General features: G+C 39.8%; 20 protein-coding genes across 68 annotated transcripts in view; 13 read left to right on the top strand and 7 right to left on the bottom strand.

The window, feature by feature from the left end:
* Window positions 1-8694: 8694 nt before the first annotated feature.
* jak2b (Janus kinase 2b) lies at window positions 8695-33848 on the top strand. Of its 2 annotated transcripts, none has more exons than XM_082554393.1 (24): window positions 8695-8765; window positions 12323-12559; window positions 13058-13181; window positions 13289-13406; window positions 16030-16175; window positions 17260-17551; window positions 17816-17935; window positions 18098-18255; window positions 21156-21267; window positions 21623-21809; window positions 23864-23988; window positions 24198-24329; window positions 25078-25165; window positions 26119-26246; window positions 26466-26604; window positions 26802-26953; window positions 27095-27245; window positions 27704-27840; window positions 27965-28154; window positions 28405-28529; window positions 28632-28804; window positions 28922-29039; window positions 31281-31394; window positions 33038-33848. In XM_082554393.1, the coding sequence occupies exons 1-24, from the start codon at window positions 8759-8761 to the stop codon at window positions 33143-33145; spliced, it is 3381 nt and encodes a 1126-aa protein (XP_082410519.1). In that variant the 5' UTR covers window positions 8695-8758; the 3' UTR covers window positions 33146-33848. The 2 variants fall into 2 exon arrangements, with proteins under 2 accessions (XP_082410519.1, XP_082410518.1); XM_082554392.1 differs by lacking the exon at window positions 8695-8765 and adding an exon at window positions 8939-9465.
* An 815-nt stretch (window positions 33849-34663) lies between these two features.
* Window positions 34664-41240, top strand: LOC309718316 (monocarboxylate transporter 13). 2 transcript variants are annotated; one of them, XM_082553419.1, is made up of 5 exons: window positions 34664-34895; window positions 36182-36412; window positions 36488-36631; window positions 37061-37843; window positions 39114-41240. In XM_082553419.1, the coding sequence occupies exons 2-5, from the start codon at window positions 36211-36213 to the stop codon at window positions 39314-39316; spliced, it is 1332 nt and encodes a 443-aa protein (XP_082409545.1). In that variant the 5' UTR covers window positions 34664-34895; window positions 36182-36210; the 3' UTR covers window positions 39317-41240. The 2 variants fall into 2 exon arrangements, with proteins under 2 accessions (XP_082409545.1, XP_082409544.1); XM_082553418.1 differs by having other exon boundaries at window positions 34664-34950.
* Window positions 41241-44519: 3279 nt separating this feature from the next.
* gldc (glycine dehydrogenase (decarboxylating)) lies at window positions 44520-63048 on the bottom strand. Its single transcript, XM_082556106.1, has 26 exons — window positions 62747-63048; window positions 61714-62013; window positions 61460-61538; window positions 58377-58512; window positions 57399-57563; window positions 57087-57164; window positions 56119-56266; window positions 55768-55964; window positions 55574-55670; window positions 55385-55490; window positions 54992-55131; window positions 54113-54193; window positions 53867-53964; window positions 53102-53186; window positions 52945-52986; window positions 52708-52850; window positions 51993-52068; window positions 50174-50299; window positions 49671-49820; window positions 47770-47882; window positions 47475-47616; window positions 46857-46968; window positions 46653-46748; window positions 46289-46461; window positions 46114-46194; window positions 44520-45627 (listed from the first exon to the last, which is right to left on the bottom strand). The coding sequence occupies exons 2-26, from the start codon at window positions 61999-62001 to the stop codon at window positions 45487-45489; spliced, it is 3093 nt and encodes a 1030-aa protein (XP_082412232.1). The 5' UTR covers window positions 62002-62013; window positions 62747-63048; the 3' UTR covers window positions 44520-45486.
* Window positions 63049-67089: 4041 nt separating this feature from the next.
* mboat4 (membrane bound O-acyltransferase domain containing 4) lies at window positions 67090-75194 on the top strand. Of its 3 annotated transcripts, none has more exons than XM_082554743.1 (3): window positions 67090-67295; window positions 71367-71591; window positions 72837-75194. In XM_082554743.1, exons 1-3 carry the CDS (start codon window positions 67174-67176, stop codon window positions 73783-73785), a joined length of 1296 nt encoding a protein of 431 aa, XP_082410869.1. In that variant the 5' UTR covers window positions 67090-67173; the 3' UTR covers window positions 73786-75194. The 3 variants fall into 3 exon arrangements, 1 of the variants encoding a protein (XP_082410869.1); XR_014280127.1 differs by lacking the exons at window positions 71367-71591; window positions 72837-75194 and adding exons at window positions 67736-67865; window positions 68656-70133 and having other exon boundaries at window positions 67207-67295; XR_014280128.1 differs by lacking the exons at window positions 67090-67295; window positions 71367-71591; window positions 72837-75194 and adding exons at window positions 67308-67865; window positions 68617-70133.
* Window positions 75195-75518: 324 nt separating this feature from the next.
* LOC309719017 (4-hydroxybenzoate polyprenyltransferase, mitochondrial-like) lies at window positions 75519-79689 on the bottom strand. Of its 7 annotated transcripts, none has more exons than XM_082554771.1 (7): window positions 79602-79689; window positions 79456-79520; window positions 78841-78974; window positions 77250-77581; window positions 76322-76488; window positions 76018-76139; window positions 75519-75645 (listed from the first exon to the last, which is right to left on the bottom strand). In XM_082554771.1, exons 4-7 carry the CDS (start codon window positions 77551-77553, stop codon window positions 75621-75623), a joined length of 618 nt encoding a protein of 205 aa, XP_082410897.1. In that variant the 5' UTR covers window positions 77554-77581; window positions 78841-78974; window positions 79456-79520; window positions 79602-79689; the 3' UTR covers window positions 75519-75620. The 7 variants fall into 7 exon arrangements, with proteins under 7 accessions (XP_082410897.1, XP_082410899.1, XP_082410896.1 ...); XM_082554773.1 differs by having other exon boundaries at window positions 79624-79687; XM_082554770.1 differs by having other exon boundaries at window positions 79456-79689.
* A 320-nt stretch (window positions 79690-80009) lies between these two features.
* LOC309719009 (uncharacterized protein) lies at window positions 80010-98276 on the top strand. Of its 4 annotated transcripts, none has more exons than XM_082554732.1 (8): window positions 80010-80161; window positions 80525-80589; window positions 80675-84174; window positions 84278-84534; window positions 85893-86035; window positions 86139-86218; window positions 91697-95420; window positions 98164-98276. In XM_082554732.1, exons 2-8 carry the CDS (start codon window positions 80580-80582, stop codon window positions 98187-98189), a joined length of 7740 nt encoding a protein of 2579 aa, XP_082410858.1. In that variant the 5' UTR covers window positions 80010-80161; window positions 80525-80579; the 3' UTR covers window positions 98190-98276. The 4 variants fall into 4 exon arrangements, with proteins under 4 accessions (XP_082410858.1, XP_082410857.1, XP_082410860.1 ...); XM_082554731.1 differs by having other exon boundaries at window positions 80010-80198; XM_082554734.1 differs by lacking the exon at window positions 98164-98276 and adding an exon at window positions 97166-98156 and having other exon boundaries at window positions 80010-80198.
* Window positions 98277-100870: 2594 nt separating this feature from the next.
* Window positions 100871-115745, bottom strand: LOC309719015 (4-hydroxybenzoate polyprenyltransferase, mitochondrial-like). Of its 8 annotated transcripts, none has more exons than XM_082554759.1 (10): window positions 114610-114722; window positions 114464-114528; window positions 111760-113983; window positions 110966-111205; window positions 110048-110214; window positions 109747-109868; window positions 109414-109499; window positions 109176-109309; window positions 101643-101831; window positions 100871-101531 (listed from the first exon to the last, which is right to left on the bottom strand). In XM_082554759.1, exons 3-10 carry the CDS (start codon window positions 111821-111823, stop codon window positions 101415-101417), a joined length of 1119 nt encoding a protein of 372 aa, XP_082410885.1. In that variant the 5' UTR covers window positions 111824-113983; window positions 114464-114528; window positions 114610-114722; the 3' UTR covers window positions 100871-101414. The 8 variants fall into 8 exon arrangements, with proteins under 8 accessions (XP_082410885.1, XP_082410879.1, XP_082410878.1 ...); XM_082554753.1 differs by lacking the exons at window positions 100871-101531; window positions 101643-101831 and adding exons at window positions 103407-103582; window positions 103694-103882 and having other exon boundaries at window positions 110966-111182; window positions 112880-113983; window positions 114452-114528; XM_082554752.1 differs by lacking the exons at window positions 100871-101531; window positions 101643-101831 and adding exons at window positions 103407-103582; window positions 103694-103882 and having other exon boundaries at window positions 110966-111182; window positions 112880-113983.
* Window positions 115078-130512, top strand: LOC309719012 (uncharacterized protein). Of its 3 annotated transcripts, none has more exons than XM_082554741.1 (8): window positions 115078-115168; window positions 115529-115593; window positions 115679-119616; window positions 119711-119976; window positions 121347-121489; window positions 121592-121671; window positions 123958-126793; window positions 129541-130512. In XM_082554741.1, the coding sequence occupies exons 2-8, from the start codon at window positions 115584-115586 to the stop codon at window positions 129564-129566; spliced, it is 7299 nt and encodes a 2432-aa protein (XP_082410867.1). In that variant the 5' UTR covers window positions 115078-115168; window positions 115529-115583; the 3' UTR covers window positions 129567-130512. The 3 variants fall into 3 exon arrangements, with proteins under 3 accessions (XP_082410867.1, XP_082410866.1, XP_082410868.1); XM_082554740.1 differs by having other exon boundaries at window positions 115117-115205; XM_082554742.1 differs by lacking the exon at window positions 115078-115168 and adding an exon at window positions 115190-115273.
* A 3808-nt stretch (window positions 130513-134320) lies between these two features.
* Window positions 134321-153315, bottom strand: LOC309719016 (4-hydroxybenzoate polyprenyltransferase, mitochondrial-like). Of its 9 annotated transcripts, none has more exons than XM_082554761.1 (10): window positions 152180-152295; window positions 152022-152098; window positions 150440-151554; window positions 148526-148742; window positions 147608-147774; window positions 147302-147423; window positions 146969-147054; window positions 146731-146864; window positions 135306-135494; window positions 134321-135194 (listed from the first exon to the last, which is right to left on the bottom strand). In XM_082554761.1, exons 3-10 carry the CDS (start codon window positions 150479-150481, stop codon window positions 135078-135080), a joined length of 1074 nt encoding a protein of 357 aa, XP_082410887.1. In that variant the 5' UTR covers window positions 150482-151554; window positions 152022-152098; window positions 152180-152295; the 3' UTR covers window positions 134321-135077. The 9 variants fall into 9 exon arrangements, with proteins under 9 accessions (XP_082410887.1, XP_082410894.1, XP_082410886.1 ...); XM_082554768.1 differs by having other exon boundaries at window positions 148526-148765; window positions 149320-151554; window positions 152034-152098; XM_082554760.1 differs by having other exon boundaries at window positions 152034-152098.
* Window positions 152640-172703, top strand: LOC309719010 (uncharacterized protein). Of its 3 annotated transcripts, none has more exons than XM_082554736.1 (11): window positions 152640-152738; window positions 153099-153163; window positions 153249-157204; window positions 157296-157561; window positions 158180-158298; window positions 158656-158784; window positions 158925-159168; window positions 160433-160575; window positions 160678-160757; window positions 164635-167329; window positions 170076-172703. In XM_082554736.1, the coding sequence occupies exons 2-11, from the start codon at window positions 153154-153156 to the stop codon at window positions 170099-170101; spliced, it is 7668 nt and encodes a 2555-aa protein (XP_082410862.1). In that variant the 5' UTR covers window positions 152640-152738; window positions 153099-153153; the 3' UTR covers window positions 170102-172703. The 3 variants fall into 3 exon arrangements, with proteins under 3 accessions (XP_082410862.1, XP_082410861.1, XP_082410863.1); XM_082554735.1 differs by having other exon boundaries at window positions 152690-152775; XM_082554737.1 differs by lacking the exon at window positions 152640-152738 and adding an exon at window positions 152760-152843.
* A 360-nt stretch (window positions 172704-173063) lies between these two features.
* Window positions 173064-180036, bottom strand: LOC309719014 (4-hydroxybenzoate polyprenyltransferase, mitochondrial-like). 8 transcript variants are annotated; one of them, XM_082554745.1, is made up of 10 exons: window positions 178954-179049; window positions 178808-178872; window positions 178192-178325; window positions 176601-176932; window positions 175674-175840; window positions 175368-175489; window positions 175035-175120; window positions 174797-174930; window positions 173875-174063; window positions 173064-173763 (listed from the first exon to the last, which is right to left on the bottom strand). In XM_082554745.1, exons 4-10 carry the CDS (start codon window positions 176902-176904, stop codon window positions 173647-173649), a joined length of 1119 nt encoding a protein of 372 aa, XP_082410871.1. In that variant the 5' UTR covers window positions 176905-176932; window positions 178192-178325; window positions 178808-178872; window positions 178954-179049; the 3' UTR covers window positions 173064-173646. The 8 variants fall into 8 exon arrangements, with proteins under 8 accessions (XP_082410871.1, XP_082410875.1, XP_082410872.1 ...); XM_082554749.1 differs by lacking the exons at window positions 178808-178872; window positions 178954-179049 and adding an exon at window positions 179989-180036; XM_082554746.1 differs by having other exon boundaries at window positions 178192-178872.
* LOC309719011 (zinc finger protein 462-like) lies at window positions 179403-194731 on the top strand. 2 transcript variants are annotated; one of them, XM_082554738.1, is made up of 11 exons: window positions 179403-179552; window positions 179878-179942; window positions 180028-184961; window positions 185064-185329; window positions 185908-186026; window positions 186384-186512; window positions 186653-186896; window positions 187398-187540; window positions 187643-187866; window positions 190270-191497; window positions 193473-194731. In XM_082554738.1, the coding sequence occupies exons 2-11, from the start codon at window positions 179933-179935 to the stop codon at window positions 193613-193615; spliced, it is 7440 nt and encodes a 2479-aa protein (XP_082410864.1). In that variant the 5' UTR covers window positions 179403-179552; window positions 179878-179932; the 3' UTR covers window positions 193616-194731. The 2 variants fall into 2 exon arrangements, with proteins under 2 accessions (XP_082410864.1, XP_082410865.1); XM_082554739.1 differs by having other exon boundaries at window positions 179405-179515.
* Window positions 194732-195819: 1088 nt separating this feature from the next.
* On the top strand, window positions 195820-203421 carry LOC309718744 (major facilitator superfamily domain-containing protein 10-like). 2 transcript variants are annotated; one of them, XM_082554269.1, is made up of 13 exons: window positions 195820-195973; window positions 197119-197297; window positions 197833-197929; window positions 198045-198148; window positions 198277-198435; window positions 198619-198810; window positions 200813-200915; window positions 201014-201125; window positions 201211-201319; window positions 201439-201529; window positions 202445-202492; window positions 202588-202677; window positions 202794-203421. In XM_082554269.1, exons 2-13 carry the CDS (start codon window positions 197145-197147, stop codon window positions 202895-202897), a joined length of 1362 nt encoding a protein of 453 aa, XP_082410395.1. In that variant the 5' UTR covers window positions 195820-195973; window positions 197119-197144; the 3' UTR covers window positions 202898-203421. The 2 variants fall into 2 exon arrangements, with proteins under 2 accessions (XP_082410395.1, XP_082410394.1); XM_082554268.1 differs by having other exon boundaries at window positions 195822-195973; window positions 197116-197297.
* A 2288-nt stretch (window positions 203422-205709) lies between these two features.
* Window positions 205710-215592, top strand: LOC309718214 (selenocysteine insertion sequence-binding protein 2-like). Of its 3 annotated transcripts, none has more exons than XM_082553237.1 (18): window positions 205710-205938; window positions 206387-206505; window positions 206586-206727; window positions 206811-206880; window positions 207721-207926; window positions 208031-208115; window positions 208214-208308; window positions 211892-212035; window positions 212123-212209; window positions 212305-212406; window positions 212500-212632; window positions 212762-212928; window positions 213042-213171; window positions 213278-213437; window positions 213543-213763; window positions 214248-214402; window positions 214499-214664; window positions 214782-215592. In XM_082553237.1, exons 1-18 carry the CDS (start codon window positions 205930-205932, stop codon window positions 214904-214906), a joined length of 2316 nt encoding a protein of 771 aa, XP_082409363.1. In that variant the 5' UTR covers window positions 205710-205929; the 3' UTR covers window positions 214907-215592. The 3 variants fall into 3 exon arrangements, with proteins under 3 accessions (XP_082409363.1, XP_082409362.1, XP_082409364.1); XM_082553236.1 differs by having other exon boundaries at window positions 206583-206727; XM_082553238.1 differs by lacking the exon at window positions 214782-215592 and having other exon boundaries at window positions 205712-205938; window positions 206583-206727; window positions 214327-214402; window positions 214499-214630.
* A 1927-nt stretch (window positions 215593-217519) lies between these two features.
* Window positions 217520-231154, bottom strand: prlrb (prolactin receptor b). Of its 2 annotated transcripts, none has more exons than XM_082555790.1 (9): window positions 231050-231154; window positions 227840-228000; window positions 225542-225674; window positions 224523-224686; window positions 221809-221972; window positions 219975-220113; window positions 219768-219864; window positions 219611-219680; window positions 217520-219514 (listed from the first exon to the last, which is right to left on the bottom strand). In XM_082555790.1, exons 2-9 carry the CDS (start codon window positions 227916-227918, stop codon window positions 218774-218776), a joined length of 1587 nt encoding a protein of 528 aa, XP_082411916.1. In that variant the 5' UTR covers window positions 227919-228000; window positions 231050-231154; the 3' UTR covers window positions 217520-218773. The 2 variants fall into 2 exon arrangements, with proteins under 2 accessions (XP_082411916.1, XP_082411915.1); XM_082555789.1 differs by lacking the exon at window positions 231050-231154 and adding an exon at window positions 229595-229772.
* A 5808-nt stretch (window positions 231155-236962) lies between these two features.
* On the top strand, window positions 236963-251403 carry malt1 (MALT paracaspase 1). Of its 2 annotated transcripts, XM_082553233.1 has the most exons (17): window positions 236963-237892; window positions 238929-239095; window positions 239296-239417; window positions 240969-241116; window positions 243041-243219; window positions 243352-243448; window positions 243548-243595; window positions 244708-244731; window positions 244836-244880; window positions 245812-246015; window positions 246331-246508; window positions 247466-247537; window positions 247616-247743; window positions 248162-248311; window positions 249035-249192; window positions 249320-249445; window positions 250592-251403. In XM_082553233.1, the coding sequence occupies exons 1-17, from the start codon at window positions 237744-237746 to the stop codon at window positions 251081-251083; spliced, it is 2487 nt and encodes an 828-aa protein (XP_082409359.1). In that variant the 5' UTR covers window positions 236963-237743; the 3' UTR covers window positions 251084-251403. The 2 variants fall into 2 exon arrangements, with proteins under 2 accessions (XP_082409359.1, XP_082409360.1); XM_082553234.1 differs by lacking the exon at window positions 243548-243595 and having other exon boundaries at window positions 236964-237892.
* A 4179-nt stretch (window positions 251404-255582) lies between these two features.
* On the top strand, window positions 255583-260115 carry emb (embigin). Its single transcript, XM_082553200.1, has 9 exons — window positions 255583-255717; window positions 256446-256523; window positions 256781-256964; window positions 257252-257334; window positions 257514-257650; window positions 258571-258726; window positions 259145-259265; window positions 259372-259405; window positions 259488-260115. The coding sequence occupies exons 1-9, from the start codon at window positions 255645-255647 to the stop codon at window positions 259546-259548; spliced, it is 927 nt and encodes a 308-aa protein (XP_082409326.1). The 5' UTR covers window positions 255583-255644; the 3' UTR covers window positions 259549-260115.
* A 134-nt stretch (window positions 260116-260249) lies between these two features.
* On the bottom strand, window positions 260250-265623 carry mrps30 (mitochondrial ribosomal protein S30). Its single transcript, XM_082554264.1, has 5 exons — window positions 264955-265623; window positions 264440-264585; window positions 263901-264006; window positions 262860-263036; window positions 260250-261212 (listed from the first exon to the last, which is right to left on the bottom strand). The coding sequence occupies exons 1-5, from the start codon at window positions 265526-265528 to the stop codon at window positions 260953-260955; spliced, it is 1263 nt and encodes a 420-aa protein (XP_082410390.1). The 5' UTR covers window positions 265529-265623; the 3' UTR covers window positions 260250-260952.
* Window positions 265624-265884: 261 nt separating this feature from the next.
* Window positions 265885-268455, top strand: hint2 (histidine triad nucleotide binding protein 2). 3 transcript variants are annotated; one of them, XM_082554267.1, is made up of 5 exons: window positions 265885-266104; window positions 266502-266639; window positions 266731-266835; window positions 268026-268098; window positions 268186-268455. In XM_082554267.1, exons 1-5 carry the CDS (start codon window positions 266024-266026, stop codon window positions 268275-268277), a joined length of 489 nt encoding a protein of 162 aa, XP_082410393.1. In that variant the 5' UTR covers window positions 265885-266023; the 3' UTR covers window positions 268278-268455. The 3 variants fall into 3 exon arrangements, with proteins under 3 accessions (XP_082410393.1, XP_082410391.1, XP_082410392.1); XM_082554265.1 differs by having other exon boundaries at window positions 266040-266421; XM_082554266.1 differs by having other exon boundaries at window positions 266043-266280.
* Window positions 268456-270882: 2427 nt separating this feature from the next.
* LOC309718657 (long-chain-fatty-acid--CoA ligase ACSBG2-like) overlaps window positions 270883-281117 on the top strand; it is a 12955-nt gene continuing 2720 nt past the window's right edge. The window contains exons 1-11 of one of the 2 annotated variants that reach the window (XM_082554118.1): window positions 270883-271551; window positions 271684-271877; window positions 272723-273006; window positions 273891-273979; window positions 274567-274687; window positions 274794-274874; window positions 274949-275098; window positions 277414-277581; window positions 277660-277841; window positions 278540-278770; window positions 280118-280335. In XM_082554118.1, the coding sequence (XP_082410244.1) occupies window positions 271508-271551; window positions 271684-271877; window positions 272723-273006; window positions 273891-273979; window positions 274567-274687; window positions 274794-274874; window positions 274949-275098; window positions 277414-277581; window positions 277660-277841; window positions 278540-278770; window positions 280118-280335 (1762 nt within the window). In that variant the 5' untranslated portion in view covers window positions 270883-271507. Of the gene's footprint in view, window positions 271552-271683; window positions 271878-272722; window positions 273007-273762; window positions 273816-273890; window positions 273980-274566; window positions 274688-274793; window positions 274875-274948; window positions 275099-277413; window positions 277582-277659; window positions 277842-278539; window positions 278771-280117; window positions 280336-281117 lie in introns of those variants that run through there. The other variant, XM_082554119.1, reaches the window with a different exon arrangement.

The raw sequence follows: 281117 nt of genomic DNA, 5'->3' as shown, positions 1-281117 counted from the left end.
CTGGGGCCATGGTTCTCAGCCGGAAAAGGGTGTCTCGGGGTCTTGTTCGCGAGTGATGGGAGAAGGGATCAGGAGATCGACAGACGGATTGGTGCGGCGGCTGCAGTGATGCAGACGCTGCACCGATGTGGATGCTGCACCGGACCGTTGTGGTGAAGAGGGAGCTGAGAGTAAAAGCGAAGCTCTCAATTTACCGGTCGATCTACGTCCCTACCCTCACCTATGGCCACGAGCTGTGGGTAGTGACCGAAAGAACGAGATCGCGGATACAAGCGGCGGAAATGAGCTTCCTCCAAAGGGTGGCTGGCCTCTCCCTTAGAGATAGGGTGAGAAGTTCAGCCATCCGGGAGGGACTCAGAGTACGGGTATAGGGAAGCGCTGTATAAGGTTCCCGTTATTGATGTTTGGGTGGTTGACCGGGACGGATTTTCTCCTGTCACTTTCTCGTTATCCCTGACGTGCTCTCCGTTGTTTTTTCCCTGCTAATTTTAGCATCACACGGCACAGCTTCTGTATCACGTGGTATAAGGCCCCGCCCTTGTCATTTGTTGAGCAGGAAGAGTGAGCGCTTGTTTTCATGCAGATTACGTCCCGGATCAAAATGCGGTACAATCGTCGTCGTTGTCTTTTTTTTTTTCTTTTTTTTTTAAATCGTTGTCATTTGGAAATGAGATGCACATAAGTATGAATCGAGATCGCGATTTTCTAACGATTAATCGTGCAGCCCTAATCTGTACTGAATTTTGTCCTTCTGTGGGTCAGTTTCCTGAATAAGATGTCTGTTTTTTCATTCTTTAAAGGTCAAATTAGTATGCAGAGAAAAGGTACCATGTGTTACTGAGAACATTAAGGTCAGTTTCTCCAACTTTTTGTCATCTGTGAAGTCCAACTCCCTTTCTATTACAGTGATTTCTAATTTGTCTCAAAAAAGCTGAAAAGATATTAGTTGGTACTGAAGGAACATGTAGTTCCCTTACCTTATTTGCTAAATTGAGTGATGAATTGCAGTTAATAAGCTTTCCAATTGTAGCTGTGACTGTATGACAGGACAGATTTCTAGCAAAAACAACTGTTGCTTATCTCTTGGCAGAATTAGACTTCTCGAAGTGTCAGTTTTCATCTTTAGTTTACCAGATGTTTGGGGGGAGCTTTTGCTCACTAGAGCTGAAAATGCTTGAAACTGCAAAGTTCAATCTGTTCAATAAAGCATCAACGTTAGTAAAAATAAATAAATAAACAACAGACAAAATGGAAATGTAAGTACTACTTTGAGTAATTAGAAACTAAGAAGCTAACAGAATGTAGGAACAGGACCAGTTTATTTTTATGTGGGAAAGCGTCTGACTGTCTGGCTTGATGCTGTTCTCAAGTCTCCAACAACTCAATTTATTTTAGAGAGGACTTGGAAAAGAAAATGGCACTGTGTGTGTGTGTGTGTGTGTGTGTGTGTGTGTGTGTGTGTGTGTGTGTGTGTTTGGCTGAGGGAAAAGGAGACGCAGGTGGTGGGTTACAGGCATGGGAGGCCTTTGGAGGCTCTGTGAAAACCACCGGGGACTGAGAGAAGAACATTTTTACCTCTGTTCTTTCAATTTTTCTATCTTGTCATTGGGCTTCTCTGCTTTTTTTTTCAGTTTCATATTCACTCTTTTGTATGTGCGTGTGTGTGTGTGTGTGTGTGTGTGTGTGTAGGTGTGTGCATTCCTCAGTCTCCCACTCCATACAAGTTGTGTGTATTTATCCCCATCTAGTGGTAAGGCCTATGAAAAGCACCTTTCAATCATCTTGATGTCTGCAAAACAAATGTTCTAAAATTATTTAATTAATGTGACACATAGTCAGTTTTGACCTTATGTGAAAAAAAACTGCAAGATTTTTTTTTAAACTGAAACAATCAAGAAGTACACATCTAAGCTACTTGATACACCATCCAATAACACAGGGGTGTCCAACTCCAGTCCTCTAGAGCAGCGGTCTCCAACCTTTTTTGCGCCACGGACCGGTTTATGCCCGACAATATTTTCACGGACTGGCCTTGTCGCGGATAAATACAACAAAATAAAACTAGTACCGGTACCGAAAAAAAAGAAGATTTATTCATAACACACGTGAAAAGACCAAGGAAAACCGAGTTAACAATAAAAATGATAACATAATAACGCTGAAAACCGATAAAAACCCTGAAAACCATACATTTCACACCTGAGCCTCAACTCTCGCGGCCCGGTACCAAACGACTCACGGACCGGTACCGGTCCGAGGCCCGGGGCTTGGGGACCACTGCTCTAGAGCTACTGTCCTGCAGCTTTTAGATGCATCCCTACTCCAACACAGCTGAATTGAATGATTAAATTACCTCTTCAGCATGCCATCAAGTTTGGCAAAGGCCTGGTAACAAGCCATTCATTTAATTAAGGTGTGTCTGAACAAGGGTGCATCTAAATGCTGTAGGACAGTAGCGCTCGAGGGCTGGAGTTGAACACCCCTGCATTAACAGATGTTGAGCAACCTGACAGTGAAGAAATGCTATTGTATCATGGCTCTGCTGTCATTGCAGACTGGCACACTACTGACATGTCAGAGAAATGCGTCAACACATACCACACCCTGTCAGAAAACATTGGGTAATGTCTTTGACGTTAAGAAAGCTGTAAATCTGATGATTCAGATCTCTGGCTTGAATGAAATGAAAAGGTCAGAGATCCACTTCCAGCAAATTGCTAGTGAAACACGAAGGAAACTGTGCAAAAGTTGTCCTGTAGGTATATTTAGTACCTGAAGCTAACTTCGCATGTGATAATCATTACAATAACATTACAATGTGTGTTTTTACACTTAACACATAGTATAATAATATAGTGCTTATGTTATTAGGATGATAGGACATAACTGTGTCTTTAAACAACTTTATTCCACGTGTTTATTTCAGAGGAACACCAAAATTATGATATTTCCAACATGGTCAAGTAGTTATCTTTGGATCATGATTGCCCATTCATCATTCAACACAGCTACTGTGTTATATATTATGTTTTTAAGCAGAAATTGTGTTATAATCTATTGTAAGAACTAAAAATGTATGATTGAGAATAAATATCAGAATTTCTATGAAGAAATGTTATTATTGGAGTGTAAATTAAATTGGAAGTATTTTTTTTAAACTTGGCTGAGAATAGTGACTCTATAGTGTATTGGTTTACACAAGCAAAAAAATCACTGGCTTATTTCTGGGAGGAGACACACTTCCCTCAGGTGTTGTGTCAGGAGTGGCATTTGGTGTAAAACCTGCCAAACATGAGGAGCTACCAACATTGTGTAGATGTATCTATCAGGTGTGCTGTGCTGTTGTCCTGTATCATTTTACCTTTTATATCCCAACTCTTTTTCTGTGCATTAAGTTTTAACTAAAAACCAGGACTACAAAGCTGAAAGAGTAAAACTACAATGGGTAAAACTGTTTAGTATTTTGACCCCGCTTTCAGTATCTATTTCACTATTGCTTGCATGGTCACCTTCCCCCTTTCTCACTGTCTCCCATTCACACATATGTATTCTGTCGTCCTTCTATTAACTTTAATTCCTCTTCTCTCCAGAGTATATCTCCACCTCTCCAGGCTCTCTTCCACCTGCTCCCCAATCTCACTACACATGACAATATAGTTACGATCGATCGGCTTTGGATGGCTGACCTCAGTATTGATGGCATAAGCAGGGCTGTTTAGTGACAGTAAGCTGATGATTTATCAGTCTTGTTATTGGAAAAATAATTTAATAGGTTATCTGGATATAATATAGACAGCTAATTTAAAAAAAAAAGATCCAATGCACTGCAAAAAAAAAAGAACAATGATACTGAAGGCTTTGCTGCTTTCATTAAATCTTCCTCCCTTTCCTCTCTTCCAAACTTCCCTTTCTTCCACTACCTCACCCTTGTTTTCTCTTGTCTTTCTCTCAGTTCCTCCACTTTGTCCTCCTTCCTCTTTATGCCTCTGGTGTTCTCATTTCCCCATGTCTCCTGCTCTCCCATTCTCTCATTTGTTTCCTCCCTCCACCTCGTCTCTCTCTGCCGAGGGCAAACCGGCTGGGATGCTGTTTTAGATCCACTGGTGTGTTGGAGCAAAACACACTCCTTTGTTCCGTGTGTGTGTGTGTGTGTGTGTGTGTGTGTGTGTGTGTGTGTGTGTGTGTGTACGTGCGTGAATATGTGTTTACTCAAACACCTGATATTTTTTCTGTGTGTGTATGTGTGTCAACTGATTGCCCCGGGACTGTCTTAATGCTTTCAATTCATTCAAGTGTGTATGGGAGTGTGTGTCAGGTGCAAGCCTATGGGTTTTTATTAAGGGACATAAATGTCTGCCTCCCATAGATGTACGTATGTATATATGTCTGTCTGTCTGTCTCTCTGTCCTTATTTTAACTGTAAAACTACAAACCTCTTTCCGTACCTCTTTATCTATCTGTCCCATAGAATCACACAATAGGCCTATCCACTTTTTTACAAGCCTTCTCAACTCCATTAGTTTCACCATTCCAGCTGCATGGACACCAATGCTGTTTGTCAGGAAGTCCAGACTGAAATATCTGCTTGCCCGTAATTTTGTGCAGACCTTTGTGGTGCCCAGAGGACAAAGGTTAGTGCCATGACTTGATAAAGTGAGAGGTTATTTTTGTACAGACATTTTGCAGATGGTATGTTCTAATAAAGTTTATGATTCACTGGCATGTCTTCCATAAAAAATCTTAAATAGAATGTTGTCATGCCATTTTAAGATTAAGATTTGTCACTGTAGAAAGACACAACGAACTTTTGTGTGGTGACTCAAGCAAACATCAGTCAACTGCAAGGGATACAAGCAGCTTTTTAAAAGAAGACACAACAATAGTAATCATTTATATATAATATGTCTCCTTTGAGCCTGACAGAGTAAGTTTCGAACAAGAAAATCAATGATAATGATTTCTGTAAACCTTTAGACCTTTAGTTTACAGTGAAATAGTTTGAAAGTTAATTACATTTTTCAGCCTCACTGATACTATGCTTGGTTCTCATTAGCACATGTTTGCACATTAATTATTACAGCATAGTAAATTTGTCAACAATTCTTAAGAAAAAAGCCTTTCTGCAGATTGCTTCTGCAACCCCCTTTTATGGTCTTGAACAGTAGATCGTTAACCACACTTTTAGACAATGGTCTATTTACAACTTTGTGCCAGCAGTTTTTGGGAAGGGCCATTTTCCTGTCCCAGCAAAACAATGCACTTGTGCTGTAAATACGTAGTTTCCCTGCTGGGTGTGGATAATGTGGCTGGCTTGCAAGGAGCTCTGAGTTTAACTCCCTGCAACACCTTTGAGATCCAGTGAACTCACCAACCTTGCTAAAGTGACTGAACTACCAAGTGATTACAGGTCCCATTTACATGTGGAACGTATCTTTTATGATTCTGCTTTTTCACTACACAGTAATAGCACTACTGCTATCATCATTATTATTAGTAGTAGTAGTATCTTAACTAAGTTACAAAGTGTTTGACAGAAAGAAATGTATAATAAGGCTTAATTACAGGTTAGTCTGCTTCATTGTTGTTAATCACACATGTGTACATGGAACGGCACATCCTATAGGTAGCCTAGATATGCTTATGTCAGTTAATTGGCATTTAATAATAATAATGGATTGGATTTATATAGCGCTTTTCAAGGCACCCAAAGCGCTTTACAATGCCACTATTCATTCACACACTGGTGGAAGCAAGCTACGGTTGTAGCCACAGCTGCCCTGGGGCAGACTGATAGAAGCGAGGCTGCCATATCGCGTCATCGGCCCCTCTGGCCAACACCAGTAGGCGGTAGGGTAAAGTGTCTTGCCCAAGGACACAACGACCAGGACAGAGAGCCCGGGGATCGAACCGGCGACCTTCCGGTACAGATACGCTTCCCAACCCCCTGAGCCACGGTCGCCCCATTTGTTCAAAAACTATTGACTCATACATTTTATATAATTTAATCAGTGCAGCTACAGGTCCATTCTACTTTTGGTGCGTGGGTTATGTAGTTTTTCACCATGAGGGCTCATTCAGTTTGAAGATGCTGCCTTTCTGGGCTTCTGGAAATCTTGATGTTCACATTTCATCTAATAGAAACTGTCGAAACTGTGTGATACCAATTAAATCAATCATAGATGTATATAAATACCTTTAGAACATCAACAATTAGGGCTTCATTTTGCTTTAAAAACTAATTTCACTGATATTCACTTCATGAAAAATTTTAAGCCCTATTTTTCTTACTGGTCTCAACTAAACAATATTACATGTGCATGAAATCTTTTTTTCTTATTCCAATGAGTATTACAACCTGAAAAACAATAGTACATTCGTAATAACATTCAATAAAACAATGGTATTAATGATTGTATCAACATTCAGCATTTCAGAATAAACATAGTCAGTTAGCAATATGATTACTGGATTAACTCCAGCACTCCCAGATCAGTATACTGGACAATTAGCAAAAGCGGATTTGGTTTTGTGGTTTATATTCAGCCTTAAATGGCACCAGCAATTTGTATGACACTCATGTGAGCAGCTTCTTCCGCAGATAGAAAGAACTAGGTCTAGATGGCTCTTATCTTCACTTAGATCTTCAATACATCCCTCGAGCTGTGCCAGCTACCATCCTGCTTTAAATATTTCACCATCATTCCAGTCCCCATCACAGGACTGAATGGCTACAGGCGTGTTGCTCTAATGTATGTGGTCATGAAGACCTTTGAACATCTGATGTTGAGATTATTGAAGACCATTACAGGATAACTGCTGGTTACCCTGTTATTTACTTACTGGGCAAATAGGTCTGTGTTGGTGTGATGATGCAATCATTATGGGAAGATAATACATCCTAGAACAGCGGTCTCCAACCTTTTTTGCGCCACGGACCGGTTTATGCCCGACAATATTTTCATGGACCGGCCTTTAAGGTGTCGCGGATAAATACAACAAAATAAAACTAGTACCTGTACCGAAAAAAAGAAAATTTATTCATAACACACGTGAAAAGACCAAGGAAAACCGAGTAAACGATAAAAACAATAACAAAATAACGCTGAAAACCGATAAAAACCTTGAAAACTATACAGTTTTCTGAGCCTCAACTCTCGCGGCCTGGTACCAAACGACTCACGGACCGGTACCGGTCCGAGGCCCGGGGGTTGGGGACCGCTGTCCTAGAACACCTTAAAGGACTTGTGCAAGGATCCTGTTTATAGATTTCAGCTTGGCATTCAAAATGATGATGAAAATCATCCACCAAATGATCCAAACTCTCCCAGTTTAGTGCATCCCCTCTGATCTGCCAGTGAGGCAACATCTTCCTGTCCAACAGGAAAGAGCAGGTGAAGATGAAGAAAGTCACCTTTGCAGTTTGGACAGTTAGAGCACATGCTCTTTTTCCTCACACTAATGACTGCCCTTTCAAGAACCAGCCACTAAGGTCCCAAATTCCAGTCACTGAACTCATCAAAGATGTTGACTAGTCTACCCCATCTACTTCGTCTGTGTCTCACTGTTCTCAGGACATCGAGAATGTTCTTCACCACCCTAACATACTTTTCTGGAACTCCTGACTTTCTCGTGCAGTACCACAATTCTTCTCTTGACACTCTATTATTTAGAGATATCTAAATCTACAAAGACAAAGTCAAACTCTTTCTGATCTTTTCTATATTACTCCAGCATCAACACTTCCTAGCAGAGATTGCATCTGTAGTGCTCTTACTCAGAATAATCCTGCTGCTTGCTGATTGTCATCTGTCTTCTCAGTCTACCTTCAAATACTCTGTCCTATAGTTTCATAGTGTGGCTCATCAAATTCATTCCTTTGTAGTCACTGCAGTGCTGGAGATCACCCTTGTTCTTGAAAATCAATACCATACTCAGAATTCCTCTCACTCTTCAAGATTCTGTTATACAATATGGTTAAAAAGTCTGCTGCCCTCTCATAGAGGTCTGGATACTTCCACAGGTATGTCATCATCAGCATCAGCTGTCTTTCTACTCTTTTCTACTGAATTGTCGACCGCCCGTCCTGTTCATAGATGCCGTTACTTTCTCATTCCTAATCCTCTGCATTCCCGGATTAACAATCATTTCTCCATTCATCCTCCTCTCTTTTACATTTTCTTTATTCATTAGCTCCTCTAATTACTCCTTCCATCTTCCCAGCACACTCTCATCACTTGTGAGTATATTTCCATCTCTTTCCTTCAATCATCTTGAACTACTGAAAATCCTTTCCAGCTTGATCTTGATACAAGTCATTGTCTCATTCCTTAGTCTCCAGCCTCATATACAATTTACTACCAGCCTTTTCTTTGGCCACCTCTCTCTTTGCTGTACACCAATCCTCCCATTACTCCTGTCTACATTCCTCATCTTCTCCTTTCCTGTTGTGCACATTTGGGTGAGTGTTGAATATGCCACACTAGTAGCGTTCAGAAATTGCTGCAGTATTATGTAATACTTATGAAAATCTGGGGAATTTGGGAGTCTCGAGGAAACAATTACCCCAGAGCTGCACATCCTTTCCAACTCTATCTTTACCTAACATATAAATACAAGTCCTTTTCTACTTCCTTAAGTATCCAGCCTCAGTTACAACTGACAACAAGCCTTTTCCATTGCCACCTCTCTCTCTTTGCTGTACACCAATCTTCACAGTACTCCTGTTACATTACTCATCTCCTGCTTTCTTGTCGTGCAGATGTTTAGTAAGTATGGTAAATAAGTTAATGTTAAGCATAGTTGTACGTTTTAATTTTCAAGCCACTGCTTAATGAGTTTCGAATGTTACGCTGATGGTTCTCGTGTATGTTGTTACGTGTGACATTTTGAATTATGAATAACCACATACAAGTGGTAATTCGTTTCCGACAGTCCCTAAATGCAGCATTGGTATGATGGAAAAGGCTGGCTTGTTGACTCGCCTGAGCTTTGGTTTCGCTGTAGCTACGGCTGGGAAAGTAGCTAGTCGTTCACTAGTTAATGTCAATAATGTAGCCCTCGTCAAATGTTCTCGTACAAAGAGATGACGGTCTTTAAATGAATTTCGTGCTGTCGGGCAAGTCGTACGCACGCGCGACGTTGTTTGAGTTAACACTGGCTGAAGTTAGAAGATTGTGAAGATAACAACTGAAGTTCCTCCGGAGTGATATGAGTAGCGCTGGGCTGACCAGAGGTAGCCTAGCTTGTGTGGCGAGTTAGCCAGCCGAGTGCGACATGGAAAAAACAATATTTCCAAGTGGCTTTAGGCCATAAATGAATTATTATTTATTCGGACAGCTATCAAGAACCGGTCTTACAAAAACCGAAGCAGAAGTGTCTGGCAGTAGCTTTCCCATCCTGGCTGCACTGCTGGCCTAGGTAACTAGGAGAAAGCTACCTAGCTGCACGTCTGGCCCCTCAACCAAAGTAAGTGTTTACACTCGTAAATTGTTCATTGACATGGTTGTACGGTTCACTTTTAAATACTGGAGTTGCTAAATGCATTTATATACTTTATTTGCATGATATCTAAGCTAATATGGGTGCGTGTCTTGGCTGTTAGCGCCAGCTTAATTAAACTAATGAAGCTATAGCTAACGGTAGCACGCAAGATCATGGCCTTGGTGACTTTGTTCTGAAGCCAAGTTTATAAAATATCACTGGATATGCCCAGTCGCACTATCGATTTGTGACTTTGCTACCTGTCACATTTGGGTTAATGTACTACGCGTCCAGAAATTCTGTAGTATCATGTAATCCTAATAAAAGTTAGAGAAATTTAGGAGTCTTGAGGAAACAATTATTGCAGAACCTTGTCTTAAATTATAGGAGATGGTATATGTAGCCAAACCCCCTTTTGCTCAGTGTATTTGCACGTCAGAATTTATTAAAGCTAATGTCATGGGTTTCCTCTTTCTCTCTGGGAAGTATCAAACTGCATTCAAAGTATTTTTCTTTTGCTTACAAACCAGTGTAATTTTAAATTAATCATGTAAGTGGGGAAAAAAATAATTTATCTAGAAAAATGCTGTGCTTTCACTTTTTCTAGTTCCTTTTAATTTGAGCTTTTGTTTTCGGTTAGCTGTTGCAGTTTCTGTAAATGAAACTTTAACAAGCATGTATTGCTTTTTTTTTTCTTTCTTGATGTTTTCTGAAATAAATCGTTAGTAGGTAGGTCTAACTGTAGTCAGCCTTGTTTTCCAGTTGCTCTTAAGCAAATTTTTTTTAGTGTCAACAATAATGAAAATTACAGAATCAATGTCAAAACAAATAAGAATCTATAAATTCTTCCACAAGAAAAAGTTAAACAGAATTTGTGTATAAGGTAGTGTCCACAATTTAAGCAATATGAACCTGAACTTAAAAGTTACTCCTGCTGTTTTTTTTCCCTGTTGTTCAGTTTAATTGCATCCGCTTTGATTCAGTGATGTCAAAAAGTGACGACAAAGGAAAGGGAGTTATTTATACTCCAGCATAGTTCCACTTATTTTGTTATAGCACTAGTCACTTGAGCAGAGCTAATTTCTGTCATTTCTTTGCTGTTAGAAGTTTATTAACAAATTTTATTTTAAATTGAAGATGTTTAGTGTTTTCGTTGTCCAATAAAATAAGCACAGGACTGTGATAATGGCCTATTTATACATCCTATTTAACCCACAATCATAAGCTATTTATAGTAGGTTTTAATTTTGTAAGAAGTACCATAACACTCATAATTCAGCTCTCAATTTGATTAGGGCAAGAGCAGTAGGGGTTTGCGGATTAGCAGCTGTTTGAAAGACGATTTCCTTATGCTGCTTTGTTGTGGCAAAGTGCAAATTGTACTCATTTTAGAGCTTTAATATCTACAGTCTTTACTATTTAAGTGTAAGTAATTGACAAAAAAATGACTTCTACGTGTAAAGGCAGCCATTGGTTGAATTAGATATACAGCTTTTATAATCTTTCTGCCCTGACAATGGTTCCCCTGTACTTCAGCTTTATGCAACACGTTTGATAACAGTTTATGTAAAAGTTCATTCCATGTACCATAATCAGAATATTGAATTTATCACAGAGTGCTTTAAAAAAAGGAGACGAAAAAGAAGAACTCTGTATCATTCTGTATGCTGACATGTCACATTAAACTGATTCTGATTCTGTCTGATATCTTTTTTCCAAGCGAAGAGCCAAAAGAGGTCGTGTCAGTATGCTTATGCTCGTTTAATGAGAAAACAGGACAAAAATTTTCATCAGTGCTTCCAGCCACCATTGGTATTCCTCCCGATTCCTGACTTTGACCTCCTTTGTGTGACTGTCTTTTTAAGCCAAGTTTTAGTAAGATTACCATGTTTAGTGAAAAACGTTGTTTAGTGATAAAATTAATGACGTAAAATCCAAAAATAGTATCTCCTGATTCTTTTAATGATGTCCCCTACATCAGCCATAACATTTTATCATAGTTTATGCCAGTCACTGTGAAACATTATTTCAGAATATCTTTGAAAATTTTCAGGTTTTAGTCAGCGTCACAGATGTCGAATTACTGTCTTTATTAGATTATCAAGTAATATTTTAAAAACTGCTGATTCTGGTCAGTGTTCTCCTTTTGTGCTACTTGTGTGCATCATTTGTTACAGTAGACTATAAAATTTTCCTGTGCCACTGGGTTGGTATGTCTGGGAAAGCTCAGTTGTTGGTTTACGTCATATCTGACCAATTTAAAAACAACAACATTGGTTTCACTGGTAGTTCTCCTTTCTTAAATATGAAGTCCCTCAGAGGTCTGTACTGGGTTTGTTTTTTTGTTGTGCTACCTGTAGGTCACATTAGTCAAATAGCATTTAGTTTTGCTACCATGCTGATGACAGACAGCTCTTTCTCCCAGTAAAATCCACTGATCCAACTATCCTCAATAACCTTATTTTCTGTCAAATGTTAACAGACATTTTTTTTTTCATTTTATTCTTTTAATGTTTAGATTTTTATGTCAATTTTAAGTTATTTATTACAATGGAATCACACTATCCTAGTCATTCTTTTACGTACACTTTTGTTTGCTTTGTCAGTTTTAATTTATGGTTAAATGGTTTTTATATGCATCTTTTATATATATATATATATATATATATATATATATATATATATATATATATATATATATATATATATATATATATATATATATATATATATATTTTTTTTTTTTTTTTTTTTTTTTTTTATGTTTCTGGGAAACATTTTGTAATGCTGGTTTTGATGGGTTCTATACTAATTAACTTTACTACTATTATTATTACTGAAGGTTGTATGCTGTTGATGGCCTCCCTGCCAGCCATGGACACTGTGACAGACACATGTCCAGTGGCGCACCAAAATGGGACTGCCCATCGGGAATCTGCAGACACAAGACCAGCTGCTGTTGTTCTAAGGCTTCATTTATATCACACCAACCAGGGAGTGGCCGACGGCAGCTTTCTAAGCTACCCACCTGGGGACTATGTAGCTGAAGAGCTGTGCATAGATGCGGCAAAGGCATGCAGTGAGTACTCACGCTGTGCAAGTCTCCATAAAGAACTCCCATTCATGTTTTTTTTTTCTGTAACTTGGAGCATAGATCCCAAGATAAGGTTATCAAGAGGCCACAGTAAAACCTAATAACAGAAAAATTGGTAGTTTGTTCGCTCATCTCCATGCTGTGTTTAAACTTTGCCTTTATTGTCTTTAATGATAAGAAAAAATAAAGTTGCTTAGCTTTGTACTGTGTTCTTTTTCTTTTTAAGAGGTAAAATTCATCAACAGTATGGCTTTGCAGAGTGGGACTACACTCACCTGTGCATTGTGCATCTGATGATAAAACAAACACAAATGACATTTTAGACAATCTTATTGACCTTTTTCACTTTTTACTCTATGTATCCTGAGGCATAGTCCTCAGAGCTCCCTCTAAATAAAGCATTCATTTGTTGTTAGTTACCTAATTGAATATAATCCAAGTTTACAGAACATAATGTGCCCTCTCATTCTTTCGTCACTGTAGGTATATCACCACTTTATTGCAGCCTTTTTGGTCTTTTCCGAGAGCAGGATCACTTGTGGTTTTCACCCAACCACATCTTCCAGCTTGATGAGACTGCATCTGAAGATGTGTTTTTCAGAATACGGTAGCATATCTTATTTTGCCTCTGCAATTTCTCTTGTGTCTTTTTGAGATTTAAAATGAAAACGTCTTAATGACTCTCTGCATTTTCTTTCTAACCTGTTTTCACAGGTACTACTTCCCTGGTTGGTATAGTGGTGGGGCATCCAGGGCTTATCGATATGGAGTCACAAAAGGTTCAGAAAGCCCCGTCATTGATGACTTTGTAATGTCGTACCTCTTCTTTCAGGTAAATGCTCTCACCTAAACCCCAAATAGGTTAGAAGTTGATTGTTTATATGTAGGTTAATTTAACAAAAATATTCAAGAGCAGCATTTATTACCAGTAATGTAGACAACGTGTTAAAAAATAGCAGCTTTTATCCTTGAAGTGCAGAGCTATGACTTTGGTAGATTATGAGTTAGGTCACATGTTTAAATGATTTTTTTTTCCTCATTACTCAGGGATACATATAAAGATATGAATAAGAAACTAAGATACTGGTGTATTTTATTCTATTCTCTCTGATCTGGCAACTTCAGTGTATCTCATTATCTCCCTCACACAAAAGAGAGAGATGTGACTGTAGTGTTAGCATTTGTATACAGCAATTTACCCCTCTGCATCTATGAAACCTAACGTGAAAGCAAGTTCCTTACTTGCATTTCACAGATATTTCTCTTCTGTCACTGTCCAGAAATGTAACTGGCATTTAAGGCCTATTAATTAAGTCAGTAATACAAAGAAAAATCCTGTTATTGAAAGGTACAGTTAGGGTACCAGTAAGGATCAATAACAAAACCAGTACCTGCTATTGTATGTTTTTGCTGGAAATTCACAGGTTTATTTAAATATTACTCTGCATTGGGTACTTGCATTTGTTTTGCTTTGTTTAGAATGAAATTGTGTTATATACAGTTCATTTTTTTTAACATTAAACAAATGAAAAATATCTATTTAAGAAAGAAAGTGACAAGTGCAGTAAACTTTATCAGAAGAGTCCTCGAAACTGTACAGCCAGTTAAAACAATTAAAAAAAATGTAATGTATAGTGACCACAATGTAATAGAAATATTTCCAGGGTAGGTGAATGGTTATAGTTTAAGCCTACAATGTGGCTGAAGTTGAACTCTGCATGAATTTAGGATTATGTGGAATTATGGCGATGGAAGTCTGTCGTGGTGGCCCGGCAAAACCCTAAGAGGGAGAGATGAAGTACCACCCAAGAGGTCATTTAAATATGTTAGTGTGTTTGCAGCCGTTAAAGCTATTCTGTATGCTTGCGTTCATTTATAGGATATGTTAAACTCTTTGTGGTCTAGTCAGCTTACAGTCTGTGCTTCTGACAAGAAAGTTGATAATTTGTAAAAGGGCAAGACCAAAATGAGGGGGCATTGTTGAATTTGCTGTCATTTTAATAAACCCTTTTTTCAGTGTTGGGTGTAATAACAAAAAACTGTTTTATTGAAGACACAATAACAATAGCTTGTAATTGGTGCCCAATGCCATATGTTAAAAAAAAGGGTTGAACGTTATCTTGTAGTTTTGCTCTTGTTTAGTGTTCACACTGGCTTCTTATTACAGTCAAAACAAGAGCTGCAAATATGACGCCAGAGGGCCTCACGGGAAGCTCATTCATTGGTCAGTTGTGGTAAAGAGCCACCCTGCATAATCAGTGTTTGATCCAGTCACTGCAAGCAACCTATGTTGTACCTAACTTTTCTCTAAACTGTTAGGGTCAGAAGGTGACAGAGAAATATTTGTACATAGGGAAAAAAAAAAAAAAACAAGGCAAAGAGAATGGGAGGAAGAACCTTGACATGAGGCTGTGATCAATAAAAATATAAATTTGAATTAATTTTAAATTTATTGTTGCACATTACTGAACACGGATAGCATTGCCTGCTTTGGATTAACACCATAACTGAGCTTACAAAAAATGAGGCAATTGTTTGTAAGCCTGGTAGTGATTGTATGGTCCATACCCATTTTAAATATCAGTCTTTTGTGTGCTTTAATAGGAGCATATCCTGAGATTGTTGGTTTAATTAAAAACTGTCACACTTGCTTAGAGCTGTGCGATATGACCAAAATCTCATATCCCGATATAAGACATCTAGCGTCCGATAACGATATAAATCACAAAAATGTAACATTTTCTGTAAATTCTGTGAATCTCGGGCAGCTCGACTTGCATGAATTGTTTCCAGCTGGGCGTCGTGTACCTGGAGTCGAGTGTTTTTAACATGCATGAAACGATACATTTTTAGACATAAGTTGTAACGGCCGCCGTTTTCTTTGTGAGTATTTATTACACGTGTGCTGCGGGGAAAAGCCTGTTCTAACGATTGAGGCTAAGCTTTATTTTTTTTAGCACCTGACGGCTCTTTTTTGCTTTTCATCTGTAAATAATCTGCATACTCTTTCACGTGATTCAGTTTATTTTGAAAAGTCTCAACAGGATCTTGAGCTTTATTGTGAAAGGTTTATGTAGAAAATAAACAAGCAGACACGCGATGGTTTTACCGTCGTTAAAACAGGCGCTTGTCTGTCCATAGTGTGGTTATATTAAATATAAGAGAGAGAGAGAACTTTAAGAAATTAATATAGCCACTACAGTGACCAAGTGCCAAAACGATGAAACAAATATTGCCGTAAGCAGTTTATTTTGCGACACCACGAAACAAACGATAGCGTAAAATGAAACGATAGACTGTTTTTATATTGTTCTATCGAACAGCCCTACACTTGGTATACAGAAATTACTTAAGTTGAGTTACGGTAGACTTGAAAATATGGACAGACAGCAGTACACTCACCTGAACGTTAGCAGATACAACTAACAATGATTGGTATTTTTCTCTCATCGCAGTGGAGGAATGACTATCTGAATGGCTTAGTGAAGTTTTCCAACTCCCATGAGACACAAGAAGAGTGCCTTGGTTTGGCTGTACTTGACATGACAAGATCAGCCAAAGAAAAGCAGCTGTCGCCTCTTGATATATATCACTCTATAAGGTACTTAGAGTTGCTTTTATGGGTTTTATCTGTTTCACTGCTACTAATTGATTTCACTCGTGTTGTGCATCAATAATGCTGACTTGCCTTAACAAAAACAGCTGTGAAAGGAATTTGGCAAATTTGCACCAGGTGAACATAATTACTGAGGCACCTATAGACTTAACCTCCTAGGACCTGGTGTTCACATATGTGGACCACACATTTTGGGTTATTTAGACCAAAATACTCAATTTTGCTCTACAGGGGCCTGATATCCACTTACGAGGAAATTATACTGCTACTGTTCTATCGAAATTTTAAACGAATATCCTCATATGTGGCTCTTATTTTTCTTAAAAACAAAAATAAGGTAAAAAAAAAAAAACCAACAACTGGTAATTCTTTGTTTTTACATTCATCGGGCCCCAATATGCCCAAATATCAAACAGAAATTAAAAATGCATGTCATGGAAGACTTCGGGTCTTAGGAGGTTAAACATACAGGAGCTACTCAGCTATGAAAGTCCATACCATGAAGCTCCTGGCGCAGAGTTTTTGCTGAGGTTTGGAGCTCTGCATTTATGGAGTCAGCAGAGAATCTGTGACTTTTACAGCACCTCAACACTCACTGACCTCACTCTATAGCTTTATGCTGTCTGCCACATTGTGACTGAGTTGTCATGATTTCTGAATGCTTCCACTTTGCAATAATTTTACATAAGGTTGATTATGGAATGTTTAAGAACAAACTTATTGCGATGGTGACATCCTAGTAAAGTACCAAATGGGAAATCAGCGAACTCTTTAGAACCATCTATTTGATTACAAATGTTTGTAAAGGCAGACTGAATGGCTAGATGCTTGATCAAGTGAACATTTTGTGGTCATAATATTATGTGGTGTTGGCCAAAACCTTTGTCCATTTAGTGTATTTGAACTTGAAACATCAAAGAACAACTCTTTAAATTTGTGTTGCTATCTTTTATTTTATAATTTTGTACAAAATATGTGGAAGTGCAGAGCTTTTTTTTGTGAGACATTTAAAGGATTCATGATACTTGGCATATCACGCTGACATGAGAATTTACTGAATCTCTTTTAGCTACAAGTCCTTCTTGCCAAAGGACATGCGAGCTCAGATCCAGGACTGCAACTTCTTGACACGTAAACGCATCCGCTTCCGCTTCAAGCGCTTTATCCAGCAGTTTAGCCAGTGTCGGACTACAGTTCGTGACCTTAAGCTTAAGTACCTCATCAGCATGGAGTCTCTGGAGAAGTCCTTCTATACAGAGACCTTCCAGGTCAAGGAGCCAGCAGGCGTCCAGCGCATCATCCTGGTGGCAGCAGATACTGGCATACAGTGGTGTCGGGAGTTGAGTAAGGACTCGGAACAGGTTGGTACAATGAGTACTACTGTGTTAGTGTATATTTTGGAAGATAAAGAAACTGACGTTTCACTGGAACATCTTTTTTGATAGTCCTTGAGGTAACAAACAAGTGTTTAGATTCTGAGAAAACAGATTTAAACTATCAACTCCACCTAGGTATCAGTCAGTGCAGCACATGCTGCTTTCTTTGTAAAAGGGCCTTAATGCAGCATTGAATTGTTATTGTAGTAATTGTTTCTTTTAAGTTCCTATGTTACACTGTTTTGCCAGGAACTACAGACCTTGTGTGATTTCCCTGATGTCACCAACATCAGCATCAAACAGGCCAACAAAGACGGCACTGCAGAGAGTCGGGTGGTTACCATTAACAAGCAAGATGGCAAGAATCTGGTAATTTCATCTTATAAATCTATTTCTTTGTAGACTCTCACCACAGCCATCACCTAAGTGTCTACTCATGCCTTTTAATATACCGATAAATTCACATTTCTTTGTTGGTTTGTGTGACACAAATCAACGATGTGGTCTGTTACATTTTTCTTGATATTTTAGGAACTGGAATTCCCCAGCCTGCTTGAAGCCCTCTCTTTTGTGTCCCTCGTTGATGGCTACTATCGACTGACCACAGATGCACATCATTACCTTTGTAAAGAAGTGGCTCCCCCTAGGCTGGTTGAGGCCATATCTTCTCATTGCCACGGTCCAATCACGTATGTAAAATATTATATTGTAACATCGACATGTGTAAGAACTTCCCCCTTAAAAAAATCCAGCTTGAATGATGTAAAACACGATGTATTTGATGTTTTATTCATTTATATAGGTGAATAAAATTTCCCACTTGCCTTGTGGGCAGTCTTTATCCTTCAAGCTTGGGTCCTCTACTAGAGGCTTTGGAGCTCTAGTAGAGCTGGACGGCGTCAACGTGTTAGCGAGCTAACCACGCTAACGAGCTAACCGCGCTAACGACATGCAGCCCGGAGGGGCTGCACGGCCTAAAATCCTTTCATTTTCTCAAAACTCGACAGTGCGCCTTATGTATGAATTCTGGTTGTGCTTACTGACCGCGAACCGATTTTATGTGGTACACAGCGCTCAGCAATCTGTCAAAAAATGTTTTAATATGACTTTGCTAAGCTACGGAGCTGCACGGCTTGATGTCGGAGGATTACGGCTACCGGGGAGGAGCCTCGCGGAGTGTTACGTACTGTGTGTGTATAAGGACCACAAATGGCACCTGTTCAGAGACGTGGTGCAGCTGTGAAATCTGTCTCTTTGTTATTATGCTCAGCGTCTATTAGTTTACATTTTGACTGCACAATTGTGAGCTTTTTGTTATGCACAAAAACAACATTTTCTTTTTATTTATGGACCATGATTATTTAATAAATGCTGATAATTTATTTTTGAGTAATTTCTTCATGTACATCTACGCTGTATGTAAATAAAAGTGCCCGTGTGACATCTGGGACACAGTGTGACTAAGAACTCTCTTTTTGTTCTTAACTTATGGCTTTAAAAAAAAAATCGAGATATATATCTTATATCGCCATCCAGCTAAAAAATATCGAGATATGAATTTTGGGTCATATCGCCCAGCCCTAATGGCCTTGTTCCTCTGCTTGTCCAGTTGGTTAGTCATCACCAGTTTGTCTGTCTCTATCTGGAATTCCCACAGGATCTTAGTTCGGTTATTCTCAACCACCCTATTTTGACGTTGGGACTTCCAGGCCATACTCTGATTTTCCTGTATACTATGCCAGCCACTTGGTTATGGCGTTCCGTATATGCCCTGCCTGCTAGCATCTTGCAACTTGGTGCAGCAGACTATGGATCTTGTGATCAGGTCTAATTGCTGTGCTGCCACGATTAGTGCCTTTATGTAGTCTTTCAGTCAGCTTTGTCCATCCATTAGTAGATATCAGCTTCCACTTCCATCTGGCGGTGATACATGCTGTGTAGGGTTCTCTCCTTCCATGATGTTTTCTGTTCTTGCTTGGGTTTCTGCTGCCTGAGGTATTCACTAAGCATGTGAGTAGTTGTAGCCATCTTCCAGATGAACTCATGGATGTTTGCTATTTCATGCTTGATCGTGGTTCTGACACTCACTGTTCCTCGCCCACCTTCCCTCCATGCAGGAAACCTTCATGAATAGTAACAAGCTTTCTTGTCTTGATGTCAGTGGCTTCCATCTTCTACTTTGCCCAGCTTATTATCCAAGCAGGGTATCTGATCACCAGCTGGGCGTAGGTATTGATTGCCTAGATCTTGTTCTTCCCGTTCATCCTCAAGACTTGCTTTAAACCTTTGCACATATTTGGCGATTGATGCGACTACACTTCTTCAGCCTGAATGGCATTCAAATGTTGCTGTAGATCCTAGTGGTGTTGATCAATGAATTGATGTCTTGTTTGCTCTTGACATACAGAATAGTGGTTTACCCCTTGTGTTACTGGCCTTTATGTTTGAGTGATTCATTGGTCAGTGTTAAGTGGCCTAACAAACAAAAAAAACATTCCTCTGAAATTGTTAGATACAAAGACAACACTGTCAATGAGTGAAAAAGCAGCCAATGTTCAAAGAAATCTTTGAAACACTTTCAGAATCTTGGAGACCATTTTCAAAATCTACAAGAAAGTCTGGCTCCTTAGAAACACAATATTCAGAAATAAGGGGTGGCTGCAAGATTTTTGCACAGTACTGTATGTTGTAGATATGGGTGATCAAAGAAGTAAAACCACTTAATATCATCTTATGGGGAACTGTCCTTGTCAGTTTACTTTTTAAATCAGACTGACAGAACAGCCAGTCTCTAAAACAAAAAGGCAAACCTATATATTATTCTTTGTTTCTACAAAAACCGCTCCTCTCCTTTCAGCTCAACAAGTGTTTTCTCAGTTAATTCTTTACATGTATAATCTTTAAACATTACCACTTTCACCAGTCTACAATGTTTCAGAGTCGGTCATTAAACTCAGAGCATATGCAACACTGAGCATGTGTAAGTTTAACACTTGCACATTAGCAAAGCTGTTTCCCAGTCTAGATTTACATTATGCTGTTAATGAGAAAGACAGAGACAAGTGTGTGTGTGTGTGTGTGTGTGTGTGTGTGAGAGACTATAACAGATGGATGGATAATTTCATGAATATTGATATTTTTGTCATCTTTTTTTTTTTTTTAATTTTCTGTCATCGCAGGTTTTTGGCTGATGCTAAATTGTCAGTTTAACAGCAAATGGTAATAATATATTTGCGTGTGTGTGAAAGAGAGTGTGAGATAATTCCTAGATGTTTAAATATGATTATTTCTGCAATTTGAGCCTGCATTATGCTTTTATTGGAAGTGTGTTTGTTTTATGTTAGACTAAACTAAAACAAACACTTAGGTGTTTTACACTCATAAATAAATATGGGTATTTAAAATGTTTATACTATTGTGTTCCTATTTAATCTTTAGTAATGTGGCCAAAATGTAGACAGATTCCTTTGGCAGTTGGAGTTTATATATCCCACTTGTATTGAATCCCAAATATGATGTCAATAAAGGCTTTCTAACTGGTAATACTGCATTTTCCTCCATCAATTTTATTTTGTTGTTTTTCTTGTAGAATGGAGTTTGCAGTTAATTGGCTTCAGAAGTCTGGAAACAAACGGGGACTGTACATTTTGAGATGTAGCCCGAAAGATTTCAACAAATACTTTTTGACTTTCCCCGTTGAGGTAGGTGACACTCAGTTGTGGTCTTTCATTTCATTTTTTTGTTTGTTTGTTTGTGTGTATTGCCCAAATGTGACATAAGAGTCCATGAGTGGGTTTGGTCTGGCAAATTGGCTGGCTAGATTTTTAGTTTCTAGATAAGTAACTTTCATACATTCTATATTTATCTTTTAGATTAACTTTTGTCATGTTATCACATTTGTTGTTGAAATGCACCAGTATGTGTTTATTAATACCTACTAATTCTTTCTGGTATTGTATTGTATTATTGTGATGTCTTTCATGATTAAAGGATTCTAGGTTTACATTAAATTCATCATTGAAATGGTTAATTTGGTGTCCTCTTTGCGTTTGCCAGGTGTATGATGCTATAGAACACAAGCACTGCCAGATCACCAGGTCTGCAAGTGGAGAGTTCAACCTCAGTGGAACCAAAAGAAACTTCAGCAGTCTGCAAGAACTGCTCAGCTGCTACCAGAAGGAAACAGTGCGCTCAGACAGCATCATTTTCCAATTCAGCAAGTGCTGCCCTCCTAAATCCAAAGGTAAAACTAACAGAATCTGGATTTGTCCAATTTAGGTGCATGTTAGCAGAGCACAGATGGTAGATATTGCATCAGAAGGATTTTGTGGAGTCTGTAAACTCCACAAATTGTGATGAATGGAAAATGTACTGTATCCTGAAAGGATAATGACTCTATCTCTTCGCATTCGTTTATAAGTTAACACATTAGTTCTTTCTAACCAATGGAAATTTAAATAAATTTAACAAATGTATTGGGCAGGGATGGTCAGGCTGGTGCCTGTGATCATTGATGACATTTGTTTTGTTTTGTTTTTTCAATTCAGTACACAACTAGCCTTGGTAGTGTGTGTGAAACTGTATAGTTTGTGATTAGTAGATTCTATTTTGTGACTTGGTGGAGTGTTTCTCCCACTTAAAATGCAACTTTCAGATGAACAGAATCAACGTTCTGGGATTTATTTAGCTGGCCGGTTGAGCATGAATCAAGACATTATATTGGCTTGTTACAAGTTAAGACAAAGGATTCAAAAGAAACATTCAAGTGTTATACTCATTTTAAGTATGTATACTTAAAATGTATACATAAAAAAAAAAAAAAAAAAAGTATGTAAAGAAAACAATCTTTGGCTCGTCTGTGTTACACGTCAGTAGCGTACACTATATTGTGTATTCGGTAAAAAGTAAAAGTTGCACTGTTTGAGGTGTGCTCGTTGCAGCACAGGTACAACATTAACTATCAAAGGTGACTGTTTTTCATTTCCAGTTTATGTTGCACTGCTTGTGTTTTTAGTACTGTTCGGAGTTTAAATGGCAAGTGTTTGCAGAGATATCACAGTCCACACAAACTAGAGGTGATCATGGGAATCTGCTGGCACCAAAGCAAGCACAATGAGGTTTTTGATGCAGCACCCACTTTCTGACTGACTTCACCGCTTGTAAACTGGTTGGGGAGGACACTTTTTTTTTTCCCTAGTGACTACAAGTTTCCACGAGGTTGCTGGTGTCTAGGCTGTAAATCTTGATTTCATAGTCTTAGCTTTTGCTTCTGTATTTGTCATTAGTTGTGTGCAAAAACCCTAAACTTTATATTTAATGTAGAACAGTTGAAAACAACTTCCCCATGTAAACTATTCTGTTGTATGTTTTTGTGGAGTACCAAATGAAATGTCCATGTCACATTTGCCATGCATTTTGAAAAGCTGTAAATGAGGTTTTGTGTGTTCTTTATTCTGTAAAGGTCACAAAAGTACTAAATTTGATTTTCTAGCAATCTTATACTACAGAAGAAAAATGCACGAAACACAAACTACCAGGCAGGATGACTCAAAGGTGCCTCGGTCTTTGTCTGCTTTCATAATTCTACCACAAGTCTTTTTCCCAGAAACTGATGAAGAAACACAGCATGGAACTTCTCGAGTCTTTGTCATCAGTTCCCGTGCTTCTCTCTCAGTTGGATTGTTACATTTTATTGCAGGATACTTAGTAAATAGTTTCTTAATAATAATACATTTTATTTGAGGGTGCCTTTCTAAAACCCAAGGTCACCTTACAAAGAGAAAAAGACGTCAATAAAACAGTAGATTAAAATAGATTCTAATGAATTAAAATACAAAAAAAAAGCAAAATACAACCACAAACAAAATTAAAAAAAAACAACAACAAAAAAACCAAACACGATTTGACAGCAAGTAAAATCTGTATTAAAGCGAGTAAACCAGTTTAAACAAGTAGGTTTTGAGTTGTGACTTGAATAAGGGAAGGGAATCTATATTTCTTAAGGCTGAAGGAGGTGAGTTCCACAGCCGAGGAGCAGAGCGACTGAAAGCTCTGTGCCCCATAGTGATAAGCCGAGCAGAAGGAACAACAAATTGAGTGGCAGATGAAGATCTGAGAGAGCGGGAAACTGTGGTAATATGAAGCAGATCATAGAGATAAGGAGGGGCAAGGTTATGAATACACCTAAAACGTAAGTGAAAGTATGCAGACCGGGTTATGTAATTAATGTGAGACTGAAATGAGAGAGTACTGTCAAGTAAAACTTGAAAGTATGTTTTCTTTTCTTTCCAATAACAGAAAAGTCGTGCCTCCTCGTGTGCAGGAGCAACAAAGGTTCAGAAGTGCCACTGTCCCCATCACTACATCGACACAACATCAGTCAAATGGTGTTTCACAAGATCAGGAAAGAAGATCTGGAATTTGTAAGCTTAGTTTACATGTTCAGAGCATTTAATATGTCTGTATGCCCTCATTTATCCAGTCATTCTTTACATGAATGTTTCTAATGTTCAGCATTATTATGTTATAGTATTGAATTGCTATACCTTTATAGGATACCCTCCATATTTTCACCAATAAGTTAAATGTGCTGGTGTTATGAGTTTTTATACAATGATGATCTTTCTCTTAGATGGAGAGTCTCGGTCAAGGGACTTTTACGAAGATCTTTAAAGGGGTTCGAAAGGAGCTGAGAGACTATGGAGAGCACCAAACGGAAGTAGTCATGAAAGTGCTGGACCAGGCCCACAGGAACTTCTCTGAGGTCTGTGGCTTTTGTGCATGTTTTGCTTACAGAGGCGTTGATTTTTGTAAATTTGTGTGATTGCCCAGATTTTCTATTATATTTACGTCGGGGGGCATAACAAAGGCTTTGACTAGTACTGGTAGTTAGTTGAATTCATTTTGTGGTGTGCTTTAGATCATCAGCCTAAACACTGGAACTTTACACCACCGCTCTTGAGTCCCTTTACTGGCATATTTTAAGGAACTCTTTAATGGTGGAAATTTCAAGCAGGAGCCATGTGACTTCTTTTCATAAGCTTTTCCTGCTTTATAAAAGCATCATTTGGCTCTATTTTTGTGACTGTTTGCTGGAGAGGGTATCTATTTTTAATTTTTTAATTTTGTTGCCTTGAGTCACTTTTTTTTTTTTTTTTTTTTCTGGTTTTGGGGTTGGTTTTTTTTTTTTTAGAAAGGGGCAGAAGTGCATCATTGTAAAGGAAAGACAAAAAAACAAGATAAAACAAGATCACCATTGCATAACAGGATCCGCAAAAATGAATTTTATCTCAATCATCCTGGTTTCATAATCATTGGAAGCCCTAAATTTAATTTGATTATTCATTGCACAGCCTTAGAGTAGGAGGTATTCTTCGAGTAATATTGGAGCTTATCTTAGGTTTTGTTAGACAAATATAGCTAAAACACTGACGTAATATAGTTTTGTTTGGGGGTATTTTTTCCATCAGCAAACAAATATATATTTTCTTTTTTTTTTTCTTGTCCTGCAGTCGTTCTTTGAAGCCGCCAGCATGATGAGCCAGTTGTCTCACGTACACCTTATTCTAAACTACGGCGTTTGTGTCTGTGGAGAAGAGAGTAAGTTGTCTCAGTACCTATTTATTTGGCAAACAATTTGAGCCATGTCATTAAGCCTAATGTGCCAACTATGCACCATGCTTTACCACAATCTTGACCGGCTGAACTTGGCTGTTCATACATCCTTGAGAAAGGTAGTCCCAGAAATCCATATGCAACGGGGTCAGTCGCCAAAATTCCCACATCTTACACATGATCTTGTCGTTCGACTTTAACGTTAATACTAATTAGTACTTACAACCAAGTACTGATTAGTAGTACTAGTAATACTAATACAGAACTTTTTAATGCCAAAACCCGTTTTTGCTGAGCTAAGAAATCAGTAAATATTTCAATGTAAACTAAGGTTTTGTTGGTTGTGTAAATCTTCAAGAGTCAACATGTTTATTTAACAGCCAGAAGTCCACTGTGAAGGTTTTAAGTGAAAGTGTTTGTGGGGAGTACATTTGGACCTGGTTGGACTTTGGGCTAAAGGAAAGCTACCCTCATAGCTTTCATAAGCTATGACATCATTAAACACTTGACCAGTGGCTTTATGGTGTCAATCGCCAGCTGTTTCTGAGTACAGCATGATGGTCATTTTCTAAATGATGGTCGTTTAGAAAATGTTAACAAGCCGCTGCCGTATGACTGCAATGTCGCTGAGTTTTTAAACCAGATCTGTTTACTTGTTATGTTAAGATGACGACTGGAAAAAAGATTGAGGCTTTAAGACGAGGACACACTGACTGATAAGTGACAGCCACTCTTTATTCAGTGGGTATATATTAAAAACATGTATCTAAACTGATTGTAATGTAAAACCGAGCTGTAGCCCATCTGAGATTCTGTTAGAAACATTCAGTTCCTGAATTTGGTTTTTGTAATAAATCTATAAATCGCTGTACTGTACAAACCATAATTCCCACATCTTTAAGTCATTGTATTTATTTTTTTTAAAAACTTCTTTCCAGACATCATGGTTCAGGAGTATGTGAAATTCGGCTCACTGGACACCTACTTGAAGAAAAACAAGAACTCTATTAACCTTCTGTGGAAGCTTGAAGTGGCGAAGCAGCTGGCCTGGGCCATGAACTTCCTGGTATGAAAATATGTGCCGCTTCATTTTAGGTCATGTCATTGCTAAAATATTGATAAATATAGATTTCTTTGTTGCTTACAGCTGTTTAGTACTGAAAACATTTTTTTTAAAAAGAAGTGAAACTTTAAAACTAAAGTACATTATAAAAATAAATGTAAGAACATAGGAAGTGTTTTGTTAATAAGAAAGTGTGATAGCTTCTCTTTTCTGTTCCTGTAGGAAGAAAAACATCTTGTTCATGGGAATGTGTGTGCAAAAAATGTTCTCCTGATCAGAGAAGAGGATCGGAGGGCTGGGAACCCACCTTTCATCAAACTAAGTGATCCTGGTATCAGCATCACTGTCCTGCCCAAAGAAAGTGAGTTTGTCCGTTGTGTCGAAGATCAGCAGGGGGCAGTAGATAGCTAGTTAATATATTAATGTAACTGCAGTGAGCTTTATTACTTTTTTGTTACAAAAACAGAGCTAAAATGAGTTATTTGCTGTCTTGTTCTGCAAGCATTTGGTAAGTGAAGAGCTAAAAGTGGAAGGTCAAATGTTTTTGTCTGTAATCAGTTCTCATTGAGAGGATCCCTTGGGTGCCCCCTGAATGTATTGAGGACCCTGCCAAACTGAGTCTGGCTGCTGACAAGTGGAGTTTTGGCACTACACTGTGGGAAATCTGCAGTGGTGGTGATAAACCTTTAGCAACACTAGACAACTCCAAGGTAAAGCTGAGTGGCAACATGTAAAACATATATTCATATATATATATTGTTTCCATATAAATGCATGCTAATTGAAGAGTTGCTTTAAGTCACTCCATCTGCATCTGCACACCGGCATTAATCCCCAATTTTCTGTCCTAGAAAACCCTGTTTTACATGGATCACCACCAGCTTCCTGCACCAAAGTGGACTGAACTGGCTAATCTGATTTCTAGCTGCATGGACTATGAGCCCACATTCAGGCCTACGTTTCGTGCCGTTATCCGTGACCTCCACAGCCTCTTCACACCAGGTTGGTAGACGCCTCAAAAACTAAACTGAAGTTGTAAAAACATAACCAGAAACATGAATGTAGTATCTTCTGGGTCACAACATTAAAAAAAAATAATGTGGAAGTGCCTTAAATCTGGATTCTAGCTGAAGGCCACCAGATGGATATAGCTGTGGATGCAAAAAATAAAACAAACTTCCGGTTTCATAGAAGTGGGTCATATTGAATGCAAAATTAAGTCTCTTTTTAAATCTTGGTCATCCGTAGTATTTACCCTGGGGTCGGTCTGCCTGCAGTTTCACTGTCAGACTCACCCCTCCACTTCACAGCTGGTTTTTACATGATCCTGATGACAAAAAAAGAGATTTCACAAGTGTCCATTATCCCTCAACTATGATTCATGCCTGGGGAGGCCAGACAAGTCCAATGTCTTTTCCATCCAGACACAAGAGTTTTCTCCTTTCTTTCTTTCTTCCCAGACTATGAGTTGATCGTGGACAGTGACATCCTGCCAAATAGGACAGTGGGCTCTGCGTGGGCATCTGGTGGGTTTGACAATCAGGATCCAGCTCAGTTTGAAGAGAGACACCTCATATTCTTACAGCAGCTGGGCAAGGTATGATAAATGTGGAGGTTGAGGTATTTTTGAACAAAATGTGCATTCAAAAAGGATACAGTACAATTAAAAATCAAACTATGAATAAACAACGACGGCTCAATTATTTGTTCTTCTGTTCAAGGGAAACTTTGGCAGTGTGGAGATGTGTCGATATGACCCACTGCAGGACAACACCGGAGAGGTCGTGGCCGTGAAGAAACTTCAGCACAGCACCGCAGAGCACATGCGAGACTTCGAGCGGGAGATCGAGATCCTAAAATCTCTTCAGCATGAGAACATCGTCAAGTACAAGGGTGTTTGCTACAGTGCAGGTACTTTTGATCAACGTCTCTGTAGCTTGGTTTTTCTCTTACAGAAACAAAGTAAGCAGGCTGTTTTACATTTTCATTAACTAAATGCATGGTACAAACATTTTCTACTTTTTTATCTTATGTGGGAATGGAAAAAATAATTCTACATACATATTTCTTAGTATCCTCCCCCCAGTGTGGCTTCATTATGTCCTCCTACAATTCGGTTACAGATGAGCATTTTGTATTTTGGAAATTTTCCTTCCTTCAGGTCGACGAAACCTCCGTCTCATCATGGAATATCTTCCCTTTGGAAGTCTGCGAGATTACCTCATAAAAAACCGAGAGCGAATCGAGCATCAGAAGCTTGTCCATTACACTTCTCAGATCTGCAAGGTACTGCAGACATGGCCAGTTTGTCCCTTGTTTGTTTGTTTTTCTGACCAGTTAAACTAGTGATAAAATATAATTGTTTGTTTTTGTTACATCTTTACATAGGGTATGGAGTACCTATCAAGTAAGCGGTATATCCATAGAGACTTGGCAACACGAAATATCCTAGTGGAGAGCGAACTCAGAGTAAAAATCGGGGATTTCGGCCTCACCAAAGTCCTGCCTCAGGACAAAGACTACTACATGGTGAAGGATCCTGGAGAGAGCCCCATATTCTGGTCAGAATATGTTTGTTTTTTAGAATTTAACTGTGATCCTCTTCTCTATTTTTAGTTTAGTATAGCCTTATAAATTAACTTCAGAGAAATCGGGTGACCTGGTGTGCTGCTTCACAGGTATGCCCCCGAGTCTTTGACTGAAAGCAAGTTCTCTGTGGCGTCGGATGTCTGGAGCTTTGGAGTTGTACTTTATGAGCTCTTCACCCACAGTGACAAGAACTGCAGTCCTCCTGCAGTAAGTAATACATCATACATACAGTGCATTTCAAGTTTTTATGTGTGTATAGAAAGAAAAAAGAAAGTAACTTTAGAGTTTTAAGAGCACATCTCTGTGTGCATTACCAAAATCCACTCATTGCACCCTGACATCTAACAAACAGATCAACATTCCATTTTTAGCAGGCAGTATTGCCTTTTGTCTTTTGGGCATTGCACCATAGTGGTTTTTTTATTCTAGTTAATAGTGGAGTAGTGTTGTGACCTGACTCACACCTGGACAATCCTTGAGTCACACCCTTCAGGTTAACTTCATAGCTTGTAGGAACATCGGTTAAAAAAGGTTCTCATGTTGAAAAAGGAGTGTGTGGAAATCGCCTCAAAATCTTTGTGAATTCAGATTTTCTTTCAGACCTAACAGAAATGAGCTAGTCTGCTGTTTTGAAGTAACAGGTACAACACAATACATAAGATGGTGTTCAGAACGCACACATATCAGATATGTATTTTGTTTTTTTAATTTTACACCTGACCAAACTAAACATTAGTTTTCAAGGAGTTTTCATATGCCTGGAAAAATGGAGCAATCATATTTAATCCCCTTCATAAATGCATAGGGCAGAGTTTCAGGTTTATATCTGTGTTTAAATAAAGTTTTCGTTTAAAAGTAATTTATAATCATTCATGGAGGTTTGTTTTCTTTTATGCCAATATATATTCCAAGTGAAGCCCTAGTAAGCTATATAAGAGTTACTACTAGTAGGTGTCCAAGGGGGAAAGAGTATGCTGATAGTGGCCCCGTCAACAATCTGAAACAGATTGGAAGACATTTTGTTTAAAAAATGCAAAAATTAACCCCATCAAGAGGTCTTTTTCTCTCCACCTATACAGCAAAAAAACCCCAAACAAAATAAAACAAACTGGAACACATGCTGTTAGTTTTAATCCATCAGTTATTGAGTTAACTAGTTAGCTTGTTTATGATAGTGAGTAGTGAGTGAGTATATTACTGTCTAAACTTGGTTATTTTGATATCCAGCTTGAGTGAAATAAAATGAACTCAGTTAATTCCTTTAATCTATTAAGACAGAGCATTTTTACAATAGCATTTAGTCATCGCCAAAGGCTCATTGTGAGCCAGGAAATCCCTTCAAACACAAAAATGCTAAATAAATTTGAAGGAACCCCCTCCAACTGAACAACTGAACAAATACGTCTTCACAGACCTGTCAACATGTGTCTTTTGGAGAATGCATGCCTTTAACATCATGCAGTGATTCATACTCTGTAAAAAAAACAAAAAATCATAACATTTGAACCCTGACAACAACTGAAAGGTTATCTGACTGCTCCAGGAAAAAAAGAGGCTCTTTTTCAAATCAAATCAATTTATTTATATAGCACCTTTCACAGGATAAAAACCACAAAGTGCTTCACAGTAATATAAAAACAGAAATACATAAAATACATCAATAATCAAACATACAGCACAAATCTAATTAAAAGCCAATCTAAATAAATGAGTCTTAAGCTGCTTTTTAAAAGAATAAATGCAATCAAGGCAACGTAATAATGGAGGGAGAGCATTCCACAACCTGGAGGCCACTGCTCTAAAAGATCTATCACCTCTGGTCTTAAAACGAGTTCGTGGGACTACCAACAGCCTTTGATTAGATGATCTCAGGCTGCGAGAGGGAGCGTGGGGTTCTAAAAGATCAGAAATGTAGGCAGGGGCATCACAATTCAAAGCTTTAAAAGTCAGCACCAAGATTTTAAAATGAATTCTAAAATGTACTGGGAGCCAGTGTAATGAACTGGCTCCCAGTTTTTCGTGTCTTAGTTAAAAGCTTTGCAGCAGCATTCTTTTTGTTTCTCCCTCCCTCACCTGAAGCATCGCTGAGTCGAGGTGTGCACATAAATGCACTTTCCAGGTAGAGCGTCTGTTTCCAGAGAGCCCGAGATAGGATTCTTTTTTTCTTGGGGGGGGGGGGACATTATTTTATTAAAATTAATCATTAAAATTATTAGACGTTTAAGTGTATTTTTTATATTTTAGTTATACTTTGTTGATTCACTAAGTGACTTTATATTTTGTAAAGGAGAGGCTGGTTCCAGTCATGCCTAGTCTTAGATTAGATTTCAGTTTGCTTTATCTGTAAGGATATTCTTGCGCTTTCTCAAGAGCTTAAGTTTTATTTAGCTTAAGTCATATGGTGAAAGCCAAGCTATTTGAAACATTTTTTCCTCTCCTCCTGCTCAGGTTTTCATGGCCATGATGGGGAATGACAAGCAAGGACAGCTGATTGTCTATCACCTCATTGAGCTCCTCAAATCAGGCAGCAGGCTGCCTCAACCCCTGGGATGTCCTACAGAGGTATCATCGTGCTCTGCTGTTTGTTCTTTTGTTTTGGGGTTGTTTGTTTTTCTTGTCAAGTTATCAGCCCTAACAAATTTCGACCAGAACATAGACAAACTGATTGGACGGCTTTATTCCCAAGTAGTTGCTTAGTTACACATCAAGCAATTGTATCTTTAAATTGAAGTCATGCTTTTCTCTGCCACTCTATTAGGTACTCCCTGCCTAGTACTGGGTTGTATGCCCTTTTGCCTTCGTGGTTGGCCTAATTCTTACAGTAAACTCACAGTCATGTTAGGGGAATGAGTTTGACATCATTAGAACTCTGTAACGTGGTCTTATCATGCTCTGAGCTACTATTACAAAATGGGTACTAGAGCAGGGCGATATGACCAAAAATATTTATCACGATATACATTTGAAAATTTGTGATAAGGATATAACTGACGATATAATTGACACTAGACAAAATACTTTACAACTCCACAACTTTATTAGTGCAAAAAACCCCATCAATGTATTTTCACTTAAACAAGCAGCTGTTTTTTATGTGCATTAAAGTTATATAAAAATGTAACAGTGCAAATTCCTTGCTGACAATCTAACCAAAAGGCATTTCCAGTGGAAACTGGCCGGCATATCCTCAGCATAACCATGTATAATATCCACAAAACTTAAAAAGAGGTTATACACACACACAATACGGTAATATTATGTTGAAGCACAGTACGTATCACTCCCCGAGGCTCCTGCCGTAATGCTCCGACAATCCATCAAGCGGTGCGGCTTCGTAGCTTAGCAAAGTCGTACTAAAACATTTGACATATTTTCGAGCGCCGTCTAACACATAAAATCGTTTCGAGGTCAGTAAACACAACCAGAATTCATACATAAGGCACACAGGATTATAAGGGGCACTGTCGTATTTTCCAAACAACACGGTAATAACGACGACCGGCTAGCATGCGCTACCAAAAATAGTGCTTTGTTGTGTATCTGACGGACGAAAGCTAAACCAGTTCCACACCACTGAAGTTGCAGCACTTTTACAAACCACTTCTGGTTCATCCGTTTCATTCAACAATCCACTTTCGCTCTTCTCATTCTGCGTCACCGCCATGTGCGTATGTAAACATAGGCACTGCGCATGCGCGTTTTACCCATATTCTATCACGATATTTCATTTTCCTATCGTTGCCCAAAATTACACCGGTATTACCGTGAACGGTATGATATAGCCCAGCCCTAATGGGTACACTGTGGTTGTGGCTGTGAATGTTATAACTTGAGTACAAAGCAGCATAGGAGTTTGAAATTGATCCCATAGATGTGCCTACTAGGAGGCTGAGGGAAGCACTGATGACTACCAGTGGTTTCTGCAGGTGTGTGACAATCCCAGCCTGTCTGGCATCAACAGCTGTGCCACATTCACAGTCACTTAAATCATCTTTTTCCCCATTCTAAGTTCAGTTTGAGCTTCAACAAGTTGCCCATTGAGAATAGTTTAGACATTCAAGAGTTTTGTTGTTAGTCATCAGGAAAATCAACAGAAATCCTTCTGAGGATTGTTATGACTCCGTTTCCATATCAGGAATCAAATCACTACCAGTAGTTTTTTGTTTGTTTGTTTGTTTATTTGTTCGTGTCCTACTCTTTTTCAGATACATGAAATCATGGAGGAGTGCTGGGACAAAGACCCTGGTTTGCGCCCTTCTTTCAAGGAGCTGGCCCTGCGCATTGACCTGTTCAGGGACAGTAAAGCGTTTTAAATTCACCCAAAGTGCCCTGCTCCTCTTCACCCGAGATGCTCTTAATGTTATTGCCCTACTTGTGGCAAAGGGACAAAGCCCAAAGTGAGGTCCTTCTCCTGATGGATCCCAGCATGTGGCAGAGCAGCTTGCAAATGGAAAAGTTGAGGTTTGGAACGAGAGCCTGCTTATAAACTAGTGCCTTTTAAGCAAGGTGCCCCATGTTGGCCCACAGCACAGTGGAAATGGAGGAGGAGCTTGGACGGTTTGAAAGTGGAAGGTGATGTTCCTGAATTCTGAATCTGTTTGGTCAAATTTGTAACAGAAAAGTTTTGAGGTGTTAGACTGTGAGTAGACTGTTGCCAGGCCTAAAGCTACAGATGCTTGTGGCGAACAAGTTTTGTGTGCAAGCGTCTGTTTGTGTGAGAGTGAGTGCCTGTTGTGTCTATACAAACAGCTAGCAGGGCTAGCTCTTGCCATTTCTTGTCCTTGTCCAACCAGAGAAATAGACAAAAGCTGTTTTTCTATCTATGTTTGTATATACCTACAGTATATTTGTGTATATATGTCCAGTAAAATTTTATAATTTTGTAAAATTAAACTAAATATTATATTTGAACTGCCATGTTATTGTAAATGAAGTATGTGCAAAAATTACTTTAAGAATTGTTTTGTTTGCAATGTAAGAGGTTGTGTGAAAATTAAACGGTATAATTCAACTGTGTATATGTTACGCAGATTTTTTTTTGTGTTCAGTTCCTTTTAACGCCATTTTTCAGCATAAAGTATCGTGCTGTTAATAGGGCCAGTTATTGGATAGTGACAAATGAGAACCTTCCAAGCAACAGCAAAAAATAAATGACTGAAGATTCACAAACATTTACACCAGTGTCTTTGTCAATAACCCAGGTAAGAAAGTCACATAAAGCTGATTCTGGAAAGAAGTCGCTTGGAAATGTTGCTCTCACTGAAAATGCTCCCTTGAGATGAAGGGATCATCTGAGATTGGTGTCAAGGTGATTAGTGGATGTGTTCCCCAAAGTCTTTGATTCCCTGTGTGCTGTTACAGATTTTTCTCTTAAGATGTGCTTCACATGGCTCTCTAGATTAGACTCTGCTGCTACTCATACAGTACTTTGTTCTGATTTTGTGACACCAGCAAAAAGAGAGAATAGGTCAAAAATCCAGAAATAACTTCTTTGGAGTCAAATAGTGATTGTTTTTGTTTTGTTTTTTTAATAAAAAGATCACATTCTTTATTTTACTGCTGTTTTCGTTTTTTCCTCCTGGTGTAAGTTGACGTCCATTGGCTGCTGATTCAAACTGCTAAAAGCTATAAATAGACTTTGCGGAAAAGGTCACACCGATCTCTTTACAAAGGAACCTTGCATGTAGCTTTCCACGGTAAATATGAATCGCTCTTTACATGTCTAATTGCTTTTTACTTGCTAATTCAAAAGCAACAGATAATACAACATATATGGAAATTGATATTTTATTTTGAAATCCGGATGACGACGTTTGAGCTGTGACTTCGTACTCGCTAATGATGGTAGGCGGACTTGCGTGTTTAAAGCGGACGTTAAAGGTTGTGAGCTGTCGTGGTTTTGATAACTGCGAAGAAATCTTTAAAGTTGAATGGCACACATCCCAACTGTAACCTCTTTCTGTCCTCTCAGTCACCACAAACGTCCAAATGAGAGTGCACTTTAATTCCGAGGAGAGCTGGATTTCACAGCGCAGATGCGACTTCACCACACTACATAAGCCGGTATGTTAGCAGCAGATATTCCGAGAAGACCCGGGGAAGGACGTTAGCTTGGCAGGTGATTTTCCACTTTTTTCTGTTTATGTCAATACCTTTAACGTAAAGGAGACGCAGTGAGTGTACCAGCCTTGTAGACAATAAGACAAATGATGCTGATCGAACATTATTTTAAATGTTTAGTCCGCTCATTGGGAGCTAAGCTTGTGAAACCCGGCTGCAAATGTTAGAAATGTTAATGTTAGAAATAAATATTTTTTAAAAACAACAACAACAACAATAGGGATGATACAATTTTAACATTTAAATACCTCTAAAAAGACTCTTTAACAAGCGTGAGGCATATAAACTTATAATAATTTGAAATGTAAGATAAGCATATTCGCAAAACAAAAACATGAGCATGTTCCTGTCTGTGTACGTTTTATAGAATAATTATTAGCAGTTATTGCAGTTATTATAGCCACAGCTTTTACAAGAACACTAATGTATATTTAATAAAATTAATATGAACAATATTCTCACTCTCGGATTTTCCTCCTCAGATAAAGATGATGCAATTAAATGTAACAAAAGTTTTAATACGCAAGACTTAAATACCCTCCTGCACATACCATTAATATTTAATATAAAATGAGCTCAAATTTCAACAGCACAAAGTGCTATCAGTTTGAAAAATATCAGTTTAAATAAATATCATATCAAACTCAGAAAAACCTCTGCTTTGAAGATGGACTTTTTTTGTTTTCTGTGAAGCATAATCGGCATCGAGTCACCCTTTTTTACCCACATCTCCGCATCAGCATACAGGGAAGGAGGTTCATTTATGTCAGCAACAGACTCTCCAGTTTGAAGGTTGTCCTGTTTGTTTGCTTTAACAAGCAGATTCCTCATCTGAATACGCCACTGTGCCAAAAACATTTGATTTGCCAATATTATCTTGATAAACTGGCAAAATCACAAGTGAAGCGCACAACAGGTCACCAACTGCTGTTTCTCTAACAAAATACATTAGAAAAACAAGCAGAAAAGTCCTTCACAGCAACAGTTTCTGCATGATACCTGCTTTTTAGCTTAAAATGTAGGAATTCTTTTTCTTAAGTAAAAGTCATAATCCAACTTAATACATAGTAGCCTACAGCGAGAAGAGACAAGAGCTTTCAGAGGGGGTTGTGCCACCCCATACACTCCCTTTAGACACGCCCCTGTGTAGTCACTCATACAGTTGTATAGTTTTTCACTTCTGAGAAGTTTCTGATCGCCGCCGTAACTGGAGATTTTTTCATCCGCAGGAAAAAAGCCTGCAGATAATTTTTAAAAGATGAAGTCCAGAAAAGTTGAACCCCCCGACGGTGGGTATGGCTGGGTGGTGGTCATGTCAGCCTTCTTCACCATGGGCCTTACTGCTGCTGTTCTCAAAAACTTTGGACACTTCTTCATTGAAATCCAGAATCACTTCGGAGTACAGGCCAGCACCACCTCTTGGGTGACCTCCACAACAATTGCTATGCTTCATCTAGGAGGTAGATAAGTGGTTTTCAATCTGTTGTTTTTAAACCAAAGGCGTTTTCGTAGAGCCATTGTTATTCTCTCTGCAGCTCCAGCAGCCAGTGCGATGACCTTACAGTTTTCTCAGAGAGTAGTCATCATGCTTGGAGGCTTGCTGGCTACCTTAGGAATGGTGCTGGCTTCACTGGACCTCAGTTTGCCCTGGCTCTACCTCACCATGGGCATCCTGCAAGGTAGCACACCCGGGACATACTCTAAATCCTACAAAGCAAATTGAACCATTTTGAGGGTTTGAATGAAAAAATTAACCTTGTAAACTGATTTTTAGGGCAGAAAAGAAAAGTATCACTGCTACTAAAAGTTCAATATTTTGTGATTTTTGAGGATAATCGTCACGTTCCATTTCATGTTAAGAAACATGTTTTTCCACCAGCAGCACTACTACTACAATTGCAATGGACTCTTTTAATGTTTGCATTTTGAAACAGACAAAACAGCATGAAATGGTATGCAAAGACTTACAGTGACACACACATGTCCTTAGAAGTGACGCGTACAATTAAAACGAATCTGGGACATGTAAGTAATGCTAATACTGGCAGACCTGAGTCTTGTAAAAAAAATAGTGGGTGGTTAATAATTTTCATCATCTCTATTTCCAGGAACAGGTCTTTCCTTCTCCTGGATCTCTGCCAACAGCATGGTGAGCCACTACTTTGTACGATGGCGTCCCATTGCCTTTGCCATCGCCAGTTCAGGTGAATGCGTCTTTGCTGTTATGTTCAGTCCGTTCTTCAAGTGGCTCATTGACACCTACAGCTGGCGGGGTGCTTTGCTCATCATTGGAGGCCTTCAGCTGAACCTGTGTGTGTGTGGTGCACTCATGAGACCCCTGAAGAAGACCACGAGACCTGCACAGGACACCAAAGACAGTCTAGAGGGAGATGCAACCACACTCCTAGCCAAGAGAAGGACCTTCTTCCAGTGCTTCCTCATGAGAAAACCTGAATTTTTTCTGTACATCCTGTTTGCAATATTTTCAGCTGCAGGGTTTTTCATCCCACCTCTTTTTCTGGTCCCCTTTGCTAGCAGCCTGGGTATGGATAAGTACTGGCCTGCTATGATTCTTTCTGTTCTGGCTTCAGCTGACCTGGCAGGGAGGCTGATTTGTGGGTGGATCGCCAACATGAGGCTGGTAAGAAACCTGCAACTGCTCACCATGGTGGCCACTCTCCTTGGCGTGGTGCTCCTGCTGCTGCCCATCAGCCAAAACTACTGGGCCATTCTGGTGTTCGCCTCACTCTACGGCTTCCTGTTTGGCTGTGTGGTGGCCATTCACGTCACAGCTATTGTGGACATTGTAACCCTGGAGTGTTTCGACAGTGGACTCGGGCTCTTTATGCTTTTAAGGAGCATTGGAGGTTTCACTGGTCCACCTGCTGCAGGTAATGCGGATTATCAATTATGTTTTTTGTTATTTGTTATGGAACTACAAATGTCGCAAAACAATTTTCTGAATGAGGATCATTTAGTGCTTTTTTATTTCACGTTTTGACTTTGATGAATTTTACTGCAGTTTATTAAAACCATCTTTGAGATCATGTGCACCAGGCCAGTGAAACTGCCCTTTCCATCAGGGTACAGACATTTAACTCATTTAATCCCTGAGATAGCTTAATATAACAAAAAAAATGCAATCTCAACAGTATCTCTTAGTTTCTCTTATCAATAAAGACATGCTGCTGTGGTAAATAAATGAAAACATGGCTCTTTGGGCTTAAATTCTGAGACGTATATGTGTAAATAAAAAACTTAGTTACTTTGGTCAAGTATAACTGGCCATAAAGGGGAGGTCTTTATCTATTGGAAATATGTAAACTGAATGAAAATAGAGTTAAAAGTCCAAAATTGATGTCTTAATTCTCATTTTACAAAGCCATCCAGTGGATCAGATTGGAGTCTTCACCAGTCTGATTCAGATTCTGGAAAAGACTGACTTTAATATGAAATGTTGATACTTTTTGCTAAAGATAGAAATGCACTCAAGTTTAAATATAGTAGAAAAGTGCTATATAAGAACTAGTTCATATGAAGATAAAGCCTGACACACACAATTTTATTTCAGCTTAGTTCAATGAAATTAAATTTTATTTGTATAGTTATTAAGATAAGATAAGATAAGATAAGATAAGATAAGATAAGATAAGATGACCTTTATTAGTCCCACAGGTGGGAAATTTGTTTCGTTACAGCAAAAGTCCAAAGTTATGTAGCAGAAATGATATAAATTCAGGGTGCAGGTTTTGCTGACATAAAAGCGGCACTAGCTCCTTTACCTTTGAAGTAAACCTAAACATTTTGACAATTATGTGTGTCGGAGCTGCTGCTGTGCATAGCTGTGATCTCATGGCTCCAGGTGCACTCAGCAGTTTGTTAGCCACATCTAGCAGATGTGAACTGTTCAGTTAAACATTACAGAGCAGATACAAAAAAATTTAAATTTTTTATGGTCATTAAATATTTAAATCTGACGTGACATGATCTTGTTGGCTTTTATGTCAAATAATAAGACTGCTTGTTAGAAGTCATCAAAGAACAAAACCTCTTTTACAGTAAATGTCTCAAACATTTCTCTGCATGAACGCATACCCGTGTTCATTTATTCATCAGCACTGGTGGTGTGATGTTTCTTCTTGTCCTGGATTACTTGTGCAGGCTGGCTGGTGGATTACACAAACAACTACAGCGTCGCCTTCTACCTCTCGGGCGTCTGCCTGATTGTGTCCACAGCGTTTGTCGTCCTGGTCGACCGCCTGGTTCATAAGAGGAGAGAAGCAGCAGAGCCTCAAGTTTATTGTGCCATCGACCAGCAGGAGGATTGGGAAACGGCAAAAGCCGAGTCAGACACTGTTACATAAAGGGAGAACCCAGCAGAGTTGTGGGGTGCATACTGTTTTTTAGGGGCACATACTGATATCAGCGGATATTTTTTCATGTATTTTTATAAATAATCTATATTCACAGATAGTGATGTAGGAAGGTAACTGCATCACCTGGAAATTTCATTTCACTAGAATAACCAAGCATGGAATCCTCTATTATAGGATCCTAACAGATAAGTGTGGCATACTTGAACACAAACACAAAGAAACTTAGCTTTTTTTAATTATTTATTCAAAATAGAAAATTAGTACTTATGTGTAGAGAAAGCACCATCAGAAGCAGCACTCTTCTTCTTCCCGTCTGTTGTATCAGCTTTTCTTCTGTGCAGAATAGTTTCAGTTTCAGGATGTTTTAGTGTTGGGGTTTTTGTGTGTTCTGCCTGTTTTGAGATATTCGTTGGTGTTCCTGTTCAGAAATCTGCTTGCAGTTAAACTGATGGCCTTGCATCAGACTACTTGATATGATGGGGTTTTCAGCTCAGTCAGCAGAGTCAGTGTGACAACAAAGGATCCGCCAAAAACAACACTTTCACTTAATTTTCACTTGTTTGCTTCTCAGTGAGTATGTGTCGAAGCTCGTTTCCACCACTGACATAAAGCATTTATTGACAGGTAGATTTCACGGTAGATATCGCAAAATTCTGACAGACTGACTCAAACTTCTGTGTAAGGCAAACTTTTGAGATAATAATCCCAAACTTTGGGGTGATTTTTCAGTGTTGCTTCTCCTGTGAAGCAGTCTTACAATCCTGCTGTTCACAGCTAAACACGTGTTGCACGTTCACTGGCAGACTAGTTTAACTCTATTTTACTAACACACCTTTTTTGCAGTCTAACAGTTGAAAGAGTTAACTGCAGATACTGTGATCGATTGGCTTACTGGTTGTGCCACAATTTTCTCCAGCTAAACAAAAACAAAACTGAGGTAATAGTCTTTGGCGCCAAAGAAAAACGATTACAGGTCACCAGAGAACTTCAATCTATACATCTAAAAACCACAAACCAGGCGAGAAATTTGGGTGTAGTGATGGATGCAGACCTAAACTTAGAAAAACACATTAAGACAATAACAAAGTCAGCTTACTATCACCTCAAGAATATATCAAGGATAAAAGATCTGATGTCTCAACAGGACCTGGAAAAACTAGTCCATGCATTCATCTTTAGTAGGCTTGATTACTGTAACAGCATCTTTACAGGTCTACCTAAAAAATCAGTCAGACAACTACAGCTCATTCAGAACTCTGCTGCTCGAGTCCTCACTAAGACCAAAAAAGTGGACCACATCAGTCCAGCTCTGAGGTCTTTATACTGGCTGCCTGTCCGTCAGAGGATAGACTTTAAAGTTCTGATGCTGGCCTATAAAGCTCTGAATGGTTTAGGACCAAAATACATCAATGACCTCCTGACCCAGTATGAACCATCCAGATCCCTCAGGTCATCTGGATCCGGTCTTTTATCAGTTCCCAGAGTCAGAACCAGACACGGAGAAGCTGCATTCAGCTTTTATGCTCCTTATATCTGGAACAAACTCCCAGAAAGCCTCAGATCAGCTGAAACACTCAGTTTATTTAAATCCAGGTTGAAGACTCACCTGTTCTCAGCTGCATTTGAATAAAGCACCAAATCCACACTTTAAGCTTAAATTTCAAAACTTACATTTAACTACTGATTTTATCTACTGTTCTGATTTTATCTGTTTTGATTTTATATACTGTTGTTTGTTTGTTTGTTTGTTTGTTTGTTAATTAGTTAGTTAGTTTATTTGCTTGTTTTAATCAATTTTAAATCATGCTTTTTATTTGTTCTTGTTTCTAATGTCTCTGTAAAGCACTTTGAATCACCTTGTTGTTGAATTGTGCTATAAATAAACTTGCCTTGCCTTGCCTTGCCTTGCCTTGCCTTACAGTGGAATGACTTCTTAATGTACTTCATTCTTTGACCTGAAAGCCTTTGTCAGTTATTTAGATGTCACACCCCAAACAGCTTCTGGTTGTTGGCACCTCATCTGAAGCTGCTTATTTAAATTTTATGCACTTGAAGAAGTGAGATAAATGTAGAGAAGTCTCTGCATTTTCCATATGATTGATCTGCTATTATAAAAATGAGTACAAAATAACTGCTTTGCCATTTGTAGAGCAAATGAGTGGTTACTCTACAGACAAAAAAATCCAGCTATTTCCAGGGTAAAGTGCCTATGTCTGAACACTTCATGCAGGGTAGTCTTTGTGGGCTTGAATGCCAGGAAAGCAGTTTGATTTGTGAAATGTTTAGTTTTCTGCCAGCAGATAGGTGATTTGACCTAGTTAAACAGGTTTTGTATGCCCTGTGTGAGATGACCTGGTGAATTTATTCCCGTGCTTTTCAGGTCTCATTAGGCTTTATTCTTCTGTGTTCAATCAGAGAAATGAACCAGCTTATTACTCGAATCCCTTAACAGATTTTAAGACACACCAGGGAACAGATATCACAAAAAGGAGCTGTATTGTTTCAGCTTGAACTTTTGTGCAGTCACACATTTTGTAATCAGAATTGTATAACCCATCGTTAATGGGCTGCAAACTTGTGACACTATAATTATCCAAAGTTAGCCCGGAGGACCACGTCATCTGAGTAAAAATAAATACTTTGGTCTTTAAAAATAAAACAAGCGGAATTACCAAACTGAAACACTGCAGCTGTACGTCTGTAGCAGATGTGAGGCAGGTCTTCATCTGCAGAAGTGACTGAAAGTAGTTCCAGCAGAGTTTAAATAACAAGGCTGATGATGTCCTGAGGAACTCATTCCCAAAATTCATCTGTTTCTTGGAGGGGGGGTGGCTGCTGAAGCAAATCTCATATGGTACCAAATTAGCCTTTATAATTCCAATAACTACCTCAAGCAGTATATTATTTAGTTAACATTACACAAGCAGGAGTAAACTGTATATATGCTGGATGGGTTAATACCGTAGACTTTAGATTCTTCCTTTTAGCAATAAGAATGAATAGTTTTTATGGGGGGAGTGCTACACTAGAGTCCCCATCTTTATCAGGTGACCCAGGAAAGCGGTGTGGCTCAGTGAAATGCTTTTAAGAGGAAGAATCTATTTTAAGAGGAAAAATAATTACATCAGAGTCATAATTGTTGGTTTTTGGACCTTTAATGCAGTTGAAAATGTTATAATCGTGGCGATCATGGCTCAAGAGTTGGGAGTTCGCCTTGTAATCGGAAGGTTGCCGATTCGAGCCCCGGCTTGGACAGTCTCGGTCGTTGTGTCCTTGGGCAAGACACTTCACCCGTTGCCTACTGGTGGTGGTCAGAGGACCGGTGGCGCCAGTGTCCGGCAGCCTCGCCTCTGTCAGTGTAAACATGCATTCTGGTTTAAAATCAGCAAGCCTCATTTCTGTCAAATCAGAAACATATTTTATGGTGCAGTTTTTATGGTATATGTAGTGAACTGTAAATGTTCAGACTTGAAAAGATGACACACAGCTACTGCAGCTAATTAGCCGTCACAGTTCAGGTTACTTTTTTTTAAGCACACACTTTTATATATCTCGTGGGTACTTCTGCCTGCTCTTCTATTTTCCCAGAGGATTTGCCAAAGTAGATGATCCACGTGTTTGATTTGGCACCGACTTTTACATCTGATTCCCTTTCCGACACAAGTTTGTGACACCCTGAGGCCGAGTTTGTTTCCTCTTGGTCTTAAACTGTTTATCTAATATGTGTGAGGTAAATGGGGCATTTATGGGACATTTTAAATTGCTACGGGAACTGTTAAGAAATAAATCTGTGTCCTCTTTTGTTATCTAGAGTCTTGGTCAGGCCGGCCTTTCTAAAGCTAAAGACTTATCATGGAGAACCACTGAAACACTCAGGGGGACATTTGCAGTGTGTGTGCAGGAATCTGTGGTATGTGCTGTGCGAATTACTCACATTATGTTATGTAATTAGCTTCTCAAACCAGTTTCAGCTGGTTTCATATGACAAAACATGTTTTGTTGAAACAGTCACTTCATAAAAGAAAATAAGTTTGAGGTTAGGCAGTTTAAACGTGTTTAAACGTGTCAGTATTTGCTAAGAAACTGATTTTTATCATTTCAAGGACGATTAAAAAAAAAAAACATGTTACAGTCCAGTTTGGGGTCATTCATCTGTTTGATGGAGATTTTGTCATAATTGATATACTAAATAATTTACCGATGATCAAACTGGGGTTTTTTTTGTTTATATAATGTAAATGGTAAATAAGTCAAGGTTAAGAATGTTTGTTTACCTGGTTATCATAAAAGCAAATGGAAAGTTGTAAAAGGAGATTAACAGTGACCGAGCGCAGAAATACTCCTGAAAGCCCTTTCATGAAGATGGCGGGGAGGGTGTGGATCGAGGAAGTACAGCACAGTAGAGCACTTAAGGGTTCCACAGTGTGATGGATTTTGCCATAATGTGGGGAAGACAACAGGTGTTTATTATATTTACCTACTGGTCTGCACAAAGCCCCGGCTTGAATCCCTTTGAAAATCTGGGAAATTAAGTGAAATCTGGAGAGAGATTTGCCAGAGAAGGAACAGCTGGGATTGCTCAGAAGACGTGTGTGAAATTGCGACCGTGGTAGTTTTTGTGAAATTCTTTTGTGTGTGGAAAGTAAAATAGAAACTAAGACTTTGATGTTTGGAAAAGCTCTAAAAATTCATCTGTTTGACAGCACTTGTGAAATAGTTTAAAACAATAAGTCTTTACACTTTCGTCATGAATTGAATTTTAAAGGCGAGATTTTCCTCAAAAAATAAATAAATTTAGACTATTAATAAGACCGTGTGCCCTTTCTGAAGATTTTTGGTGGTCCGGGCTGATGGGTGGGTTAACGATGGGAAATATCAGCTTCTTTCGTTCGTGGAAACTAACATGTTGAGATTAAGTACACAAAAATCAATTATATGCATAGTTTTTTGGCAAAATGCCTTATTGAGTAGTTTACTAAGCGTATCTTGTTAATCTTCATACAAAACATGTACACACTTTGGAGAGAATGCTTTTAATACATTCATTTTTCCTACAGACAAATACTTTAGATTAGAAAAACTGATTTTAAATGAGGACTACCTACTTTGTTACTACATTAAAAAACATTTTCAAATAAAAGAGATATATTCACAAAAAAGTAACACCTTAAAATAACCATCACTTGTGACCTGATATTGTGTAATGTTTAATTAACTTACCATCAAACAATGTAATGGCTGTTATTTACAAGATTCTTTTATTTATCACACAAATTAATCATAAAATACTGCCGTTTAATCAAACCCGCTGGTGCGCGTTTGGTGCTTAAACTGAACCAAACTGCCAGCAAAGCAAAAACCGGGATGTTGGAGATGCTGAAAACAAAACCAAATTGCCAGTGAAGCAGGAAAATGTACGACCTCCATATTTACAGTCTACAGCGTTTACTCCATCGACATCTCACTTGCCTACTTACTCTGTAAAACAACTAGTATAAACATTTCAGACTTTACAATTGCCATCCAGATGACTGTTTACATACATGTTAAGTTCACAGCTTAACAGAATCAAATAAAGTTTAATTATCAATTACTCATTCAATTGATGGTTATTATAAAGTGTTACAAAAAAGGCTTAATTACTCCTATACTGACAGTTTAAAAAAAAAAAAAAAAAAAAAGTTGAAATGAAAGCAGCTATTTTACACAGAACAGAGGCACCAAGAGCAATTACAGATGTCACATTATCTGCACTTGGCTTAAAGTACAGCATTTCAGAGGTGGGCTATGGAGCGGCCTCTGTGTTGAATGGTGCGCTTATTTTCGCAAGCTTGGAATAGCAATAAGTCACACCTTTGGTCAATTTGAGTAGTTCAAGTCAGGGCAAAAGCCTACAACCCCACAAAAAGGGTGCAGTCAGAGAGAGGCCAGTCCCATCATCCACCTCGCACGCTTTTCCACCCGTTACATCAGCGGCAGCTCAGATCTGCTTCACTGTGAAAATTAAGAAACTCGAGGGTCTCCCTGGAGATTTCAGAGCCCTAGTGCAGGTTTTGAGGAAATTTACCACTATATAGAACTTCTATAAAAATCACAGATGTTTAAAATTGGAGGTTTTGTGCGCTGGCTGGACAATGGGACTGAGCCACAGAGAGTATCTAGGAGGAGGCTCTCTTCTCCTCATATGGAGACTCATACACCTCCATGGGTGGGCAGGTGCACATGAGGTTCTGGTCGCCATAGATGTCATCGATCCTGGAGATGCTAGGCCAGAATTTGGTCTCAGGTTTTATGAAGGGCTGTGAAGAAGGGAGAAAAGAGGGGTCAAAAAATTCAAACAATACATTTATACAAAGCTCATTTCAAGTAGCCGGCTTTGCATTAAATGTAAAATGTGAACAGTCAACAAACCCCATTACCAATGTTGACTAAATCAGGGCATCTATAACTTAATTAAAACCAAAACTCTATTGCTAAGTAATCTGAAAAAGTTGTTGGCTACAGGACATGAGACAAATTACACTTCTTATTTTTCACCACTAGAGGGCGATAAATACAAGTTCTTTAAACAGTACAGCTGCTTTCACAGAGTTTGACTTTCCCAAAAGTAACAGGGATTTCATATTATGCATTTTTTCCTGCAACAAAGGAAACATAATTGAAGTTGTTTTGTTTTTCAATTTAATAAAGGAGAAAAATTTACAATATGCATTGCATATTAAGTCAGTTGTAGTCGTTTTGGAGTGTGGGGCATTGAATAAGTCTAATGGGATAAAGGTACTCACCAAGGGGAAGGCAGCACACTCCCTGGAGTAGGGTCTGTCCCAGCTGGATGTTGAGATGCACGCCAAAGAGTGAGGGGCCATCTGCACGCAGGCACAAAGACATACACTTGCATGACGACTTCAGATATCACAGCTTTATATTAACCACTGTATGGTATGTTTTCAGCACAGAAACCTTAAGTGGGTTGATGCGCGAGTCCATCCTTCCCTCCTCGATTTCTGCGATCTCCTGTCTGATGGCTAGCAGGGCGTCGCAGAAACGGTCCATCTCAGCCTTGTCTTCCGATTCTGTAGGCTCAATCATAAGAGTACCTGCCACTGGCCAAGACATAGTGGGTGCATGGAAACCTAGACACAAATAGTAGAGAAGAAAATATATAATACTACTACAATAATAAACAATAGGTATCAATATGCATCTGATAAAAATTATGAAAGGGACATACATACATACATACATACATATTCTACAAATACTCAAATCAAAGGTATTTTTTGGCCACCAATGAAACACTGTGGCCGACAGAGTGATGTGGTACCATAATCCTGCAGCCTCTTGGCCACGTCAACAGCCTCAATATTAGCCGTCTTCTTGAATGGCCTCACGTCCAGAATGAACTCATGGGCTACAAAACCTGTGCACAAAAAGAAGGAGGGGTAAAAAAAGATAAAGTTAGTTATGCGGTTTTATTTATTTTAAAATGAGAGTACATCACTACACGTCCACAGAGACGGCACCATACCTTTCCTGCCTCTGTAAAGGATTTTATAGTGACCTTCCAGCCTCTTGGCCATGTAGTTGGCATTAAGGATGGCCACTTCTGTAGCGTGCCGCAGTCCCCTGGATCCCATCATCTAAACACCAAAACAGAATTAAAGCATCTGGGCTTCAAAAAGCCCAATGTTCAAAAGAACATTTTAATACAGCTTTAATATAACATTTTTCTTTATTAGCAGTATTAGCACTCTGTCCAACAACTGCCCCTCTTTTTGCTTTTCTTTTTATATAATGTGCATATTTCCTCCACCTGCTGGTAAACAGGGTGGAGTTTGGGTGGCGGGCTGCTGCCTCAAAATGTATCAGCTATGTAGAGTAGCTGTTAAAGTTAATGACTTCTTTCCCTGGATGTTTATCACAAATTAACACTTTTGTTCATGTTGTCTTAAGTTGAAGTGAGAGCCAGGTGACCAACTACTCATGTGACAAAAACAGAGCCCAGGAAGTTTTCAGTGACTTGTGACTGTAGACTTTTAAAAATCACACACGGTTAAGTAACAGTTTCAAACATGCTAACAGATTAGTGGAAACGAGTTTACCAATGTGTTTCAATGTGGTCTCAACTCAGTTTATCTGTGCTGACCTTAATGTAAGCCCAGGAGATTGGCAGGATGGCACTGGAGCCCCAGGGAGCTGCGCTGATGGTGCCCAGTGAGCTGCTGATGTTCACTGACTGCATGGAAACCACCGGGTGGCTCGGTAAGAAGGGGGCAAGGTGCGCCTTCCTGATAAGAAATAGATGAATATACTGTCGGGTCAGAGAATCATCACAAAATAAGAACCAAAAAAAAAAAAAAAAGAAAAAAAAAATTTCTCTTTTTATAAACAAATTCACATCAAACTAGTCACCATTTCTCCCTTTATATCCACTGACTTACACTCCAATTGGCCCCATGCCGGGCCCTCCTCCACCGTGAGGGATGCAGAAGGTTTTGTGCAGGTTTAGGTGAGAAACATCCGACCCGTAATCTCCAGGACGACACAAGCCCACCTTCAAGGCAGAGCAAGAACAAATTTTTTTTTATTTAAATTAAATATTCTACAGAAAAACTTGCAAAAACAAGAAAAAAAAAAAAAAAAAAAAAAACTGATATAAGCTCAGTCTTTACCCTTTTACAAAAAACAGATACAGTGGGATGCTAAAGTTTGGGCAACCTTGTTAATAGTCATCATTTTCCCGTTGTTACAATAAAAAATAAAAAAAATGTCAGTTAAATATATCATACAGGAGACACACACAGTGATATTTCAGAAGTGAAATGAAGTTTATTGGATTTACAGAAAGTGTGCAATAATTGTTTAAACAAAATCAGGCAGGTGCATAAATTTGGGCACTGTTGTCATTTTATTGATTCCAAAACCTTTAGAACTAATTACTGGAACTCAAATTGGCTTGGTAAACTCAGTGACCCCTGACCTACATACACAGGTGAATCCAATAATGAGAAAGAGTATTTAAGGGGGTCAATTGTAAGTTTTCCTCCTCTTTTAATTTTCTCTGAAGAGTAGCAACATGGGGGTCTCAAAAACAACTCTCAAATGACCTGGAGACAAAGATTGTTCACCATCATGGTTCAGGGGAAGGATACAGAAAGCTGTCTCAGAGATTTAAGCTGTCTGTTTCCATAGTTAGGAACATATTGAGAAAATGGAAGACCACAGGCTCAGTTCAAGTTAAGGCTCGAAGTGGCAGACCAAGAAAAATCTCGGATACACAGAAGCGACGAATGGTGAGAACAGTTAGAGTCAACCCACAGACCAGCACCAAAGACCTACAACATCATCTTGCAGCCGATGGAGTCACTGTGCATCGTTCAACCATTCAGCACACTTTACACAAGGAGATGCTGTATGCGAGAGTGATTCAGAGGAAGCCTTTTCTCCCCCCACAGCACAAACAGAGCCGCTTGAGGTTTGCTAAAGCACATTTGGACAAGCCAGCTTCATTGCGGAATAAGGTGCTGTGGACTGATGAAACTAAAATTGAGTTATTTGGGCATAACAAGGGGCGTTATGCATGGAGGAAAAAGAACACAGCATTCCAAGAAAAACACCTGCTACCTACAGTAAAATATGGTGGTGGTTCCATCATGCTGTGGGGCTGTGTGGCCAGTGCAGGGACTGGGAATCTTGTCAAAGTTGAGGGACACATGGATTCCACTCAGTATCAGCAGATTCTGGAGACCAAAGTCCAAGAATCAGTGACAAAGCTGAAGCTGCGCCGGGGCTGGATCTTTCAACAAGACGACGACCAGAAACACTGCTCAAAATCCCCCAAGGCATTCATGCAGAGGAACAAGTACAGCGTTCTGGAACGTTCATCTCAGTCCCCAGACCTGAATATTATTGAAAATCTGTGGTGTGAGTTAAAGACAGCTGTCCATGCTCTGAAGCCATCAAACCTGAATGAACTAGAGATGTTTTGTAAAGAGGAATGGTCCAAAATACCGTCAACCACAATCCAGACTCTCATTGGAACCTACAGGAAGCGTTTAGAGGCTGTAATTTCTGCAAAAGGCGGATCTGCTAAATATTTATTTCATTTCTTTTTTTATGGTGCCCAAATTTATGCACCTGCCTGATTTTGTTTAAACAATTATTGCACACTTTCTGTAAATCCAATAAACTTCATTTCACTTCTCAAATATCACTGTGTTTCTCCTATATGATATATCTAACTAACATTTTTTATCGTAACAACCAACGATTTATACAGGATAATAAGGACTATTAACAAGGTTGCCCAAACTTTTGCATCCCACTGTACTTATTGCATTACCTGGGCATTCATGTTGGCGCCATCCAGGTACACTTGGCCACCGTTTTTGTGAATAAGGTCACAAACGTCTCCGACATGCTCTTCAAACACACCAAAGGTGGAGGGGTAGGTGATCATCATGGCTGCCAGGTTTGCCTTGTGTTTGTCCACCTGGAAAGATAAACATGTAAAAAAAATAATAATAAAGCTGTGTCACATCATTTACATGAAGTCAAAGTTCCAGTCCTTCATGAACACACTTGGATTAATGAACACATTTGGATTAGAGTGAGGATCAACTTAAGACCAGAGGCATCAAAAGAGCTTGTTTCACAGCGTGAAGGATTGCATGAGTTTACAATAAATGAGGATTATTTTGAGCTGTGAGTCATGCAGAGCAAAAATACTCCAAAAAAATAGATTCCCTTCAAATCCACCTATGAAACTGGACATGTCTGTCTTGGATAAACCTGTTAATATTTGCAGACAACACAAATCTTGTACAACAGCATCCGTTTTCTCACCAGGGCCTTCAGGTGAGACAGATCGATGTTGCCATCCTTATCCACCTCCACCACTTGAACCTTCATTCCTGCCATCTGAGCGCTTGCTGGGTTGGTCCCGTGTGCAGACTTGGGGATTAGACAAACCTGAGGCAATGGGAAAAATAGTCAGCAAAGCAGAACAAGCAAAATGCAGCTCGAGTCATTGTCCTAACCATAATCCAAAGTCACGCCAAAACTGCTGTGACTGCAGGTTATGCAACAAGAGAAACAGAGCCAATTAAAGCCATAGATATTTCAGATCCAAAGTGAAGCTCAATTAAATAAAAACAAAAATAGATATAATTAAATTAGTGAGACTGGTGGCTTAAGCTACTTTTACAATTTCATTTATACAAAAACTTAACTTTTAAGGTCTCAGTGGGAGGAAACTGCAGCTCTCTTTGATCTCTGCTACTAATGAGTAACCTGCCTGCAGGTCATTAACTGATTTTTATCCCTTATTAGGGTGACACGTCTGGCATTTTGCAACCCAGTTTCACAGGCAAACCAGGGCACATGGATCCGGTGTTAGCCAAAAAAGACATGACTGACCTGAAAAACAGTGCTTTGCTGTCACTCCAGGAACTCTCACTTGACAAAGTCTTAAAACCTCCAAATATGGAGTCTTAAAAAAAACAGCTAGCCTATGGGATCACAGCATTTTCAGCTCCTTGTTTGCACAAACAGATGCCAGTTTGGACCTTGACTAGTTCCAGGAATCAGGCTACTAAGATTTACTTATTAGGAAGCAATAAAAATAATAAAATGACAGAAGAGAAAATACTTCAGTACGCTAGTCTTTAATTTTGGGTAGCATCTCATCATCCTTCAACAATCAATAAGAATGTCAGGATACTTTAGGAGCTACTGTTGAGAATGCTTTAACATCACAGATGTTTCAATTTACAACAATAACCCTGTCACTGATGGGGGGGGGGGGGGGGGTTACCCTGTAGGGCATATGTGCTAATACTCTGTTAGCCTGTCAGTATCAGGAAGGATAATACTGATAGTAAATAGTCTTTACAAGTCAGCAAAGTCTTCTCAATGTCACCTGATTAGATACACCAACAGCTAAACATTGATAACTTAGTTGCCATATGAAGTTCTGCTCAGAAACCTTTGGCACTCATGTGAATGTTGCTTTGATGCATACCATCTGCTTATATATTGTTGCAGACCAAGCGCACCTCAAACAGCAATAGCTCTCCCAATGACAGGAGCATAGTTACTAGGACACTGCAAAAACTGCTCAGGAAAAAGGAAAACGTCAGAAGCAGCTGCTCTCAAAAATTCAAGCTCTGCATGCACAGACCAAGCCTGATCCATGGACATGTCACCCTGGACCCCACAGGACCCAAAGAATCTGCCATCCTAGTGCCAGTTGCAAAAGGATTCCTCTGAACTGATAGAAAAACACTTGCCAAGCATTGTGCACTCCGCCCGCCTTTACGTCACCCAAAAAAAGAAGAACTGCACAATGCCAGGGCAGCAACTTTAATGTTGTGGCTAAACAGTGTATATTTGTAAGCACTTTAATTGAAAATGAAACTTAGAAACTCAAAGTTTCTATACCTCCAGGTATTATTTTTTTTTAAAGTTCAGTGGATCATCATTTTAACTCTAGAGTTTTCAGAAGATGAGGCTCTTCCTCAGAGTCAAGTTTAAATTAAAAAAGGATTCCATTTTCTTGCAGAGACTAGAGACTCTAGCTTAAAATAATTTTGGGTTGGATAAAATAACATAATTAACCATGACTGCAATCCTGTTAGACTTTTGCTCTTTCCAGGACACTTACACTTCTTGAACTCTCCCCCTTTGAGTTCAGGTAGGCTTTTATGGCAGCCAGGCCTGCATATTCTCCCTGAGCACCACTGAAAAATAAGGCAGACACCATAGTCATGCATAGAACACACACAGCCTCAAAGTCCAAAGACCAGTCTGCAGACATTACCAAAAGAGGAGGGAAAGATGGGATGAAGCTAGGTGCATTCTTGGCCAATGTAGCATGCGCCACCATGAACACACTGATAAGCAGTGACAGAGAGCAGAGGTGGGTGTGTCGCTTATCAGCTGTAATATCCTGCAAGTTAATCCTGCAAGTGTGAAACCAGCTATGCACCGCTTTAATAATGTTGCTGAGATTCCCCTTTAAAAGTCGATTGTGAAATTTCTTCCCTTTTAGATTTTCCACAAACTTTTGTGTTGCAAAGGCACCATCCCCATCCTACGTTCAGCACCACTCTCCAATTCAGTGAGCTCTCTGAAATAACGGTTCTTTCACAAATGTTTGTAAAGGAAAACTGTATTACTAAGTGCTTGCTTTGAGCATTTCCTTCCTTCTGCAGAGGTTCTATGATCCAGAAGGAGGGTTCGGGATAATTTGATTGCACTGCACGGAACCATCAAAGTAATCATCTTAAAGAGGAACATGCTCCCGTCTTTACCAAATATCATGCCCACCCAACTGATACGGTCTGTGCACCAACAAGTACATAATTTTGTGCCCTCACCTGTTTGGCTGGAACGAGATCTTGTCATAGCCTGTCACCTCACAGAGGTCTTTCTCCAGCTGTCTGAAGAGTTTCTGGTAGCCCTCTGCCTGATCCAGGGGCACGAAAGGATGGATGTTGGCAAACTCCCTCCATGTGATGGGCTGTCAGAGGATACAGCAGTGAGACATAATTACTCAAAAGCATTTCATGTTACACCTGAAGAAAACTGAAAAACTAGTTCCTGTTTTTACTCACCATGAGCTCTGATGAGCTGTTTAGCTTCATGGTACAGGAGCCCTGAAAATAAAAACTTTTTTTTTTCCCCACTACTTTATCACACTAGTATAAAGCATGCTATAAATTTCAACTATCTGTGAACCTGAACCTCTGCCTTGACTTATGGTAGCCTCACCAGGGGTATCATGCTGTGGACTAAGGAGAGGTCCTTATTCTCCAGACGCTTCATATATCTCACAATGTTGGTCTCAGAATGGTAACTGAAGGAAAAAACAAGAAGCAGAGACACGAACACTTAGAGGGCTCGCATGGCAATAATGCTATGTTTTGGATCTTGGACATGCAGCAGCCAACCAAGACTGCTCCAGAAACACCGCAAATACCCTAAAGCACCGACTCTCCAAATTTCCACATCCCAAACACATCAATCATACGAGCGACACGTTCATACCACAACCTCTTTAAAAAGGGATAAATTACAAAAGTAAGGTTAAAAATTCTCATGCATTACAGCTTTCATTGATGAGGCAGTAACAGTTCAACATGGGTATCGTCTTTGGAGTTGTTACACCCTTAGAATATGGTCAATCCAAAGTGGCCCCACCCCACTGCTAACAATACTCTAGCTCAATATTGGGGAGATGGTCCAAATGTTGTGGCTGATCTGTGCACACACTACCTAAGGTTAACTAAAAGTTTTACCCTCTTTATGTCAAGGATCATGTCAAAGAATAAATGTAGGGCTCAGACACAGGAAGCCTGGATACAAGACTGCATTTATGGAACTACTGGTGTTGTAAGATATGACTGCAACACCATTAAAGTTCTTATTGTGCAGTTAATCAAAGGTTATTACAGCTAAAATGCCACACACACACACACACACACACACACACCTACACCTCTTGGGAACAGTACAGTCCTTAAACTGGGAACAGACCTGTTGAAGACCTGGTGTGTAAGGTATTTGCTTGTCCTCTTGAAAGGACTTCCCATGATCCCCTTCACCCGCTCGCCCATCTTTTCAGCTATCAGCTCCTGAAAGGTTCAAATTAAAGCCAAGTCATTCTCTCACCAATCTCCATAACCATAAAACAATAACTGCTCAAATTAAAAACCAATAACATATTAAGTAATGAATAACTTAGACAGCACAAACAAACAATGGAAGTAACCATCAACATACAGCAGAAGATTCACAGCCAAAGACCCAGAGCAAGTCATCCAAATCCCTCTCAGTCACCGTTTCATCGAGAGAGACGCCCAACTGTTCAAAGAGAAGACGAAAAGAGGATTTTTTTTTTTTTTTTTTTTTTTTAAAGTGTTCCAGCGACTTGAGACTAGCACTTGTTCTGACAGCTTATCTATAACAAACAGTGGGTTTGTTTGCAATCCCAGCTCAGTGAAATTGAAAATTTGTACTGCAGAAAAGTTAATTAGGGAACATTGACACTGATCTCAGGAATGCCAAGTGATTTATGTATCAATCCATTCATTATACATTACATGCATCATTTGTAGATTTGTCAATATGTTTAAACCAATGAACCTGCTGTTATGCACTCCTATATTTTGGCTCTTCCTGTATGAGTGAGGAAGTGTGTTAGACTAGCTAAAAAGTCACATCCACTCTTACAAAGTTTAAATTGGATTCACTGGTTCTTGATCCTCTCAAGAATTCTCTTTTGCACCCAACATTTTTCCCCACATGTCCAATTACAGGATTTTTCATCTTATCCAGTTTTAGATCTAATTAATGTGCTAAACTTCCCTTCATCCCTATAAGCCATATTCAGAGTTTTCTAGGAGCTACAACACTCAGTTGCTTCTGGGCAAAGATCCCCTATCCCCTCCCATTTCAGCCTGAAAACTACTGCAGGAAGAAAAAAAAAAAAAAAAAAAAAAGTTTCTGCATATACATGAGGCAGCATTAATTTCCACTCCTTTTTTTGCAGTGCACCAATTACAAAGCATTATCCAAAAACTGCAAGTCGCTGCACTTCTGCAGGCTTAGACCACCTTAATCAGTCCAGCGCTTTCCCCAAAACATTTTTTTGATCCTCACCACTCCATCGGCGTAGACTCGCAGGTTTATCTTCCTCTGCTCAGCTCTCTCCAGGATATCTTTGGCAGCCACGCTACAGCTGATCTTTAGTGTGTCAAAGAACATTTCGCTCTGCAGCCGGTGTCCTGCTCTCTTCAGACCTGAAAGAAAATGTACGAATTAACTGTGCACGGCATGTTTACGGGGAGAAGTTTGGATAAAGACAAAGAACAGAAATTTGGTGACATATTTGTCTCTATCCAGTCTTTAATCACTCATTACTGAGAACGTGCACAAAGTAAAATGAGAAATTCGCAGTTCACAAGGAGGAAAGCATTTTTTTTTTAAATAACAATTTCTCAATTTGAGTGAGGACTGAAGTTTTACTGCAATGTTGCATATATATTTATATACCTTCTGCAAGGATCAAAGCAGCACCATGTGTCCTCTTCGCAATGTGTTTTAGTCCCTGGGGGCCATGATACAGTGCATACATAGCAGCCATATTGGCCAGCAGAGCCTAGGAAAACAGTAATTTTTTGTAATTAATTTAGAGTAATGCATTTCACCAAAATGAAGGACGCATATAAACCTGGATCGTACCTGCGCAGTGCAAATGTTGCTGGTTGCCTTATCTCTGCGGATGTGCTGCTCTCTGGTCTGCAGTGCAAGACGATACACTTCTTTACCAGCTGCATCTCTGCAACAACAGCATAGCATTCAACCATCTTACTACTGTCATCAGTTTACTCAGAAAAGAAGATTAGCAATCTTGAACCCTGAAGGTCGCTTCTCACTTGGTGACTCCAACCATTCTGCCAGGCATCATCCGGACCAGGTTTTCTCTAACCGCAAAAAAGGCAGCATGTGGACCGCCGTAGCAAAGAGGAACCCCAAACCGCTGGGAACTGCCCAGTGCGATATCAACACCAAATTCTCCAGGGGGACGTAGCACACACAGTGCCAATAGGTCTGTGGCACAGCAAGCCAGGGCCTGGACAGGAGATAAAAACCAATCTCAGCAGTGGAAATGAACAAAGATGTTCCCATTTGTTATTAAGATCATTCTTAAGCCTAATTACATCCCCTGCTCCCACAGTTCTTTTGGGGAGCTTTTACATTTCTTTTTGTGGTTAAAGCTTTCTTACCCCGCCCTTGTGTGCTTGATCTACAAGCGCAGTGAAGTCTTCCACTCTGCCATCAGTGTCTGGATATTGAAACAGCACACCGCTCACATCTTGTCCACTGAAGTCCATCTCATGAGGCAGCTTTAGAACAGTTTTTACCCCAATATAGCTGCAACACAGCAGTCAAAACTTGAATGATCAAAATACAGACATAGGATGCAATCAAACTTGTGCCCAAATTAAAAAAAATAAATAAAAATATCAATACCCCCAATTTAAATTCCCCTTCAAGGTAGTATTTTTGTGCAGTTCTGGACCACTTCAAGTACCCCTGCAGCTACATTTCAATCTCCCCGTTCAGGTCTGAACACTTGGATGAGCAAACTTTGTCTTGTGTGTAAAAGTCACACAACATTGACGTAGACGATCATCGTTAGCAATGGACGCAAGGCTCCATCAATTCAAAAACGGAACAGTGAAACAGCCAGTGTCTAAGACTAAATGCAATGCATCAGGTCAGGAAACACCACCAAGGCCACATCCTGACCTCAACTGGGATGTGTTCCAGGGTGCAACCGCTCACCGGCAGCATGAAATACCAGTGTTGCACATCACCAAGCCTTCTTGCCAGGTTTGGCACCCTGCCACTTTGTCCTCTTCCCCAAAATAAAACTTAACGGGCTGTCATTTTGTCACCATGAAGACGATCCAGGACACACTGCAAAGGCAAGTAAATGTAGCAGGAGAGCTGACGTGGTCCAGGGTGCACAAAGACAGAACCCCGAGGAGGACATATGATGGCACAACAGAGAATACACCTCAGGGAATTTAAAAAAAAATAAAATAAAATAAAATAAAGTTGCCTAGGACAACACCTTTGCAATATTTTTTACTTCAATCTTGTAATTTTAATATTAAAGATATTTAGATTCTTTTTTATGATTTACTGTTACTGGAGACCTCATACATTGACTGTCTATGATGCATACTTAGCTCTGGTCTGCACTACAGCAATAGTCTGGGGATGGCAGCGTGGGTCAACGTAGAAGGTTCTTCTTTTGTTTTGTCTGTGAGAAGCAAAAATCAATAACAGACCACTGTAAGGCAGGTTTAATACACACACACTACATCTTGAATCTACAACAGGTGGCACAGACTACGATCCATTCTAGTGGCCAAAATATAATTTCACAAGACTATATTCAAGATTCTTCATTTCGTTGTTCTCGTGACAATGACAATAAAGTTTCTGATTCTGATCAACTGAGCACTTTTGTCTAAACAGGTCAGCATGTAAATACCTGTGACAGAGCTGCATGGCCTCAGCAGCAGCAGTTCCCTCATCAAGCAGAGAGGCGTTAGCCACAGGCATGCCTGTGATGTCACAGATCATGGTCTGGTAGTTGAGAAGAGACTCCAGGCGACCCTGAGCGACCTCAGGCTGGTAAGGGGTGTACTGAGTGACCCTGTGAACAAAACCCAAAACAATGATTCAACAGAGCGAGACTGGACAGAAGAACAATAGCACAAAGTCGATGGCATTTATGGACCCAAGACTGGTCAGGGGAGGCCATTGTATGTCTTCTCTGACCCTAAGAGTTTAGAGAAAATGTGGGTCGGAATAGCTGACTTGGAACTGTGTGAAAGAAAATTTTGTTCAGCAAAACATTGGAGCAATGCAGTTCTCACAAGACCAAGTGAAATCAAATCACAAGACTTCTTATTGAGGGCACGTTACTCTGCACCATGACAGTTAAGCTTCAAATTAGTATCCCAAATTTAGGAATAAATATCATTAATTGTCCACAGAAGAAACCAGCTGTTACAGGAAAAATGATTCTATGTTTCTGTACCTTCTTTTAAATGTGCAAGCATGCCCTTTTGTCTATGGTTAGATTAGTTTAGAATTATCTTTTTAGACTTTCTCAGCAAAGACATACTGTTTTGGGACATATTGTTTTAGATTGTTTTATCTCTCACAGCTTTCTCCCAGCTCTCTGCTGACGAGACTAGCGCCACATATGGAGTTGTTTATTTTATCTGTTTTGTATTTTTCTTATCCTGTTCTCACTGTCTTTCCTATAAAAAGTGCCCAGCCTCTGTACACGTTGTGAGTTGTTCTTAGCAGCTCACCCGTGTACACGTTTGATAAAGAAAGTAACTTTGTCTCATTGTGTCTTTATTTCTCCTGGGTTTTTTTTACAGAGTTTTCCCCCAACACCAGCTCACACCACTTTTGTCACATTTCTTCCGATCCAAGGTAGCCTGACGGCACTCACCAGCCTGCATTCTCCAGGAGGTTGCGCTGGATGGGCGGCGGTACGGAGCAGTTGTAGTAACCCATGCCGATGTAGGACCTCCATACTTTGTTTTTTGATGCAATCTTTTGAAGGGACTCCAGAACTTCATTCTCACCTGCAAAATATTTAAAAGGAAGCTGTTTAAACTTATTCCAAACAACAGTCACTGAGTCATAAGTGAGAAATACAGGATGTTGGTAAGTGTTAAAACAGTTCTACTTAAATTACATCATGTGATACATCTGTCATGTCTGCTGCTAAACAACAACAACACCTGTCTGAAGGTCTGATGAACAACACTGCAACCCTCACGTGAGCCACTGATTGTGTAACAAGATGAAGAAAATCATTATAGTGAGCAGTCAGGTGGTCTAAATAGTTTTTTTTTTTTAAAAGTCAGTGAAATCCAATGCTAATCTGTTTTCTACTGAGAGCCTCAACCATCTTTTTCATATCACTAATAACATAAAATTTTAATACTGAGAGAAATACATCTTATGTTCCCTAAAAACTGGCCCCAAAATCTAGTACATATTGTTACTTCCTCAATTTCATTAAGCTTCATTTCCCAGTCCTGTAAGGGAGCTCTGCCAGGACACAACCAGCCTCTGAGATTCCTCTGGCCTTTCTGGCTGCCTAGCAACTCCAAGGAATGGACAATACCACCCGTTTGAACCAAGAGTCCTGGCTACTCCCGTTTTGGTGAAAGGAGGACACCTCTAGTCGTGGTGGCGTGAGGGACCACAGCCAGTATACAAGTGAATATTTACAGCTTCTTTAAAAGATGGGGGGGAAAGGCAGAAGTATTCGGAAATTCAGGACAAACTATAAATAAAAGTACATTTGGAGATGACGCTCAGGGTGAGTTGATGAGACGTGCGAACCGGAGTTCGTTTCAGTTGGACTGCTTTCCCATGGTCCCAGAGTTCTACAGGGCAGCAAAAAAAGCTGATTCACAACCATCCAGGAGGTCTATTGTTGAAGAGAGAATCCTTTGCTGGCTTTGCAAACTGAAGCCCTTCAAAGCTGAACAAGCAGAAAACCAGCACGGCCTCCAGTTTGTTCCTTCAGCATGGCTTGTTGCATTATGAAAACTGACAGTGTCAGGAGGGGCTGACATACAGGCAGGTCAGCGTCACTCTGGCTAATAGACACGTTAGAGTACCTGAGCATTAGAAACCTCTTATAAAGATCCTTTTATTACTATAAATGTTAAATTTAGAAAAACTGTCATGACTTAGCTCTTTCGACTGTGCATAAAGAGCTCAGTCATCATTCATTGCAAGTGTAAAGGTTTTAGACATGCCTCAAATCAATAGCCTGGCATTAAGTTGGGTGCAATTCAATTTCACCATTTATTGACCCCAATTAAGACTTTGAGCTAATACACATTGGTCTGTTTTGATTGCATGCCCCCCCCCCCCCTTTTTTTTTCCCCCTCATAATTGATTGAGCATCAATTATTTTTTTGCTTATCCAAGTTCATAAGCATACAGTCATGGTAAAAGCAAAGTACTCTCTCTTTCGGTTTTACATATCAGGACATTACAATGTCTTAAATTAGGACATGTTTTTGCAGCCACATGACCCGGGCACCTTGCAGTCAGATTCGACCTTCAACTCCTCTGTATACCCAAGTATTCTGGAGTCAAATGTGAGGCCATCTGTCCAACAGCTAAAGCTTGACTGAAACTGGGTCATACAACAGGACAATGATCCCAAGCACAGCAGAAAATCTACAACAGAATCTCTAAAGGAAAAAAGAAAGGGGTAGGGGGGAATCAAGGTGTTGCAATGGCCTAGTCAAAGTCCAGACCTCAACCTGATTGATATGCTGAATGGAAGTACCTTCAGAGAGCTGTGCATAAATGAAACCTCAACAACCTGAAGCAATGCCGTAAAGAAGAGTGGGCCCAAATTCCTCCACAATGAGGCGAGAGATTGAAACGATTACTAAAAAGTTATCGCTGCTAAAGGTAGTTAAATTACACTTTGTTTCTCACTAACTGCTTCTGCATTTTAGTTTTTGCTAAATATCTAAAGACATTGTGTGATATGTCATGTTCATCAGGGGTTGTATCTGTCTAATTTGATGACCTGAGGTCTGTACTGTGAAGCAGGATTTCATGTCATCCAGGTAACTTCAGCATTGAATCTGGATTTTCTGTATTAAGAAGGTCATTCTTAGCAGGGTGAGCCATATCTGTGAAACCATGGTAACTTATGCTGCTTTTTTATTTATATATGTAATGTTTTTAATCTCCTGTCTCTCCAGCCCTATTTTTGCACATTTGATAGGGACAGGCCTACTTCACAAAACAAACTGAGCAAAAATACAGCTCCACATGAAAATACACGTTAATTCACACAGAAAGCCATCAGCTTAGAGCTGAAAAAGCCGCAGCTTAAAAAGCGTTAAAAAGATTGACTGCTGTATAGGATTAAACACAGCAGTCTGCGTCTGCTGCTGAAATGTAGGCTATCCGTGTTGTATAGGAGCAAGAAAAAAACCCATCCATGCATCATCATGAAACCACCTTATTAGGATCCCCGGCTGTGATGTAACGTAACGTGAACGCTGTAACCAGATTGAACTGGACTTGGGACCGGAGCTCAAGGCTAAACTTTACACTCCAGTTGCCATCCTATGAGCATCGGCTTCCCAACAGGAGATTGGTGCCGCTCGCCGAGTTTCGCAAAAACAACTCCAAATATGTTCAAAGGAAGACTTAACAGGGGAGAGCGCTCCGCGCCACACAATAGAAGGGCAACCTACATTTCAGCCTCTCACTTGGCTTCATTCAGCGCCCGTTGGGTGTGGGAAAAGCTCGACATGTTTTTAAAAAAAATAAATTAAAATTTGAAATAAAGCGGCACAATATGAGGTTAACACTCATTCCCGCTCCACACACACACACTTATTTGAATTACATTTACAATTTGAAATTGAGATTGGTGGCGCATCGAGGGAGATTTAGGCAGCAGCTTGCAGCGCTATAATAACAGGAAGAGATTCAGCTACTGTTTCACTAACACATACGTGCACATCAGGCCAAACTTACAGACTGGATCATCCATCTTCAAGCTCCTCTGCAGACGGATAGAAGATGGTACTGTGTTTTCAATCAACTGGTCGACTGACTGTAGGAAAAAGGGGAAGTTTAATGAACAAAGGCGCGTAAACCGCTACCCAGTGACATAAACACGCCACTCAGTGCAGGTGTTTTTGTGCTGAAACTTGTCTTAATGAAAATGAAAGGAGTGGGTTTTTTGCGCCCATTTCATAGAGGGAGGGAAACAGCGACGTAAATCTTACCTCGAGTCCCAGAACATCCAACATGTCTCTCTTCTCCTTCTCACCTGGACCGATGTGGCGCTCAGCAAAATCATCATGTCTGGGTAAAATCCTTTCTATCTGCCTGGAGGAGACGGTTGCAGAGGTCCTCAGAGCCCGGGCTGATGTTGTTAGGGATGCGCAGCTGTTTCGGATCTTGCACTGAAGTTTCCAAACCACGCGGCTCTTATCGCTCAAATGCCTGCGCGGTGCGCCGGGATTCACCGACTTGGCCAAAAAGACCCCCCAGGACTTGGCGCAGCTCTGCATCTCTAAATCACACTGCGAGACAAGCGTGCAGAAACTGGTGAAGCCTTTCCCTCCCTTAACTCAGTAGACTTTCTACCCACTGAGACCGGCGCAGGAGATACAGCCAACTCCTTCAAACTGCTGAGTTTATACGGCTGCACAGTTGCACAAGAGCGGACCAATCAGAGCGGAGACGCTGCGTGACGCGGTGACGAGCCCCGGCTAACCAGCTGCTCAACTTTTCACGTGCCCATAATCTTCAATTTAGCAAGAATAATAAGGTTGGGTATGGATCCAGAATTATTTCATCAGTCGACCCGCCAAGAATACAGACAAACTAGGAACAGGACGTGCTGTGAGTGCAAGTGGTTACACCTGAACTTTAAACACACGTTATTTGTGTTTTCCAGTTTCACAAACAAAGCCACAACCTGTGAGATGAAAACATGCCAATAAATCGTTGTTTAAAGAAAGATAAAAATAATCTGTAATAAAACAACTTAATCCACAACAGCTCAATAAATAGAATAAACACACAAGTAACTAAAAGAAATTACACAGAATAAAGATATTTCAGGTAAAGAAACACTAAAGGAGCTCAATAAGCTAATTGAGTGAAAAATCTTTATAAAAGGAAATGAAAAGCTATGGGAAAAGTGAATACACTGTAATAAAGTGGGTCTATAAGATAGACAGTTTAAAAAATCAGTAAAGTCAAATAAAATGATTAGAAACTGGCTTATTAAATTAGTTAAAACACACTCACAGCAAATGTCAGATGATATTAAAGTGTCTCCGCAGCTGTTTCAGATCTTGAACGTAAGTTTCCAAACCACACAGGTCTTATCTCAGTGGTGAACGCTGTCGCTCTATTCTGTGTAGATGACTCTGGGAAATATAATCTGTACACCCTTTGGTGACTGTGCAGGGATGAAATAAACTACATAAGAGAGCAGATTATTCTCTGCTGTGCTGTAAAGAGTTCTTGCATGTGGTTATTATAGATTGCTGCCTGTCCAGTCAGTGATGCAGAGAGTCGATAGCTGTTCTTCTAACCACAGCTTCAGTTGAGCTCTGATCGGTTTACTTATTTCTCTCACACACACTACTTCCTGGTGAGTCATTCAGACTTGTTTTACCTGTTACTGCCATCTCTGATTTGCAAATTTCATATTTTAAAATAGGGGTGGAAAATATGTTAATCGTTCAAAAATATAATTCACAAGTCAAAAGCATTGTGGTGCCTCACAGCAAGAAGGCAGGGTTCAAGTCCACTGGCCTTCTGGGGCCCTTCTTGCACACTTGGGCATGTTTTCAACTGGTATTAGGGCTTCTTCCCACAGTCCAAACACATGCAATGGTGGACACCCCAGCAAATTAACCCCAACATCAGTCTATGCAGTGCTTTCTCAAGAGCTACATTTCAGACTCTATAGGCCTCAGTTAGCATGTTTAATGTTAATGGAAGAATGTCTGTTGGACACACAAGACCCAAAGTGCAGAGCATGCAAAGAAGAAAAGATAAACTTTAAGTTATTGTTGTCAACTGTGGTTCTACAAGCTACTGAATCATGGAGTTTACTTTCTCACAAAACTACATAGAGTTTGGGGAAAAGTTTATCACATGACTGTGTGTGATTTAACTTGTACAATACTGCCTGCACTAAAACAAAGGTGTCATTGAAATGTGTTTTTCTAATAACAGGTTAAGGACAAATAAGGAGACCTTTGGTTTAATTCTGTTTGCATGTTACAGTTTTACAGCACAAGGAAATGGGTGTTGGAAAGAAGAAAACAAAAGTTAATAGTTAAGACACACTTGGCAAGCATCATGGTGATGTAGAAGGTAGATGTGGATGAAAGCATCTGAGAAAAACTAGCTTTCCAGGGTAAACTTTCCAGGTAAAATCCCCCCCTCCCCCCTTCATTTTCCTTAATCTAAATAATATATAAATATAAGGTGAAACAATGCCTTCAAGGTTTCTAGTGTTATGCTAATGTGCTGCTAAGCTCCCACTGAATTGAGTTTCACTACAAGGCTCAGTGAAGATCTAGTGAAAAAACATTTGGCAGAAACTCAGATTTACAAACATCTGATTAAAAATTGATCGAATAATCTTAAAACGATAACAACAGTTATCAGTTGTGCATTTTTGCTAAATAACTTTCTAGACCTCTAAAATTTCAAAAGAATTAAACACCACTGTTTCATAGTCACAGGATGTATTAGCTTTCATCAAGTAGCAACTTGATGGTGAATCATAGTTTATTAATGCTGAGCAGTTTATATGTGAGCTTGTGCCAGCCCTTTCTAAGAAAGATGCAGGTTCAGTCTACGCAGGTTGGCAGGATATCACAGGGATATCACACGCCATAAAAACTCCCACCAAATACCAGACAGGCACAAAGTCTCACACCCACAACTACAGCCAATTCTGAAAGGGAACTTGTTAAATTCAGTTTCAAGCCTTCTTGCCTCGAGGCAACAGTCCTGACAGCTGCACTGCTAAACTCCCCAACCCTAACCCTGAACTCTAAATTACTGTTTCTTTTTTGTACCTTAACTAGTAGTATGAATATCATCCCAGCTTAATATGAGTCACTGAATAAAAGCACCAACTCACAACAGCAGTTACTACCAAACACCAGAAATCTATTTTTATTTTATTTTTTTTTTTTTTTGCCTGTCCCGTTTGGTTCTTTTAGAATTATTGTCTAAAGGCGAAGAAAGATGCCCAACGGATTTACTTTACCAAATGGACCATCCCAGCCTTGCCGTAATGATCTATTTGATTCATCTTTTATTGTTTATTTTATTTTTTATTTTCACTTGTTAGATACAGGACCGACTTGACTGAGGAAAAGAAAGGGGAGGATGTCTGCCAGGACAAGTAGCAGTTTAATTAAAAAATTTCTAGATGTCTAAAGGTCACCTCACCTTGAACATTTGAGACATTTGTACCATATGAAATACCACTACAGAGCCAATGATTCAAAAAAAAACACCAATAGTAACAAACCAATGCTATATTTATTATATCTAAGTCATTGTGATCCACATGACCTGTGTTGTGTAATAGTGAGCCTCATAATCATTGAAATGCTTACTGCGGGAGCTCTTTAATGATGCATCATCCTGTTAATAATGCAACCCCTTAGAAACCAAACACCAAACCTCACGAGTGAAAATGCTTTCTGGTCTCCTCTCTCTGATGCTTGTGAGGACAAACACTCAACAATAGTGTCACTGAAGCAATATTTGCATAGTGTGGGTCTTACTCATGGGACTAATTGTTTTTTTGTTTGTTTTGTCTTTATCATCAGATAGACTCACTGAGATGACATTACAGGTCACAGATCTGTCTCTCTGATACCTGAAGCAAAAAGGAATCTGTTCATATACTTAAAATGATGCTCACAGGAGAAGGATGTGCTCTTTGGTGTAACATTACAATTCATGGCATAATTTTCTACTCTTTTCTTTTCCTGACTGGTCTTTGTAATTTTTTCTCTCTCTCTCTCTCTGTTGCAAAAACAATCAACAGTAAAGTTAAATGATATTAAATGGAACTGCTAATATACTATGGAAGTTATGATAGTTAAGGGAATCCCAGATTAGTTTTGACCCCACTTACACAATGTACATTCCCAAATTTTGAACAGATTGTTTTATTTTATTTAATGTACTTAATGTATATAATTCACTCACTTACTGCACACAATGGCCTCTTTGTATATATTTACTTACTTACTGTATATAATGTTTTTTCTCTCTATTTTTGCACAGTCGAGGAGCGTATCAGGACACATTTCACTGAGTGTTATACTTGTGTACTAGTATGCACGTGACAAATACAAGATCTTGAATGATGCAGATTCCGACTGTTGAATTAGGAGCGAGTTCTTCAAGAGGATCAGTTGGTAGGAAAAATGTGTTCAGTCACCAATGTCAAACTTTAATACGAATTCTCATTGAGCTCATCTCAGATGTTGATCCTTTGGGCTGAAATTGCCAATTTGGCAACACGGTGGGGAGGCAACAGCCTGGATGCTGCTGTCAAAACAGTGGAGATGATTTTGGACTTCAGGAGGAACCCTGCCCCATCATCCTGCCTGCCCAGTGGACATTGACGAGTCTTTCTCCCACGACTTAAAGTGGAAGCTAAATGTCTGTCCAAAAAAAAAAGGCAACAAAAAAAACCCCACACATCGGAGGATCCATGTCCTGTAGCTACTGGAGAAATTCAACCTGCATACGTCAGAAGTGGTGTACTTTTACTCCTCTATGACTGAATCCATTCTCACTCATTTACCCCATAGAAATTTCCACATCTCTACAGCACTCCATATATGTTTTATATTTTATATAATATATTCTTATTTTTCTGAAACAAACTGGTTCTGACTGTAACAACAATAACCCTGAAGCCACAGAAACATTAAAAAAGTATTAAAAGTCACATTTTCTTTGGTTACAACCGAAGCTCAGCTTAGAAATGATTAGAAACTAATAAAAAAATAATATTGTCAATCTATTGTCAATTGAGGAAATCTCATAATGACAAATCTCTTGACCTTCAGAGTTTCTTCTTCGCTGGATGTTTATTTTAGAGTAAATTCCAAAAGTTTGCTGTTGACTGCTGGGGTACAAATGTCACACGCCCACGTGACTGTGTTTGACCCCTCATTTTATCTTTAACCTTTTAGCCTCCTGCTTTGTTTAAACTCATTCGTGTTTTCTACACCGTCACACAAATACACCACCACACCTCATTTTTATCTTTCATATACAGGAGTATATGAGTTTATATAAAAAGTATATTTGATTCAAGCCTATAGAAACTGCTGAAGGTCAAGGTAGAGTAGAAACCTTATCCAAACAAAGTAAGGATGAACAGTCAGTGTTTAATTTGCAAAATAAAAAGACATTTCTTTTTTCTTTTGGTTGCTACAGTTGCAGAAATATGTAAGGACAAGCTTTCTCAGACAAACAGTTACAAAACCATACAAATGTCAGTACTGTTTGTACAGACAATCAGCACTGATAAGGCCAGACAAAAGAAATGACCACTATAAAACTGCAATAGGAACCACAGATAAAACAAATATTTTACCTACGTTTGATAGCAGCAGCATCAAATCTCTACTGTGCTTGCCTGAGTTCAACTGTGGTATTCAGCCTGAAATGCAGACATGGGCTCGATCGGCTGGTCGTGGGAGCAACATCGTTTTTTAATGTATCAATGTCTTTCACTTCCATTTGCTTTCTTATTTTATTTTCTTGCAAAACGGGGGCATCTATCCTTGACATACAGGTATGTACAGTATAATTATGGCCTATGAGTCCACTGATTGATTGCATCATACAATGATCTGTACTACACTGTAATCCCAAAAGTTATTTGCATTCAAATGGTTTAGCTATAATCACTGATGGTAATTAATTTTCTTTGTAAAACTAAAATCATATAACTGTGTCAGACAGAACTCATTGGTGGAAGCTTTTTGCACTTAACCTATATTGTTTTGCATGTGATGCACTAAAATGAATACATTTAACATGGTGCTTTCTATTTTAAGTTTATTCTAATAAATAGTTTAAGTTCAATTTTTTATAAGAGAATAAGTTTTAAACTCAACACTCAAATAATAAAAGTAAATTTGATGTTTACTGATCATGTTTAGTTGAAAGCACTTTCACTATTTTTAAGTTTTTGTTGCCCCTCCCATATTTTTCCCGGCACTGGAACCGAAGAGACGTCTGGACTTGTTTGTCAGGAAAAATTAAGACAAGTCGTTTTTGGTGGTTTTGCCTGGGATTGGACATGTTTGTTTCAGTCTACAGTCGATAGGGAGTACTTTTCCTCAAACCTCCACGCACACTGGTGAGTTAAATCTTTTTATTTCAACTTTAAGCAAAAATAGTTGCATGTTACATTACGCAAATGTGCACGCTAATTCAATCTACAGTGAACCCTCGTTTACCGCGGGGGTTACGTCCCAAAAACAACCCGCAATAAGTGAAATCCGCAAAGTAGTGAAAAGTATTTATTATAAATGTTTTAAGGCTGTAACCCTCACAGCCTTAACCCCTGCTCATGCGTAATGGTTCTAGCATCTTCCTCGTCCATCCAAACCGCGCGGTTCCATTGTGTGATGTGAGCACATCCAAACCGTGTTCAGGGTTAGCCCGGGTCCGGACTCCGGCCCCGGTCAGAGGAGGAGGACCAGAGCACGGCCGGGCACCTCCAGCCGTTCACACGGACAAATAAACCTGTCATTATTCTCTGCACAGCCGAGCTCTGACACTCAGCCCCTCGCTGAGGCTCGAGGGGCTGAACACCGCTCCTCTGCACCTGTACGGCCTCTCGTAAAGTTTACTTTATTAACATGTGCGCCGCTGCAGCGCCATTCTCTTTACGGGTTGCTGCCTTATCAACATTGAAGAATGGGTCAAATGCAGAGGACAAACTTCATTATACAGTTGTATGATGACAATAAGCCTTACAGATTCCCCACATTTTCCTGTTTTTATTTTATTTTATTTGAACAATTAACTTGTACTTAAATAATAAACAACATTTATAGAAATACAATACTTTGACCTTTTATACTTGTGTTACTCTCCACCAACAGGTTAACTCACAGTTCCCCCCCCCCCTCCCCCCTCTGTAGAATGCTGCTGATGGTGACCTTGAAATCCCAATAGGAATCATCTTCAATGGTGAAAACGGAAGTCCAGAGCAAGAACTGAACCCCTGCCAGCTGGGGATCCTTCTAGAGGGCAATGTGGTAATGGATTCCATCTGCAGTCTTCCTTTGGCAATGTGTCTCCTGTTTGGACTGACTTATGCACTCCACTTGGAGTACCCAAAGTGCATGAAGAATACATTCCTGTTTATCCAGCAGATTATGCTGAATCTGGGACGAAACGATCCTCCTCCAAAACTCCAAAGGCTAAAAAATGAGCTTTCAATGTGTGCATAGATACACTGAATGTTCACTCTTCATTGAGCAGCTTTTTCTCAAGTTCAGGAAGTCATTATTGTGTTTGTAATTGTCTTTTTTTGTTTTTAGTGGATGGCAAAACCAGGGCTTAAAGGAGTAGTTCACTGATTTTACATACTGAGATATGTTCTTACCTTAGCTTTGAAGAGTTGATGCATACCTGTCTTGTCTTTGTGCGAGAGAAAGGCTCTCCCATATATTCCAACTACCTCCACTTTTTGCTCCTTTTAGAAGCTACCGAGCTCCTCCACGTTTTCCCTATTTATGTAAAATTACATGAAAGGTTACACTATCTAAGTTTAGATTCACTAAATTTAATGTATAGATTTTTTAAGCCGATAAAAAGGGGCACTATATTACAAGCGCGCAGTAACCCTAGTGCACTCTGGAGCATAGACTGAGTTACTGGGGGGATGAAGAAGTGCTCCTACAGTGTTATTACACCTTGTAATATAGTACCCCTTCTTATCGGCTTAGAAAATCCACACGTTAAATTTAGTTAAACTAAACTTGGAGAGTGTCACTTTTCATGTAATTTTACATAAATAGGGAAAACATGGGGGAGCTCGGTAGCTTCGAAAAGGAGCAAAAAGTGGAGGTATTTGGAATATATGGGAGAGGCTTTGCTCCATTTGCATGACTGAGGGCACGCACAAAGACAAGACTGGTACACATCAACTCGTCAAAGCTAAGGTAAGAACATATCTTATTATGTAAAATCAGTGAACTATTCCTTTAATTTCATTGTCTCGCTGGGGCCATTCCTTATTCCATAGTTTTTATTTTTCCAAGTTAAAATATTTGTGAAAACAAGTTTTACTGTTACAACTTGTTACCCAGAGTGTCGCACCAAAGTTCTTTACTTGTGATACACAGTTTTATCCGTTTAAAAGGATTGTTTTAAAGAAAATGTTTTATTGGAAGTCCAATTGTGCAAACAAAAAACTTACTGTTCAAAAAAAACTACCTCAGAGACCACAAATAAATTCTTGTCAAAAAGTGGCTAGGAACAACTGAAATATTGTGTTTGTTTCTGAAAGAAATGTCTTCTAAGAAGCGCCATGTGTAAAAATTGGAATACTGTTCAAAGGAAAACAAAAGTCTTGTTTTGTTATAAATAAAGTAGAAAACAAAAACAAAAAACACTTTAGTGGTCTTTGGTTTTGAGTGTGTTTGCCTTGACATATTAAGTTTTAGTAATAATAATACATTTAATTAAAAGACGCTTTTAATTAAACACTACGCAAAAAAGTGAGTTTTGTAATATTAGCACCACTTAAACAATTTAGTTTTTTCTATTAATATTAAGTTAACTGTACTTAAACAAATTATTTTTGAAATATTGAATACTTAAACACTTTAGGTAGCGATGACTCAATATAGTAAATTGTGACAATTTTACTTTTAAGTTTACTTGACTAAATCAGTTAATTTTTTGTTTTGGGTTGATTACTCAAATCATTTGAAGGGAATCGGTTTCCTCAAACGATTTAAGTGTATTGAACTTATCCGGGTTTACATATACAAACACTGTAACATCTGGATTGTAAATACTATCAAATGGATCACATATTTGAGTAAACATATCATTTGGTGTTTTTTTTTAACTATATGAATCAGTGTGTGTGTGTGTGTGTGTCTATCTATATATATAGATATATAGATATATACACTCATACACACAAATCTTACTCTTTAGCCATTTTATTTGTTATGTTTTTGGTTTAAGGTGAGAAAATGTTACAAAAGGACATTAAATTTTTGACATCATCAGCTGAAAGAAATTTAGCTTATAGTGATACATTGCATGTCAAAAGAAAAACTGTATCATCAAACTAGAGAAGCTGCCACCTGAAATAAATTATTTGGTATTTACTAAACAAAAAAAACACTGATTAACTGGCCAATCATTGTAGTTTTAGTATTCAGGATGGTCTAAGGAACTTGTAAAGAAAAGTGTCTGAACTTCTTTAAGTTGCTTGAGGATGTTTCATCCGAGAAGCTTCTTCAGTTCTCGGTTCAAATGGTGGAGTACCATATTTAAGCCCTGTGGGAGTGTCCCCCCCCAAGAGGGACAATGGACCCCTTATGATCCTTTGCACAATCAGCCAAAGTTTCAGGTGAGCTCATTGTAAAATGTAGCCCCACCCTTTCCTGAGGTCAAAAACTTTGGCTGATTGTGACCCACACCCGTTTTCACATCTTGGCTTCATGTGATTAGGAAGATTAGGGTTTAAATCTGGGAAGCTCCACCATTTGACTCTAAAAATGAATAAGTTTCTCAGATGAGAGGTGAAACGTATTCAAACAACTTAAAGCTCCTTAGACTACAATGACCTGGATGACTGAGAACCTTCAGCATGATTTCCCCTCTATAGGTACCTGTTTGTTTCTGCTGGAGGTAGTGTCCTGGCAGTCTTCACGATGGGCATCTACAGCACCCTCCTGTTCACCTCCACACTTGCCTTTGTTCTACTCGTGTGCTGTGTGGATCACAGCTGTATCCACACCTGGGCATTTGTTATGCAGATGTTGTGGCAAACCTTCTGGCACCTACTTATACAGTACAGGGAATACTACCTGCACGAACGAGTCAGCATCAGGTATTAACTTGATTTCACTCTGCCATTACAAATTACATAAACATATGGGACAGTTTTCATGCTATATCCTCCTAACCTTTCGTAAGTGAATATTCTCTAGGGTGTACAGATGTATGAATCAAGCCTGTTCAGAGTTAGGATGTTGTATAAAATATAAATAATGCAGCATGCAGTGATTTGTATGGTATCTCTATGGTATTTATTTTAAAAAAATATTTAAAACCCCTCTCTCTTCTATAACAAGTTACAGAAAGTTGGCACCTTTAAAAAGAATGAGGACCTGTGACCAGAGCAGTACATTTTTGGATACTTTAAGAAGGTGCAGTTCATGCTTAGCACATATTTCAAAATCAAGTATCCGTGATGGTATCCAGGCATCGATTACCTTCAAAGGTATCACTAATGCTTAATAGTATCTACTAGGTTTAGAACAACAGAGACAACGGCTTTTTTAAGAAAGATCATATTTACATAAGAAAGAACACATTTGCATCATGAAATTAGAAATATAACAATGTAGAACATAAAATCGTCATTTGAATTTAGTACCAAATCACAAAAGTGAGGTCTTTAAGTTGTAAGGCAATGACCCTACAGTATTAGAGAGAAAACCACAACAATCAGATGATACCCTATGGGCAAAGCACTTGGTGATGGTGGGAAGGTAACCCTCCCTTTTAACAGGAAGAAGCCTCCAGGGAGGGACAGATGTCTGCCACAACGGTTGGGAGATGAGGTGAAACTCCTGAGCAATTTATCTTGCTCTTTCAATTATATAAGCTATGTTCTGATCTTTGATAGGATTAGAACACAGCACAGTCCCTTCAGTTTTCAAACGCGTACAGGGTTGTAAACACAGTGGCAAAAATGTTCCTAATCACACTTTTGTGAAATATGTCAAACTCAAAACGACCATGTGTTTTTCAATAAAACAATCTGTTGCTTGAAGCATTCAACCACATCACGTGGTTTTAGCAGCCTGTTGACTTTGTTTCGTTTCCAAGAATTGTTATGTTGTTGCCTAACCTTTCAGATGCCGTTTCCAAGAATCAACTTTGTGTGATCACAGCTCTAGAACAGCTAATGTACTAAAAAGACTCTGATATGAATGTCAGAGGCCATTTCTTCACCATTATAGATGAACTCTTAGCCTAAGTTAGACATAATGTTTTTACATCTAAAGTAAAAACATTATATGTATACAGATATCCTATTTAATCACAGCAATATCTCTTTCACTTTCAGACTGTTCTTGGCAGTGTCCACTTTGATGCTGCTCACCCAGAGAATCACCTCTGTGTCTTTGGACCTTCAGGAGAAACGAGTCGTACTGACACCATCCAAAAGGCAGACTTGTGTCACGCTTCTCCCTCTTATCAGCTACATCCTCAATTTTACCACACTGCTTGGTGGTCCTTTGGGTTCCTATGGACAATTCATTACTCTAATGGAGGGGATCAACCTCACCTCGCCACCCAGTCCTCCTGGTGTAGTTTTCCTAAAGCTGATGCAAGTGTTAATGCTAGAGTGGGTTAGATTTTATCTTGTCTTTTTTCTGAAACATCTTATCCATGATTTCAACCCTGGCATCCTCTATGGCATCCTGTCGACCTGGTGTCTTGGACTGGTTTTAAGAATACAGTATTACTCTCACTGGAAGATCAGCGAATGCCTCAATAACGCAGCAGGGTTTGGCTTTTGGGAAGATTCATCTGGGGACTATTTCTCCAAATGGAGCGGACTATCCGATGGGGACTTCTGGACCACTGAGGCATCGATATGCATGTCACAGTTTGCTCGTCGCTGGAACGCCACAACAGCTTCATGGCTGCGTAGACTAGTTTATGCAAGGCACAAACACTTCCCACTGCTCATGTGCTTTGGTTTTTCACTGTGGTGGCACGGTTTACATTTAGGACACTTTGTGGGGTTTTTCACCTGGGCAGCAACAGTGAAAGCAGACCATCATATTCACAGGAACCTTCTCCCAAATATTACACCGACACAGAGAAAAATCTACACTTTTGTAAACTGGATAAACACTCAAATGATTGTTACCTGCATTGTTATAGCGGTAGAATTTAGAAATTCGTCTGGTTTGAGACTTTTATCCAAAACATACATAGGTCTTTTTCCACTTGTTAATATAATCCTGCACTTTATCGTTTTAAACCTCAATTCACTAGAACAGTAGTCAAACAAAGATATATTATTAAAGCAAAAAGAACGTTGACTTTGGCTTCAGGAACATAACATATAACTGGGCTTAGATTATAACACTTTCTACGTTTCAGATGCAATTATAAAACTCTAATTACACCCCTACCTCTTCTATATGAATTAAGAGGGTAAGTAGCAGCCACATGCTGTTAATCAAAAAACAAAAGCAAAAGCAAATGTGATCACCTCTATGAAAGCGGTTGTTTCAGCGGTTTCTGGGTCGGAGCATTCAGATGTAATATGGGCTACATCTCAGACTCTCATGGCAGTACAATTTTGACTGAACAGTTGTGGCTTGTTTGCCAGAAGAAAAATCTCTTTCTAAAAAGAAAGCAGCAGTTTAGGTTTGCCAAGTTTCAACTGAATGACACACAAGAAAAAAAACAAAAAAAAACAAACCCAACATGGCCATAATGCACAGAACTACGTTTGGCAAAAACCAAAACACAGGATGCCGAGGACCTGGACACCTTATATTCACTGAGTCGACCTTCAACTCTTCTGTATACTGAAGTACTTTAGAGTCAAATGTGAGGCCATCTGTGTGACAGCTAAAGTTTTGCCAAAAGTGGGTTGTACAACAGGACAATGATCCCAAGCACACCTGCAAATCTACAACAGAATGGCTAAAAAAAGAAACACATCAAAGTGTTGCAATTGACTGGTTAAAGTCCAGTCCTCAACCTGATTGAATTGCTGTGGTGGGACCTTAAGAAACTTTTGCATAAACAAATGCCTGCAAATATCGAGCTGAAGCAACACTGTAAAGAAGAGTGGGCCGAAATTCCTCTACAACAATGTAAGGAACTGATAAACTCATAGAGAAAATGATTAAGTTATTGCAACTAAACATACCTTCTATATTGGAAGATGTACTTAGTTTTTCACTGGACGTAAATGAATTCTCTTTCAAATTTGTTTAAAAGTTTTAGAGTACTGAAACATCATGGGTGAGAGCAGTCTCATGTTGCAAAAGCACTAAAAAGAACCAGTAAAGTCTGCAGATCTACATGCCGACTCTCACCAAAGTCCTATAATTAATAACTGGAAGTGGTTTCTGACACATAAGCACAGGTAAAGTGGGTAAATGCTGCCTGGCCAGAATAAAAACAAAGAGCACCAATGTCAACCAGTGACTTATGAAGGATGTCGCGCAAAGACCCAGATATTTATGTGTTTTATGGACCAAAACAAAGTAATGAGGCCACTGGCGTACAGTACATTCATCAGGTAGGAGGAATCATACTGCTCCCTGGTGGTCAAAGTTATTGCAGCAATTTCAATTTAGATTTGCTGGCATTTTTGAAAATACATAAGTTGTTAAAAGAGTGCTTCTCATAAAAAACAAAACACACAAATGTAATAAAACATCGTCTCTAATTATATGAAGGCTTGTTCATTTCTTCAGAGTCTGTCTTTATTCTTTCCACAAATTCCCGACAACAATACCTAAAAACAACAAGAGTCCAAGGTTTCTGTTTGAAACAAACTTTTTCCAGCAGTCTTCTGGTTTGTTGATGTCTAATGTGTAAATCTACAAGAGAAGAAAATAAATATACTTCAATGGAAAACCTAATCTTAAAACACATGAATCTGTGCATGTTTCTCATTTAAATGTTGTATTAAAGTTGACCATGATCCTCACCTGGTTTGTCAGGTGCATTGCTATACCGGTGAGTACAGCATAGTAAGGGAGAGTCTGTTCAGCATTGACCCCAGCTAATACCAGTCCAGACATCATGGCCACAACGAAGCCACTCAGCCAGGGTTTGGTTTACTCCTGGAACCTCAGTGCAGTAGATTTGACTCCTACTTTGATGTCATCCTCCTTATCCTATTTATGAAAGACAAAACAACACGAGGTCATAGTCAATCAAGGTCCCTACTGTAACATAGGACACATTAATCTCATGTTCACCTCAAAGAAAAACATCAGTAAACTGCAATCCTTAAACTGCATTTCTTAAATATAAAGGAACAGCTACCATGTACTCACAGTTTAAACTGGATAAATAATCACTTTTAGTTACACTATGAAAATTAACACACTGTAGTAATATTGTGATCCAGTTCAACTGTTGCACTGATTTTTTTTTCTCATGACTCGGAGGATTTAATCTAACCTATATACCTGTTCCTATTCTTCTATTTATATTTTCCTAATAAAATGTCATTAATGTTCATACATAAAATTGATTCTGAGTACCTGTAATAGTTGAGACACAAAAGAACCCCAAGTGCAAGCGAGAGCTGCCCTCCCAGGAAGACCAGCGCCTGCATTCGAGAAATCTCTCCTGATGCGATTGGTCGAGAGGCTGTGTGGGACACCTGCGCAAAAACACGAACACTTTCAATTTATCAGAGCTGAAAAATAAAGAAACACTTTGAGCAGGGGAGTGACAGTGACACAGGTAAGTCTAACGTCTGCTTAGAAATGGAGGTTTTATTTACTTTATTGCAAAAACGTCCTGTTCTTTGTTTGGAGTCAGCTGTAAGAAAATCTCATTTACTTTTTTGTCGAAGTCTTTGTCCCACATGTCATTGATGGTGCAGCCGGCCCCTCTCATGAGAAGAGCACCTGTACCAAACAGTGTGAGCATGCCCAGATCTGGGAAGCATCCAGGGTTAGCAGCCAGAGCAATGCTCCATGTACAGGGGAGGTACAGCAGCCATGTCCCTATGATTAAAAGGCAATGAATTTCAAGGGAATTAAACAAGGAAGTAAGATAAGAACAGAAACAAAGCCCACAAAGAGATGAATGTGCAGCCAATAGCTACATTAATCTGGTGGCATTTTAAATGTGGTTTGGTTTTAGATGCATCTGTGCAGTGACACTGAAAAAATGCAGGGGCAAGATATTTTAGACTCATTGTCTTACACAGTAATTACATAAGAGTTTTACAGTTTGGTAGGATTCTTTCAAAGAACAATTTTAACAATTATTATCTACATCATGAGTTAGGGCTACATGCTTACAAAGATGCTTCCCTGTTAGTGCCAGTTAATAGCTCTACAAGGTCAAAGATGACGTGCTTATTTTAGCCATTTGTTTTCTGAAGACTGTATTAATGTTATATAGCTTCTTGTTTTGTTCTGTTTTGTTAACATGGTGAAAATGCTGCTAAAAATCGTTCTGGGCTTAAAGAGTGCATGTTTGGAATAAAGTCAAAATTCTGCAATATTCTAGATATCAATATTTTTCTTTTAAACTGACACAGATAAAAGTCATTGCATAGCAGAAAATGAATGTGTTTAAGCATGTAGACATGGTCATAATGACCTGCTGAAGTTAAACCTGAGTACATGAGCTTGCTTTGTCACAGTAGGAAGGAAAAACTCCCTTTTAACAGGGAGGGACGGCTATCTGTCGCGACTGGTTGGGGTGAGCGAATGAAGACACGACAACCCAACAATGTGATGTTCATATAAGTACAAACCTATAGGTTTGTCCAGCCTCATCAGCCGGAGGTATGGTTGGACGTGTACTGGTGCTGAATTTACTATAGTAGCAGCTGATAAACTGAACCGTCTTCTCCCGTTTTGCTGTGTTTCAAGAAGTCTTATTGATGACCAGACTGCAGATTGGTTCTTAGGCTTTCTCTTCCACACACGGGAGTCTGAGGGGGGCCCATCTCCAGCCTGTATCCCTTCCTTCTGGATGAAGCAGGTAGAAAGACATCGATAACAAGCTCCATGGTGGATCCTTTTCAGAGTGCTCAAAGCTAGCTTGGCTGTGAACATGGTGTCTCTGCACTCATAAAGATCACCCCTGCACACACAGAAGCAGAAAGACACATGCAAACGAAGGTTAAACAAATACATTTGGTACAACAGAAACAGAGATGTGTGAAACTTTTGGCTGAAACAACCTGACTGTTTTAGCTGTTTAGGTAAGACACTGCACACACCTACATGAGACAAGCTGGTGTTACAGTAACAAGGCTAAGCTATCACTGAAAATATAATGAATGCTACCAACACACTTGCTAACTCTAGTGTGATATAACGCCAAAGCAAGCTTACAATGAAGGTTACAATAGAGAATATACCGATTTTAAAAAGACCAAACACTGGACAGATGACAACCACATCAATACTTCCCTGCTGGGTCGTCATTGGTCGTCTCTTCTTTGAGACTGACAGACAAGTTGGAGGACCAGCGCCTCCAACTGGTGTGGAGTGTGCATCACAATTTCCTTACTGGTTAAATAAAAACCAGGTCTCACACTAACTAGTTTTTATTTTTTATTATGGCAGCTCCATATTCAGCATTCTTTATCCAGTATATCCACTTTGCCTCCTCTGCACATGTACAAACAATCAGTAAGTTGGTTTTATTCGTTTTTGTGGTTTCTTTTGCAATCCTCAATGGGAAATAGCTACAGAGGTCACTTTCTGTCAACCATATGTATGCAATAATATAAATAATATTCAGCTTAATGGAAGCTTTTATATGCCAATAGTTTTTTTAATAGCAGTGTTTTGTTAGTTTATCTAACACTGCTTCACCTAAGGCGTTCTTAACAATTGCCTGTTTCTTTCTTTTTTTGCACTTATTAAGGAAAAAGCACCCATGCTTTTTTGGTTAAAACCATATGTTGGAAAACCTCTTTGAACAAGCCCTCTAAGTCTACTTCACTTATTTTGTTCTTGTTAACATACAAAACAACCATGGAGTAGTAGTCAGTGTAAACTGATCGGATCCTAGAAATTTATTTCTGTTCATCTGGACCCAGCGTTTAGTAGAAACATTTTATCACTTATCTATGTGACTTCTTCAGTTTCAGCCGACTGCAGGCTTCACCAACTTTACAAACAATACGGCTGCATAATGACTAAAATAACACCAATCAGCCAGAAGCTTAGTTTCAATAAAAAAAAATTCAAAGTGAGAAATAAAATAAATAAGTTCTAAACAGATTCTTAAATTTACTTGTCAAGACAGGGTAGGGCTGTGGAATATGCAACATTATTGCATATGCAAAAAACATGTGACAAATGTAAGCAGCATTACAACTGAAACCTCACTGCTCTTGCTGAACAGTGCTGCACAGGGCCCTGTTCCAAAGGGCTTCGGAGTTGACGTAAAGCGGCGATGTATGTCGGCAACCTTCCGATTACAAGGCGAACTTCCAACTCTTGAGCCACGATCGCCCCAAAGACTACAATGAGAATAGAAACAGAGCAGTGTGGCTGGTTAAGTGGTGCAGTTGATAATGAAAAACATGCTTTCATTTTGTACTTTTTTAGTATGAGTACTATTCATTGTGAGATGAGGAATGGCTGCATTCACTGCATTATAAGATCGTGAAAGATAAACTCTTAAGCCCCTTCTCGTTTGAGAGATGGTCGTTCCTTTTTTACACAAACGGCCTCCTGCTTAAAGCAGGATATCTGCCTCGAAAGGATTTGCGCATCATGAACATATAAAGAGTGAATTTGAAACATATTGAGCAAAAACTGCTGTGAAGATGTGATATATGACACAAATCTAGATCCTTTAATTTTCCCCTAGAATGTTTTAGCTTTCATCTTGTTGTAAAAGCCAGACCCTCTGCAAAAGTCTGCAACATCAGTATAAAATTTCTCTGGGATACCAAGGTGATATTGGTAAAACAAAGCTTTTCTTGCTATCTTTGTGACCTGTGCAGCTCAGCAAGCATCGTCACTGCAAGCACGTGGCCAACTGCCTGCGATAGAAACCGAGCCTGAAAAAAGGATTTCTGTTATAAGTTTTTAATAACAATAGCGCCCATTTATTTAAATATGCGGTGCTATATAACACTTACAGTATGGAGGATTTGTTAATACCTTTCATTGGACATTATAATACCTATATCGCCGGCCATAGAAACAGAAAACAACACCATCACAAAAACAGAAAAGACTTTTAAAAGGGGGGCTTGGCGTTAAGGTATGAAATCTACGTACTTCCGGTTACTGTTTCCCCAGATTTCACAATGAACTAAGCGTGGAAGTAAAAAAAACAACAACAAAAAACTCCATACGTTTTCGTGAATATTAACAAACACATATTTTTTTTTTATCAAATTGATAAAATTTAAAAAAATACAATCAAGAAATCCTAGTTCGTATTAAACCAAAATATCCTGTCGTTATATCGAATCTCGTGTAACTGCTGGTAAATAACATTATAATTGATATTTTAATTACTTACACAGCGGAGGTAGTTTTCAGGTAGTTTTATTTTGAAGGGTTGGTGAATTCTACGGAAGTGAAGATGTTTTGTTGCGGTGGGGGAAGCACAGGCCAGGGAGAGTCACACACGCTTGAAAAATGGCGGAAACGTGCTCCGTGTTCACGCGACTTCCAGCAGCGGTTCAAAACGGTGCCTCCTAAGCCTTGTCCTGTTTTTGTGTGCATGCGTGAGTAAAAACCTTGCGTGCATCGCGCACTTTAGCGAGTTGCACATTTCGGCATTTTGTTAAAATAGGTAGGATCTGTTTATTCGGTTGACTCGTTTTACGTCTCCTTCCTGTTGAATATGCTACACTGAAAGTTAAATAGAGGTGTTGAGTTCTTTGTGCTGCCATATTTAAAGATAATATTAGCAAAGCGTACAATCTCGCTCTCTCGCTCTCTTTTTTAAGTATTCACTTGTGCGTTTAACTTAATAACGGGTAACGAAGTAGCGTCGGATTATGTTGTGCTGCTTCTGTGCCTTGAGAAAAATAATAATCTGTTTTTTCAGTTGTCTAGGTGTGTCACTTAATGTGTAAGGCTGTGGGTTAAAAGAGGCATGCAAGATGGAAAACGGTATGTATCACAGAGGTATGCAACGTCTTTGTGAATAGATACTGACCTATGCTGATCTATACTGGTCTGTTGCCTGCCCCCTCAGATACAGTGGAGTGCTCCACCTCTGGCCACATCAAGCAAGTCATCAGCCAAGCAGTCACTGAAGAATCCCAAGTCGAGGCTTTCCATTGTAGTCACTGTGTGCTGATCTTCGAATCCAAGGTGTACCTTTTTGAACACCTTTACAAGGTGCATGGCCTCAATACAGAAATTTCTCTCAGAGAGGCTGGTTTATCCCCTGGGACTGACAAAGCCAACACAGAGAGCAGCAGTTCAGGAGATAATTTTAAATGCCAGAGGTGTGATTTTAAAGCTTGTAGTTGGGATGGTTTAAGTGAACACGAGGAACTGTGTCACAAAACTTCAGAAAATCCTAACGTGTCAGGAGGTGTCATCATTTCAGAAAACCTCGACAGCACTTTAAGTGTCATTTCAGCAAACCAGAACAATGAAGCTGCAGGAACATCGGAAGATCCATCAGTTCTTTCAGATATTTCTACCTCAGAAGCAAACTGCACATTAAAGGACCTGAAAATTTTGCAGGAATCTCCTTCAAGCTCCTGTCCAAACAGTAGTGGTGTGTTTAAAGTCACAGCAAAGTCTGTGATAGATATCACCGGAAGTAAGTCGTACCCTTTTTTGCACACTGACTTGACTACTGATTTGACTAAAACTCCGGAACAATTCAGAAAGGAAACTGTTCCTGACAGTGCTGTGAAGAGATCCAGTGGTAAAAGTTTAAAAGGTCATCCTGTCAAAAAAGCCAAGTTGGATAACGAAGAGATGCTCACGGAAAATGAAAATAGACAACAGTCATCCAGCAGCGAAGTCAGCGAAGATGAAGACGAGGCAGACGCGGCAAAAGTGTATTCTTGTAAACATTGTGACTACAGTGACGTGGGCATCAGGCGAATTTCTGCCCATTATCAAAGTGACCACCCTTATATCAGATACAATTCTGTCTACATTCAGGACGCAAGTGATCACAGTGCCACCTTTCGTTGCTTGGAGTGTCCAGTTGAGTTTTTAAGCACAGCTGACCTCAAGAGGCACTACTTGGAAAATCATCCAGATGCCCCAGATGTATTTGCCATGAAATCATGTGGCCTCAGTTTGGTTTTCAAATGCTTTCTTTGTAAATTTACTATCAATCTATTGAAGTCTTTGAAAGAACATTACAAGGCAAAGCATGCAACATATGAAGTGGAGAATTCCTTATTGTTCTGCAGATATTCAATGTCTGAATGCCAAGAGGAATCGTCTCAGCTGAGTCTAGATGTTCACTACCAAAAAAGCCACCCAGATGAAGTAATCACATTAGATAAAATCAAACAGTCCGCTTGTCCCACATCACATGCAGCATCAGAGATGACATCTGAGAAGTGTTCAGATTCTGTGATTGTAGTAGATCATTCAGAGACCACACCAGAAGCCTGTAAGAATCGTTCAGAATCTTCCCAAACCACGAAAGGGGAATCTTCGAAGTTTCCAACAAAATCCAGTAATGAAATTACTACTGGACTGGACATTTCCTCATCCAGTTTACCAAATGAAACATTTTACTGCCAGTTCTGCAGTTACACAAGTACCAAGGTTAAGAGTATCCTTGGTCATCACTATGCAAAACATTCTATGGATGCACCAATAGGTACTGATGATGTCCTAGGGTACAGTGCTGAGATGCAGAAACGTCAGAGTGAATCTAAGATGTCAAAAAGTCCTTCATCTTCCCAATTTAATACTAGTAAACAAGTGAAGATGTGTAGGGAAAAAGAAGATCTGTATAAGGAGGATTACACAGCAGATGCCTCAGAAACAGGAGAGAGACAGAACAAGTCCTACGCATGTCCAGAAAACTTGTTTTACTGCCACAAATGCAACTTTGGAAATCCATCTGTAAAAGGAGTAATTAACCATCAGGCTAAGGTTCATCGAAAGTGTAATTCCAGCACTAAGTGTGTTCTTGAATATACAGCTTTAATCCATGATGAAATCAGGAAAGCAAATGCAAAGGATTCCTCTTCTTCCCGTCTACCTCCTCCTATAATAAATGAAGGTGAAGAAAAAGCATTTTTTTGCCACTTTTGTAACTACAGGCATAGTACTTTGGATCACGTAATGCACCATTACAGCAGAATACATCATGGATTTAAGGCGAAGACTTCAGAAGTCCTTCTGCATACATCTAAGATCCACAATCAGGCACAGAAATCTCTTCTAACATCCACTCAAAATGAAGAAGCTGCTCAGGAAATCCTCAAGCTGAAAATGAAAAAGAAAAAAACAAGGAAGCATTCAAAGTCTTTGGTCATTTCAGCAACACCCTCAGTGACAACCCCACACAGAAAGAGGTCCCTGAACTGTTACGCATGCGCATACAAAACTGACGTGATATATGCTCTGAAGACGCATTTAAGGAAAATTCACAAAGTAAAGCGTACAGTCACAGATATTTTAAGATATTATTTTAGACAAGGATTATTAGAGCCCGGCTATTATTGTGAATTCTGTGTTTTCAGACATGAAAAAGCTGCAGCAGTTTATGAGCACTACGAGGAACGCCACCTAGGACGTGTCCCCTGCGTTGAGTATGTAAGTTTTCAGTTATATGTCGGTCCTGGAATGGTCCATTGTAAAAAGAAGAAGCCTGATCTAGAGCAGAGTGGAGGCAATGGCACTGAAAACAGATTGCTATCCCAAAGATACGGACAAAATAGAGCTGGTTTGTCTTGCAAAAGATGCTCTTTTAAATCTAAATCTTTGTCAGATCTGGCACACCATTACCGAATGGTTCATCCTTTGAGTGCAAAACTTTCCAAGAAAACAAGCGCAAGCTGGCGGGTGGAAGACCAAAGTGACAGACCCGGCTCATTGTCCTCCAAAGTGTTCAAGTGCCTTTACTGCTCTGCAAATTTTAATAGCAAAAAGGGTCTCCACACTCACTGTGGATTGAAACACCCGGAAGCTGTAATTGAAAGATATGAACAAGAACAAAAACCAGAACAGCAGCTCCAAAAATGTCTGCATAAGACATTGAAGTCTAGCATAACAGCAGAAAAAAGCAGCAACAAACAGTTGTACAAGTGCCAGATGTGCACCTATAAAGGACGATATCAATACCTCCAGCGCCACTACAAAAATACTCACAAATTGGATGCAGTCAGTATTTACAAACTTCTTGAGAAATATAATAAGCGTAAATGGAACTCTCCCAGCAACGTACTTAAATCAGGCAACAGCACAAAGGTTAAATGTTTGAAATGTCCAGAATTAACATTCAAGTCGTCGCAGCTGCTCATTGACCACTATAGTACTTTTCACCGCTCAGAGTGGAAATTGGACTTTACTGTGTTGTCACTAGGATCGAAGACAATGAAAACCACAGGGGTTTACAAATGTGACCACTGCAACACACAATTAAATGGGATTAGAAAGTTGTGTTATCACATGGATCGCCACAGAGCAAGGATGCTAAAGAAGGCCAAGGCTGCGCAGAGAAAGGAGTCGCTTATTAGCACAACACTAGAGCAAGAATCCAGCGAGGTAAGTTGACGCTGTAATTCCTGTCTATGCTCTTTGTCTTCTGATCTACTCGTGTTATTTGACCATTACTGTGATTTTTTTTTTTTTTTTTTTTTTTTCCCAGCCCTGCAGGCAAGATGAAATGACCACATTGGAAACTGTGAACGAGGTTAATCGTTGGAACGGGACACGAGTACAGAGCGCCGCTACATCAGAACTCTCTGATGTACAGCAGCCAGAACTAGAATCGAATGGAGACAAACACACGTGTAAACAGTGCGGCCGGATGTTTATGTCATTGAAAGGCTTGCATTCCCATGAGCACAGCCACGCAGCCATCAAGAAACTGGACAATAGCTCCACATCTGGATTAAAACACAAGTAAGAACTTTGGGCTTTTTTTATTGTTAAAAACTAAACTAAAAAAAAGTATTGATAATAGACAAATTTAAGCTCATATATTAAAGCAGTCACACCATTTTGCCACGCTTTTTTCTTCTTCTTCTTCTTGTGGGCTCACTTAAAAAGTAACATAGCCAAATGGAAATTTTAACAGTTGGTCTTGTTTAGTCTGAAAAAGTACAGTGCCTATCTGGGTATTGGAAAACCTTTGCAGAAAAGCTTCTTTATCTCAAGATTTAAAAAAAAAATATATATATATATTTTTTTTATGTAAATATTAGGGCTGCTCAATTAATCGAATTTTAATCACGATTACGATCTGGGCTTTAAACAATCATTAAAAATGACTGAGCCGATTATTAGCCCCTCCCTCGTGCTTTACTCTCGCGCTGCTCCGTGTGGCAAATCGAGCGCACCTCTCTGCATTTCGAACACGTGTCACATCAATTAAGAGGACCCGAGGGAAGCTCCGAAAGCTAAGCAGAAGTTATTTGGAGAGGAGAGTGACTGCTGTTGGTTGAAAAGAGAGGTAAAAAAAAACTTCAGTGGTGTGGAAACATGGGTTGGCGGAGTCAGACGTGGATCAAGTAGACATAGTGTGTAAACTTTGCTACAGTGTCGTAGCTGCACCACAGAGCAACACTGCAAAGTTCACTAAACATAGATGTTTACATTTTTCATTTATTTTTTATATTGCAAACATTTGCACTGTTATCAGTATTTGCACACTATTTTATATTATTTTTTGACAATCTTTAAAGTCATTATTCAATACATTGTTATTGTTAAATAAATATCGTCAAATAATCGAGATCTCAATTTCAGTGAAAATAATTGTGATTATAATTTTTGCCATAATCGAGCAGCCCTAGTAAATATTCGTTTTCACATTTGTTTTAAATGTTGCATTTATTCTCGCATTTGCATTCAGGATGAGTAATAATTGATACTTTTAATTCTGCATCATCACACATGCGCAGGATCTGACTAGTTTCTATAGTCAGGTGACATAATGCATTCCTGGTTTGCCTCAAGGAGGAGACACAAATCCCTTTGGGGTGGCATCGGGAAGAGAACCTGGCATAAAAGTGTGCTAAATCAAACATGCCGCGCTATCTGCTGTTTGGACCCTTTTTGAAGAAGAAGCTTCTTTTATTCAAATTTAGACATTGTTGTCAATTATTTTAAATGTATGGGAATAACTTGGATGAGTTTTATGAGGTATTTGACTTGACAGACATCTTGAATTTGTCATTTCTACTCATTACTCAACACGAGTTGTCACCAAACACCGACAGATTTGCAATGTTATCACTGATTTCTCCTGTTGTCATTAGGAAAACTCTGGAAATGCACATGGAGACGGGTCACTCTACCTGCCAGTCAAAGCCTACTCATCAGAAGGACCTCTGCTGCCCTTTCTGTCTGTACCAAACTAAGAACAAGAACAACATGATTGATCACATTGTCTTGCATCGTGGTATGTTGGAGCATTTGCAGGATTTGTAGGAACGTGTTCTGCTTTCCGATACCTGACGCTGTCACATAAGCATTCCCTTTTTTCCTTTTTTTTTTCTTTACAGGGGAACGTGTAGTGCCAATAGAGGTTCGTCGCCCCAAGCTGTCACGTTGCCATCAAGGCATCATCTTTGGGTCAAAAAAGGTATTCTCTTTAACTGATGGGCGGACGGTGCTTTTGTTCTACACACTGCTGTCATAACCATGAAGATCTAGAAAATCAAGAGAAAATGAAGTTGAATGAAGAATTAAGTTATTTAAGCCTATAAAAAATGTAAACAGCAATTAGATGTCAGATGTCAACATGTCTGGTATTTGAAGGGAGTAGCCAACGAAAGAGAGTGGGAGCATACATCCTAAAAATATGAATAGATATATAAATTAACATAAAGAATTCATCAGAATGACATTTTTAAATGTCAACCATGCATCTTGCTTAGTAGCACTGCATCACTTTCACAAGCTACATATAGACAGTGGACTTACTTTTGCAAAAGAATGGTTTTATTCACATATCACATTGGCTACAGAGACATTGGCACTGGGCCATTTGATTCCTTTAGTCTGAATGTTTTTGTAGTCCAAAAACTTTGCCACAAATCGGTTTAATATTGATTAAGGTTGCACCTAATGGAGTGATGCAGTGCATATCCTACCCCAATTCCTTGGCTATTAAAAAGTGCTACATTTACAGGGATTAAACCATAAGTAATGTCAAAGATGGACATGGACAACTACTGTGACACGATCCGTTGGTTTCTGAAATTGTGTTTTGATGCCCCAAGATTAGCATTTTCACCACAACCATCTTAGTTTCAAAGTAGGGCTGGGCGATATGGCCTAAAATCCATATCACGGTATAATTTGAAGCATGTGCGGTAACGATATATATCAGGATATATTCTTTTCTTCTGTATAACGTATTTTACACACTATAAGGCACACTTAAAATCCTTTAATTTTCTCAAAAATCGACAGTGTGCCTTATGTATGAATTCTGGTTGTGCTTACTGACCTCAAACCGATTTTGTGTTACACGGTGCGTAGAAATCAAAAAATGTTTTAGTACGACTTTGGAGAGCTATGAAAGCGCACCGCTTGATGGATTGCCGGAGCATTACGGCTGCCGTAGTCAGGAGCCTTGCGGAGTAATCCAAAACTCCGTCCACTTCAGGTCCCAAAGTCAAACACTGCAGCGTCACTGAGAGTTACAAACTATCGCAATTCTTTCATCTTTAATAAAATGATCAGCGTTTCTGCTCTACCAGGTGTAACAATTAAGTTTAACATCCAGGCATCCATGAAAACAGAATCTATTAAATTGAATGGAGTTAGAAGTTAGCAGGAAATTTGCTCGCTAGCTTCCACCTAAACATCATATAGCATGTTCTGACTGAGAGATTTCTGAAAAAATTAAAATGTACAGCTCTGCTATCACTTCCAACATAAATGAAGACAGAAAACTAAACAGCAGTGACATTTGTAAGGTTACTGAAGTTGGGCTAGCTGGTATATAATGATGTCCTACGTGATTGCTAGCGACACAGCTACGTTAGCATAACATTAGCACAGTGAAGCTGAAGGATGAATGCCAACTTTTTAACGTGAGGGTTTCTAGTGGTTAGGGACAAATGCAATTGCATGGCAGGATGCTGTAAACGGACCAAACTTCAGTCAGGAGAACAACTGAGATAATCCATCCACAATACGAGGTTAGTCATTAATATACTGCAACAACATGGGAATATAGCAGCTGCGAGAGAATTCAGCATTAACAGTGGGGCAAAAAAGTATTTAGTCAGCCACCGATTGTGCAAGTTCCCCCACCTAAAATGATGACAGAGGTCAGTAATTTGCACCAGAGGTACACTTCAACTGTGAGAGACAGAATGTGAAAAAAAATCCATGAATCCACATGGTAGGATTTGTAAAGAATTTATTCGTAAATCAGGGTGGAAAATAAGTATTTGGTCACTAACAAAAATACAACTCAATACTTTGTAACATAACCTTTGTTGGCAATAACAGAGGTCAAACGTTTACTATAGGTCTTTACCAGGTTTGCACACACAGTAGCTGGTATTTTGGCCCATTCCTCCATGTAGATCTTCTCGAGAGCAGTGATGTCTTGGGGCTGTCGCCGAGCAACACGGACTTTCAACTCCCGCCACAGATTTTCTATGGGGTTGAGGTCTGGAGACTGGCTAGGCCACTCCAGGACTTTCAAATGCTTCTTACGGAGCCACTCCTTTGTTGCCCGGGCGGTGTGTTTTGGATCATTGTCATGTTGGAAGACCCAGCCTCGTTTCATCTTCAAAGTTCTCACTGATGGAAGGAGGTTTTGGCTCAAAATCTCACGATACATGGCCCCATTCATTCTGTCCTTAACACGGATCAGTCGTCCTGTCCCCTTGGCAGAAAAACAGCCCCATAGCATGATGTTTCCACCCCCATGCTTCACAGTAGGTATGGTGTTCTTGGGATGCAACTCAATATTCTTCTTCCCCCAAACACGACAAGTTGAGTTTATACCAAAAAGTTCTACTTTGGTTTCATCTGACCACATGACATTCTCCCAATCCTCTGCTGTATCATCCATGTGCTCTCTGGCAAACTTCAGACGGGCCTGGACATGCACTGGCTTCAGCAGCGGAACACGTCTGGCACTGCGGGATTTGATTCCCTGCCGTTGTAGTGTGTTACTGATGGTGACCTTTGTTACTTTGGTCCCAGCTCTCTGCAGGTCATTCACCAGGTCCCCCTGTGTGGTTCTGGGATCTTTGCTCACCGTTCTCATGATCATTTTGACCCCACGGGATGAGATCTTGCGTGGAGCCCTAGATCGAGGGAGATTATCAGTGGTCTTGTATGTCTTCCATTTTCTGATGATTGCTCCCACAGTTGATTTTTTTCACACTAAGCTGCTTGCCTATTGTAGATTCACTCTTCCCAGTCTGGTGCAGGTCTACAATACTTTTCCTGGTGTCCTTCAAAAGCTCTTTGGTCTTGGCCATGGCGGAGTTTGGAGTCTGACTGTTTGAGGCTGTGGACAGGTGTCTTTTATACAGATGATGAGTTCAAACAGGTGCCATTCATGCAGGTAACGAGTGGGGGACTGTTACGTCCCTCTGCAGCTTTTAATCGTCTCAGTGTTTTCAGCTGGTGCTAATTGGCCACACCTAGTCAGGTGTGGATAAAAGCATACCTGAGGCAAGCTTTCCGGCAGTGCACTAGTCTTTGCCTTGGTGGCACCAGCCATTTTAGCCAACCTGGTTTTCCATTTTAGGATGAAACCTCTTCTCACCCACACTCTGTTATTCATCTCCTTTTTTTTATGTTGCGGCTTTTGAGCCGGGTCGTAACATAAGTGGTGGCACGTCCGGGATATTTGGACATTTTAGTGGAGACTGAATGTCAGTTTGTTTTGCTTTTAAGTGGGTGAGTGATGGTGGTCACTGTAATTGTGCAAACTCACTTTAGTAAGTGTGTTTCAGCTGGGTGGCTGTGCTGCCCTTCCATCGAAGCACTTGTTTGTTGTTTTGCTTTATTGTTTTAGTTTATTGTGTTTGGTGGCTATCCTGGGTGGGGGTACGCTTCAGAGTTTGGTAGGAGACTATATCTCTGGTCTGCTGCCTGCTCTCGAGTTCGCGTTTAAAGTTGCCTCGAGCCTGGTACACCACTGAAGACTAGGGTAGGTAAAGTTAGGGTTTTGTTGTTTTTAGTGTTTTAGGCTGGGAGTTGCACATAGTAAATCAGTGGCACCAAACTTGGTAGGAGGTTTGAGACCATTCTTGATTATGGTCTGTAGCTGAGGCAGGTAGGCTGTTTTTAAGTTGGCATTGTGTGCACACCCTGTGTGTGCATATGTCAGTGTGGATGGATGCTAATGAGATCCTTGTGAGGTGAGTGTTTTGTGCTGTGACCTTTAGTGTTGTGGGGAATATGGCTATTTTGTTGGATCACTTGTGAGTGTTGTTGGCCAGGTGATGGCAATAACACTGTGGGGTGCTGAGCCACCCTTGATGTGATCATTGTGTGGCCATAGCTCTCCATTTTGTGGTTGGTCACTAGTGTGCTTGATTTACTGAACTTCTTGGATTAAAGTAACTTGTTGTGGTATAGGGCCACTTGTATGTGACTGTTTGTGTGGTGGAGACAACAGATCACTTAGTTGTGATTATTTGTTGCTACTTTTGGTTTTGTGTTGTAGCAGATCAGGTAATAATTTTGGGTTTGACTGTTGTGCTCCTTTGTGTTGGTCACATGTTACTTTTTGTCTGTTCAGTGTGGCAACTTCAAATCCTCATGCCCATCCATGCTTAGAGATGCCAACTATAACGTGAACACTGTGCTTCTGTTAGCTTTAACTTTTATTCCAGGTTTGTGGGTCAAGGAACTGAAGGCTTCAGAGGGGCTTTTAATAAATTTAAGGGTCCTAGAGGAACCCTTTTAAGGGAGGAGGTGTTACGTCCCTCTGCAGCTTTTAATCGTCTCAGTGTTTTCAGCTGGTGCTAATTGGCCACACCTAGTCAGGTGTGGATAAAAGCATACCTGAGGCAAGCTTTCCGGCAGTGCACTAGTCTTTGCCTTGGTGGCACCAGCCATTTTAGCCAACCTGGTTTTCCATTTTAGGATGAAACCTCTTCTCACCCACACTCTGTTATTCATCTCCTTTTTTTTATGTTGCGGCTTTTGAGCCGGGTCGTAACAGGGACAAAAAAGCTTCTTACAGAAGACGTTACAGGTCTGTGAGAGCCAGAGATTTTCCTTGTTTGAGGTGACCAAATACTTATTTTCCACCCTAATTTACGAATAAATTCTTTACACATCCTACCATGTGAATTCATGGATTTTTTTTTTTCACATTCTGTCTCTCACAGTTGAAGTGTACCTCTGGTGCAAATTACTGACCTCTGTCATCATTTTAAGTGGGGGAACTTGCACAATCGGTGGCTGACTAAATACTTTTTTGCCCCACTGAATGAATCAATGGGACGGAAGTGGAGGAGTGGAGTTTTTGGCTATCCCCATATTCCAAAAGTGCTTTGTCTCTTTGCTATTACTGTCGCTCAGTAAAAATTGCAGATGATGTTGTTTTTAGTCGCTGCAATGCTTTCAACCAAAACAGGCGCAGCTTGATGACACCATCAACATACGCTATCGCGGTAGAGCGGTATAGTCAAAATCTCTACCGTTGGCCAAATTTATATAGTTTCTACCGTATACCGTTTATACCGCCCACTTCTATTTCAAAGAATAAGATGTGGTGAGAAGGAGAGGGGCTGACAGTGAAACTGCTATCTCTATGCAGTAAGCAGACAAAAGATAATCCAACATTTTTAAGCAATTTAAACATGATTTGCAAAATAGTTGTAGTAATGTTTTATTCAGTATGCTTCCAAAATCAGTGACTAAGCCCATAAACTCACAAGGAAAGTGTTTACTATGTCATGTCTGTCTTCCCATAAACTATAGGACTGGGAGTCTTATCTCAACCCCATAACTCCAAGTGTATTATATTGGATAAATGAGTTTTTGAGGCTTCTACATCATCAGTGCCCCACCCCAATATAATGTGATGGAAAAGTGTATCATAATTTGGACCTTGATTCTGTCTATGCAGGTCATGAAGAATCATGAACTCGTAGGTCAGGGGAGCCTTGATCAGCTGGAGGCAAGCGTTGATAATGTGCCAGTAACAGAAGAAGAAGAGGAACATTTGTCTAACATGGACCAGCTAGATAAAGACAGAGGAGAAGTAGAAATGGAGGACCTTTTTGCAGACTGTGATGAGGTTCCACAAGCTGAGAACCTGGAAGAAAACTATACCACAGAGAAAAGTGCACTCCAGATCAGGGAATGCCAGGAAACCAACGGAGAAAGTCCTGGCGAGACTTCCGAATCAGACATTCAACATGAAAATGCCAAACCAAACTCTACTGTCCAACAAGAGCTGCAAAAACAAGCGGAGCTTGTGCTGCTAGAGACTGCAAGAGAACAGGAGACAGGAAATTTGGAACAAAGTGTAACAGAAGTGAAAATTACAGATATCCCATGTGAGGATTACGGCAATCCAGAGGAAGAGAGACAGACATATGAAAACCAAGCCCAACCTGAATTCACAGAATCTGGAGACAAACAACAAATGGAGACAGGAAATGTGGAACAAAGTGTAACAGAAGTGAAAATTACAGATATCCCATGTGAGGATTACGGCAATCCAGAGGAAGAGAGACAGACATATGAAAACCAAGCCCAACCTGAATTCACAGAATCTGGAGACAAACAACAAATGGAGACAGGAAATGTGGAACAAAGTGTAACAGAAGTGAAAATTACAGATACCCCATGTGAGGATTACGGCGATCCAGAGGAAGAGAGGCAGACAAATGAAAACCAAGCCCAACCTGAATTCACAGAATCTGGAGACAAACAACAAATGGAGACAGGAAATGTGGAACAAAGTGTAACAGAAGTGAAAATTACAGATATCCCATGTGAGGATTACGGCAATCCAGAGGAAGAGAGACAGACATATGAAAACCAAGCCCAACCTGAATTCACAGAATCTGGAGACAAACAACAAATGGAGACAGGAAATGTGGAACAAAGTGTAACAGAAGTGAAAATTACAGATACCCCATGTGAGGATTACGGCGATCCAGAGGAAGAGAGGCAGACAAATGAAAACCAAGCCCAACCTGAATTCACAGAATCTGGAGACAAACAACAAATGGAGACAGGAAATGTGGAACAAAGTGTAACAGAAGTGAAAATTACAGATATCCCATGTGAGGATTACGGCAATCCAGAGGAAGAGAGACAGACATATGAAAACCAAGCCCAACCTGAATTCACAGAATCTGGAGACAAACAACAAATGGAGACAGGAAATGTGGAACAAAGTGTAACAGAAGTGAAAATTACAGATACCCCATGTGAGGATTACGGCGATCCAGAGGAAGAGAGGCAGACAAATGAAAACCAAGCCCAACCTGAATTCACAGAATCTGGAGACAAACAACAAATGGAGACAGGAAATGTGGAACAAAGTGTAACAGAAGTGAAATCTACAGATACCCCATGTGAGGATTACGGCGATCCAGAGGAAGAGAGGCAGACAAATGAAAACCAAGCCCAACCTGAATTCACAGAATCTGGAGACAAACAACAAATGGAGACAGGAAATGTGGAACAAAGTGTAACAGAAGTGAAAATTACAGATATCCCATGTGAGGATTACGGCAATCCAGAGGAAGAGAGACAGACATATGAAAACCAAGCCCAACCTGAATTCACAGAATCTGGAGACAAACAACAAATGGAGACAGGAAATGTGGAACAAAGTGTAACAGAAGTGAAAATTACAGATACCCCATGTGAGGATTACGGCGATCCAGAGGAAGAGAGACAGACATATGAAAACCAAGCCCAACCTGAATTCACAGAATCTGGAGACAAACAACAAATGGAGACAGGAAATGTGGAACAAAGTGTAACAGAAGTGAAAATTACAGATACCCCATGTGAGGATTACGGCGATCCAGAGGAAGAGAGGCAGACAAATGAAAACCAAGCCCAACCTGAATTCACAGAATCTGGAGACGAACAACAAATGGAGACAGGAAATGTGGAACAAAGTGTAACAGAAGTGAAAATTACAGATACCCCATGTGAGGATTACGGCGATCCAGAGGAAGAGAGGCAGACAAATGAAAACCAAGCCCAACCTGAATTCACAGAATCTGGAGACAAACAACAAATGGAGACAGGAAATGTGGAACAAAGTGTAACAGAAGTGAAAATTACAGATACCCCATGTGAGGATTACGGCGATCCAGAGGAAGAGAGGCAGACAAATGAAAACCAAGCCCAACCTGAATTCACAGAATCTGGAGACAAACAACAAATGGAGACAGGAAATGTGGAACAAAGTGTAACAGAAGTGAAAATTACAGATACCCCATGTGAGGATTACGGCGATCCAGAGGAAGAGAGGCAGACAAATGAAAACCAAGCCCAACCTGAATTCACAGAATCTGGAGACAAACAACAAATGGAGACAGGAAATGTGGAACAAAGTGTAACAGAAGTGAAAATTACAGATACCCCATGTGAGGATTACGGCGATCCAGAGGAAGAGAGGCAGACAAATGAAAACCAAGCCCAACCTGAATTCACAGAATCTGGAGACAAACAACAAATGGAGACAGGAAATGTGGAACAAAGTGTAACAGAAGTGAAAATTACAGATACCCCATGTGAGGATTACGGCGATCCAGAGGAAGAGAGACAGACAAATGAAAACCAAGCCCAACCTGAATTCACAGAATCTGGAGACAAACAACAAATGGAGACAGGAAATGTGGAACAAAGTGTAACAGAAGTGAAAATTACAGATACCCCATGTGAGGATTACGGCAATCCAGAGGAAGAGAGGCAGACAAATGAAAACCAAGCCCAACCTGAATTCACAGAATCTGGAGACAAACAACAAATGGAGACAGGAAATGTGGAACAAAGTGTAACAGAAGTGAAAATTACAGATACCCCATGTGAGGATTACGGCGATCCAGAGGAAGAGAGGCAGACAAATGAAAACCAAGCCCAACCTGAATTCACAGAATCTGGAGACAAACAACAAATGGAGACAGGAAATGATTTCAAAGTGGATGAAGAAACACCAGCTCAAAAGCAAGACGTTAAAGCACTTGAGCATAAAACACTGAACATTGAGGCAAAGGTAGAAGATGACATACTGCGTCATATCTTACAGTTGGCCAATGATGACAGCAAGATGCATAACAAGGCAGATGAGGGTAAAACGGTCAAGATGGAGAAGGGCACTGAGGCAAGTGATATCCCATTAGCTGAAGAGAGCAACTTCCCTTTGTTCCAGAATCCAAAGAATCAAGTTGGTATAGAGGCAAATTCAGCCTTAACAAAGCTAAATATTGCACATGTAAATAACACGAGGACAGAGGAGAGTTTAAAAATTGAAAGACATATGTTAACCCTCCCGCCCACTTGTGCACAACTTAAGATGATCACCGGCGATATTTTAGGTGTCTCGTTTACAAAATTAAAGCAGGAAGAAGTGCACACTCAGCAAATCAGTGAACAGGAACCTAAACCTTGCACAGAAATACCAGTACTTGAGGAAGAATGTCTGAAGAAGGAAGTGCACTCTCCTGAATGCTTCAAGGAGGAAGAAGAGAACGGTCCTTTCGAGCAGAAGCAAAACCAAGAATCTGAGATGCTCACAGAAGATGAGGAACGACACCAAGATCAGGCGCCTGGTGACCATGACGGGATGAAGGATGATGATTGTCTGCAAGAGCCTGAAGGTAAAAAGAAATTATGAGTGAATTGAAATATTAGTTTTTGTGCATTTTTGTAAGCAAAATGCAGAAGCGGTGTGGAAAAACTAAATCTTTGCGTCTATAGGATGTAAGAAGGTAAGTAACAGCCAGATGCTACAATCATCAGCAAGTATGGTGACCTCTGTAAAAACAAATTGTCTGGCAGTTCATTGATCTGATTCACATGTGTGATAAAACAATGCACAAGGTGAAGATGCTCAGACAAACCAAAGACATATATGTAGAAGAGCTACATCTGAGACTCTAAAGGCTTCAATAGCGATGTCTAGCGATACTGCAAAGCATCACGTTTGGAGAAAACCAAACAGGATAACAGCACAAGCTGTTCACCTCCACACTTGCCTTTGTTCTACTCGTGTGCTGTGTAGATCACAGCTGTATCCACACCTGGGCATTTGTTATGCAGATGTTGTGGCAAACCTTCTGGCACCTACTTATACAGTACAGGGAATAGGGCTGCCACGATTAGTCGACTAGCCACGATTACGTCGACTATCAAAATCATCGACGACTGATTTAATAGTCGACGCGTCGTTTGAAGCTTTGTAAGATCACAAAAGACGCAGGAATAAGTAGTAGGATTTAAGAGTGTAATAACGGACTGATACAGAAGGTGGCAGCACTGCATGTACAAGGATGCCAGCTGCCGTTAAACCCCGAAGAAGAAGAAGAAGCAGTGTCCCAGAATTCATAGCGCAGCCCAGCTCAAACGGCGGCAGCTAGTTAGTTTTAATATTACTCTTATTATTCTTTCTGGGTCACAAAATAAAGGTTTAACATATGTTCAGGCGAGAATGTAGCTGTGTAAACCTCAAATATCTGCTCAGTTTATCAAGACACCACATATTTTCAAAAGCGCTCCGACGTTTTCGGAGACGTCTGTTACCCACTAGCTCGATAGCGAGCCGGGGGCTAGGCTCACTAGTGCCCTGAGACCCACCGCTGTCTTTCGCTACTCAGGTTAAACATATATAAGTCACTTAGATAACTTAACAATGTTATTGTTTAGCTTTTTTTAGTATTTTATTTGTTCCTGAGTAAATCAGTTTGGGTGAGATTAAAGTTATAGTTTTTACATAGCTGAATAAACGTCAAGCAGACAGCTGATTATCAGAAGTGTGAGATTCTCGAGAATATACTCCAGTGTCCTGTTATATTTTAGATAGCAAGGAGTTTATTAAACTTCACCGAAACAATCTGCAAATTTCATTAAAATTTAATAAACTACCATCTTGTCTTTATTTTTAGTTGGCACAGACCTTAAACACTTAAAGCTGTAAGCTAATGGTAGTTATATAAGAGCAGATGCTGCTGGTGCAATAAGATGTACTTTTACGTCCAGTGGACGCATGATCTGATTAGTCGACTAATTGCAAAAATAATCTTTGACTAGTCGACTATCAAAATAATCGTTTGTGGCAGCCCTAACAGGGAATACTACCTGCACGAACCAGTCATCATCAGGTATTAATCTTGATTTCACTCTGCCATTACAAATTACATAAACATATGGGACAGTTTTCATGCTATATCCTCCGAACCTTTCGTAAGTGAATATTCTCTAGGGTGTACAGATGTATGAATCAAGCCTGTTCAGAGTTAGGATGTTGTATAAAATATAAATAATGCAGCATGCAGTGATTTGTATGGTATCTCTATGGTATTTATTTTAAAAAAATATTTAAAACCCCTCTCTCTTCTATAACAAGTTACAGAAAGTTGGCACCTTTAAAAAGAATGAGGACCTGTGACCAGAGCAGTACATTTTTGGATACTTTAAGAAGGTGCAGTTCATGCTTAGCACATATTTCAAAATCAAGTATCCGTGATGGTATCCAGGCATCGATTACCTTCAAAGGTATCACTAATGCTTAATAGTATCTACTAGGTTTAGAACAACAGAGACAACGGCTTTTTTAAGAAAGATCATATTTACATAAGAAATTTGCATTTGCATCATGAAATTAGAAATATAACAATGTAGAACATAAAATCGTCATTTGAATTTAGTACCAAATCACAAAAGTGAGGTCTTTAAGTTGTAAGGCAATGACCCTACAGTATTAGAGAGAAAACCACAACAATCAGATGATACCCTATGGGCAAAGCACTTGGTGATGGTGGGAAGGTAACCCTCCCTTTTAACAGGAAGAAGCCTCCAGGGAGGGACAGATGTCTGCCACAACGGTTGGGAGATGAGGTGAAACTCCTGAGCAATTTATCTTGCTCAGTTATATAAGCTATGTTCTGATCTTTGATAGGATTAGAACACAGCACAGTCCCTTCAGTTTTCAAACGCGTACAGGGTTGTAAACACAGTGGCAAAAATGTTCCTAATCACACTTTTGTGAAATATGTCAAACTCAAAACGACCATGTGTTTTTCAATAAAACAATCTCTGTTGCTTGAAGCATTCAACCACATCACGTGGTTTTAGCAGCCTGTTGACTTTGTTTCGTTTCCAAGAATTGTTATGTTGTTGCCTAACCTTTCAGATGCCGTTTCCAAGAATCAACTTTGTGTGATCACAGCTCTAGAACAGCTAATGTACTAAAAAGACTCTGATATGAATGTCAGAGGCCATTTCTTCACCATTATAGATGAACTCTTAGCCTAAGTTAGACATAATGTTTTTACATCTAAAGTAAAAACATTATATGTATACAGATATCCTATTTAATCACAGCAATATCTCTTTCACTTTCAGACTGTTCTTGGCAGTGTCCACTTTGATGCTGCTCACCCAGAGAATCACCTCTGTGTCTTTGGACCTTCAGGAGAAACGAGTCGTACTGACACCATCCAAAAGGCAGACTTGTGTCACGCTTCTCCCTCTAATCAACTACATCCTCAATTTTACCACACTGCTTGGTGGTCCTTTGGATTCCTATGGACAATTCATTACTCTAATGGAGGGGATCAACCTCACCTCGCCACCCAGTCCTCTAGGTGTAGTTTTCCTAAAGCTGATGCAAGTATTAATGCTAGAGTGGGTTAGATTTTATCTTGTCTTTTTTCTGAAACATCTTATCCATGATTTCAACCCTGGCATCCTCTATGGCAGTGGTTCCCAAACTTTTTTTGCTGGGCCCCCCCTTTGTTTTACAGAAAAGTGTTCTTCGCCCCCTCCCCCTTGCTCGCGCACGCACGCACGCACTAACACATCCTCCAACCACACACACCCACACCCACGCACGCACGCACTAACACATCCTCCAACCACACACACCCATATTTTGCTCAATTGCGGTTTATTTCACACCTCAAACATTTAGTAAACAATTGAGCAAATACAAGTAATCTGCAGGTAGTAAGCAGGGTTTTAATAGTTTTGCAATTTTCAGTAGTTTTTATTTTATATTTAGTTTTGACTTCAGATTTTCAATTTTATATCAGTTTTAATTAGTTTTTACCAATTTTCTTGCTAGTTTAGTTTTTATTTTTTCTGAAAATCCTTATTTTCAGTTTAGTTTTGATTAGTTTCAGTTATAGTTTTAGTTGTGTTTGCAATAATTAAGTGTAACAAAATCCCAGTTTCATCATATCAGTCATTCTCTTCTGCTTATCCTTGAGTATGTTGCGATTCCAGCTACCATCGGGATGCATCACGCTGCCTTGCCTGGGGTTAGCTTCTGTTTTCTGGGGATGAGGGTTGAGTGTGCTCCCTTACATTCTCATGGTAAGCTAGGTTAGCCTTCTTGTGTGAGCTTTTCAAGTGCACTTTAAGGTTTGTGGGAATTTTTTTCCCTTTAGAAATGTCCCTCATAATTTGTCTCTTTCCACTACAAGACACTTGCTTTATCCAAAACAGTCATATTCAAAGTAATCCCAAATTGGAATCTGGCGCTTTCTCCTGACATGATTCTGCGCGTGGACGGAGCAGCAACACAGACGACTCGACTAACGTACTGCCACCTGCTGGCATAATTAGACAGCAAAAAAAATCTGGAAACTAAACTTCATTTTCACCCTTGACTATTGTATGACATGCACACATCAATGAAAACTAAACACAGTTTTGCTATAAATGCAGTTAATTTTTTATTAGTTTTGTGAACACTCATTACAGTTTTAGTTAGTTTTCCTTTTTTTGTTTTTATTTTTATTTCCATTAACGAAAATGTTTTTTCACTTCTAGTTTTCATTATTTCGTTAGTTTTCGTTAGCAATAATAACCTTGGTAGTAAGAAAATAAACTACTAACTCTTTTACACTACGTCCACGCCTACACTGGTATTTTTGAAAACGCAGCTGTTTCGTCCACACGTAAATGGTGTTTCAAATCACCGAAAACTGAGATTTTTTTTTTTTTAAACTCATTTTTTGTGTTTATGTGTGGACGAGGAATACAGAGTTCGTCATGCAACATTAAAGGCATGTGCCTTTATTCATGTCAGGCGGTGGGCAATGTTATTGTTTACATGAGAGGAATTGCAGAATGGCAGCTATTCAGATTAACAGTATTTTGTCTCTATCTTCAGGTTTTACATGCTTACATATAACACGCAGTTACTGTCCCTCCATTTAGAAAGGCAGAGGCGTCACGGTGTAATTATTTTACATGTAGTTGTTTTTTTCCTGTGTAATATTCAACATTGCTATCAATAAATTTTTCCAAAAAAAATGCCTCTGTGCAAAATGGGTTTAAAAACATAAACAACTGTGGGATGCTGTTTGTCCGTGATTTAGATGGGGGGGACAAATCGTGGCAGTATCAGCCTGGTGTTATTTGTATCCCGCTGTAACTTTGCTGTATAAAGAGCTAACATCTCCAAAATGTCAGGAGTAGTTAGTCATTACAACAAGTGCTTGTGAACTAAAAATCAAGAATGTGGGATACTGTTTGTCCGTGATTTGGAGAGCCCAGCGCTGCTCCTGACGAAGGGAAAACCAATTCTGCAGGGGAGACCTACCTTGGACTTGTGCAGGTGAAACCAAAGGGAAGTTATGCTTCACTGTATTTTCTAGTCTTTGGCTTAGAATGAAGTTGGTTTGGAAACATATTCAGCTATGCTTCAGCCCCTGCTTTGCGTTTGTGTGGGCGCCGTGCTAGCAGTGTCCAAGCTTTGTTTTTTCCCCTTTTCATGCTCAACCTGATTCAATTGCTGTGGTGGGATCTTAAGAAACTTTTGCATAAACAAATGCCTGCAAATATCAAGCTGAAGCAACACTGTAAAGAAGAGTGGGCCGAAATTCCTCTACAACAATGTAAGGAACTGATAAACTCATAGAGAAAATGATTAAGTTATTGCAACTAAACATACCTTCTATATTGGAAGATGTACTTAGATGTACTTAGTTTTTTTCACTGGACATTCATTTACATCCAGTCCAGTGAAAAACTAAGTTCAAGGTTCTTTATTATTTGTAACTATGCATGTGACAAATAATAAAGAACCTTGAACCTTGAACTTAGTTTTTCACTGGACTGGATGTAAATGAATTCTTTTTAAAATTTGTTTAAAAGTTTTAGAGTACTGAAACATCATGGGTGAGAGCAGTCTCATGTTGCAAAAGCACTAAAAAGAACCAGTAAAGTCTGCAGATCTACATGCCGACTCTCACCAAAGTCCTATAATTAATAACTGGAAGTGGTTTCTGACACATAAGCACAGGTAAAGTGGGTAAATGCTGCCTGGCCAGAATAAAAACAAAGAGCACCAATGTCAACCAGTGACTTATGAAGGATGTCGCGCAAAGACCCAGATATTTATGTGTTTTATGGACCAAAACAAAGTAATGAGGCCACTGGCGTACAGTACATTCATCAGGTAGGAGGAATCATACTGCTCCCTGGTGGTCAAAGTTATTGCAGCAATTTCAATTTAGATTTGCTGGCATTTTTGAAAATACATAAGTTGTTAAAAGAGTGCTTCTCATAAAAAACAAAACACACAAATGTAATAAAACATCGTCTCTAATTATATGAAGGCTTGTTCATTTCTTCAGAGTCTGTCTTTATTCTTTCCACAAATTCCCAACAACAATACCTAAAAACAACAACAGTCCAAGGTTTCTGTTTGAAACAAACTTTTTCCAGCAGTCTTCTGGTTTGTTGATGTCTAATGTGTAAATCTACGAGAGAAGAAAATAAATATACTTCAATGGAAAACCTAATCTTAAAACACATGAATCTGTGCATGTTTCTCATTTAAATGTTGTATTAAAGTTGACCATGATCCTCACCTGGTTTGTCAGGTGCATTGCTACACCGGTGAGTACAGCATAGTAAGGGAGAGTCTGTTCAGCATTGACCCCAGCTAATACCAGTCCAGACATCATGGCCACAACGAAGCCACTCAGCCAGGGTTTGGTTTGCTCCTGGAACCTCAGTGCAGTAGATTTGACTCCTACTTTGATGTCATCCTCCTTATCCTATTTATGAAAGACAAAACAACACGAGGTCACAGTCAATCAAGGTCCCTACTGTAACATAGGACACATTAATCTCATGTTCACCTCAAAGAAAAACATCAGTAAAGATTAGTCAGTTAGATAGTCAGCTGGGAAACTTTGTGTTAACTCATGGAGCTGAGGATATCGTGGATATGCTGACCTCGCTGCGTGGTGTACAGAGCGAGGTCAGCATGATTAATATTCACAATAAAAATATTAGCCGAACATCATGAAGTCTGTATGTGTTTCATAGTGTCGAACAACCTTTGTACAGTTAAAGCCAGCAGTTACTACATGACGGAAACACCAACGTTATCTCTTTTATGTGTTTATACACAGGTCACGCTGATTACTGAACAAAAACCCAAAGATCAGATGTTAAACAGATTTATTTGCTCTCTCTCCTCCTTAAACATGTTTTTAATGTTAGTTATAATTCAGAATTGGCGACTGAAACACGTAGGACACATAAGAACATCAGGAAATAAAACACCGATAAATATAACCTCAGTAAAAGAAGTCAGCGGGGGTTACTACAGCTGTGTACCGGGGCCTGCGCTTTGTCGGTGGGATTGCTTGCGAGGCGAGCGGGTCTATCCCACGCTTTGCCGTGAGACTGGGCAGACATCTCCGAAATCATCGAAACACTTTTGCAAAGAGGCTGTATCTTGACAAACCGACCAGACACATGAAGATTAAACCACTACATTCTTGGCTAAAAAAATATTAAAACGGTATTTGGTGACACACAAACAGGGTTTTTCAAAGCTCAGTTCTGTTAGCTTCCACATGCCGGTTGTTGTGTGCTAGAAACAATGGCCACCAGGCCAAAGCAATGGTTTTGACTCGATCAGCGTTAACCCCGCCCCCTGAGTTTGATGGGTGAGGCTGACAGATAAAATTATTTCATGATGAGAGCCAGGCGCCAAGACTGCCAAAATGAAATAAATAAATATATCATTAAATAATTAATTAAATGTGTCAATAATTAATGAAATGTGTCAATAATTAATTAAAATGTGAAATACATAAATAATTAATTAAATATGTCAATAATTAATTAATTAAATGTGTCAATAATTAATTAAAACGTGAAATACATAAATAATTAATTAAATGTGTCAATAATTAATTAATTACATATATCATAACTATTTATTTAATTAATTAATTCCAATTTTAATTAATTATTGCCACATTTAATTAATTATTTAATGGTGTATTTAATTAATTCATTATGGCAGTCCTGGCGTTCCATATCTGACACATAAGCACAGGTAAAGTGGGTAAATGCTGCCTGGCCAGAATAAAAACAAAGAGCACCAATGTCAACCAGTGACTTATGAAGGATGTCGCGCAAAGACCCAGATATTTATGTGTTTTATGGACCAAAACAAAGTAATGAGGCCACTGGCGTACAGTACATTCATCAGGTAGGAGGAATCATACTGCTCCCTGGTGGTCAAAGTTATTGCAGCAATTTCAATTTAGATTTGCTGGCATTTTTGAAAATACATAAGTTGTTAAAAGAGTGCTTCTCATAAAAAACACAAATGTAATAAAACATCGTCTCTAATTATATGAAGGCTTGTTCATTTCTTCAGAGTCTGTCTTTATTCTTTCCACAAATTCCCGACAACAATACCTAAAAACAACAACAGTCCAAGGTCTCTGTTTGAAACAAACTTTTTCCAGCAGTCTTCTGGTTTGTTGATGTCTAATGTGTAAATCTACGAGAGAAGAAAATAAATATACTTCAATGGAAAACCTAATCTTAAAACACATGAATCTGTGCATGTTTCTCATTTAAATGTTGTATTAAAGTTGACCATGATCCTCACCTGGTTTGTCAGGTGCATTGCTACACCGGTGAGTACAGCATAGTAAGGGAGAGTCTGTTCAGCATTGACCCCAGCTAATACCAGTCCAGACATCATGGCCACAACGAAGCCACTCAGCCAGGGTTTGGTTTGCTCCTGGAACCTCAGTGCAGTAGATTTGACTCCTACTTTGATGTCATCCTCCTTATCCTATTTATGAAAGACAAAACAACACGAGGTCATAGTCAATCAAGGTCCCTACTTTAACATCCTGGATCCTGTGGACTTTCCTCCTCTGACCGCTAGCCCTCGCCATCCCGCTGTGTCGCTGAGGTCTGCGCCATCTCCACCACTACGCCCCCGGAGCCGCGGTGGGCAACCCGACGCTGTGGTGCAAACTCACCGCGGAGAGCTGTGCTTTACCCCGGCTCCTCGGAGAAGAGGACCCACGGCGCGGCTACCTGGGAGTCACTCACGCAGTCCGGCTGGCGCATCTCCATCTGAACACCCCCGGTGCCGCGGCGCGGGCGTCTCAGATGGCCAGCAGCCCCCGGTAGCACCTCCTCTCTCCACGCTGGTCCTCGGGGATTCCATCGTCAGGAACGTGCGGATGAGGGGGGCGCTCACGCTGTCGTTCCCGGGAGCCACTGTTGTTGACATAGTGGACAGAATTCCCAACATTCTGGCATCCCACCCACAGGTTAACCGGCTCATCATCCACATCGGCACCAATGACATCCCCAAACAGCAATCTGAGCTGCTGAAGTTGGACTTCCTCCAACTCTTCAGCCTCCTTGGTCAGTTGCAGGTGAGTGCTTTTATCTCTGGGCCCACCCCCACCTGTGGCAGAGGGATAGGCCGTTTCAGCCGGCTGCTCAGCCTTAACACCTGGCTTTCCTCCGCCTGTGTCTCCCACGGCGTGGGTTTTATTAACAATTTTGATGCCTTCTGGGAGAGGAGGCATCTTTTTGGGGCAGACGGGCTCCACCTCAACGCCTGGGGACGCCGTTTGCTGTCCGCCAATTTGGCATTTGGCGTACAGCACTCCCGCACATCGCCCTGTCACTACCCCAAATTGACATTACCTGCAGATCTGTCTGCCACTGACTGATGTTCTCCTGGTCCCAGCTCCTATATTTGTTCCACTTTTAACAGTAATACACAAAACTCTGGACTCGGACCTCTCTCTCCCACAGTCAACACAATACCCGTCATAATCACAAACAGAGAGCAACAGAATTATCATAAATCTAGTAACTCCAAAAACATTAATAACCTCCGGCCTCTTCAAAAATATCAACATCCATTCAACTCTATTGTCAAAAATCCACCAGTCTCAATCAGTATGGCACTTTTAAATGTCCGCTCTCTGTTGAACAAGTCTTTTATTATTAATGATTTAATTTTAGATAATAAACTTGACTGTTTATTTTTAACTGAAACATGGCTGGGTTCGGATGCACCAGTTTGTTCTCACTGAGGCCTCCCCACCAAATTTTAATTTCTCTTTTTCTGTTAGAAGTGGTAAGAGAGGTGGTGGGACTGCATCTTTAGCCAACAACACACTCACCTCCAAACAAATTTTACTTGATCATTTTACCACTTTTGAATTCCACGCTATTGTTTTCAGCAGCCCTCCAGTTTTATCTGTCACAATTTATAGACCACCTAAAGACAGTGCTGCTTTTATCAAGGAATTCTCAGAATTTTTAACAAACATACATTCAAAATATAATATGATAATTTTAACCGGTGATTTTAACCTGCACATAGATCATCCTTCTGACCCTGCATCAAAAGAATTCTTAAACATTCTTCACTGTTTGGATTTTACCCAGCACGTCACACAGCCGACTCACAACAGAGGACACACTCTGGACCTGGTCATCACCCATGGGCTGTCCACCAGCGTGTCCTCTGTTGTTGACTTGGCTGTCTCTGACCACTACTGTGTGTTTTTTAACATCACCGGTTTTATTCAGCGGGAGACCTCGGTGCGAACTGTGAGGAGGCGCTATCTAACCTCTGAAGTGGCTGCAAATTTTACCAGGGTTTTAGACGAATGCCCCCCTGCGATTTTACCTGCACCCTGCGATTTGATTTTTAATCATTTCAACAGCAAACTGAAAAAAAGCCTTGACTCCGTTGCTCCACTCACCACCAAAAACATTAACGTAAAACACGTATCACCCTGGAGAAACGAAGAAGTCAAAAAACTCAAAAGAAATTGCAGGGCAGCAGAAAGGAGGTGGAGGAAAAATAAAAATACTATCAACCATCAAATATTTTGCGAGCAACTTAAAGTGTACAATAATACATTAAGGAATTCAAGAAATTCATACTTCGCCAAAATAATCAGTAATAACAAAAATAATCCCAAGGTCCTCTTTTCCACCATAGATCATTTATTTAACCCTGATTTTAACAGCTCCCAAAGAACCCCCACAGACTCACTCTGTGAGCAGTTTGCAGACCACTTCAGGGGAAAAGTCAGCGCCATCAGATCTGATATTTTATCTAATCGCGATATGTTTGTAAACACATCTGCGGGCTCGATTGTACCTGAGGAGACACTGGACAGCTTTGTCCTGGTTAATGCTGAGAACCTTAAGAAAGTTTTCTCCACAGTGAGACCCACCACATGTCTTGTAGATCCAATCCCTTCTTCACTCTTTAAAACACTTTATGGATTTTTTGAGGCTGAGCTTTTATACATGATGAATTGCTCTCTTCAGTTGGGTGTCTTCCCTGCTGCCTTTAAAACGGCGGTGGTGAGGCCCCTTCTGAAGAAGAGCAATTTGGATTGTAATGATTTTAATAACTACAGACCTGTATCCAACTTACCATTTTTAAGTAAAATCTTAGAAAAACTTGTTTTTACTCAGATTAATGATTTTCTAAATGATAGAAAGATCCTGGAGATATTCCAGTCTGGATTTAGGGTGAACCACAGCACAGAGACGGCTCTCCTAAAGGTTTTAAATGATCTTAGATGTAACTGGGACGCCCAAAAGCTCTCAGTCCTGGTGCTACTGGATCTAAGCGCAGCCTTTGATACAGTAGACCACGCTATTCTTTTAAACAGACTGAAACACATGGTAGGCCTCTCTGGTGCTGTACACAACTGGTTCACTTCCTATCTCTCTGACAGAACTTTTATGGTGAGTATGGATACATGCTCCTCTAAGATCCATAAAATGACATGTGGTGTGCCTCAAGGGTCGGTTTTAGGCCCTGTACTTTTTAATTTGTATATGCTCCCTCTCGGCAGTGTCATCAGGAGGCATGGAGTGAACTTTCACAGTTACGCTGATGACACGCAGCTGTACATCTCCGTGTCTCCTGATGACACCAGACCAATGGATGCCCTTTTTAACTGTATTTTAGATATAAGATCTTGGATGGCAGAAAACTTTTTACAGCTTAACCAGGACAAGACTGAAGTTTTAATTGTCGGTCCTGAGGCTCAGAGAGAGAAACTCTTGTCTAAATTAGAGGCATTTTCACTATGTCCTTCGCTACAAGTGAAAAACCTGGGTGTTATTTTTGACTCTGAGCTTGGTTTTATCCCACATATTAAACATGTAACCAAAATTGGATTTTATCATCTAAAAAATATAGCCAGAGTCCGCCCAATTCTCTCTCGGGCCAACACGGAGATGCTGATGCATGCTTTTATTACCAGTCGCATTGATTACTGTAATGCCCTGCTCTCTGGTCTTCCTAAGAAGAATATTTCAACTTTACAACTTTTGCAAAACTCGGCAGCTCGTGTGCTGACGAAGACCAGAGGGCGGGCCCACATTACACCGGTTTTAGAATCGCTGCATTGGCTCCCCGTGTGTTTCAGGATCGATTTTAAAGTTCTTTTATTGGTTTTTAAATGTCTTAATGGTCTTGGGCCTTCTTATCTCTCAGATCTGCTTTTACCATATGAACCCTCGCGGACCCTGAGGTCCTCTGGTACTGGCCTTTTGATTGTCCCTAAAGTCAGGACACATACTCACGGAGAGGCAGCTTTTCAGTGGTATGGTCCTCGTCTGTGGAACAGCCTGCCGGAGGAGCTCAGGGCCGCAGAGAACGTACATGTTTTTAAGAACAGGCTCAAGACCCACCTTTTTAATTTAGCTTTTACTTAGCGTTTATTTATTTTATGCTTATTTATTCTATCCTGCTATTTTATTATTAATTTAGGCTTTACCTAATATTTATTGATTTTATTCTTATCCATTTTTTAATCTTCTTACTCTATTTATATTTATATTGTATCCCCTTCTTATTTATTTTATCATTTTACCCTGTATATAGCCTATTGTGGCATATCTCCAGTGTTTCCTCGGAGGGGGCTCTCTGCACCGGGGCTGTGATCGACAGTGGCTGCTGGGTCGCTGGGGGTCCTCTCAGCCTGGCTGGGGGGCTCCTTTGCCTCCCTCCTGCTGTGTGCCCAGCCTGGAGGCTGCGGTCTGTGACCGGCTCTCGGTGCAGACGGCTCCCTGTTATAGTGTTTCCTCACTTGGCTCATGTGAACCCAGCCCAATTTTTACTCTTTAAGTGTACGCGTGTGTGTGTGTGTGTGTTTGTGGGGGGGGGGGGGGGGGGGGATATGTGTGTATTCACATCATTTATGTTAATGAGAGTGTGGGGAGTGAGTTGGAGGGTGGGGTGGGCTGCTTTTAACTATGTAAAGCACTTTGTGCTACATTTTTTGTATGAAAAGTGCTTTATAAATAATGATTGATTGATTGATTGATTGATTGATTGATTGATTGATTGATTGATTGATTGATTGATTGATTGATTGATTGATTGATTGATTGATCGAACGAACATAGGACACATTAATCTCATGTTCACCTCAAAGAAAAACATCAGTAAACACAGTAAACTGCAATCCCTTAAACTGCATTTCTTAAATATAAAGGAACAGCTACCATGTACTCACAGTTTAAACTGTTTTTAAATTAGTTCCAGTTTCTCGGTTCCTTTCTTCTTAAATTTACAGGTTCTCAACAGTCACTTTATTATGTATACCAGTTCACCTGGGCAAAAATCCCTTATTGATGTCTGAGGTTAGAGGAGAATGGACAGAAAGGAAGCTGATAGGAAGGCAAGGTTAACTCAAATAACCACTCAGAAGAACATCTGCTAAAAAGCATCTCTCAACGCACAACACGATGGGCTACAGCAGCAGAAAAGCACATTGGGGGCTCCTGTCAGGAAATTGAAGCTATCATTTGCAAGCTAAATTGGACAACAGGTGACTGGAAAAACTGCTTTCCTGGTCTGGTGCTGATGACCTTGGTCATGATTTCTGCTGCAACACTTAAATGGCAGTGTCAGAATTTGGCATTAAAAAAAGCATGTTGCCAGGTATCATTGGTTCAGGGTAGTGTTGGTGTATGAGAGCGTTCTTTTACATTTACTGCACTCAGCCTTTGGTTTAAGGAAAGAATTGTGTTTAATAGGAACGAAGTGGTGCGATCTCTCAGGCCCACTACTTTACCTGATGTGCGTATATTGTGTCATATACCAGCGTCCACATCACTCCTGAGAAGTATAGCGGGAGACACACGGACCAATCACAAGAGCCTTTAATAGCGGACCAGCCGAGCAGAGCGCCCCAGTTGAAAGTGAGTCCTAAAGTGAGAGAAGAGAACAAGAGAACAGCTATAGTTCTGGTAATCTGTAAAATATTAACTCTAGACAAAGAACACTACAAGATAACTTTACACAGCACATACCCAACACAAACTGTGGCCAGTAAGTGAACCTCTTCATCAGTGGGTAGGTGATAACAAGAGATAAAGAAGCAGCACCCAGAGCTATACTGTGAGAGCATTTTGAACAATGTGAGGGAAAGACTGCAAAATAACTGGATAAATAATCACTTTTAGTTACACTATGAAAATTAACACACTGTAGTAATATTGTGATCCAGTTCAACTGTTGCACTGATTTTTTTTTCTCATGACTCGGAGGATTTAATCTAACCTATATACCTGTTCCTATTCTTCTATTTATATTTTCTTAATAAAATGTCATTAACGTTCATACATAAAATTGATTCTGAGTACCTGTAATAGTTGAGACACAAAAGAACCCCAAGTGCAAGCGAGAGCTGCCCTCCCAGGAAGACCAGCGCCTGCATTCGAGAAATCTCTCCTGATGCGATTGGTCGAGAGGCTGTGCGGGACACCTGCGCAAAAACACAAACACTTTCAATTTATCAGAGCTGAAAAATAAACACTTTGAGCAGGGGAGTGACATGACACAGGTAAGTCTAACGTCTGCTTAGAAATGGAAGTTTAATTTACTTTATTGCAAAAACATGTCCTGTTCTTTGTTTGGAGTCAGCTGTAAGAAAATCTCATTTACTTTTTTGTCGAAGTCTTTGTCCCACATGTCATTGATGGTGCAGCCGGCCCCTCTCATGAGAAGAGCACCTGTACCAAACAGTGTGAGCATGCCCAGATCTGGGAAGCATCCAGGGTTAGCAGCCAGAGCAATGCTCCATGTACAGGGGAGGTACAGCAGCCATGTCCCTATGATTAAAAGGCAATGAATTTCAAGGGAATTAAACAAGGAAGTAAGATAAGAACAGAAACAAAGCCCACAAAGAGATGAATGCGCAGCCAATAGCTACATTAATCTGGTGGCATTTTAAATGTGGTTTGGTTTTAGATGCATCTGTGCAGTGACACTGAAAAAATGCAGGGGCAAGATATTTTAGACTCATTGTCTTACACAGTAATTACATAAGAGTTTTACAGTTTGGTAGGATTCTTTCAAAGAACAATTTTAACAATTATTATCTACATCATGAGTTAGGGCTACATGCTTACAAAGATGCTTCCCTGTTAGTGCCAGTTAATAGCTCTACAAGGTCAAAGATGATGTGCTTATTTTAGCCATTTGTTTTCTGAAGACTGTATTAATGTTATATAGCTTCTTGTTTTGTTCTGTTTTGTTAACATGGTGAAAATGCTGCTAAAAATCGTTCTGGGCTTAAAGAGTGCATGTTTGGAATAAAGTCAAAATTCTGCAATATTCTAGATATCAATATTTTTCTTTTAAACTGACACAGATAAAAATCATTGCATAGCAGAAAATGAATGTGTAGACATGGTCATAATGACCTGCTGAAGTTAAACCTGAGTACATGAGCTTGCTTTGTCACAGTAGGAAGGAAAAACTCCCTTTTAACAGGGAGGGACGGCTATCTGTCGCGACTGGTTGGGGTGAGCGAATGAAGACACGACAACCCAACAATGTGATGTTCATATAAGTACAAACCTATAGGTTTGTCCAGCCTCATCAGCCGGAGGTACGGTTGGACGTGTACTGGTGCTGAATTTACTATAGTAGCAGCTGATAAACTGAACCGTCTTCTCCCGTTTTGCTGTGTTTCAAGAAGTCTTATTGATGACCAGATTGCAGATTGGTTCTTAGGCTTTCTCTTCCACACACGGGAGTCTGAGGGGGGCCCATCTCCAGCCTGTATCCCTTCCTTCTGGATGAAGCAGGTAGAAAGTGTTATGGTTCAAAATATTGGGGATGGAGACAAGAGAAAAACCACAATAACAACACTGGTCCGGCCGGGTCAAGTCAAACGATGATTTTAATGATCACACACGTGGGAGATGGACACTGATGCAGACAGCCTCAGATCTCAAAATGGTGGAGCATTGCTCAAACTCTTATAGCCTCTGGTTCTCCCACCTTATCATAAAAGCCTAAACATTCACATGCTTTTCTCTCACACGGCGCCTAAGCTACGACCTTGGCTCCCCGTTTATCTGCTCCTGCTGAGTTGGGGCAGAAAACTCCAGTATATTCTGTTCTCTTCTAATCAGACAAATAAGGCGATGACTTTCTGCAAACAGTATTTCTTATAACATCATAAAACAATATCATTCATCCACAATAAATCAGCAGTCTAATGTAATGCAAATCAGTTTAACGAATGCAATAGTTATCAGCTTCTTCTAATTCAGGAGAATAATGAAAACTAAAACTACATAATAATTCACAATCTTTAGTTAGGGGTATAACATGGCATAAAATAATATTATAATCTAACAATTGACATCGATAACAAGCTCCATGGTGGATCCTTTTCAGAGTGCTCAAAGCTAGCTTGGCTGGGAACATGGTGTCTCTCTGCACACACAGAAGCAGAAAGACACATGCAAACGAAGGTTAAACAAATACATTTGGTACAACAGAAACAGAGATGTGTGAAACTTTTGGCTGAAACAACCTGACTGTTTTAGCTGTTTAGGTAAGACACTGTACACACCTACATGAGACAAGCTGGTGTTACAGTAACAAGGCTAAGCTATCACTGAAAATATAATTCAATTCAATTCAATTTTATTTATATAGCGCCAAATCACAACATAAGTCGCCTCAAGGCGCTTCATAGATACAGAGAAAAACCCAACAATCATATGACCCCCTATGAGCAAGCACTTTGGCAACAGTGGGAAGGAAAAACTCCCTTTTAACAGGAAGAAACCTCCGGCAGAACCAGGCTCAGGGAGGGGCGGCCATCTGCTGCGACCGGTTGGGGTGAGAGAAGGAAGACAGGATAAAAGACATGCTGTGGAAGAGAGACAGAGGTTAATAACAGATATGATTCAATGCAGAGAGGTCTGTTAATACATAGTGAGTGAGAAAGGTGACTGGAAAGGAAAAACTCAATGCATCGTGGGAATCCCCCGGCAGCCTATGTCTATTGCAGCATAACTAAGGGAGGATTCAGGGTCACCTGATCCAGCCCTAACTATATGCTTTAGCAAAAAGGAAAGTTTTAAGCCTAATCTTAAAAGTAGAGATAGTGTCTGTCTCCTGAATCCAAACTGGAAGCTGGTTCCACAGAAGAGGGGCCTGAAAACTGAAGGCTCTCCCTCCCATTCTACTTTTAAATACTCTAGGAACAACAAGTAGGCCTGCAGAGCGAGAGCGAAGTGCTCTAATAGGGTGATATGGTACTACAAGGTCATTAAGATAAGATGGGGCCTGATTATTTAAGACCTTGTATGTGAGGAGCAGGATTTTGAATTCAATTCTGGACTTAACAGGAAGCCAATGAAGGGAAGCCAAAACAGGAGAAATATGCTCTGAATGCTACCAACACACTTGCTAACTCTAGTGTGATATAACGCCAAAGCAAGCTTACAATGAAGGTTACAATAGAGAATATACCGATTTTAAAAAGACCAAACACTGGACAGATGACAACCACATCAATACTTCCCTGCTGGGTCGTCATTGGTCGTCTCTTCTTTGAGGCTGACAGACAAGTTGGAGGACCAGCGCCTCCAACTGGTGTGGAGTGTGCATCACAATTTCCTTACTGGTTAAATAAAAACCAGGTCTCACACTAACTAGTTTTTATTTTTTATTATGGCAGCTCCATATTCAGCATTCTTTATCCAGTATATCCACTTTGCCTCCTCTGCACATGTACAAACAATCAGTAAGTTGGTTTTATTCGTTTTTGTGGTTTCTTTTGCAATCCTCAATGGGAAATAGCTACAGAGGTCACTTTCTGTCAACCATATGTATGCAATAATATAAATAATATTCAGCTTAATGGAAGCTTTTATATGCCAATAGTTTTTTTAATAGCAGTGTTTTGTTAGTTTATCTAACACTGCTTCACCTAAGGCGTTCTTAACAATTGCCTGTTTCTTTCTTTTTTTGCACTTTTTAAGGAAAAGCACCCATGCTTTTTTGGTTAAAACCATATGTTGGAAAACCTCTTTGAACAAGCCCTGTAAGTCTACTTCACTTATTTTGTTCTTGTTAACATACAAAACAACCATGGAGTAGTAACTGATCGGATCCTAGAAATTTATTTCTGTTCATCTGGACCCAGCGTTTAGTAGAAACATTTTATCACTTATCTATGTGACTTCTTCAGTTTCAGCCGACTGCAGGCTTCACCAACTTTACAAACAATACGGCTGCATAATGACTAAAATAACACCAATAAGCCAGAAGCTTAGTTTCAATAAAAAAAAAAATTCAAAGTGAGTAATAAGCTAAATAAGTCCTAAACAGATTCTTAAATTTACTTGTCAAGACAGGGTAGGGCTGTGGAATATGCAACATTATTGCATATGCAAAAAACATGTGACAAATGTAAGCAGCATTACAACTGAAACCTCACTGCTCTTGCTGAACAGTGCTGCACAGGGCCCTGTTCCAAAGGGCTTCGGAGTTGACGTAAAGCGGCGATGTATGTCGGCAACCTTCCGATTACAAGGCGAACTCCCAACTCTTGAGCCACGATCGCCCCAAAGACTACAATGAGAATAGAAACAGAGCAGTGTGGCTGGTTAAGTGGTGCAGTTGATAATGAAAAACATGCTTTCATTTTGTACTTTTTTAGTATGAGTACTATTCATTGTGAGATGAGGAATGGCTGCATTCACTGCATTATAAGATCGTGAAAGATAAACTCTTAAGCCCCTTCTCGTTTGAGAGATGGTCGTTCCTTTTTTACACAAACGGCCTCCTACTTAAAGCAGGATATCTGCCTCGAAAGGATTTGCGCATCATGAACATATAAAGAGTGAATTTGAAACATATTGAGCAAAAACTGCTGTGAAGATGTGATATGTGACACAAATCTAGATCCTTTAATTTTCCCTAGAATGTTTTAGCTTTCATCTTGTTGTAAAAGCCAGACCCTCTGCAAAAGTCTGCAACATCAGTATAAAATTTCTCTGGGATACCAAGGTGATATTGGTAAAACAAAGCTTTTCTTGCTTTCTTTGTGACCTGTGCAGCTCAGCAAGCATCGTCACTGCAAGCACGTGGCCAACTGCCTGCGATAGAAACCGAGCCTGAAAAAAGGATTTCTGTTATAAGTTTTTAATAACAATAGCGCCCATTTATTTAAATATGCGGTGCTATATAACACTTACAGTATGGAGGATTTGTTAATACCTTTCATTGGACATTATAATACCTATATCGCCGGCCATAAAAACAGAAAACAACACCATCACAAAAACAGAAAAGACTTTTAAAAGGGGGGCTTGGCGTTAAGGTATGAAATCTACGTACTTCCGGTTACTGTTTCCCCAGATTTCACAATGAACTAAGCGTGGAAGTAAAAAAAACAACAACAAAAAACTCCATACGTTTTCGTGAATATTAACAAACACATATTTTTTTTTATCAAATTGATAAAATTTAAAAAAATACAATTAAGAAATCCTAGTTCGTATTAAACCAAAATATCCTGTCGTTATATCGAATCTCGTGTAACTGCTGGTAAATAACATTATAACTGATATTTTAATTACTTACACAGCGGAGGTAGTTTTCAGGTAGTTTTATTTTGAAGGGTTGGTGAATTCTACGGAAGTGAAGATGTTTTGTTGCGGTGGGGGAAGCACAGGCCAGGGAGAGTCACACACGCTTGAAAAATGGCGGAAACGTGCTCCGTGTTCATGCGACCTCCAGCAGCGGTTCAAAACGGTGCCTCCTAAGCCTTGTCCTGTTTTTGTGTGCATGCGTGAGTAAAAACCTTGCGTGCATCGCGCACTTTAGCGAGTTGCACATCTCGGCATTTTGTTAAAATAGGTAGGATCTGTTTATTCGGTTGACTCGTTTTACGTCTCCTTCCTGTTGAATATGCTACACTGAAAGTTAAATAGAGGTGTTGAGTTCTTTGTGCTGCCATATTTAAAGATAATATTAGCAAAGCGTACAATCTCGCTCTCTCGCTCTCTTTAAGTATTCACTTGTGTGTATAACTTAATAACGGATAACGAAGTAGCGTCGGATTATGTTGTGCTGCTTCTGTGCCTTGAGAAAAATAATAATCTGTTTTTTCAGTTGTCTAGGTGTGTCACTTAATGTGTAAGGCTGTGGGTTAAAAGAGGCATGCAAGATGGAAAACGGTATGTATCACAGAGGTATGCAACGTCTTTGTGAATAGATACTGACCTATGCTGATCTATACTGGTCTGTTGCCTGCCCCCTCAGATACAGTGGAGTGCTCCACCTCTGGCCACATCAAGCAAGTCATCAGCCAAGCAGTCACTGAAGAATCCCAAGTCGAGGCTTTCCATTGTAGTCACTGTGTGCTGATCTTCGAATCCAAGGTGTACCTTTTTGAACACCTTAACAAGGTGCATGGCCTCAATACAGAAATTTCTCTCAGAGAGGCTGGTTTATCCCCTGGGACTGACAAAGCCAACACAGAGAGCAGCAGTTCAGGAGATAATTTTAAATGCCAGAGGTGTGATTTTAAAGCTTGTAGTTGGGATGGTTTAAGTGAACACGAGGAACTGTGTCACAAAACTTCAGAAAATCCTAACGTGTCAGGAGGTGTCATCATTTCAGAAAACCTCGACAGCACTTTAAGTGTCATTTCAGCAAACCAGAACAATGAAGCTGCAGGAACATCGGAAGATCCATCAGTTCTTTCAGATATTTCTACCTCAGAAGCAAACTGCACATTAAAGGACCTGAAAATTTTGCAGGAATCTCCTTCAAGCTCCTGTCCAAACAGTAGTGGTGTGTTTAAAGTCACAGCAAAGTCTGTGATAGATATCACCGGAAGTAAGTCGTACCCTTTTTTGCACACTGACTTGACTACTGATTTGACTAAAACTCCGGAACAATTCAGAAAGGAAACTGTTCCTGACAGTGCTGTGAAGAGATCCAGTGGTAAAAGTTTAAAAGGTCATCCTGTCAAAAAAGCCAAGTTGGATAACGAAGAGATGCTCACGGAAAAAGAAAATAGACAACAGTCATCCAGCAGCGAAGTCAGCGAAGATGAAGACGAGGCAGACGCGGCAAAAGTGTATTCTTGTAAACATTGTGACTACAGTGACGTAGGCATCAGGCGAATTTCTGCCCATTATCAAAGTGACCACCCTTATATCAGATACAATTCTGTCTACATTCAGGACGCAAGTGATCACAGTGCCACCTTTCGTTGCTTGGAGTGTCCAGTTGAGTTTTTAAGCACAGCTGACCTCAAGAGGCACTACTTGGAAAATCATCCAGATGCCCCAGATGTATTTGCCATGAAATCATGTGGCCTCAGTTTGGTTTTCAAATGCTTTCTTTGTAAATTTACTATCAATCTATTGAAGTCTTTGAAAGAACATTACAAGGCAAAGCATGCAACATATGAAGTGGAGAATTCCTTATTGTTCTGCAGATATTCAATGTCTGAATGCCAAGAGGAATTGTCTCAGCTGAGTCTAGATGTTCACTACCAAAAAAGCCACCCAGATGAAGTAATCACATTAGATAAAATCAAACAGTCCGCTTGTCCCACATCACATGCAGCATCAGAGATGACATCTGAGAAGTGTTCAGATTCTGTGATTGTAGTAGATCATTCAGAGACCACACCAGAAGCCTGTAAGAATCGTTCAGAATCTTCCCAAACCACGAAAGGGGAATCTTCGAAGTTTCCAACAAAATCCAGTAATGAAATTACTACTGGACTGGACATTTCCTCATCCAGTTTACCAAATGAAACATTTTACTGCCAGTTCTGCAGTTACACAAGTACCGAGGTTAAGAGTATCCTTGGTCATCACAATGCAAAACATTCTATGGATGCACCAATAGGTACTGATGATGTCCTAGGGTACAGTGCTGAGATGCAGAAACGTCAGAGTGAATCTAAGATGTCAAAAAGTCCTTCATCTTCCCAATTTAATACTAGTAAACAAGTGAAGATGTGTAGGGAAAAAGAAGATCTGTATAAGGAGGATTACACAGCAGATGCCTCAGAAACAGGAGAGAGACAGAACAAGTCCTACGCATGTCCAGAAAACTTGTTTTACTGCCACAAATGCAACTTTGGAAATCCGTCTGTAAAAGGAGTAATTATCCATCAGGCTAAGGTTCATCGAAAGTGTAATTCCAGCACTAAGTGTGTTCTTGAATATACAGCTTTAATCCATGATGAAATCAGGAAAGCAAATGCAAAGGATTCCTCTTCTTCCCATCTACCTCCTCCTATAATAAATGAAGGCGAAGAAAAAGCATTTTTTTGCCACTTTTGTAACTACAGGCATATTACTTTGGATCGGGTAATGCACCATTACAGCAGAATACATCATGGATTTAAGGCGAAGACTTCAGAAGTCCTTCTGCATACATCTAAGATCCACGATCAGGCACAGAAATCTCCTCTAACATCCACTCAAAATGAAGAAGCTGCTCAGGAAATCCTCAAGCTGAAAATGAAAAAGAAAAAAACAAGGAAGCATTCAAAGTCTTTGGTCATTTCAGCAACACCCTCAGTGACAACCCCACACAGAAAGAGGTCCCTGAACTGTTACGCATGCGCATACAAAACTGACGTGATATATGCTCTGAAGACGCATTTAAGGAAAATTCACAAAGTAAAGCGTACAGTCACAGATATTTTAAGATATTATTTTAGACAAGGATTATTAGAGCCCGGCTATTATTGTGAATTCTGTGTTTTCAGACATGAAAAAGCTGCAGCAGTTTATGAGCACTACGAGGAACGCCACCTAGGACGTGTCCCCTGCGTTGAGTATGTAAATTTTCAGTTATATGCCGGTCCTGGAATGGTCCATTGTAAAAAGAAGAAGCCTGATCTAGAGCAGAGTGGAGGCAATGGCACTGAAAACAGATTGCTATCCCAAAGATCCGGACAAAATAAAGCTGGTTTGTCTTGCAAAAGATGCTCTTTTAAATCTAACTCTTTGTCAGATCTGGCACACCATTACCGAATGGTTCATCCTTTGAGTGCAGAACTTTCCAAGAAAACAAGCGCAAGCTGGCGGGTGGAAGACCAAAGTGACAGACCTGGCTCATTGTCCTCCAAAGTGTTCAAGTGCCTTTACTGCTCTGCAAATTTTAATAGCAAACAGGGTCTCCACATTCACTGTGGATTGAAACACCCGGAAGCTGTAATTGAAAGATATGAACAAGAACAAAAACCAGAACAGCAGCTCCAAAAACGTCTGCATAAGACATTGAAGTCTAGCATAACAGCAGAAAAAAGCCTCTTGATCTACAAGTGTCCAAAGTGTCCATATGTGAATGTTAGCTCCCAAGGGACCCTCACTCACTGTCAAATGAAGCATCCAGCAATTGTAGTCTGGGCAGATGAACTTGAGACAGGTGAAGTCTTTGCATCAAACATGGTCAATTGTACTTTAGGAAGACGTTCTAATGAAAGAGGGTACTTGTGTAAAAAATGTTCACAAATCCATGGATCACTGACAAAACTCAATGCTCACTGTAAGATGGTTCATCATGACAGAAAAGTGTATGAGCACACTGACACTGAAAGCCAGCCGGTTCACACATCTCAGGGCTCAGCACGGAAGGATGCCTCTGTGAAAAACAAAACTTCGAGAGAAGTAAAAATTGCGAAAAGTAGACAGGCTCCACAAACGGAAACTCCTGAGGCATCCCCATCAACTTTGCTGTCCGGCCTCTGCAGCAACAAACAGTTGTACAAGTGCCAGATGTGCACCTATAAAGGACGATATCAATACCTCCAGCGCCACTACAAAAATTATCACAAATTGGATGCAGTCAGTATTTACAAACTTCTTGAGAAATATAAGCGTAAATGGAACTCTCCCAGCAAAATACTTAAATCAGGCAACAGCACAAAGGTTAAATGTTTGAAATGTCCAGAATTAACATTCAAGTCGTCGCAGCTGCTCATTGACCACTATAGTACTTTTCACCGCTCAGAGTGGAAATTGGACTTTACTGTGTTGTCACTAGGATTGAGGAAAAAGAAAAACACTGGGGTTTACAAATGTGACCACTGCAACACACAATTAAATGGGATTCGAATGGTGTGTTATCACATGGATCGCCACAGAGCAAGGATGCTAGAGAAGGCCAAGGCTGCGCAGAGAAAGGAGTCGCTTATTAGCACAACACTAGAGCAAGAATCCAGCGAGGTAAGTTGACGCTGTAATTCCTGTCTACGCTCTTTGTCTTCTGATCTACTCGTGTTATTTGACCATTACTGTGATTTATTTTTTTTTTTTCCAGCCCTGCAGGCAAGATGAAATGACCACATTGGAAACTGTGAACGAGGTTAATCGTTGGAACGGGACACCAGTACAGAGCGCCGCTACATCAGAACTCTCTGATGTACAGCAGCCAGAACTAGAATCGAATAGAGACAAACACACGTGTAAACAGTGCGGCCGGATGTTTATGTCATTGAAAGGCTTGCATTCCCATGAGCACAGCCACGCAGCCCTGGCAGCCATCAAGAAACTGGACAATAGCTCCACATCTGGATTAAAACACAAGTAAGAACTTTGGGCTTTTTTTATTGTTAAAAACTAAACTAAAAAAAAGTATTGATAATAGACAAATTTAAGCTCATATATTAAAGCAGTCACACCATTTTGCCACGCTTTTTTCTTCTTCTTCTTCTTCTTCTTCTTGTGGGCTCACTTAAAAAGTAACATAGCCAAATGGAAATTTTAACAGTTGGTCTTGTTTAGTCTGAAAAAGTACAGTGCCTATCTGGGTATTGGAAAACCTTTGCAGAAAAGCTTCTTTATCTCAAGATTTAAAAAAAAAAAAAAAAAAAAAAATTTTTATGTAAATATTAGGGCTGCTCAATTAATCGAATTTTAATCACGATTACGATCTGGGCTTTAAACGATCATTAAAAATGACTGAGCCGATTATTAGCCCCTCCCTCGTGCTTTACTCTCGCGCTGCTCCGTGTGGCAAATCGAGCGCACCTCTCTGCATTTCGAACACGTGTCACAACAATTAAGAGGACCCGAGGGAAGCTCCGAAAGCTAAGCAGAAGTTATTTGGAGAGGAGAGTGACTGCTGTTGGTTGAAAAGAGAGGTAAAAAAAAAAACTTCAGTGGTGTGGAAACATTATGGGTTGGCGGAGTCAGACGTGGATCAAGTAGACATAGTGTGTAAACTTTGCTACAGTGTCGTAGCTGCACCACAGAGCAACACTGCAAAGTTCACTAAACATAGATGTTTACATTTTTCATTTATTTTTTATATTGCAAACATTTGCACTGTTATCAGTATTTGCACACTATTTTATATTATTTTTTGACAATCTTTAAAGTCATTATTCAATACATTGTTATTGTTAAATAAATATCGTCAAATAATCGAGATCTCAATTTCAGTGAAAATAATCGTGATTATAATTTTTGCCATAATTGAGCAGCCCTAGTAAATATTCGTTTTCACATTTGTTTTAAATGTTGCATTTATTCTCGCATTTACATTCAGGATGAGTAATAATTGATACTTTTAATTCTGCATCATCACAGATGCGCAGGATCTGACTAGTTTCTATAGTCAGGTGACATAATGCATTCCTGGTTTGCCTCAAGGAGGAGACACAAATCCCTTTGGGGTGGCATCGGGAAGAGAACCTGGCATAAAAGTGTGCTAAATCAAACATGCCGCGCTATCTGCTGTTTGAACCCTTTTTGAAGAAGAAGCTTCTTTTATTCAAATTTAGACATTGTTGTCAATTATTTTAGATGTATGGAAATAACTTGGATGAGTTTTATGAGGTATTTGACTTGACAGACATCTTGAATTTGTCATTTCTACTCATTACTCAACACGAGTTGTCACCAAACACCGACAGATTTGCAATGTTATCACTGATTTCTCCTGTTGTCATTAGGAAAACTCTGGTAATGCACATGGAGACGGGTCACTCTACCTGCCAGTCAAAGCCTACTCATCAGAAGGACCTCTGCTGCCCTTTCTGTCTGTACCAAACTAAGAACAAGAACAACATGATTGATCACATTGTCTTGCATCGTGGTATGTTGGAGCATTTGCAGGATTTGTAGGAACGTGTTCTGCTTTCCGATACCTGACGCTGTCACATAAGCATTCCCTTTTTTCCTTTTTTTTTCTTTACAGAGGAACGTGTAGTGCCAATAGAGGTTCGTCGCCCCAAACTGTCACGTTGCCATCAAGGCATCATCTTTGGGTCAAAAAAGGTATTCTCTTTAACTGATGGGCGGACGGTGCTTTTGTTCTACACACTGCTGTCATAACCATGAAGATCTAGAAAATCAAGAGAAAATGAAGTTGAATGAAGAATTAAGTTATTTAAGCCTATAAAAAATGTAAACAGCAATTAGATGTCAGATGTCAACATGTCTGGTATTTGAAGGGAGTAGCCAACGAAAGAGTGGGAGCATACATCCTAAAAATATGAATAGATATATAAATTAACATAAAGAATTCATCAGAATGACATTTTTAAATGTCAACCATGTATCTTGTTTAATAGCACTGCATCACTTTCACAAGCTACATATAGACAGTGGACTTACTTTTGCAAAAGAATGGTTTTATTCACATATCACATTGGCTACAGAGACATTGGCACTGGGCCATTTGATTCCTTTAGTCTGAATGTTTTTGTAGTCCAAAAACTTTGCCACAAATCGGTTTAATATTGATTAAGGTTGCACCTAATGGAGTGATGCAGTGCATATCCTACCCCAATTCCTTGGCTATTAAAAAGTGCTACATTTACAGGGATTAAACCATAAGTAATGTCAAAGATGGACATGGACAACTACTGTGACACGATCCGTTGGTTTCTGAAATTGTGTTTTGATGCCCCAAGATTAGCATTTTCACCACAACCATCTTAGTTTCAAAGTAGGGCTGGGCGATATGGCCTAAAATCCATATCACGGTATAATTTGAAGCATGTGCGGTAACGATATATATCAGGATATATTCTTTTCTTCTGTATAACGTATTTTACACACTATAAGGCACACTTAAAATCCTTTAATTTTCTCAAAAATCGACAGTGTGCCTTATGTATGAATTCTGGTTGTGCTTACTGACCTCAAACCGATTTTGTGTTACACGGTGCGTAGAAATCAAAAAATGTTTTAGTACGACTTTGGAGAGCTATGAAAGCGCACCGCTTGATGGATTGCCGGAGCATTACGGCTGCCGTAGTCAGGAGCCTTGCGGAGTAATCCAAAACTCCGTCCACTTCAGGTCCCAAAGTCAAACACTGCAGCGTCACTGAGAGTTACAAACTATCGCAATTCTTTCATCTTTAATAAAATGATCAGCGTTTCTGCTCTACCAGGTGTAACAATTAAGTTTAACATCCAGGCATCCATGAAAACAGAATCTATTAAATTGAATGGAGTTAGAAGTTAGCAGGAAATTTGCTCGCTAGCTTCCACCTAAACATCATATAGCATGTTCTGACTGAGAGATTTCTGAAAAAATTTAAATGTACAGCTCTGCTATCACTTCCAACATAAATGAAGACAGAAAACTAAACAGCAATGACATTTGTAAGGTTACTGAAGTTGGGCTAGCTGGTATATAATGATGTCCTACGTGATTGCTAGCGACACAGCTACGTTAGCATAACATTAGCACAGTGAAGCAGAAGGATGAATGCCAACTTTTTCCCACTCGATAAAAGTTAACGTGAGGGTTTCTAGTGGTTAGGGACAAATGCAATTGCATGGCAGGATGCTGTAAACGGACCAAACTTCAGTCAGGAGAACAACTGAGATAATCCATCCACAATACGAGGTTAGTCATTAATATACTGCAACAACATGGGAATATAGCAGCTGCGAGAGAATTCAGCATTAATGAATCAATGGGACGGAAGTGGAGGAGTGGAGTTTTTGGCTATCCCCATATTCCAAAAGTGCTTTGTCTCTTTGCTATTACTGTCGCTCAGTAAAAATTGCAGATGATGTTGTTTTTAGTCGCTGCAATGCTTTCAACCAAAACAGGCGCAGCTTGATGACACCATCAACATACGCTATCGCGGTAGAGCGGTATAGTCAAAATCTCTACCGTTGGCCAAATTTATATAGTTTCTACCGTATACCGTTTATACCGCCCACTTCTATTTCAAAGAATAAGATGTGGTGAGAAGGAGAGGGGCTGACAGTGAAACTGCTATCTCTATGCAGTAAGCAGACAAAAGATAATCCAACATTTTTAAGCAATTTAAACATGATTTGCAAAATAGTTGTAGTAATGTTTTATTCAGTATGCTTCCAAAATCAGTGACTAAGCCCATAAACTCACAAGGAAAGTGTTTACTATGTCATGTCTGTCTTCCCATAAACTATAGGACTGGGAGTCTTATCTCAACCCCATAACTCCAAGTGTATTATATTGGATAAATAAGTTTTTGAGGCTTCCACATCATCAGTGCCCCACCCCAATATAATGTGATGGAAAAGTGTATCATAATTTGGACCTTGATTCTGTCTATGCAGGTCATGAAGAATCATGAACTCGTGGGTCAGGGGAGCCTTGATCAGCTGGAGGCAAGCATTGATAATGTGCCAGTAACAGAAGAAGAAGAGGAACATTTGTCTAACATGGACCAGCTAGATAAGGAGAGAGAAGATGTAGAAATGGAGGACCTTTTTGCAGACTGTGATGAGGTTCCGCAAGCTGAGAACCTGGAAGAAAACTATACCACAGAGAAAAGTGCACTCCAGATCAGGGAATGCCAGGAAACCAACGGAGAAAGTCCTGGCCAGACTTCCGAATCAGACATTCAACATGAAAATGCCAAACCAAACTCTACTGTCCAAAAAGAGCTGCAAAAACAAGCGGAGCTTGTGCTGCTAGAGACTGCAAGAGAACAGGAGACAGGAAATGTGGAACAAAGTGTAACAGAAGTGAAAATTACAGATACCCCATGTGAGGATTACGGCGATCCAGAGGAAGAGAGGCAGACAAATGAAAACCAAGCCCAACCTGAATTCACAGAATCTGGAGACAAACAACAAATGGAGACAGGAAATGTGGAACAAAGTGTAACAGAAGTGAAAATTACAGATACCCCATGTGAGGATTACGGCGATCCAGAGGAAGAGAGGCAGACAAATGAAAACCACGTCCAACCTGAATTCACAGAATCTGGAGACAAACAACAAATGGAGACAGGAAATGTGGAACAAAGTGTAACAGAAGTGAAAATTACAGATACCCCATGTGAGGATTACGGCGATCCAGAGGAAGAGAGACAGACAAATGAAAACCAAGCCCAACCTGAATTCACAGAATCTGGAGACAAACAACAAATGGAGACAGGAAATGTGGAACAAAGTGTAACAGAAGTGAAAATTACAGATACCCCATGTGAGGATTACGGCGATCCAGAGGAAGAGAGGCAGACAAATGAAAACCAAGTCCAACCTGAATTCACAGAATCTGGAGACAAACAAAAAATGGAGACAGGAAATGTGGAACAAAGTGTAACAGAAGTGAAAATTACAGATACCCCATGTGAGGATTACGGCGATCCAGAGGAAGAGAGGCAGACAAATGAAAACCAAGCCCAACCTGAATTCACAGAATCTGGAGACAAACAACAAATGGAGACAGGAAATGTGGAACAAAGTGTAACAGAAGTGAAAATTACAGATACCCCATGTGAGGATTACGGCGATCCAGAGGAAGAGAGGCAGACAAATGAAAACCAAGCCCAACCTGAATTCACAGAATCTGGAGACAAACAACAAATGGAGACAGGAAATGTGGAACAAAGTGTAACAGAAGTGAAAATTACAGATACCCCATGTGAGGATTACGGCGATCCAGAGGAAGAGAGGCAGACAAATGAAAACCAAGCCCAACCTGAATTCACAGAATCTGGAGACAAACAACAAATGGAGACAGGAAATGTGGAACAAAGTGTAACAGAAGTGAAAATTACAGATACCCCATGTGAGGATTACGGCGATCCAGAGGAAGAGAGGCAGACAAATGAAAACCAAGCCCAACCTGAATTCACAGAATCTGGAGACAAACAACAAATGGAGACAGGAAATGTGGAACAAAGTGTAACAGAAGTGAAAATTACAGATACCCCATGTGAGGATTACGGCGATCCAGAGGAAGAGAGGCAGACAAATGAAAACCACGTCCAACCTGAATTCACAGAATCTGGAGACAAACAACAAATGGAGACAGGAAATGTGGAACAAAGTGTAACAGAAGTGAAAATTACAGATACCCCATGTGAGGATTACGGCGATCCAGAGGAAGAGAGACAGACAAATGAAAACCAAGCCCAACCTGAATTCACAGAATCTGGAGACAAACAACAAATGGAGACAGGAAATGTGGAACAAAGTGTAACAGAAGTGAAAATTACAGATACCCCATGTGAGGATTACGGCGATCCAGAGGAAGAGAGGCAGACAAATGAAAACCAAGCCCAACCTGAATTCACAGAATCTGGAGACAAACAACAAATGGAGACAGGAAATGTGGAACAAAGTGTAACAGAAGTGAAAATTACAGATACCCCATGTGAGGATTACGGCGATCCAGAGGAAGAGAGGCAGACAAATGAAAACCAAGCCCAACCTGAATTCACAGAATCTGGAGACAAACAACAAATGGAGACAGAAAATGATTTCAAAGTGGATGAAGAAACACCAGCTCAAAAGCAAGACGTTAAAGCACTTGAGCATAAAACACTGAACATTGAGGCAAAGGTAGAAGATGACATACTGCGTCATATCTTACAGTTGGCCAATGATGACAGCAAGATGCATAACAAGGCAGATGAGGGTAAAACGGTCAAGATGGAGAAGGGCACTGAGGCAAGTGATATCCCATTAGCTGAAGAGAGCAACTTCCCTTTGTTCCAGAATCCAAAGAATCAAGTTGGTATAGAGGCAAATTCAGCCTTAACAAAGCTAAATGTTGCACATGTAAATAACACGAGGACAGAGGAGAGTTTAAAAATTGAAAGACATATGTTAACCCTCCCGCCCACTTGTGCACAACTTAAGATGATCACCGGCGATATTTTAGGTGTCTCGTTTACAAAATTAAAGCAGGAAGAAGTGCACACTCAGCAAATCAGTGAACAGGAACCTAAACCTTGCACAGAAATACCAGTACTTGAGGAAGAATGTCTGAAGAAGGAAGTGCACTCTCCTGAATGCTTCAAGGAGGAAGAAGAGAACGGTCCTTTCGAGCAGAACCAAGAATCTGAGATGCTCACAGAAGACGAGGAACGACACCAAGATCAGGCGCCTGGTGACCACGACGGGATGAAGGATGATGATTGTCTGCAAGAGCCTGAAGGTAAAAAGAAATTATGAGTGAATTGAAATATTAGTTTTTGTGCATTTTTGTAAGCAAAATGCAGAAGCGGTGTGGAAAAACTAAATCTTTGCGTCTATAGGATGTAAGAAGGTAAGTAACAGCCAGATGCTACAATCATCAGCAAGTATGGTGACCTCTGTAAAAACAAATTGTCTGGCAGTTCATTGATCTGATTCACATGTGTGATAAAACAATGCACAAGGTGAAGATGCTCAGACAAACCAAAGACATATATGTAGAAGAGCTACATCTGAGACTCTAAAGGCTTCAATAGCGATGTCTAGCGATACTGCAAAGCATCACGTTTGGAGAAAACCAAACAGGATAACAGCACAAGCTGTTCACCTCCACACTTGCCTTTGTTCTACTCGTGTGCTGTGTAGATCACAGCTGTATCCACACCTGGGCATTTGTTATGCAGATGTTGTGGCAAACCTTCTGGCACCTACTTATACAGTACAGGGAATAGGGCTGCCACGATTAGTCGACTAGTCACGATTACGTCGACTATCAAAATCATCGACGACTGATTTAATAGTCGACGCGTCGTTTGAAGCTTTGTAAGATCACAAAAGACGCAGGAATAAGTAGTAGGATTTAAGAGTGTAATAACGGACTGATACAGAAGATGGCAGCACTGCATGTACAAGGATGCCAGCTGCCGTTAAACCCCGAAGAAGAAGAAGAAGCAGTGTCCCAGAATTCATAGCGCAGCCCAGCTCAAACGGCGGCAGCTAGTTAGTTTTAATATTACTCTTATTATTCTTTCTGGGTCACAAAATAAAGGTTTAACATATGTTCAGGCGAGAATGTAGCTGTGTAAACCTCAAATATCTGCTCAGTTTATCAAGACAACCACATATTTTCAAAAGCGCTCCGACGTTTTCGGAGACGTCTGTTACCCACTAGCTCGATAGCGAGCCGGGGGCTAGGCTCACTAGTGCCCTGAGACCCACCGCTGTCTTTCGCTACTCAGGTTAAACATATATAAGTCACTTAGATAACTTAACAATGTTATTGTTTAGCTTTTTTTAGTATTTTATTTGTTCCTGAGTAAATCAGTTTGGGTGAGATTAAAGTTATAGTTTTTACATAGCTGAATAAACGTCAAGCAGACAGCTGATTATCAGAAGTGTGAGATTCTCGAGAATATACTCCAGTGTCCTGTTATATTTTAGATAGCAAGGAGTTTATTAAACTTCACCGAAACAATCTGCAAATTTCATTAAAATTTAATAAACTACCATCTTGTCTTTATTTTTAGTTGGCACAGACCTTAAACACTTAAAGCTGTAAGCTAATGATAGTTATATAAGAGCAGATGCTGCTGGTGCAATAAGATGTACTTTTACGTCCAGTGGACGCATGATCTGATTAGTCGACTAATTGCAAAAATAATCTTTGACTAGTCGACTATCAAAATAATCGTTTGTGGCAGCCCTAACAGGGAATACTACCTGCACGAACCAGTCATCATCAGGTATTAATCTTGATTTCACTCTGCCATTACAAATTACATAAACATATGGGACAGTTTTCATGCTATATCCTCCGAACCTTTCGTAAGTGAATATTCTCTAGGGTGTACAGATGTATGAATCAAGCCTGTTCAGAGTTAGGATGTTGTATAAAATATAAATAATGCAGCATGCAGTGATTTGTATGGTATCTCTATGGTATTTATTTTAAAAAAATATTTAAAACCCCTCTCTCTTCTATAACAAGTTACAGAAAGTTGGCACCTTTAAAAAGAATGAGGACCTGTGACCAGAGCAGTACATTTTTGGATACTTTAAGAAGGTGCAGTTCATGCTTGGCACATATTTCAAAATCAAGTATCCGTGATGGTATCCAGGCATCGATTACCTTCAAAGGTATCACTAATGCTTAATAGTATCTACTAGGTTTAGAACAACAGAGACAACGGCTTTTTTAAGAAAGATCATATTTACATAAGAAAGAACACATTTGCATCATGAAATTAGAAACATAACAATGTAGAACATAAAATCGTCATTTGAATTTAGTACCAAATCACAAAAGTGAGGTCTTTAAGTTGTAAGGCAATGACCCTACAGTATTAGAGAGAAAACCACAACAATCAGATGATACCCTATGGGCAAAGCACTTGGTGATGGTGGGAAGGTAACCCTCCCTTTTAACAGGAAGAAGCCTCCAGGGAGGGACAGATGTCTGCCACAACGGTTGGGAGATGAGGTGAAACTCCTGAGCAATTTATCTTGCTCTTTCAATTATATAAGCTATGTTCTGATCTTTGATAGGATTAGAACACAGCACAGTCCCTTCAGTTTTCAAACGCGTACAGGGTTGTAAACACAGTGGCAAAAATGTTCCTAATCACACTTTTGTGAAATATGTCAAACTCAAAACGACCATGTGTTTTTCAATAAAACAATCTGTTGCTTGAAGCATTCAACCACATCACGTGGTTTTAGCAGCCTGTTGACTTTGTTTCGTTTCCAAGAATTGTTATGTTGTTGCCTAACCTTTCAGATGCCGTTTCCAAGAATCAACTTTGTGTGATCACAGCTCTAGAACAGCTAATGTACTAAAAAGACTCTGATATGAATGTCAGAGGCCATTTCTTCACCATTATAGATGAACTCTTAGCCTAAGTTAGACATAATGTTTTTACATCTAAAGTAAAAACATTATATGTATACAGATATCCTATTTAATCACAGCAATATCTCTTTCACTTTCAGACTGTTCTTGGCAGTGTCCACTTTGATGCTGCTCACCCAGAGAATCACCTCTGTGTCTTTGGACCTTCAGGAGAAACGAGTCGTACTGACACCATCCAAAAGGCAGACTTGTGTCACGCTTCTCCCTCTAATCAACTACATCCTCAATTTTACCACACTGCTTGGTGGTCCTTTGGATTCCTATGGACAATTCATTACTCTAATGGAGGGGATCAACCTCACCTCGCCACCCAGTCCTCTAGGTGTAGTTTTCCTAAAGCTGATGCAAGTATTAATGCTAGAGTGGGTTAGATTTTATCTTGTCTTTTTTCTGAAACATCTTATCCATGATTTCAACCCTGGCATCCTCTATGGCAATGGTTCCCAAACTTTTTTTGCTGGGCCCCCCTTTGTTTTACAGAAAAGTGTTCTTCGCCCCCTCCCCCTTGCTCGCGCATGCACGCACGCACGCACGCACTAACACATCCTCCAACCACACATACCCGCACGCACGCACGCACGCACTAACACATCCTCCAACCACACACACCCACGCACGCACGCACGCACTAACACATCCTCCAACCACACACACCCACACCCACGCACGCACGCACTAACACATCCTCCAACCACACACACCCACGCACGCACGCACTAACACATCCTCCAACCACACACACCCATATTTTGCTCAATTGCGGTTTATTTCACACCTCAAACATTTAGTAAACAATTGAGCAAATACAAGTAATCTGCAGGTAGTAAGCAGGGTTTTAATAGTTTTGCAATTTTCATTAGTTTTTATTTTATATTTAGTTTTGACTTCAGATTTTCAATTTTATATCAGTTTTAATTAGTTTTTACCAATTGTTTGCTAGTTTAGTTTTTATTTTTTCTGAAAATCCTTAGTTTCAGTTTAGTTTTGATTAGTTTCAGTTATAGTTTTAGTTGTGTTTGCAATAATTAAGTGTAACAAAATCCCAGTTTCATCATATCCAGTGTTGGGACTAACGCGTTATTAAGTAACGCGTTACAGTAACTACGTTATTATTGTGGTAACGAGCACGGTAACTAGTTATTATGCCAAAATCAGGAACGCGTTACTCGTTACTGGGATTTAGATAGGGTCGTTACTCGTTACTTCGTGTGGTGGCATCGCGGAGTTTCCACAGATTCAGTAACATTAGCAAGTGGTGGAGGCCAGCAGGTGGATGAAGGAAAAGGGACGCAGAAGGAAAAGAGACCCGAGGCTGCCGCCGGTCCAAGTGTGAACTGAACTTCAGGTAAGAAGTTATGACCTGCAGTCTCTCTGGGTCAGATATGAACCAAGTTTAGGTGGAGTTTATTTTCGTTATTCTGACTTTTTCCGTACTGCGTGCTAGCTAGCATGACGGAGTTTCTATACAGCTGGGTGGGTGCTATGAAGTTACTGATGTTGAACTTTATTTTGTTCATAAGTTATTAGAGTTGCCAACCGTCCCGTCTGGTATTCAGAGAAAATATTACGCGTTTCTTATTGAGGTGAAAAGGAACAGTTTGTCCCGTAATTCAGCTACAATGAAAAAGGCACAAAGCTGGAGTTACTCTGTGTCTTTACTGCACAGCTGCCTCTTCTTCTCTCATTCTCCCCCTCCCTCTCCAGTTTCTACTTCAATCATGAAACTGATCAATGATCAGCTGATCGGCTCTCTTGTTTGTTTATCGCCCACTTTGCGCCGAAAGAGGAAACCAGCGGATGTCGCGCTAAACAACAGCAGCACGTTTAAGCTTGATCAGCTGTTGTTAGAATTTATTTAATATTAATTTCTAGTATCAGCTGATGTTTGCTGGAGCCACAGCTGTAAAAAAAAGCTGCTGGTCATGATATGGTTTGGTTATCTGGTGAGAGGGAAACATGAAGATGAAACCAGGAGATGTCCTTACTGGATCATCAGAGCTGAGCAGGTGATGGAGAAACAGGTTTACCTTTTAGGTGACATGAATGAGTTGAAGGGAAGTTATGAACTGTTTCTGAGAGACAAATAACACCAGGATCCTTTTTTAGGTAGCTGACAGCTGGTAACTGTGCAGGTGCGGATCTAGCAAAGTGTGGCCAAGGGGGCATGTAGGGCATTAACAGGGAGAGGGGGGCACAAAGAAATACTTTTCTTTCTTATTCTCATTTAAAATGTCTAGCTTTTAAAAAATAATTATCTGAATCTTACAACAAACGATTGATAGATTGATGCATATATACCATCAAAACAGTGTACATCACTGTCACAACAGTGTTTGTTTTCATTCAAAGGCTTTATGATTTTTCCTATAATGGTGGGCCAGTTTCTAGTCAAAATGCCCGGGCCAATTTTCTTTCCCAGTCCAGCTCTGTATGCAGCTCATCTGCAGTCTGGTGTTACCTACATCTTCCTATTCAGAAGGCAGAATTTCTGAGTACAATCGAAAGCACCACGACTGCAGTTTTTGTGTTGGATGTAAAAGGCGCAGATGACTCTGTGACGTAGGCTAGAATCATGGCAGCAGTCAATGACGGTCCAGGCGTGGGATTTCTCTCGTGGAAATATGCACGTTATCATATCCTTTCTATTGGTAGGTGGCACAGTGCACTTGTGGCAAGTAAGCAAGCTAGAAGACTGGCAAAGTTATGGAAGAAACACATTAACAAGAGAATTCTGAGTAAAACCAAAGTTACTTTCCCTAGTAACTAGTTACTTTGAAAGTAACGAGTAACTTGAAGTAACTGAGTTACTTTTGAGAGAAGTAACTAGTAATGTAACTAAGTTACTATTTTAAAGTAACTTACCCAACACTGATCATATCAGTCATTCTCTTCTGCTTATCCTTGAGTATGTTGCGATTCCAGCTACCATCGGGATGCATCACGCTGCCTTGCCTGGGGTTAGCTTCTGTTTTCTGGGGATGAGGGTTGAGTGTGCTCCCTTACATTCTCAAGGTAAGCTAGGTTAGCCTTCTTGTGTGAGCTTTTCAAGTGCACTTTAAGGTTTGTGGGAATTTTTTTCCCTTTAGAAATGTCCCTCATAATTTGTCTCTTTCCACTACAAGACACTTGCTTTATCCAAAACAGTCATATTCAAAGTAATCCCAAATTGGAATCTGGCGCTTTCTCCTGACATGATTCTGCGCGTGGACGGAGCAGCAACACAGACGACTCGACTAACGTACTGCCACCTGCTGGCATAATTAGACAGCAAAAAAAATCTGGAAACTAAACTTCATTTTCACCCTTGACTATTGTATGACATGCACACATCAATGAAAACTAAACACAGTTTTGCTATAAATGCAGTTAATTTTTTATTAGTTTTGTGAACACTCATTACAGTTTTAGTTAGTTTTCCTTTTTTTGTTTTTATTTTTATTTCCATTAACGAAAATGTTTTTTCACTTCTAGTTTTCATTATTTCGTTAGTTTTCGTTAGCAATAATAACCTTGGTAGTAAGAAAATAAACTACTAACTCTTTTACACTACGTCCACGCCTACACTGGTATTTTTGAAAACGCAGCTGTTTCGTCCACACGTAAATGGTGTTTCAAATCACCGAAAACTGAGATTTTTTTTTTTTTAAAACTCATCTTTTGTGTTTATGTGTGGACGAGGAATACAGAGTTCGTCATGCAACATTAAAGGCATGTGCCTTTATTCATGTCAGGCTGTGGGCAATGTTATTGTTTACATGAGAGGAATTGCAGAATGGCAGCTATTCAGATTAACAGTATTTTGTCTCTATCTTCAGGTTTTACATGCTTACATATAAACACGCAGTTACTGTCCCTCCATTTAGAAAGGCAGAGGCGTCACGGTGTAATTATTTTACATGTAGTTGTTTTTTTCCTATGTAATATTCAACATTGCTATCAATAAATTTTTCAAAAAAAAAATGCCTCTGTGCAAAATGGGTTTAAAAACATAAACAACTGTGGGATGCTGTTTGTCCGTGATTTAGATGGGGGGGAACAAATCGTGGCAGTATCAGCCTGGTGTTATTTGTATCCCGCTGTAACTTTGCTGTATAAAGAGCTAACATCTCCAAAATGTCAGGAGTAGTTAGTCATTACAACAAGTGCTTGTGAACTAAAAATCAAGAATGTGGGATACTGTTTGTCCGTGATTTGGAGAGCCCAGCGCTGCTCCTGACGAAGGGAAAACCAATTCTGCAGGGGAGACCTACCTTGGACTTGTGCAGGTGAAACCAAAGGGAAGTTATGCTTCACTGTATTTTCTAGTCTTTGGCTTAGAATGAAGTTGGTTTGGAAACATATTCAGCTATGCTTCAGCCCCTGCTTTGCGTTTGTGTGGGCGCCGTGCTAGCAGTGTCCAAGCTTTGTTTTTTCCCCTTTTCATGCTCAACCTGATTCAATTGCTGTGGTGGGATCTTAAGAAACTTTTGCATAAACAAATGCCTGCAAATATCAAGCTGAAGCAACACTGTAAAGAAGAGTGGGCCGAAATTCCTCTACAACAATGTAAGGAACTGATAAACTCATAGAGAAAATGATTAAGTTATTGCAACTAAACATACCTTCTATATTGGAAGATGTACTTAGATGTACTTAGTTTTTTTCACTGGACATTCATTTACATCCAGTCCAGTGAAAAACTAAGTTCAAGGTTCTTTATTATTTGTAACTATGCATGTGACAAATAATAAAGAACCTTGAACCTTGAACTTAGTTTTTCACTGGACTGGATGTAAATGAATTCTCTTTAAAATTTGTTTAAAAGTTTTAGAGTACTGAAACATCATGGGTGAGAGCAGTCTCATGTTGCAAAAGCACTAAAAAGAACCAGTAAAGTCTGCAGATCTACATGCCGACTCTCACCAAAGTCCTATAATTAATAACTGGAAGTGGTTTCTGACACATAAATGGTAAATGGCCTGTATTTATATAGCGCTTTACTAGTCCCTAAGGACCCCAAAGCGCTTTACATATCCAGTCATCCACCCATTCACACACACATTGGTGATGGCAAGCTACATTGTAGCCACAGCCACCCTGGGGCGCACTGACAGAGGCGAGGCTGCCGGACACTGGCGCCACCGGGCCCTCTGACCACCACCAGTAGGCAACGGGTGAAGTGTCTTGCCCAAGGACACAACGACCGAGACTGTCCAAGCCGGGGCTCGAACCGGCAACCTTCCGATTACAAGGCGAACGCCCAACTCTTGAGCCACGATCGCCCCATAAGCACAGGTAAAGTGGGTAAATGCTGCCTGGCCAGAATAAAAACAAAGAGCACCAATGTCAACCAGTGACTTATGAAGGATGTCGCACAAAGACCCAGATATTTATGTGTTTTATGGACCAAAACAAAGTAATGAGGCCACTGGCGTACAGTACATTCATCAGGTAGGAGGAATCATACTGCTCCCTGGTGGTCAAAGTTATTGCAGCAATTTCAATTTAGATTTGCTGGAATTTTTGAAAATACATAAGTTGTTAAAAGAGTGCTTCTCATAAAAAACAAAACACACAAATGTAATAAAACATCGTCTCTAATTATATGAAGGCTTGTTCATTTCTTCAGAGTCTGTCTTTATTCTTTCCACAAATTCCCGACAACAATACCTAAAAACAACAACAGTCCAAGGTTTCTGTTTGAAACAAACTTTTTCCAGCAGTCTTCTGGTTTGTTGATGTCTAATGTGTAAATCTACAAGAGAAGAAAATAAATATACTTCAATGGAAAACCTAATCTTAAAACACATGAATCTGTGCATGTTTCTCATTTAAATGTTGTATTAAAGTTGACCATGATCCTCACCTGGTTTGTCAGGTGCATTGCTATACCGGTGAGTACAGCATAGTAAGGGAGAGTCTGTTCAGCATTGACCCCAGCTAATACCAGTCCAGACATCATGGCCACAACGAAGCCACTCAGCCAGGGTTTGGTTTGCTCCTGGAACCTCAGTGCAGTAGATTTGACTCCTACTTTGATGTCATCCTCCTTATCCTATTTATGAAAGACAAAACAACACGAGGTCATAGTCAATCAAGGTCCCTACTTTAACATCCTGGATCCTGTGGACTTTCCTCCTCTGACCGCTAGCCCTCGCCATCCCGCTGTGTCGCTGAGGTCTGCGCCATCTCCACCACTACGCCCCCGGAGCCGCGGTGGGCAACCCGACGCTGTGGTGCAAACTCACCGCGGAGAGCTGTGCTTTACCCCGGCTCCTCGGAGAAGAGGACCCACGGCGCGGCTACCTGGGAGTCACTCACGCAGTCCGGCTGGCGCATCTCCATCTGAACACCCCCGGTGCCGGGCGCGGGCGTCTCAGATGGCCAGCAGCCCCCGGTAGCACCTCCTCTCTCCACGCTGGTCCTCGGGGATTCCATCGTCAGGAACGTGCGGATGAGGGGGGCGCTCACGCTGTCGTTCCCGGGAGCCACTGTTGTTGACATAGTGGACAGAATTCCCAACATTCTGGCATCCCACCCACAGGTTAACCGGCTCATCATCCACATCGGCACCAATGACATCCCCAAACAGCAATCTGAGCTGCTGAAGTTGGACTTCCTCCAACTCTTCAGCCTCCTTGGTCAGTTGCAGGTGAGTGCTTTTATCTCCAGGCCCACCCCCACCTGTGGCAGAGGGATAGGCCGTTTCAGCCGGCTGCTCAGCCTTAACACCTGGCTTTCCTCCGCCTGTGTCTCCCACGGCGTGGGTTTTATTAACAATTTTGATGCCTTCTGGGAGAGGAGGCATCTTTTTGGGGCAGACGGGCTCCACCTCAACGCCTGGGGACGCCGTTTGCTGTCCGCCAATTTGGCATTTGGCGTACAGCACTCCCGCACATCGCCCTGTCACTACCCCAAATTGACATTACCTGCAGATCTGTCTGCCACTGACTGATGTTCCCCTGGTCCCAGCTCCTATATTTGTTCCACTTTTAACAGTAATACACAAAACTCTGGACTCGGACCTCTCTCTCCCACAGTCAACACAATACCCGTCATAATCACAAACAGAGAGCAACAGAATTATCATAAATCTAGTAACTCCAAAAACATTAATAACCTCCGGCCTCTTCAAAAATATCAACATCCATTCAACTCTATTGTCAAAAATCCACCAGTCTCAATCAGTATGGCACTTTTAAATGTCCGCTCTCTGTTGAACAAGTCTTTTATTATTAATGATTTAATTTTAGATAATAAACTTGACTGTTTATTTTTAACTGAAACATGGCTGGGTTCGGATGCACCAGTTTGTTCTCACTGAGGCCTCCCCACCAAATTTTAATTTCTCTTTTTCTGTTAGAAGTGGTAAGAGAGGTGGTGGGACTGCATCTTTAGCCAACAACACACTCACCTCCAAACAAATTTTACTTGATCATTTTACCACTTTTGAATTCCACGCTATTGTTTTCAGCAGCCCTCCAGTTTCATCTGTCACAATTTATAGACCACCTAAAGACAGTGCTGCTTTTATCAAGGAATTCTCAGAATTTTTAACAAACATACATTCAAAATATAATATGATAATTTTAACCGGTGATTTTAACCTGCACATAGATCATCCTTCTGACCCTGCATCAAAAGAATTCTTAAACATTCTTCACTGTTTGGATTTTACCCAGCACGTCACACAGCCAACTCACAACAGAGGACACACTCTGGACCTGGTCATCACCCATGGGCTGTCCACCAGCGTGTCCTCTGTTGTTGACTTGGCTGTCTCTGACCACTACTGAAGGAAACGGTTTCCAGGGCCTAATCCGTGGATCGACTTCCTTCGAGGCGTGGACGTCTATCAGCAGAGAATGTACCTTCACCTATCAGCAGAGAATGTCCCTTAGTCTGTAACACAGTCAAATATATTCTCAAGTAATATTCAAGCATGCCATTCAGCGTGTTAGTACGAGCTCGGGAGCAGCTTGGGAGAACAAGAAAACAGAGACTGCTTTAGATTGTCTTCCCAAAGTGACTCAACTTTATTCACAAGTACAACAGTTTATATAGAGGGTAAAATTCATGAGACAGCAGATTATCAGTTTAAACCAGTACAGACCAAGATAAGGCAGTGTCTTCCTGCCCATGGGTGAAGAAGCATCCTTTGTGTAGTGTATCAGTTCAGCTACAATTGTGATTATCTCAGCGACATATTTTCAAGGCACAAAACAAAGAGTTCTTACATTAGTGAAATCTGAAACAAACCATTTGGCCTTCAACAGGCGTCTAAAAGATTAAGAAACTAATGTAGCTGAGGGAGTGATCTCTGTGGTATTTCAACCTTGTACCAGCCTGTGATTCTCACACATCAATTCTTGGGTCAAAGAGAAAAATAACTAAAACAAAGGGGCCTTATTGAATGACAGAGTTTTCCTGTATAATGTCACTATAAAACAATATCCAGTAAATGCTACCATGGTACTAAAATACCTAACAGTTCCCCTCTTTTATTATTTTTAAAAATAATAACTCAAATAGAAAGGAAAAATCACAAATGTAATAACATAATATAAAAAGCAAATCATAAAATGTAATAGTTCACAACCTAATGTTCAATATACACATCAGGAACATCATTGGTAACATCTGGCACATCCTCAGGATCAATTTGTGCTAATTGCAAATACATTGAAGTAGCTGTACTAGTAGCTATATGGGTTATCATTGAAAATGTGGCTTGCAGAAATGTGAACAGGGTTGCACTTTACAATACGAAATAGTAAATAAAAATCCTAAGGTTAATGCAGTAGATATGATTAATAACCTAAATATATAAAAAAGACAGTTCTTTAGTCGTCTCCTGGCCTGGTCCCAGGTTCGTGTGATGACAATGGGCATTTCATTTTCTCCATTATCAGGATGAAACGAGTCTATCTTTATCAGGTTAGACATTGTGTGGTACTCTAGGCTTTCTGTTCCTGCTGGATGTTCGAGTACCTTGTTGTTGTTCAGGCGGGGGATCAAAAGGCTTTCTGAGTCTTGGCTCTTTCCGGCGTTGTGTGTTAATCAGTGATTGTGTGTGTGTAGGTGTATTGGATCCGGGCGCTGGCTCGCCGGAGACGTCATCTACTTGATCCGACGCCTTAGGTGGTTTGGTGGGACTGGTCTTAACCCTGCTGGCATGAATCCACTGAGGTTGTCCGTCTGTTAGGATGCTGGTTCTTCGTCACTGCCAGTACAGTCTGGGGCTGGAACACGCGCGGCCTCCCAGAGTGTCCTTGGTTTTAGTGACTTCTCCAACACGCATCTCCTTGTCTCCACTTGTGGAACCGTGGAGGGGAAAGGCTGAGAGAGACAAACTTTCTGATAGTTATTATTCAGTTTTTCTACCAGGTTGTGAACATCAGTGGACAATGCAATATACATCACCTTCTACTAGCGGTGCCCCTCTGGAAGCTGACCATGGTGTTGGAAATAGTCTTATTTCAAATGGAAATAATTTGGTTACTGCAGATGGAGTCATAATGTATGAAGTGGAAAATCTGGTTGTGGTAAATGCTGATGTTTTGCTTTTGATTTTCCTACATTAGTTCGTGCACATGTTAGACAGGTTGCTAATATGCTTTTACTGCATGTGATGTTTTCTCAATTACAAATCTTGATTTTATTGCCCCTATTACCCCTCTTTGTCCGACATGACTCACACAGTGAAAATGTCGGGCAAGGACTGGCATCAGGGAATATGGGAGGGCAATCAAACCCTTAAGATTTTGTATAAGCCATCTCTGTCATCTAAGGTACAGTCATTATTCTCCCAACAGGTGTAATCACATGCAGAGGCTTGCTCTTGTATAAATTTTAAATCAACATTTGTTTCTAAATAGTCTGGGAGTGTAACAAGTGGCAGCTGTAGGGGCACAGATAATACTTCCTGCGGAGGTGGGAGCTGCAGCCTTGGCTGTCACGTCTGCTAAGGCATTACCTGTTGCTTCGTCTGTGTCAGCTGTACTGTGTCCTTTCGTTTTTACAACTGCAACGGCCGATGGCAGCTGTATAGCCTGAAAAAGTCTTTGCACAAGATCAGAATTAGCAATTTATTTTCCATCAGCAGATCTAAATCCTCTCTGTCTCCACAATGTGCCAAAGTCATGCACAACGCCAAATGCATAGCGGCTGTCTGCGTAAATTGTCACATGCTTATCCAAATGTAGCTCACAGGCGCGTATTAAAGCCATGAGCTCTGCTTTTTGTGCTGAGTGAAATGGTAATGAGTGAGCCTCTAGTATGATGTCAGGCACTGTTACCACTGAATAGCCACAAAGAAATGAGTTGTCACTCGGCCTTGAACAGGACCCGTCCACATAAACCGTGGCTGAGTCTGGGATAGGTGTTTGCTCTAAATCTGGACATGGTGCTGTGGATTCCTGTATACGTGTCATGCAGTCATGATCGTCAGGGTCGTCTGAACCATCCTGTCGGTCAGAGGAACACAGCATACGAATAAGTAAGTGTGCTGGCGAATTGGGTGTGCTGCTTGCTTTTATAGTGAGATTTGCTGTTGAAGTCAGTGTAGCTTCATAACCTGAGCGACGTTGTGCGGTCATGTGTTGTGTAGTTATGTTTGCTAGAATGGTCGTGACCTGGTGATTGGTGTGTAGAATAGTGTCATGTGAGAGTGTGAGCTTCTCGCAGTCCCTTATCATGATAGAGCAAGCTGCTACTGCTCTCAGGCAGGCCGGCATTCCCTGAACAATTCAGGCAGCACCTTTGAGTGGCGGAGGTCAGCACTCCCTTTAATGCATTGAAAGAGGCAGTCATTTCTGTGGACCACAGTATTCGAGGAGGCTTGTCTTTTTTACAACAGTCACGCAGAATGTGGTCATGAAAAGAACAGTCTGGTATCCACTGTCTGCAATAGTTCACCATGCCCAGGAAGGACAACATTTCCTTCTGTGTAGTGGGCCGAGGGACGGAGGTCACAGCTTTGACCCTGTCTGCAGTCATGGAACGTTTTCCGTGAGACAGTGTGAATCCCAAATATTGAACAGAAGTCTGACAGTACTGCATTTTCTTTGCTGATGCTTTGTGGTCAGTCTTTTGGAGGTGCTGGAGAAGCATGTGTGTAGCAGTTTGACATAGTTTTTCACTCGGAGCACAGAGGAGGAGGTCATCCACGTGTGGATCAGGGTGCAGCCCTGGAGGAGTAAAGCTGTCCAGGGTAGCACAGATCACCATTGAGAAAGCAGCAGGGCCGTCTATCATGCCTTGAGGCAGACGAGTCCAAGTGTACTGCTTATTTCTATGTGTGAATGCAAATAACGGCTGTGTGTCTTCATGCACAGGTACTGAGAAAAAGGAGCGGAGCATAAATCCACCACGGTAAAATGTGTATGCAATGCATGTCAATATGCTGTGAACATCTGAAACGAGAGGTGGCAGAGGAATGTTGACTGCATTAATTTGCCTTAAGTCTTGTATGAAACGCCATACGCCAGGTTTGTTAGGCTTTGGCACAGGATTGACAGGAGTGTGGGCTTTATTACTCCTGTAGTCAATAAATCTCCTATCATGACATCTAGGGCTGAGGCTTTTTCGGCAGAAATGGGATGTTGCTTGACATATACTGGCTTGTTGTGTTTTAATAGGTGTACGTGATAAAGTGTACAGTCAATAAATCCTATATCATTCTCACTTTTAGACCACAATGTCATATTCTGGTATTCAGCTGGCAATGTAACTGCAGAAATAGTACAGTGGATAGGGTAGGTTAGATCTATGTGTCGACATATTTCGTAACCTATGTCTGAGTTATGTAACAAAATCACTGTTTGACCTTAGAGAAACAAAAGTGTGGCTCCCAGTCATGGGATTACCTGGTAGTGGCGTCTGTACACGTTTTTTTTGGCACAGTGTGTGACATAGAGTACCGGACAAAAAGGATGTTGAGTTCATTCTCTGCTGAGGGTCCAGCTGACACAGAGGATGTTCCTTCTCCATCATGTCGGTACATAGGGCAGAGAAAACATAAGCTGTTATCAGTGTCAGCAAACATTTCACCCTTTATGTTAAATGAAATACACAAATTCATTTTTTGCTCTGGGTGTCTGCGGCTGCTGGAAAACTGAGCCACAATAAAAACACATATCTCTACTTTTATCCTTCCGTCCTCTGAAACTTCCTTGCTGTGCTGGAGCGGGTAATCCTGCATACATTAGTTTCTCACTTTCCTCTGAGCCTTCTACATCAAAATTCAACTTTATCTTAACACTTTTAGCTTTCGTGGTAGTATCTGCACTGGCCTTCAGTTTTACTGACCTGTTTTCTGGCGATAATCGTTCGGGATAGGGCTCCGGAAATAAATTAGAATGCATTAAAGTTATAGTTCTTAAGTTCGAGACGAAATCAGTCACATAAGCACTTCCGCATGTTCTGGATACGTAATCATGGAAGTCTTCATTGATTCGCGAGCGTGGGTTAAACGTAACCGGAAGTGGGAGTCGTACTGAGCCGCTATTTGTGATTTTATATTTTATTTTTTCGGTTTTACAGTTAATTTTGATTTTTTATCGGACCCGTCTAAGGTCTTTGAATTATTCTGACCCATGTTCAGTGATTTCCAGAGGGGTTTACACGCTAGGAGGATTTAGGTTAGTATTTATTTTTGCTGTGGCACACCTGAGGTTACTTGATTTTTTGCTAGCAATTTTATCTTTTTAGTGAGCAACTTCTCACTTTTTAACGAGCAACTTCTCGTTTTATGACCCCAGGCAACTTCCTGTGTCCTTTCTGCTGGTGAGCAACTTCTTAGTTTATGACAGCAGGCAACTTCCTGTGTCCTTTCTGCTTTTATTTACAAAACAACAGGCAACTTCCTGTGTTTCTATGTGGGCCACTAAAGAAGGCTCCTCAGTGTATCCCACTTGTTACTATGTGGGCCACTGAAGAAGGCCTCGTCAGCGTATCCCGTTTCTATGTGGATCACTGAGAAAGGCATAACACAGTCTTATAAAATAAAGACGAGTGCCTACCTTCGTCAGGATCCCACTTCTCGACACCAAAATTGAAGGAAACGGTTTCCAGGGCCTAATCCGTGGATCGACTTCCTTCGAGGCGTGGACGTCTATCAGCAGAGAATGTACCTTCACCTATCAGCAGAGAATGTCCCTTAGTCTGTAACACAGTCAAATATATTCTCAAGTAATATTCAAGCATGCCATTCAGCGTGTTAGTACGAGCTCGGGAGCAGCTTGGGAGAACAAGAAAACAGAGACTGCTTTAGATTGTCTTCCCAAAGTGACTCAACTTTATTCACAAGTACAACAGTTTATATAGAGGGTAAAATTCATGAGACAGCAGATTATCAGTTTAAACCAGTACAGACCAAGATAAGGCAGTGTCTTCCTGCCCATGGGTGAAGAAGCATCCTTTGTGTAGTGTATCAGTTCAGCTACAATTGTGATTATCTCAGCGACATATTTTCAAGGCACAAAACGAAGAGTTCTTACATTAGTGAAATCTGAAACAAACCATTTGGCCTTCAACAGGCGTCTAAAAGATTAAGAAACTAATGTAGCTGAGGGAGTGATCTCTGTGGTATTTCAACCTTGTACCAGCCTGTGATTCTCACACATCAATTCTTGGGTCAAAGAGAAAAATAACTAAAACAAAGGGGCCTTATTGAATGACAGAGTTTTCCTGTATAATGTCACTATAAAACAATATCCAGTAAATGCTACCATGGTACTAAAATACCTAACAACTACTGTGTGTTTTTTAACATCACCGGTTTTATTCAGCGGGAGACCTCGGTGCGAACTGTGAGGAGGCGCTATCTAACCTCTGAAGTGGCTGCAAATTTTACCAGGGTTTTAGACGAATGCCCCCCTGCGATTTTACCTGCACCCTGCGATTTGATTTTTAATCATTTCAACAGCAAACTGAAAAAAAGCCTTGACTCCGTTGCTCCACTCACCACCAAAAACATTAACGTAAAACACGTATCACCCTGGAGAAACGAAGAAGTCAAAAAACTCAAAAGAAATTGCAGGGCAGCAGAAAGGAGGTGGAGGAAAAATAAAAATACTATCAACCATCAAATATTTTGCGAGCAACTTAAAGTGTACAATAATACATTAAGGAATTCAAGAAATTCATACTTCGCCAAAATAATCAGTAATAACAAAAATAATCCCAAGGTCCTCTTTTCCACCATAGATCATTTATTTAACCCTGATTTTAACAGCTCCCAAAGAACCCCCACAGACTCACTCTGTGAGCAGTTTGCAGACCACTTCAGGGGAAAAGTCAGCGCCATCAGATCTGATATTTTATCTAATCGCGATATGTTTGTAAACACATCTGCGGGCTCGATTGTACCTGAGGAGACACTGGACAGCTTTGTCCTGGTTAATGCTGAGAACCTTAAGAAAGTTTTCTCCACAGTGAGACCCACCACATGTCTTGTAGATCCAATCCCTTCTTCACTCTTTAAAACACTTTATGGATTTTTTGAGGCTGAGCTTTTATACATGATGAATTGCTCTCTTCAGTTGGGTGTCTTCCCTGCTGCCTTTAAAACGGCGGTGGTGAGGCCCCTTCTGAAGAAGAGCAATTTGGATTGTAATGATTTTAATAACTACAGACCTGTATCCAACTTACCATTTTTAAGTAAAATCTTAGAAAAACTTGTTTTTACTCAGATTAATGATTTTCTAAATGATAGAAAGATCCTGGAGATATTCCAGTCTGGATTTAGGGTGAACCACAGCACAGAGACGGCTCTCCTAAAGGTTTTAAATGATCTTAGATGTAACTGGGACGCCCAAAAGCTCTCAGTCCTGGTGCTACTGGATCTAAGCGCAGCCTTTGATACAGTAGACCACGCTATTCTTTTAAACAGACTGAAACACATGGTGGGCCTCTCTGGTGCTGTACACAACTGGTTCACTTCCTATCTCTCTGACAGAACTTTTATGGTGAGTATGGATACATGCTCCTCTAAGATCCATAAAATGACATGTGGTGTGCCTCAAGGGTCGGTTTTAGGCCCTGTACTTTTTAATTTGTATATGCTCCCTCTCGGCAGTGTCATCAGGAGGCATGGAGTGAACTTTCACAGTTACGCTGATGACACGCAGCTGTACATCTCTGTGTCTCCTGATGACACCAGACCAATGGATGCCCTTTTTAACTGTATTTTAGATATAAGATCTTGGATGGCAGAAAACTTTTTACAGCTTAACCAGGACAAGACTGAAGTTTTAATTGTCGGTCCTGAGGCTCAGAGAGAGAAACTCTTGTCTAAATTAGAGGCATTTTCACTATGTCCTTCGCTACAAGTGAAAAACCTGGGTGTTATTTTTGACTCTGAGCTTGGTTTTATCCCACATATTAAACATGTAACCAAAATTGGATTTTATCATCTAAAAAATATAGCCAGAGTCCGCCCAATTCTCTCTCGGGCCAACACGGAGATGCTGATGCATGCTTTTATTACCAGTCGCATTGATTACTGTAATGCCCTGCTCTCTGGTCTTCCTAAGAAGAATATTTCAACTTTACAACTTTTGCAAAACTCGGCAGCTCGTGTGCTGACGAAGACCAGAGGGCGGGCCCACATTACACCGGTTTTAGAATCGCTGCATTGGCTCCCCGTGTGTTTCAGGATCGATTTTAAAGTTCTTTTATTGGTTTTTAAATGTCTTAATGGTCTTGGGCCTTCTTATCTCTCAGATCTGCTTTTACCATATGAACCCTCGCGGACCCTGAGGTCCTCTGGTACTGGCCTTTTGATTGTCCCTAAAGTCAGGACACATACTCACGGAGAGGCAGCTTTTCAGTGGTATGGTCCTCGTCTGTGGAACAGCCTGCCGGAGGAGCTCAGGGCCGCAGAGAACGTACATGTTTTTAAGAACAGGCTCAAGACCCACCTTTTTAATTTAGCTTTTACTTAGCGTTTATTTATTTTATGCTTATTTATTCTATCCTGCTATTTTATTATTAATTTAGGCTTTACCTAATATTTATTGATTTTATTCTTATCCATTTTTTAATCTTCTTACTCTATTTATATTTATATTGTATCCCCTTCTTATTTATTTTATCATTTTACCCTGTATATAGCCTATTGTGGCATATCTCCAGTGTTTCCTCGGAGGGGGCTCTCTGCACTGGGGCTGTGATCGACCGTGGCTGCTGGGTCGCTGGGGGTCCTCTCAGCCTGGCTGGGGGCCTCCTTTGCCTCCCTCCTGCTGTGTGCCCAGCCTGGAGGCTGCGGTCTGTGACCGGCTCTCGGTGCAGACGGCTCCCTGTTATAGTGTTTCCTCACTTGGCTCATGTGAACCCAGCCCAATTTTTACTCTTTAAGTGTGCGCGTGTGTGTGTGTGTGTGTGTGTGGGGGGGGGGGGATATGTGTGTATTCACATCATTTATGTTAATGAGAGTGTGGGGAGTGAGTTGGAGGGTGGGGTGGGCTGCTTTTAACTATGTAAAGCACTTTGTGCTACATTTTTTGTATGAAAAGTGCTTTATAAATAATGATTGATTGATTGATTGATTGATTGATTGATTGATTGATTGATTGATTGATTGATTGATTGATTGATTGATTGAACGAACGAACATAGGACACATTAATCTCATGTTCACCTCAAAGAAAAACATCAGTAAACACAGTAAACTGCAATCCCTTAAACTGCATTTCTTAAATATAAAGGAACAGCTACCATGTACTCACAGTTTAAACTGTTTTTAAATTAGTTTCAGTTTCTCGGTTCCTTTCTTCTTAAATTTACAGGTTCTCAACAGTCACTTTATTATGTATACCAGTTCACCTGGGCAAAAATCCCTTATTGATGTCTGAGGTTAGAGGAGAATGGACAGAAAGGAAGCTGATAGGAAGGCAAGGTTAACTCAAATAACCACTCAGAAGAACATCTGCTAAAAAGCATCTCTCAACGCACAACACGATGGGCTACAGCAGCAGAAAAGCACATTGGGGGCTCCTGTCAGGAAATTGAAGCTATCATTTGCAAGCTAAATTGGACAACAGGTGACTGGAAAAACTGCTTTCCTGGTCTGGTGCTGATGACCTTGGTCATGATTTCTGCTGCAACACTTAAATGGCAGTGTCAGAATTTGGCATTAAAAAAAGCATGTTGCCAGGTATCATTGGTTCAGGGTAGTGTTGGTGTATGAGAGCGTTCTTTTACATTTACTGCACTCAGCCTTTGGTTTAAGGAAAGAATTGTGTTTAATAGGAACGAAGTGGTGCGATCTCTCAGGCCCACTACTTTACCTGATGTGCGTATATTGTGTCATATACCAGCGTCCACATCACTCCTGAGAAGTATAGCGGGAGACACACGGACCAATCACAAGAGCCTTTAATAGCGGACCAGCCGAGCAGAGCGCCCCAGTTGAAAGTGAGTCCTAAAGTGAGAGAAGAGAACAAGAGAACAGCTATAGCTCTGATAGTCTGTAAAATATTAACTCTAGACAAAGAACACTACAAGATAACTTTACACAGCACATACCCAACACAAACTGTGGCCAGTAAGTGAACCTCTTCATCAGTGGGTAGGTGATAACAAGAGATAAAGAAGCAGCACCCAGAGCTATACTGTGAGAGCATTTTGAACAATGTGAGGGAAAGACTGCAAAATAACTGGATAAATAATCACTTTTAGTTACACTATGAAAATTAACACACTGTAGTAATATTGTGATCCAGTTCAACTGTTGCACTGATTTTTTTTTCTCATGACTCGGAGGATTTAATCTAACCTATATACCTGTTCCTATTCTTCTATTTATATTTTCTTAATAAAATGTCATTAACGTTCATACATAAAATTGATTCTGAGTACCTGTAATAGTTGAGACACAAAAGAACCCCAAGTGCAAGCGAGAGCTGCCCTCCCAGGAAGACCAGCGCCTGCATTCGAGAAATCTCTCCTGATGCGATTGGTCGAGAGGCTGTGCGGGACACCTGCGCAAAAACACAAACACTTTCAATTTATCAGAGCTGAAAAATAAATAAACACTTTGAGCAGGGGAGTGACAGTGACACAGGTAAGTCTAACGTCTGCTTAGAAATGGAAGTTTTATTTACTTTATTGCAAAAACATGTCCTGTTCTTTGTTTGGAGTCAGCTGTAAGAAAATCTCATTTACTTTTTTGTCGAAGTCTTTGTCCCACATGTCATTGATGGTGCAGCCGGCCCCTCTCATGAGAAGAGCACCTGTACCAAACAGTGTGAGCATGCCCAGATCTGGGAAGCATCCAGGGTTAGCAGCCAAAGCAATGCTCCATGTACAGGGGAGGTACAGCAGCCATGTCCCTACGATTAAAAGGCAATGAATTTCAAGGGAATTAAACAAGGAAGTAAGATAAGAACAGAAACAAAGCCCACAAAGAGATGAATGTGCAGCCAATAGCTACATTAATCTGGTGGCATTTTAAATGTGGTTTGGTTTTAGATGCATCTGTGCAGTGACACTGAAAAAATGCAGGGGCAAGATATTTTAGACTCATTGTCTTACACAGTAATTACATAAGAGTTTTACAGTTTGGTAGGATTCTTTCAAAGAACAATTTTAACAATTATTATCTACATCATGAGTTAGGGCTACATGCTTACAAAGATGCTTCCCTGTTAGTGCCAGTTAATAGCTCTACAAGGTCAAAGATGACGTGCTTATTTTAGCCATTTGTTTTCTGAAGACTGTATTAATGTTATATAGCTTCTTGTTTTGTTCTGTTTTGTTAACATGGTGAAAATGCTGCTAAAAATTGTTCTGGGCTTAAAGAGTGCATGTTTGGAATAAAGTCAAAATTCTGCAATATTCTAGATATCAATATTTTTCTTTTAAACTGACACAGATAAAAATCATTGCATAGCAGAAAATGAATGTGTAGACATGGTCATAATGACCTGCTGAAGTTAAACCTGAGTACATGAGCTTGCTTTGTCACAGTAGGAAGGAAAAACTCCCTTTTAACAGGGAGGGACGGCTATCTGTCGCGACTGGTTGGGGTGAGCGAATGAAGACACGACAACCCAACAATGTGATGTTCATATAAGTACAAACCTATAGGTTTGTCCAGCCTCATCAGCCGGAGGTACGGTTGGACGTGTACTGGTGCTGAATTTACTATAGTAGCAGCTGATAAACTGAACCGTCTTCTCCCGTTTTGCTGTGTTTCAAGAAGTCTTATTGATGACCAGATTGCAGATTGGTTCTTAGGCTTTCTCTTCCACACACGGGAGTCTGAGGGGGGCCCATCTCCAGCCTGTATCCCTTCCTTCTGGATGAAGCAGGTAGAAAGTGTTATGGTTCAAAATATTGGGGATGGAGACAAGAGAAAAACCACAATAACAACACTGGTCCGGCCGGGTCAAGTCAAACGATGATTTTAATGATCACACACGTGGGAGATGGACACTGATGCAGACAGCCTCAGATCTCAAAATGGTGGAGCATTGCTCAAACTCTTATAGCCTCTGGTTCTCCCACCTTATCATAAAAGCCTAAACATTCACATGCTTTTCTCTCACACGGCGCCTAAGCTACGACCTTGGCTCCCCGTTTATCTGCTCCTGCTGAGTTGGGGCAGAAAACTCCAGTATATTCTGTTCTCTTCTAATCAGACAAATAAGGCGATGACTTTCTGCAAACAGTATTTCTTATAACATCATAAAACAATATCATTCATCCACAATAAATCAGCAGTCTAATGTAATGCAAATCAGTTTAACGAATGCAATAGTTATCAGCTTCTTCTAATTCAGGAGAATAATGCAAACTAAAACTACATAATAATTCACAATCTTTAGTTAGGGGTATAACATGGCATAAAATAATATTATAATCTAACAATTGACATCGATAACAAGCTCCATGGTGGATCCTTTTCAGAGTGCTCAAAGCTAGCTTGGCTGGGAACATGGTGTCTCTCTGCACACACAGAAGCAGAAAGACACATGCAAACGAAGGTTAAACAAATACATTTGGTACAACAGAAACAGAGATGTGTGAAACTTTTGGCTGAAACAACCTGACTGTTTTAGCTGTTTAGGTAAGACACTGCACACACCTACATGAGACAAGCTGGTGTTACAGTAACAAGGCTAAGCTATCACTGAAAATATAATTCAATTCAATTCAATTTTATTTATATAGCGCCAAATCACAACATAAGTCGCCTCAAGGCGCTTCATAGATACAGAGAAAAACCCAACAATCATATGACCCCCTATGAGCAAGCACTTTGGCAACAGTGGGAAGGAAAAACTCCCTTTTAACAGGAAGAAACCTCCGGCAGAACCAGGCTCAGGGAGGGGCGGCCATCTGCTGCGACCGGTTGGGGTGAGAGAAGGAAGACAGGATAAAAGACATGCTGTGGAAGAGAGACAGAGGTTAATAACAGATATGATTCAATGCAGAGAGGTCTGTTAATACATAGTGAGTGAGAAAGGTGACTGGAAAGGAAAAACTCAATGCATCGTGGGAATCCCCCGGCAGCCTATGTCTATTGCAGCATAACTAAGGGAGGATTCAGGGTCACCTGATCCAGCCCTAACTATATGCTTTAGCAAAAAGGAAAGTTTTAAGCCTAATCTTAAAAGTAGAGATAGTGTCTGTCTCCTGAATCCAAACTGGAAGCTGGTTCCACAGAAGAGGGGCCTGAAAACTGAAGGCTCTCCCTCCCATTCTACTTTTAAATACTCTAGGAACAACAAGTAGGCCTGCAGAGCGAGAGCGAAGTGCTCTAATAGGGTGATATGGTACTACAAGGTCATTAAGATAAGATGGGGCCTGATTATTTAAGACCTTGTATGTGAGGAGCAGGATTTTGAATTCAATTCTGGACTTAACAGGAAGCCAATGAAGGGAAGCCAAAACAGGAGAAATATGCTCTGAATGCTACCAACACACTTGCTAACTCTAGTGTGATATAACGCCAAAGCAAGCTTACAATGAAGGTTACAATAGAGAATATACCGATTTTAAAAAGACCAAACACTGGACAGATGACAACCACATCAATACTTCCCTGCTGGGTCGTCATTGGTCGTCTCTTCTTTGAGACTGACAGACAAGTTGGAGGACCAGCGCCTCCAACTGGTGTGGAGTGTGCATCACAATTTCCTTACTGGTTAAATAAAAACCAGGTCTCACACTAACTAGTTTTTATTTTTTATTATGGCAGCTCCATATTCAGCATTCTTTATCCAGTATATCCACTTTGCCTCCTCTGCACATGTACAAACAATCAGTAAGTTGGTTTTATTCGTTTTTGTGGTTTCTTTTGCAATCCTCAATGGGAAATAGCTACAGAGGTCACTTTCTGTCAACCATATGTATGCAATAATATAAATAATATTCAGCTTAATGGAAGCTTTTATATGCCAATAGTTTTTTTAATAGCAGTGTTTTGTTAGTTTATCTAACACTGCTTCACCTAAGGCGTTCTTAACAATTGCCTGTTTCTTTCTTTTTTTGCACTTATTAAGGAAAAAGCACCCATGCTTTTTTGGTTAAAACCATATGTTGGAAAACCTCTTTGAACAAGCCCTGTAAGTCTACTTCACTTATTTTGTTCTTGTTAACATACAAAACAACCATGGAGTAGTAGTCAGTGTAAACTGATCGGATCCTAGAAATTTATTTCTGTTCATCTGGACCCAGCGTTTAGTAGAAACATTTTATCACTTATCTATGTGACTTCTTCAGTTTCAGCCGACTGCAGGCTTCACCAACTTTACAAACAATACGGCTGCATAATGACTAAAATAACACCAATAAGCCAGAAGCTTAGTTTCAATAAAAAAAAAAATTCAAAGTGAGTAATAAGCTAAATAAGTCCTAAACAGATTCTTAAATTTACTTGTCAAGACAGGGTAGGGCTGTGGAATATGCAACATTATTGCATATGCAAAAAACATGTGACAAATGTAAGCAGCATTACAACTGAAACCTCACTGCTCTTGCTGAACAGTGCTGCACAGGGCCCTGTTCCAAAGGGCTTCGGAGTTGACGTAAAGCGGCGATGTATGTCGGCAACCTTCCGATTACAAGGCGAACTCCCAACTCTTGAGCCACGATCGCCCCAAAGACTACAATGAGAATAGAAACAGAGCAGTGTGGCTGGTTAAGTGGTGCAGTTGATAATGAGAAACATGCTTTCATTTTGTACTTTTTAGTATGAGTACTATTCATTGTGAGATGAGGAATGGCTGCATTCACTGCATTATAAGATCGTGAAAGATAAACTCTTAAGCCCCTTCTCGTTTGAGAGATGGTCGTTCCTTTTTTACACAAACGGCCTCCTGCTTAAAGCAGGATATCTGCCTCGAAAGGATTTGCGCATCATGAACATATAAAGAGTGAATTTGAAACATATTGAGCAAAAACTGCTGTGAAGATGTGATATGTGACACAAATCTAGATCCTTTAATTTTCCCTAGAATGTTTTAGCTTTCATCTTGTTGTAAAAGCCAGACCCTCTGCAAAAGTCTGCAACATCAGTATAAAATTTCTCTGGGATACCAAGGTGATATTGGTAAAACAAAGCTTTTCTTGCTTTCTTTGTGACCTGTGCAGCTCAGCAAGCATCGTCACTGCAAGCACGTGGCCAACTGCCTGCGATAGAAACCGAGCCTGAAAAAAGGATTTCTGTTATAAGTTTTTAATAACAATAGCGCCCATTTATTTAAATATGCGGTGCTATATAACACTTACAGTATGGAGGATTTGTTAATACCTTTCATTGGACATTATAATACCTATATCGCCGGCCATAAAAACAGAAAACAACACCATCACAAAAACAGAAAAGACTTTTAAAAGGGGGGCTTGGCGTTAAGGTATGAAATCTACGTACTTCCGGTTACTGTTTCCCCAGATTTCACAATGAACTAAGCGTGGAAGTAAAAAAAACAACAACAAAAAACTCCATACGTTTTCGTGAATATTAACAAACACATATTTTTTTTTATCAAATTGATAAAATTTAAAAAAATACAATTAAGAAATCCTAGTTCGTATTAAACCAAAATATCCTGTCGTTATATCGAATCTCGTGTAACTGCTGGTAAATAACATTATAACTGATATTTTAATTACTTACACAGCGGAGGTAGTTTTCAGGTAGTTTTATTTTGAAGGGTTGGTGAATTCTACGGAAGTGAAGATGTTTTGTTGCGGTGGGGGAAGCACAGGCCAGGGAGAGTCACACACGCTTGAAAAATGGCGGAAACGTGCTCCGTGTTCACGCGACTTCCAGCAGCGGTTCAAAACGGTGCCTCCTAAGCCTTGTCCTGTTTTTGTGTGCATGCGTGAGTAAAAACCTTGCGTGCATCGCGCACTTTAGCGAGTTGCACATCTCGGCATTTTGTTAAAATAGGTAGGATCTGTTTATTCGGTTGACTCGTTTTACGTCTCCTTCCTGTTGAATATGCTACACTGAAAGTTAAATAGAGGTGTTGAGTTCTTTGTGCTGCCATATTTAAAGATAATATTAGCAAAGCGTACAATCTCGCTCTCTCGCTCTCTTTAAGTATTCACTTGTGTGTATAACTTAATAACGGATAACGAAGTAGCGTCGGATTATGTTGTGCTGCTTCTGTGCCTTGAGAAAAATAATAATCTGTTTTTTCAGTTGTCTAGGTGTGTCACTTAATGTGTAAGGCTGTGGGTTAAAAGAGGCATGCAAGATGGAAAACGGTATGTATCACAGAGGTATGCAACGTCTTTGTGAATAGATACTGACCTATGCTGATCTATACTGGTCTGTTGCCTGCCCCCTCAGATACAGTGGAGTGCTCCACCTCTGGCCACATCAAGCAAGTCATCAGCCAAGCAGTCACTGAAGAATCCCAAGTCGAGGCTTTCCATTGTAGTCACTGTGTGCTGATCTTCGAATCCAAGGTGTACCTTTTTGAACACCTTAACAAGGTGCATGGCCTCAATACAGAAATTTCTCTCAGAGAGGCTGGTTTATCCCCTGGGACTGACAAAGCCAACACAGAGAGCAGCAGCAGGAGTTCAGGAGATAATTTTAAATGCCAGAGGTGTGATTTTAAAGCTTGTAGTTGGGATGGTTTAAGTGAACACGAGGAACTGTGTCACAAAACTTCAGAAAATCCTAACGTGTCAGGAGGTGTCATCATTTCAGAAAACCTCGACAGCACTTTAAGTGTCATTTCAGCAAACCAGAACAATGAAGCTGCAGGAACATCGGAAGATCCATCAGTTCTTTCAGATATTTCTACCTCAGAAGCAAACTGCACATTAAAGGACCTGAAAATTTTGCAGGAATCTCCTTCAAGCTCCTGTCCAAACAGTAGTCGTGTGTTTAAAGTCACAGCAAAGTCTGTGATAGATATCACCGGAAGTAAGTCGTACCCTTTTTTGCACACTGACTTGACTACTGATTTGACTAAAACTCCGGAACAATTCAGAAAGGAAACTGTTCCTGACAGTGCTGTGAAGAGATCCAGTGGTAAAAGTTTAAAAGGTCATCCTGTCAAAAAAGCCAAGTTGGATAACGAAGAGATGCTCACGGAAAATGAAAATAGACAACAGTCATCCAGCAGCGAAGTCAGCGAAGATGAAGACGAGGCAGACGCGGCAAAAGTGTATTCTTGTAAACATTGTGACTACAGCGACGTGGGCATCAGGCGAATTTCTGCCCATTATCAAAGTGACCACCCTTATATCAGATACAATTCTGTCTACATTCAGGACGCAAGTGATCACAGTGCCACCTTTCGTTGCTTGGAGTGTCCAGTTGAGTTTTTAAGCACAGCTGACCTCAAGAGGCACTACTTGGAAAATCATCCAGATGCCCCAGATGTATTTGCCATGAAATCATGTGGCCTCAGTTTGGTTTTCAAATGCTTTCTTTGTAAATTTACTATCAATCTATTGAAGTCTTTGAAAGAACATTACAAGGCAAAGCATGCAACATATGAAGTGGAGAATTCCTTATTGTTCTGCAGATATTCAATGTCTGAATGCCAAGAGGAATCGTCTCAGCTGAGTCTAGATGTTCACTACCAAAAAAGCCACCCAGATGAAGTAATCACATTAGATAAAATCAAACAGTCCGCTTGTCCCACATCACATGCAGCATCAGAGATGACATCTGAGAAGTGTTCAGATTCTGTGATTGTAGTAGATCATTCAGAGACCACACCAGAAGCCTGTAAGAATCGTTCAGAATCTTCCCAAACCACGAAAGGGGAATCTTCGAAGTTTCCAACAAAATCCAGTAAAGAAATTACTACTGGACTGGACATTTCCTCATCCAGTTTACCAAATGAAACATTTTACTGCCAGTTCTGCAGTTACACAAGTACCGAGGTTAAGAGTATCCTTGGTCATCACTATGCAAAACATTCTATGGATGCACCAATAGGTACTGATGATGTCCTAGGGTACAGTGCTGAGATGCAGAAACGTCAGAGTGAATCTAAGATGTCAAAAAGTCCTTCATCTTCCCAATTTAATACTAGTAAACAAGTGAAGATGTGTAGGGAAAAAGAAGATCTGTATAAGGAGGATTACACAGCAGATGCCTCAGAAACAGGAGAGAGACAGAACAAGTCCTACGCATGTCCAGAAAACTTGTTTTACTGCCACAAATGCAACTTTGGAAATCCGTCTGTAAAAGGAGTAATTATCCATCAGGCTAAGGTTCATCGAAAGTGTAATTCCAGCACTAAGTGTGTTCTTGAATATACAGCTTTAATCCATGATGAAATCAGGAAAGCAAATGCAAAGGATTCCTCTTCTTCCCGTCTACCTCCTCCTATAATAAATGAAGGCGAAGAAAAAGCATTTTTTTGCCACTTTTGTAACTACAGGCATAGTACTTTGGATCGGGTAATGCGCCATTACAGCAAAACACATCATGGATTTAAGGCGAAGACTTCAGAAGTCCTTCTGCATACATCTAAGATCCACGATCAGGCACAGAAATCTCCTCTAACATCCACTCAAAATGAAGAAGCTGCTCAGGAAATCCTCAAGCTGAAAATGAAAAAGAAAAAAACAAGGAAGCATTCAAAGTCTTTGGTCATTTCAGCAACACCCTCAGTGACAACCCCACACACAAAGAGGTCCCTGAACTGTTACTCATACGCATGCGCATACAAAACTGACGTGATATATGCTCTGAAGACGCATTTAAGGAAAATTCACAAAGTAAAGCGTACAGTCACAGATATTTTAAGATATTATTTTAGACAAGGATCATTAAAGCGCGGCTATTATTGTGAATTCTGTGTTTTCAGACATGAAAAAGCTGCAGCAGTTTATGAGCACTACCAGGAACGCCACCTAGGACGTGTCCCCTGCGTTGAGTATGTAAATTCTCGGTTATATGCTGGTCCTGAAATTGTCCTTTCTAAAAAGAAGAAGCCTGATCTAGAGCAGAGTGGAGGCAATGGCACTGAAAACAGATTGCTATCCCAAAGATCCGGACAAAATAAAGCTGGTTTGTCTTGCAAAAGATGCTCTTTTAAATCTAAATCTTTGTCAGATCTGGCACACCATTACCGAATGGTTCATCCTTTGAATGCAAAACTTTCCAAGAAAACAAGCGCAAGCTGGCGGGTGGAAGACCAAAGTGACAGATCTCGCTCATTGTCCTCCAAAGTGTTCAAGTGCCTTTACTGCTCTGCAAATTTTAATAGCAAACAGGGTCTCCACATTCACTGTGGATTGAAACACCCGGAAGCTGTAATTGAAAGATATGAACAAGAACAAAAACCAAAACAGCAGCGCAAAAAAAGAAGGCATAAGACATTGAAGTCTAGCATAACAGCAGAAAAAAGCCTCTTGATCTACAAGTGTCCAAAGTGTCCATATGTGAATGTTAGCTCCCAAGGGACCCTCACTCACTGTCAAATGAAGCATCCAGCAATTGTAGTCTGGGCAGATGAACTTGAGACAGGTGAAGTCTTTGCATCAAACATGGTCAATTGTACTTTAGGAAGAAGTTCTAATGAAAGAGGGTACTTGTGTAAAAAATGTTCACAAATCCATGGATCACTGACAAAACTCAATGCTCACTGTAAGATGGTTCATCATGACAGAAAAGTGTATGAGCACACTGACACTGAAAGCCAGCCGGTTCACACATCTCGGGGCTCAGCACGGAAGGATGCCTCTGTGAAAAACAAAACTTCGAGAAGAGTAAAAATTGCGAAAAGTAGACAGGCTCCACAAACGGAAACTCCTGAGGCATCCCCATCAACTTTGCTGTCCGGCCTCCGCAGCAGCAAACAGTTGTACAAGTGCCAGATGTGCACCTATAAAGGACCGTATCGAAAATACCTCCAGCGCCACTACAAAAATTATCACAAATTGGATGCAGTCAGTATTTACAAACTTCTTGACAAATATAATAAGCGTAAATGGAACTCTCCCAGCAACGTACTTAAATCAGGCAACAGCACAAAGGTTAAATGTTTGAAATGTCCAGAATTAACATTCAAGTCGTCGCAGCTGCTCATTGACCACTATAGTACTTTTCACCGCTCAGAGTGGAAATTGGACTTTACTGTGTTGTCACTAGGATTGAGGAAAAAGAAAAACACAGGGGTTTACAAATGTGACCACTGCAACACACAATTAAATGGGATTCGAATGGTGTGTTATCACATGGATCGCCACAGAGCAAGGATGCTAGAGAAGGCCAAGGCTGCGCAGAGAAAGGAGTCGCTTATTAGTACAACACTAGAGCAAGAATCCAGCGAGGTAAGTTGACGCTGTAATTCCTGTCTACGCTCTTTGTCTTCTGATCTACTCGTGTTATTTGACCATTACTGTGATTTTTTTTTTTTTCCAGCCCTGCAGGCAAGATGAAATGACCACATTGGAAACTGTGAACGAGGTTAATCGTTGGAACGGGACACGAGTACAGAGCGCCGCTACATCAGAACTCTCTGATGTACAGCAGCCAGAACTAGAATCGAATGGAGACAAACACACGTGTAGACAGTGCGGCCGGATGTTTATGTCATTGAAAGGCTTGCATTCACATGAGCACAGCCACGCAGCCCTGGCAGCCATCAAGAAATTGGACAATAGCTCCACATCTGGATTAAAACACAAGTAAGAACTTTGGGCTTTTTTTATTGTTAAAAACTAAACTAAAAAAAAAGTAATAATGGCTAAATTTAGACTCATATATTAAAGCAGTCACACCATTTTGCCACGTTTTTTTTTTTTGTTTTGTTTGTTTTTATTGTTGTTGTGGGCTCACTTAAAAAGTAACATAGCCAAATGGAAATTTTAACAGTTGGTCTTGTTTAGTCTGAAAAAGTACAGTGCCTATCTGGGTATTGGAAAACCTTTGCAGAAAAGCTTCTTTATCTCAACATTTTCACTTCCTGGTTAAATAAAAAGTTAGACTCCCCTTTCCCGCTTTCCTCAATTCCACCTCTATCCACTCCTGTATAACTTTAAACTGCACAAGAAGACCGTTTCCTCATAAATCGAAACAATGGCTTTCTGACAAGAGAACCAAAGTCGAGAAATTATACCTCCTTTACAGATTTTAGGAGTTACTTCATCTACTCTCTGTTTGACTAATGTATCTTTCGCAGGCTTGTTGAAATTGAATTTTGATTGCTTTGTTCGTTAAAGCAAGTGCCAAACACCCCAAGCTGTATTTTTTGTGAGAGTTGAATGATTGTGAACCTTTTTTTTTTTTTCTTTTTACCTCACCAGCATTAGCAAATATCTCATCCACAAATCTGGAACTCTGAGACCTTTTCTGTGTAGTTGCTGTACCTATCGGACAACAATCTTTGGCCTCTGGAGGAGTCATTTTATGAAAAAGCATAATGGTAAGAACTCATTTGTAAGATCACCAGTGGTATCTTATGAGCATTAAGTGTCAAATGCATTGACTTTGATCTGCGAACATTGATTTCAAAATCACCAGAATTTTTAAAATTAGTCTTTTGTTGTAGATTATTAGCATAAGTTTTCTGTATGCTGGATTTGGTCAAGTTAATATGAGTTGTCACAGGTGCATTTTATATTAGAAGCTGACTTTAACTGTTCAGACTGGGATGGTTTTGGCTTAGTTTTAAAGACAGCCACATCTTTCACAAGAAGGGGTTTGAGAGATTTCGTGTGGCTTTATGTCTGCGTTTATGTCTTTCCTTTTTCATTTGGTTATTCTTTTGCTGAATGCTTAGATCTCATCATGGCTGCAGCTGAGACTGAAGACAAAGATGAGAGTGAAGAGAGGTTTAAGGAGTCCTCTAATTCATCAGAGAAAATGAACAGCTTGCCTGAAATTGATGAGCGACCTGAACTGATTAAAGGCAAGTCATATCTCATGTTTTTTTGTGTGTGTGTGCGTTTGTTTGTTTGTTTTTTAAACTTGGTCTTGGTTTTCATAAAACAAACAGTTTTTGGTTTTGTAGCAGTACTAACAGACTGTGGGTCCTTGAAACTTTGACAGGATCTCTGTACTTGGAGCCCCCAGATGTGCGGCGCCAGTTAAACCACTACACCATGATGGCACAGAGCAGCATCAAATCTAAAGTGAACGTGCAACTTTCAAAATTACCTGAGAACAGCGTGCTTCACTGTGAGTTCTGCAATTTCAGCACTGGACACCTGTCTAGTATCCGGCGGCACTGCCTAAATCGGCATGGAAAGAAAATCCTCAGATGTAAAGACTGCAACTTTTTCACAGGTTTAAGGTAAGGTGCTGTAAGAGTTTGTAGTTTTGTGTGTACAAAAGATTTTTGGCTTTTTTTTTCTTTAATAAAATTTAGTGTGTTGCTAAAAATCTGCAAATTGTACTACTTAGCTTTAACTATTTAGCTTTTGTTTTTGAAAATGGAAAATGTACACAAATGATATTCTGGGATTGAAAACTTCGAAAATATTTTTATGTAAATATTAGGGCTGCTCAATTAATCGAATTTTAATCACGATTACGATCTGGGCTTTCAACGATCATTAAAAATGACTGAGCGGATTATTAGCCCCTCCCTCGTGCTTTACTCTCGCGCTGCTTCGTGTGGCAAATCGAGCGCACCTCTCTGCATTTCGAACACGTGTCACAACAATTAAGAGGACCCGAGGGAAGCTCCGAAAGCTAAGCAGAAGTTATTTGGAGAGGAGAGTGACTGCTGTTGGTTGAAAAGAGAGGTAAAAAAAACTTCAGTGGTGTGGAAACATTATGGGTTGGCGGAGTCAGACGTGGATCAAGTAGACATAGTGTGTAAACTTTGCTACAGTGTCGTAGCTGCACCACAGAGCAACACTGCAAAGTTCACTAAACATAGATGTTTACATTTTTCATTTATTTTTTATATTGCAAACATTTGCACTGTTATCACTATTTGCACACTATTTTATATTATTTTTTGACAATCTTTAAAGTCATTATTCAATACATTGTTATTGTTAAATAAATATCGTCAAATAATCGAGATCTCAATTTCAGTGAAAATAATTGTGATTATAATTTTTGCCATAATCGAGCAGCCCTAGTAAATATTCGTTTTCACATTTGTTTTAAATGTTGCATTTATTCTCGCATTTGCATTCAGGATGAGTAATAATTGATACTTTTAATTCTGCATCATCACACATGCGCAGGATCTGACTAGTTTCTATAGTCAGGTGACATAATGCATTCCTGGTTTGCCTCAAGCAGGAGACACAAATCCCTTTGGGGTGGCATCGGGAAGAGAACCTGGCATAAAAGTGTGCTAAATCAAACATGCCGCGCTATCTGCTGTTTGAACCCTTTTTGAAGAAGAAGCTTCTTTTATTCAAATTTAGACATTGTTGTCAATTATTTTAAATGTATGGGAATAACTTGGATGAGTTTTATGAGGTATTTGACTTGACAGACATCTTGAATTTGTCATTTCTACTCATTACTCAACACGAGTTGTCACCAAACACCGACAGATTTGCAATGTTATCACTGATTTCTCCTGTTGTCATTAGGAAAACTCTGGAAATGCACATGGAGACGGGTCACTCTACCTGCCAGTCAAAGCCTACTCATCAGAAGGACCTCTGCTGCCCTTTCTGTCTGTACCAAACTAAGAACAAGAACAACATGATTGATCACATTGTCTTGCATCGTGGTATGTTGGAGCATTTGCAGGATTTGTAGGAACGTGTTCTGCTTTCCGATACCTGACGCTGTCACATAAGCATTCCCTTTTTTCCTTTTTTTTTCTTTACAGAGGAACGTGTAGTGCCAATAGAGGTTCGTCGCCCCAAACTGTCACGTTGCCATCAAGGCATCATCTTTGGGTCAAAAAAGGTATTCTCTTTAACTGATGGGCGGACGGTGCTCTTGTTCTACACACTGCTGTCATAACCATGAAGATTTAGAAAATCAAGAGAAAATGAAGTTGAATGAAGAATGAAGTTATTTAAGCCTATAAGAAACGTAAGCAGCAATTAGATGTCAGACGTCAACATGTCTGATATTTGAAGGGAGTAGCCAACGAAAGAGAGTGGGAGCATACATCCTAAAAATATGAATAGATATAAAAATGAACAAAGAATTCATCAGAATGACATTTTTAAATGTCAACCATGCATCTTGCTTAGTAGCACTGCATCACTTTCACAAGCTACATATAGACAGTGGACTTACTTTTGCAAAAGAATGGTTTTATTCACATATCACATTGGCTACAGAGACATTGGCACTGGGCCATTTGATTCCTTTAGTCTGAATGTTTTTGTAGTCCAAAAACTTTGCCACAAATCGGTTTAATATTGATTAAGGTTGCACCTAATGGAGTGATGCAGTGCATATCCTACCCCAATTCCTTGGCTATTAAAAAGTGCTACATTTACAGGGATTAAACCATAAGTAATGTCAAAGATGGACATGGACAACTACTGTGACACGATCCGTTGGTTTCTGAAATTGTGTTTTGATGCCCCAAGATTAGCATTTTCACCACAACCATCTTAGTTTCAAAGTAGGGCTGGGCGATATGGCCTAAAATCCATATCATGGTATAATTTGAAGCATGTGCGGTAACGATATATATCAGGATATATTCTTTTCTTCTGTATAACGTATTTTACACACTATAAGGCACACTTAAAATCCTTTAATTTTCTCAAAAATCGACAGTGTGCCTTATGTATGAATTCTGGTTGTGCTTACTGACCTCAAACCGATTTTGTGTTACACGGTGCGTAGAAATCAAAAAATGTTTTAGTACGACTTTGGAGAGCTATGAAAGCGCACCGCTTGATGGATTGCCGGAGCATTACGGCTGCCGTAGTCAGGAGCCTTGCGGAGTAATCCAAAACTCCGTCCACTTCAGGTCCCAAAGTCAAACACTGCAGCGTCACTGAGAGTTACAAACTATCGCAATTCTTTCATCTTTAATAAAATGATCAGCGTTTCTGCTCTACCAGGTGTAACAATTAAGTTTAACATCCAGGCATCCATGAAAACAGAATCTATTAAATTGAATGGAGTTAGAAGTTAGCAGGAAATTTGCTCGCTAGCTTCCACCTAAACATCATATAGCATGTTCTGACTGAGAGATTTCTGAAAAAATTAAAATGTACAGCTCTGCTATCACTTCCAACATAAATGAAGACAGAAAACTAAACAGCAGTGACATTTGTAAGGTTACTGAAGTTGGGGTAGCTGGTATATAATGATGTCCTACGTGATTGCTAGCGACACAGCTACGTTAGCATAACATTAGCACAGTGAAGCTGAAGGATGAATGCCAACTTTTTAACGTGAGGGTTTCTAGTGGTTAGGGACAAATGCAATTGCATGGCAGGATGCTGTAAACGGACCAAACTTCAGTCAGGAGAACAACTGAGATAATCCATCCACAATACGAGGTTAGTCATTAATATACTGCAACAACATGGGAATATAGCAGCTGCGAGAGAATTCAGCATTAACAGTGGGGCAAAAAAGTATTTAGTCAGCCACCGATTGTGCAAGTTCCCCCACCTAAAATGATGACAGAGGTCAGTAATTTGCACCAGAGGTACACTTCAACTGTGAGAGACAGAATGTGAAAAAAAATCCATGAATCCACATGGTAGGATTTGTAAAGAATTTATTCGTAAATCAGGGTGGAAAATAAGTATTTGGTCACTAACAAAAATACAACTCAATACTTTGTAACATAACCTTTGTTGGCAATAACAGAGGTCAAACGTTTACTATAGGTCTTTACCAGGTTTGCACACACAGTAGCTGGTATTTTGGCCCATTCCTCCATGTAGATCTTCTCGAGAGCAGTGATGTCTTGGGGCTGTCGCCGAGCAACACGGACTTTCAACTCCCGCCACAGATTTTCTATGGGGTTGAGGTCTGGAGACTGGCTAGGCCACTCCAGGACTTTCAAATGCTTCTTACGGAGCCACTCCTTTGTTGCCCGGGCGGTGTGTTTTGGATCATTGTCATGTTGGAAGACCCAGCCTCGTTTCATCTTCAAAGTTCTCACTGATGGAAGGAGGTTTTGGCTCAAAATCTCACGATACATGGCCCCATTCATTCTGTCCTTAACACGGATCAGTCGTCCTGTCCCCTTGGCAGAAAAACAGCCCCATAGCATGATGTTTCCACCCCCATGCTTCACAGTAGGTATGGTGTTCTTGGGATGCAACTCAATATTCTTCTTCCCCCAAACACGACAAGTTGAGTTTATACCAAAAAGTTCAACTTTGGTTTCATCTGACCACATGACATTCTCCCAATCCTCTGCTGTATCATCCATGTGCTCTCTGGCAAACTTCAGACGGGCCTGGACATGCACTGGCTTCAGCAGCGGAACACGTCTGGCACTGCGGGATTTGATTCCCTGCCGTTGTAGTGTGTTACTGATGGTGACCTTTGTTACTTTGGTCCCAGCTCTCTGCAGGTCATTCACCAGGTCCCCCCGTGTGGTTCTGGGATCTTTGCTCACCGTTCTCATGATCATTTTGACCCCACGGGATGAGATCTTGCGTGGAGCCCTAGATCGAGGGAGATTATCAGTGGTCTTGTATGTCTTCCATTTTCTGATGATTGCTCCCACAGTTGATTTTTTTCACACTAAGCTGCTTGCCTATTGTAGATTCACTCTTCCCAGTCTGGTGCAGGTCTACAATACTTTTCCTGGTGTCCTTCGAAAGCTCTTTGGTCTTGGCCATGGCGGAGTTTGGAGTCTGACTGTTTGAGGCTGTGGACAGGTGTCTTTTATACAGATGATGAGTTCAAACAGGTGCCATTCATGCAGGTAACGAGTGGGGGACAAAAAAGCTTCTTACAGAAGACGTTACAGGTCTGTGAGAGCCAGAGATTTTCCTTGTTTGAGGTGACCAAATACTTATTTTCCACCCTAATTTACGAATAAATTCTTTACAAATCCTACCATGTGAATTCATGGATTTTTTTTTTTCACATTCTGTCTCTCACAGTTGAAGTGTACCTCTGGTGCAAATTACTGACCTCTGTCATCATTTTAAGTGGGGGAACTTGCACAATCGGTGGCTGACTAAATACTTTTTTGCCCCACTGAATGAATCAATGGGACAGAAGTGGAGGAGTGGAGTTTTTGGCTATCCCCATATTCCAAAAGTACTTTGTCTCTTTGCTATTACTGTCGCTCAGTAAAAATTGCAGATGATGTTGTTTTTAGTCGCTGCAATGCTTTCAACCAAAACAGGCGCAGCTTGATGACACCATCAACATACGCTATCGCGGTAGAGCGGTATAGTCAAAATCTCTACCGTTAGCCAAATTTATATCGTTTCTACCGTATACCGTTTATACCGCCCACTTCTATTTCAAAGAATAAGATGTGGTGAGAAGGAGAGGGGCTGACAGTGAAACTGCTATCTCTATGCAGTAAGCAGACAAAAGATAATCCAACATTTTTAAGCAATTTAAACATGATTTGCAAAATAGTTGTAGTAATATTTTATTCAGTATGCTTCCAAAATCAGTGACTAAGCCCATGAACTCACAAGGAAAGTGTTTACTATGTCATGTCTGTCTTCCCATAAACTATAGGACTGGGAGTCTTATCTCAACCCCATAACTCCAAGTGTATTATATTGGATAAATGAGTTTTTGAGGCTTCTACATCATCAGTGCCCCACCCCAATATAATGTGATGGAAAAGTGTATCATAATTTGGACCTTGATTCTGTCTATGCAGGTCATGAAGAATCATGAACTCGTGGGTCAGGGGAGCCTTGATCAGCTGGAGGCAAGCATTGATAATGTGCCAGTAACAGAAGAAGAAGAGGAACATTTGTCTAACATGGACCAGCTAGATAAAGACAGAGAAGATGTAGAAATGGAGGACCTTTTTGCAGACTGTGATGAGGTTCCACAAACTGAGAACCTGGAAGAAAACTATACCACAGAGAAAAGTGCACTCCAGATCAGGGAATGCCAGGAAACCAACGGAGAAAGTCCTGGCGAGACTTCCGAATCAGACATTCAACATGAAAATGCCAAACCAAACTCTACTGTCCAACAAGAGCTGCAAAAACAAGCGGAGCTTGTGCTGCTAGAGACTGCAAGAGAACAGGAGACAGGAAAAGTGGAACAAAGTGTAACAGAAGTGAAAATTACAGATACCCCATGTGAGGATTACGGCGATCCAGAGGAAGAGAGGCAGACAAATGAAAACCAAGCCCAACCTGAATTCACAGAATCTGGAGACAAACAACAAATGGAGACAGGAAATGTGGAACAAAGTGTAACAGAAGTGAAAATTACAGATATCCCATGTGAGGATTACGGCAATCCAGAGGAAGAGAGACAGACATATGAAAACCAAGCCCAACCTGAATTCACAGAATCTGGAGACAAACAACAAATGGAGACAGGAAATGTGGAACAAAGTGTAACAGAAGTGAAATCTACAGATACCCCATGTGAGGATTACGGCAATCCAGAGGAAGAGAGACAGACATATGAAAACCAAGCCCAACCTGAATTCACAGAATCTGGAGACAAACAACAAATGGAGACAGGAAATGTGGAACAAAGTGTAACAGAAGTGAAATCTACAGATACCCCATGTGAGGATTACGGCGATCCAGAGGAAGAGAGGCAGACAAATGAAAACCAAGCCCAACCTGAATTCACAGAATCTGGAGACAAACAACAAATGGAGACAGGAAATGTGGAACAAAGTGTAACAGAAGTGAAAATTACAGATACCCCATGTGAGGATTACGGCAATCCAGAGGAAGAGAGACAGACATATGAAAACCAAGCCCAACCTGAATTCACAGAATCTGGAGACAAACAACAAATGGAGACAGGAAATGTGGAACAAAGTGTAACAGAAGTGAAAATTACAGATACCCCATGTGAGGATTACGGCGATCCAGAGGAAGAGAGGCAGACAAATGAAAACCAAGCCCAACCTGAATTCACAGAATCTGGAGACAAACAACAAATGGAGACAGGAAATGTGGAACAAAGTGTAACAGAAGTGAAAATTACAGATATCCCATGTGAGGATTACGGCAATCCAGAGGAAGAGAGACAGACATATGAAAACCAAGCCCAACCTGAATTCACAGAATCTGGAGACAAACAACAAATGGAGACAGGAAATGTGGAACAAAGTGTAACAGAAGTGAAAATTACAGATACCCCATGTGAGGATTACGGCGATCCAGAGGAAGAGAGGCAGACAAATGAAAACCAAGCCCAACCTGAATTCACAGAATCTGGAGACAAACAACAAATGGAGACAGGAAATGTGGAACAAAGTGTAACAGAAGTGAAAATTACAGATACCCCATGTGAGGATTACGGCGATCCAGAGGAAGAGAGACAGACAAATGAAAACCAAGCCCAACCTGAATTCACAGAATCTGGAGACAAACAACAAATGGAGACAGGAAATGTGGAACAAAGTGTAACAGAAGTGAAAATTACAGATACCCCATGTGAGGATTACGGCGATCCAGAGGAAGAGAGACAGACAAATGAAAACCAAGCCCAACCTGAATTCACAGAATCTGGAGACAAACAACAAATGGAGACAGGAAATGTGGAACAAAGTGTAACAGAAGTGAAAATTACAGATACCCCATGTGAGGATTACGGCGATCCAGAGGAAGAGAGACAGACATATGAAAACCAAGCCCAACCTGAATTCACAGAATCTGGAGACAAACAACAAATGGAGACAGAAAATGATTTCAAAGTGGATGAAGAAACACCAGCTCAAAAGCAAGACGTTAAAGCACTTGAGCATAAAACACTGAACATTGAGGCAAAGGTAGAAGATGACATACTGCGTCATATCTTACAGTTGGCCAATGATGACAGCAAGATGCATAACAAGGCAGATGAGGGTAAAACGGTCAAGATGGAGAAGGGCACTGAGGCAAGTGATATCCCATTAGCTGAAGAGAGCAACTTCCCTTTGTTCCAGAATCCAAAGAATCAAGTTGGTATAGAGGCAAATTCAGCCTTAACAAAGCTAAATATTGCACATGTAAATAACACGAGGACAGAGGAGAGTTTAAAAATTGAAAGACATATGTTAACCCTCCCGCCCACTTGTGCACAACTTAAGATGATCACCGGTGATATTTTAGGTGTCTCGTTTACAAAATTAAAGCAGGAAGAAGTGCACACTCAGCAAAGCAGTGAACAGGAACCTAAACCTTGCACAGAAATACCAGTACTTGAGAAAGAATGTCTGAAGAAGGAAGTGCACTCTCCTGAATGCTTCAAGGAGGAAGAAGAGAAAGGTCCTTTCGAGCAGAAGCAAAACCAAGAATCTGAGATGCTCACAGAAGACGAGGAACGACACCAAGATCAGGCGCCTGGTGACCACGACGGGATGAAGGATGATGATTGTCTGCAAGAGCCTGAAGGTAAAAAGAAATTATGAGTGAATTGAAATATTAGTTTTTGTGCATTTTTGTAAGCAAAATGCAGAAGCAGTGTGGAAAAACTAAATCTTTGCGTCTATAGGATGTAAGAAGGTAAGTAACAGCCAGATGCTACAATCATCAGCAAGTATGGTGACCTCTGTAAAAACAAATTGTCTGGCAGTTCATTGATCTGATTCACATGTGTGATAAAACAATGCACAAGGTGAAGATGCTCAGACAAACCAAAGACATATATGTAGAAGAGCTACATCTGAGACTCTAAAGGCTTCAATAGCGATGTCTAGCGATACTGCAAAGCATCACGTTTGGAGAAAACCAAACAGGATAACAGCACAAGCTGTTCACCTCCACACTTGCCTTTGTTCTACTCGTGTGCTGTGTAGATCACAGCTGTATCCACACCTGGGCATTTGTTATGCAGATGTTGTGGCAAACCTTCTGGCACCTACTTATACAGTACAGGGAATAGGGCTGCCACGATTAGTCGACTAGTCACGATTACGTCGACTATCAAAATCATCGACGACTGATTTAATAGTCGACGCGTCGTTTGAAGCTTTGTAAGATCACAAAAGACGCAGGAATAAGTAGTAGGATTTAAGAGTGTAATAACGGACTGATACAGAAGATGGCAGCACTGCATGTACAAGGATGCCAGCTGCCGTTAAACCCCGAAGAAGAAGAAGAAGCAGTGTCCCAGAATTCATAGCGCAGCCCAGCTCAAACGGCGGCAGCTAGTTAGTTTTAATATTACTCTTATTATTCTTTCTGGGTCACAAAATAAAGGTTTAACATATGTTCAGGCGAGAATGTAGCTGTGTAAACCTCAAATATCTGCTCAGTTTATCAAGACACCACATATTTTCAAAAGCGCTCCGACGTTTTCGGAGACGTCTGTTACCCACTAGCTCGATAGCGAGCCGGGGGCTAGGCTCACTAGTGCCCTGAGACCCACCGCTGTCTTTCGCTACTCAGGTTAAACATATATAAGTCACTTAGATAACTTAACAATGTTATTGTTTAGCTTTTTTTAGTATTTTATTTGTTCCTGAGTAAATCAGTTTGGGTGAGATTAAAGTTATAGTTTTTACATAGCTGAATAAACGTCAAGCAGACAGCTGATTATCAGAAGTGTGAGATTCTCGAGAATATACTCCAGTGTCCTGTTATATTTTAGATAGCAAGGAGTTTATTAAACTTCACCGAAACAATCTGCAAATTTCATTAAAATTTAATAAACTACCATCTTGTCTTTATTTTTAGTTGGCACAGACCTTAAACACTTAAAGCTGTAAGCTAATGGTAGTTATATAAGAGCAGATGCTGCTGGTGCAATAAGATGTACTTTTACGTCCAGTGGACGCATGATCTGATTAGTCGACTAATTGCAAAAATAATCTTTGACTAGTCGACTATCAAAATAATCGTTTGTGGCAGCCCTAACAGGGAATACTACCTGCACGAACCAGTCATCATCAGGTATTAATCTTGATTTCACTCTGCCATTACAAATTACATAAACATATGGGACAGTTTTCATGCTATATCCTCCGAACCTTTCGTAAGTGAATATTCTCTAGGGTGTACAGATGTATGAATCAAGCCTGTTCAGAGTTAGGATGTTGTATAAAATATAAATAATGCAGCATGCAGTGATTTGTATGGTATCTCTATGGTATTTATTTTAAAAAAATATTTAAAACCCCTCTCTCTTCTATAACAAGTTACAGAAAGTTGGCACCTTTAAAAAGAATGAGGACCTGTGACCAGAGCAGTACATTTTTGGATACTTTAAGAAGGTGCAGTTCATGCTTAGCACATATTTCAAAATCAAGTATCCGTGATGGTATCCAGGCATCCATTACCTTCAAAGGTATCACTAATGCTTAATAGTATCTACTAGGTTTAGAACAACAGAGACAACGGCTTTTTTAAGAAAGATCATATTTACATAAGAAAGAACACATTTGCATCATGAAATTAGAAATATAACAATGTAGAACATAAAATCGTCATTTGAATTTAGTACCAAATCACAAAAGTGAGGTCTTTAAGTTGTAAGGCAATGACCCTACAGTATTAGAGAGAAAACCACAACAATCAGATGATACCCTATGGGCAAAGCACTTGGTGATGGTGGGAAGGTAACCCTCCCTTTTAACAGGAAGAAGCCTCCAGGGAGGGACAGATGTCTGCCACAACGGTTGGGAGATGAGGTGAAACTCCTGAGCAATTTATCTTGCTCTTTCAATTATATAAGCTATGTTCTGATCTTTGATAGGATTAGAACACAGCACAGTCCCTTCAGTTTTCAAACGCGTACAGGGTTGTAAACACAGTGGCAAAAATGTTCCTAATCACACTTTTGTGAAATATGTCAAACTCAAAACGACCATGTGTTTTTCAATAAAACAATCTGTTGCTTGAAGCATTCAACCACATCACGTGGTTTTAGCAGCCTGTTGACTTTGTTTCGTTTCCAAGAATTGTTATGTTGTTGCCTAACCTTTCAGATGCCGTTTCCAAGAATCAACTTTGTGTGATCACAGCTCTAGAACAGCTAATGTACTAAAAAGACTCTGATATGAATGTCAGAGGCCATTTCTTCACCATTATAGATGAACTCTTAGCCTAAGTTAGACATAATGTTTTTACATCTAAAGTAAAAACATTATATGTATACAGATATCCTATTTAATCACAGCAATATCTCTTTCACTTTCAGACTGTTCTTGGCAGTGTCCACTTTGATGCTGCTCACCCAGAGAATCACCTCTGTGTCTTTGGACCTTCAGGAGAAACGAGTCGTACTGACACCATCCAAAAGGCAGACTTGTGTCACGCTTCTCCCTCTAATCAACTACATCCTCAATTTTACCACACTGCTTGGTGGTCCTTTGGATTCCTATGGACAATTCATTACTCTAATGGAGGGGATCAACCTCACCTCGCCACCCAGTCCTCTAGGTGTAGTTTTCCTAAAGCTGATGCAAGTATTAATGCTAGAGTGGGTTAGATTTTATCTTGTCTTTTTTCTGAAACATCTTATCCATGATTTCAACCCTGGCATCCTCTATGGCAATGGTTCCCAAACTTTTTTTGCTGGGCCCCCCTTTGTTTTACAGAAAAGTGTTCTTCGCCCCCTCCCCCTTGCTCGCGCACACACGCACGCACGCACGCACTAACACATCCTCCAACCACACACACCCACGCACGCACGCACGCACTAACACATCCTCCAACCACACACACCCATATTTTGCTCAATTGCGGTTTATTTCACACCTCAAACATTTAGTAAACAATTGAGCAAATACAAGTAATCTGCAGGTAGTAAGCAGGGTTTTAATAGTTTTGCAATTTTCATTAGTTTTTATTTTATATATAGTTTTGACTTCAGATTTTCAATTTTATATCAGTTTTAATTAGTTTTTACCAATTGTTTGCTAGTTTAGTTTTTATTTTGTTGAAAATCCTTAGTTTCAGTTTAGTTTTGATTAGTTTCAGTTATAGTTTTAGTTGTGTTTGCAATAATTAAGTGTAACAAAATCCCAGTTTCATCATATCAGTCATTCTCTTCTGCTTATCCTTGAGTATGTTGTGATTCCAGCTACCATCGGGATGCATCACGCTGCCTTGCCTGGGGTTAGCTTCTGTTTTCTGGGGATGAGGGTTGAGTGTGCTCCCTTACATTCTCATGGTAAGCTAGGTTAGCCTTCTTGTGTGAGCTTTTCAAGTGCACTTTAAGGTTTGTGGGAATTTTTTCCCTTTAGAAATGTCCCTCATAATTTGTCTCTTTCCACTACAAGACACTTGCTTTATCCAAAACACAGTCATATTCAAAGTAATCCCAAATTGGAATCTGGCGCTTTCTCCTGACATGATTCTGCGCGTGGACGGAGCAGCAACACAGACGACTCGACTAACGTACTGCCACCTGCTGGCATAATTAGACAGCAAAAAAAATCTGGAAACTAAACTTCATTTTCACCCTTGACTATTGTATGACACGCACACATCAATGAAAACTAAACACAGTTTTGCTATAAATGCAGTTAATTTTAATTAGTTTTGTGAACACTCATTACAGTTTTAGTTAGTTTTCCTTTTTTTGTTTTTATTTTTATTTCCATTAACGAAAATGTTTTTTCACTTCTAGTTTTCATTATTTCGTTAGTTTTCGTTAGCAATAATAACCTTGGTAGTAAGAAAATAAACTACTAACTCTTTTACACTACGTCCACGCCTACACTGGTATTTTTGAAAACGCAGCTGTTTCGTCCACACGTAAATGGTGTTTCGAATCTGAGATTTTTTTTTAAAACTCATTTTTTGTGTTTATGTGTGAACGAGGAATACAGAGTTCGTCATGCAACATTAAAGGCATGTGCCTTTATTCATGTCAGGCTGTGGGCAATGTTATTGTTTACATGAGAGGAATTGCAGAATGGCAGCTATTCAGATTAACAGTATTTTGTCTCTATCTTCAGGTTTTACATGCTTACATATAACACGCAGTTACTGTCCCTCCATTTAGAAAGGCAGAGGCGTCACGGTGTATTTTACATGTAGTTGTTTTTTTCCTATGTAATATTCAACATTGCTATCAATAAATTTTTCAAAAAAAAAATGCCTCTGTGCAAAATGGGTTTAAAAACATAAACAACTGTGGGATGCTGTTTGTCCGTGATTTAGATGGGGGGGGAACAAATCGTGGCAGTATCAGCCTGGTGTTATTTGTATCCCGCTGTAACTTTGCTGTATAAAGAGCTAACATCTCCAAAATGTCAGGAGTAGTTAGTCATTACAACAAGTGCTTGTGAACTAAAAATCAAGAATGTGGGATACTGTTTGTCCGTGATTTGGAGAGCCCAGCGCTGCTCCTGACGAAGGGAAAACCAATTCTGCAGGGGAGACCTACCTTGGACTTGTGCAGGTGAAACCAAAGGGAAGTTATGCTTCACTGTATTTTCTAGTCTTTGGCTTAGAATGAAGTTGGTTTGGAAACATATTCAGCTATGCTTCAGCCCCTGCTTTGCGTTTGTGTGGGCGCCGTGCTAGCAGTGTCCAAGCTTTGTTTTTTCCCCTTTTCATGCTCAACCTGATTCAATTGCTGTGGTGGGATCTTAAGAAACTTTTGCATAAACAAATGCCTGCAAATATCAAGCTGAAGCAACACTGTAAAGAAGAGTGGGCCGAAATTCCTCTACAACAATGTAAGGAACTGATAAACTCATAGAGAAAATGATTAAGTTATTGCAACTAAACATACCTTCTATATTGGAAGATGTACTTAGATGTACTTAGTTTTTTTCACTGGACATTCATTTACATCCAGTCCAGTGAAAAACTAAGTTCAAGGTTCTTTATTATTTGTAACTATGCATGTGACAAATAATAAAGAACCTTGAACCTTGAACTTAGTTTTTCACTGGACTGGATGTAAATGAATTCTCTTTAAAATTTGTTTAAAAGTTTTAGAGTACTGAAACATCATGGGTGAGACCAGTCTCATGTTGCAAAAGCACTAAAAAGAACCAGTAAAGTCTGCAGATCTACATGCCGACTCTCACCAAAGTCCTATAATTAATAACTGGAAGTGGTTTCTGACACTGGATATGTAAATGGCCTGTATTTATATAGCGCTTTACTAGTCCCTAAGGACCCCAAAGCGCTTTACATATCCAGTCATCCACCCATTCACACACACATTCACACACTGGTGATGGCAAGCTACATTGTAGCCACAGCCACCCTGGGGCGCACTGACAGAGGCGAGGCTGCCGGACACTGGCGCCACCGGGCCCTCTGACCACCACCAGTAGGCAACGGGTGAAGTGTCTTGCCCAAGGACACAACGACCGAGACTGTCCAAGCCGGGGCTCGAACCGGCAACCTTCCGATTACAAGGCGAACGCCCAACTCTTGAGCCACGATCGCCCCATAAACACAGGTAAAGTGGGTAAATGCTGCCTGGCCAGAATAAAAACAAAGAGCACCAATGTCAACCAGTGACTTATGAAGGATGTCGCGCAAAGACCCAGATATTTATGTGTTTTATGGACCAAAACAAAGTAATGAGGCCACTGGCGTACAGTACATTCATCAGGTAGGAGGAATCATACTGCTCCCTGGTGGTCAAAGTTATTGCAGCAATTTCAATTTAGATTTGCTGGCATTTTTGAAAATACATAAGTTGTTAAAAGAGTGCTTCTCATAAAAAACAAAACACACAAATGTAATAAAACATCGTCTCTAATTATATGAAGGCTTGTTCATTTCTTCAGAGTCTGTCTTTATTCTTTCCACAAATTCCCAACAACAATACCTAAAAACAACAAGAGTCCAAGGTTTCTGTTTGAAACAAACTTTTTCCAGCAGTCTTCTGGTTTGTTGATGTCTAATGTGTAAATCTACGAGAGAAGAAAATAAATATACTTCAATGGAAAACCTAATCTTAAAACACATGAATCTGTGCATGTTTCTCATTTAAATGTTGTATTAAAGTTGACCATGATCCTCACCTGGTTTGTCAGGTGCATTGCTACACCGGTGAGTACAGCATAGTAAGGGAGAGTCTGTTCAGCATTGACCCCAGCTAATACCAGTCCAGACATCATGGCCACAACGAAGCCACTCAGCCAGGGTTTGGTTTGCTCCTGGAACCTCAGTGCAGTAGATTTGACTCCTACTTTGATGTCATCCTCCTTATCCTATTTATGAAAGACAAAACAACACGAGGTCATAGTCAATCAAGGTCCCTACTGTAACACGGGACACATTAATCTCATGTTCACCTCAAAGAAAAACATCAGTAAACACAGTAAACTGCAATCCCTTAAACTGCATTTCTTAAATATAAAGGAACAGCTACCATGTACTCACAGTTTAAACTGTTTTTAAATTAGTTTCAGTTTCTCGGTTCCTTTCTTCTTAAATTTACAGGTTCTCAACAGTCACTTTATTATGTATACCAGTTCACCTGGGCAAAAATCCCTTATTGATGTCTGAGGTTAGAGGAGAATGGACAGAAAGGAAGCTGATAGGAAGGCAAGGTTAACTCAAATAACCACTCAGAAGAACATCTGCTAAAAAGCATCTCTCAACGCACAACACGATGGGCTACAGCAGCAGAAAAGCACATTGGGGGCTCCTGTCAGGAAATTGAAGCTATCATTTGCAAGCTAAATTGGACAACAGGTGACTGGAAAAACTGCTTTCCTGGTCTGGCGCTGATGACCTTGGTCATGATTTCTGCTGCAACACTTAAATGGCAGTGTCAGAATTTGGCATTAAAAAAAGCATGTTGCCAGGTATCATTGGTTCAGGGTAGTGTTGGTGTATGAGAGCGTTCTTTTACATTTACTGCACTCAGCCTTTGGTTTAAGGAAAGAATTGTGTTTAATAGGAACGAAGTGGTGCGATCTCTCAGGCCCACTACTTTACCTGATGTGCGTATATTGTGTCATATACCAGCGTCCACATCACTCCTGAGAAGTATAGCGGGAGACACACGGACCAATCACAAGAGCCTTTAATAGCGGACCAGCCGAGCAGAGCGCCCCAGTTGAAAGTGAGTCCTAAAGTGAGAGAAGAGAACAAGAGAACAGCTATAGTTCTGATAATCTGTAAAATATTAACTCTAGACAAAGAACACTACAAGATAACTTTACACAGCACATACCCAACACAAACTGTGGCCAGTAAGTGAACCTCTTCATCAGTGGGTAGGTGATAACAAGAGATAAAGAAGCAGCACCCAGAGCTATACTGTGAGAGCATTTTGAACAATGTGAGGGAAAGACTGCAAAATAACTGGATAAATAATCACTTTTAGTTACACTATGAAAATTAACACACTGTAGTAATATTGTGATCCAGTTCAACTGTTGCACTAATTTTTTTTTCTCATGACTCGGAGGATTTAATCTAACCTATATACCTGTTCCTATTCTTCTATTTATATTTTCCTAATAAAATGTCATTAACGTTCATACATAAAATTGATTCTGAGTACCTGTAATAGTTGAGACACAAAAGAACCCCAAGTGCAAGCGAGAGCTGCCCTCCCAGGAAGACCAGCGCCTGCATTCGAGAAATCTCTCCTGATGCGATTGGTCGAGAGGCTGTGCGGGACACCTGCGCAAAAACACAAACACTTTCAATTTATCAGAGCTGAAAAATAAATAAACACTTTGAGCAGGGGAGTGACAGTGACACAGGTAAGACTAACGTCTGCTTAGAAATGGAAGTTTAATTTACTTTATTGCAAAAACATGTCCTGTTCTTTGTTTGGAGTCAGCTGTAAGAAAATCTCATTTACTTTTTTGTCGAAGTCTTTGTCCCACATGTCATTGATGGTGCAGCCGGCCCCTCTCATGAGAAGAGCACCTGTACCAAACAGTGTGAGCATGCCCAGATCTGGGAAGCATCCAGGGTTAGCAGCCAGAGCAATGCTCCATGTACAGGGGAGGTACAGCAACCATGTCCCTACGATTAAAAGGCAATGAATTTCAAGGGAATTAAACAAGGAAGTAAGATAAGAACAGAAACAAAGCCCACAAAGAGATGAATGCGCAGCCAATAGCTACATTAATCTGGTGGCATTTTAAATGTGGTTTGGTTTTAGATGCATCTGTGCAGTGACACTGAAAAAATGCAGGGGCAAGATATTTTAGACTCATTGTCTTACACAGTAATTACATAAGAGTTTTACAGTTTGGTAGGATTCTTTCAAAGAACAATTTTAACAATTATTATCTACATCATGAGTTAGGGCTACATGCTTACAAAGATGCTTCCCTGTTAGTGCCAGTTAATAGCTCTACAAGGTCAAAGATGACGTGCTTATTTTAGCCATTTGTTTTCTGAAGACTGTATTAATGTTATATAGCTTCTTGTTTTGTTCTGTTTTGTTAACATGGTGAAAATGCTGCTAAAAATTGTTCTGGGCTTAAAGAGTGCATGTTTGGAATAAAGTCAAAATTCTGCAATATTCTAGATATCAATTTTTTTTTTTAAACTGACACAGATAAAAGTCATTGCATAGCAGAAAATGAATGTGTTTAAGCATGTAGACATGGTCATAATGACCTGCTGAAGTTAAACCTGAGTACATGAGCTTGCTTTGTCACAGTAGGAAGGAAAAACTCCCTTTTAACAGGGAGGGACGGCTATCTGTCGCGACTGGTTGGGGTGAGCGAATGAAGACACGACAACCCAACAATGTGATGTTCATATAAGTACAAACCTATAGGTTTGTCCAGCCTCATCAGCCGGAGGTACGGTTGGACGTGTACTGGTGCTGAATTTACTATAGTAGCAGCTGATAAACTGAACCGTCTTCTCCCGTTTTGCTGTGTTTCAAGAAGTCTTATTGATGACCAGACTGCAGATTGGTTCTTAGGCTTTCTCTTCCACACACGGGAGTCTGAGGGGGGCCCATCTCCAGCCTGTATCCCTTCCTTCTGGATGAAGCAGGTAGAAAGACATCGATAACAAGCTCCATGGTGGATCCTTTTCAGAGTGCTCAAAGCTAGCTTGGCTGTGAACATGGTGTCTCTGCACTCATAAAGATCACCCCTGCACACACAGAAGCAGAAAGACACATGCAAACGAAGGTTAAACAAATACATTTGGTACAACAGAAACAGAGATGTGTGAAACTTTTGGCTGAAACAACCTGACTGTTTTAGCTGTTTAGGTAAGACACTGCACACACCTACATGAGACAAGCTGGTGTTACAGTAACAAGGCTAAGCTATCACTGAAAATATAATGAATGCTACCAACACACTTGCTAACTCTAGTGTGATATAACGCCAAAGCAAGCTTACAATGAAGGTTACAATAGAGAATATACCGATTTTAAAAAGACCAAACACTGGACAGATGACAACCACATCAATACTTCCCTGCTGGGTCGTCATTGGTCGTCTCTTCTTTGAGGCTGACAGACAAGTTGGAGGACCAGCGCCTCCAACTGGTGTGGAGTGTGCATCACAATTTCCTTACTGGTTAAATAAAAACCAGGTCTCACACTAACTAGTTTTTATTTTTTATTATGGCAGCTCCATATTCAGCATTCTTTATCCAGTATATCCACTTTGCCTCCTCTGCACATGTACAAACAATCAGTAAGTTGGTTTTATTCGTTTTTGTGGTTTCTTTTGCAATCCTCAATGGGAAATAGCTACAGAGGTCACTTTCTGTCAACCATATGTATGCAATAATATAAATAATATTCAGCTTAATGGAAGCTTTTATATGCCAATAGTTTTTTTAATAGCAGTGTTTTGTTAGTTTATCTAACACTGCTTCACCTAAGGCGTTCTTAACAATTGCCTGTTTCTTTCTTTTTTTGCACTTATTAAGGAAAAAGCACCCATGCTTTTTTGGTTAAAACCATATGTTGGAAAACCTCTTTGAACAAGCCCTGTAAGTCTACTTCACTTATTTTGTTCTTGTTAACATACAAAACAACCATGGAGTAGTAGTCAGTGTAAACTGATCGGATCCTAGAAATTTATTTCTGTTCATCTGGACCCAGCGTTTAGTAGAAACATTTTATCACTTATCTATGTGACTTCTTCAGTTTCAGCCGACTGCAGGCTTCACCAACTTTACAAACAATACGGCTGCATAATGACTAAAATAACACCAATCAGCCAGAAGCTTAGTTTCAATAAAAAAAAATTCAAAGTGAGAAATAAAATAAATAAGTTCTAAACAGATTCTTAAATTTACTTGTCAAGACAGGGTAGGGCTGTGGAATATGCAACATTATTGCATATGCAAAAAACATGTGACAAGTGTAAGCAGCTTTACAACTGAAACCTCACTGCTCTTGCTGAACAGTGCTGCACAGGGCCCTGTTCCAAAGGGCTTCGGAGTTGACGTAAAGCGGCGATGTATGTCGGCAACCTTCCGATTACAAGGCGAACTCCCAACTCTTGAGCCACGATCGCCCCAAAGACTACAATGAGAATAGAAACAGAGCAGTGTGGCTGGTTAAGTGGTGCAGTTGATAATGAGAAACATGCTTTCATTTTGTACTTTTTTAGTATGAGTACTATTCATTGTGAGATGAGGAATGGCTGCATTCACCGCATTATAAGATCGTGAAAGATAAACTCTTAAGCCCCTTCTCGTTTGAGAGATGGTCGTTCCTTTTTTACACAAACGGCCTCCTGCTTAAAGCAGGATATCTGCCTCGAAAGGATTTGCGCATCATGAACATATAAAGAGTGAATTTGAAACATATTGAGCAAAAAATGCTGTGAAGACGTGATATATGACACAAATCTAGATCCTTTATTTTTTTTCCTAGAATGTTTTAGCTTTCATCTTGTTGTAAAAGCCAGACCCTCTGCAAAAGTCTGCAACATCAGTATAAAATTTCTCTGGGATACCAAGGTGATATTGGTAAAACAAAGCTTTTCTTGCTTTCTTTGTGACCTGTGCAGCTCAGCAAGCATCGTCACTGCAAGCACGTGGCCAACTGCCTGCGATAGAAACCGAGCCTGAAAAAAGGATTTCTGTTATAAGTTTTTAATAACAATAGCGCCCATTTATTTAAATATGCGGTGCTATATAACACTTACAGTATGGAGGATTTGTTAATACCCTTCATTGGACATTATAATACCTATATCGCCGGCCATAGAAACAGAAAACAACACCATCACAAACACAGAAAAGACTTTTAAAAGGGGGGCTTGGCGTTAAGGCATGAAATCTACGCACTTCCGGTTACTGTTTCCCCAGATTTCACAATGAACTAAGCGTGGAAGTAAAAAAAACAACAACAACAAAAAACTCCATACGTTTTCGTGAATATTAACAAACACACATTTTTTTAAATCAAATTGATAAAATTAAAAAAAATACAATTAAGAAATCCTAGTTCGTATTAAACCAAAATATCCTGTCGTTATATCGAATCTCGTGTAACTGCTAGAAAAAAACATTATAACTGATATTTTAATTAATTACACAGCGGAGGTAGTTTTCAGGTAGTTTTATTTTGAAGGGTTGGTGAATTCTACGGAAGTGAAGATGTTTTGTTGCGGTGGCGGAAGCACAGGCCAGGGAGAGTCACACTCGCGGGAAAAATGGCGGAAACGTGTTCCGTGTTCATGCGACTTCCAGCAGCGGTTCAAAACGGTGCCTCCTAAGCCTTGTCCTGTTTTTGTGTGCATGCGTGAGTAAAACCTTGCGTGCATCGCGCACTTTAGCGAGTTGCACATTTCGGCATTTTGTTAAAATAGGTAGGATCTGTTTATTCGGTTGACTCGTTTTACGTCTCCTTCCTGTTGAATATGCTACACTGAAAGTTAAATAGAGGTGTTGAGTTCTTTGTGCTGCCATATTTAAAGATAATATTAGCAAAGCGTACAATCTCGCTCTCTCGCTCTCTTTTTTAAGTATTCACTTGTGTGTATAACTTAATAACGGATAACGAAGTAGTGTCGGATTATGTTGTGCTGCTTCTGTGCCTTGAGAAAAATAATAATCTGTTTTTTCAGTTGTCTAGGTGTGTCACTTAATGTGTAAGGCTGTGGGTTAAAAGAGGCATGCAAGATGGAAAACGGTATGTATCACAGAGGTATGCAACGTCTTTGTGAATAGATACTGACCTATGCTGATCTATACTGGTCTGTTGCCTGCCCCCTCAGATACAGTGGAGTGCTCCACCTCTGGCCACATCAAGCAAGTCATCAGCCAAGCAGTCACTGAAGAATCCCAAGTTAAGGCTTTCCATTGTAGTCACTGTGTGCTGGTCTTCAAATCGAAGGTGTACCTTTTTGAACACCTCAACAAGGTGCATGGCCTCAATACAGAAATTTCTCTCAGAGAGGCTGGTTTATGCCCTGGGACTGACAAAGCCAACACAGAGAACAGCAGCAGCAGTTCAGGAGATAATTTTAAATGCCAGAGGTGTGATTTTAAAGCTTGTAGTTGGGATGGTTTAAGTGAACACGAGGAACTGTGTCACAAAACTTCAGAAAATCCTAACGTGTCAGGAGGTGTCATCATTTCAGAAAACCTCGACAGCACTTTAAGTGTCATTTCAGCAAACCAGAACAATGAAGCTGCAGGAACATCGGAAGATCCATCAGTTCTTTCAGATATTTCTACCTCAGAAGGGAAATGCACGTTAAAGGACCTGAAAACCTACAAGAGGCCATTGCAAACCATTACAAAGTACTTCTCAGTGTCATCTGAATCAAATGCAATGACTGCTGAAAAATTAGCTGATGGAACCAAAGGAACTATCATTTTGCAGGAATCTCCTTCAAGCTCCTGTCCAAACAGTAGTGGTGTGTTCAAAGTCACAGCAAAGTCTGTGATAGATATCACCGGAAGTAAGTCGTACCATTTTTTGCACACTGACTTGACTACTGATTTGACACCATCTAAAACTCCGGAACAATTCAGAAAAGAAACTGTTCCTGACAGTGCTGTGAAGAGATCCAGTGGTAAAAGTTTAAAAAGTCATCCTGTCAAAAAAGCCAAGTTGGATAACGAAGAGATGCTCACGGAAAAAGAAAATGAAAGACAGCAGTCATCCAGCAGCAACGAGTTTTCATTTGAAGTCAGCGAAGATGAAGACGAGGCAGACGTGGCAAAAGTGTATTCTTGTAAACATTGTGACTACAGTGACGTGGGCATCAGGCGAATTTCTGCCCATTATCAAAGTGACCACCCTTATATCAGATACAATTCTGTCTACATTCAGGACGCAAGTGATCACAGTGCCACCTTTCGTTGCTTGGAGTGTCCAGTTGAGTTTTTAAGCACAGCTGACCTCAAGAGGCACTACTTGGAAAATCATCCAGATGCCCCAGATGTATTTGCCATGAAATCATGTGGCCTCAGTTTGGTTTTCAAATGCTTTCTTTGTAAATTTACTACCAATCTATTGAAGTCTTTGAAAGAACATTACAAGGCAAAGCATGCAACATATGAAGTGGAGAATTCCTTATTGTTCTGCAGATATTCAATGTCTGAATCCCAAAAGGAATCGTCTCAGCTGAGTTTAGAAAAATCAGATGGAATTTCTACTGAGCGTGCCCACACATCCCAAAATTCTTCTTCTAAAAGAGCAGACATGGCCTTGTATAAATGCCAGAAATGCATGTTTAGTCACAGGTCAGTTGTTGCTATGCATGTTCACTACCAAAAAAGCCACCCAGATGAAGTAATCACATTAGATAAAATCAAACAGTCAGCTTGTCCCACATCACATGCAGCATCAGAGATGACATCTGAGAAGTGTTCAGATTCTGTGATTGTAGTAGATCATTCAGAGACCACACCAGAAGCCTGTAAGAATCGTTCAGAATCTTCCCAAACCACGAAAGGGGAATCTTCGAAGTTTCCAACAAAATCCAGTAATGAAATTACTACTGGACTGGACATTTCCTCATCCAGTTTACCAAATGAAACATTTTACTGCCAGTTCTGCAGTTACACAAGTACCAAGGTTAAGAGTATCCTTGGTCATCACAATGCAAAACATTCTATGGATGCACCAATAGGTACTGATGATGTCCTATGGTATAGTGCTGAGATGCAGAAACGTCAGAGTGAATCTAAGATGTCAAAAAGTCCTTCATCTTCCCAATTTAATACTAGTAAACAAGTGAAGATGTGTAGGGAAAAAGAAGATCTGTATAAGGAGGATTACACAGCAGATGCCTCAGAAACAGGAGAGAGACAGAACAAGTCCTACGCATGTCCAGAAAACTTGTTTTATTGCCACAAATGCAACTTCGGAAATCCGTCTGTAAAAGGAGTAATTAACCATCAGGCCAAGGTTCATCGAAAGTGTAATTCCAGCACTAAGTGTGTTCTTGAATATACAGCTTTAATCCATGATGAAATCAGGAAAGCAAATGCAAAGGATTCCTCTTCTTCCCATCTACCTCTTCCTATAATAAATGAAGGCGAAGAAAAAGCTTTTTTTTGCCACTTTTGTAACTACAGGCATAGTACTTTGGATCAGGTAATGCGCCATTACAGCAAAACACATCATGGATTTAAGGCGAAGCCTTCAGAAATCCTTCTGCATACATCTAAGATCCACGATCAGGCACAGAAATCTCTTCTAACATCCGCTCAAAATGAAGAAGCTGCTCAGGAAATCCTCAAGATGAAAATGAAAAAGAAAAAAACAAAGAAGCATTCAAAATCTTTGGTCATTTCAGCAACACCCTCAGTGACAACCCCACACACAAAGAGGTCCCTGAACTGTTACTCATGCGCATACAAAACTGACGTGATATATGCTCTGAAGACGCATTTAAGGAAAATTCACAAAGTAAAGCGTACAGTCACAGATATTTTAAGATATTATTTTAGACAAGGATCATTAGAGCGCGGCTATTATTGTGAATTCTGTGTTTTCAGACATGAAAAAGCTGCAGCATTATATGAGCACTACCAGGAACGCCACCTAGGACGTGTCCCCTGCGTTGAGTATGTAAGTTCTCGGTTATATGCTGGTCCTGGAATGGTCCATTGTAAAAAGAAGAAGCCTGATCTAGAGCAGAGTGGAGGCAGTGGCACTGAAAACAGATTGCTATCCCAAAGATCCGGACAAAATAAAGCTGGTTTGTCTTGCAAAAGATGCTCTTTTAAATCTAACTCTTTGTCAGATCTGGCACACCATTACCGAATGGTTCATCCTTTGAGTGCAAAACTTTCCAAGAAAACAAACGCAAGCTGGCGGGTGCAAGACCAAAGTGACAGACCTGGCTCATTTGACTCCTACCAGTTTGGTAAATCACAGGATGAAGCAAAGGCGTCCTCCACAGTGTTCAAGTGCCTTTACTGCTCTGCAAATTTTAATAGCAAACACGGTCTCCATATTCACTGTGGAATGAAACACCCGGAAGTTGTAATCAAAAAATTTGAACAAGAACAAAAACCAAAAAAGCAGCTCCAAAAACGTCTGCATGTCTTTAAGTGTCCGTATTGTACCTACGTCAATACCGTTTATCAGGGTGTTCTCACTCACTGCCAGATGAAGCATCCCAACCTCCCATCCAGGGCCGATAGTCTCCATGTGGATATGGTGTATGTTGAAAATTTGGACGAAACCCGGAAAAGCAGTCCTCCTGGTGAGACTTTGAAACTTTGTGGGCACATGTGTAAAACCTGTCCCCAAATCTGCGCAACGCTGGAGAAACTGAACAAACACTGCGAGCGAGACCACAAGAAGACTGGTGCAAGCACAGCACAAAGCACGGCCAAACCTGCTCCTAAGCCATTAGTTAAAAGTAAAATACTTCTATCTAAAGCCTACAGTACACATGGATCTGTATCAAAGACTTCAGTTTTAAGCAAGAAAATCTATGCCGTGATCAACTGCCAGCACTGTTCTTACACATGCACCACCAAACTTGCTCTTGGTCGCCATTTGCTTGCTAACCACAAGCATACTATTTCAAAGGACTGCGTATACAAATGTGTGCTGTGTTCTAAAGTTTACTTCAGGAAAAAGCATCTTGGAGGCCACTATGCAGTGACGCATGGAAAGGAGGCTTATTTAAAATACTACGTGCCCATATACAAACAGCCTCTCAAGAAGACAGCGCCATCGCCGTTTGAAGACCCATCAACTCAGCAACAAGAAAAAGCCTCTGAGACATTGAAGTCTAGCATAACAGCAGAAGAAAGCCTCTTGATCTACAAGTGTCCAAACTGTCCATATGTGAATGCTAGCTACCACGGGACCCTCACTCACTGTCAAATGAAGCATCCAGCAATTGTAGTCCGGGCAGATGAACTTGAGACAGGTGAAGTCTTTGTATCAAACATGGTCAATTGTACTTTAGGAAAAGGTTCTAATGAAAGAGGGTACTTGTGTAAAAAATGTTCACAAATCCATGGATCACTGACAAAACTCAATGCTCACTGTAAGAGGGTTCATCATGACACAGAAGTGTATGAGCACACAGACACTGAAAGCCAGCCGGTTCACACATCTCAGGGCTCAGCATGGGAGGATGCCTCTGTGAAAAACAAAACTTCGAGAGAAGTAAGCATTGCGGAAAGTAGACAGGCTCCACAAACGGAAACTCCTGAGGCATCCCCATCAACTTTGCTGTCCGGCCTCCGCAGCAACAAACAGTTGTACAAGTGCCAGATGTGCACCTATAAAGGACTGTATCGAAAATACCTCCAGTGCCACTACAAAAATACTCACAAATTGGATGCAGTCAGTATTTACAAACTTCTTGAGAAATATAATAAGCGTAAATGGAACTTTCCCAGCAACATACTTAAATCAGGCAACAGCACAAAGGTTAAATGTTTGAAATGTCCAGAATTAACATTCAAGTCGTCGCAGCTGCTCATTGACCACTATAGTACTTTTCACCGCTCAGAGTGGAAATTGGACTTTACTGTGTTGTCACTAGGATCGACGAAAAAGAAAACCACAGGGGTTTACAAATGTGACCACTGCAACACACAATTAAATGGGATTAGAAAGTTGTGTTATCACATGGATCGCCACAGAGCAAGGATGCTAGAGAAGGCCAAGGCTGCGCAGAGAAAGGAGTCGCTTATTAGCACAACACTAGAGCAAGAATCCAGCGAGGTAAGTTGACGCTGTAATTCCTGTCTACGCTCTTTGTCTTCTGATCTACTCATGTTATTTGACCATTGCTGTGATTTTTTTTTTTTTTTTTTTTTTTTCCAGCCCTGCAGGCAAGATGAAACGACCACATTGGAAACTGTGAACGAGGTTAATCGTTGGAACGGGACACCAGTACAGAGCGCCGCTACATCAGAACTCTCTGATGTACAGCAGCCAGAACTAGAATCGAATGGAGACAAACACACGTGTAGACAGTGCGGCCGGATGTTTATGTCATTGAAAGGCTTGCATTCACATGAGCACAGCCACGCAGCCCTGGCAGCCATCAAGAAATTGGACAATAGCTCCACATCTGGATTAAAACACAAGTAAGAACTTTGGGCTTTTTTTATTGTTAAAAACTAAACTAAAAAAAACGTATTAATAATGCTATTAAAGCAGTCACCCCATTTTGCCACGCTTTTTTTTTTTTGTGGGCTCACTTAAAAAGTAACATAGCCAAATGGAAATTTTAGCAGTTGGTCTTGTTTAGTCTGAAAAAGTACAGTGCCTATCTGGGTATTGGAAAACCTTTGCAGAAAAGCTTCTTTATCTCAACATTTTCACTTCCTGGTTAAATAAAAAGTTAGACTCCCCTTTCCCGCTTTCCTCAATTCCACCTCTATCCACTCCTGTATAACTTTAAACTGCACAAGAAGACCGTTTCCTCATAAATCGAAACAATGGCTTTCTGACAAGAGAACCAAAGTCAAGAAATTATACCTCCTTTACAGATTTTAGGAGTTACTTCATCTACTCTCTGTTTGACTAATGTATCTTTCGCAGGCTTGTTGAAATTGAATTTTGATTGCTTTGTTCGTTAAAGCAAGTCCCAAACACCCCAAGCTGTATTTTTTGTGAGAGTTGAATGATTGTGAACCTTTTTTTTTTCTTTTTACCTCACCAGCATTAGCAAATATCTCATCCACAAATCTGGAACTCTGAGACCTTTTCTGTGTAGTTGCTGTACCTATCGGACAACAGTCTTTGGCCTCTGGAGGAGTCATTTTATGAAAAAGCATAATGGTAAGAACTCATTTGTAAGATCACCAGTGGTATCTTATGAGCATTAAGTGTCAAATGCATTGACTTTGATCTGCGAACATTGATTTCAAAATCACCAGAATTTTTAAAATTAGTCTTTTGTTGTAGATTATTAGCATAAGTTTTCTGTATGCTGGATTTGGTCAAGTTAATATGAGTTGTCACAGGTGCATTTTATATTAGAAGCTGACTTTAACTGTTCAGACTGGGATGGTTTTGGCTTAGTTTTAAAGACAGCCACATCTTTCACAAGAAGGGGTTTGAGAGATTTCGTGTGGCTTTATGTCTGCGTTTATGTCTTTCCTTTTTCATTTGGTTATTCTTTTGCTGAATACTTAGATCTCATCATGGCTGCAGCTGAGACTGAAGACAAAGATGAGAGTGAAGAGAGGTTTAAGGAGTCCTCTAATTCATCAGAGAAAATGAACAGCTTGCCTGAAATTGATGAGCGACCTGAACTGATTAAAGGCAAGTCATATCTCATGTTTTTTTGTGTGTGTGTGCGTTTGTTTGTTTGTTTTTTAAACTTGGTCTTGGTTTTCATAAAACAAACAGTTTTTGGTTTTGTAGCAGTACTAACAGACTGTGGGTCCTTGAAACTTTGACAGGATCTCTGTACTTGGAGCCCCCAGATGTGCGGCGCCAGTTAAACCACTACACCATGATGGCACAGAGCAGCATCAAATCTAAAGTGAACGTGCAACTTTCAAAATTACCTGAGAACAGCGTGCTTCACTGTGAGTTCTGCAATTTCAGCACTGGACACCTGTCTAGTATCCGGCGGCACTACCTAAATCGGCATGGAAAGAAAATCCTCAGATGTAAAGACTGCAACTTTTTCACAGGTTTAAGGTAAGGTGCTGTAAGAGTTTGTATTTTGCTGTGTACAAAAGATTTTTGGCCTTTTTTTTTTTTCTTTAATAAAATTTAGTGTGTTACTAAAAATCTGCAAATTGTAATTAATACTTTTAATTCTGCATCATCACAGATGTGCAGGATCTGACTAGTTTCTATAGTCAGGTGACATAATGCATTCCTGGTTTGCCTCAAGCAGGAGACACAAATCCCTTTGGGGTGGCATCGGGAAGAGAACCTGGCATAAAAGTGTGCTAAATCAAACATGCCGCGCTATCTGCTGTTTGAACCCTTTTTGAAGAAGAAGCTTCTTTTATTCAAATTTAGACATTGTTGTCAATTATTTTAGATGTATGGAAATAACTTGGATGAGTGTTATGAGGTATTTGACTTGACAGACATCTTGAATTTGTCATTTCTACTCATTACTCAACACGAGTTGTCACCAAACACTGACAGATTTGCAATGTTATCACTGATTTCTCCTGTTGTCATTAGGAAAACTCTGGAAATGCACATGGAGACGGGTCACTCTACCTGCCAGTCAAAGCCTACTCATCAGAAGGACCTCTGCTGCCCTTTCTGTCTGTACCAAACTAAGAACAAGAACAACATGATTGATCACATTGTCTTGCATCGTGGTATGTTGGAGCATTTGCAGGATTTGTAGGAACGTGTTCTGCTTTCCGATACCTGACGCTGTCACATAAGCATTCCCTTTTTTCCTTTTTTTTTCTTTACAGAGGAACGTGTAGTGCCAATAGAGGTTCGTCGCCCCAAACTGTCACGTTACCTTCAAGGCATCATCTTTCGCTGTCACAAATGTACTTTCACCAGTGGCAGCCCAGAAAACCTGCATTTGCACATGATGAGGCACGATGACATCAAACCCTACAAGTGTCGGCTGTGCTATTTCGACTGCACCCGGCTGAGTGATTTGGAGGCACACCTGAGCGATAAGCATCAGGTCAGGATTTCTCTAAAGCCTTCTGTGCATCCTTGGAATTCCTTTGGGTCAAAAAACGTTGTTTCTTTAACTGATGGGCTGACGGTGCTCTTGTTCTACACACTGCTGTCATAACCATGAAGATTTAGAAAATCAAGAGAATATGAAGTTGAATGAAGAATGAAGTTATTTAAGCCTATAAAAAACGTAAGCAGCAATTAGATGTCAGACGTCAACATGTCTGATATTTGAAGGGAGTAGCCAACGAAAGAGAGTGGGAGCATACATCCTAAAAATATGAATAGATATAAAAATGAACATAAAGAATTCATCAGAATGACATTTTTAAATGTCAACCATGTATCTTGTTTAGTAGCACTGCATCACTTTCACAAGCTACATATAGACAGTGGACTTACTTTTGCAAAAGAATGGTTTTATTCACATATCACATTCGCTACGGAGACATTGGCACTGGGCCATTTGATTCCTTTAGTCTGAATGTTTTTGTAGTTCAAAAACTTTGCCACAAATCGGTTTAATATTGATTAAGGTTGTGTCTGTGAAGGTTCTCAGTCATCCAGGTCATTGTAGTCTAAGGAGCTTGGAAAGAAAAGCGTCTGGACTTCTTTGAGTTGCTTGAAGAGCCAACCTTTACATGGAGGAAGTGGAAAGAAAGGCTCTTGGCTCTTTTAAAGGGAGAGTACCCAGCCATTGGTACAGATATGTAGATGGCACCTGGGTCAAAATCAAAAGACAAGAAGTGGAATCCTTATATCCTAGAAGTGGAATCCTATAAAGTCAGCAAAGATGCACAGAAAAGAAGATCAGACACCAGCGAGGGAGGATAAGAAAGACAGACGCAACAACATTGTCATCACCTATGTAGCCGGTGTATCAGAGAAACTCAAGGTTCTCTCCAAGCACGACATCCCAGTGTACTTCAGACCCAGCAACACACTCAGACAGAAACTGGTTCACCCGAAAGACAAAACTCCTAAACACAAACTTAACAACGTGATGTATGCTGTACAGTGCAGCGAGGAATGCCCAGACCTCTACATCGGCGAGACCAAACAGCCACTTCACAAGCGCATAACACAACATAGAAGAGCCACCTCCACTGTACAAGACTCAGCAGTTCATCTGCATCTAAAGGACAAAGGTCACTCTTTCGAGGATGCCAACGTTCACATTTTGGACAGAGAATACAGATGGTTTGAAAGAGGAGTGAAAGAAGCCATTTACGTCCACTGTGAGCGAGCATCTTTGAACAGAGGCGGTGGTTTATGACACCAACTCTCTGCCATCTATAATCCAGTTTTGAGATCCCTTCCCAGATGCCTTAACGCCCACTCACATCCTGGGCCATCTGACCTCAGGAAATCACATGATAGGGTGGGGCCAGGCTTCACAATGAGCTCACCCGAAACCCTGGCTGATTGTGACCCACACCCGCTTTTACACCTTGGCTCATATGATTAGGTAGAGGATCATCAGGGGGTCCTTTGTCCCTCTGTGGGGGGAAACTCCCACTGGGTTTAAATCTGGGACTCTCCACCATTTGACCCTTAGAACTGAAGAAGCTTCTCGGATGAGAGGTGAAACGTCTTCAAGCAACTCAAAGAAGTCCAGACGCTTTTCTTTGCAAGCTCCTTAGATTGATTAAGGTTGCACCTAATGGAGTGATGCAGTGCATATCCTACCCCAATTCCTTGGCTATTGAAAAGTGCTACATTTACGGGGATTAAACCATAGGTAATGTCAAAGATGGACATGGACAACTACTGTGACATTATCCGTTGGTTTCTGAAATTGTGTTTTGATACCCCAAGATTAGCATTTTCACCACAACCATCTTAGTTTCAAAGAATAAGATGTGGTGAGAAGGAGAGGGACTGACTGTGAAACTGCTATCTCTATGCAGTAAGCAGACAAAAGATAATCCAACATTTTTAAGCAATTTAAACATGATTTGCAAAATAGTTGTAATAATGTTTTACCACCCTGGGGCACCTCTGTCAGTGCGCCCCAGGGTGGCTGTGGCTACAATGTAGCTTGCCATCACCAGTGTGTGAATGTGTGTGTGAATGGGTGGATGACTGGATATGTAAAGCGCTTTGGAGTCCTTAGGGACTAGAAAAGAGCTATACAAATGCAGGCCATTTACCATTTTTTTTATTCAGTATGCCTCCAAAATCAGGGACTAAGCCCATAAACTCACCACGAAAGTGTTTACCATGTCATGTCTGGCTTCCCATAAACTATAGGACTGGGAGTCTTATCTCAACCCCATAACTCCAAGTGTATTATATTGGATAAATGAGTTTTTGAGGCTTCTACATCATCAGGGCCCCACCCTCACCCCAATATAATGTGATGGAAAAGTGTATCATAATTTGGACCTTGATTCTGTCTATGCAGGTCGTGAGGAATCATGAACTCGTGGGTCAGGTGAGCCTTGATCAGCTGGAGGCAAGCATTGGTAATGTGCCAGTAACAAAAGAGGAACAGTTGTCTAACATGGACCAGCTCGATGAGGACAGAGAAGATGTAGAAATGGAGGACCTTTTTGCAGACTGTGATGAGGTTCCACAAGCTGAGAACCTGGAAGAAAACTATACCACAGAGAAAAGTGCACTCCAGATCAGGGAATGCCAGGAAACCAACGGAGAAAGTCCTGGCCAGACTTCCGAATCAGGCATTCAACGTGAAAATGCAAAACCAAACTCTACTGTCCAACAAGAGCTGCAAAAACAAGCGGAGCTTGTGCTGCTAGAGACTGCAAGAGAACAGGAGACAGGAAATGTGGAACAAAGTGTAAGAGAAGTGAAAATTACAGATACCCCATGTGAGGATTACGGCAATCCAGAGGAAGAGAGGCAGACATATGAAAACCAAGCCCAACCCGAATTCACAGAATCTGGAGACAAACAACAAATGGAGACAGAAAATGATTTCAAAGTGGATGAAGAAACACCAGCTCAAAAGCAAGACTTTAAAGCACTTGAGCATAAAACACTGAACATTGAGGCAAAGGTAGAAGATGACATACTGCGTCATATCTTACAGTTGGCCAATGATGACAGCAAGATGCATAACAAGGCAGATGAGGGTAAAACGGTCAAGATGGAGAAGGGCACTGAGGCAAGTGATGCAAGTGATATCCCATTAGCTGAAGAGAGCAACTTCCCTTTGTTCCAGAATCCAAAGAGTCAAGTTGGTATAGAGGCAAATTCAGCCTTAACAAAGCTAAATATTGCACATGTAAATAACACGAGGACAAAGGAGAGTTTAAAAATTGAAAGACATATGTTAACCCTCCCGCCCACTTGTGCACGACTTAAGATGATCACCGGCGATATTTTAGGTGTCTCGTTTACAAAATTAAAGCGGGAAGAAGTGCACACTCAGCAAAGCAGTGAACAGGAACCTAAACCTTGCACAGAAATACCAGTACTTGAGAAAGAATGTCTGAAGAAGGAAGTGCACTCTCCTGAATGCTTCAAGGAGGAAGAAGAGAACGGTCCTTTCGAGCAGAAGCAGAACCAAGAATCTGAGATGCTCACAGAAGACGAGGAACGACACCAAGATCAGGCGCCTGGTGACCACAACGGGATGAAGGATGATGATTGTCTGCAAGAGCCTGAAGGTAAAAAGAAATTATGAGTGAATTAAAATATTAGTTTTTGTGCATTTTTGTAAGCAAAACACATATTTTAAGTACACTTAAAAGTACACTCTTAAGTACACTTTAACACTTGTTTAAAGTACAGAAAAAGAGATGGTAAATGCAGATATTGGGCAACATCAATGATAGAGTTATGAAAATAAAAGTGCTCCCTCTTTGAATTGTAAGGTTTTATGTGTCAGGACTTTAGATAAGTACAATTAAAGATGAACTATTATGTCATTAATAATTTAACAAAAAATGAGCCAAAATGCAGAAGCAGTGTGGAAAAACTAAAAAAGCCATCTTTGCTGTGTCTATAGGATGTAAGAAGGTAAGTAACAGCCAGATGCTACAATCATCAGCAAGTATGGTGACCTCTATGAAAACAAATTGTCTGGCAGTTCATTGATCTGATTCACATGTGTGATAAAACAATGCACAAGGCGAAGATGCTCAGACAAACCAAAGAAATATATGTAGAAGAGCTACATCTGAGACTCTAAAGCAGGGGTGTCAAGCTCAGATACACAGTGGGCCAAAATTCAAAACTGGAACAAAGTCGCGGGCTAACGTTAATATTTATTGAAATATATTTATTCCTCCAGATCAAATCAAATTCAAATTCAAATTTTATTTGTCACGTACACAGTCATACACAGTACGATATGTAGTGAAATGCTTGGACAACTGCTCGTGACCTAAAGAGAACAAAAAAGGAAAAGGCTATGAATAAGATAGGAAATAAATATGAAAAATTAAAAAGGGTAAATTTAACTAGGAAGGAATAAAATATAAATTAAGGTTAAAAATGAAATAACTGTACAACACAAATTAGAATGAAGGGTAAATTTAACTGGGAAGAATAAGATAAAGATAAATATATAAATTAAAGTTGAAAATAAAATAACTGTACAACAAAATACACAATACACAATATTGTGTATTGTGATATAAGAATGAATCTTTTCTTATGGACTCAAACACGTTTTGCTGAAAAACTGAATATGGAACAAACAAAGCTTAATACTAAACAATATATATATTAGCTGTATAATACCAGTAGGCCATCTTTGATAGTCATTTGGTATGGCTTCGTGGCCCAAATGTAATTAGGCTGTGGGCCAAATTTGGCCCGCGGGCCAGAGTTTGACACCTATGCTCTAAAGGGTTAAATAGCGATGTCTAGCAATACTGCAAAGCATCACATTTGGAGAAAACCAAACAGGATAACAGCACAAGCACCTTGCAGCACCTGTCAAGCAGGGTGGTGGAGGGGCGATGATTTAGGCTCGTTTCCAATCCACAGGACTGGCTGTGCTTAAATGAATGCCTGAAAACCTCAAACTGAACTGAAGCAATGTTGTAAAGACTGATAAAGTCATACAGACGATGAATGCTGTTAAGAATGGTTCTAGAAGATACTGAATATAAGGTGTACTTACTTTTTCACACACTGCTTCTGCATTTTGGCTGAGTTTCTGTTAAATAAATGTAATATTAGTAATACATATAGTGTATTACATATATACAGTGTTGTTATATTTTCTTATTATGTGCTGATATGTAAATCCTTAGAGTTGAAACAGGGTGTACTTTCTTTTTCACATGACTGTATCTTAGTGCATTCCTAATATTAATTTGAAAAATTAAATGAAAAAAAACAGGACTGTGTGTGATTACAGACAAATCTGATGATAAAAAGTGATTCAAAAGGAGATGATCTATGTGTGTGATCATTGTTTATTTAGTCGTTCAAGCAAAAAAATATGAGAACTTCTCGGGTTTTTCTTAAGTTCTAATGGTAATTTTTTACTCTTTTTCTGAGCTTTTATCTACTTTTTTGTGATAACTAACTGTAGGTAAGTATTGGGTTGTGAACATAAATAGATTTTGAGGAATCTTCGGTATGGGATAATTACGTTGTTGATTTGTTTTGTTTTGTCCCCTCCCTCAGATACAACAACAACAACAAAAGAACCTGCTGAAGTCCTGTGCTCCTCAGTTACAGAGCAGAAACGATTTACTTGTGAGTTCTGTGGAAGAAATTTGGTGAACAGCTCTGAACTGAAGCGTCACGTCATGCGGCATGGAATCTAACAGTCTTTTCCACGTTTTTTTTATTTGGGTTTCCATTTTATGGAAAGTTCCTTCCAGTGTTGTGTTGAGTTACGCATTTTAGATTTTGTTATTCTCATATCTTATCTAACTGTACGTTTACATATTTACGTTTCCTTTTTTGTGCATTTTTAAACTTCTTCCTATAAAATGCTTTTATGGTAAAGCTGTTAAACATAGATGTGATTCAGTAAATAAAACTTTGAACCAATATGGTGAATGTATTATGTGTGACACACTGTATTTAAAATCTTTAGAATTTTTTTTGTATTTTTTTTTAAACACTAATGGATAATGGCCGTGATCAACTGTCATCAAGAGTTCATTTTTATTCCTGTAGTTTGTGCAGGGAGGTATTATTTACGAGAAGTTATTACTGTAAAATCTGCAGAAACCTCTACACTGTGAACTAATTTTACATGAAAACGTTTACATAGAGTTAAATGCCACAAACTGAACCAACTTCCATAACAGAAAGTTCATTAAATGCTGCCTTCAGGTGTTGTTTGGTATTTCAACACACTTTTATTGTGTATTTTGTACTGAAAAGGAAAATAGTTGACAGTAAAATATCAGTATTTAGTTTGGTATTCCATGTTAACAATTTTTATTTTTTTTATTTTATTTTTTTTAATACTTCAATTTGTTTTGAATTTAAAGTGTGTTTGCAGCACCTGATATTTATTTTCCTCCTAGCTTAGAGTGGCGCCTTCTATGAAAGTGGTGAATTTAAACATTTTTAGTTAATTTTACCATTACAGTAGATGTCACTGGTGTCAGAAAAGGCAGTACATCTGAAGATACAGACTTGTGCACAATAGGTCATAAATGATTAATAAATGGTCCATTTTTTTTCAATTTCTTGAACAACAGCAAAAAACGGACGCAGGCTGGACCAAGAACTAATCAGGGACATTTACAGAAGACTGAAACACAGTTCAAGTTTAAAAAGTTAATGTGTTATGAGACCACGTGTGTTCATATCCTTGTATTATAAAACATGGATGCTTTGTATTAAAAGTGTTGCCCTGTAGCAAAAATCAAATAGTGCATTAAGAAAATATAATCTGGTTACAACAATAAATGTTTGATCTCAAATGTCTTGATGTAAAGAGCAATGTGCGCATTAGCTAAATAATACTGTGCAAATGGCTTACCCACCCCTATTTTTTTTTTTTTAAATTTTGATGTGGATCTAGGAAATGGGTGTAGCAAATTATAAAAATGTGAAAATAGAAATACAGTATACTGAGAAAAAAGTCTGATTGGACATTTCTGATGAGCCTGAAATTCAATACTTGGTATGGCCACCTTTTTTCATCAACACAAACTGAACTCTCTTAACCTAGCCTTGTTCCCTTGAGTGCTTCTCTTGTAATTCTTTGGATGTTTGTTGACTTTGGTTTTGTTCTCTGTCAATATAATCCCACACTGCTTCAGTAATATTAAGTTCCGGGCTCTGGGAAGGAAAATCCATGACTGACTGGGTTCAGTTGTGTGTGTGTTTTTTCTATCCCAATATTCTTTCACTGCATGGGAGGTGTGTTTGGGGATCAGTCTTGTGAAAAATTTTCTTATTGCCAAGCAGATGCTTTCCTACATGATTTTCCATGTTTGATCAAAAGCTTTTTAATAAGATCCCCAACACCACTGGCTGAAATGAAACCCCAAACCATGACAGCACCTCCACCATAACCTCTTCTATACATATTGACAATTTGAACTAAACATTTCACATCTGGATTCAGCCCTCTATAAGAACTGTCACTGATTTTCAGCCCAGTTCTTGTGCAATTTGGCATACTGAGCATTTTCTCCCTGTTTTCTACCACTGGCTTCTTGACAGCCACTGAAACCATTTCTGATGAGGCATCAACGAACAGAAGATGGATTGACTAAAAGGCTGTCTTTTCAGTTTTCTCAAATTTTTTTATGACACACTCTGCCACCAGTAATGGTGTTAATATGACAATACAACGTTTGGCCATGCCACTGTTTGATTATATTCCAGTCATCAAAGTGAACTACATGGCATTACAGCTTTACTGTTTCAATAAATTCTCTAAGCACTGCTTTGACGCACTGAATCAAAAGATTTGTTGGACCACCACAGAAAAACCTTAACGAGGGAGAAAGGCGAAAATACGAGCTTACGGAGGTCACGTGAAGGCAGCATTTTCTTGTGTTTGCGTTGGTTACGACACACTCTTGTCATCCAAATGTAAGAGGACGCTGCTTCCTGGTGTGTACTCAATAATGGACTGACTGATGAGCCAGGTCGAGGTGAACTTGTCCTCACTTTGATCTGCTTCTCTGAGTCCACCGCTCTGCGCACACTGGGTAAGTTAAACGTGTTAAGGTGACATTAGAAGAAATACATAGGGAGAAAAATCGAGGAAAAAATGCGATGCTGATAAATATTGGTCAGTACCACTGGATCCAAACCATTTACATGAAGAGAAACGTGTTTTGTGCTTTTAGATGAAGATATTTGAAAGCACAATCTAACACATTTGTGTGTTGATGCTTTTTAAGTTCATACAAATTGAGGTGGATTTGCTCGGGTGAGGAAGGCTGCAGGAATTGTTTCCTCCTTCCTCCTCGACCAACACGTTTTTCTCCCTCTGTTTCCTGATTACTTACTGTAAGTAGATGTGGTTAATTAAGGGTGTCGGTAATTACACGTTTACCGGCATAAACTGGTGTAAACGTTTTGTATTTTAAACCTGTCTAGTCCAGGAAACGCTTCTTTTTACATAATAATAGCGTCCACATTTTTATAACCTTAACGCGAAAATACAGCTACTTAAATATTGTACCGTCTTCAGGTGCTTCTTTGAGTATTTAAGTGTTTTAGTATACTTCTCTAGGACACTGTAGTGATACTTACTGTAATTACCTTTGAGGTAAAAGCGACCTTCTCAGTTTTATTTCGTTTTTTAAGTTGTTGAAACCAAAATATGCAACTTAAACGATTTGATATTTGATTTAAATTGGCTCTGCTTTTTATGCTGGATGCCCTCCCCGACCCAGCCCTGGATGCTCCTGCTTATCTGAATGAATGGTTATTTCTGTTTTTAACAAGTTTTCCGCAGTTGGAGTAAAATGTCAGAACACTGAGTAACTGAATAAACATTATTTTACTAAATTTAACTAAATAAAAATAGATTTAAAAATACACATGGTACAGGTACTGTACCTACACATTTAAGTGATAAGACAAATAGAGACCTATTTCAGTTACAGTAATTCAGTTTATTTAAAAGGAAAAAGTACTTAAATGATGATTTTGTATGATTTGTACAAAGCAAGAAACTCAAGGAAATGTAAAGAAACTACTTCAGTTTGATTGGGATAGCCTACAATAGTAACTCTTTAAGGGTGAATTTCTTTTAAGGATGGCTCTGCTTGTTTGTGTTATTTGAGAAAAGTCACGAGGGGCATTTTAACACACTATATTAAAAGTGCTGCTCTTTGTACAGCAGGAAAAGAAACACTATCAGGTGGAAAAATGTCAGCCGTAAACAAATCCAAGGAAGATGAAGGCAACTTCTCCACAAAGGTCATCAAGATTGTGTTTATCATCCTGCTGCTGGACCTGCTGGGATTCACTCTGATTCTACCTCTGCTGCCTTCTATTTTGGATCACTATGCAGAAAGCAGGGTTGGTCTTTCATTTATTTATTTATTTATTTATTTATTTATTTATATCAGTATAATCATGTAAAGGCACTTTTAAAATCACAGCAGATATTAAAGCGCTTTGAGTGCTCAGATGAGTAGAAAAGCGCTATATAAGAACCAGTCCAGTCCATTAAGCTGATAAGCCTGCTATACACGACAAGGAAAGAGGTTAAAAGCATTAAAACTTTGAAGGTGATTCCAGCAGCCTTATTTCCTGCCAGTGATGATCAAAGGGTAACAGTGTTTACTGAAGACATTTTTTTTGCAGTGTGAAAATTGTTAGATAGGATTTTTTTGAATGGAATTCCCTCAACGGACCATTTCTACATTGTGAACACATCCTCGAACAAAGATGGTTTTGTTTGAAGAATCTCCTCCATAAAAACTGTAACAAACTCATGAGTGATTTGATTCGATTAGTCCGTGGGTGAATCCGCCTGCTGAGTCATGGTGAAGCAACCACTTTGCTGGTATTTATACTATAGCTCTGTGATGCTTTGTTTGTGTGTGGGCAGGATGGTGTGTATCAGTCTCTTCAAACTGTTGTGGACTGGTTCCAGGAGGCTGTTGGGATTCCTTTGGAAAAGAAATACAACAGTGTCCTGTTTGGAGGTATATTGGATTAATTTTAAACATCAGATTTATTCAACGTTAAGGTCAACATTTTCAGTGTTGCAGGCTCATTGGTTTAATAATGCTCCTTCCCCCCCCCCCCCCCCCCCCACAGGTCTGATTGGCTCACTGTTTTCTCTGCTACAGTTCCTGGCATCACCTGTAACCGGGGCTCTGTCAGACTCATATGGCCGGCGACCCCTGCTTATGCTCACCACAGTGAGGAAAACATCACTTTTTTAAGACTTTTTAAAGTTTTGTTTATCACTATTCGTTCTGTAAGAAAACACAAAGCCCTTTCTCCAGAGCTGACTCATTCACATCTAATTGGGTGCCTTGTGTTTCAGTTAGGGCTGATGTCCTCCTATGCAGTCTGGGCTGTTTCCCGGAGCTTCAGCATGTTCCTTTTGTTTCGGGTAATTGGGGGCATTTGTAAGGGCAACGTCAGCCTCTGCACTGCCATCATAGCTGACCTGCCGTGCCCGAAAGCACGGAACCGAGGAATGGTAGGCAGAAATATTTGTGGTCATTACAGGAAATGTTTTGTTGAAGTGAAATTAATTAAAATTACTTTGTGTTATATTTATACATACTTTTTTTTTGTTATCAGTACACTTAGCTTAGCACATGTATTGAGAATAGATAAATAAAGTGTCTTTCTGTTTTCTGTTTCCCTCTGTTGTAATCAGGCCATGATCGGCGTTGCCTTCTCCTTGGGCTTCACTGTGGGGCCTCTGATGGGCGCCTACTTTGCTATCACCTCCAAAGCAACAGGAAATGTCTTCTACCTCACTCCAGCTCTGCTCGCCCTGGCTTTCAGCACTGCCGATCTGCTCTTTATTTGGCTGATGCTGCCAGAAACATTAACAAAGGACGTCAAGGTTAGTTAGAAACACTCCTGCTAATGCAAACAAACAGTAGACATACATTTTCCAGCCATCAGTTGTGCTGTATGGATTCCCAAAACACCCTGTGGTAGAACAAGTATGAACCTTTTTCACTTAAAGTTGACCTATTATGCTACAATTGTGTAGATTTCCATGACTCACAGTTCAAAACAGTGCTCATTTATCTTACACTGGGCTTTGTCTCAAACAAGAAGTCTTTAGCTCAGTTCTCCTTCCCTATTACCCAACAGGAGATGGGTTAGACCGCTTTAGTAATTGCCAGAGCTGTTTGTCTGAAATGACCATGTAAGGACATCCACTGTATTTGATAACATACTGATCTAACAGTAGAAAAAACAATGTAACCATATATTTGTATTGGGTTTACAATATGTTTCTCTAAAAATGATTGCTATGATTGAAAAATACATTTAGTTTAGTAAAAAAGTACTTTTTTCCCATGAAGAGGAAGTATCACACACCTTAAATACAAAGTACTTCAATAAGGGCCAATATCAGTACCAGTATCAGTGACTATCTGTTTTCCAATGTTTTCAATTTTTCATGCTGAGCTAAGGTAACAGGCTGCTGGGTGCTGGACCACCCTTTGCCCTCCTTTTGAACTACTTTAATTCTTCAAGACATAAATTCAACAAGGTGCTGGAAAAACTCAGTGATTTTGGTCCATACTGACAGGAGAGCACCAAACCGTTTCAGGTGGAGATTTTGTCAGCTGCACATACATGGTGGGAATTTCACTACCACCATTTCACAAAGGTGCTCTGTTAGATTGAGATCAGCTGACTTTGGAGTCCATTTGAGTGCAGTGAACTACTTTAATCAGTCATCAGAGCATGTGCACACTGTAGTAAGATTGGGATGGTCAGCAACAATACTCACTGTGTACAAAAAATTATCCCCCACACATTACACCACCACTACCAGCCTGAATCATGATATACTGCAGGATGAATCCATTCCTTCATGTTGTTTAAACCAAATTCTGACTGCCTTAGCCCACCTGCGTCAAGATTCCACATGTTGTGCATTCTTCTACGTACCTTTGTTGTAAGTGGTCATTTCAGCTACTGTTGTGCTCCTAAAAGCTCGTAGAAGTCTGGCCATTCTTCTCTGGCTTTTGGATTTCCATCCAGAGAACTGCCACTCACTGAGTAATTTGTCTTTTTTGAGCCATAGTCTGAAAACCCTAAAGATGGTTGTGTGTGAAAATCAAAGTAGATCATCCATTTCTGAAATAGTCAGACCACCGCCAACAAACACCCATCCATCCATTTTCTTCCGCTTATCCTTATCAGGGTTGTGGGGTGGCTGGAGCATATTTCAGCTACCATAGGGAGAGAAGGAGGCGGGGTACACCCTGGACAGGTTGCCAATCTGACCAAGGCTTACTCATAGAGACAGACAACCACATTCACCCACCTTTGGGCAGTTCAGAACCCCACTAACTGCACGTCCTTGGACTGTGGGAGGAACCCAGAGAGAACCCACTCAAACACAGGGAGAACATTGCTAAACACAGGATATACTGATGTCCAATGTTTAGAGTATTTCCACCCTCTTTATTCCTTCTTCAACAGAAATTATATGAAAGTTTTTCAAAAAAAAACCTTATGAGGTGTACTTTAAGCAATTTTTGTCATTCCACTTAACGCATGTCTGGACAGGTCTATGGCTGCTGATCCACTGTGTACACCACCTTATTAGTAAGGCGATGATTTATGTGCATGTCTGCCAGATTGAGCAACATACCTGAAACCACCAGGCGAGGAATGTTTCAAAGAGACAGTGATCACTGTTTGGATTGAACATGTCTGATTTTTCTCAGTTTTCACCTACCCACTGCAGAAAAAATACATAAATAAAATAAAATTACAAGTTCACATAATTCTTATTGTTTCTGAAGAAACAGCATTGTTTTTTCAAATCATTATTCACTGAGAGAGAGATGCAGATCATTTTTCTTGTTCCATTTTAGGCTTTGTCTTCAGGCTGTGGGGACTGCAGGGACCTGCTGCATCCATTATCCTTGTTCTATTTTGCAGCTGTTAGTAAGAAAAAAGATCAACTTTCAAGAAACGGTGAGTAGTGTATACGCTGCATTCATCTGTGATTGTCCCGTTTATAAAGAGTGAATAAACCTTAACACAGTGCTGCACTATTGGGCTGTGTTTCACAGGAATGCAAAGCCTTCGAGTGCTGGGGCTGGTTTATTTCTGCTACCTCTTCCTGTTCTCTGGTCTGGAGTTCACCTTAAGTTTTCTTACTCACCAGCGTTTCCAGTTTACAAGGTATGAACTCAAAGATAAGGCTGTGTACTCTGAGTTTCCCTTTTAAGTCTGACAAACAGCAACCTTATGTTTTTCTCTCTAACAGCATGGAGCAGGGAAAGATGTTCTTCTTTATTGGTGTCATCATGGCTTTAATCCAGGGTGGTTATGCTCGCAGAATAAAACCGGGGCAGCACATCAGGGCTGTTCGTATGGTAAAGTCACCAACTGCTTGCATGGCAAATACTGATCTAATGCCGTTGTTGGTGTTAATGGAACAGGATAAATCACTGCACAAATGTCTACCTTACTGAACCATTTTTCTTGTTTTTAGGCAATCATAGCATTGATCCCAGCCTTTGTAATCATCGGGTTATCGTGGAATGTAACAATGCTGTACATTGGGTTGTCACTGTATTCCTTTGGTGAGTCAAAATTACTGTATTCGAAATATGCAGTAACTCAGTTTCATCTGTCTTGTCTTGACAGCACCCAAGAATGTGTAAATAAATCTAAAAACTATGTGATAAACTACTGCCAAAATACATAACAGGACAGTACACTGTTAAAATAGAAGAACACTGCCAAGAACACTTTCAAGGATGCAGTAATTAAACTATTGCTTAAGAAGACTTTGCCTGATCCAGTAATCATAGACCAATCCCCATCCCTTCTCTTATTTCAAAAATTCTTAAATGAACAACTATAACATAGTCAAGAAGTCATTAGCAGAGGAGTGGTTTATCTGAAGAGTTTCAGTCAAATTTCAGAATGAATTATACTCATGTGGAGTTCCACAGGGTTCTGTACTGGGACCAGTTCTATTTACATTTTACATTCTTCCCTAAGAAAATCCTACATACATTTTCATTGATATACAGATTATATGCTGCTATATTTACAGCAAATTATGTAGCTAAACCACAGATATATCTTACAGAACAAAGGCCTGGATGTCTGGAATTTTTTTTCATTCATTTTCAAAATTGAGATAAAAACTAATGTTATTATATTTGGCCCCCAAAATTTTAGAAACATGGTGTCTAACCTGATACTTAATCTGATGCAAAGTCCATAAATCTAGGCGTTGTTTTGATCAGAATATGTGTGCATATTGAAGTAGGGATCCTTTTTTTTTAGTCTGCTCCCTAACAGGAGTGGATAATATCACTTTAGTTTAAATACTTCGTGTTATTCTTATCAAGTCGTCCTCTAACTTTTCTAAGAAGCAAAATATCAGATTGTTACTGTTTTGTATGATATTGTGCTATATAGCATTTTACTTAAATGTCCCTAAATTATAAAATTGTTCCAACGTATTATGTATCCTATTCTTACAGCGGCTGCCATAGTTGTCCCCTGCTTGTCGACTCTAGTTTCTGACCATGGTGAGCCTTTTATCAAATCAAAGTATCAAAAATATTTTGATCCTGCTATAATGTTGGTACTGTTGCTGATTACCCACTGTTGCTGATTCCTCTAGGCTCAGCCAGTCAGAAGGGCACTGTGATGGGGATTCTGCGTAGTTTGGGTGCCCTGGCCAGAGCGTTGGGCCCAGTTGTGTCCTCCTCAGGTGAGGAAACTGAAACTAAAGGATCTTTCCATATGCTGCTTTTCTCTTGAGATGGTGCTATTTGAATTATTTGTTATATATTCATATTTGTTTTGTTTTAACTGATTTGTTTGCAGTGTATTGGATTGCTGGAGCACAGACCTGCTTTCTTATCACATCGGCCTCCTTCGTCTTGCCCTTAGCTCTCCTGGGCATAGCCAGGAGACTAAAAGAGGAATGAGCAACTTAAAGACTTTTTAAAAAACCTTGTTTCATTACCTACATCAATGCAATGATGTTTACATCTTCTGGGAAAGCAAGCACTAAATTCACAGTAATAGGATGTTTACTTTTCCATGCTGTTGGCCAAAGATCAAAAAATGAAACAAAATGATATGAGAAGATGGTACAAATACCAAAAACGAATGAATGAACATAATGTTGTTTGTGTGTTCTTATAGACCGGTGTGTATTGTAGACTGGGTGGGTTAGAAGGAATTCCATGTGATATTAGTGCTCCTGGTACACAGATATTTTTGTAATGTTGTATTTTATTAATCACTAAGATTTTCTATTTTGCAAAGGATACTTTAGCATTAACACACATAAAACTTTTTGATGTTCTATTCTTTACTACAGAGAATGAAACATCAGTCCATGGCAATGAACAGTTATCTTACTTTGAACCTTTTGTATAATTTTTTCTAATTCATTCTATGTGAACTACACATTAAATACTGTACTCAAGTACAGCTTTGATCAACATCTTTATGCTTTAGTATTTGGGTCTACTTAATGCTTTTGCTGCATACATTTTACTTCACAATATGTATCTAAAATACATTTTTAAAGGTAAGATATGTTTTTGATATTTTTTTTAGTATATAAAAATAAAGATTACAATCTTTATTCTTGGTAAATGCAAAAAAGGGAAATTCTTCATGAGTTTTGTTTTTTAATCTGAGTTTAACTTGATTTATTCTGAGCATAGTATACACAGTTCGATGCTTTCATATCAAGAAAACTAAAATAAATGTAAAGTCCAGTTAAAACAAAGGAAAGTGTAAGCACCATCCATGAAAATCCTTACACTCAATGTACGATATGAAAGAAACTTAAATTTGATATATTATGTGTGACTTTTTAGTCAACGACTTTGTGATTCAATTGGTTTAACAGTTCAGGTTCTTAACCAGTTCTCATCATGGGGCAAAATAACATGTAAGCACAAGACCCAAACTGGTGTGGTTAGTTTTATGGCTGATTTACAAAAGTTGCGCTCATTTCTAAGGTGCAATTATTTCATAGGCACAGTCAGTTCAGGTCAGTATGAAGTGCAAAAAGCAAGGTATACTTTTTTCAGTGTTAAATTTTGACACAGTCAGCAGTTGTGTGCTGAAAACATGATTCAATTCAGTTTGTACCACTGATTTAAATATTCTCCTCTCTACATTTTGCACCTTGAAAATGAAATGGCTGTACTAAAAGGCACTAAAAAAGAAGAAAAAAAGTTTTTTACTCTAAAACACACATTTGTGCCACTGCAAAACATCTGGCCCCTAAAGTGTAACAGAAATTAAATCAGGGGTCTGTTACTAGTCTATTACTCTTTAACCTTTACATGCTCCTCCTTGGCACTATCATAAAGAATCGCAATATATCCTATCATACTTACACAGATAGTACACAGCTGTACTTATCACTTTCTGATGATCTAACCTCTGTTCACAAACTGATGCACTGATGACATTAACAGTTGGCTGTCTAGAGACGTTTTAAACATGGAAATCCTTGTCCCTGGTCCAAAAAGTCAGAGAGAGAAAATTTTTTCATATTTATCATCCCATACAGTCTCACTCTGTTTCTGTCTGGAACTTCTGCAGCATTTTGGACAGTGATCTCAGTTTTAATAATCACATCAATAAGGTCACCAGAACTGCTTTCTACCACAGATATAGTTAGAAAATCCTAATCACAAACTAACTGAGAAATTGGTCCAAGTGTTCAGCAAGTTGGACTACTGCTCTGTTTGCAGGATTATCCAAATTACTAGTAGGACAACTTCAGCTTGTCTAGAGTGCAGCGGCGAGTCCTGACATGAAAATTGGACCATATTATCCCAGTGCTAAAGTCACTTCACTGGATCCCAGCTGAATACAGAATTACATTTAAAATCCTTCTATTAGCTCATAAAGCTCTCAGTGGTTTGTATAGTACACATCTGACTTCCTCCAGTAAACTTCTAAATAGCTCAATGTCTATTACTCAGTCGTTCTTCTCAGATTTTCAGTTGCAGATCTTTTAACTGTCTCCAGAGATAAATCTAAGTGTGCTGAGGGTGCTTACACGTATGGTCGTGTTCTCTGGATTAAGCTGTCTACAGACCTAAATTTAATCTAATCTGTGTTCAAAAACTTTTTGTTCTCACAGGCTTACAGTTAATAACTGTGTGCATGGATGTGCACTTTACTTCATTTTGTTTTCATCATAAACTTGCATAGGTGTTTTTATCTTCTGTGTAAAGCATATTGAGTTAAAGCAGGCCTATGATGAAATGTGCTATATAATTAAACCAGACATTGACTTTTGGTACTCAGAGTAAAGCTTTTTAGTTTTGTTAATTTAACAAAGTAGAAAATTTAAAGACGCAATTCTCTTTCATGAAATACTAAATAAATACACAACAATTTATTTTGGAGTTTCAAAGAAGTCCAAGCAAACTACAACAAAATATAACTAATAATGTGTTATCGTTCCAAGCAGATGTGCAAACCACTACACTACGGAGCCAGCGTCAGTAATAATGTGTATGTAGTGCAATTTTAAGCAACTTAAATTAAGTAGGGCCAAGCAACAACGTTAATCTGGGGTCCTCCTGGTATGTTTAGATAATGTTAAGTGTTTTATATTTACACATATATGCACAGAGTATAGAGTTATAGATATGTTTATGCGTCTTTCTAGCCTTCGGGGTCTCAATAAAAGATGGATTCATAGAGTTTATTATACTTTTTTAATTAACAGGAATACTCGTTAAACGGTTTACATTGTTTTATCAGAGGGTGTCGCTGTGGATCTCCTGACTGCACATGTAAACACCAGCTGTTTCACGCAGCTAGCTGCTCCGGCTTCATGCTGTCAAACAGGTTGCTTAGCCTGGTTAGCCATGCACACACTTTTGGGGTAGATTATTGTCTGTACACTCGTAAGATGGAGCTTGGCGACTTGTATGAGCTTATATGAAGATACGAAGATGTGACTTCAACTAGAGTGATGGACAAGGTATTTTATGAAAATGAATGCCACATTTGTTCTTTTCTTTTGCTAGCTAGTTAGCTAGAAAGCTAACGAATGTTAGTTTTTGCAGCTGAGCGTGAGCTAACTCTTAGCAAACTTTAACTGTTAGTTACACGAGTGAGATACTGCTAAGACAATGTGTGGTTTGAACACAATAATGAGGTAATAGTTCAGTTATACTGGAAGACATTTTCAACCCGGCGGTTACTATTGTGCAACATAAGCTGGATGTTTTGTAATCAAGTGGAGATGGATGCGTTTCGTTTTTAGTGCATTGTGAGTCCAAAACATCGATATAGCGGTTAGTCTTAAGCTAAATTTCTTTATGCAGATTCTACTCGAATTTGGAATTAATGGCGTGATTATCAAAGGTCAAACACCAACACGCTGTTTGGTGGCAGAAGAAAAAACTGTCATGTGCTTTGCTTTCCAGGACTTTGACCATAGATACCAGAGGGGGTCGAGGAAACCGCCTGCAGAGCCCCACACATCAGCATCAGCGCAACCTCTGATTCTACCAAACCCTTATACCTCCGATCAGTTTTCAAGAGGGTAGGAAGTTATCATTTTCAGGGGTATTTAATCATTTGGCTTTTCATCGGGTGCTCATGTTGTTACAATTTGTTAAGAAGCCAGTCAGGTCTGAGCCCAAAACCAGCAGGCAGAGGAGGAGATGCACCGAGGAGTCATGGCTACAGCAGCAGCCGCCCTGTTAGAGAGGCCAGTGATAACTTCCTACAGAGCAATAGGACCAAACAGGATCCCCAAGCTAAGGTTGGCTTTATTTTTATTTACAGAAACCTACATGTAAACAAACTTTATTCATGAAGTAAATTGTTATTTTCTAATCTTCACAGATGCCTCAAAACAAAAAGGACTCTCAAGGAAAATTCATGGGCAAAACCTCAGTGGACATGCAGAAAAAAGGTAAGTGGCGTACATGGTATTAACTTTTTTTGGGAATAATTTCTTGGTTCAGATGCTAGTTTTTGTATTGAATGTACAAACAAAATATTTTTAACATTGGAAATCATTTTGTGGTCAAGTGATTCCCAAATATCCCATGGGATTTGGTATCAAGCTTGCACGTATTACTGCCATATACAGGAGGGCAAAGCGACACGAATGATCGGCTAACTTGTGAGTTGCCCACACATTAAAGGCTTGGCTATTGCTTTAGTGCCTTGGGCATGTTTGTGCACCAACCTTGTTGCTTTCTCATGTTACTCAAACTCCAAGTAACAACCTATGCTGATGACCCAGCAGATATTATTGTGAAAGCTGCCTGTCTTACAGCTTCACGTGGATTTGGAATGTCTGTGGCCTTTAGCCCAAGTGCATAAACCTCTGGCAGCAGTTTGGCAATGTTAATATGGTGCCAAGAAAGCTAAAGGGGCACAGAGAGATTCTGAAAGAAACTTGGCCTACTTTAAAGGAGCTCTACAGCTGAAGCTGCAAGACCATTTAATGGTTTTTGTGTAACGGTATCTTGCAAGATCTAGATGCTGCAGATAAACTGTAACTGTCTGAAATGCAATTAAAGAATGAACTGACAACATTCAGTTGAGATGATGTAGAGCAAAGGTGTCAATACAGTGAGAATTGCAGTAATTCTTGATGAGATTCTTTAGCATATTATTGTCTTATAGATTTTGTTTGTTTGTTCAGTTTTGATGAACAGAATTGTAGTATGTTGGGCACAAAATGTTTAAAACCCGCTGCTTTATGTAAATATTTCTCCTTTAATATTTCATAATTCATTCCCAGGTTTTAAAGGTACAAGATCTGCCCCAACTTCTGCAGGGAAGCCAAAACCAGCACAGACAAATTCTGTCCCATTTGAAGTGAAGATGGCTGATTTTCCGGAATTGGGTGGTGTTTCAGTGGCCAAAGCAGCTCCTACTGTTCGGAAAGAGTGCTGGGATCCTCCATTCACAAGCTCCCAAACTCCAAAATTGGCATCTTCTTGGATGGTCAGCTCATGGGAATATCAAATGTTAAGCTATGTGACAGCTCTTGCACATTACAGAAAGCTATACTCATGATGTTGGTGCTGCTGTAATTTTTTGTTGCATAGTCTGGCAGCAGAGGATCTCCAACCCTACCTGGTCCCCAGGTGTGTGCCACTAATGCCAAGCCAGAAAGCCAAGTTATCCAAGCAGGTAGGCTCAGATTTACTCTAGTCTGTCTTTCAGCAATTTTAAGGCAGTTTTAAAAATATTTCACACGTTGATTATCTTTATTTGGTGTGTGTGCACAGTCCAACCGGTGGTGACGTCCTGGGCTAACATTGCCTCTCAGCCTCCGAAGAAACTTGATCCCAATGACAAGACAATCAGCTGTAACAGTATGCAGGTATGATGCACGTTTTAGATTCTCAACAGTTATACCAGATTCCTAGGCAATTGGCAAATCTTAACAATCCGTAAGTGAATTAATTATTTTCATGAGGTAAACCTACCATTTATTTTCTGGCTCTTATCTGGGCCCATGTTTTGATTTCAGCTGGAAACACAAGTCCCTTCGGGGATAGCATTCGGAAGGGCATCATGTTTTGCCAAATCGACACGGGATGCTCCTACGTCCCTTGTGACAAGAGAGCAGCCGAAATTAACTTCTTTAAATAAATTTTGAGTAAATATAAAAAGAAAGATTTAATTGGACACTTAAAAGTTAATTTGTGAGTATTATAGGTGTGAACACTTTTTTTTTTTTTTCATTATTCTACAAGAAAGGCGAAACAGCCTTCTCACTACCCCTGCTCTGCGTTACACTTTATATACTTACAAGATGGAAAGAAATCTGTAAGGCTGTTACTAAATATTACTAGATATATCTGAGTATTTGTGAGTTGTGTATGTATTCGTTTTGTTGTATTGGGACAATCGTGGCTCAAGAGTTGGGAGTTCGCCTTGTAATCGGTTGCCAGTTCGAGCCCCGGCTTGGACAGTCTCGGTCGTTGTGTCCTTGGCGAGACACTTCACCCGTTGCCTACTGGTGGTGGTCAGAGGGCCCGGTGGCGCCAGTGTCCGGCAGCCTCGCCTCTGTCAGTGCGCCCCAGGGTGGCTGTGGCTACAATGTAGCTTGCCATCACCAGTGTGTGAATGTGTGCGTGAAGGGGTGGATGACTGGATATGTAAAGCGCTTTGGGGTCCTTAGGGACTAGTAAAGCGCTATATAAATACAGGCCATTTACCATTTGTTGTCATGTTTTGTTTTGTTTTTAAATAGCTCACTCTTGGCTCTTGATGTCTCTCGCACAGCAGTAACCATCACACTTAATTTCACTTATGCACCATCCATTTAGTCAAGTCAAGTCAAGTCAACTTTATTTGTCAATTCTGCCACATGTACAGGACATACACAGAATAGAAATTGCGTTACTCTCAAACCCTAGTGATTAGAAAAATGCAAATAAAATAATTAAAAAGTAAAAATTTAAATAAATACAATACAATTTTACGTATAACAAAAAAAAGCTATGCAATATACAATATACAATATTCAAGTAAGAAGGCATAGTGGTGCAAAATAGGCAAATAGTGCAAATGGGGATTTAGTAGTGTACGGTAAGAGATAGTGTAACAACAAAGTCTTATGAGGTCCAATGCTTAAGCAGTCCAATGCTCCACAAAGTGACTGGAGCAGGCCAGTGAGTGCGTCAGAGAGTGAGTGTGTGTGTGTGTGTGACAGAGTTCAGTGAGACCGTGGTGGAGAAGAGGGGAGAGGGGGGCAGAATCGGGAGGGAGTTTAGCTTCCTGACAGCCTGATGGATGAAGCTGTCCTTCAGTCTGCTGGTCCTGGCCTGGAGACTCCGCAGTCTCCTCCCTGACGGCAGCAGCTTGAAGAAGCTTTGCATTGGGTGCATGGGATCAGCCGCTATGCAAAGGGCTTTTTTAGTGAGACGGGTGCTGTAAATGTCCTGGAGGGAGGGGAGAGAGACACCAATGATCCTCTCTGCAGCTCTCACTATGCGTTGGAGGGTTCTATGGCAGGACGCATTGCAGGCTCCAAACCACACAGTGATGCAGCTCGACAGGATGCTCTCGATGGTGCCTCTGTAGAAAGTGTACATGATGGGGGCTGGAGCTCCTGCTCTTCTTAGTTTGCGGAGAAAGAAGAGACGCTGCTGTGATTTCTTGGCCAGTGCTGTGGTGTTGTACGTCCAGGAGAGATCCTCTGTGATGTGCACACCCAAGAACTTGGTGCTGCTCACTCTCTCCACAGATGCTCCGTCACTGGTCAGAGGAGCATGTTGGGTGTGCATTCTCCTGAAGTCCACAACAATCTCCTTCGTCTTCTCCACATTCAGAGAGAGATTGTTGTCAGCACACCACGTGGCCAGGCGTCTCACCTCACTTCTGTAGTCGGTCTCATCCCTGTTGCTAATGAGACCCACCACCGTTGTGTCGTCCGCAAACTTGATGAAGAGGTTGGAGCTGTGTGATGGAGTGCAGTCATGGGTCAGCAGAGTGAAGAGGAGGGGGCTCAGCACACATCCCTGCGGGGCCCCCGTGTTTAAAATGATGGTGCTGGATGTATTACTGCCGACCCGTACTGCTTGAGGTCTTCCGGTGAGGAAATCCAACAGCCAGTTGCACAGTGAGGTGTTGAGCCCCAGCTGGACCAGTTTTTGAGTGAGCTGTTGGGGGATTATAGTGTTGAATGCTGAACTGAAGTCTATGAACAGCATTCGAACATATGAATCTTTTTTGTCCAGGTGTGTGAGTGCTGAGTGGAGTGCAGTGGAGATGGCATCATCGGTTGAGCGATTGGGCCGATACGCAAACTGGAAGGGGTCCAGGGAGGGGGGCAGGACAGTCTTGATGTGCTGCATGACTAGTCGTTCGAAGCACTTCATCATCACTTCATTTAGTAGCTTTTGGTGTTTTTTGTAATTAACCTTTTTATTAGGTTTTCTTAAATGTAGGTAGATTTTTCACGCTAATTAAAAATATGTGGACAGTATTACTCTGCAACAGAGCTCCCACTGCTCTCCCGTTACACTCTGTATCCACACAGAGGCTGAGCACCATCACAGAAAAAGCAAGAAGCAACAAATGTTCTCTCGAAGCTTGCATTTTATTCATAAATGTAAATGAAATTACAGCATGCCAACTTGCAATAGTTATAAAATCTGACACAGCACACCTGCTGAAGTCCAAGGTAATTACAGTTTTTTAATACCATATCAGCTTGTACACCTGACATGCGTCACAGTCAAAGTAGAGATTATTATGCCTCGTTTCACTTTCCACATTTAGCAGCTCCATTTGCAGGTTTGCAATTTGTACCTCTTTTGCAATTAGCACAGAGGGACTCGTGTTCTAGCTCTGAATAAGGCACACCTCCCTCCATTATGTTCAGGAAGCAGCAGCACCCTGACATAGTTTGTGCACTGTGTGAGACACATATCGCTTATAACCGTCTAAGTCATTCTAGCACAGGCAGATATAGGTGCATATAGTATGCATATGATTATGTTGTCTAACCGCCCTCCAAAAGTCTTTTTCAACTTTGTTTGAACTTTCATTGTGGATTATCAGAAATCTATTGATCTAACAACAACAAACAATGCCATTCACAACAGCCATGGAAATCTCTAACATTATCTTTAGAGTGCAGTACTTAAAATTGTGTTCAAACTATGGCAACACTGGAGAGTTTCTGTGAAGAGCTGTTCTTTATTTACAAAGACATTGTAAACCAAACCAAAATAAGCAAGGCAACAGAGTAATGAGGCCAAAGAGACATTATTTGTGAACATCAAGCAAACATGTAATTATAGACACACAGACTATATATCGTGGTGTTTACATCCTTGATATAACAGAATTTATCAAATGGGTTGCTCAACATAACAAAAAGCTAAACTTTCACAGTAAGCCTTTATATTTTCATGGGGTGTTTGAGCTTTGTCATTTTTATATCTTATCAGATTGAGAGCATGGCTGCACAGGAGGAAGAGATAGCTCCAGGGAGGAAAAAGCGAAAGAAAAAAAAGAAGCCGAAAAGTAGCAGTGAGGGTGCAGGAGGTGACTCGTCAGAGCCGGTGATTTCTCAAGAGCCTCCAAAATTTGAGGTGAAGAAAATCTGAGTTGTGAATTTTTGTTCAACTCGTTCTGTTCCTAGGAGAAGGATTACTTCTGTTGTATGGTTTTCTTTGAAGGATGAAGAGGAGTTCCCAGACTTGACTCTTGCTTTGTCGAAGACTGAAAGGTTAATAACCAGCAGCAATACAAAACTATGCAATGAGGTACTCATCATTTCATCATATATATATTTAATATTAGTCTAAAATTACATTTTATAGTGTTTTTTTATGATAGTGATTTTTACATTCTTTTTAAGGAAAACCAAAGAGAAGGAAGTCAGCATCAATCTGCTGACCAGAACCAGGGAAAATCACCTGCAGCAAAGACACAACCCACTGAAACGGGAAAAAAAGGACAGGTTTGTGTCTTGTGTACATTAAAGTTAACCTTTAGAATTGGAAACAGGTTTGATTTTAATGTGCAGTTCTGTTCTTGTTTACCTGATTTCTAGAAAAGCGAGAAAGCCTCTGGGAAAAAGAGCAAGGTTCCTATGCAACTGGACATCGGAAACATGCTGGCCACCCTGGAAAAGAAGCAGCAGTCTCAGAAAGCCAAGCAGGACGCTAAGCCAGTTATTCTCACAGGTTGGCTTGATAGATATCACTTTATACTTTGTTTTGAAGAATAATGCTAATTTAAGTAGTTTCCTAACCCCGATCTTGGAGTGCATGCTATCATAACCTGATGAAAAATAAGTATTCCTGTATGTGTAGTTGGTGGAGGACTACCTGTTGTTCAGAAGCAAACATCTGCCCAGAAGAAGCCTCTGTGGCAGCAGGATAAAATTGCACACAATCCCCTCGATTCAACTAGTCCTTTGGTAAAGAAAGGCAAGCAAAGAGAGGTGCCCAAAGCAAAGAAACCAACTCCTCTGAAGAAGGCAAAGTTCATTTATTTACTATGCAATAAAGACAAATATAATCAATTTTATGAGAATTCATTTCAGCTGTGTAGCTCTGTTTATAGACTTGAACTCATGTTTTGGTTCCTCAGGTCATTTTGAAGGAGAGAGAGGAGAGGAAGCAGAGGCGTTTACTGGAGGAGAGAGGACTGCTGCCTGAAAGCGAGTATAAACTTGCGAGTAACTGTACAGAAAAAGAGCAGTGTGATGCAAACGCCACAGGTCAGAGCATGCAGTGAAATTATTGCTGCCAGTATGCTTTGTTCTGAGCTGTTGGAAACGAATGATTGCAGCTAATATTTTTAATTTTGTGCTTTTCAAACCATAGATGAGGTTGGCTCTCCTGCAGAGGGATTTGATGAATTAAATGACACATGTCAGATCGTGGGAGAAGCTGAAGAGACGGACAAAAATGAGACCATACAGCAACAAATCCCCTCACCTCAGTCATACCCAGCACCTAAAATCCACAGCAGAAAATTCAGAGAGTAAGACTGCCAAAGCTGCACGCTTCACTGCATGACCAGTCACAAGTTGATGTTGGTTGCTTGCACCCTGAGTATATCGCGTTTCCATTTTCATTTGCATTTCAGTTATTGCAGCCAGATGCTGAGCAAAGATGTGGATGAGTGCGTGATGTTGCTGCTAAAGGAGCTGGTTCGGTTCCAGGACCGCCTGTACCAGAAGGACCCCATGAAGGCCCGCATGAAGAGGCGGCTCGTGATGGGCCTTAGGGAGGTCCACAAGCACCTCAAACTCAGGAAGATCAAGTGTGTCATTATCTCACCTAACTGTGAACGCATCCAGTCCAAAGGTACTATAAGACCTGATAGTTGGCTTTCAGTTTGGAAACTAGGAATTCTGAACGTTTTCTTTAAATTTGGGCCAGTCCAACTTTCATGTTCTTTGTGTTGTTACTTTAAAATTCAAGTCTAGGCTATGATCAGCAGGAGTTATATGTATGCATCCCAATTCTTTATGGTCACTTAATATTTTTAAACATGTCCATTACAGTTTCAGAACTTCATTATCTCCTTTTTTTCTAGTTTTATGCTATTGCTTTTAAAAAGCACACTATTCCCTGTTGGCATTTCAGAAATGTTTTTTGGTCTTAAAAATTACAAATTAGAGAGAAGACAAAATGGAGAGAATACAATTTGTTGTTTTCTGATTTATCAAGCAACATGGAAAAGCGAGAATTGTCATATAGTCTTTCATAAATGTGATCCTGGGAGAGCTGTGACGTACAAGGAATGCTTACAATTGCATGAAAAGGGCAAAAATATCACCTTTCACAGGCGGCCTGGATGAGGCTCTCCACACAATCATTGATACATGTCGTGAGCAGGGTGTGCCGTTCATATTTGCACTCTCTAGAAAAGCTTTGGGACGCTGTGTCAACAAGGCCGTGCCTGTCACCCTGGTCGGCATCTTCAACTATGATGGTGCACAGGTCAGGGTTATTGTTATGCAAATGTACGCACAATTATTGTTTTAAGATGACATTAATAGGTAATTTCAAATGAGCTGAAAACTTTCGTACCTACAGGATTATTATCACAAGATGATCGAGCTGTCTTCTGAGGCCAGGACAGCCTATGAAGGGATGGTGTCAAGCCTGGAGCAGAGAGACCAGGAAGAGGCAGAGCTTGAAACAAACACTGAGGAACCTGTGCCTGACCCGGATGTAACGGAGCCAGAGGAACCACAATACAGTAAGTAACTGTAACATTGGATAGCGATGATATTGCTCTGTCTAGTAAAAAACAAAGTGTCTCTAACAGTAATCGTGAAACAGTAAAAAATAATTACATATTGTCTCCCTTTCTCAGTAAAAATCTGGAAGAAAATGTTGGAGGAGGAGTATAACCACACATTAATGGACTTTGAGGTGGAGCTGCGGTCCATGCACTTGGACAATGAATGTACTGAAAACACTGATGATGAAGAGAGCTAACAGTTGTGAAGCCTTTTGTGCCTGAAAAATGGATCCCCTTATTTCTCATCGTACTGGCAGAAAAAGAGCCTTCCAAGGCTACAGTGCTGCAGGTGTTTCTCAAACTGCGGCTCGCAGCTTTCCAGGACTTTGTCAGTATCATGTTAGTGCTTATTCCAGTTATTTATGATTTCTTCTTAGTAGGGCTGAACTTGAAGAGATCCCACAATCTGAATGATCAGCAGCTTCATGACAGTGTGTGGAGGTTGTTAAGGGGATGTATGATGATTTAACACTGCATTTTTTTTCTTTATAATAAACTTCAGTTCAAACAATTTTGACATTTTAGTGTCATTTTACATAAAGAAATGACATTTTGACATAGTGACATTCCTTGACTCCAGTAAAATTTGAAGGTTTTGAATAAAGAGTTGTGTATCATCCTTTGTAAACATGTGGAGTAAGTTCAAGATTGCATATTAAAGGAATTAATGGTTTAAATTTACCTTTTATTTTGCCATGACACTGAAGTTACACATTAATTTAAGAACAATGATAAACCAATGTTTATGTTCTTCAATGTTCTCATTCATGTTATATAACATATGCTGCATACCAGTCTCTATAGCATACTGTCTGTACACAAGAAATCAACATAAAGCAGTGTATATTAGAATATATATACACAATAAACATAATACCTGTGATTTGTTTAGAGTGCATATGACACAGTCAATGATTTTTTTTAAAAATACAGACTTTTGTGACTTTCACACTGCTTAGAATTGGTATTTAGCAGTGTGACTTTCACACTGCTTTCACACTGCTGCATATGCTAAATACCAATTCTAAGCAGTGTGAAAGTCACACTGCTAAATACCAATTCTAAGCAGTGTGACTTTCACACTGCTTAGAATTGGTATTTAGCATATGTAGCACAACCCTCAGTAGGGTTTAAATAAATTTGATTTTATTACTGAAGAATCCACTTGGATGAAAGATGAAACAACCTGCTTAGACTTTCACTCATGTTAATAAGTTTGTTTTTTACATTTTCAAAATTTTACCCACAAATACAAATCTTTTCTACACATTTGGTTCAGTTTTTGGCAGGTTCACAGGGTAATAAACTTAAACCATGCAATATTTCACAGGGGCAAAAAAACTAAAATCCATTAAACTGCGCTTTATTTTTTAAAAGTAGAAACCAAGCTTGGATTTTAATATCTGAATGACTGACTGATATTACATGGTTTTGCATTTAAGTCATTACATTTACATTTTGATTCAAGCCAGGGAGAAATAGATATAAAATAGATTTCATAACAGACATTTTGCAAGGTAACAGTGTCATGTGACATGTGTGTGTTGTGTCAAATTGTCTGTGCATAGTCTTAAGTTTAAGATGTTTAGTCTCATTCATTTAATTTGTGTATTGTTTGTGTAGATTTGTTTAAACCTGAAAAAGTTGTAAGAAATCACATTTGTCAGTTTACGACATTTGTTATAATCGAATTATACAGATAATAAATATTTAGTAAGCTCCAAAAGTGCTGATAAGTATGTATTGCCACACTGTTGAGGTGTTGTTGTTTTGTTGTTTTTTTGTTTTTTGTTTTTTTTTAAAATGGTATATATTTTTTTTGACAAATACTTAACTATAGAAAAGATACTGTCCCAAGAACAATGGAATTACATTTTGTGATCAGTTTGAAGTCCATTAATTTTAAATTTCAATTTTAAGTGTCATTTGTGTAATCACAACTTAATAAGTGAATCTTTAATGCACAAGAGTAGAGGCTTGAGTACATTTGGCTGAGACACCCCCAATATTATAGAGAACAGCAAGTCTACAACCTTCAGTTGTCTTCTCAAATAAACATAAAAATATTTGTTCAATCAGCATTTATCAATAAATGCTAAACAGAAGTAAGAATCGCTGCCGCTCCAACAGTATTGATTAGGTTGTAATGAAACATGCACACGGTGATCACCTAATGGGTTTTTATCCAAATTGTTAAATGGCCTGCATTTGTATAGCGCTTTTCTAGTCCTTAAGGACCCCAAAGCGCTTTACTCTACATTCAGTCATTCCCCCATTCACACACACATTCACACACTGGCGATAGCAAGCTACATTGTAGCCACAGCTGCCCTGGGGCGCACTGACAGAGGCGAGGCTGCCGGACACTGGCGCCACCGGGCCCTCTGACCACCACCAGTAGGCAAACATGGGGTTAGTATCTTGCCCAAGGATATTTGGCATGCAGCCAGGGATCGAACCACCGACCTTCTGATTAATGGCTGACCTGCTCTGCCACCTGAGCTACAGCCACCCCAAGGTCACATTTGTCATTTTACAGGCAATAACCTGTGACTGGTGATGGATTGTGAGCTGGATGAGCCGATACATCTTTGACATTCAGGTTTTGGTATATAAAAATTTATTTAAATTTAAAAAAAAAAAAAAATAGATATATCTATATCTATATATCTCACCTTTTTTGAGGTGAATGTAAGCTAGTTCATACATGAACCAGTTCTGAAAAAAAAAGAAATGTATGGTAGCCAAATGCTCCTTTAGACCATAGAGAGTATTTAAGATTCAGGCAGAGAAGAAAAATGAACAAACAATGATTTTTCCATATTTTATTATGTCATCTCTGTTAACCCATTTGAACTCTGCTCCCTCTGATCTCGCTCTCTCTCCCCATCTCTCTAATTGAGTGTTTAAAACAAACAAACACACACAACAAAAGTTTCTTTTAAATTCCACATGTAATTAGCTTGTTTACATGCGTAATGCATAAGTATTACCTATCTGGAAGTCCTTGTATTATGTTACAAGATGCATTTTAAAAATCTAATTATAAATTTACATCAGTAAAACAAATCTATTCTTTAAGTCTGAAGCTTTTTTAATGATACCATATCTTGTAAAATAATCACTTGATTAGACTAGGCACAAGTTCATATGCAGATTTGCTTGTCAGTTACAGCACAGTATGCCACCACTTTAAAAAAATAAATAAAAATGTGCCAATAATATTGCGTTGTAATGACTTTAGAAACCTGGATATGCTCTTTGTGTACATTCTTGATAATGAAACAGACCACAATTTACCTTCCAGAGGCAAACAAAAAAAAAAAACAAAAACAAAAAAGGAAAACAGTAACTGTAAAGCCATCAAGCAACAGTCTCTTTGCCAACAAGCCTTAAATGATTAAACTTGGGTTACTTTACTTAGCTATACCACAAATTAAGCATTCTACTAATAATGTTTTGAAAGCTTGACATGGCTAATGTAATATAAGAGTTGACTTAAAAGCAATTCAGTCATGCTGTACTCGGACACATCATGCTTTGAGCTAAAAGCAGGGATTTGATGTTTAGCTGGTATAGTCTCGATCTATTTCAGCATAACTTTGGCAATACTAATTTCTACTAAACACAAATTACACCTGAGGTTTTTGCAGGTATTAATTGGTAAACCACAGTATTAGCCAAATCTGGTTGAAAAGAATCCATTCACTGGATGTTACTCAAAACAAAAAGTCAGCCCCCAGATAACTCGAGATGAAACAGAGCACTATCATTCTCATGGATGTTTGGACAAAATGCGCAAATCCAATGAGCACATGTCAAACTGTTCTACTGAATAAGGACAAACTTTTACCTGCTGTTGGTGCAAGTATAATTTATACTCAGTAGCCCAAGTACCCCTGGACCAGAGATGGTATATTTTATGGTTTTTACAAATGTCTGTACCAACCGTACATCCAACGAGAACAGCAAAAATATAGACTATTCACAGCTTTGATTCAACAGTAAGTAATGATGAATGTCTGCTGTCACCTTATAATAGCATTTTTATATGATAAAAAGTTTTAGATTACAGCTGGTGGAGGGACAGTATCTACATATTCACAACCAACTAGTTGTGGGCACACTCCCATTTCACTGTTCCCAGTCATATGAAGATTTTTTGGCTTCTGATTGACCCAGTCTATGTAGCCTTTAGCCTTAAAAGAAGCGTTAACTGACTCACTGTGTTTCTCCAGGAAAACCACGTTGTCACTATTCACTTCTTTCACCATGCTGTAGTTATCAGGCACACTGCCTTCTTGTCCCTGTGTGTCCAGAGTATGGGGAATATTTTCTTTCTTCATGATTAAAATATTGTCACCATTTACCTCGTTCACTCTGCTGTAGTCTGCTTCCTGCATGTGCTCATGTCTCGGAATATCCACATAACCACAGATTCCAAACGGTTGGAAGATCTTCTCAGTGACACCTTTTAGCTGATTTGCCTTCTCATCATTTAAAACGTTTGCACTTGAGCATTTAGTAAGAAGCTGCGACGACTCTGTCTTATCTGAACTCTCCTCTGAGGAAGACTCGCTGTCTTTTGGAAAGTGATCCACTTCACTTGTCTCCTTAGATTGGACTTCTGAGTCTAATGCCATGGCAAGTGGCAGAATGAATATTTTCTTTTTCTCCAATGGCAAATACGAGGTTTCTTTATCAGACACGATCAGGTAATCCTCTTTCTGGTCCTTCCAGGGTATCATAACAGGAAATCTCTGGTTGAGAAGCATGGCATTAATGACATCTTCAGATTGGCCGCTCTGCAAAGGTTAATAGAGTATATTATTATCAGCACCAAAACAATGGGGCTTTTTTTGTGTGTGCATATTCTAGAAGCAGAATGGAGAGGCAATCACCTTGAGAAGTTGAACATCAACTCCTCTTATCTTTGGACTAGGGACAGGGGGCAGAATATACTTCTTCACACTGAGAAAGAAAACAGTCATGAGTCAAGTCTTCACATCTTGTCTTCATGTAAAATAGAGTGATTTAGACTTTATATCAGATACATACGTTTTTCTCTTCAGGATCAAGATAATCATTGCCGCAAGCAATGGAATTAGACAGAGGCTGAAAACCAGTATCCAAAAGGAATTGTCCTTGCGAGAAACTGAATTTTGTTTTTAAAAAAAAAAAAAAAAGGCACATTTTTATTAATCTTTAACTGTTAGCACTTGCCAATATGTTGTAAAGAAGGCGTAAAGGGCTTTCGGGACTTACAGTTAGGGACTTTGACAAAGGTAGTGTTGCTCCACTCACTCCAGCTATTGTCTATTGCACAGCGCACTTCAACCATGTACACCACCCCAAGATCAATGCTGTAAATGGTGAAATGTGTTTGTGTTTCTGACGCGTAATTCTAGAAAGAAAGAGGAAAAGAAATCACAAAACATTTGACTTCTACTACTGTTAAGATCACCTTTGGACTAAATGAGAGTTAAAAATACATTTGTTTACTTTGAAATAAAACAATTTAACCATAAAATTTATGGTTAAACTGCAGTATACTGATTTACTGATTAATCGTGTGTGACAGGTTATACCACAACTTTATTCTTCACATGACAGTAAAAGGTTGTTTAATGATTTCCTATTTGGGCTGGTGCAGTTCATTCCAGAGCCTGATTTCATGCTTGACTTGCCAACATGGATTCATCATCTGACAGAGGAGATAATCGCTACTAGCCAAGACTGCTAAAAGTTAGACCTAAAATTTATTTTGTGATTGCATTAATTTTCAAAATGTAACATTTTGAGGTTTCAACTCATAATGGGTAACATGTTAAGCTTTCACTGTGTGGCTTTCTGTTTTTTTTGGATAGAAAATCTAAATGGTAATAATAATAATACTTAATTTACTTTAAACTTGGAGTTTAATTTGATTTCACATTTAATTCTAAAATGTTATGTCGGTTTGATTTGTATATTTGTTAAAAGGTTTGCATGAAATTAATGTTGGTCAAACTTAGAAGTGACTTCTAAGAAGAAGTAACTTTTAGACTTGATTGGCATTCAGATCCACAGATCTTTGAAAGTTATTTACAATTTTCACATACAATCAATACAAACAGGAAGCGTGCGCTGTGTCAGTTTGAAGGTTTTATATACAGAGACATTTAAAAAAAAAAAAAAAAAAAAAAAAAGAAAATCTAGTCCTTTCCAGGTTTTAAAACTGGGTAAACACAACCTCAGATACAGCAGCAGGTGACATATTACACCATGTCACTATTTATTCAACAAAAACTAAGCCAAAAGGCAGAGGCAGTGTGTGAAAAACACAAGGTCATGCATAACTTGAAGCAATTATTTTCCGTATGACTTTATCAGGCTCTCACCTCATTGTGGACGAACTTTGGCCCACTCCTCTTTATTGCATTGCTTAAGTTCACTGAGTTTTGCGGTCATTCATTTATGCATGGCTCTCTTTTAAGGTACCGCCGCATTTCAGTCAGGTTGAGGTCTGAACGTTGACTGGGCCATTGCAATACCTTAATTTTTTTCTTTTGAAGTTATTTTGTAGTAGATTTGCCACTGTGCTTGGGATAACTAGACCTCATCAATTGACTAAATGAAGTTTCACGGAAAAATATAAAAATATTGATAAATCATGTATCTTAAAAAACAAAAAAAGAAAAGTAACATTTAGAAGCCCCCCTGAAAATGCATACAAACAAATCACAGCTTGGCTGCCTTAGGAAAACAAATACAAATCTTTAAAATTAATACTACTACTATAACAACAACAACAACAACAACAACCACCACCTCCTCTACTGATAATACCAATAATAACTATTATTGTCATTTCGGAAACTTGTTTCCTTATATATGGTGGGGGAGGGTTAGCATGTAGATAGTATCCAAATAGCACGAAGAGTCTACAAAACTGTTTGTTCTGAACAATTATAATTTACTAACATACACACAGTGGTGAGAACAAAATAGGTTGGCACATGTTTCATTCATCCAATGGTAATTTTCCATGGGGACTCATTTTTGGCACAGTGTAAGAACGTTTCCATGCAATATTAGAGAAGCTCTGTCAGCCACTCACCTTCCATATTTTGCTCTTGTCTGGTTTGACTCTCAGTTGATTCTTCAGAGTGACCCATCCTGACTTTGTGTCTATGTTAGACGGTGTATGCCATTGGATGGTGAGGTGTGGGCTGTCCTCTATGTTGACCACCACTGTAACATTTTCAGGTGCAAAGGGCTTCACTGTTCATCAATAGAGAGAAACAGAGACTGTGATGCTGTTTATCAGGTACAAACTTAGTTCAGTATATTTGCATGCCAACATTTGGTATTTGGCACTAAAAGCAAAATGAAATTAAGTTTTATGAGAAGAGCATTAACTTTAGTTTGTTTACATATTGAAATTTTGAACTAGGCTGAAAAAAGTGATTGTATTTTTTTTGTCATTTTGCCTTTATCCAATAACACCAGCGTAGATACAGATGGGCATGTTGGAGTGAGGAGTGACTTTACACAAGGTTCTTGGTGTCCAAGAGTTAACCCACAGTTTGTGCGTTTACTGTCAAGCTATCAGGTAGGGCTGTTAAAGTGAGGCAAAAATCATAATCGTAAATATTTTGGTCTCTAGCAAGCTCATTTAACAAAATTACTTCCCGACTTCATCTCAGCCTATCCATAACATCCTCTTCTGTTCATTTATTGCTTTTTAAGCTGTACTATTATAATTTATTGTTACAATGAACTCTCTGAAAAGCCTTCAACATGGCCAGAATGCAGCAGCCCAGGTTTTAGTCTGACCTGCGACCCATTGCTGCACCCCCACCCACTCACCCTTTCCTGTCTTCACTACTCCACTATCCAATAATAGAATAGGAGCCAGAGCCTTCAGCTTCCAGGCCCCTCTTCTGGAACCAGCTCCCAGTGTGAATCTCTACTTTTAACATTAGGATTAAAACTTTCCTTTTTGATAAAGCATATAGTTAGGGCTGGATCAGGCGACACAGAATGCTCCCAATAGGTCTATTTGGCTAGAAGGTTTCCCATGATGTTTCTTCTTCACTCACTTCTTTTATACAAAACCCTGCATTTAATCGTTAGTTATTAATGTCTTGTTCTCTTCCACAGCATGTCTTTTGTCCATTCTCCCTCCTAACCAGTTGTAGCAGATTGCTGCCCCTCCCTGAGCCTGGCTCAGCTGGAGGTTTCTTCCTGTTAAAAGTGAGTTTTTTTATTCCCACTATCACCACCTGCTTGCTCATAAGAGGTTGTCTGATTGTTGGGGGCCATCTCTGTATTATTATAGGGTCTTTGCCTTACAATGTAAAGTGCCTTGAGTTAATTGTTGTTGTGATTTTGAGCCATGTAAATGAAACTGAATTGAACTGAATGAACTGATTTAGAAAAAAACAAAACAAAAAAAACAAACAAAAAAAACCCACTCTAGTGCATAAAATGTAATCATAATTTAGCAAATGAAGAGTCCGATACTCTATATTTTCTCGTGCTACTCAACAGAAACCCTACACCCATGATTTGTTTGCAGGCAAACATGTGAAACAACCAACCAGCAGACTAGCATTGCCTCCCCTATGGCCACACCTCTACTTTGGTTTGCAGCTGCCCTATTCAGAAACCAGCATGTTGATCTGTGCTTAGTCTCATGCATGGGTGCTTGTAAAGTGTGTTTTCTGAGGCCAAAAACCCTCCACAACTAATGCAGTGAAATTACTGTTTGCTTACAGGACAGGACGCAGATACCGCTCTGCCCGTATAACCCCAACAAAAGGTGTGAAATTTGATGCTGGAGTATACAGAAGTTTTGCTGTGCACAAACCAGTTCCACCTCATTCTGTTCAGGTTTTTATTTGCGGCTCATGTATGTCACTCAGTACTTTTCCATTCCTCACCAGCCTCAAGAAGGCAGTCTGGGCAATAAAACTGTGCCAATCATTAGCTCAGTCCGTACAGATTTTTGTGTTACTCCTGTTCTGACACAAATATATTTTGATCTGAGCAGATCATTATTATTAACATTTAACATTAAAGTTTTTAATTCTGAATGAGAAAGTTTGAAGTGACCCTTAATCATTACCAGAAAATCCTAATTATATCAACAAGCTTCAGTGTTGTAAAATAATAACCTGTGTAGCTAAAGAAAGGTCAGCGTGATTTATAGTTTAGTGCACAGTACAGTGATAGGCCAAAAGCAATCATATTTTAAATGATCATTACAACCCATCCATCCATTCGCTTATCCTTTTCAGGGTCGCGGGGGGCGCTGGAGCCTATCCCAGCTGTCATAGGGCGAGAGGCAGGGTACACCCTGGACAGGTCGCCAGTCTGTCGCAGGGCCAACACACAGGGACAGACAACCACTTGCACTCTCATTCACTCGCACATTCACACCTAGTGGCAATTTGGATTATCCAATTAACCTATCCCCACAAGCTGCATGTCTTTGGGCGGTGGGAGGAAGCCGGAGTACCGGAGGTAACCCATGCAAACACGGGGAGAACATGCAAACTCCACACAGAAAGACCCCGGCCTGATGGTGGAATTGAACTCAGGACTTTCTTGCTGTGCAGCAACAGTGCTAACCACCGTGCCACCATTACAACCCAGAAAATAAAAAAATAAATAAACTTTGAGGATATTTTTAGTACAAGAATGCTTTACAGAAATGATATATGCTCATATTTCTATTTTTAATGGTTTCTGTTTATCACAAAACAATCAAAAATCATGTTTGATTTATATATTTCATGTAAATTATTTAAAACTAGAAAAACTTACCAATGTTCATCAAGTCAAAAGTAAGGGGGTCTGAAGAAGTATTCCCCAGGGCATTGGAGGCCTCCACAATCACAGTGTACTCGACCCAGATAGAGGTCTTGCTAAAGAAACAGGAGTTACTTCCAGCTTTGTGGTAGTCCGGACACTGGCGCATATTCTCCTGACTGCACATGAACAAAATACATGTCATCACCGATCACTGCAATGTGACTTCAGTTGCATCTCCTAAGAAATGAATAATTGGATTTTCTGATGAGTCTGTAAGCATGTACAGTCATTTCTATTGCACCTTACTATCATATTCTATGGGCTTAAGCATTAAGTGTATCTCACATACTCAAGTTTGCCCAGTTTGGAATCAATCAATTAACCCAATATGCGTGTTAAGTGATTGATGATTCAAAATTAGCAAAGAAAAAAGAAAAAAAAAAAAAAACACTTAAAAATATCATATAATATCCTTATTATTTATAGTAAAGACAACTACTGGAAACCTAAATGATAATATGAGCTGGTTAGCATGTTATTATATTATATTCTTCGCTGGGATGACTAATGATTTAGAATGTCACCAAGTCAGGGCTTCACAAACACACAAACATCTTCGAGATCCATCCTCTCAGGACCATGACTCAGTTTTGTGGCATTTCATCTGTGAAGATTCTTGAAATGCTAGTGCTAGGATTTAGCTAGAGAAATGTGGGTCATTTGGGTGAGCCACGTCTATGTTGGTGTACTTGCACATCCACAAATATTTGTGCTCAGCTCACAAGGGTGTGAAAAGAGACCCAGTAGTTTCCCCACATTTACTTATCTAGCACCACGTACAACTAAACAACACCTTTACTATTTCTCAACGCGGGTGATAAAGAATTTGAAACTTCATGGAGTATCTGGTAGCGTGGGGTGAAGATAAATACACTATGCCGTACTTAAAACTCCAGTTTGATTCCAGCGGAGGACCCACAATCTCTATTGTGTAAAATAACAAGAAAACAGACTTGGTAGGTTAAACTAACCCTTCTGTCTTATAGTAGAGGTGATGCACAGTGGGCAGCCCTCCATCAGAGCCTGGGGTCCACCAGCAGAAAAAAGTCTCCTTGTCGGGGGACCTGCAGCCAAGTTTGTCTGGTTTTTCTGGTGGAGACATGCCTGGCAACACACGTGACAAAGAGACATCAGCTTCCAATAAACAATATGATAAAAAAAAAAAAAAAAAAAAACTTGGCACAGTTATTTAAAGGACAGCATTCACTTATCTCAGGTAAGTGAACGTTGTCTCTTACCTTTGATAACTTATCTTAGTTTCACTCATCCACCCAGAGTTTATTCATTTAAGCTGTGCTCACAGCAACTCAACCTGTGACCATTTGAAATGGCATTTTCTATAATGTTTATTTAGACATAAAACTCCACAGTGATTGGTGGAAAAATTTGTCAAAAATAGTTTAATAGGTTTCTTGATACTTAAGTGACAAAGCTAGGGAGGCAAGGTGGGGACAGTCAGTATATAGGACAAAGGTATTGAATGTGAAGGTTCCAGAGAGGAGGAAAAGAAGAAGACCACAGAGAAGATTAATGGATATGGTCATTGACATGCATGTGGTTGGTGTGACAGAGGAGGATGTTAGGGAACGGGTGAAATGGAGGCAGACCCATAAAAGGAGCAACTAAAAGAATAATATTAAGAAAAAACAATAATAAAATCTGTATATGACTGGGTCATTCTCATGTTCAAGCACAGGGCATAGTGGTCTGGAATCTCAGTAAACTCCGTCATCATTAGACTGAAAAAGCACAAGATTGTTTCTATAAATGTAGGACAGATTGATAGATGTGGGTTGAGACTGAGAAAATGAAAGAGAAGACAAATAAAATCAGAGCTGTTAGCCAACAGGAGCACAGTAGGTGGACATCCTGGGAGGCTGTTATCGAAGGGCTGTTATGAGAACACATATGGTGGATGCCCCAAGCAAGGCTGTGCATCATTATCAAGGCTATGTAGGAGGCCTAGAGGAGAGCTACCACCTTGCAGCACGTTTTCTAGAAGGAAGCAGTAACATAGGCCTGATATGAGGGTCCTGTATAACCTAACTGAAAGCAATAAGGCTGGAAGTAAACAGAGAGCATGATAACAGAGTGCCTGATCCTGTTTGTCAGGCAAAGAGGTGGGGCTCAGATTTGCAGTTGGAGGTGTTGGCAACTACTGTGGCTTGAAAGGAAATAGAACATGAGCTCAATACAAAATCAAAATTACCACAACAGAAAACCACAACCTCACTATACCACAACATATCTACCACTACCATGCCTGCTCTGTGGGAAAAGGGAAAATTACTGAGGACTGCCAGATGTGGGCTCATGAACAGAGTGTGGGGTGTTGGAATTGCGATGACAGACTCCATGCTGATAAATGCTCTCAAATATCTGGTGGAGGAGGCACAACAAGGGAGCTTCTGGCTCAAAAGAAAGGATAAAGTGAGGGTAAAACTCCTACTGCTCGAGAGCAGGAGCCCAGAAATGTCCAGCTGCTAGACGTAACATGGCTACGGAAAGTAGGCAGAATTGAAACCACTAATATCAAACATAACTTCATTTCATTTTATTCGTGGACTTTAATGTTTGCAAAGATTCACAGTTAATCTTCAGACTGATTTAATGTAGAGACACAGTTATTAGTCTGTACATTAAATCTTGCTTGGATTCAGTGTTTTCAAACTGAGATTTTAACCATTGCTGCTTTTTGTTAGATTACAAATAACAGAATAACACACCAGAGAAAACTTATTTAAGTAAAAAAAAAAAGAAAAAAGAAAAAAAAAGGTGTTTCGTTTTAATTTTTAAATGTAATTATTCAGGATAATGAGCACCGAATATCCTTTTACAAAAAAAAAAAAAAATCCAAAACTATCTGCATTTTATAGTCTGTAGGCCACTAGCACTAAAGGCCCAGTTTTGGACCATGATGTAGTCGTTTACTCTGTACACCAGCACAGTGGATTTTAGTCAAGCTGTGATTGAAGTGCAGACTTTCAGCTTTAATTCAAAGGGTTTAACAAAAGAATCACATTGAGGTTTGGGTGTTACAGCCACTTTTATGTATGTCACCAATTTTCAGAGGTTCAAAAATAATTTGATAATTTGCCCAGTGATGGATGTTTCTTTATCAATCCTCTCAGCATGACGTCAAAAGAGATGTAGGAGCAATACTTCTGTTAAACCCCATGCATTAACACTAAAACGTCTATACTTCAGCTGAAATGTCGTCTAACCGTAAGTATATTCTGAGCGAATCGAGCCTCAGTGATTTAACTTACTGTTGCATTCTGCAGCTAATGCCAGCAGCAGGAGCAGCAATGGCAGCCTGAGATGCTTCACCATCCTGGCACAAGCCATCACACTCTGTGACAGGGAAGTGACATCACAAGCAAGTGGCAATGGTGTGATACGAGCTTGAGGCAGAATGTCTTGTTGTTACCTGAAACAAGCAGATATGGTGGGAAAACAGCAAACACAACCAATAATACCAGTTTTTCATTTACATATACGGGTCAGTAACAATTTTCATATGGTTATCAAACGTTAAAATGAACTGTTAATAATTGGCTGGCAATATCATCAGCTGTAATCAAGGACTTCAAACATTATATGAGTGTTTTAGTAAATAAATAAACTGAAAGTGTGATGTTAGATTCATTTTGCTCATTTCAAAAGCAAAGTGGATTTGCCAGAAATTGCCAGACAAAACGTGAAAAAGAGTTTGAAACATGCCGTTTGGTGTTAAGCAAATTTTACATTGTCTAAAAAAAATGCTGGAGATGAATACGTTAATATGTGTGTAGGGGATTTTAAAAAAGTCATCTAATTCACAAACACGCACTTTGGACTGTTTATGCACTTCCTTATTCCTGAGAGATACTTGGATAAAGATTACACACAGAAACAAAGTACGCACAATTATGTTGGAAATGCTTGATGAATAACTGCACGTCACTGCAAACTGCTGCACGGCTTTTCTACATGGACTGGAAATTTACTGAAGCTCAGCTCAGTGGGAACTCAGACACCAAAGTAGTTTTCTGCCACCTTAACATGCTTGATGCAATCAGTCACCACAGGAAGTGTAGGAAACCGTCTTTTACTTGTTACCAACCTGTAATGTACAGAATATCGCAAAGGGGCCACACCTTTTCCCTTTTTGTAATTTGTGTTGTTTTGCTCAGCACAAACAGAGACAACAAGCTCCTTTTTTTCCTGCTGTGACACCCATTCTGACAAGTTTTAACAGGATCGCTCAGTGGAGCAAGTCTTGGATCGGGCTTATGTCTCAATTACATGCCAAAATTAAAACCCAAAGCTAAATACTCTATTTGGCAATCAGAATAAACATTTGGTCTGGGAGTAAACCTATCCTATCTTGAATCTAGTATAACGTATATATTTTAATATTCTTCTAATGAAGTACATATAATATTCTACATGTTTAAAGATAAGTGAAAAAAATTGCATTATTATGCTGTATTTAAAGTGCAAAAATATAAGAATGTTTGGCAAGACGCATGCTGAAAAACTGTTACTAGGGTAACACACAACAGCATAGATGTTCAGTCAACACTCTGTATAAATATAGGCCTAATAATTTGTACCTAAGGATATAAACTGTACTATATGTATAATATTTATTATGTGTACTAATACTGATTAACTAATTGCTTCCTTTTATTACTATCAGATTTTTTGTGTTAAAGCGGAAGAAATAACTTTTTTTTAAAAACCCACATTAAATTCAGAAAAAAAAATCATGTGGATTTACGCGCTTTATACTCTCAGCTACTCAGTGATAGGAAGCCTGATTAATACCCTGCATTGCATTACATAGCACATTTAGGTTTTCATTTTCTGTAGACCAACCTGCGAGCACACAACACGCACAGAATCCATTACCAAAGAATTACATGCAGCCCTATCAGGTGTGATATTTACCAGGAAGCCGCGGGGGGGAAAAACACACACAAATAAGTACAACTAAAGGTTAGTAGAGGGTTAATAGACGCGCTCTGGCGTTCACTCACCACTTTATGATCTTGGCAGCTATGTTTATCATCGATATTTATCGGACGTTGACGGGTACAGAACAAAAAAGGTAGCCTTCTTCAGTCATGACACAAAGCCAAACGAGCTCCAGACGAGCTCCGCACACCTGGCAACCAATGCGCCTAACACCCCAGGTATGACCACAAATAAGGAAGAGAGGTGTCTCGTTAGTAGTCGGGGGAGGGGCTTATTGTCGTCACGACATACCCACCTGAGTACGAGCGAGAGAGTAAACACAGCGAGATGTCTCACTTCACTTAATTCCCTGAAAGTGCCAGCAGTAATGGTAACTGGCTGGTTAGTAACAGGTTTAAAGGGCAGTCTTCATACCTTCATGATGTTTTATTGGTATTTTAGCAAATTTAGCTACATTTTTTTAATATTCCTATAATGGTTAATCCACCAGTATGCACACGCATATCAAAGCTACTCCAAAATATTTTAATGCTTTGATTATTTTGTTATCCACGAGTTTATATTTACAGTTTAAAAAAAGGCAGAAAAAATTGTAAAACACATTATTTTTGCATTTTGGTGTAAAAACGTGAATTCAGTTTGTTACTTGCCTAATAAAAACAAAACCATTTAAAAATTTTAAACAGGTCTTTGGCAGATTTCTAAAAATATTCACGTTTTCTTGTTTTATTTTATTGTTGTATATATACACTGTGTACACTGTACTTTTTTGCCTGAATATTTGCCTGCAGTGACTCATCAAGATGCATAAACTCAGTCAGAGCGAGAGCAGCACACCTGTCTCACATTTTCTCTTAAAATATATTGGTCATGTTTTACAGGTCACATGAAGAAAAGGTTGTAAACTCAAGAAAGTTACAGTAGAGTTTTTTGAGCGACCTCCTCTTGTACCTAACACTTTCTCTTCCGTTTACCATTTCTGTGATAGATTAATATTTCTGCACCTATTTCATTATTTTAAATAGCCAACAAACATAAAATGAAGAAATGAACGAGGGGTGTAGAAAACAGAATTAAACAGATACTGGTTACAAGCTTATAAAAGCTTGTTTCAAAACCCTAAATTGTTCGAGTGAGTATATGAGGGTCATGACTAGGTTTGTTATCAGATAAACACTAATCATCACACATTCACATGGGTTTGTTGAATGATGTTAGGGAATTTTGATTTCACTAACATCATTATGTAAATTATAAGGCCTTCAGTATGAGAGCAACATTTTAAATGTTGAAATTTGTAATAAAATTCAATAATCACACTGTTGCTGTAAAATAAAAATATATTAACATACACCCCACACTAACTCTTTTGTTACCATGAACACAGAATTTGTTTTTTTAATTCAGTCCCATATACATCTCCTTGTTGGTGTTAATTCTCTGATGTAGATTTAGCCGTAGCTACTTTTGGTCTTACTTTAGGATTTGGCAACAAAAAGTAAAATATAGAATCTCACCAGCCTTATCTTTGAATTTTACTTCAAGCATCCATCTGTGCGGTATTGTTGATTTCTAGATGGCTTGTACACTGTTTGCTGCAAACAGGTGCAGCTGTCTTCCAGTGACGACAACCTCTATTTTGGAATATGAAAGGGTTAAGTACAACAGGTGAAATGATGTTATGGGGATGCTCTCGTCTGATATGGAGGTGTGGACGTTCCTCTTTGTCCACCATCATCAGTGTTGTTATTTTTTAGGGGCACTGGTCAAGGACAGACTACAGATCACCATGTCCACAAAGGTTTTCTGGAGTTCACTTAAGCAGCTCCTTGCTAACAAACAAATGACGTGAAACCTGATCAGAGTGTGCACAAGTTTCACGTTGTTTCACTTGTATTTTATGAAAAATACAAGCTCCCTTAAGCCTGCTGCCATTAATAGCATCATAATAGCACTAACACATTTTTAAAAAAAGTTCAGATGGGGGAAAATGGTAGAAAAGCAATTGGAACATCTGCAACTAATCAGGTTAATTGGCAACTGGTGAGTAACATGCATGGGCATCAAAAAAGCACCTTAAATAGGCAGAGCTTCCAAAAGTAAAAATGGGCAGAGGGTCACCATTTTACGAAAAAAAAACTGTCCACAAATTGTGGAATAATTTTAGAATAATGTTCCTCAATGTAAAATTGAAAAACTTATCCCATCATCTACAGAACATAATCATCAAGGGATTCTGAAAATCTGGAGAAATCCCTGTGCGCAAGAGACAAGACAGAATATCAATACTGGTTGTCTGTGAGCTTTGGTCATCACGTCATGGGTTCAGGATCACTTCTACAAATCACTGTCTGTAAACACAGTTCATTGTGCATCCACAAATGCCGGTTGAAACTCTGTCATGTAAGAAAGGAGCTTTAGGTGAACATGATCTAGATGATCACTTATGGTATGAGGGTGCATTAGTGCCTGTGGAAGTGGAAACATTTAGAAACGCACCATCAACGCTTAAAGGTTTAGAGCATCGAATACTCCCATCCAGACTATGTATTTTTCAGGGAAGAGCGTGGGTATTTCAGCTTGTCAAACTGCATATATGTCTGGGTGCTGAACTGACCTGCTAGCAGTCCAAGCCTTTCACCAATGAAAACATTCAGTCCATCATGAAAGAGCAGCTAGAATCTTCTAACAGACGAGAAAGGGACAGCATTCTTCTTCCACAGTCCAGCAGCTGGTCTTAGACATTTATGGGCTGTTGTAAAAAGATGAGGTGATGCTACGCCGTGGTAAACATGGCTCTGCACCAACTTTTTTGGAGAAATGTTGCTGCCATCAAATTCAAAATTAGTATATTTTTATTTCTTTTTAGTTAGTTAGTTAATTAGTTAGTATATTGCTTTAAATAATGCATTTTCTCAGCTCAAACATTTGATATGTTTTCTGTTGTAGTATTTGTCATGTCATACAGTTTTTAGGCCTTTTGATTCTAGATGAGTCACAGTTAATAGCTGACCAAAAAAAGCCTAAATATATCCACTATGATTCAGTGTTCAGGATTTTCTCTACTGTTACATTTGGACTCTCTCAGTCAACTCTTTGCCCGTGTTTATTTGAAACTGGAAAGTGTGGCTGGAAATTACTCATACTGATTTTAAGATAGGATAAAGCTTCTCACATGATCGCTCAATAGGAATAAAATGCTTTATTAAAAAGGGCTGATTTTTAAAACAAATGTGGTAAAATTACAGGTTTCAGTGAAAAGCTTTAACTGTGACTACTTGTAATTTGCCCCAAGGCTGGGCGAAGCATTACATGTTTGCGGGATAACTTCCACAGCAACAAAAATTTGCGTTCAGCAGAGAAGCTCCCCAGTACTTTTCCACACGCCTGTCTATCTGGGCAGTGCTTAGCCCATCTGGCGTGTCAGTTAAGAGTGACACACCTTTAGTTTCTGTTTAAGTCATGTTCACATTTTATATTAAACACATTACTTACTTATATAGCCATAAACAATCAAAAGAACCTGTTTGTTTGGTGACGTTAAATAAAGGTGAGTTTATGTTGTTATTACCATCATTGTTCCAGTTGGCATTTTCAATCCTAAGAATGCAATTTGTCATGTTATTGCAAGACAATTGCATGTTTTGCAGTCTGTGTTGAATAGACTCTACATAAACAAATGTTAAATCTGTGCTGCACCTCCTCATAGATTCACATCTCTAATCTTCATAGACTGTCATGGTGATTAACTCGAAGAATAAACTCGTGGCTTCTCTGCATGTCTTTTTTTTTATGTAAAATGTCATCCTCTTAAACCAGCTGCTGATAAAATTGTTATAACTCTAAGAAGATTTAACAAGGAAGTTATAAATGGCTGGACCCCATTAATCTTTAGGGTAAAATATATTTTATTAAATAATAACACTAAACACTGAAGGTTACTTTACAAAGAATTAAAAATCAATAAGAATGAATGGAAATACCTATCAAATTACAATATGTAAAATCATTAAGAACAGAGAATCACAGTGAGTAAGACAATTTAAGGAGGTGCAGGACAAAAGATTGCATAGTGGAGAAAAAGTCAGTGTTATATACAGTGGGATGCAAAAGTTTGGGCAACCTTGTTAATAGTCCTTATTATCCTGTATAAATCGTTGGTTGTTACGATAAAAAATGTTAGTTAGATATATCATATAGGAGAAACACAGTGATATTTGAGAAGTAAATTGAAGTTTATTGGTTTTACAGAAAGTGTGCAATAATTGTTTAAACAAAATCAGGCAGGTGCATAAATTTGGGCACCACAAAAAAGAAATGAAATAAATATTTAGTAGATCCGCCTTTTGCAGAAATTACAGCCTCTAAACGCTTCCTGTAGGTTCCAATGAGAGTCTGGATTGTGGTTGACGGTATTTTGGACCATTGCTCTTTACAAAACATCTCTAGTTCATTCAGGTTTGATGGCTTCCGAGCATGGACAGCTGTCTTTAACTCACACCACAGATTTTCAATAATATTCAGGTCTGGGGACTGAGATGACCGTTCCAGAACGCTGTACTTGTTCCTCTGCATGAATGCCTTGGGGGATTTTGAGCAGTGTTTCTGGTCGTTGTCTTGTTGAAAGATCCAGCCCCGGCGCAGCTTCAGCTTTGTCACTGATTCTTGGACTTTGGTCTCCAAAATCTGCTGATACTGAGTGGAATCCATGTGTCCCTCAACTTTGACAAGATTCCCAGTCCCTGCACTGGCCACACAGCCCCACAGCATGATGGAACCACCACCATATTTTACTGTAGGTAGCAGGTGTTTTTCTTGGAATGCTGTGTTCTTTTTCCTCCATGCATAACGCCCCTTGTTATGCCCAAATAACTCAATTTTAGTTTCATCAGTCCACAGCACCTTATTCCGCAATGAAGCTGGCTTGTCCAAATGTGCTTTAGCAAACCTCAAGCGGCTCTGTTTGTGCTGTGGGCGGAGAAAAGGCTTCCTCTGAATCACTCTCGCATACAGCATCTCCTTGTGTAAAGTGTGCTGAATGGTTGAACGATGCACAGTGACTCCATCTGCTGCAAGATGATGTTGTAGGTCTTTGGTGCTGGTCTGTGGGTTGACTCTAACTGTTCTCACCATTCGTCGCTTCTGTGTATCCGAGATTTTTCTTGGTCTGCCACTTCGAGCCTTAACTTGAACTGAGCCTGTGGTCTTCCATTTTCTCAATATGTTCCTAACTATGGAAACAGACAGCTTAAATCTCTGAGACAGCTTTCTGTATCCTTCCCCTGAACCATGATGGTGAACAATCTTTGTCTCCAGGTCATTTGAGAGTTGTTTTTGAGACCCCCATGTTGCTACTCTTCAGAGAAAATTAAAAGAGGAGGAAAACTTACAATTGACCCCCTTAAATACTCTTTCTCATTATTGGATTCACCTGTGTATGTAGGTCAGGGGTCACTGAGTTTACCAAGCCAATTTGAGTTCCAGTAATTAGTTCTAAAGGTTTTGGAATCAATAAAATGACAACAGTGCCCAAATTTATGCACCTGCCTGATTTTGTTTAAACAATTATTGCACACTTTCTGTAAATCCAATAAACTTCATTTCACTTCTGAAATATCACTGTGTGTGTCTCCTGTATGATATATTTAACTGACATTTTTTATTGTAACAACCAACGATTTATACAGGAAAATAATGACTATTAACAAGGTTGCCCAAACTTTTGCATCCCACTGTATGTCACAAACAGTTTTGTCAAGGTTTGCTGTGTAGCAGGCAGGGTGTACTACAAACACAAAAGCAAAACTTGAAACTAGAAACACAAAAACTCAAACTAAAACACAAGAAAATAAACCAGGAACTGAGAAATAGGAATTAACTTTTTAAACATAGGCTGCATCTTCCTGAGGGCACATTTGTAGACCGATTACATCACAGCAACGCGACAAAGGCTGTCTCAATTCGTAGACTCCTCTTAATCCGGCCGACAAATGCGTCCTCATTTTCCCCAGATTTGAAGGATGGGTTGGATGTATCCTTCGTGGCCCACAATATCCAAGTTTTGGGACACAGCTAATGAGAGGATGGGGAACAGGTGGTAACACAGCTGGGACAAATCAGGCCTAATGAGACAAGGGGAAGCAAAACCAGACACACTGCACACAGGACAGGGACTATCAAAATAAGACAGAAAACACACGACAGACATGGACTTGACACAGTAACAAACTGCGACATGAGACACAACTGACTGGGGAATGAGAAAAACGTGAAGTCAGAACTAAACCTACACTAAATGTGAGATGCACAGGAACAAAAACCAAGAAATCAGAAAGCGAAAAACTAGAGAGCTACAAATACAGAACCATAAACCAAAAGACTAGTAATGATAAACCGTGATGAAATCAAAAAATTATAATAACACAAAACACTGGGTCACTTACCCAGGACTCTAACAAGTTTAAAGACATCAAAAAAATAACTAAAAATATCAAAAGTATGTGAGGAAATAAGTCCAGGCTTGGGACTGGCACTAGGAGTACACTAACAGCACCATGCAGTCTCATTGCAGTTTGTAAAATAGTCACAACTATAATTTTATTAGTTTGTGTTTCTGTACATTAACTTTTATTCTTTTGTGTGTTCCTCAACATGAATTTCCCAGCATTAAATTTGAACTTTTCATCCCTCCATTCTCCTATATACCGAATCTATTGTATATCTCAAATATTTTCATGCATCATCACTTTTAAAAATATTATTAATGAACAACATGCTGCTTAGTTAAGTTTAGACAGGTTAGTTTTGTTAGGTTTTGTTTTATTATGGTACTGGACTGATTGAACAGCAGCACACACCTGAAAAGATATGCTTCCAGTGGTAAAACAGTGCCACCTTGTGGTGAATTCTTTTGTTACAGCTTGCAGGGGGCAATTACAAAAAGTACCTTTAGACAAAACAAAACAAAAAACCTTTAGACAAAACAGGATTTACAGAGAGCCAGTCTCCATATGAGTATATAGAAGAAAAGCTCTGAGATTCTGTAAGAGGAGACAAGGGGTGTCAAGCCTCTCCTTTGGTCAACTCACAAAACCAGTGCTGACTGCAGGTTAGGGTTAGTCAGTGGTGCTAGTTTATAAGGTGGGGGAAGCCTGCAGTCAGCCGAGACTTAAATGGTCACTTGGATGAGTGATGAGTGAATGTTTTCCCCACTGAAAACACTACGTCCAGATTAACAGAATAATTTTTTTGTGATATAACCTTTTTGTGTACATTGTGTACAACCAGTTTTGACTTGATAATGTCAGTACTGGGTAAAAACTGTTTGAGTCCTCAATGTATCTTTCCAGGAAGTGATGCCTACATAAATGAAAACAGGATTGATCCTTAAAAAAACCTGTTCATTTTCTGTGCCAACCAATAATCTATAGAAAATTTCTAGCTCCTTCACTTTGAGGAGGTCACCGGCTCCCACCTGAGCGGCTGACTGCAATCAAAGAGTGCAAACTGAGCGAGATGACTCACCTCTCCTCAAGTTCCTGTGTCTGTGCCACTTGGTTTGTGATTTTAAGCCTGAGCACTCGTTTAATATACGAGGACGTTGCATGTTAAAAGAAAAGAATATATAGATTAACCTTGATAAATAAGGGTTATTTGGTATATACTAGCTAGTATTAGCAGCGTTTACAGTAAAAAAAAAAAACAGTGACGTATTTAACTACATTGAACAAATACCAAATAATCGTGTTGGCTCAGTCAAATGGCGAGTAGAGGGCAGCTACACTCTCTTTGGCATTTGCACAGAGCTAGCTAGTAGGCTATCCTCTTTCGATTAACGCCAAACAAAATTACGAATAGAAAATGAGATATCACACAGGTTAATTTTTGAGTAAGTTACTTGGTTTATCTTAATGGCGTTGAATTAATGAAAGGAGGTAAACTCTGAAAACAGGCCAGAGTTCGGGATTTTCTTTTCGCCTCTCGCTTCACAAGCGTACATGCAGAGACTCATCTTTATGCATAAGTGGTCTTTGTTAGAAGGAAACCACAACTGAGCTGCACCACGGGGAAAAACCAAGACGACGCTGTAGGCGTGTCTGTCAACTTTATCATTTCTTTCAGGAAGTAGACATATTTTATTTCTCGTGCCATAACTTTTCTTTTGCGTGCGATAGAAACACGTTGATGGTGAGCTTTGGTTGAGGAACTGTCATGTCGGACTCTTTGGAACGGTCCACGAAGATCAACTCGTTGAAGGAGCCGGTTGTGAAGAGGCTGTGTGAGGTGCTGGACAAATCCAGCACTAAAGGATGGCGAAAACTTGGAGAGATTGTTGGCAATGATAGACGGTTTAAAGTCAGGTGGGTTAAACATTACTATTAGTACTTGTACTTAGCAAATGACCAGAAATCATTGCATGCATACACTTAACCACCGGTTTATTTATTAAAGCTAATGGAGACTAATGCGATTAACTTTCATTATAGTTACACTGTTCGGTTTGGTGGTTATTGTCAATTTTATGTTGTGGTTTATATTAAAAAATAAAGGTGTAGAGTATGTAATACAGTAATGCACAATTAACCTGTATATTTTCTGGCATAAATAAATATGTAACTCCAAGTTAATAAAATCAAGAAACCCTCATTGAGAGATTAAATTGGACAAATATTTGTTTTTCCTTACAGCGTCTTCCAGGTTAATGGCAGTTAATGAAACTATCAATCAAAAGTGTAGGGTCCAGTCATTATTTATATGCAGTTTTATTAACAAATAATGATGATGACTAATGTTTGCCTCTGTTTTTTTTCATCCTAGCTGTTACTGTACAGCTGTAACATTATCATATGATATCACACCTGCCTAATATCACTATTACACCGTGTGTTTGAGTACATATATTCCCCGTACAGTGCAGTCTGCTTATAAGATGAAATATGCATTATTATACCAAAACAGCAGCCAAAACTTAAAAAACAACGTGGCTCAATCAAATAAGTACAAACTAAATAAGCTCAGACAAGTGTAAAATAGCACAAAAGAAGGGAGTTCAGGTAAATAGAGAATCACAAAAACTGAACAGCAAGACATATCAGCTCTTAAATATAACTTATTAAGGAGCTTTGTAATAAGCTTCAACAAATACAAGTGTTACGGTATGACACTAACATCTATCTGTTAGATAAAGTGTTTCACTGATTGTGCACTAAGCAGTGCAGATGGTTTAAAGATTATCATTAATTTGCCTTTCTTTTAAATTTGTGTAAACTTATTCCCTTATCTTTGTCTAACAGTTTCTTATGATCTGAGTTTTCGTGTGTGAAAATGGTAAAGACGAGTTTTACTGTAATACGATTTGAAATATGAAATGCTGACAATCACCTACATGTTTTCCAGCTCGGACGACATGGAGATGTGCTCGCTGAAGGTGCTGGAGCTGGAGGGAAGCCCGAGTCTCATGCTGCTAAGGCTGATGGGAGAGCGAGGCTGCACCACAGGCCATCTGATGGACTACCTCCAAACTTTAGGCAACTCAGAGGCTCTGCAGTGCCTGAAACCGCCAGGTAGAGTAAAACCACATCGATGCTGCTATGTTGTCAATCATGCAGGTTAATCTTCACTTTCTGCATTCTTTTTATTTCTCATCTGAAGCTCGCAGTTCATTGTGCTGTTTGGATGAAACTTATAGGCACCACAAAGTTCTGCTGTATACAGTCCATCTAAATCAGTGTAAATTCACAGTAATTATCCTGTACATGTGCAGCCCTCCAGATCCTCATTCAGCCCCAGTCTGTATCCATTATATGTGGCCACAATCTGCGGCTCAGCTGCCATGCTGTGGGCAAGTCTCCAGTACAGTACCAGTGGTTCAAATCTAAGGAAGAGGTGAGTTCCTCTGACGCACACACACACACACACACACACACACACACACACACACACACACACATTGAATTTTTTCTGACTTTAAATTGAAGTACTTGCGTTAAAACCTCTTTAGCGTTTTTCACACATTCACTGCAGCCATAACTTTACTAACTTTACTAGAAATGACACAACTGAAATGCATGTGAGATCAAAAATGTCCAACATGGTCTGATCAAACATTAAATGGTGTTTAAACCGACAACTTCCTAGTACAAAGTCCACCTGCATGATCCGGTAAATTCACCACTAGTGAGTCCTGCGGTTGCATTCTCTTCTCAGTCAGGACTTTCCCATAAAACAGAGTATTTCCAATAGTGAGAAGACATGATTACCCTATCATCGGTGCAGTAAATAGCACTGTTGTTTCATCATAGTTAATGGGTGATCCTAAATAAGTGGTTAAGAAACTTACCTGAATCTCTTCCTATAGCGCAGGGATGTTTTTTAGTGAGCTGAGCAACTCATAAAGGTGCACAGTTGCAATTGTCTGCATGTGTCAGCGTCAGCATGCATTCAGTCTTGTGACGCCATGCTGAAAGGGATACATAAGTGTTACTCATTCTGACTTGAAGGATGTAACTTTTACATCCTTCATCATCATGTCACTGTTGTATGAAACACTTCCTTCCTTCATCATGGGTGCTCAATCATAGAAAAAGACACATTCAGATGCTGTCGTATTATTAGGAGGAAGGAGCTCATGTCTAAGTTTCTACCCAAAGCTTTGATCTTTTCTAATGAGTTTGTGTTTTGGTTTTAGTTTATTTTCACTCAGTTTACAGAGTGGTTTTGCTCATTGTGTTGTGTAGTTAATGTTTAAATTTCATTAGTGTCAGTGTTGTTTGTGTGTTTTTAATGATTATAAGGAGGCTGTTTGTCAGCCTCTTCAGCCTGATTTCCCTAAATGAACTAACAGACTAAAACTAAGGACATTAGTTTTATAAATACACAATTTTTTTCCAATTTTTTTTCAAGACACTAAATGTAATTTTAGGTAACTGCAAGGTTATTTTAAAAAATATTTTTCCCCAAACTGTTAACTTTGCCTCACGGTCTCTGAAATGCATTTCCTTAAGCAGTACTTCCTGGCAGAAGTCTTTAAGGAAGTCAGGATTTTAAGCAGTGAGTCACAAACTTGAGCTGAAGTACAAAATTAACAAGTTTGGGCTTGAAGTGATCTCAATCAGCACCTTTTTCAAATAGAAACAGTGCTCCTTATGCCCTGCTTGCTCCTGATCTTGTGATGTAAAAGACTTTATCATCCCTTTTTGGATTTCAGCGACTCATAAAGATCATTGACAGTAGAAGATCAAAGAAAGACAAAGCTCACAGGCCCAAGTTGAGAAAAATGCATATACCTTCCAGTTTATTATGTCCATAATGATGACATAATGTTTCCATCATGCAGAGTTTTCAGGCATTAGATAAAATGACTGTGGTGTCGAAATTGTCTCACTTCTGAGCTGGGAACAACCTTGTAAACTAATAAATGTGGTTTTCAAACTTCAGGTTCCAAACAGCTTCTCCCCAGACTTGGTAATAAGTCCAGTCCAGATGAAGGATGCTGGTTTTTACATCTGCAGAGTCAACTGTGGAGATGCCTTTGAGTTCAGCCACTGGGCTCAGGTGGATGTCCTGAATGTCACCTTGTGTTACGGTAAGATTGTGCAGGTTTATATTCAGTAGATCTGTCCAAAAATCATATTCAGTTAAGGTGATGTTTGATGTTACAGCTCTGATTGTATATATTTCACATCTCTGGGCTTTAGGAGTTGAATTACATCACTGTCTATATGCTGTCCGCTGTGTGGATAGAAGAAATTAAGTTATCAGGTCATGATTCACCTCATGAGCCATGACAAAAACTGAAAGAGACACAGTTTAAATTAAAAGTATTAACTGAAAAGAGGTTATGAGGTCAGTGTTGTCAGCATCTCAGCAGGTGGAGTTAAAATGGTGAGTGTAAGAGCGGGGATTGGGAACTCAAGGGCCGGTGTCCTGCAGGTTTTAGATATCATCCTGGGTCACCACATCTGAATCAAACAATTAGTTCATTACCAGGCCTGTGGAGAACTTCGAGACATGTTGAGGAGGTAATGTAGCCATTTAAATCAGCTGTGTTGGATCGAGGACACATCTAAAACCTGTAGGACACTGGCGCTTGAGACCTGGAGTTCCCCCACGCCTGGTGTCAGGTGTTGTACTATGCAAAACTATATTAAAAGGTTGAAGCAGGCAAAACAAGTAACATAATGCTGGGTAGATAAGAGAGAGAGAGGGATACAGCTCAAATGCTGGAAACTGACCAAGTGCTCCCATTTGCATTGATTGACTCCGCCTACCAAAAAACCTCCAAAAACACATCAACTCTGGCCAAGACAGGAGGGCTGTCATGAGTTCTTACTGTTAGAGAAAGGGCCTTTTTTGTAGAGCCGTTGGTAATCTTATCTCCAGTTAAAGCTAAAACATTGAAGTTTCTTTAGCAGCGTTTGTGAATGGCTTTAGCGTGATGCAGAAGTGATTTTGTAATTCCTGTGGTTAATTGCTGTGGTTATTAGCATAAATGCGCTAAATATTAATTCTGCGCTACAGCTGCTCAGCCAAGAATCTCAAGAATCTAGCGTGTGTGCGAATTAGCGTGGTGTTAAACACTGCACTCTTGTTACATCACAATTGTTACAGATTAGTTATAAGACCAAAAGCTCTTGTCTATTCAATGCAAAGCAGCAGTGATTGACAGTTTGTTGTTATATTGTTTGGATAGCAGGCGAAGTATTTCATAATCCAGAGCCACGCCTGCTGGTACACATCTTGAATGTGTGGTACTAGAGAAGAAGTTTAAGTGTGGAATTTAAATCCTCAAAAAAGGACCAGTGACTGTGATCGTTCTGACCTGATGCCTTGCAGTGTGCGCTAGCTATATACTGTGCACATAGCTAGCACACTTGCAATATTTAATACATATGCTCTTCAGATGTTTGTCTTTTATGAGTTTTTGTTTTACTTCCTTCCAGCTACCCTGTGCTCCTGTGCTTGGAATATGAAAATAACATGGATGCTGTGACGAAGATGTGGCCTTATTGCTCAAAGCTAATAAATGGCACACTACAAGCTTTTGTCACTGTAAAATAGCTTTGCCTGATTTGGTTGACTGTTAATAAAAATAACTTTCCCAGCTAACCTATATCCCTCTTTGAGGACAACAACCAACAGTTGCAACCTAATAATGTACTAGTAATTAAATAACATAAAAAACAGTATGCAAAATCTTGCAGTTTACACAGTTAATCAGAAGTTTCTTTCTTGGTGTTGTGTACAAAGGTTTTCTCCAGTATTCCAACATTTTATTCTGACTTTATGTAGATTTTCTCCATTGAAAACAAATGATTCATCACTGAGATATTGTTAGTGTTTGAAGCTCACTGACCTCAGTTTCCTGTTCTTTGTCTGAACAGGACTTGTTTATTTTTGCGGGACCTGAAACTCTGTCACTTTTTCCAGCTCAAATGGGAATCCTTTAACGGATGAAGAATACGTTATGCAGTGCTGTGTGTAATTGTCTTCTTTCCTCACATCATCAGGGCAGAGTTATCACTTTTTAGATGGTCGACAAAAGGTGGTGATCCAGCCTCAGTCCCAGCGGCTACATGTTGGGGAAGATTTGCAGCTGGAATGCGGAGCCGTGGGACGGCCGATTCCTCGATACCAGTGGCACAGGAATGGAGTCCCAATTCCGAATTCTACAAAGAGGAAACTCATGGTGAGAGGATATGGGAAGAAATGTTTTTCTTTTATTGCTTGTTTGTGTGTGTGTGTGTGTGTGTGTGTGTGTGTGTGTGTGTGTGTTTTGAGACATTAAAACTGTTGTGGCATAACTGTGTGTATATTTCAGATTCCTCACGTGATGCAGGAACAACAAGGCAGGTATCGCTGTGAGATCAGCAGCAGCTCTGAGAGAATGTGGACCAATGAAGTTGATGTTGTGATAGGTATGTCACACTTGAAGACATTTTGTTTAAAATTACTATTGAACCAGTTTCATTGTCATCATATTTGAGCGATTATTTGCCTCTGTTCTTAACTGAAAGCACCAAGGATATCAGTCCAGATTTCAGGGGCAATGGAGTGCTCTGAAGGTAGAGTTGAAGGCACTGGTGCATGGTGTTTTAAATTGGGTAACAGTTAGCAGGTGTTAGCTGCATGCGAATGGAAATCACAACTTCATTCAGATTGCATGTGGATCGTGGTCTTGGATTATTCTCACTAATCAGCACAAAACTCACATGCATGCTTTCTGATTGTACTAAAATCAATCCTTCCTGTCATCTTTAATGCATTTCATATTTATCTGTGGTACTTAATGAAGTGATCCAATTCAACCACTCATCGTGTTTCTCTGTCTGTGTGACAGAGCTCGATTGCTGTATGGGGAAAAATGTCTGCAGCACTAAGTTGTGGTTACGTGTCCATTACGTGTGATGATGACTGTTGCAGTCCCACACTCAGCATCCTTTGACTGTTACAAATACTCACAAAGAAACATTTAGACCACCAAATAGTTTCTGTGTATCATTCTGTTGTTTTTTCAATTATTGTGGTTTTTGTGGCTCTGTGGGTCATGCTAATTTTGTACTCTCTACTTCAGTTGTAGAGATTGAGGGGAACTAGGAGTGACATGACACAGTGTTTGCTACTGCGGGGAAAAAAAACAACCTACGAGCTTCCAGCATCATTTAAAAAGTGTTTACTCATTTAAACAAGTTGTTTTTCTGGCCAGATTGGAAGTAAAAAAAAAAAAAGAAATCTGTGTAAAAATGTTTCTGAAACACATCATTTAAATCCAGTGGTGTAGTATCCCACTGCGGACCACTATGAGAACAGTTGCAAGCCATTTTAAGTTGAATGCTCAGTCATATTTATTCGAGCTGAATCAGATGCAACAGGGGAAAATATTACTTAAATACTGAAACAATAAATGCTTTTTGCTCACTGTTTCATGCATCTGTTTGCTTCCCCTGAATCTCTGTAGAGTCTATAAATGAAATGTAGACAAAGAGCAGACTGATCATGTGTCCTTGTGCACAAAGAGACGTTAGCAGATTACTTCAGTGTTGGTTTTGGTCTTTTCTTTCTTATTAATTCTGAATATTATTACTATTACTTTTATTACTATTAAGTTTCACCCTTTCATTTAACTAATCAGTTTTGTACGCTAAACTTGAGTGATAATGATATTTTTTTTTCCTAGATGACATTTACGCCATTGGAGAAGGTAAGAGGAACCACGCGCAGCAAGCATAGACATCAAATATTTCTCTTAAACAACACTTCCTATGTTATGCTTGGCTTTGTGTTGACTTTCTTGTTGTTTTTTAGGTTCCAATGAATTCTTCCTAAACAGTATTCCTGAACAACTTTATGGTGAGTGTCTTTATGCAGGACTGATAGCTGGTGCACAGTTCCTCTACTTTGCATGTGCGATACTACTGCGATCAGTTTCAGTCTCAGTACTTACGCCAACACAAAGATGTGAAACCTTCTTGTAGCACAGTGTTAGCAGCCACACACAAGGACAAAATAACACTTTGCAGCATCATGCACTAAACACCAGAGAATAACACCCACTAAAAAAAGCTACTCACCAAAAAAGGAAAAGCTTCACAAAAGGCTGGCGTGTTTTATGACATCAGCGTGATAATAATGTCACTGTTGTATGAAACACTTCCTTCCTTCCTCCCTCCATTTCTTGGTTATTATGATTCTTATCATCTCTACCTCAGTTTCTAGTTTGTGCAAACAATAAACCACAAATGCTGTGAATGTATGTAAATTTCCCGTTTCTTCTGATGGATGTTTTTCTTGCTCTAACATGTACTGTGCAGCCATGCAAAAAAAATAGGAACTGCCATTGGAAATCATTGTTTATTGTAGTCTAACTGAACAAACGATCCTGTGCAAAACAGTACCAGCAGATTTACTCAAATAAGGACAGGAAAAAAACATGGACTTTGTTGTCATTTACATGATATTAAAAGTAAGCAAAGCAGATGAGTCGTATGTGGGGGAAAAAGGAAAGCCCCTGCGTTATAACACCTTTAAACCGATACTACTTAACGTCATGTTCCAGTGAACTTTGCCTTTGTTCTGATGTTCGCTACACACCTGTAAGGTTTCATAACTGGATTTTGCACCGTTGTCACACATGTCATTTTATTTTGCAGCGCTTCCGCCTTCAGTTATTTTCTGTTTCCACTTCACTTTCCAGTTCTGAAACCATGTATGTCATTGATTTTTGGATGGTATTCCTTTTATTACATTCATCATTTTCTCCCTTTCATGTGTTTGATCCCAGCAACTGACAAAGTGGCCCTGCTGATCGGAAACCTGTCTTACCAGAACCACCCGCAGCTTAAAGCTCCAATGGTGGATGTTTATGATCTCACTAACCTCCTGCGGCAGCTAAACTTCAAGGTGGTTTCGCTACTAGACCTCACAGAGTCAGAGATGAGAAATGCTGTAGATGAGTTTCTACTGCTGCTTCACAAAGGAGTCTATGGTACGTTTGCATTTGACTTACCTCTGAGCGGTTTGGGCCATTGTTTCAGCCCAGAAGGTGACAGAAATATACGGATCCCAAAACACAGCATGAAAGAGAAACACTACCATTTTAATCCTTCTAATCTAAGCATAAACAATATTTAGATAAAATAAGAAAATATAAATGAATGCATAGCATTTTCAAGATTATTTATAACTTAACAAATGTTATTCTAATTAAATAAACATTAAATAACAACAGTAAAAAAAGCTGTATGCAACCAGATCTTGTATCTCTCAGCTGCCTGACTGAAATGCCGACTTTCCTCTTTAGGTCTGCTGTACTATGCTGGTCACGGATATGAAAACTATGGAAACAGTTTCATGGTGCCAGTAGATGCTCCAAATCCGTACCGCTCAGCCAACTGTTTGTGTGTGCAGAGCATCCTTAAACTGATGCAGGAAAAGGAGACGGACCTCAATGTTTTTCTGCTGGACATGTGCAGGAAGAGGTGAGTGCTAGAGTCATTCAGAAAAAATCAAGAGAACACAGATCATCACTGTATAACACACAGTCAGTTAAACCGCCGGGGTATCCGTCTGTCCTGCTACAAAGCAGGAAACATTGTGAACCCATTTTAGCAGCGTTGGTTCAAATAAAAGTGATACCAGTGGCACTGAGCAGGTAACAAGAAGACATCGCCCCCAAAAGGAAAGGTTGCACAAGTGGCCGTTACTGACCACTGCTATAACTGCATTGAGGCAACAGTTTTGGTGCTATATAAATAAAATTGAACTGAATTGCTCTCTCCTCGTCCCTCCTGACTGATTCTCTCTAGTTTTGGTGTTTGTTAGTGGCATTGTCACTGCTCATACCATGAGATGGTATCTACAGCCCATTCAGGGTGCACAGGTAGTCCACCTTCTCCAGGATGGCACATCTGTATGTGTCATCACAAGAAGGTTTGCTGTGTCTCCCGACACAGTCTCAAGATTGTGGAGGGTGTAGCAGAAGATTCACACCGAGCACATGTGACAAAGTATCTGGAGACACCTTGGTGAACAATATGCCTGTAACATCATCCAACATGATTTGTTTGTATTGGGTCAGTGTTGGTCTGGGGAGGCATATCCTTTGAAGATCAGACCTAAACATGCTAGCCAGCACTACACTGATTGCTGTTTGGTATGGGGATAAAAGACCATGTGTCAAATTAAGCCACGGACTATCCAGGAGCTCTCGATGTCCTGATCCAGGTCTGTGAGAAGATCAAACAGGATGTAATCCGGCATCTCATTACGAGCATGTACGTCGACCTTCAAGACCCAATGTCTGCTTTGAGTGTTCCTCTAATTTTCTTTGAGCACTGCATATATTCTGTTTTCTTTAAGAAAAGGACCGTTAGGAAACTATTGTCTCTCTAGCTTAAAGTTTAGAAAGTATCAAAATTTTACATATTTATTTTCAGGAATATTCACGATGACAGCACTTCAAACGTCGTCCTGAGGGTTACCGCCAACATTGTCTTTGGATATGCTACGTAAGTCCATAAATTAACTTCATACATGGTTTTGGTTTCCCAGATATGAAGTGTTGAATTATTTGTTTGGCTGTTCAGGTGCCAAGATGCAGAGGCCTTTGAGCTGAGCTCCACCGGCTTCACCAACGGTGTGTTTGTCAAGTTTCTGAAGAAGCGCCTGCTGGATGACGAGAAGATCACTGTGGTGCTGGACAGAGTCGCCGAGGGTAAGAAACAACACAAAAGTACAGCATATGCTAACATCAGAGACAATGTAGGAAGCACTTAGTTAAAAGATGATCAGCAGAGCATTTTGAATCCTTTGGCAAAATTTAAATTAAATTGCATTTCAGTTACTGTGTTTCCTGCAGGATGTGTTTCAGCGGTCAGTTTAATGAAAAGAATAAAACAATTTAATTAAACGTATTCTGCTTTCCATTATTCTTCCATGCTTGTTGGCTAATGGAGTTTCCTTCAAGGACCCACAAGTTTATGATCCATTAGCTTTTGTTAAATTAAAAATCCAATGCCTCTCAACTCCCAATGCAATGTTTTTAATCTGATTGCGTTTCAGGTCATGTAAGGATGTTTTGGCTTTTTGTGTTATAATAACTGCAGACTGTCTGATTTATGTTTTGTGCACAGATATGGGCCAGTTTGACGCTACAAAGGGGAAGCAGGCTCTGGAGATCCGCAGCAGTCTGTCGGAGAGGAGAGCGCTGACGGATCCTATTTTGCCCGGAGACAGCGCTGATCTCGCTCATGCCCACAGCCGACAGTGGGCAAAAGCTCACGGTGAGTTTAGTACTAGAGATTTAAAGCATTTTTTTTATATGTTAAAAACCTTATTTGCCTATGGCAGCTCAGAACTGGAGGCTCAGTCAGATTTTTACAAATGGTGAAAAAGTGCTCAGCTTATACTGGTAGAAACTTGGTGAAGGGGCAACAATCAGTAGAGTGAGAGACGCACCCTGTAACAGCCACGGTGCCTCTTCTAGTATTTGCCCCTACAATGGAGAAGTCATTCGCTCTTACTGTTGTAAATCTTGCTTTCACAGTGTCTGAGGGGGACCCAGTTCCTCTAAATATTGTCCCAACCTGTTAGGTTTCTCACTTTAAATGCTGCTTTTTCTTTCGTGCCTGTTTTATTTGTGGCATTTGAGAGAGAAGCAGTGAAAGCATTCAGTATTTTACAAACTAAAGACATTTTTGGTGAATGAGTGATATATATTTGACATATTGTTGTGTTAGTCATTATTTAGTTGTACTAAAAGGACTGTAATGCATATTTAGCATTTTTCTTTCAATTCTTTTAGGCACAAGGGCAATGTAAAAACAAAAAACTATTCACACACACATGATTAATAATAATAAAGCTGTTATTATTAATCTTTGGGACATGGGAGTCAAAGTTTTTCAGTTTTCATTTTAAGTAAATGGTTACAGGTGGACTTTCGGTCAAATGTATGCAAACTTAAATGTATGTGAGTCTAAATTCGTTTCTGTATTTTACTGCAGAACTTCCTGAGAGTATGTGTCTCAACTTTGACTGCGGCGCTCAGATTAAGTTGGGCTTCGCTGCGGAGTTCTCCAATGTGCTCGTGATTTACACTCACATCGTTAAGAAACCTACAGACATGTCCTTCTGTCAAGCACACGTCACTGACTTCTCACAGGTATGCTCTCATGAATCTGAAAGCAGAACATACATTTGTATCTGTCTATCACTAAGCAGTGAAGGAGAAGTTACACCATAAGTGTCTGTAAATATGCAACTTTTTCTGTTTGTGAAAACTCCCTTAGGACCTTGATGTGGATCCTAAATTGATGAATAGAGAAACTCCAGAGGAGACAGGGATCTACCTCCTGTCCAGCAGTCTGCCGCAACACTGTCTCTACACCAGACTCAGCTCACTGCAGAAGCTTAGGGTAAGAATTATAAATATTTACAGTATATCGCTTAGTGTGCTAGATTTCGGAGCTGGACCTAACTGGAGGAAATATAGAGTGCTGGATCCAGCTAACATCATGGTTAATTTGAGGTCTGAGACTGGTGAGCTGATCGGAGCGTAGTGGGATGTGTTTCATGGAGTTTTAACTATACTCGCACTTCCCAGGCCACAGTGTGAATGTAACTGGCTTTTTTCTGGTTGATGGATAAGTTGATCTGAGGAGTAGGAATAGATGTGGAGATATTACACAAAGGGTGGAGCAATCCCTAACGTGTGTCTGGATATTAAGCTACCAGCTGTGGAGTGCATTCATGTTACTTGCTGAGGGAATTATATCCTTTCAATCCTGTTGCTGTTTGAATTCAGCTTGAATTTAGTTTGAATGAGTACACATTTGCTATTCTTTCCATCAGAGGTCATCCAAATGAATAACTGTGATGAATGTTTATGGAAAATTAATGATTTCTCCTGACCACCTTCTGCACCACTTAATGGATAGGCAGAGAAGCTTTGTATAACATCTGTAACATCTGCTCCGCTGCTACATCGACATCTGCGGATAATCTTTACTCTTCAGCTATAAAAGATGATGGTTAATGGTCAGGGTCACAACATGTTGATGTCAGAGATCAACGAATGTGAAAATCAAATTTGTTGAAAATCAAATAGGATTTTCACATGTGGATCTTCTAGGAGGCTGTGAGGCATTATTAAATGCTGTATTTGTATAGCACTTTACACATTCAGTCATCCACCCATTCACACACTGGTGATGGCAAGCTACATGTAGCCACAGCCACCCCAGATTATGATTTATTAAGATCTTCTCCTCTTGCTAATCCTCGCTAATCTCTGATCTAATAGATATAGTGATGTTTGCGTGTGTAAAGTAAAAGTCATTAAACTTTTCCTCTTGTATAGATAAACTATTGAATAGTTGACACATAGAAAACTTATAGGATCACTGGAAGTAGGAGGATTTACCTGGTCACCATAAAGTTTATTCACAGTTGTTAAGATGATTTATAATTCAGAAATTATTTGATGTGGTTTCATTTTGTGCTACAACAGCTTTGAGTGTTGATTAATACAACTTTTTGTGTGCTAACACCTCATGCAACAGGAGGAGCTGGTCTTCACCGTGTGTCTTCAGGGAACCTTCACTGCTATGGACGACGATCATCCGATCCACTGGACGAAAAGCGTCAACATTGGAAAGCCGCTGATAGCCCGACTGGATCTCCACCGGGCCATGCGGCGAAACAGCTGCCTGCAGACCTGCCTGATGCCCCACAGTCCATCCCACAGCCCCTGTCACAGCCCTGGACCCGAACACCGCCACCACCTCTATCACGGGTCACACCAGGCCCAGGACTACAACCGCCTCTCCCCGCAGCATCGCTATTTGGACATCGGTGAGCATCTGCAGGGCGCAGTTGGAGGCTGCGGGGATATCTACTATGAAAATCTCAGCCAGTGTCGCTATGACCCACCGTACACCTCCGGTGGGCTTTCGAGCTCACCAGGCAGGCTCAGCATTCCCATAGAGACCACAGACGACATCAACGAGCTGCAGACTGTGTTCATCAACAGTCTGCAGCTACAGCCACAGTGAGACAGAATAGGAGCTTTAAATGTCTGTAGTTCTGAATCTATATTACTGCTGCTCTTGTTGTTACATATTTCAAATGTATATTTTATACATCGGTTGTTTCAGAAAGTGTTATGCTGACCTTTGTAAATCTGTTTTGAGAACTGAAAACATGTATTTGAGTAAACTGACTAATAGGTCCTCATGTAACAGTATTTCAGAGACTTAAAAATAGAGCTGAAACTATTTTTCTTAGCCAGATGCATTTAAACTACAAACTAGGTGGGCATTAAAATAAAAACGGTACATGGTATGCATTTTATCAAATAAACCTGAGAAAAAGAGGTGGTTTACATCCATGTTTGTATTCCTGTATTTATAATTATTACTTATACATTTGTGACTTGGCAGCTTTTTTGGTATTATATATGAAGGTTAAGGGTGGTGCAGTGGTTAGCACTCTTGCCTCACAGCAAAAGTCTTGGGTCTTGGGTTTGAATCCACCAGCTGGATGAGGAATTTGTGTGTATTTTTATGTTCTCTCTGCTTTCACTGTGTAAATATATGAATGGGTTAACTGGTGATATATCATTACAGCCATCAAATACTGGTTCAAAAAGTATAATTCTATAATATTATTTTCCTCTGAATTGTAGAAATAGCATAAATTGGAAATAATCTTATAGTGGATCGCCCTTTCCTTATTTTATCTTACATATATACCATTAAAGTATATATGTAAGATATGGCCCTCATTTATAAAGTGCTTTACAAACCTGAACATTACGGCTAACCCTGGATTTTCCCGTTTGAATGCAACTAGCCAAACAGCGAAGAGCCACTTACTGCTGAAGAGACAGAGTGAAAGTGAACAGTAAATCCTTAACATAAAACTCATTGTTGCAATGGGAGACAGCACAGATGTGATCAACTTAAACTGAATTTTAGTTTTAGTGACCTTATTTTCCTCTGCGTTATCGATTCTGTCACTAGTTTCGGAACCAACCAACCACACGAGACTTTAACCCCTTAGTTATTAAACCTGGCTTCAGTTTCTGAGAGTAGGGCCCAACAGTGCAGCATTTCTTGTCCCCTTTAGTCATGACTTCTAATTAGTATAGATCACTTTATGTAGAGTGCAACACGTGGTTACAATCAAGTAACTTATTAGAATTTAAATCCATCCATCCATTCACTTCCGCATATCCTTTGCTGGAGTGGAGGGGTGCTGGAGCCAGCTGTCATAGGGCGAGAGGCGGGGTACACACTGGACAAGTCGCCAACAGTGCTAACCACCATGCTAACCACCGGGCTGCTCCAAAATATTCATACTTTTGGAGTGGGAGATCGAGTTCATAAGTTTTTTTGTTTTTTGTTTTTTTTTTTGGCCTGTCCCGTTTGGCTCTTTTGCCATCAGAATTGTTGTCTAAAGGCAAAGAAAGATGCCCAACGGATTTACTTTACCAAACTGACCATCCCAGCCTTGCCGTAATGGTCCATTTGATTCACCTTTTATTGTTTATTTTATTTTCACTTACTGAATACGGGACAGACTTGACTGGGGGAAAGAAGGGGAGAAAGAAAGAGGGAAAGAGAAACAGCTGAGAAGAGGGACGGGGGAGAAGGGCAAAAGACAAAAACCAACAGAACGGGCAGAGAAAAAAAATGCATATATCAATCACCTGGATCACCTGCTGAGAAAGAAAAAAGAAAGCAAGCAGAAGAGAACAAGAGTAATAGAATAAACAACATCACAATGATATATGGGAATATGACAGTAAATACTAAATGTTAAACATTATTGTGCAGCACATAAAATCAACAGAACACAGTGTGCTTTGAGGTAGGAGCCAAAAAGGGTGTAGTTTGTGGGTGTGATCACCCGTGTGTACACCTGTGAGCATGGACGCGCTTGTTTTTTGTTTTTTTAAAAGGTTCCTTCATGTAATAATCTGCTAGAGGGTGTGGGGGGGCCACAGCCCCGTCCTCCAGGGCGTGAAGCAGGTGTGGAGGAGATCAAAACTCCAGACATCCAGAGGCCCCCAGAACACAAGAGACCAAGGAAGACCAACAGAGGGGATCGAGTTCATAAGTAACGTTTACAAGGCGTGTGGCAGGTAGTCACTTGAGTATTGTTTTTAATTTGATTGTGTGTGTTACTGGGAAGTCATATAAGGCTGGTTTACTATAAAACTTGGAGCTGAAAATGAGCCTTAAAGTACCTTAAACATATATTAATGACTCATGTTTGTTAATTTCTACTACTGATCTCTAACAATACACCTGAAATAAAAACAATCAAACCAACAAAAAAAAAAACAACCCCAAAAATTAGTTACCTATGTTTTTCTGTTTATTTTTATTGACCCCCTCAGGATGGCAGCAGAACACCTCTCTGCTGTCAGCCTCTGTCTCTGAGCCCACTGCTCTCGAACTCACTGCCTTACATTATGAGCCCAGCTTACACCCTTCTATAGCAGAGGACTTTTTTTAGCCTCTGTCTTGTCAATGAACCATGAAACTTTCCAAAAGTGTTCCACTCCAGTGCCTTTCCTGGGATTTCTGCCACTGTTCACATTATCACCCCCAAGTTGGTGTTGCTGCTTTAGGCCTTGGCCTGATGCTGAGACATCACTGGCTGAGGGTTCACACAGTCTGCTGCACAGTTGATTGATATTCGCTAATTAAAAGGCAAGCTTTCCCTATTTTTATCTTTTTCTCATTCCTTGACTGTATAATGCCCTGTGTGAAATAGCGCCCTCCTGAATCTCATGTGGTAAATCAGTGGTGAAACATGGCCTAGCACTCCAGGAAGCCTGGCCCAGGCCCAGTTTGCCTCTCTTAATGAATAGAAATAAATTGTTTGACCAATCAGATCAAGCTAAAGTCACACAATCATTTCGATTCACACCAGTCAATTCATTTTATTCACAGAATAGCTACAATCAGAACAGGAAAAAGGGAATTTTCCACCTACTAAACTAGATTTAAAGAAATTGTTTTTTTGTATGTCTCTCTGCCTTTGCCAATTTTTAGTTTTTAGTATATTGTGCTTAAAGAATTTGTCTTCATCATATTCTCATATATATTGTTGGAGCTGTTCACACACAGTGAACACTGAAAGTGAACATTTCAACATGATCTGAATGCATTAGGAACAAAATTACAGCAACTGATCTGATGTCCACAACAAGGGACAGAAGATAGAAAATAAATAAATTATAGTTTTGAACAAAAAAAAAGGTACTTCAAGTTTCTTTCAACCACAATAAGTTTCTTTCAACCACTAAATATCTAACCATTTCACTTCTTTTGTCTCAATTATATAATTGGTATGTGCTATTACTGAATAAAAATGAATGCGCTTGTTTCATCTATGAAGACGATGTGCAGTCTGACCAATTTCCTCTGACCTGAATGGGGAGTGCTGATGGAGCTGCAGATCGGATCGATGAGTTTTGATTTCTGCTGCGACATTCAGACAGTAGATGGATGGATGGATGGATGGATGGATGGATGGATGGATGATGCTATCATGTCAATATGGACCACAAATATTTCCAGCACCTTGTTGAAAGAATGACACAAAGAAAGCAGTGCTACAGGCAAACACAGTCCAACCTGGCACTCGCGAAGAATACCTAAAGAAGTGGCCAGTGAGTGCGTATCAGTTCCTCAACTCCATAATAACACTCGTGCTAGGTGATAGTCCTGATTACTCATTTGCACTTCATCGGACTATGTGTGGCATACAGAATTAGTACCACACTGTGACAGAAACAACTAAACCACAGTCTAGCAATGCAGCCCCATTTCATTTTTACAATGTATTGGCTGACCTAGTCAAGACTGTTAGTTAAAGAAGCTATCTTTTAAGCCAAACCAGAAATAAAAAGGCAACTGAATAATAATAATGTTAAGGCTGAAAAAGATTTAAGAATTAAACATTAAAAAATGCAGAACAAATTGAGATTGATACCAAAACGTGAACATTTCTACTGTGGTGAGGAGAAGAATTAGACTATGGGTAACTTTAGAGGTAAACGCCACGCTGTGAGAACTAGAGTGAGGCTACTTTTAGTGTTTCACTTGGTATAACTGTGAACAATTGAATAGTATTAAATGTATACTCATATTAAGGTAGAACTGCATGAGTCATTTGCAGTAACAGAATTGGTACTTTGTTAGTTGCCCCTCTTTGATATTTCATGAGGGGATTCAGCTCATGTGACCTTCTCAAATAACACAACAGGACACCTTGCACGTAGCTGCACAGTAGCAGCCTAGTCAGGCTGGGACAGATTTAACATTTTTATCAAAGTATACACGCAAATACAGATACACATTATTTTAACATTTTCTGTTAATATGCAGTCCTGAAGGGCACCACAAACTGCAGCACAACATCCAGACACGAACCCCATCTGAGTGAATAATGGATGGAGGCAGCCACCCACAGGCTGCAGAGTGATATCATGGCTGCGTCACTTGTGCAGATGAGGGAGAAGGGGTGGGGTGGTTATACCGTGCAGTCTGTAGAGACAGTGAGGAACCTGCTCACAGAGAGGACAGAGGGACGATAACCATGTCAGCCTCCTGGAAGCAGCCGCTTTTTCAGATCTGCCTGCTTTGCGTCTGCTGCAGACACATCAATACAAGTAAATTAATTTTGGGTTTCATTTTTGCTGTGTTTTGTGGTTGTGTTCAAGCTCTGTTCAGCCTTTTCTCTGTTCCACCAAATGGTCCCGTAACCTTGTAAGGGCCAGAACAAAATGTCATAAGATTTTCACATAATTGTGTGCAACATAATTTGGTTTGAAGCATACTGGTAGTGATTGTTTATGATTTTTCACCTTATACATGTGTCTCAAACTGTTTCCCTCAAGACAAATATTTGTAATCATCATAGGATAAAATGTAAAAGGAAAAATCAAAACACTAGGTTACTTAATTATCGTGCTTGCAAAGGATTTTATATTGATATGATTTTAATTGTCGCCTCATTATGCTTCATTCTGCGATTGTGCATGTGTGTTACTTTAAGAACTATATAACAGACAAAAAGATAAAACCTTAAAGTTACTCAGTGCTTATTTCTTTTTTTTTGTCTGAATACATTTTAATCCCAATCTTATGATATTTATGTAATTATTTAAGAAAACATCTCTTTGAAAAGATGATGAAGGAAACAACCTTGTTGCCGTTATGTAGAGGACACTTTTCACAGACAGTTACGAGCTGTTTCACACGGCAGCAAAGTAGCAACACTGATATCTGCCTTAAAATCACCTTAAAATATTGGTATAAATAATATTGTACCTTTTGAATTATTTTACACACAGTAAAAGACTCTGTATATTTATACATTTACTTCTTTTCCTGTCAGACACGTTGGGCTCAACCAAAGCGCCACAGGTTCCCACCACTGCTCTTAAAACAACTGTAAAAAGTGTTGTTCTTAAAGGTAATTTCTGCATGTTGTGTTTCCTTATTACTGCTCATGTAAATATGGCTAAAGAACACATGTTGATAAGTTATTTATCTTGTAAAATATTGTGCTATGACAAAGATGTAAGGATTTCCATGTTGTTGTGACCACGTGGCGCTGGATTTAAATTAGAGCCTGATTTTGCCTTGTGTGTGTGTGTGTGTGTGTGTGTGTGTGTGTGTGTGTGTGTGTGTGTGTCCGTGTTTCTAACTGTTCCACAAAACTCCACACAGGTGAAAATCACACAGAGGAAATCCAGCTGCATGAGCCTGTAAATCTAACGCTAGCCTGTACGTGGACTGGGAATCAGAAGAAACTACCAAACATTAGCGTTTATTGGACAAAAGATGGGAAGACGATCCAGGACAGTGAGCGCTCTGTGCAGCTGGAGAATGAGCAGTATACTCTCAAACAAGAGTAAGTACTTCATGTGCATATTTTATCTGACAGCTTTAGAAAATCCACTTTGCAGTTCCCCTCCGAGTGGCTCAAAAACTGTTACAACGTTTTATCAAAAGACCTGAATATATAAAAGGTTTTAAATAGAACTGCAGTGTCAGCTCATGCCTGTCCATGTCAGCTGTAACTATCTTTACATGAAAGTAGGGCAACAGTTTAGTTAAAATAATCAGATAGTTGGAGGACAGGAGCATTTGATTTATTATGTTAATATCTAAAACCCCTCTTTGACTTCTGCTTTACAGTTTCCATATTGTCAGTGAACAAGACCTTGGAAGTTACTCCTGTGTTTTTGGGACTGAAGCACAAATAGATTTTATTTTGGCAGGTAAGGAAATAAACAATGAATCTCTGCAAGACATTTCACAGCTTCATTTGTTTTGCTATCAGCTCCTCAAGTCCCTGCTCAAGCTATTTATAGTGAATATCAATATATAACACTCGACTGAGGCTGTGCAGTGCTGCTATGTCTTCATAAGCATCATCAGCTCAGTCGTTTTCCTCCAGCTCCACAGATCAGTGAGGTGCGAGACAAGCCGATAGTCAGCTATCTGGGGGACTTTGTGGTGATTTATTGTAAAATGGAGGAAACCAAACCAGAGCCCAGAACCTGGACCTGGTATAAAGTCAATGGGACAGAAAAGGTAAGCTGCTCAGAGCCGGTACAGTTGTGTCACTGATCATTTTTAATTGACATTCCTTCAAGTAGGATTTCTTATGTTCATCTCCCATGTTTTTATTCTCAAGAATATTCTTCAAGAGCAGCTTTGCATGTTACACATCTTGAATTATCCTTATTTATCTTAATTATCTTATACCAAACAAAGTGTCTATTTTTAACAGCTCCTCATATTTTGTGAAAGTCGAAGTAAACCTTTTCATTACTGTTCATAGGTGGATGGTTTATCCTTTTATCCATATTCCTCATGTTTGGTCTTTTTCTGCATAAGATCCTATAAATGAACATGAGCAGGCATTAAAGCACAGTGGTGGGAAACATTAGAGCTTGTACTTATGATAAATTACCTGTATTTATGACACAATACATGCGTTTCCAGAATGTGCTGGGGCAGTGGGGGAAATATGTGCAAGTGTGCATACTTTTTAAAGCTTGTCATGCTTTATATTATGCATGCTAAATACACATTTTCAGTATCTAGTAGTTATAGCTGTTTGTAATGGGATAACAAGTTCAGTATTACTGATATTTTAATTGTGCCTGTAATGTGATGCAGTATTAGTTTAAGATAATAGATGCAATGGATAACATCCCAATGGACTGGGGTCTTCTTTTAACTTGATTTATTTATCAGATTTTTTGTTGTGTGGGTCATTTTATCTTTTTAAGTGGAAAAAATAAAAAGCAAAAACCTACAACGCTCCTGTTGGGAGGCAGGTTGGGTGTCAAATGGGATCATAGCACAGCTTCGTGAATCTTTCCTTTTAATTCTCCTTCTTTTCCCTCATTTGGCTTCAAAGACATTTAAATTTGTTGTTGTTACTGTGTCGTTCAGCAAAATCCAGACGGTGTCATGTTAACGTATGTTGATATATATGGGAACAGATCCTCGTTGTTGAAGAGCCTCAGCGCTATGAAATCCACAATAAAAGGTGGAAGACGAAGCTGAAGATCAGCAACCTGACAGATGAAGACTCTGGCTCCTATTACTGTGGGGCGGTGTACCGCATCGGCACCTCAGTGAGCCATGTGGAGCTCAAGGTCAGTAAACCTTGTGGAGCTGTCAGTAAACAAAAGGAACTCTGTACCTGTACAGCCCCTGAGCAGTTTGTAATTCAGACCCAGGATTCATTATTAGTTTGATAATAAATAAATAATTTGTCTCTCTTTGCATCCCTTTTTTAAACTCACTGGTTACTGCTTTTGTAAAATAAAAAAAATATGCTATTAATCATGGCCTGTCATGATTGGTCTGGTGAACCACTGAGAGCCCAACTCCACAGGCTTCAAACTACAAAAACTACTCAAACATATAAAGCTTTTAAAACTACTTGGCAGAATAGACACCGAGTGCGGTCTACTAATCCCATAAGATAAAACATCTGTACTTCTTTCCTGTGGATGTGACTGAAAACAGTAGGAGTAGTGATATATAATATTTCCTCTTTCTGTACTGAAGATTATCAGCTTCATTGAGCCCCTGAAACCCTTCTTAACCATCCTGGCTGAAGTTATCGTGCTGGTCACTGCCATCCTGCTCTACGAGAAAATTCATTCCAGGAAGAACAACACAGAAGAGGGTAGATAAACATCATCCAGCTCTTATTTGTATCACTATCATATACTTTTTGCAACATTTTATGACAAAACTTATTTTTAACTTGTATTTATCGGTCTCATTCTCAGAAAATCTGCCGAACGGCAACCAAAAGAACGAGCTGTGAGTACAATGACGCAGTATTTCTTTTAAGATACTTGCAGATTTCATAATCCAAGAATGACTTCTCTTTTTTTTCTGTCAGGCCTCAGGAAGAAGCTAAGGAGCTGGAGGGTAATACGTCCATGAGGCAGCGCAAAGTTTAAAGACTGCAGCCAGCTTTAAAACTCATTTTTAAAAGTGAACGCTAGCAACATTTATACGGTTATTGTGGCATCTGTTATAACTGCATCACTTTGTTTCAACACTCAGAGTGCAACAGCTTCCAGCTAATCAACACTCGAGTTTGCAACACAAGTGGCCTCTTTCCTTTCCTGTTTACTTCCTGTGCAGAAACCCAGACATGCTTCTCTTGACACATCACGTCATCTTTGTCCCCTCCCCTTTCTCATAACAGAAGTGACTTTCTCTTCTTGTTGGCAACACCGTAAACTTCAAATGACTTTTACCCGTTTTTCTTCTCTGTGGTTCGTAGCAGTGCCTTACACTCTTTGACTAACCTTTCACTGTGCTTCCAATGACTTTTGTCCTTGCAGTAATCTATCTACAGTACTTGAATAACATGTAAATCAAAATAGATCTTCACATATTCATCATATTTGTGCATCTGTTTTGCGTTTACGTGTAGGAGAATAGTCACAGAGTCATAGTTTCTTCCCCAAAAATGACTGCACCGTATGCAAACAAGCCGATTAAAAACTACACAAACCACCGTTTCAGTGTTGGATTCATTTGAAACTTATTTCCGAGCACTAAAGAAACACTTCAAAAATGTGTCTGTTAACACGTCAGCAGAGCAGTCAACAGAAAAAAAAGTTTAGGATGGATTAAGCAACAATAACAAGAGTCAGTTTTGAAAATCCGCCATTTATTATTTTTTCTATAAATACAGTGGATGTTTTTGTCCTGAATAACCTTTGTACTTCCTCTTCCCCACGGAGAAAAGCTAAGCTATACCACGACACACAATCGTGTAGACCGTTGTAGCTGTGACCACAGCGAGAGGCGACACACCCTCAGCTGCGACTGTCAGAAACAAATCTGTATCACTGCATTTAGAAAGTAAACTAGAGCGGCTCGTTCCTCAGCCTGTGTGAGACATGCTGAGTTTGGCTGGAGTTAATGAATTTACTTAAATGTGTTGAAGCTACTATATTTCTGAACTCTTGTTGTGTGCCGCCAACACGTCTGTCGCAGAAACAGCCCAGGCTGAGATGACGGGAGTCAGAAATATGTATTCATACAACAGATTCGCCCAAGATGCTACAGATATTTGTTAAATTATTGCTTCTGTCTATGCTTCCCTTAACTCTGTGTATAATACCCAACACACACGCAAATTTCCATTGTGATCTTTCAGGCCTCTGTAATAATCAGGGATGTGTACACAGTATTTTTTCAGTACTTACTTTCACAGGAATACAGATTCTTCTTTTTTCAACATTACATTTCATACAAACTGGCAAACTTCACTCCCATCTTGCTCTTTAGAGAACAAAATCTTAAGTGAAATCTGCCTAAAGATTTCCACCCCTTCCCTTACAATCCAACTACGGCTGATTCATGAAGAATTGAACCAGAAGCTTGACGACGCCGTCGTTCAGTCCCACCACCTCTCCGTCCTGCACGCTCTCGTACAGTCGCAGGCTCTCTGTGCCCCACAGGAGGTTTTTCCTGGGGTTGTTGGCGTCAGTCTCCACAGAGAGCGCAACTGTGTTCAGCTGGTAGCAGAAGAAGGAGAAGAAGTGGCCGTCTGTGATCACGGCCTGGGACACGAAGGGTCTGGTGACATCCTCGTAGTTCCAGAAACCTACAGCGGGGAGAGGGAAGCATCAACACGAGCTACGCCTTCTCTCAGATTTAAAGCCAAATGTAGACCACTGCAGTAATCCCATATTCCTGTATCAGCGTTATTCCTGCAGCATCATGAGTAATGCCACTGACCAGTCACTTTGTTAGCTCTGCAGCTCTGGAGGAAACAGACTAAACATAGTGGATATGTCATAGATTTGTCCTGTAACACTGCGTGTCGACAGGTGGAACAAGACACCCCTTAATATTACATTTGTTAAACACTTAGTTATTATTTTTGAAAATTTATTTCAACCTGAAGCATGATCAGACTTTTGGTCAGAAAGCTTTGCTGCAAAAAGGCAAACTTCTCCCCCCAAAAGTCACAAAGCTATGACATCACAGAACGTGATTGGTCGGCTGCAATGATGATTCTGGACCAATATTAATTATGATAGTCGACACATACCCAGAGATTTCAGAGACACTATAGCACTGCCAGGCTAATAAAAAGCAAAACAACGCTCACTGCCACTTCATTAGGTACACTTGGCTACTAAGTGGATGATCGCCTTTCGCCTTACGTCTTCATTGCATAGATTCATCGAGGTTCTGGAAACATTTCTCAGATTGGTCAATAGTGACACGACCGCACAACTGTTACTGCAAATTTGTCAGCTGCACATCCATGATGTAAATCTTCTGTTCCAACACATCCAAATGGTTCTCTATTGAATTGATATCTGGTGACTGTAGAGGCCATTTGAGTACAGAGAACTCATTTTCATGTTCAAGAAACCAGTTTGAGATGATTTGAGCTTCGTGATGGGAAGCAGCCATCAGAAGATGGGTACACTGTGGTCATAACGGGATGGACACGTCCAGCAATACTCAGGCAGGCTGTGATTTTGTAAAGGATGCTCAAATGGTACCAAAAGAAGCAAAGTGTGCCATTCAAATATCCCCCACATCATTAAACTACCACCACTACCAGGCTCAACCGTTAATGCAGAGTGGGATGGATCCATGCTTTTATGTTGTACTCTACCACCTGAATGTCACAGCAGAGTTCAAGACTGATGGATTTTGAGTTACTGTTGCAACTGAAACAGTCTGACCAATCTCCTCCTGCCTCAGCCAGCTGCTCACTGGAATTTTCTTTGTAGATCATCAGTTTCTGAAATACTAACACCAGGCTGAAGGAAATAGTTACGCCAGAATCCTTCGTATTAAGAAATGCTAAAGACTTTGCGTTGACTTAAGAATTTCAGAAGTTTCCGGTGTATGAGGAACAACGAACGACACCATGCCCATTCAAAGTCACTTAAACCACCTTTCTTCCTCATTTTGATGCTTGGTTTGAACTTTAGCAGCTCTTGACCGCATCTTCATGCCTAAATGCACTGAAATGCTGCCGATAGATGCTGATAGATATTATTGTGTGGCTGGTGAGTGTGTGACCTTTTTAGAAAATGTTTAGAAACCAACTTGAACATAAAGAAAAAGCTTTTCATGATGACATTTGCTCTGTTAACTTTCTGACATGTCTTTAAATCTCTTCAGCGAACAAAGTAAATCAACTACATGAAGACATAAATATGTATTGTAATGTTTTATAAACACAGCATCTCAGTTCTGTTGCACCTTTGCTGTGTTAGGAACTCACCTTGATACATGGCCTGAGCTCCTGTCCAGGCGAAGAGGCTGGCGAGCGCGTTGGCTCTGAGGAAAACCTCCACTTGGTCAGCCTGCTGCTGCCGAATCATCCGGTCTCTGTGGTATCGGTCGGGCACCAGGTGGAACTGAGTGTGACCGTAGCACGCTGGGTCTGGTAGCTTTGCACCTTTAAATGAAACAGAGAGGCTTGTTATAAACAGAAAGTAGAGGGGATTAATAAAGAAAAAAATGAGCCAAACACTGGGTAACCTCTGTGATAATGAAAACTTCAAATATAAAACCACCTGCAGCTACATTATTATCATACTTTGCTATAGAAGCAGAAAGATTAAAAACAAGCAAGGTTGGGGTTAAAATAATTGTTCTCAAAAAACAATCTATACCTTTTACTAAATACCAGTCAGTTCCACATTGGCGCCCCCTGCTGACCATTACGATAAGTAAATAATGAGAAAAATCAACCTGATGACCTGTTAGTGAGACCAGAATTACAATTTGGGAACGAATCAGTTTGCCTTTGGGACAGTGGCCAGTTTTTGGGGCTCTGGGTTAAGGCAGTATATATATATTTTCTACCTCCTTTGCTCCCTACACGGACTGTTTTACTGAGCTTGCAACTAAAATCTGTTCAAACATGACTGATCGATAGAATCAGATATATTATAATAAAGGGAGACGGGACATTCAAAGAATCCCGAAATAAGATTTATGGGAGATTTCCGTGGCAGCAAAGATGGTGGCAGGAGTGATAAAAAAAAAAAAAACTATAGGAAAAAAAAAGAAAAACAGCTTTTCAAAGTCTGATTTTAGGGCAAAGTCAGCAAACTTAAAGTAGTTTTGATTCGATTTGAAACACAGTGTCCACAGGGCTTTTTGCTAAAACATAGTGGTGCTGTGGCTGTGTGTCATCAGATTAGCAGGATTAAAAAAATGTGATCATGTTTACTAACCAGGAACATGTACTCACTAGACTGAAAAACATGTCTAGAACCACCTAGCACAGCCTGCATGACCCACATCATTGTTTCACCTGTGAAGATGTTGTTGTCGTACTGCCTTCTGAACAGCGGCATCACATTGGGACGAAGCGTGATCTCTGGAACTTCAGCTGCATGGGAGGCTTCCAGCGGCATAAACTAAAAGTAAATACGATTTGACAAAGTAATTTGATCAAATTAATTTGCAAGCCCAACTTGCAAGATAGGCCGTCTAGAGCCCATGGGCCCATTCAGTCTCCCCCAAACTCCCCCTTGTGGTAATAATGTTGAATATATACACAAATAACTGCAGAACTCTGAGTGAAGTCCATTGAGTATTTGACAAGATCAGAAAATTGCTATATAACTGCAGAAAAAGCGATGCTTTAAATGTGTGAATCTGGATTAAAACCTTTTAACACTGAGATGAGACGCAATATAATAAAGTAGAATTAAATATATAATGACAACATCACTGAAAAACATTTTAAGTGGTTTGTGTGATTTCCCCCCACTATGCAAGGCCATCAAAAACCCTTGCTGTGCATCTATTGCTATTACATGATCCATGTGGTCTGAAAAGGACGCCTACCTGAGGCAACTGTTGGGTTACTCTGATCTGACTGTGTGGGCGGTCGTCGATCTGGAACCTGGTTGGCTCGAGGTGGCGTTTCCGATGTCCCTTTGGGATAATTCTCTGACCCCTCCTCCAATAAAAGTTCACCTGGGGACTGAGATCTAAGAAAACAAATATAGATCAACATTAGAGGACTAGGATCGTTAAGTAGAAAAACATAGCACTCATACTTCATGCTATCTGGAACTCCTTGTCTTTTTGTTTTGAGCAATAAAACTTGTTAATATCTTCGTATTATTTTGGCAATAGTCATAAGATTATTATAATAAAGGCTGGACTTTTGTGATATGATAAGTTTCAGATTTTAATGGGCCACTCTAGTCGAGTTTTGTTTTTGCCCGAAACAACAAATCTACTTGGAACGTTTGTTGCTATATAAGTCTGTGTTGTTCACTATGAATGCCTTTATTTTCCTGAAGGTATCCACACCACTAACTACAGCGTCTTTAGTTCCACTTCATCATACACACCCAGACTGGAAAGCTGCAGCAGTGGGTTGTATTTAGCCAAACTGTAGGTGAGTCCAGACACCAGGCTCCTCAGAAAAGGTCCGACCACCTGCTCTTGGTGTCTGTACATGAAAGGCTTGCGTTTCCTAAATTGCCAGTGCTCTTGCAGGATCACACGGGTCACCAAGGAGCGTATGTCCGCGAACGCATCATCGTCGATTCCTGGAACCGCGGCTGTGGTCTTCTCCAAGCCCGGGGTGAATTTCTCGGGCAGGCCCGGGATGTACGCGGTTTTAGTGAAGTGCTGGTACCATCTGTCTGCGTTCCGTGCGAAAGTTTGAGGGTAAACTACAAATTTCTCCCGCTGGATGCGAGTGATGAGGGACAGCTTGTCCTCCACGGAGGAGGTGCATATCTTCTTCACCCGTTCCTCAATCTGTCGCCGCCGCGCAGATTTACTTTTAGCCGTTAGAGAGGGAACTATTGGAGGGTACGCTGGCTCCTTGACCGAAACGTCAGTGTGGACAAGCTTTTGGCTTCTAAAAGGAAACAAGTTTCTGGGGAACAGCAAGGGTAGCCGTGTGCGGGCCGCCATGTTTGCTTAACTTCTTCACTTTTCGTTGACACACAAACTAACAGTCTTTCAGAGCAGCGCCCCCTTGCGGAAAAAAGAGCCAGACTGAATGCTAACGCCTACATAAAGTAATATAAGTCAAAACTTAGACCGGTATTAAAGAACATTACATTTAATTTTATTTACTTGTGGCAGTGGTCTTGTAATTTAATAAAATGGTCGTGTAATTTAATAAAGCTTAGCTTGTATTAGCATTATGTTTAGCCTCTGAGAACGTTGAGGGTCTTGAATGAAGCCCTGTCGCGTAAACGATGGTGCATTTACGTTGTCTCAGAAATTTCGGAATTTGTAGTTGAACGGGCTAAAAACGTGGGTACAAATCTAAAACGTTCGCTAAACTTTGAAACCAAAATCATTCAAAACTATAGCAAAAAACGTCATACTCGTGTTACACTGTGTATTTTCTATGTAGCTTATTGTAAACGGTGGCAGACGCTAGTAGAGATTTGATGCAGCATGAACAATCCAAACGGTAGGGGAGTACCCGAAGGCTACGTCAAAGTTGGACTTTTAAGACTGTGCAACGGCTCTGGTGAGGTGCAGTGTTTTTGTCAATAAACAGGCTGTTCGGCCTTTAAAAATATATAGACACAAAATTATTTCCACCAAAACTGTAAAAGCCAGCTATGTACTGTCGTCAGATTTTGCGGACACCATTGTTCGGGACAAGAGCGGCTAAGCTCAGCCGTTTCCCCCATGTTTGTCGAAGCGAGGTATCTGCTATCAAAATAAACCGTCCTGTTGTCATTCTTGTCAACATATTCCTTTCATTAGCTGCTGCACAGCATGTTGACAATACCTGTCCTACTGGTGGTGGCTGTGGTGAACCTGCAGTGCCCCACCACCACCAAGAGGTTTGGTTTCATTGCGACACGTACTTAAAGCAGCTTTTTGATTTTCCCATGTGTGATGCATGCCTGTTGTTCACCCCCAGAGACCCCTGTGCACCAAAAGTGACGAGGTGAGGCTGGCAGAGGAAGCCAGCAAGAAGTACGGCTCCCCAGCTCCAACCATCTTCTCCAAAGTGATCGACAAAAGCATCCCTGCAGATATCATTTATGAGGATGAAAAGGTACAGTCTGAGCTCATAAATAAACATTTTGTGGTTACATTTCTGCAGTTCAGTCCTTCATATATAAGATTTTTTTTTCTGTGTTTATCAGTGTTTGGCATTCAGGGATATCAGTCCACAGGCGCCTGTTCACTTCCTGGTTATTCCAAGGATTCCTATTCCCAGAATAAGTGAGGCCAAAGATGATGACGCTGAGGTAAACTGGTGTTTTCTTGTCTAGACTCTCAGATCATGTCACAAGCAGTGAGATTGTGCAGCACATGCTCCCTTTTTATAAGTCTATGTTTTTTACTATTTGACATGTCTGTGAGATTAATTTCCAGAGCATTTAAGAACCAGCTCACCCCAAACTGTTGTCACAGCACTGGAAGAAATCTATAGGTGAAGCACTAAAGGCACTACCTTTCCCTCATTTGAAACCAGTACTACCCAGAGTGTAGCCTTAAACCAGGGTCTTGGACCAAAGAGCAGGTTAAATATGCCCAGATGTTCTTTTGTTTTCTGGCTTTCCTAATGTAACAACCAGTATGAGTGTTTTTGCATTGAATGGGCAGTGTTGACATCAAATAACCAGCAACAAATGTGGGCTGGTCTGCAGCCTCATATTTCCCACAAGGGAAGCAACCTATAATCCTAAATAGATATCAGGTAAATAAAATAATATAGCAGGGAAGTTGTAAAGGAGTCGAGCCGTCCAGATTAAAATTCAAACACAGATTAGGTAGATATACAGACAGATATTACTGTTGTTATCTAGATTCCCTTGTTTAACAGTCTAAGAATAAAGAAGAAATCTAAAAACAGAAGGCGTATACTACTTTTAAATCAGATTTAAAAAAAAAAAAAATCAACAAGCACAAATATGTGTTCTGTTTTAGGATTTGATAGTAACACTTATAGAGCAATAACATTGTTGTAAAATTGGAAAAAGAAAACAAATCAACAAATAGTTTCTTGTATGAATCTGTTGTTATTATTGGTGCTCATTACCAAAAGACAAAGACTTCAGACGATATTTAAAAAACTTTAAAACCTCCTACTGTACGTGCACAGACGTCTGAGGAATCCTTCACGAAAGGTGACGCTATTTCCTGGAGATCTGAGTGGTCAGTAGGCGTTGATTTCATACTTGATGATTACTGATCTGGAACGTAACTTGCTCTAGTCCAGGTTAGTATCACAGCAAGTTACCATGTAAGAAGTAGTTCAGAAATCCCAGGATCAGTCCCGAAGTTGGATGAGCCTGCTGTAGGTCTCACATCCAGTTTGGTCTCCTCTGTGACCGGACACGCTAAATATTAATCTTTAAGAAGTCATAACTGCTTCATTTACAGCTCACTGTCGACTGGAAATAATCTCTGCAGCTCTCCTTTTCTCCACTTTCAGCTCTTAGGACATTTATTGGTTGTTGCCAAAAATGTGGCAAAGCAAGAATCTCTGACTGAAGGGTACAGAGTGGGTAAGTTAGACCATTTTACCGTAATGATTCTCCAGACATTAATGTGACTATACAGACTGTTTGTTTACATCCACACTGAATTCCCAGTGATCAACGACGGGAAGCACGGTGCTCAGTCCGTCTACCACCTTCACATCCACGTCCTGGGAGGAAGACAGATGAAATGGCCACCAGGATAAGGGCTTCACATTTACTGTGGTGTCTCAGTTTAATCCAATAATAATGGCATAATACCTGTTTATACACAAAGCTGATGTCAATGTAAATATGTTGGAAAAAATGTGTGAAAAGGAAAAGTCAGAAGTTGATGTTTGATATGGCTGCAAATAAAGACACATTCTGTTATGGAACAATAAAGCTCAAGTCAGTTCTTTAATCTCTAATCAAGTCAGGATACTGTTACCATGGTAGCAGCTCACATTTAAGAGCAAAGGTTCAAAACAACGAGGTCAGATATGTGCGAGTAATCCCTCTCAGAGGAAAAGTTCATGCTTCACTCTGCCCAGAAACACTCAGCTTCAGGCAGTTTATTCCTTCACCCACCTGCTCTTCAAACCTTCTCAACAGCTCATTTCAGACAGCAAATGAACTGAGGAGCTACGCCCAAGCCCAGGATAAGATTAATTATATAATGTTATACTAATGCTTTAACAGTAATGAAGTGTTTGAGGTTGCCATGCTGTGGAAAATCCTCCTCCTCCTGCAACCCCCCACAGGATAGTGTAACCTCGGGAACGGAGCTGCAAATATATATGTGTGATATAAGCATATATTAACTAATAAACCTAGACAGTAAATACAAGTGACCTGCCCAGACTGTACTCAACACCTTTTAAACTTGTATTTGTTTTCTTTTAAAACACTTGAGTTATTTTTATATTTGCTTTCTTATGTGTGGGCCCTTTGATTTGACACCCTGTAGGGGTTAAATGTTTTGCTCCTAGAACGAACTTGCTGTATTGCTGTAAAGCACTAATAAGTAGTAAGCTTTCCGTAGTTGTTAATAAGGAAGAAACCTTTAAAACTGCAAAAAGTTTGATGTTTTAAGTATTTTTGTTTCACACTTTGCACTGAACACAAGTCAGCAATGTTCGTCCACTGGAGACGTTTCATAATAGAGAAATGTATATGGTCTATTATGTAATAACCATTACTATCTCTGTGGAGCCTTATCACAAATTGGACCCCGTTTAAAGGGAGGCAGTCTGCAGCTCATTTTTGTGTGTATTTTAGTGTCCGTCTGGTCGGTATGGCTGCTGGCACTGATGAAGCCCCTGATTAATGGTTCAAACACATGGCTTGTGCCCAGACTACCACTGTGAGTCACAGTTGGAGTGGCTATGGTGTGACTAGGTGGTATGATTCAGTGACCTTAGTTCCTGTGAGCAAGGTAACCATGTGTCAAAAGCATAACATTTCCCCTATATTTGCTTAGAAAACAGTGTTCACTGCCTTTAATGGCGCAGGGAGGATAGAAGATGGTTAAAAGAGGACTCTGTTAATGATTAAATATTTCTTTTCCATTATCGTTTCTTATTGATTTCTTTTTATATCTCAGAAAAGAACTAAAGAGATTTTTTTTTAAAGGAATGCATCCTTTTTTATTGCTGACATCTCCTTTTTCTTGATGTGCCAATAAAGTCAGGTGGGCAAAGATTTGCACAAGTTGTCCTTATGCTGAAAACTTTGTTGTTGTTGTTTTTTGCTAGGTCAAAGTATCGCCTCATAAACCCAGAGAGATATCATCTAGTTTTATAATCTATTTCTATGACCGGCCTCATCCTTCATGTGATAATAACCGCCATCACAAGTTTAACTGAGACAATAAACACTTTAATAATACCCCCACCCATCAAAGCTTTGTTATCTTATTGGATGCTTGACACATAATCCTGCAACTGAATATAACCAGTGCCTATAGCTGTTAGAAACTCCAAACAAAGCTACAAGCAGATCTGAAACCCACTGGATTAAACTCACTTCTTTTTAGTGCAAATCCAAACTTTTTTTAGCCAGTTCTCCTTGTACAGCTCTATCTGGTTGACACAACCTCTGCAGGAGATGTTGAAAGGATTGTGCAAGTCTCGTGAGACCAAGGAACACGTCAATCTTATCAAAATCCCCTGTGCGTTGATATTTACCCCAGGGGGCAACATCTGTGAACCTGCATTGAGCAAAGGTTGATGCAATTTTGTCTCACACCTGACTGCAGCCTTGAAGTTGATGCCACTTGGGTCTGTCAGCAGAGAAGGTAGGATATCATTTCTACAGCAGAGATTTCTGTCTTTTGAATGTGTTAAGTGAGAAAAGAATAAACTGCTATTTAGACTGCAGGATGTGCATAAAGATTTATTTTTACTCATAGAAATTCAGACTTGTTTGTGCTGTTTTTTCCATTTTTCCTCACTGAGTATGTACACTTCAGGTTAAACACGGCTCTGGAGATGCATAGTGAATGTGTTAAATCAAACATATGACTGAAACGTAGGAATAGATGTGAGCAGGCACATCCACAGAGAGTTAACATCTCTCACTGCTGCTGTTTTTAGATTTTCCAATGCATTTTCAATAGTTAAGGTGTTTTTCTGTGTAATGTGAGAACTAAGTCACCAGTGAGGCTAAAATGAATTTGTTTGCATCACAGGACAGTTTATAAAGTTTTTACATAATCTGGAGCAAAGGTTTTTCCTCTGCTACTTAATGTTGCCAAACTGCAGTTTTGTAAGTTTATGAACTTTGGTCCAGAGAAATCTTGTCAAGGGCAATCTTGAAATTTTGAGGTTGGACTGAGATCCTGCTTATCTTGACAGATTTCAATCTTTAACACAAAGTCAGCATTTGTTAGAAATCTGGTGCAACATTGATTATCAGATTTATTGTTGTTACATCCCTGCAAAAAGACTGATTGCTTTTATTGGTGCAGTTAATTGAACTTGGAGGAAAATATCTGCAGAAAACTTTTCACTTGTTTCTGCTGTTGCTAAATATTCACATTAGAGGGCATTCATTCACTGTGTAGAGCACAGGCCAAGGAAGAGTTATTTTAAGTCTGACATGATTGTTATTCAGTATGTTAACTGGTAATGGCAGCACTTTCACGATTATCTGGGTGAAAGGTGCTGCTTGGAGGCAAAGTAAGTCTACGTGGATTTAGCAATGCTTCTTGCCGCAATACTAGTAGTTTCAACATGCACTGCTGCTGCGTGTGTGATTGGCAGCACATGCGGTCACTGGCTGTGACCTGTTGCACTGACTTTGGTGAATGTCAGTCACATATAAATGAGTGGAGTGATGCTGTTTCATAATCTTAACTGCTTGGAGAGTCCTCGGTGGAGGGTTTCTGGAGGGTTTTCATGCTAATTTCATCTTCTCTGTTTCTAGCAGACATAAGCTCAAAGAAAATTAATTTATGAAGAGCAATAGACCTGCAGTTATGGATGGTAACATGGAAAGGTATGTAAAGAGAGATGAGTCCCTGGGCAGGTCAAATAGATAATATAGGACCACTTCTTTTCAAACTATCTAAAAATTAGATTTTACGATTATCATCAGTTCTCATTCGTGTCATCTCAATGTCTGCTCCAGCATTCCTGCTCAAACTGAGTCAGATGCCACAGATATAAAGACCCACACATCTGTCATACTCAATGGGAAAGCCAAGACGGGCGACTTCAGTGCAACACTGCCTCCAAAGATCCATCCACTCAGTAACACTGAGTTACTGACCCAGCCTCCCATATCGTCTGAGCAGAAGGGAGCTACTGAAGGATTTTCCACAGGTAAGGGTGAAATGGCGATGGTAACGGTATGCCTCCAAACTAAAAGAAAATTGTCTGTCCTTGGGTGTAAACCACAAAGTTTTCACATAAGAAGCTAGAGTGAAAGACACCCACTTCTTTTCAACAAATTCTGTTTATTATCTTGTTTTAGGTTGATTTAAATAATTATTTTCAATAAGAAGACTGAATACGTAAAAGCATTTGCAAACTGTAAAAAAGCTAATGAATAAACTTTGTCACTTTAAATGTCAAAACACAAAGGCATTTAAGGCTAGATATAACCTACTCTGTGGGGAAACAAGAAAATAAATATCATTTTAGATATTTTCAGACATAAAATGACCGCAAGCTGGAAGGAAAAGAAATTTTCGGGAAATATGAAAACAAAAAAGACAATAGCACTTAAAAGAAATCACTCCTCTCATAAAGACAGATGGCTGCAAGGCTTTAAAATTTCTTAGGAATGCTGAAGCATACAGGATTACTGGGGCATCAAGTGCTAAAGATCGTCTTGAACATGCCTTTTAAAACCACGTGAAACACTCGAGAATTTTTACTGGATGGCAGAATTTAGTATGTTGTCTGTGTGCTCATTCAGTCCTGTAACTAAAATCACATGACTTCTTCTGGCTGAACCTGTTTGTTAGGTATGCATTTGTAATGTGGAACTTCCTGTTTCAGCTCAGATAACAGCAGAGCCTTCACTGCACACTGCACATTAAAGTAACTCACCTAGGGTAACAGCACAGAGATATCTGCAGTCCTGTGATACACCTGACTAGCTGTGTCTTTTGACTTGTGATTCATGGAGAGTATATGCAGCTGCCCTTGTTCTCGCAATACAGAAGAGCCCAAGGCAGTTCCCCTGTCGACGGCCCATTTGGCAACAAATCTAGCCCCAGCTGACCAGTTATGGAGCACCGGCAGAGAGCAGGCAGTGAGGCTGAGAATGGAGGAATCAGGGCCAGGCTCAGAGGCGCCCATCACCGTCCATCAGATGTTCCTGGAGACAGTCGAGAAGTATGGGAATCATCCAGCTTTGGTTTCCAAAAAAGATGGCCAGTGGATGACTCTAACCTGGAACCAATACTACGAGCAGTGTCGTGCAGCTGCGAAAAGTTTTCTCAAGGTTTGTTTGCTTGTTTTGCAAATCGTCCTGCATCTGTTGAACAAAAATTACACTTCAGTGAACTTCAAATATAATGCAAAGAAGCTATTTGGCAGTCGTAGATCTTTAGAATGTTATTAATTTGCCTTAAACATTATTTCATAGAGTAAAGTTGGATTTTAAGAATTGTGAAATAATTAAATAATTTAAGCATTTATTTAGCATACAGTGCAGTCATTCATTTTAACGTATGCTGTTGTCATTCATTCACAAAGTTAGTTGTAAACCAAGTTGCCAGAGTTGTCATTTTTAACCAAGAGATCAGCAGATGCTGGGGATCACTCCCTTAGACCTTTCCTGCACCCATTCTTGCTCTTTGGCCTTAAAAGGTCTTTGTTGCCTCCTGAATTAACCTCAAACCCAGGCGCTTAGAGGATTTGACACTTGTGCTCCTATAAAGCGCAAACTTAGAACTTTTAAGTCATCAAATGCTCTGAATTAGAAACAAAGTAACCAAATGATTGTTAGAATTCTGATTTAAACAAACATCGACTCGGTTTTTGTTTTGTTTTTTGGTTGTTTTTAATTAGAAAGCTGTGTTTATGTAACTGAACAATACTTTTTGAACTGAAGGCTGCATAAATCATTTAACTCCTGGCCCAGTTTTTATAAACAGCACTTCTTATCTTAATCTTCTTGATGTGAGAACAGCATGCTGGAAACTTGGGTGTGTGAAATGCCCAGCTTGTGTTACGTTTTATGTTTCACAGCCATATCTGTGTCCCGTGTGAGTGGAGTGGCTAATGCAACAAGACGCAGAAGTAACGAAGGTATACGCCTGCTGCGCTGTGTAATTAAAGTCACTTCTTCTTTAAAAGCATCTACCTGTCCTTTGTTTTTATCAGTTGGGGCTGGAGCGTTACCATGGTGTAGGGATTCTGGGATTCAACTCCGCTGAGTGGTTCATCTCAGACATCGGCTGCATCTTGGCCGGGTAAGATCACTCTATAAGGAACTGAATCTGATAACATTTTAAATTAGTCTACTTTTGGACCTGTGTTACCTCTGCACTGTCTGACATGCACATTTATCTTTGTCCTTTCTTATCTCAGAACCTCTGTTTGTGTCTCCACCCACATGAGGCTCAGTTAAAATTACATGGATGTGATATTTGGCATTTTTTCAAGCTGTCAGGAAGTACTAAGGGACATTCAACTTGTGCAGTTCGGACACCGCCACAAACTGCACAAGTGCACAAATAGAATTCCTCCAATGAATTCCATTTGTGTCCCATAGTCTAAAGACATGGAACAGGGTTAGGTTAATTTTTGATTCTAAAATCAGTGTGATTGTGAAAGGCCGTCTGCCTCTCGCCCTGTGCCAGCTGGGATAGGCGTAATCACCCCTCACTTTATTTAGTTTTTCTTGCTTAATCTACAGTTTAAAAAAATACTCATTTCTGTTCACCAAACAAAATATCTAATTATTTTCCACTTCACATCAAGCTGTAGCCAAACTGGTAACACATGACAGTGACTCATACAAGGTAATATATAGCTCAAGCAATTGTTTGTCCCTTAGAGGGCTGGCAGCCGGGATTTACACCACAAACTCACCAGAGGCCTGTCAGTATGTGGCTGCCAACTGTGAGGCCAATGTCCTGGTTGTGGAGAACCAGAAACAGCTCGACAAAATCCTGCAGGTCGGCAGTTTCATCTTAATTCACCACCATCTCTTTATAAAGTAATACATGTATTACTTGTGAGTGAGGTTCTGTCCTCACATGTTATCTTTGTATCTTTTAACAGGTTAAAGATCATCTACCTCATCTGAGAGCCATTGTTCAGTACAAAGGCGAGCTACAGCAGAAAGCTCCGTTCCTGTATACAGTACGTCTACATAGCAAACATTTATTTACTTATCATTGATGCACTGTTTTGATTCAACCTCCTTATTTCTGTAGTGGGAAGAGTTCATGAAGCTGGGAGAGGATGTGCCCGATGAGCAGCTGAATGCTGTGATTGACAGTCTTCGGCCCAATGAGTGCTGCACCCTCATCTACACCTCTGGAACCACTGGCAACCCTAAAGGAGTCATGTTGAGCCATGACAATGTGAGTAGCCCTGACAAGAGATTTCTCTCTCTCTTCTTCTAAAAGGTATTGGCTTTTAAGATTTAAGATTGAACTGAAAAGTCTTTGAATACTGTTAATTTTATTAAGTAGCCATCAAATTGTTAAGGCTCAGATTGCAGCTTTTTTCTGTCTTGTTCTAAATCACGTGTCAAAGTCAAGGCCCGCGGGCCACATCCGGCCCGGCGTACATTTATATCTGGCCCGCGAGATCATTTTATATAGCTGTATTATTATTGTTATGCATTAGTGATGTGTCGGTTGCAAACGAAATGGCTCTTAGAGCCGGATCCTTGACGTGAACGACGTGAGCCGGCTCCTTATCGCGAGCCATGGGTTGTTTTTTTTTTTCTTTCTCTCACCCTCTCTCTCTCTCTCGCACTTATTTCCGCTTCACTCTGCATGCGAGCCTTGTGCTTTGCGCTGGGCAGAGGTGGGAGGGGCGGTAGTTACACTGGCATTGCTGGTAAACCCGTGTGTCTTATTAGTGGAGCTAATGTGGCTGTAATTAAGGAATTTTATTTAAGACGGCACTACGAGACAAAACGTCAGGATAAGCTGAAAAGTACAGACATGTATAGACAAGAAAAGTATAGACATGATGGACATTGCACAGCTGGCCATCTTCATCCGTGGAGAGGAAATATTGAACATTAAATCGCACGGAACAATGACAGGAAAAGACTTTTTTTAAAACGTATGTCAAAGTGTAACCGACATGAAACTGCCCTGGGACAAACTTGTTGGACCTACAACAGATGGAGCGCCGGTGTTGTGCGGTGAAAAAAGTGGACTAGTCAGCAGGATGCGAGTAAAGATGCAGGGGGAGAACTGCATATCACTGCATCATACAGCAGGAAAGGCTGTGTGGTAAAGTCCTAAAAATGGAGCATGTAATGATCACCGTAACGCAAACCGTAAATTTTATCGGAGCTAAAAGTTTAAAGCACCGTCAATTTCAGTCTTTTATGTGGGAAATAGATTCAGAGTTTGCCGACATTCCTCATCATACAGAGGTCCGTTGGCTGAGTTGGGATAAAAATTCTCAATAGAGTTTTTGAGCTCAGCAAGGAAATCTGTCAGTTCATGGACATGGCATGTATGATGCGGTGAAGACATTTCAAGTGAAGTTGTCACAAATGCACCAGTGCAACTTGCCTCACTTTCCCTGTTGCCAATTAATGTTGAACCAAGTCAGCGGACTTTGCTGAACTGCACATGTGCAGATTCAGATGGAGCTGCAGTGTAATGATAGACTCAAGGGAAAGTACGACACTGAATGGCCCGCACAGTTTATTAGTTCCATTCCTGAAGCAATGCCCAGCTCCGTCTACATGCGGCTCCAACCTTGTATATGCTTTCATTTATTTTTTCTGGGGGTTTTGGCAGCATGTTCATATTTCTAACTTGCATAATTTTGACAGGATATATTTTTATGAAGAGCAAAATATTTAAAGTTAAAGTTTATTTTTTTAAGTTTATTTAATCTGGAATATTATTCCTGTCTTTTTTTATTCATATTTATGTTTAAAAAACATAAACAGTGTGTTCAATAAATATTTATCTTGTTTGGCCCGTGACCTAAAGTGTGCCTTGAGTTTGACACCCCTGTTCTAAATGATCAAAAGTCAGAAAAACCACAAATTTCACGTAGAAGGAGATTAGCCAAAATAACTGGCTTAGTTTCGCTTGTTAGCACAATTCATTCAATTCATGGATGGATTTACATAAACATTTTGCCTGAAGTTGAGCCTGATTCAAGTTAGAAGTGAACAACTTTCCAAAATCTGGATCTGGTATTTTTTATCATTGCAAGAGAGAGCAAAATGTTACACTTCACATAACATATGAAAACATACCAAACTGAAATAATAAAAACTTAGATAGAGAGATAGTCTTGTACCAATTTACTGCTTTTTAAGTATTTGAGCTCTATTTTTTATGTTTCATTTGCATCAGGAATAGTTCATTATGAAGCTCCAGTTTTCACTTCATTAGCTTAGTTCTAGCACCTTTAATAAACATGAATAAAATTGAATTTGCACAACAAGCTGAATTACTGCAGCATATCTTATGCAGGCTGTAGGTTGTAAGGACAAGCTTTTAACTCTTCAAAGAGTTAAAGCATAGCACTAGTGGTTCAACCAGAGAGCTTTTATATAATCTGGCGAGTTCTTCTACTGTAATTTCATAATGTTGTTTCGATCAATGTGTGAGAGGAGTACTCTAAAGATTCAAGACAAATATTTGGCGAAAGAAAATACCTGGTGACTTTTTCCCCACTTTTAAATGTGCAGATAACATGGACTGCCCATGTGGGATGTACCATATTAAAAGCAAAAGGCGGTGAGGAGATCCTGGTCAGTTACCTGCCGCTCAGCCACGTCGCAGCCCAGATGATTGATATTTGGGTCTGCATGGGCTTTGCTGGGACCATCTACTTTGCAGAGCCAGATGCCCTTAAAGTAAGCATGACTATTACCTCATGAAAAAGGAAACATTAACTAAATATATTTGACTGTAATGACCATTAATTTTTCCAGGGCTCTTTAGTAAACACACTTAAAGAGGTTCGCCCAACTTGTTTCCTGGGAGTTCCTCGTGTGTGGGAGAAGATCGAGGAGAAGATGAAAGCTGTGGGAGCCAAAGCATCCCCAATGAAGAAGAGAGTGGCAGGCTTTGCCAAGTCCATTGGCCTGCAGTACAACTACAGTGTCATGAATGGGTGAGACAGCAGCAGGGATGTTAGACGAACACGTCACATGTTTGTACAGTTTAACATCCCCAGGCCATCACTTTATAACATTCATAATGCATAGAAAGATTTATTTGTGCAGTTGTGAGTGATGGTAATGTCATCGGTTCTTCACGTATTTGTTTATCTCATAGTGTTGAGAACTGTAGTAAATTTGCCTTTCTCAAAGCAGTTTTGAAGTAACTCGGACAAGCCCCCAAACACTGTGAGCGGACTATTTACAGAATAATTTTAGAAACAAGAAAAACATTAAGAAACTTGCACAGTGTACAAGAGGACAGAATAAATAAATTATAAAATTACAAAGTAAAGCAAGAAACATGAAGAGAAGAGGAAAGTCTCAAACCAGGGTTGCAGGATAACCCAGCAGGGTGAGGCCAATCAGGTCTGCACAACATAAAAGAAGGTGCCTTAGGCTGAAGCTGGTCAGTTCTCAAATTACTTTGATTTTCTTTGTGTTGGTTAAACAAATAAAAGGAGAAAGAGAGTGAAAAAAAAATCATGCAAGACTCTGGCCAGGCGTTTTGCACTACGGCCAGTGATGCTCAGCTTTACCTAGAAAAACCTTATTTAAAATCATATTTTAAGTTTCGTTAAGTTCATTATTCCTAAACAAAAAAGATCCTCAATAATTTTGATAAAATATTGGTTTATTTTGTGTGTTACAGACAGAATCAGGTGCCGTGGGGCTTCATGCTGGCTAATAATCTGGTCTTCAAGAAGGTGCGTGCTGCTTTGGGCTTGGACCGCTGCAGAATATGCTGCACTGGAGCTGCACCGATTACCAAAGACACTCTGGATTACTTCATGAGCCTGAACATCCCTTTGAAAGAGCTGTATGGCATGAGTGAAAGCTCTGGCCCTCACACCATCTCCATCGATGAATACCGCGTCACAAGGTAGACATCGACGTGACTGAAGTGTTGGATTGTGGTTAAAGCAGGGGTCAAAAAATATTGTGTTGAAGGTGATAGATGGTTGTTTTTCATCAAGCATACCTGATAGATTATAGCCAACGTAATAACTGTAAACAAAAACCTGACAGCATCTAATAAGGAAATAGACTTCTTAGCAGTGGCCTATTTATTTTAATCACAGCAACAAAACTTCTTTGAATCAACACTTCAGTCCATCTGAAGTCCTAGATTCACTGTTTCCAGCTCTGAATTTGTTTTTACTGCCTTCTGAGGGGGAAAAAAACTTAACTTTGTCTGCTCCTTGGTGCTGAACAGTGGGTTTAGTGGAGTTTGTTTTTGTGCTGAGCTTGAAAGTCACTTCAAGCTCTGTAGAGCTCAGGATGACTGCAGAGGCATATTTCTTTAAAGATGAGCAGGTATGTTACAAGTGCCCACGTTGTCCAGTGCTGACATTGACCTTTGATAAACTAGTTACAGGGTAATCCCCATATTACCAGGAACTTACAACAACCTTATATTTGGTTAAACAGCCTGAGTATAAAATACCAGCTTTCTAATAAATTCAAAATAGAGCAGAAGTAAAGTGAACTCTTTTATAGTGAAGGGGAAGTTTGTATGACAGTGCTCATGCTCACACATAAATAGAGGGAAGAAATACTCTAAAATAATAATAATAATAAAAAAACTGTATGTGAAAGAGCGAAATATACTTAAAAGCATAAGAATAAGTCCTAAAAGCCTGAGGAAACACCTGTTTACATGTAAAACAATAAAAACATAAAAAAAAATATGACACAACCTCGATGCTTCTGCTTAACTGGGCTCTTTCTGTGACACTTTCTGTCATATTTTTGTATATTTTGTATATTTTTAGTTTTAGTAATTTGTGTGATGATTAGTTTTTTGACTCCATTATCTATTATTACCATGTGTTATTTCAAATATCTCTGCAGTCTGCAGATGATCTCTCTTTTTCATGAGGCAGCCACAGCTCTTTATATATTCATACTTCCCGTCTAAATAAAAATGAGGATGGTTCATTTAGACTAAAGCATCAGAAAACAGACACAATTTGAAAATGTTTGTCCAAACGTATTAAAATATTTAATTTTGTTACGGAGCTTCTTACTGTAAAAAGTCAATAATATAAAAAAAAAGTGTCAGGGCCAGGAGTTATTGTTGTTTTTAGGAGTACAACCATCTCCTTAAAATGTTAAATGATCATATTTAAGCCACATTTGTGTTATTTTGCTCTGATTTCTATGTGCTCAATTAAAAGTTTTAATGCAGATTCTGGTCACATCACTGGCTTTTGATTTGTCTTTCCAGCTGTGGAAAGGTGATGATAGGCTGTAAGATAAAGCTGGTGAATCCAGATGCGGATGGGAATGGAGAGATCTGTTTCTGGGGTCGTAATATCTTCATGGGCTACCTGAACATGCCAGACAAAACAGCAGAGGCTTTGGATGAGGATGGCTGGCTGCACACTGGAGACCTGGGAAGATATGATGAACAAGACTTTCTGTATATCACAGGAAGGATCAAGGGTAAGCTATAGCTCTGAATCTGGGAGAAAATGCACCAAAAGACACATTTAGGTTATAGTTGTGACACACTTATCACACTTCTATTGACTGCCACTGGCAACAAAACAGCTGAACCTGTTTCTAACCAAGTTCAGAAATGCTTTCCTATTTCCTAGTTCAAGCACTAAGAAGAGTCTAAGATATAACCAGTGGGTAAACATGCCATGTCACAAAGCATAAATCATTTCAAACTGCTGCCCTGTTTCCAGCACCTTGCTCAGAGAGAAAAGTTCAGTTCTGAAGGCAAAAACCTACATAGCAAAATTGGTGTGGCCCAGATCTGGCCCACACTATGTGCTTACACATGGCCCACGTACCGCAAAGAATGACGGCCCTTTGGTTTGCTAGAGGTGGCCCACACATGGGCCAGCACAAGGCCAGGTGTAGACATACTGTTGGTTCTGCGCTGGCTCAAGTGTGGATTACCTCTGGCAAACCAAATCTGGGCCACAATTCTTTGCGGTATGTGGGCCATGTGTAAGTTGTGTGCCAGAACATAATAGTGCAAATGTAACTTGACAAACCTCCGTTCAGACAGTGAATGGACTGATTCTTATTTCTATTCTACCAGATCACTCAAAGCACTCTATACAACATGGCCCAATCACACACTTTCTCTAAACTAAGTGCTTCCTAAGTACATTCATTCACACTCACACTCTTGACATGCAGACTGGAGGAGCCAAGGATCGAACCACTAACGTTCCGACCAGTAGGTGACCTGCTCTACAGCCACCTGGTGG

Source organism: Aulonocara stuartgranti (genome assembly GCF_965226115.1).
Source record: "Aulonocara stuartgranti genome assembly, chromosome: 12".
NCBI lineage: Eukaryota > Metazoa > Chordata > Actinopteri > Cichliformes > Cichlidae > Aulonocara > Aulonocara stuartgranti.
Note: the sequence above shows the minus strand (reverse complement) of the source record. Positions and strands in the feature narration are given on the sequence as shown.

Coding starts and splice junctions, on each gene's coding strand:
- LOC309719016 (XM_082554768.1), bottom strand. CDS start 149,383: ATGTTCCCAGCCAAGCTAGCTTTGAGCACTCTGAAAAGGATCCACCAT. Junction 147,424..147,607: donor ACAAAGACTTCGACAAAAAA/GTAAATGAGATT, acceptor GTTTTTGCGCAG/GTGTCCCGCACAGCCTCTCG. Junction 135,195..135,305: donor CAATGCACCTGACAAACCAG/GTGAGGATCATG, acceptor CTTCTCTTGTAG/ATTTACACATTAGACATCAA.
- LOC309719017 (XM_082554770.1), bottom strand. CDS start 77,553: ATGTTCACAGCCAAGCTAGCTTTGAGCACTCTGAAAAGGATCCACCAT. Junction 76,489..77,249: donor GAGGCTGGACAAACCTATAG/GTTTGTACTTAT, acceptor TTTTAATCATAG/GGACATGGCTGCTGTACCTC. Junction 76,140..76,321: donor ACAAAGACTTCGACAAAAAA/GTAAATGAGATT, acceptor GTTTTTGCGCAG/GTGTCCCACACAGCCTCTCG.
- jak2b (XM_082554393.1), top strand. Junction 12,560..13,057: donor AGATGCGGCAAAGGCATGCA/GTGAGTACTCAC, acceptor TCGTCACTGTAG/GTATATCACCACTTTATTGC. Junction 21,268..21,622: donor TTTTGACTTTCCCCGTTGAG/GTAGGTGACACT, acceptor TGCGTTTGCCAG/GTGTATGATGCTATAGAACA.
- gldc (XM_082556106.1), bottom strand. CDS start 62,001: ATGCAGAGCTGCGCCAAGTCCTGGGGGGTCTTTTTGGCCAAGTCGGTG. Junction 55,491..55,573: donor GCAACATTTGCACTGCGCAG/GTACGATCCAGG, acceptor CTGTTTTCCTAG/GCTCTGCTGGCCAATATGGC. Junction 52,069..52,707: donor ATCTCGTTCCAGCCAAACAG/GTGAGGGCACAA, acceptor CTTATTTTTCAG/TGGTGCTCAGGGAGAATATG.
- LOC309718316 (XM_082553419.1), top strand. CDS start 36,211: ATGAAGTCCAGAAAAGTTGAACCCCCCGACGGTGGGTATGGCTGGGTG. Junction 36,413..36,487: donor TGCTATGCTTCATCTAGGAG/GTAGATAAGTGG, acceptor TTCTCTCTGCAG/CTCCAGCAGCCAGTGCGATG. Junction 37,844..39,113: donor CACTGGTCCACCTGCTGCAG/GTAATGCGGATT, acceptor TTACTTGTGCAG/GCTGGCTGGTGGATTACACA.
- mboat4 (XM_082554743.1), top strand. CDS start 67,174: ATGGGCTCGATCGGCTGGTCGTGGGAGCAACATCGTTTTTTAATGTAT. Junction 67,296..71,366: donor CATCTATCCTTGACATACAG/GTATGTACAGTA, acceptor TCCCCTCTATAG/GTACCTGTTTGTTTCTGCTG. Junction 71,592..72,836: donor CACGAACGAGTCAGCATCAG/GTATTAACTTGA, acceptor TTTCACTTTCAG/ACTGTTCTTGGCAGTGTCCA.
- LOC309718744 (XM_082554269.1), top strand. CDS start 197,145: ATGTCAGCCGTAAACAAATCCAAGGAAGATGAAGGCAACTTCTCCACA. Junction 201,126..201,210: donor CAGCGTTTCCAGTTTACAAG/GTATGAACTCAA, acceptor TCTCTCTAACAG/CATGGAGCAGGGAAAGATGT. Junction 202,678..202,793: donor CCCAGTTGTGTCCTCCTCAG/GTGAGGAAACTG, acceptor ATTTGTTTGCAG/TGTATTGGATTGCTGGAGCA.
- LOC309719014 (XM_082554749.1), bottom strand. CDS start 176,904: ATGTTCACAGCCAAGCTAGCTTTGAGCACTCTGAAAAGGATCCACCAT. Junction 175,841..176,600: donor GAGGCTGGACAAACCTATAG/GTTTGTACTTAT, acceptor TTTTAATCGTAG/GGACATGGTTGCTGTACCTC. Junction 175,490..175,673: donor ACAAAGACTTCGACAAAAAA/GTAAATGAGATT, acceptor GTTTTTGCGCAG/GTGTCCCGCACAGCCTCTCG.
- emb (XM_082553200.1), top strand. CDS start 255,645: ATGTCAGCCTCCTGGAAGCAGCCGCTTTTTCAGATCTGCCTGCTTTGC. Junction 256,965..257,251: donor CAGTATACTCTCAAACAAGA/GTAAGTACTTCA, acceptor TCTGCTTTACAG/TTTCCATATTGTCAGTGAAC. Junction 259,266..259,371: donor GAAGAACAACACAGAAGAGG/GTAGATAAACAT, acceptor TCTCATTCTCAG/AAAATCTGCCGAACGGCAAC.
- LOC309719012 (XM_082554741.1), top strand. Junction 119,617..119,710: donor TAGAGCAAGAATCCAGCGAG/GTAAGTTGACGC, acceptor TTTTTTTTCCAG/CCCTGCAGGCAAGATGAAAT. Junction 119,977..121,346: donor ACATCTGGATTAAAACACAA/GTAAGAACTTTG, acceptor TGTTGTCATTAG/GAAAACTCTGGTAATGCACA.
- LOC309718214 (XM_082553236.1), top strand. Junction 206,506..206,582: donor TCCGATCAGTTTTCAAGAGG/GTAGGAAGTTAT, acceptor CAATTTGTTAAG/AAGCCAGTCAGGTCTGAGCC. Junction 214,403..214,498: donor TCAACTATGATGGTGCACAG/GTCAGGGTTATT, acceptor TCGTACCTACAG/GATTATTATCACAAGATGAT.
- LOC309719010 (XM_082554736.1), top strand. Junction 157,562..158,179: donor ACATCTGGATTAAAACACAA/GTAAGAACTTTG, acceptor TTACCTCACCAG/CATTAGCAAATATCTCATCC. Junction 160,576..160,677: donor TCACATTGTCTTGCATCGTG/GTATGTTGGAGC, acceptor TTTTCTTTACAG/AGGAACGTGTAGTGCCAATA.
- LOC309719009 (XM_082554732.1), top strand. Junction 84,175..84,277: donor TAGAGCAAGAATCCAGCGAG/GTAAGTTGACGC, acceptor TTTTTTTCCCAG/CCCTGCAGGCAAGATGAAAT. Junction 86,036..86,138: donor TCACATTGTCTTGCATCGTG/GTATGTTGGAGC, acceptor TTTTCTTTACAG/GGGAACGTGTAGTGCCAATA.
- LOC309719015 (XM_082554759.1), bottom strand. CDS start 111,823: ATGTTCCCAGCCAAGCTAGCTTTGAGCACTCTGAAAAGGATCCACCAT. Junction 109,310..109,413: donor CTGGCCACAGTTTGTGTTGG/GTATGTGCTGTG, acceptor CTCTCACTTTAG/GACTCACTTTCAACTGGGGC. Junction 101,532..101,642: donor CAATGCACCTGACAAACCAG/GTGAGGATCATG, acceptor CTTCTCTCGTAG/ATTTACACATTAGACATCAA.
- hint2 (XM_082554265.1), top strand. CDS start 266,194: ATGTACTGTCGTCAGATTTTGCGGACACCATTGTTCGGGACAAGAGCG. Junction 266,422..266,501: donor TGCCCCACCACCACCAAGAG/GTTTGGTTTCAT, acceptor GTTCACCCCCAG/AGACCCCTGTGCACCAAAAG. Junction 266,640..266,730: donor TCATTTATGAGGATGAAAAG/GTACAGTCTGAG, acceptor TGTGTTTATCAG/TGTTTGGCATTCAGGGATAT.
- LOC309719011 (XM_082554738.1), top strand. Junction 184,962..185,063: donor TAGAGCAAGAATCCAGCGAG/GTAAGTTGACGC, acceptor TTTTTTTTCCAG/CCCTGCAGGCAAGATGAAAC. Junction 186,027..186,383: donor TTTTATGAAAAAGCATAATG/GTAAGAACTCAT, acceptor CTGAATACTTAG/ATCTCATCATGGCTGCAGCT.
- mrps30 (XM_082554264.1), bottom strand. CDS start 265,528: ATGGCGGCCCGCACACGGCTACCCTTGCTGTTCCCCAGAAACTTGTTT. Junction 263,037..263,900: donor CGACAACAACATCTTCACAG/GTGAAACAATGA, acceptor TTTCATTTAAAG/GTGCAAAGCTACCAGACCCA. Junction 261,213..262,859: donor AGCTCAGGCCATGTATCAAG/GTGAGTTCCTAA, acceptor TCCCCGCTGTAG/GTTTCTGGAACTACGAGGAT.
- malt1 (XM_082553233.1), top strand. CDS start 237,744: ATGTCGGACTCTTTGGAACGGTCCACGAAGATCAACTCGTTGAAGGAG. Junction 246,509..247,465: donor CTGGACATGTGCAGGAAGAG/GTGAGTGCTAGA, acceptor ATTTATTTTCAG/GAATATTCACGATGACAGCA. Junction 248,312..249,034: donor ACAGTGGGCAAAAGCTCACG/GTGAGTTTAGTA, acceptor ATTTTACTGCAG/AACTTCCTGAGAGTATGTGT.
- prlrb (XM_082555790.1), bottom strand. CDS start 227,918: ATGGCTTGTGCCAGGATGGTGAAGCATCTCAGGCTGCCATTGCTGCTC. Junction 224,687..225,541: donor CTCTACTATAAGACAGAAGG/GTTAGTTTAACC, acceptor GTTCATGTGCAG/TCAGGAGAATATGCGCCAGT. Junction 220,114..221,808: donor ACAAGAGCAAAATATGGAAG/GTGAGTGGCTGA, acceptor CTTTCTTTCTAG/AATTACGCGTCAGAAACACA.